At 42.2% G+C, this 240,415-nt stretch overlaps 6 protein-coding genes across 6 annotated transcripts; 4 read left to right on the forward strand and 2 right to left on the reverse strand.

The window, feature by feature from the left end:
• The first annotated feature begins 4,080 nt into the window (after window positions 1–4,080).
• ttc9b (tetratricopeptide repeat domain 9B) lies at window positions 4,081–52,994 on the forward strand. Its single transcript, XM_030744623.1, has 3 exons — window positions 4,081–4,791; window positions 51,048–51,230; window positions 52,828–52,994. Exons 1-3 carry the CDS (start codon window positions 4,323–4,325, stop codon window positions 52,920–52,922), a joined length of 747 nt encoding a protein of 248 aa, XP_030600483.1. The 5' UTR covers window positions 4,081–4,322; the 3' UTR covers window positions 52,923–52,994.
• A 9,765-nt stretch (window positions 52,995–62,759) lies between these two features.
• On the reverse strand, window positions 62,760–116,742 carry map3k10 (mitogen-activated protein kinase kinase kinase 10). Its single transcript, XM_030744422.1, has 12 exons — window positions 115,453–116,742; window positions 113,953–115,101; window positions 83,987–84,167; window positions 82,379–82,527; window positions 77,827–78,002; window positions 77,132–77,378; window positions 75,352–75,474; window positions 74,963–75,101; window positions 73,071–73,183; window positions 72,686–72,984; window positions 71,931–72,453; window positions 62,760–64,837 (listed from the first exon to the last, which is right to left on the reverse strand). The coding sequence occupies exons 2-12, from the start codon at window positions 114,884–114,886 to the stop codon at window positions 64,443–64,445; spliced, it is 3,279 nt and encodes a 1,092-aa protein (XP_030600282.1). The 5' UTR covers window positions 114,887–115,101; window positions 115,453–116,742; the 3' UTR covers window positions 62,760–64,442.
• Window positions 116,743–120,703: 3,961 nt separating this feature from the next.
• Window positions 120,704–202,994, forward strand: sipa1l3 (signal-induced proliferation-associated 1 like 3). The gene is given in 42 exon segments (XM_030743848.1): window positions 120,704–120,833; window positions 163,163–163,243; window positions 173,424–174,146; window positions 175,385–175,568; window positions 175,571–176,365; window positions 179,464–179,494; window positions 179,496–179,604; window positions 181,990–182,091; window positions 182,093–182,179; window positions 182,720–182,794; window positions 182,797–182,896; window positions 183,451–183,554; window positions 185,178–185,205; window positions 185,208–185,331; window positions 185,423–185,691; window positions 185,694–185,806; window positions 185,808–185,873; window positions 185,906–185,936; window positions 185,939–186,016; window positions 186,019–186,050; window positions 187,049–187,064; window positions 187,067–187,149; window positions 187,233–187,259; window positions 187,261–187,333; window positions 187,336–187,368; window positions 187,371–187,413; window positions 190,637–190,661; window positions 190,663–190,729; window positions 190,732–190,869; window positions 193,056–193,068; window positions 193,565–193,744; window positions 194,396–194,439; window positions 194,442–194,519; window positions 194,883–194,992; window positions 195,091–195,539; window positions 198,016–198,243; window positions 199,082–199,244; window positions 199,324–199,498; window positions 199,604–199,753; window positions 201,128–201,254; window positions 201,601–201,682; window positions 202,391–202,994. Coding segments are annotated over 40 exon segments (5,295 nt in total). The 5' UTR covers window positions 120,704–120,833; window positions 163,163–163,243; window positions 173,424–173,666; the 3' UTR covers window positions 202,574–202,994.
• Window positions 202,995–205,431: 2,437 nt separating this feature from the next.
• On the reverse strand, window positions 205,432–209,690 carry LOC115790875 (ribonucleoside-diphosphate reductase large subunit-like). Its single transcript, XM_030744872.1, has 4 exons — window positions 209,451–209,690; window positions 206,502–208,483; window positions 205,860–206,048; window positions 205,432–205,776 (listed from the first exon to the last, which is right to left on the reverse strand). The coding sequence occupies exons 1-4, from the start codon at window positions 209,467–209,469 to the stop codon at window positions 205,585–205,587; spliced, it is 2,382 nt and encodes a 793-aa protein (XP_030600732.1). The 5' UTR covers window positions 209,470–209,690; the 3' UTR covers window positions 205,432–205,584.
• A 7,457-nt stretch (window positions 209,691–217,147) lies between these two features.
• On the forward strand, window positions 217,148–220,587 carry LOC115791140 (homeodomain-interacting protein kinase 3-like). Its single transcript, XM_030745267.1, has 9 exons — window positions 217,148–217,613; window positions 217,747–217,938; window positions 218,033–218,214; window positions 218,373–218,496; window positions 218,602–218,721; window positions 218,834–218,920; window positions 219,032–219,219; window positions 219,627–220,373; window positions 220,564–220,587. The coding sequence occupies exons 1-8, from the start codon at window positions 217,401–217,403 to the stop codon at window positions 220,330–220,332; spliced, it is 1,812 nt and encodes a 603-aa protein (XP_030601127.1). The 5' UTR covers window positions 217,148–217,400; the 3' UTR covers window positions 220,333–220,373; window positions 220,564–220,587.
• A 10,578-nt stretch (window positions 220,588–231,165) lies between these two features.
• Window positions 231,166–234,298, forward strand: LOC115790476 (homeodomain-interacting protein kinase 3-like). Its single transcript, XM_030744282.1, has 8 exons — window positions 231,166–231,580; window positions 231,714–231,905; window positions 232,000–232,181; window positions 232,340–232,463; window positions 232,569–232,688; window positions 232,801–232,887; window positions 232,999–233,186; window positions 233,593–234,298. Exons 1-8 carry the CDS (start codon window positions 231,368–231,370, stop codon window positions 234,296–234,298), a joined length of 1,812 nt encoding a protein of 603 aa, XP_030600142.1. The 5' UTR covers window positions 231,166–231,367.
• The last annotated feature ends 6,117 nt before the right edge of the window (window positions 234,299–240,415 follow it).

The following is a 240,415-nucleotide window of genomic DNA, read 5'->3' on the forward strand; positions in this document are numbered from 1 at the left end:
AGAGAAACTCAGAGATGCCATCAGCCTCACCCTCATTCACCCTGACGGACAGTTTTGGTCTGTTTGACTTTTTGCCAGAGCTTTGTTACACTGTAAATATTTCGAAATGTTTAAAATCATGTTAAGGATTTTTTTTTTCTGTGTTTAAAGAAACATGAGGGCAAAACACACCATTAAATGTCATGGTTTTTGTTTTTTAAAAGTATAAAGGAAAATTTGAACAAAGTATGCTTGGGAAAATAATTAAATGACAAAAATGGGCCAAACATCTGAGTTTTTCTTTGAAACAGCCGAGCTAAAAAGTTTTCTGCTCTACTTTAGAAGCACTAAACACTAAATTTTAATGAATTTTTAAAAATGGGTTGGACTCCATTTTTCCTTCAGAACTGCCTTAGTTCTTCATTGAATTGATTCAACAAGGTGCTGGAAACATTCCTCAGAGATTTTGGTTCATATTGACCTGATAGCATCACACAGTTGCTGCAAATTTGTCGGCTGCACACATCCGCGATGTGCGCCTTTCGTTCCACCGTATCCTAAAGGTGCTCTACTGGATTGAGATCTGGTGACACTGGAGGCCATTTGAGTACAGTGAACTCACTGTGATGTTCAAGAAACCAGTCTGAGATTATCTGAGTTTTGTGACATGACGTGTTATCCTGCTGGAAACAACCGCCAAAAGATGGGTACACTGGTCATAAAGGGATGGACATGGTCAGGCAACAATACTCAGGTAGGTTGCAATGAGTGGTTATTTGTGTTGCCGTTGCCTTCTTACCACCTTGAAGCAGTCTGGTCATTCTCTGACATCTGGTGTCAACAAGGTATTTTCATCCAGAGAGCTGCCAGTCACTGGATATTTTCTCTTTTTTGGACCATTAGAGAGATGGTTGTAAGGGAAAGTCCTAGTAGATCAGCAGTTTCTGAAATACTCACAAATACCAGCCCATCTGGGACCAACAACCATGCTATATTCAAAGTCACTAAAATCACCTTTCTTTCCCACGCTGATGCTGTTTGAACTTCAGCAGGTCATCTTGGCCATGTCTACATGCCTGAATGCATTGAGTTGCTGCCATGTGATTGGCTGATTAGATATTTGAGTTAACCAGCAGTTGAACAGGTGTACCTAATGTAGTACCAGTGAGTGTGGAAACCCTCAATATGGGGAGAACCTACATGAAAGTGAGACCTGCCCTAGTGTTGTGCAGGATTGTGCAGTCTTGCTTAAATGGAAGTGTCCTGGTAGAAGTGACTTTTGAAATGTGACTGTGCCCATGAGGTTTCCTATCAGCACATACATTTATGGCCTCTGAAAATAAAATCTACAGAACAAGTGTTGTAGTGTATTTACTTTATGTATACACATCATTTAATGCAAGTAAAGATTAATATTCAATTGTACTATAAATTATAAACATTGGTTTGGGGTAGTTTCCAAAGTGGATTTGTTCATTTCAGTTTGCTTTTTTATTTGAAATGTTTATTATTAGTTTAGTTTTCATTAGTTTCTGTGTTATTTTTGGTCTTTTTATTATAATATAGCAAGTATTTGTCAGTTATTACAACACAAAGAGAACACTTATTTTATTTTTAATTAACTGTAATAATCTTGATTGGGGTCAGTGTCAGTGAAGCTAAAATCTCAAAAGTCTGATAATATAAAGGACTGCCATATATCCACTTTCACATGTACTGTAAATTCTTTGGTATTTTGGTTGGAAGATTTTAGAATATAAATAGGGTCAGTGCCATCCAAGAGTACAGATGGTAGTAAGCATGTTCTTTATTGGTGTATGAAGGAAAATACTGTCCTCTCTAAAGGGTCTCTGGCTCCCGTAAGTGTGAGAACTCCTGCTTTAAGGCGGAAACTTCTCCAAAGGGAGGCCTGTTGGATATATAAACACTGAATCCTGTAAGATTAAATTCAGAAATGTTGTTCTCATTTTATTATTATTTGGTGTGCGTGGACGTGTCTGTAGTTCTCACCAAGGGTCCTAAGACGTGTATATAATTTATGGACTGAAGGAGTTCAGTGTAATGGGGTGTTTTTTTTGGATATACTGAGGTTTTTATTGGATCAAAGAGAATATGTGATGTAAGTTTTTTTTTCCTTTAAGGGAATGATGTTATGCTTGTATATGAATACACCTGTCAACTCTGTACGTGGATAAAACATCATTACTTCTGTTAATGCTGTTGTATTAACCACTGTTGCTACCTGTGTCCATTACTGATTGGGTCCAGGTGGTGTTTTATTTTCTGGTGTGTAATTATTTAAACCCTGTGTGTTACTGAATTCTTAAAAGGAGCTTCCATATATGTAAATTTATTATGTTCAATTTCTTGGTTTTTAGTTTTAGTTTTCTATCAAAATTCCCTTGATAAACTCCACCAGATTAATTGTTTGTAAAATAACTTAAACTTGTTTAATGTAGCGTTGCTAAATTTTACTGACATATTTTTTTAGTGTTACAGGCCTTCTAATTATAGGATTTATAATTCGACCCCCTCCCCCGCAACCACAGCATTTTTAAACCTTTTATCTCTTTAAGTACAGGAAATATTATAATTTCAACAGCAAAAGTGCACCAATTTAATATCTATTACATTAAACAGAAAGAAGCACTGATATCTTGGACGGTTTACCTGTTTTCTGACAATTTTTTTAAAAAGTGCATTATTAAGGTCATGCACCCGTGTGGGATAGGTGGCTGATAAAAAGTTACAGCACATGAAACATTTCCATTTCTGTTGTGATTATTTTTATTTTCAGCAACATAACCAAAACATAGATTAGTCACAGTAAGAACAATAAGAATAATAGCAACAATAACAGCGATGCTCCATTCTTATGTCAGTTGTCATAGCTTGACAATAGCTCAAAATCGTTAAAATAGCAGACACAAAATGCCACATTTTCTGAAGAAATTGACAGATTTAGTGTGGACCAAGTCATGAAGTCCAGTGAGATGTATTTCAATCCTGTGAGATTGTGGGAGTTTTATGGGAGAGCTACTGAAGTCTGTTTTTCCTGGCACAGAAAGTCAGAGCGTGAAACAGTTTTCTGAGATATTTGTCTTGAATGTTTTGGGAGTCCAAGGAGAAGTGACACTGGGTCAAGATCACTTCTAGAACATCTCCTTTTTACCTACAATTTGATACCAGGCTTATTTTGTACACCTGATTTAAAAATAAAATGCTGGAAAGCTTGTATTGTATTGTGGGTGGGTTGACAGCTGAATCTGACGGTCAGGTGGGAACTTTTTTTGAGATCTGACTGACTTTATGTGGAGTGACTCATGGAGTTCTGCTTCAGCTTGATGCTTGAATTTTGTTTGAGTCTCATGTGAAGCGCGCCACCATCAAACTTTCAGAGATGAAAGGTAGTCGCTCAATATAAAGGAAATGAGGTGACACGCCTCTATGGCTGACTGCTGACTTCCAGGTTAACCACACGTCACACCAAAATAAGTGTAATTGACATCATGTCCCCTTGAGGTCGCTCTCTCCCTCCTCCTCCTCCTCCCGTATAGCCTCCTGCTGTTCGTCTCCATCTCCTTGAAAACCTTATCAGCTGAAGTCATCAGGCGCTCCGCTCGGCCATATGATGATTTCAGAAAGGATGAGTTCAAGTAAAAGTTGAATTAGCTTGCATCAGCCTGTTTTATTGTGAGGACCGTTCACTTCCAATCTTTCATTATTGATTATTTAAGCTCGCGGTCAGTACACTTTATAAAGCGACTGGTGTCTGTGCGTAACCTTTTGCCTAGTAGGTCAATGAATGTGCAAATAAGTTATTATTTATTATTGTTTAAGTACCCATTTTGCAATTCATACACTTGTAAGGATGAATTTAATGTGTTGAGAAATAATCGATCGTGTCAGATTATTTCCACATTTTCTCGTTATTTTTCCTCTTTTTTCCATGGAAAATCTGGACTGCAGCAACGCCTCACGACTTCTTTTTTTTTTTCCCACAATGCTGCGCGGTGGGGGCTGTCGTGTATGCGCTGTCTGTGGTGCTGAAGCTGCTCGTGCCTCCGAGGTTGCTACCATACAAATCTACCCAAGCATCCTTCCGCGCGAAGTCCACAGTGAGGGACCGTTTCTGTTCGACGCTCGAGGAAATTCAGGATGTTTCTTCCAGCTTTTGTGATCTAATGCGTCTTTTTTAGCTGCAGATATTCTTTAGCTTTATTTCACATTTATTCTTTAAGTGCTGCAAACAGGAGACGCGCCTGAAACCCTTTTCTTGGCTCATCGCGTCTCCGGTGCCGCCGCCTGCCCAGCCTCGTTCGCCGCTCCATCCTGCATCCTTTATGCACAGCACGCTGCTCCGGTCCTCCCCAACAAAGCACACCTTCGTGTCCGCGCACCATGGCCCGCTCCAGCCGCTTTTACTAAGAGACATGGAAGCCAAACAGCACCAGATAAAGAGCCTAAAAAGCTACCCGGAGACCGGCGGCCGAAGCCTAGCAGCGGCCGCCGGAGGAGACGGAGGAGGCGGCGGCGGATATCGAGCCGGTTCCACTGAAATGGAGATGGAGGCGAAGATCCAGAAAGCCATTGACTTCAAGTTGGAGGGCCATCGCTGCTACAAGGAGAAGAAGTTTCGGGAAGCTATAGGCAAGTACCACCGGGCGCTGCTGCAGCTCAAAGGGGTGCATGTTGTGGACGGCACGACGGGCTCCGAGGTCAACCTGCTCAATCAAGCCGCGGCCAAGCTGACCGAGGAGCAGCGAAGAGCCGTGGAGAGTACCGAGATCGAGTGCTACGACAGCCTGACAGGTGACACCACCACCACCCCCCACACAAAAACACACAGACCTTGGTATCCTCGAAGTAGTGCTGACACCATTGTTCGTTCCGGTTCACCGGGTTCACACAAGCGGGGTGTAGCTATATCTGCAGGTGCTGGGCTTCAGCAGAGGCAGGTGAAACAGCACTTGTGCTGAAATGGATCATAGATGGTGTTTGCGCGTTGTTTAATGGAATATATATATATATATATATATATATATATATATATATATATATATATATATATATATATATATATATATATATATAGAGAGAGAGAGAGAGAGAGAGAGAGAGAGAGAGAGAGAGAGAGAGAGAGAGAGAGACCACCAGTGCATCATTACAGAGAAATGTCACAATGTAGGCTACTTTACTTTGCCCTGTCATGTCAATTTCATGCTCCTAAACAGCCTTTCAGGTGGATTTGGAAATGTGAGAAAAAGACAATAAATAAATAAAATCTGGGTTTCATGTTTTGGGACATGTTATCATTATTTATGTATGAGGCATGTTCACCACACTGTTGTGTTGTAACAATATTCACATGGGGTCTGACTGGAGGGGTGATGTAAGGCTGCATGTTTAATGGCTCCAAGTATGGAGTGGCTTACAAGAGAGTTAACAGAGCTCCATGTGCTTAAAGTCCAAGTTCAAACTGTTCATAAGATTATCACTTAATAAACTCCAAGCAACAGTTACTTTAAACACTTATTCTCAATCATTCATTTATAATAAGCCAGAAAAACACAAAACAAATAAACAAAACTGGTGTTGTGGAGATTTTCCAGATTAAAATGTTTTTAAGCAGAGGGGTTTTGTTTCCCAAAAACAAAGAAAATGATATGTTGGAATAATCCGCAATCAGAATGGCTGCTGGTTCATTTTCAGACAGGTGACTAAACAACTTATAAAATAGCACAGAAAATTTCCCATTGTTATGGTGCGGTCATTTCTCAACAAATAATTGCTTCATTGTGTTTTTTTTTTTGTAAAACTGTGTAGCGCCAGCACTAAAAGTATACATCAGAGCTGTCACAAAATGAGTTTCATTTCATCGTGATCAGAAAAATTCACGATATTTTTTTTTCTGTAGAAAAAAATGTAAATAATAATTAAATTCAACTCAAATTAAACTTTATTGTTTTTGATTTGTCATATTTTTGGGGAATTGAATAAAAGGAAAAAAAAACAGAAATGACAATAGACAAAAGTTACACACAGCTACACAATTATTTATTGTATCTTTATTTAATCAGATATCCCCACTGAGATCAAATCTGTTTTACTGCTTCCAACGGAATCAGGAGGTCAGGTAGCAGCCAGGTGCTGCTAATCAAATGCACTTGATTAATTGATTAATCTTCAGGAAGTGTGAGCACCTCTATAAAAGCAGATGTTTTGGCAGTTTGCTGGTCTGGAGCGTTCTGGTGTGTTGACAAAGGAGTGGATATTACATATATAAAATATATAAATAAATATTCCAACAAATTCACTCCAGTTCATGCAATGCTCAGAGAAACTACCAAAAATAAATAAATAAAATGTTTGGCCATAATGCACGCTGTCACATTTGGTGAAAACCAAAGACAGCATATCAGCACAAACACCTCGTACCAACTGTCAGCACAATAGTAGAGGGGTGATGTTTGGGCTTGTTTTGCAGCAACTAATGTTGGCAAACCTCAATGAACTGAAGCAATGTTAAGAAGAGTGGGCCAAAATTCCTCCACAGTGGTGTGAGAATCTCATTTTTTAAAAATAATTTTAGTCATTGCTGCTAAAGGTGGTTCTACAAGCTGCTGAATCACAGGGGGTGCTTAGATTTCCACCGGATTGCATAAAGTTTTTTCACGTGACTCTATGAGCATGTTTGATTTTAGATCTCTCTGCAAAAAATTCCATGGCCAAAGTTCATAGTATGAAAATGCTGTTTTCACCAAAAGCAAACACCTAGAGGAGAGATGCATGATACACTGGTTCAAGATTCCATAAACCTAAGGAGGTGATGATCATATGCATTCTATCACCATCGTCAATTCCAAGCAGAAAAGTAGCTTCCATAAGTTTTATCATAGAATAAAAAGTAGAGCAAGATTTAGTAAAAAACAATCTTTCACTTTCAGCTCCCTAACAAGATCACCAATGTGTGCATTAAAGAGAAACTTGGCATCTATCCACATACCCAGATATTTGTATGTGTGTACCTTCAAATGTTCTAAAAAAAAAAAAATCTTCAAACACCTGTGGGTGAGCTTTTCAGAAGACCATAAACTTTGTAAAGTTTGTGAAGTGCAGTCTAAGTTCTTGAACTGCCTGCCTTACAGAGGGAGCATGTGTGTAAATGACAGTATCATCAGCAAAAAGATGTTTTTTTGCTGCAATTTCCCTACCCAAGTCTTTTATAAAAATTAGAGAACAAAATAGATCCCAAAACCCTGCAGAACACTGTAGTTAGCTCAAGAAAATCAGATTTATGACCCTCTGCATAGACACAGAGATTGACTTACGAGGTGATTTATGAATCAGTTAAGAATGTTAGGACATTATATTACAGGATCCAAGATCATTAGTGAAACTCTGTTGAAGATACAGTGATATCATGTTATTGAATTAAGATGGTTATCTTGGGTACTTAGGTGTGAATCCAACCAAATAGTGCATTACCACAATGAATACTGAATGGACACTTTAATTATCAGTCCATAACCAAGCTTTTGTTGGAAAAACTGACTCCAGTACTCAGTGTGAACAGCAGACTGTGATAAATGCTGATATTCAGAGGGAACTGATGATGACAGTGATTAATGTTGCACACAGGCACTACAGCAGTTATATCACATTACCTATCAGACAACGTTCACCAATGATTCTGGACCATGGGAAGCAGTGGCGGCGTCGTGTCTCGCTGGTGTCCCGGGCGCTGCCCAGTACGCCTGCCATGATGCACTGAAGGTTGCTTGTTCTGTGCAGCATTCAGGGCCTGTCTGGAGCTTGCAGGAAGGCCACTGTGGCGTGAAGGAAAGATGGGGGAGGGAATAAGAAAAGGGGGGAGGGAGAGTAAATGAAGGAACGGTGAAATGAGAATTAAGAGGAAGAAGAAAGCAGGAGATGTGGTGAGAATGACAGAGTGGGATAAGAAAGGAAAACAGGTAAGGAGAGGAAGAGGAAGAGTGGAAGCATGTGACAGGAGGCCATATTTACCATGGCAACATCACTAGGGTTTTTTTTCCCTGTTGTTGCTCTCCATCCGCTCCCTGTGTGTGTGTGTGTGTGTGTGTGTGTGTGTGTGAGTGTGTGCGCACAGGCATGTGCGCACTCACAGGCTTGTACACACACAAAGAAACTCTACCACAACCTTGCTGTGCCATCACTGCCTGTAATCACCCCTTGTTCACTCCTATAGAATAAATCGATAAACTGAGATCTCGGACACTTACTCCTTACTGAGCATAGCTATAGTCTAAAAAAATGGTGCCTATGAAGAAAAGGGGGATACATGTCATGCTTTAATCAGTTAAAAGTGCTGACAACAGTGTACAGGAGTGCACTCTATAGTAAACAAGGATTTTGGACGCAGCCACTTACTCCAATAAGGTGCATTATGATGTGTGTATGGATCGATTAGGCTATAAAATACATTTACTTTAATTTTCCATGCTGATTTGTGCAGTCATGATGATATAACTGAAGATATATGCTCTACATAATGCCACATCTCGCCTCCCAACACAGAAACCTCAGTAATCTCTGTAAGGAGAATTCCCAAGAAAACTTCTCTTCTTCATTTGTTACACATTCCTGCAGCTGTGTCATGAAGATGAACACTGCCTTCCTCCAACTAGAATAAATGGTGATTTAAACTCACAACCCCATGCGTTGAGGTCCTTCATTTATCCTAATGAACTAATTGGCTCAACATTTTGTCTCAGCGTTCCTGAGTTTATGATGCCGACATCATGACCGCAGTCGGGCTAATTATAAGAGTCCAACGTGTTAAGGTCAATTGCAACAAATGGAATAGAAAAAGAATTTAAAGGCACAATACTGTAAATATTATAAGCATGATTAAAAAAACAAACAAAAAACTATAAAACAAGCCCCAGTAATACTAGTCTGTGTATACAGGGAAGACGTTCTATGGATGTCTGTTCCCAATAATGTGCTAACCATATTAGTTGTCACTGTTTTAAAACAAATGTAACACGTACAGGAAAATATATAAATGGATAGGCTCTGAATAATTAACCTACTTGCTGGACCAGGTTCTAGGCTCCTAGGAGGGTTAGGGCAGTGAGTGACATGCACAGAATGAATGGAGTCACGGATAGTGAACACAACAACTGTATTAATAACAATGAAAAAACACAATAGAAAAATATGTACAACACTGTAATAACCCAATAATAGATTGTTCTTGACTCTTTGAGTTCAATTTAGTTCAGTTCAGTTCGGCCGGCAATAATTAGTTAAGTCAGTAGGGTAAGTCAGTCAAGTCACTTGCTCCGTGCCAGGAGGCAATGTCTTAGGGCAGTAGCACGGCAATTGTCCTACCGCACAGTTGAGAGCTGATAGTGTGAAAGAACAACCCGTTCTTTGTAGGCCAAGGGTTGGGCCGCTCAGTTCCAGAATCTCAATGGGTGGCTCGCCATCCCCCTCGTCAGGGAGAAATCCATCGGATCCAGTCCAAGTTTCACGATGTCTAAAAAAACTAGCCAAGACGCTCACACTGCTCGAAACCACCGAGAGGTCGGTTCCGTCTCTCTCACTCGCATACAGGTTTTTAGTCAACCAGGTTGTCGTGTTGTCCACTTCCTCCAGTTTATTTCCAAGCTAGAAACTCAGCTCGGCAGACACGCTGGCCTCTAGCCTCCTGCTCTCTGCGCTTCTGCAGCACGTACATGCCTCTGCTGCGTAGGTGGGCGGGGTTAGCAATTTCAGCCAATGGGGCTCAGATTACCAAAGATCAGTCCATAGAAGGTTTGAACAGAGGGGGGTATCTGTGATTGACACACAACTAAAACATGACATATGAATGATAGGGAGAAATGCGATTTTGAACCTACTGGGTTACACCCTCCCCTCTTAAATGTCATGTACGTCCCTGTACATGGCTACTCTGCCATGATCAGTGTCAGGGGCAAGGGAATCAGTCATCGCTTGGGTTAACCCTTGGAAAAGTGATTTGACAACTGTTAACATGGGATTTCCCAGCTCAGCATAATGTAGTCTTCGGGACGGCTGGCGATCTCTCTCAGATCTCCGGAGTTGAAGAGATTCTTGAGAGTCAATCTGCAGTGTCTCTGATTCACTGTGATCTGTCCCAGTATTCAATAGGTGCGTTCCGGTTCCTTTTCGCTTTTCAGTTAAGTTGGTTTCAGGTTCGCTGTTCATTACAGGTGAGTTGGTTGCTTGCCTCTGTTCATCAGTCAGAGAAGACTTGGATGTCTGATTGTCTCCTGTAGATGTCTCAGATAAGTTATTTTCTGAAGGTACTTTCTCGGTTTGCTCCAAAGTTTCTGATCCAGTAGATTGTAGGCAGTGTTCTCCTGCAGGTTCTTTGTTTGTCTGATTTCCGGGCATTATTGGATAGTCGTAGATTTGGAAAAAATGTCTCTCTGTGATTTGTGGAGAATTGATCTCAAGACAAAAATCATTATCCTCTTCTTCAACCAATGTGTCATTATCGGGTTGGAAAGAACTTTGCCTTGTTTGTGGTTTACGGGGTTTGATCATTTGCTGAGGTTCATCCTCTGTGGGTGCTAGAAATCCACAAGGGAGCAAAAGATCCCTGTGAAGTGTTCGGGGAGGTCCATCTCCTTTCTCTGGTGTCACTGTGTAGACAGGTAAATTCTCTTTCTGTTTAGTGACAACATACACAGTCTGTTCCCATTTGTCCGCCAATTTGTGTTTGTCTCTAAGGCGAAGGTTACGAACCAAGACTCGGTCCCCCACATCCAGTGTGGACTCGCGGATGACTTTGTCGAACCTTTTCTTGTTTCTGTCAGCCACTTTCTGAGAGTTTTTTATGGCTATTTTGTAACTGTCTTCAAGGTGATTTTTCAGCTGTTTGACATACTGTGAATGAGATATGGACTGCTTGTTAATCTGTGGCAGTCCGAAAGCAATGTCTATGGGCAGACGGGGTTGTCTTCCGAACATTAACTGGTACGGGGAAAAACCAGTTACATCATTTCTTGTACAGTTGTAAGCATGAGTGAGTGGTTTCACATAGTCACACCAATGACGTTTTTCTGTGTCTTTTAGAGTACCAAGCATACCTAGTAGGGTACGGTTGTAACGTTCCACTGGGTTACCACGGGGATGATATGGACTCGTTCTGACTTTGTGTATACCAAGCAGCGAACAAAGTTCCTTTATGGTTTGTGATTCAAAGTCTCTCCCCTGGTCGCTGTGGAGTCGCTCTGGGAAACCGTAATGGACTAGGAATTGTTCCCACAAACACTTTGCGACTGTAGTGGCCTTTTGATTTCTCGTGGGAATGGCCACGGCATATTTGGTGAAGTGATCGGTTATTACCAATATGTCCTTCATGTTCTTACTGTCGGGTTCTACTGAAAGGAAATCCATACAGACCAACTCCATGGGTCTGGTGGTCTGAATGTTAACAAGTGGAGCAGCTTTATCAGGCAGGGCTTTTCTGCGGACACACCTCTCACAAGCTTTCACCTTGTTTTCAACATCTGCGGCCATCTTAGGCCAATAGAATCGGGATCGAATGAGCTCAAGCGTGCGCTCAGTTCCCAAATGTCCCATGTTGTCATGGAGATTTTGCATCACACTGGGTCTTAGAGCTTCAGGGAGGACAAATTGCAACAGGGTCTCTGATCCAGACTGACGCTTCCTGTAGAGCAGATCATTTTGAAGCTCTAACCGCTTCCACTCTTTCAAAAGCATAAGTAGATCAAGGGACTCAGCCTTCACGTTGGCTGAAGGACTAGCATCTGCTGCTATCAACTCAATGACTTTGCCAATGGCTGGGTCATTCCTTTGCATTTGGACAAGATCAGTGTGACTGTATTTGGGTAAGGTTAACAGATTACAGTCATCACCTTCCTCCTGAAACATTTCAGGAATAGCTGTCGCAGACATAGATAGTGATTGCACAAGTGCACAAGAAGTGGATTCAGATTGGGCTAAGACAATGTGTCTTTGGCATGTGGCAGCCACTGTGTCAGTATGAAGTTGGAGCTCAACCTCCTTAACTGAGGACAACAAGTGAGATCTGAATTTGTCAATGCGCTGACATTCTTCTTTGAAGATTTTATCATCTTCAGATTGACTTTGGGGCTTTCGAGATAGCCCGTCTGCATCCATATTTTGTTTACCAGCTCTGTATCTGATGTCAAAGTTATAGGTGGATAATGCAGCTAACCAGCGGTAACTAGTTGCATCAAGCTTAGCTGTCGTGAGAAGGTACGTCAATGGGTTATTATCTGTGATAACCGTGAATGTGGTTCCGTACAGATAATCATGAAATTTGTCTGTTATAGCCCACTTTAAAGCCAAGAACTCTAATTTGTGGGCTGGGTATCTGGCTTCACAACGGGATAAGCCTCGGCTTGCATAGGCGATAACCCGTGTGCTTCCATTCTGTTGCTGATAGAGGGCTGCACCAAGTCCAATAGTACTAGCATCTGTGTGTAACAGATATGAGAGCTTTGGATCGGCATAGCCCAGTACAGGTGAAGTGGTGAGTTTCTCAATTATGCCCTCAAACGCTCTCTGACACTCTGGACTCCAACGCCCACCAAAGGGCTCTTTGGGGTTCAAGTACTTCGGGTCATGGGGGGTGCTTTTACAGCCTTTACGTTTGGGTGGGTAGCCGCCTGTAAGGGATGTGAGGGGCTTAACTATTTTTGAGTAGTCCTTCACAAACCTCCGGTAGTAGCCGGTGAAACCCAAGAACGACTGTAGTTCTTTGAGAGTCTGGGGCCTTGGCCAGGTTTTTAATGCCTCGATCTTCTCAGGGTCAGTTTTCACCCCCTCTCTAGACACAATGTGTCCTAGGTAGCGGACTGAGGTTTGGAAGAACCTACATTTGTCAGGTGAGAGTTTGAGTCCATACCCCCTCAAGCGTTCGAGGACATGACCGAGCCTGGTTTCGTGCTCTTCAAGGGAACTTGAGAAGACAATTAAATCATCCAGAAAGACTAGGACTTCTCTGAGATTTATGTCTTTCATGCACTTTTCCATAAGCCTTTGGAATGTGCTAGGGGCATTCGTTATTCCCTGGGGCATACGGTTAAATTCAAAAAACCCAAAGGGGCACACAAATGCTGTTTTTGGTTTGTCTGTCTCATTCATCTCAATTTGATAATACCCCGACTTGAGGTCCATCACAGAGAACCACTGCGACCCAGCAAGAGCTGAAAGGGACTCCTCTAGATTGGGCAGTGCATAGGCATCACGGATAGTCTGAAGGTTAAGCTTCCTGTAGTCAATGCATAACCTTATATCACCGTTCTTTTTCCGAACCACCACAATGGGTGATGAAAACGGGGATTCAGATTCACGAATGATACCTGCATCTAAAAGGGCTTGTAGATGCTTTTTGACTGCCTCATAATCATGAGGATGAATGGGTCGGGATCTCTGTTTGAATGGGGTTTCATCTTTCAGGTTAATGTGATGTTGGATTTTTGAGGCATGCCCAAAATCGAGTTCATGCTGAGAGAAAACATCAGAGAAACTGTTCAGCTTTGCAGTTATCCTTTGCTTCCATTCCTCGGATAATGGTGAAACACCAAAATCGAAGCTCAGCTTAGAGTTTAAGGTCTGCTGCTGGGATGAACGTGTTGCAGAGACCTTTTGGCCACTTTTCTCTGGTTCAGGGCATGGAATGATGCAATCAGGGGTCGCTAACTCAGCAATCACACAATTGGTGGGTAGTGTAATATCATGGTTAGTTTCATTTCTGAGTAGTACAGGGACTTTATATGGTCCTCGCTTTGGTAAGGTGATAAGACAGCAATCAACAAAAATACCCCCGGGTAGGGGAGAGGTAGTTGGTTGCTCAATGAGTGCGCACTGGTCCGGGTTAACTTGATTAGCATACACAAAGCCTTCAACCAGTAGTTTCTGGTTGGCTGGCAGGACTTCCTGAGTTCTGCCTTTCAGCTTAACGAAACCAATCCTGCCACTGTCACTCTGTCTTTTTCTGATTTCCAGTGTTTTTAACAACTGCCAGTAACCATAAGAAAGTGACAGTGAGTGGGGTAAAGTGACCTTGTCAATTTGCTCATACAGGGGATCAAGTGTGTTTGTGCCAATTAGCAGGGGTGTATCTGAGTTTGAACGGAGGTCAGGTACAACTAAAGCTAGGGTAGGCAGTTCAGGCTCAGTCTCAACAAAATCTTTTGGAAACTTGATGCTTGCTTCCACATATCCCAAATAGGGGACTGACTGACCATTTGCTCCTTCGACCTCAAGGAGATCAGTGATTGGCTTGATAGGGTGGTCAGATAAATGTTCTTGATAGAATGATTTGGCAATGGTCGTTACTTGTGAGCCTGTATCAAGCAAACAATTGCAATCAACCCCATTGATAGCAACCTTGGCTGTACATTTTCTGCCCACAAGTCTTTTTGGGAGTTTTGGTTTCTGGTTTACCTTAGTTGTTAAGCATGCAGCTTCTTTTGTCTTGGTTTTAGTGGGACGATATTTAGGCTTAGCTCCTGTTTGTCCCACAACAGAAGCTTTTCCTAGTTTAAATCAGGGTGTTCACTGACTTTGTGGTGGTGTTCCCACTCTCGCTGCTTTTGTTTGAAGGCATTTCTTTTTATAGCTACTAGTGCTGGGTTGTGGCCATTGCTGCAGCTGGAAGCAATATGGCCGTCCTCCCCACATCTGAAGCAATACCCGGGTTTAGGCTTGGGCATCGATACATTTATCTGTTGTGTCTCTCTCGGTTCAACTTGGCTTTTGTTTTTATGCTTTGTCCCCTTAGGGTGCCTCTTGGACTTTTGCCCTGTTTTTTCAGCTTTGAGTTGTGCTATTTGAGTCTGGAGGTCTGTAATTTGCTTTTGAAGATCAGCAGAGGTGTCATTAATTGCAGGCTCTAGGCCGTTCCTACCTGATGAGCACGTGGACTGCATATTGGAGAAAACTCGTGGTTTTTGCATCCCCAGATGCTGTTTCATGCGGGTGATTTTACTTGCCTGTTTATCTTCTTCTGTCCGCAGTAGGAGAAGTAGCTCAGCAAATTGAGGTGGGTCATTCTTCCTTTGTTCAAGCTGGAGGCTGGCGATCAGCGGACTGTCCCAACAGCCTCGGCAAAATTGCCTCAGAAGTTGTTTGTTTGCATCACCCGGGGCAATTCCATTTCTGCTTACGACTAAGTTTAAGGCGGTGTGTAATCTCTGCAGGAAGTCTGAGGGTTTTTCACCAACATTCTGGTTGGTGTTCAAGAAACGAGCAAAGAGTTCATCACCATCTTCCACAGCAGCATAAGCAGAGTCAAGAAGTTCAAGGTAAGTGTTTGGGCTTGCTTTAGGCCCGAGAGATTTCACAATGTTGGCTGCAGGAGGAGCCAAGCTTTCAGCAATTTTCCTCACGATCTGGGTTTCTGAAAGTAAGGGATCAGTCAAGCAGAATTCTACACTCCTACGCCAGGTGTCATAATCGGTTTCAAAAGTAGGATGTGGAACTCTTCCCGAAAAGGGTTTCAACTTGCAAGGTAAGTTCGGGGTTGAAGCTATGTCACTGCTTTTAACAATGTGTTCAACAATGACACGTTGTACCTCAGGAGTGCTTAATAAACTGGCAGGTACCTGTGATTCAACAGTTTCTGTGATTGGGTGAGGGTCATTATGAACAACACTGGCATGTTCACTAGTTGGTGACACAGGAGATGAGGCTGGGGGTGTTTCAGTAGAAGGCAATGGCTCTTCGACTGAGTGGCCAACAGTGTCAGCATGGATCGTTCCTCCCAACGACTCCCCAATCTTGGCCAGTTCCTCCCTCAAAATGCTTTCAAATGAACGGTTGCTTCGCAACGCCATATCTTTTAACTCTGACAGGTAAGTTGCTGTTGCAGAAGCACCAGACTCAATGCTATAAGCGCTGGCTAGGCTTTGAATGTGGTGAATAACCTCTGGTTTTGCAGTGCATGGTCTGTCAAGAGGTAAATAGCTTTTTTCCAGTTCTTTAGCAGTAGCTTCATGCTGAAACTCTACAATGACCTTTACTGTACCTGTAGTGTGAACTTCAACTAGCCTATTGACAGGACCAAACTGTTTCAGGAAGTCAAAAACTTCATTGTCAATTTCACTGTTAGATAGACCACTGACTAAAACAGAATTTTGAACTTTAACATTCTGAGTTTTCACAACTTCCATTGTTAAGATACCTTTCTGTTCAGCAATGTGGATAGCCAAGTAGCTGTGAAGCTCCAGTCACTCTGGCTTAAGTCACTCAACGGTTGGATGTAAAACTTTAGAAAAGCCACAATTAACCCTCCTGGCTGGCTCGCCAAGTCTGTAACACGTACAGGAAAATATATAAATGGATAGGCTCTGAATAATTAACCTACTTGCTGGACCAGGTTCTAGGCTCCTAGGAGGGTTAGGGCAGTGAGTGACATGCACAGAATGAATGGAGTCACGGATAGTGAACACAACAACTGTATTAATAACAATGAAAAAACACAATAGAAAAATATGTACAACACTGTAATAACCCAATAATAGATTGTTCTTGACTCTTTGAGTTCAATTTAGTTCAGTTCAGTTCGGCCGGCAATAATTAGTTAAGTCAGTAGGGTAAGTCAGTCAAGTCACTTGCTCCGTGCCAGGAGGCAATGTCTTAGGGCAGTAGCACGGCAATTGTCCTACCGCACAGTTGAGAGCTGATAGTGTGAAAGAACAACCCGTTCTTTGTAGGCCAAGGGTTGGGCCGCTCAGTTCCAGAATCTCAATGGGTGGCTCGCCATCCCCCTCGTCAGGGAGAAATCCATCGGATCCAGTCCAAGTTTCACGATGTCTAAAAAAACTAGCCAAGACGCTCACACTGCTCGAAACCACCGAGAGGTCGGTTCCGTCTCTCTCACTCGCATACAGGTTTTTAGTCAACCAGGTTGTCGTGTTGTCCACTTCCTCCAGTTTATTTCCAAGCTAGAAACTCAGCTCGGCAGACACGCTGGCCTCTAGCCTCCTGCTCTCTGCGCTTCTGCAGCACGTACATGCCTCTGCTGCGTAGGTGGGCGGGGTTAGCAATTTCAGCCAATGGGGCTCAGATTACCAAAGATCAGTCCATAGAAGGTTTGAACAGAGGGGGGTATCTGTGATTGACACACAACTAAAACATGACATATGAATGATAGGGAGAAATGCGATTTTGAACCTACTGGGTTACACAAACAAAAACTAATGAATTTAATGCCTTCTTTGCAATAACCTGATTTATATTTAACACTTTGTAAGAGACAGTCTGATTCAACCTCTATTCTACATGAAAACAACATCAACATCCGTCTACGGTTCAGATTTTGGTGTCGTATCATCACCAGTTTTGACCAGGAAGATGATGTCAGGATTTCAGCCATGTTTGCTGGGAAGTAAGAGGGAAGCAGCATGACTCATTAAAGTGCTGTAGTAGTGTTTGTGCAGCAGCTCTATGGCACATCTGTCTTTGGCTAAGCTGGTTGTTGGTGGCACCAATTTGTTGTTCGTTTCGGTCTTTTGAGAAATTGAACATCAGATATAGGCAAAGACTGACAGCTTTATTTAAAAAAAAAAAAATAAAGCTAACCTCCAAGTAGGAAATTTTTCTTTACAGACATAATTTTCAGACAAAATGCTCTTGCTGGGACATCATATTTCACAGGTCGTTTGAGAGTTATCCTTCTGAAATATAAAGGTATTTATATTTCAGGTATTTATATTTTTCTTAGAATTCCACATGCAGTCAAACCTGCTTCAGTGTTTTCTGGGATTCGTTGCACACACTGCATCTCCTCATTCGTGCAAAAGTTAGTGTTTTGATAATGTGGTTCAGCATGTCAGTCCAAAATCTCCCCTGGGTGTTCAACTAGCGTATGACTTCTGTCATTTTCATCCTTTTCATACGATACTCTCAGGGCCTATGGCTGGAGACACTGTCAGCCTGGAAGAGACCATTCCCAAAAGAATAGAAATGTTTCAGGATAAAAGGTGATTGCTGTATTAATTTGCAGCGACTCCACAGCATAACAGAGCCACCAGATCCCCTGGCTCAGGGGTTTCCTTTAATTTATCACAGTTTTTTTTTTTACATTTAATGTTAAAGCATAAAGCCACAAAATAGCAATACAGGCATAACAGTGGAGGTCAAAGGCAATCTAAATGTAACTATTCTTATGCCAACCTCCTTGTTGTTCAGGTTAAGACTTTCAGATATCATTTCCCAGTTGTGCAAAATGAAAAGCACTTAACAAAATATTTTTCTTAGACATCTCACAGTGACTGAAGTTAAGAGTCACTTGCTGGGTGAAAAAAGTCAGATGCAAGTCTTGTGCAGCTCCACCTGGTTACCCAGAGTTCTGCTGGTCACTGTGGTTATGAGTGAGGAGCCGTTGTTTGATTGGCTGGCTGTCTTTGGCTCTGACGTATGACAGGAGAGCAACAAGCAAGCGGAGCCAGTCACATGTGTGCGAGTAACTGCATGTCATCATTTGTGTGTGAGTGTATGTACTGGGTGTTCATGCATGTATACGAGTGTGTGTGTGTGTGTGTTTGCTTGTCTCTGCTGAATAGCCCTGAAGAACAGCAGCTGGCCAAGGGAGCGTGAAGAGAGAGAGAGAGAGAGAGTGTGTGTGTGTGTGTGTGTGTGTGTGTGTGTTGTAACAGGGAAGGAGAGTTGCTTTAAGTGCTGCTTGTCCTGCTGTTTTTGCTCTAGCCATTGCTGACATTGGGTTATTCTTTCTGAGCAGAAAGTGTGTGTGTGTGTGTGTGTGTGTGTGTGTGTGTGTGTGTGTGTGTGTGTGTGTGCGTATGTTTATAATACCTTGTGGGGACAATTTACCTGACATATACTACGTTGTGGGGACCAATTGCTCCTTGTGGGGACTGGAACCTTGTCCCCACAAGGGGAAACCCTGTTTTTGGGTCAGGGGTCAGAGTTAGGGCTAAGGTATGAATTGAGTTTAGGTTAGGGTTAGGGTTAGGTATGTGATGGTTAGGGTTAGGAAAAGGGTAAAGGTAAGGTTTAGGCTGTAGAAATGAATGGAAGTCAATGGAAATTCCCCACAAAGATAGCAAAACACACACTATAACAGTCAATCAAACTTTATTTATATAGCATTTTTCATACAACTTTGCAGCTCCAAGCAGCATATGGCAAAAAAAAAAATTCCAGCATAGTCTCTCTCTCACTCTCTTTCTTTGACTCTCTCTCTCTCTCTCTGTCTCTCTCTCTCACACACACACACACATACACACACATACACACACACACACCACTACTGAGCCCACCATATCAAACATTAAGGACATAAAACATAAGAACATTAAAAACAAACAATAAATGAACAAAGTAGTATATCATACAAAGAAATGAATAAAACAAGGTAAGCAAAATAAATAAATGAATATATATGATAACAAAGAACAATATATAAATGAAACAGGTTAAAAAAAAGAATAAATAATTAAAAGAGGGCAGAAAAATACAACAAATAACTAAACTGAGCTAAAAAATTAAAATAAAAGCCATGTCAGAAAGGTAGGTCTTCAGTTTGGCTTTAAAAGTATTAGCATTCTCTGCCGTCTTCAGGTCTTCAGGAAGGCTGAGCTGCTTTAGCATTCCCAAAGTTGCTGTGTATATGAAAGCCACTTTGCAACCCTCCTCTACCCCACTTTCTCCTTTCATGCCTTCATGTCTGACTTAATGTCATATCTGCTTTTCTTTGTGGGGGTCTTGCTGCAGCTCTTCCCGCCTGTGGCTTCTGATATATGTACATGGGAGGGTGGAAGTCCCAGAACTGAGTCTTATCATTAAATATAAATTTACTGCAGATGGGGGTGTGTGTGTGTGGTGGGGGGGGGGGGGGGGGGGCAGTAAACACGGCTTACATATTAAATGACTAAACACTAATTCCCCCATTGGCCATATCCAGTATTCAGCTTGCTAATTTTGACTGCTGAAATTTTTAGTCTACTGTCATTTGAAAAACTAGAGCTCATTTACAGGAGGTAAAAAAAAGTCATTTATTTCAAAATTTTAGTTTTTGCCTGTTGGGTTCCACTGAGAAGCAACATCACAGAGCAGAGCCTGAGATAAGAGGGATGAGATGCCCTGGAGGTGGGGAGTGGATGAAGGAAAGATGGCTTTTAAAGGCAGAATGAATTTAGAAGAACAAAGACCAAAGGGCTGATTGGCTTGGAGAACGTGGGCTGAGAGATCATTGGACAAGAATAGTGACGCTGAGATTTCGAGTGAGGTGATTTTCTGTGGAAAAACAGAAGTGATGAAAAATAGAAAAACCATAATCACCAAGAGGAATGGAGACTGAACATAAGAGATCAGAGCTGCCTTACTGAACTTAAATGTTCTCTGATTTTAAGCACCTCATTTGTGAGGAGTCCCTGGTTTCTTTTGCATAATGTGACAGCAGACTGAATATGTGGAGTTTTAGAAAACAGATGTACTTTAAAGGCATCGAGTATGAGCATTTTCGGACCAGTTAAATAACAATAAAACCTTACAAAATGTTACTTTAACTGAAGGAATTTTGCTTTAAATGCAGTGATTTTACATGCATCTTTTTTTTTATTCATTGTAAACTTTTTGAAATGTTGATTTTTGTGCAGCAGTGACTTCAAGCTGAGATCCAAAAAACAAGGTGGGAAGATGTAAGTAGAGAAAATAGGGAACAAAAAGGCAGAAAGAGACTAAATCCATTTTTAAATGACTTTTGGAATGGAGCTAATTATTATAGGCATTGAATTTAACAGTTAATGGAAACATGAATGTGGTTAGAGAAATATCAGCTCCATCAGTAACATCACCTGATTCTATCATACGGAACGACAATGGATGACAAATGTCCTATTTGCTGGCCTTGTTAAGGAGACCCCAAGTCTGCGTATCCCTGTAGGGCCATATCTAATTGGGTTACACCATCTCCTCCACCACCGTCTGTGTCTGTCGCAGTTTACAGTGGTGCAGCATGCTGGCCAGAAGCAGACTGCCTGCCAGCCCGCCTCAGCCATCCATCCATCCACCCACCACAAACATGCTGTGAGCAACATACAGAAATAACAGATGTGACTGCAGTTTGTTTGCTCTTTTTTTTTTTTTTTTTTCCTGATATTGATTACGTAGGACTGCTTTTGAAAACAGGAATAGCAGTTTTCTAAAAGTGGCTGCAGTTTAGAAGCTGTAGTCATTTTTAAAATTGGTCCAAATGTCCACATGGAAGTGCACAGAGGATCAAACAGGGAGCCTTATGGTGTGATCCTGTTGTGGGGGAGATCATTCTGACTTTTTCATCAACTCCTGCTCACTCTGATGTCTGCCTGAAATCTCCCTTTGTTCCTCCTGGCTGGCTCGATCTGAGAGTGAGTCATAAGTCACAGCCTTGGGAGAAACGCAGCAGGAGGGGACGAGTGAAATTGTTTGTTTCATAACACCAGCCACCTTTTTATTCAACTGCTGCAGCTCACAGCCGTTCCGCTTGCCATGTTGATGATCCAGCAGTTTCCACCCACTCGTCACATTAAAAAAAATGTTAAAGGAAGGAAAACAAACTGTTTTTCAACAGAACAGGTGAAAAATTTGTCTCTTTTTTTATTATTTTGGCATTATTACGGTGCTGGAAACTTTACTCTTAATAAGATATTTGCTGTTAGGACCTCAAGTGAACTAAGCTTTTTTCCTCCCACTGGATCTTTGTGGAGACCCGCTGTGCTGCTCAAGCTTAAAAAAAACAAAGAAGGAAATAAGATGTGTTTAATATAAAATTAAGAGGATACAAGCCCAAAGTTAGTGTGATTGATGACAATTATTTTAAGGCAGATTTTTAGAGTTGATAAATTTTAATAAAACAATGATTATTTTGTCAAAACATGGAGTAGAGAGGACCCAAATGGAGGACACACACAAACAGGACTAACAAAAAAATTTGGCCTAAGCAAAAATTAAAAAAATGCAGAGAAAAGCTCAGACCAAACAGAGGCGGGATCGAGAAAGCAGCCACAGAGAACATAAATAACCACAGGAAGAAAAAAAAAACACACACACACAGAGCCACAAACAGGACAGCACAACATGAAGCTAACACACAAATCGACACAGAGGGAGGCGCGTGTGCACCCTGGTGAAGCACCGTAATGAGCAACAGGTGCAAACAATGAGGGTAGGGCAGACAGGAAAAAAATAACCTTAAAAAAATACCCAGGAAAATGCGGGAACACAGAGGCACCATAAACAGGAACACTGAGGAGAATACTGCTACAGCTACTGATAATAATAATAATAGACCTGAAACAAAACACAAGATAAAACAAGAATAAACACAGAAACTAAAGACTCAATGATATCAGACCTAGGACCAACATCATACTAGAATCTAAACTTCAACAAACACAAATCAAACCTTCAAATACTAGAACAGCTGTGAGAACCAAACATAAACCATGATTCAAATAGATTAACTAAGAATCCAAAAGAGGAATCCAACCCAGGAAAACAGAAATCCCAAAAAATCAAAATGCAGGAGCCTTGCAAAATTGAAATCACTGATGTGAATGCTTTTATGTGATAGTAACCTGAATCCAGCATGATTCTGATCACATTATTTATTTATTATTTATTATTTTGCAGAGAATGTGATTTATTAGTATGAAAACAGACCGGAACTCCCTCCTGGATACAAACTCTCAATTTCTGCAGGCATCCTTGTATCAGTGAGCACAGGATTTACAGAGTAGTCCTGGAGTCATCGGCCAAAACTGAAATAGAGAATTTCAGGAGAAAACTCAACAGAATGTGTGCATATTCCCTCATCTGTAGTGGTGTGGTTTTTTTTGTTTTTTTCCCCAGCACCAACATCTATCATTTAGGAGAGGAGCAGGTCAGTCATGCCTCCAGTGTATGAAATGACACGGCGCTGTGTTGATGTCACAGATATTACGTATACCTGCAGATTGACAGGGAACAGTCACACCAGTCCATACCTTGCTAGGTTGCTCCCTTGGTCCTTGTTGCTGTTGGTGACTTTATCCCTGTCACTGTGGTTGCTCTGCTCTTCAGCTGTGACAAACACAAACCAGGTGTTTAGTGTCAAATGCATGGTTACCTGTGGCGCACCACTGGATTGTAAAACTCTAGCATAAAGCAGATGACCACAGTGACCAGTGTAATCAGCACTGTGTAACTCTTACGGCATCATTATGACGGGCATGCATTTACACTTATGGGCCACTTTGTTAGGTACACCTGTTCAATTACTCATTAATACAAATATCCAATCAGCCAATCAAATGGCAGCAACCCAATGAATTTAGGCATATAGACATGGTCAAGATGATCTGCTGAAGTTCAAACCGAGCATCAGAATGACAAAGAAAGGTGATTTAAGTGACTTTGAACGTGGCATGGTTGTTGATATGAGGTGGGCTGGTCTGAGTACTTCGGTTGCAGGAATTTATCACACAGCCATCTCTAGGGTTTATAGAGGATGGTCCAAAAAAGAGAAAATGTCAAGTGAGTGTCAGTTCTCTGGGAAAAAATGTCTTGTTGATGCCAGATGTCAGAGGAGAATGGTCAGACTGCTTCAAGAAGATAGGAAGGCAACAGTAATTGAAATAACCCCTTGCTACACCCAAGGTATGCAGAAGAGCATCTCTGAGTGCACAACATGTCAAACCTTGAAGCTGATGAGCTACAACAGCCCATCAGCTAAGAACAGGAAACAGTGAATTACTACTGCAGTATTCAAATGTTAGGGTCCAAATTTGATGTAAACAACATAAAAGCATGGATCCATCCTGCTTTGTTTCAATGTTTCAGGCTTCTGGTGATGGTAAAATGGTGTGGGGGATATTTTCTTGGCACACTTTGAGCCTGATAGTACCAACTGAGCATTGTTTCAATGCCACAGCCTATCTGAATATTGTTGCTGACCATGTCCATCTTTTTCTGACCACAGCATACTCATCTACTGATAGCTGCGTCCAGCAGAATAATGCCCCATGTCATAAAGCTCAAATCATCTCAAACTGTTTTCCCGAACATGACAGTGAGTTCATTTTACTCTAATGGCCCCCACAAACAGTCACCAGATCTCAATGCAATAGAGCACCTTCGGGATGTGAAGAGTCACATCACAGATGTGCGGCAATTGTGTGATGCTATCATGTCAATATGGACCAAAACCTCTGAGGAATGTTTCTAGCAGCTTGTTGAATCTACAGTACGCCACTAAGAATTCAGGCAGTTCTGAAGGAAAAAGGGAGTCCAACCCCGTAGCAGCAAGGTGTACCTGATGTGTATATCTGAAAGCTCTGAACTCCAGTTTTAATAGAGTGAAGGCATTAGAAAACAAATTCCTTAGACATTATTCAGAAAACAGGCAGAAACATGAGCATTAATTTAGATACTCATTGATTCACACACTATTTTTTTTATTACAGTGTTTAACAAAAAACAAATGTATTAGGATTTGTCCTGCACTCAGAGACTCAGGGACATCTGACTGTGGCCATAAATGAACTTTTGAACCATGACATGCAATTACAGACCTCATATTAAATTTAATGAGCCTTTAATGAGCCTGCTGGTGACATTAACATCTGTTACTACTGGACCAAAAATAAAAATCGCTGCCTGCGTTATGGTACAGTCGTAAGACAGATTGTTATTTCTCCACTTCCTCAACACATCACAGTCTCTGAGCCCGGTCTTGCTTCAGATGGGGGCTGCTGGGGCTGCGCTCGCCTAACGTCAGCAATGTGTAACACCACAGACGGAGTGATTTTACCAGTCCACTCTAACACACTGCTAGAGAAGAGTCAGTGCCTGCTTGCAAAAGCAGAATAGAAGAGAAACTCCTCCCTTTCATCTCCTGCCAGCTCAGTCACCACAGGGACGTGGTGGAGTGCATGAGATGAAGCAATGAGGAAATGAGATGGGGAGAAGAAACGTAAGCTAGAGGGGTTAAGACAAGAAGAAAGCAGGCTGGGAATGGAAGAAGACTTGCTCGGTGCGTTGGACAGAAGAAATGTGATATTCAGTGCTCTCGCGCTGTAAGGGGGGGATGGAGGAGGAAGAGGAGAGATGCCATGCAAGGGTAGAAGGGGGGGATGGGGTGAGGTTGTTTTTTTTTTCCTCCCTCTGTGTGGGTACGTCTGCCATTAAAGGGATGGCCACAGCAGAGATGTGAGAATGTGCCAGAGCTGCAGATGGCGTGGCATTGCTATTGGGTGTACGACTGGCACTCCCTCTACTGTAACTCTTACACTGTACTGTCTTCTCTGAATTACCTCCTACCTTATAGATAGAGAGTTTTAGAGGAAAGGGGAAGGGATGAATCAGCACAAGGTGATGGACAGGCTCAAATGGATAAAGGTGTAAAACAAAGGGAGTGTGAGATACTGTATGACTGTAAAGGGGGAGGGAAGGAAGAAAAGGCTTGACTTCCAAGTAGTGGAGGGAGAGTTTACAGAACTGCATTTTGTTGTGATGTTTTTCTGTCTCATTGTACTGAGAAATCCAATGCAGACCAAACTGATTTATGCCACAGCTCTGACAGGCCCAGATGACTCCTATCAAACGAGCAAATAAGATTCAGTCATTTGTCAGGAATAAACGGAGGAGGCAGCAGGCAGGAGGCAGGAGGGCAGAGAGCGGAGGAAAGAAGAGATAAAGTTTTTATTTTAATGCTTTTTGTCATAATTGCATTTATATTGAAATTGTTTGGTGTTAGAAGTATAGTTGGCACAGCTGCGTTCTTAAATCCATATAGATTAAAATCTGAATAGAGAACAAAGCGACTGTAGCGGCTGTAAACTCTCTGTGTGATGAATCAATCACAGCCGTGCTGTTCTGGCTCCAACCTGCCATTTATGATGATAATAACCGAATTATACCAAGTATGTCACAGCCAGCCTTCTGGTAATACACTCCCAAAATTGCTGTTATCAGAGAAAGGCATAATTCAGTTAACTGTAACTTTAGCAGTTAATTTAGCAGACATTTCTTATGAAGCTACAATTATCAGAGTATGATGGAGCGAGGATGCAAGTGCAACACACAGACGCAGGTTTATGATACACAATAGGCAAGCCTATAGTGGCTGAGGCAAAAACCAAAGAGGGCGCTGGTGGAGACAAACAAACGTAGGTGAAACTAAAAGCAGTACATCGAACCAAGAGAAGGCACATGAAGAAAACTAAGCTTTGGAGTAAAACAGAAAGTAATTAAAGAACAAAGACTAACACCAACACTGAGACCAACACTGATAACAGAGGCAGGAGAAATTAGGCCCACAACAGGAGTACTTCCATCTGCTCCCTTATTTCTCAACTGGTCACCATGTTTGATTTGGCTCAAATTTTATACCGGATGCCCTTCCTAATAAAACCCTTTCATTCATCCGGGCACGGGACCGGCATGTGACCCCCTGAGGATGGGTTTGTGTCTCCTCCTGAGGGGTATATTAGTTCAACACAGCCAGACTTTCTTTCTGTTAGCTGGCTTGACAAAACCTGAAACTCCAGTGGGAGGTAGCGGGTGTCGTGACAGTGGTTAAACTGGGATTTCTGCTTCAGGCTGAATCATCATATGATTCTTCTTCTGCACAAAATGATGACATCATCAGATGATGGTGAACATGGTGATAAAACTCTATACCATCCACCCATCCATGCATCTGTCCATCCATTCATCCGTCCATCCGTCCATCCATTTTCTTCCACTTATCCAGTTCAAGATCCCGGGGGGGCTGGAGTCTATCCCAGTTGGTTAACACAGAGATAAATGGCTCATGGCAGCCAAGCATTCATATCGACGTCGCTTTCTGATCCTTCTATGTCAGCTCTTCCTATCATTGTGAAGCAAAATTCACCAAGCACTGGATTGTTCACTCACTAATAGAGAACGTGAGCTGGGCTTACACCATCATGAGACAGGTTAGTTTTAACCTACTGATATTGCTGTGTTGTTGCGCTAAAAATCTATGAAGAATATGAAGAAATTTAATGGTAAAATGTGACACTGTAGCAAATAAGACAAGACATTAATTGTGCAGAAAGGTGCTTCCAGCTGATTTTAAACCAAAACTCTGAACATAACCTGCTCTGGACCAGGTTATGTGCTCAGCATGAATTACCACGGTGATTCAACCCAGTAAAAGGAGAGCCACGTTCATGTCACAGAAAGCTCTGACTTCAAGTTCGATATAGATTGCTAGCTTCACAGTACACTCCTCTGGTCTCAGTGATGATCTTTGGCATGTAAGACAAATGCATTAACCACACTCACAAAGAAACCAAAAACCAACAAATATAACAGCAACCAAAACACAATAAATGTAATAAAAAGCCAGGACAATGGCAACAATCAAGCCGAGTCACCCATAGCATGGTGTGCTCAAAAAATTACCCTATAACAAACCATAATATTGCAGAAGCGTAATTATATTTAATTTCAAAAGTGTTTTGCTGTCTTCTTAATTTGTTTTAACCATCACAGGGACAGGATTCAGACAGCACATAAAAGTATTTGGAGCGTCTCCCTTACGTCTGCAAGGGTCCAAGTAGATGGTAATCATCCAACATAACAGTCCCGGTGAACAATTACAGTATTACAATAATAATACATTAGAAATCATGCTCACAAAATTAAAATAGTAGAACATTGTGGCTAATAATAACAAGTAGAATAACTAAAAAGTCCACAAGAAACATATAATTAAAACAGGAACGCACACATCTCATTTCAGATAATTCTGTTATGACGCTGCAGTGCAAAACTGTGAAAACTACTTACTAGCATAGTGCATGAATTTTATAAGGGTAACGTGGCCAGCTCATCTTTAGACACACACACCTCTGACATTTCATTGGCATTTAAGTTTGTTTTGATGCTCCAAGTTTTGTTTGTTACTTAAGGCAGATGACAGGAAATGGGTAAGGGATGAGACAAGAAATCAAAACTAAAACAAGACAACAGGGAAAACTTTCAAAAAAACAGCATGAAGACAGAGAAGCAGTCTCACAACAAACATGACACAGAGACAGGCAGGGAAACACTAGGGAGGCTAGAACAAGACAACTGAGCAAAACAGAAACCAAAAAAGTCAAACATAACTCAAGCCTGGCACGATGACACTATATCGACACTATTCTGGCATAAATCCAACTATAATAAGGTGATTCCACCACATTTGGAAAAAAAAAAAAAAAATCCAGTGAAGCTCTATTAACACAGTAGGGGCAGGAATGTGTTTTACCAACTCCTCTTGTCCATGTGTTTGTGATGTGTGTTGTGTGTGTAATGCTGAGTATGCGTATTCTTGACATGAAACCTTCTCCTTCTGACATGAACTGACAGTTGTGTGAAATAATGAATAAACTGAACTTGTCTGTCAAAGCTTTTTTTCAGTCCTAGTTGAAAGTCACAAACACAAACCCTTTCCTGAGAGAGAGGGCAAGAGGAAAATAGACTGAGAAATACAGAATATTCATCCTCTGTAAGCCATCAGTAATGAGAATTTGCTGAAGCTATTTGCGCATAACACCCCCCCCCGTGCTCCAGTGGACAGTGCAGAATAAACTAATTCGCTGTTTATATTTATCCGCAGAGCTCCACGCTGATAAAAAGCCATGCTGGTAGCTATCTGAGCCTCCCCTCTCCTTCGCCTGCTCTGGCCGGGCACAGAATGCTTTATTACGTGCACTGCCGGGGGTTGACATTGAAAACGTGTCCTTGTTAAACCCTGTTTGTGGCGGCAGTGAAATGCAAAGACTGGGTGAGCCTGTTTTACTGATGCAGCTCTGAGGGTGATCGTTTGATTGCTTTAATTAAAAAAAAGAAGAAGAAAGATATTAAAATGTTGAATTTAAACTGGATAAAGTCTATACATTTATTCTGACACTGTCATGGCCGGGGAGGAAACGGACGAGGAAGGACTCACATGAAGGACTCCAGAAGCAAACATAACTAAAAAGGGGATTTATTTCAACGGGGAAACACAAATACAAAAACCTTTGAAGGGAGGCACAGGGAGACGAAGGGCAGGCACAGGGAACACAGGAACATGCGGGCACAAAACATCAACGACGCGACAGAGAACAAATGAAAACTGAGGGCTTAAATACACAATGGGTAATCAGGGCAAGAGGAAACAGCAGGGAACAACAGGTGAGGCAAATGAAACTAATTACACAGGGGAAGCAAAGCTAAACACAAAGCACAAGGAAATCACATTGGCAAAATAAAACAGGAAGTGATAAACCAAGGAACACGCAGACAAGTCACAACACTGGGAACATGACAAACATACAGGGAGGACAAACTCAGGAAATAAATTAACACAAAACGCTGGGCCAACGGCCCAGGACATGACAGTACCCCCCCCTCAAAGGCCGGCTCCCGACGGCCAAAACCAGAAACAAAACCAGACAAGGGCGGGAGGCGGGGGACCAGGAGGGAGGGCCCGAAACAAAAACAGGGAGCAAAACAGAAATCACAGGGCGTGAACAAAACAAATCAAACCCGGACAGGAAGAAAACAAAAACACAGGACCAGAACAAAAGGCGACGGCACAAGGCCGGAGACAGTCCAACAGGGGGCATCAAAATGAGGCAGAGCAGAGGCAACACAGTCCAAACAAGAACAAAACACGGGGACGAGAAGCAAAAAAAAAAAACAACCGGATGAAACAAAAAGCGACGGCACAAGGCCGGAGAGCTCCAATGTCCAAAACAGGGGGCCGAAACAAGGAACAGTCCAGGAGCTATGACAAAACAAAAAACAGCAGGGGAAAAAACAGTCCACAGTTCAGGGGAGTCAGTGGGAAATCCAAAAACAAAAACACACAGTTCAGGAGGCCGCAGAGGCCAAGGGGCCACAAAGCAAAATCCCAACGAGGGAGGCCGACCGCGCTCCCAGCGGCGGCGGCGACGAGGACGAGGGGGAGTCACTGGAGGCCGCCCGCGCTCCCAGCGGCGGCGGCGACGAGGACGAGGGGGAGTCACTGGAGGCCGACCGCGCTCCCAGCGGCGGCGGCGACGAGGACGAGGGGGAGTCACTGGAGGCCGACCGCGCTCCCAGCGGCGGCGGCGACGAGGACGAGGGGGAGTCACTGGAGGCCGACCGCGCTCCCAGCGGCGGCGGCGACGAGGACGAGGGGGAGTCACTGGAGGCCGACCGCGCTCCCAGCGGCGGCGGCGACGACGAGGGGGAGTCACTGGAGGCCGACCGCGCTCCCAGCGGCGGCGGCGACGACGACGAGGGGGAGTCACTGGAGGCCGACCGCGCTCCCAGCGGCGGCGGCGACGACGAGGTGGAGTCACTGGAGGCCGACCGCGCTCCCAGCGGCGGCGGCGACGAGGAGGAGTCACTGGAGGCCGACCGCGCTCCCAGCGGCGGCGGCGATGAGGAGGGGTCACTGGAGGCCGACCGCGCTCCCAGCGGCGGCGGCGACGAGGAGGGGTCACTGGAGGCCGACCGCGGGGCGTGCGGCGGCGGCGACGGGGAGCAGACACTGGAGGCCGACCGCGGGGCATGCGGCGGCGGAGAGGGGCGACCCCGGGCTCTGGTGGGGAACCCTCGGGTGACGTGGAGCGCTCGGACTGAGCAGAGACCCCCATCGGCTCGGACTGAGCGGGACCCTCTGGCGCGGAGCGCTCGGACTGAGCGGGACCCTCTGGCGCGGAGCGCTCGGACTGAGCGGAGACCCCCATCGGCTCGGACTGAGCGGGACCACCTGGCTCGGACTGAGCGGAGACCCCCATCGGCTCGGACTGAGCGGAGACCCCCATCGGCTCGGACTGAGCGGGGCCCTCTGGCGCGGAGTGCTCGGACTGAGCGGAGACCCCCATCGGCTCAGAATGAGCGGAGACCCCCATCGGCTTGGAGTGAGCTGAGCCCATGGGCTGAACGGGGCCTACATAGTGAGGCACCGGATGCGTAGGCTGGGACCGCGGAACAGGGCACACTGCTGCTTTATTGAGCAGCAGGGGCTGCTCGAGGAATAGCCGAGGTGCAGGGGACTGCGTGGAAGCAGGCCGGGAGACGACTGGCTGCGTGGAAGCAGGCCGGGAGACGACTGGCTGCGTGGAAGCAGGCCGGGAGACGACTGGCTGCGTGGAAGCAGGCCGGGAGACGACTGGCTGCGTGGAAGCAGGCCGGGAGACGACTGGCTGCGTGGAAGCAGGCCGGGAGACGACTGGCTGCGTGGAAGCAGGCCGGGAGACGACTGGCTGCGTGGAAGCAGGCCGGGAGACGACTGGCTGCGTGGAAGCAGGCCGGGAGACGACTGGCTGCGTGGAAGCAGGCCGGGAGACGACTGGCTGCGTGGAAGGCAGGCCGGGAGACGACTGGCTGCGTGGAAGCAGGCCGGGAGCCAGAGAGAGCGGGCTGTGAGCTAGGGAGATCTGGCTGCGTGGAAACAGACTGCGAGCGAGAGAGATCTGGCTGCGTGGAAACAGACCGAGAGCTAGGGAGATCTGGCTGCGTGGAGACAGACCGAGAGCTCGCTGACACTGGGGCCTGAGAGGGAGCTGACACTACTGGAGCTACAGAAGGAGCAGGAGCTGAGGGAACTGGGACCAAAACCGAAGGAACTAAGACAGGGGCTGAGGGAACTGACTGAGAGGGCACTGAAACAGCTGACACTGGGGACCGAGGAAGAGTTACTGGAGCTGACTGAAGGCGAGGGAGAGCGACTGGAGCTAGAGCTGACTGAGACCCTGCTGCTGCAGCTAACACAGAAAACCGATGCGAAGGCTTGGACCTGGTTGCCCCCACCCGCGGAACAGGAACGGGTGCAGAGGTCAGCCCGTCCGTGGCTGCCCCCACCCGCGGAACAGGAACGGGTGCAGAGGTCAGCCCGTCCGTGGCTGCCCCCACCCGCGGAACAGGAACGGGTGCAGAGGTCAGCCCGTCCGTGGCTGCCCCCACCCGCGGAACAGGTACGGGTGCAGGGGGAGCTGGAGCCAAGGGAGCGGGAGCAGGGTGAGCAGAGGGAGCTGGAGCTAACTGAGGGGTCTGAGACTGCGACTGAGGAGGAGCTGGAGCTACAGCTGACTGGGAACACTGCGACTGAGGAGGAGCTGGAGCTACAGCTGACTGGGAACACTGCGACTGAGGAGGAGCTGGAGCTACAGCTGACTGGGAACACTGCGACTGAGGAGGAGCTGGAGCTACAGCTGACTGGGAACACTGCGACTGAGGAGGAGCTGGAGCTACAGCTGACTGGGAACACTGCGACTGAGGAGGAGCTGGAGCTACAGCTGACTGGGAACACTGCGACTGAGGAGGAGCTGACACTGGAGGAACTGACACTGGAGGAACTGACAGAGTGCTAGGGTGAACAGACATTAGGGAAACCGACTGAAGGCTAGAGGGGCCTGAGTACGTCAAAACTGGCCGCGTGGAAGCAGGCCGGGAGACAGAAAGAGCAGACTGCGAGCTAGAGAGAGCAGGAGCTAAGGGCGTTAGAGCTGACTGCGAGGAGACTGACTGCGAGGAGACTGACTGCGAGGAGACTGACTGCGAGGAGACTGACTGCGAGGAGACTGACTGCGAGGAGACTGACTGCGAGGAGACTGACTGCGAGCTAGGGAGAGGAGCTGACTGCGTGGAAGCAGCCTGAGGCACAGCTGACTGGGGAGACTGAGACACAGCTGACACCGGGCACTGAGAATGCGCTGACACTGGGGACTGAGAATGAGCTGACACTGGGGACTGCTGTAGGTGAAGGGTGGAGGTTAAGAAATCCTGCACTAACCCATGCAGAGAGCCAAATAACCAAGGGTAATCATCGACTAGCCCTTGCAGCTGGGCCGTGAGCTGTTGCTGTTCCTGCTCACATGGGTCAGCCAGAAGGTCCATAACCAGTGAATCCACCCAACAGATAATGGTCTGCTTTGCCACCTCAGGGAGGGGAAAGGCAGGGGGGTGACGGGAATAATTGTCCGCAGGCATAGTAGCGTTGAAGCCAGTGTTACTCACGGAAACGGAGGATTGGGTGTGAAGTGGTGAAGCGGTCCGCGGCGTTATACCGCTCGGGTCTCGGGGTGCCTTCCGCCGTTGCTGCCGGGAACTCCCTCTCCTCCGCGGCTGCCGAGGAAGGGAGGGATCAGCGAAAGGGGAGGCAGGTGAGTGACGATGACGGGGACTGTTCAAAGACGCCGGGCCCCCCAGCGCTAGACGAGTGCCGTCGAAAAAATTGGAGCCGGAGGGGGTTTTGTAATGGTCGCGTCGTTCTGTCATGGCCGGGGAGGAAACGGACGAGGAAGGACTCACATGAAGGACTCCAGAAGCAAACATAACTAAAAAGGGGATTTATTTCAACGGGGAAACACAAATACAAAAACCTTTGAAGGGAGGCACAGGGAGACGAAGGGCAGGCACAGGGAACACAGGAACATGCGGGCACAAAACATCAACGACGCGACAGAGAACAAATGAAAACTGAGGGCTTAAATACACAATGGGTAATCAGGGCAAGAGGAAACAGCAGGGAACAACAGGTGAGGCAAATGAAACTAATTACACAGGGGAAGCAAAGCTAAACACAAAGCACAGGAAAACCAGACTGTCAAAATAAACAGGAAGTGACAAACCAAGGAACACGCAGACAAGTCACAACACTGGGAACATGACAAACATACAGGGAGGACAAACTCAGGAAATAAATTAACACAAAACGCTGGGCCAACGGCCCAGGACATGACAGACACAATGAAGCAACAACTACTCAGTTTCCCCTGTGCTTTAAGCTTTAAGCTTTAACTGCATACCTCTGGTTGCTGGTGACACACGGGGCATTAAGTACTCAGCTTTACAGCATTCTTCAAACTGTTTGTCTTTATGCTATTGTTCTGGTGAGAAAATGCCAAAAATAATAAGAAGGTTTCCAGTGTTACTCCATGATGCTATTGCTCCTAAAATACCTGAACACAGTGTCTTCTTGTCCCAGAAACATGACGACGCTGCAGCAGTTTGCAGGTTTAGTTCAGAGCAGCGTCTTCTTTGATATTTTGATGATTTTGATGATGACACTGCTGCAGCTGAGGTTACTGATGATAAGGAATTTGATTTATTGCTATTTATGAGTCAGGGCATTTATAGCTAAGCCAAAGCACAGCAAAAAAAAAAAAAAAAAAAAAAAAAAAGGAAGTCATTCACAACACAATTGGCCTGAACTTTCAGAGAGAAGTAATAAGGGGATCTTTAAGCTACTTAACCCTGCTCCTATAATGTATATAGAAATCTATAATAAAAATACCGTATTTAATAAACTTATTTAATAAAATATATTTATCAAAATTTCCAAAATTAAAGTGTTGGAATCCAGGGTCTCTTCCAGGGTTTTAAATTTTATTGTTTATCTTTAGGTACTTTTCTTTGATCTTAGTGTTGTTTATTGTTTTTCATGTATTCACTTGTATTCTGTGCCTTCACTTCCTGTTTTGTTTTAGTTACAGTTTGTATTTATTGAGTTTATTAATCCCCTCAGCATTTCATCTTCTTGTGTGTTCCCTTCTGTTCAGTTCTTGCATTTAGTTTCACTTCCCCTCAGTGATTGTCTTCACCTGTGATTACCCATACCTGTGTCTCATTACACTGCCTCTGTCGACTTCCTTGATTACCGTGTGTATAAATAGTTCTGTCCTTCACTAAGTGTTTGTTACAGTATCCTTATTTGAGCTCCTCTGTAGGCCACCTTACTAACACAAAACTTAATTTATTTTCTCAGAAGCTTGAGTTAATAAATTGAAATTTTGAGATACCTTGCAGTAAATTTTGATATAATATCCCCCAAAAATTTGACTTGGATGGATGGCAAATTTTTTTTTTAGTGGCAGAAACAAGGTTCCAGGTTTCTCTCTTGTGTTCTCTTGCATTTATTTGGATTGCATATTTAATGCATTCAAAAGAAAAATATTTTTGAGATTATAGTGAAAATAAATGGCAGCAAAAGTAAACTGCCAGCTGCACTTGTTTGCTTTACTCATGTATGAAAACAGAAATATGTATGTGACTTTATCGTGTTGTTATTATTACATTTATTATATCACTGTATATAATATGATGCCAAAAACAGCTGTTAATAACCACCAAACAAATGAATAAAAATATTTAATGTTGTTGGGGAACAGTCATACATACATACGTTACAATCATTATAGCAAGATATGCTCTCAACAGCATAATTATATTTAATAAATGGTCTACGTTATGTAAGTGCCCAGTTGCTGATGAACTGAGGCGTAAAAAAACACCTCATGCATTTTAGGGAGCATTTCCCAGCCCATTAAATCTTCATCCAAATAATGAATCAGAGATGCAACACTGAAGATATTCTGGTTAAGAAATTAACGTTTTTTTTTCCATCCTGTGCGATTATTAGGACCTGGAAAATTAGTGGTGCAATTCTTCTGTGCCACTGCTGAATCAAGAAAAACACCATTCATATTTCTAACAATACATATCTAGTTGAAAAAGCTCGTGGAAATATGTTTTTTTAATGTTTATTTCATGAATTAATTCAGTCCACTGAAATCTGGGTTTTCTTCTGCTCTAATTTTCAATGATGAGTGAGAGTTTAGGTCACACGCTGCATGTTTGTGACTACATGTGTGTACGTCTGTTTCCACTGCAGTTTGCCACATTTTGTTTATATTCATAAATAAATTTTCCCACCTCATGCAGGGGTAAAAATCTGACAGAGTTTAAGACCAAAACACAGTACACAGAAAAAAAATCTAAAATCCAGGAATTCACTTCCAGGCTAGATGTCAGAAGTCCAAAAACTGACATAAAACCATAGAACTTAACAGGAAAAAAAAAAAAAAAAAAAAAAAAAAAAAAAAAAAAAATATATATATATATATATATATATATATATATATATATATATATATATATATATATATATATAGTTATTTTAATATATATTATTTATAATATATTTTTATATATATATAGTTTTTTTTTACCAACAAGTAACAAGAAAATCCTGCAAGGTTTGACTACTGGGAACAGAAAGATAATGAGGGAAATGGGAGAAGCTGCACAGGTGGTATAAATACAGGAGGGTGAATGACTAATTCAGGAGTCTTGAACCTGCAACTCCAGGACCACATGCTGCTCTTTTGTCCATCTCAAGCGGCTCCCTGTGGCTTTGACCTAGATTAATATTGATGTACGTGATTCTTTACAGTCTCCAACTGTAAACATGTCCAGCTGCATTTTTCTCCTGATGCTTTTTATCACTTTAATTTTGCTGAACTCAGAAGCTGTGACTTGCATGGATGTACGTGCACAAATGGCTTGTCTTGAATCCCCAATGGATTCGGCTCAGCATCACATTGTTCTGTTTTGTTGGTAATAAAAAATAAATAAATATAAGTACATCATTTTCAGTATTTTAGCGCTATTTTAAAAATGCATGGTAAACATGCTATTATTGTAATGAAAATGCAAAGTACCGAAAAAAAAATCATAAATAATCCACTGCAGAATGGTTAGAGACTTTAATTATTTACACCTATTAGCAATGTTGATAGACTCATTTGTACTTAATTGCCTGCATCACCTTCATTATTAAAACGCTTAAATGTCTTTTACAGCTCCATACAGATTTTGTCTGGTCAGAAATTGCTCAACAAAAAAAAGGTTCATTTAATAGTAAAGGCTGCCGAGCATGGACTAATTGGAAACAGCTATGGATGCTAAAGAAACTTGGATTGAAAATAAGGCAGGAAGCAGAAATGCACTTTTAAAGTAGTTTTTGGCCTGAGCAGGAGACAAAGTTAGAGAGGCAAGGCTGAGATGGTTTGGACATGTGCAGAGGTGGGATAGTGGGTATACTAGACAAATGATTGTGAAGATGGAGCTGCCAGATGGGAGGAAAAGACCACAGAGGAGGTTTATGGATGTAATGAAGGAGGACAAGCAGAGGGCTGGTGTGACAGAGGAGGATGCTAGGGATGGCTGAGTGGCTGTTTAGTGTGAATGTCGCCTTTTTTTTTCTGTTTGGGTTTATGTCCTTGATCCATACTCTCTACAGTTGATTTATCTGAGTCCTGTGTTTTCTGCAGCCTTTATCTTATTAGAAGGTTCCTAAACTGGCTGACACGTGGCTGTATATTCTTTCTTAGGAATCATAGAAGCACATGCTTTACTTCAGGTACTCAGCGAAAAAGCTTTCATACATCGCAGATTAAGCCTGCCTCCATGAGATCCTGAGCCAAACCATTTGGCAGTTTTCTCTGTTGACCTTTCCATCTCTCTCATCTGTCTTGTAACAAGTATAATGCATGGAGCGCATTTCTCTCATCTTCTGTACACAGATTAGCAAAACAAAGGGAGAAAGATACAGGAAGTGGGTCAATATTAGCCCGCACATCCTTGATTTCATTTGACATCTTTAAACTTGATAGTATTTGATCAGAGATTATAGAAGTAATGTGTCTGACAGCAGCAGCAAAAGACAGTAGCCAAAGATCTGCTGAGCTTAAGACAAGCCTCTGCCCTGTGTCCGTAAATGACATCACCAATCTGATAATGTCCTGGATACGGGCCACAACAAAATTATATCCCTGTCAGGAAGTTTAACTTCAGATAAAACCTCAATAAAAGTCTCTTTTATACTTTATTAAAATGCACTTGTCCATTATTTGAAAGCCTGTTTTTACTTACGACAGTCAAAAGAATATAAACTTCCTGGATGATCTTTGAAGAATAAAATAAGTGTTGTATTTGCTAAAATGAGCCAAATAAAAATCAAATAAGCTCTCCTTCCACAGAGCCACAGCTTACATTACAGATGAGAAGAAATTCATGAAATGTGCGGTGTAGGGCATTAAATGATTCCGTCTCTGTCCAGAAAATAGCTTCCTCAATTGTATAAATATTTAAGTAGATGAGTATTAATCCTGAGTCAGCGACTATTTTAGGAGAGCAGAACAACAGAGCAGGCTGCAAATTGACAAAGTAAGGTAGAAGACAAGAATAGTCAGGAGATTTGTGGTGCATGAGTCAGGGTTTGGGAAGAAGGACCAGTGGTATTAAGTGTGACAAGTAGACAACTAAGGTCATCTGCCAAAGTTAGAAATTGACGCTCTCTCTGAAGCAATGTCAGACCTTGAACAATAAAAAATAAGGGGACTGTTTTGTTTTTTTTAACAAGAGAAGCCACTAAAGCCTCCCTGTGTCATCTGCACTGTGAGAGATCTAACAGAATAATCTGGTTATTTGATCTCCCTTCACTCCAAGGATCAGTGTTGCACTGTGGGTAATCCATGCAAATATGTCTGATGTACCTGCAGTTCCAGGATTGGCATTACAGGCTGTGTTGATGTTATAAGGCAGCCCACATGACAGGACTTAGCAGAGGTGAGTTACACAAATACTGTGAGGTTAGCGATAGGCTAACCTCTATAAACATATATATATATATATATATATATATATATATATATATATATATATATATATATATATATATATATATATATATATATATATATATATATATATATATATATATATATATATATATATATATATGTATATATATATATATATATATATATATATATATATATATATATATATATATATTATGTATGTAGCTTTTAGGCAGCAGAAAAGATTACTAGCAGCTTCATTGTTTAGTTAACCTGAGTTTATGAGCCACATTTGAGCAAAATAGGAAACAAACTTGCCAAAATGTTAAATGAGTCCTTTAATCTGTGGTGGGTGTCTGAGGGAAATTTACTGTCCAATTTGAATCTTCTCACATATCTACCAAAATCCATGAAGATCCATTGCCCTTTTTTAATCCTTGCCCTATGCACTGGCTGAGTCACTGGCTCATTTCGGAGGACAGTCCAGACACATCCAGTAAAACAGCAGCCATAAGAGTGAGCAATTATGAGGATCTTTTTTTTTTTTTTTTACACCATATGGAGCAGCATTAGTCTTCTGCTACAGTGACACACAATGAAAGAACTCATTTGCTCTGCTTATTTTTAAATCAAATGTTCTTTGAGGGCAAGATGAGCTTTTATTGTCTCTTTGTGGTAATAAATCACAGCAGATATTCCTGACATTACACTTGGAGTGGGCCATAAGAGAGGAGAGCGGCAGCATCTTTCAGGCAGTATTTAAGCAAAATGTAGAAAATATAAAAAGCAAACTTTATTCAGAGACTTATTACACAAATTTCCTGCTTTGTCAATTTAATATATTTAATCTTGGATTCTTGTAGCTCAAAATAATCCTTATCTTACGCTGGGTACAACAAGCGGCTTAAGCTCCTCTCCCTTTTGCCCAACTTTCTTCTGATTGGCTGCCACTCACAAACAGAAGGTTTGAACAGCAGGTGAGTGGGGCTGCTATGTTCACAGTCAGAGCTGTGTGCCTGAGATGACTGTACTAAGGATAGCCCATCACACTGATATCATGCAAACCCTAAACTAAATACACTTTTTTATAGGAATTTCAGGTTGCATAAATTGAATTAAAACACCATGCTATACCTTCAAAACAATCTTTGACTGCTGTACATGAGTATGAGTATTTCAAAAATTCCTATTGGGAAAATAAGTGAGAATATCATCATTAAATTTCAGCAGAAACTTCCCCTTTTAAAAAAGTTCAGATTTGGTACATGAAGTAATACCTGGGGAATGTCAAAGTTGGATGTTTTTTTTCTTCTTTCATTTCTTTCATTTATTCATTTATTTAAATTAGGACAATGCATATTAATCAATATGTCTGCAATGAGCATCAATGTAAATATGCCGGAGTTAGCACGAAAGCTAATTTTCATCCATTGTCCTAAGGCAGGTAAGACCCAAAAACATCCAACAAAATAAAGAGCAGAGAATAATGCAAACATCACCTATATAACACATAACACAAACAACATAATATTACAGTAAAGATAGGACACCTTAACAAAATAAAGTAATCTACATATGACTGCACCTCCAGTTAGTTTTCAGCCAATGTTTCAAAGAGTTTTTAAAACTAGAGTAGGTGCCACAGTTCCTGATATAAGCTGGCAGTGTGTTCCACAACTGTGGGCCTCTAATGGACACCACCATTTGGCCAAATTTTGTCCTGCGCCGCTGTACATTACAATCGCCTCTGGTCAGTGCTCTTGTGTTTATTGTATTGCTTGTTTTTTTGCTTATAAAATACATTAAAGGAGGGGGAGCAAGTCCATTTAAAACTTTATAAATAAAGCAAGCATCCATAAAAATCGGATAACTATCAAAATCCAAAATATTGTACTTGGTTATGATGTTACAACAATGATACTGTAAAGGCTTTTTGGCTTTTCCATATTTAAGATTTAATATTTGAATCTACTCACCTGACTTGGAATGTTTTAATGAATATTATGGACTGGTACTTAAATAATGCTTTTCCTAGTCTATTTGAGCACTCAAAGCACTTTCTTACTATAAGCCTCATTTATATAAGTGCATTTTCTATGCCTGACCACCCACTTTTAACATAACATTCACACCCTCGCACTCCGATGGATCCATCGAGGGCAACTCAGGGTCCCAACTTCAAGAAGAGCCAGGGATTGAATCACTGACCTTCTGATTAATAGACAACCCACTCTATTTCCTGAGCCACAGCCACCTCAGTATTATGTGCTTTATATACAAGAGGCTCTAAACAAAATATCATCCTGCAAAACTGTAGTTTAGACAGGTTTCCAAATCTGCTGTCGGAAATCAGACATCCAAATATTTAAGGGACTTTAGGCAGCGAGCATTCTATTTTATCATCAGCTATGCTCCTCATAGTCCATAGAGCCACAGTTTCAGATATTTATCATAAATATTGAAGGGCCGATCTCAAGTATTTTCTTAGATAATGGAATTTTAAAGTCTTCTTTTTTTCTGGGAAAACTAATGACAGCAGTGACCTGAAATTCTGGCAGTTTTTTTCTTTTCTTTCTTTCTTTTTTTTTTTTTGTAGAAGTAGTTTGTATTTCCACCTGGAATTTAGTCAAAGCTGAGATGGTCAATTAGGAGGCATTTGATCAACTGATCCTTACACATACACTGTTTAATATGAACATCCACCATAATATCATTATTTATGCCAGAAGAGGTCCCATTACATCAAGTGTACCAGAAAACACAGACAAGTGGAATAACAATCTAAATTACAAAGGAAGAGTTAAATGGGCTTAGGTCCAGCTTCCTGATAATTCATCAAATTACAGCCATTGCAACAGCAATGAAATCTGGTTTAAGATAAGAAACTAAAACATGAGAAAGAGAGCAAGAGAGAGAGAGAGAGAGAGAGAGAGAGCTCCAGGATGTTAAAAGAGGTTAAAATGGGGCTAAAAACAGATGATAATGCAGGTGGTGGCTGGTGGAGTAAATGCTGTGTCATGTCAGTGCAAACGTGCCCTTGTGGTAAACAGAGCAAGGAACTCTTGTCCTGTCCCTCTCAATAACAGCAAAAAGGCATTCACAGAAACGCTTTGGGTGGAGCTATTCTTAGTGGGAGCCCGGAGAGGCTGGCCGGCTACTCTGTCCGAGAGCTGTGACGTCAGGCGTGTAGGATCAGATTTTGCTCCAAAATGTAACCGTGAGGTAATTTCAGGCTAATGATGGTGTACGGTTCATTTGTCTCTTTAAATACATCTGTTGCAGCAGTGTGGCATTTGTGGGGGAGTGAGAGAGAGTAGGTGCAGTGAAAGGTGAGAGGAGGGATTTGCTCTGAGCTGAGGAATAAATGGAGGAGCGCAGCAGGAGGGTCAAAGATGGAGGCTGCTGTAGAGCTGTCTGAGGAAATGAGGGGTATGTGTGTGTGTGTGTGTCTCAGTGTGAGAGTGATGGGTCATTATCTTCCCGCAGAACTAATTACAAGGTGATGGACAGCAGACTAATCACCAGGGCCACTAGTGGTTTTAAATTAGCTGAATGGTGGAGTCACGCCTGGCGTGATGGAGAGGGACAGGAGAGGAGACTCGAGAGAGAGGAGAGGGAGACGAGTCCAGAGGGAACATGACGTAATAGTGAGAAGGAAAGGAAAGGAAAGGATCTTCATAGGAGATTCAATTCAGTTCAATTTTATTTATATAGCGCCAAATCATAACAGTCACCTCAAGCACTTGGCAAGAGTGGGAAGGAAAAACTCCTTTTTAACAGGAAGAAACCTCCAGCAGAACCAGGCTCAGGGAGGGGCAGTCATCTGCCGTGACTGGTTGGGGCTGAGGGGAGAGAGACAGGACAAAAGACGTGCTGTGGAAGCGAGCCAGAGATAATAACAGTAATAGATTAAATGCAGAGTGGTGTATAAACAGAGAAAAAGAAATACTCACTGCATCATGGGAACCCCCCAGCAGCCTAGGTGTATAGCAGCATAACTAAGGGATGGTTCAGGGTCACCTGATCCAGTCCTAACTATGTACTTGATCATAAAGGAAAGTTTTAAGCCTAATCTTAAAAATAGAGAGGGTGTCTGTCTCCTGAATCCAAAATGGGAGCTGGTTCCACAGAAGAGGGGCCTGAAAGCTGAAGGCTCTGCCTCCCATTCTACTTTTAAATACCCTAGGAACCACAAGTAAGTCAGCAGCCCGAGAGCGAAGTGTGCTATTGGGGTGATACAGTATTATGAGGTCTTAAAGATAATATAGTGCCTGATTATTCAAGGCCTTGTATGTGAAGAGACAAATTTTAAGTTCAATCCTGATTTTAACAGGGAGCCAATGGGAGAAATGGGAGAAATATGCTCTCTCTTTCTAGTCCCTGTCAGTACTCTAGCTGCAGCATTTTGGATAAGCTGAAGGCTTTTCAAGGGTGCTTTTAGGACAGCCTGATAGTAATGAATTACAATAGTCCAGGATGTTTCTAATTTTAGAAATATTGTGCAAGCAATCCTACATATTTGCTTAATATGTGCATTGAAGGACATATCCTGGTAAAAAAAATGACTCCAAGATTCCTCACAGTGTTACCAAGGTAATGCCATCCAGAGTATCTGGTTAGACACCATGTTTCTAAGGTTTGTGGGGCTGAGTACAATAACCTCAGTTTTATCTGAATTATGAAGCAGGAAATTAGAGGTCATCCGGGGCTTTATGTCTTTAAGACATTCCTGCAGTTTAACTAATTGATGCGTGTCATCTGGCTTCATGGATAGATAAAGCTGGGTATCATCTGCATAACAATGAAAATGTATGCAATGCTTTCTAATAAAATGACCTAAGGAAGTGTATAGTGTAAAAAGGAGGAAAAAGAGCAGGAAAAATAACAAAAAGTTATTGACAATTATGGAAAAAAGGGACTTTCACGCTCTTAATCTCGCTCCTCTTGTCCTCTGTACCTCTCATACAGAATTTTTATCATTGTTTTCCTTCTGCTTTTTCTGGATTTTGTTTTGTCAGTGCTGTCTCCATCTCTGTCCTCCCTCACTCCCCGTCTCCCTCTCATCTTATTTCATCTGCATGTCTTTTGTCTCCCTCTCTCTCTCTCTTTTATTCCTCCCAGGCCTTGGCACTCTGTCTGCTAAATGAAAGCGGGTCTGTATGCAGGCTCTGTTTTTTCCTGACGTGATGCTTCAGGCAAACCAGCGGGGTTCCTGAGCATGTGTTAACCACTCCCACTCACCACACCTCTGAGTCGACATTCAAGCAACGGAAACACATACGCACAGTCACATCAAGAGACACACACTTTCACACTCTCACACTTGACAGCTGCTTTGCACCTGTTGGCTTTTACAAATTCAAATCAAATGCTATTTTTTCTTTTTGTTCCATTTTCCCCTCCAATTTCCTTTTTTCCTTGGTCTATTTCTGCCCCTTTAATATCTAAAAGATTCCCCACAAAGAAAAAGATATTAATTCACAACACTGAAGCAGCCTCGGCTGGCTCTTTTGTCCTTGTCCTCGCATGAAGTCACTCATCAAGACAAATTTGTCTGCCTTGTCTGTACCACTTATTTCTACTGGTATTCATTTTATCTTGTCTCACATGCACTGAGAGGTTATAGAGGTCAAAGTTCAGGGTAAGCTGTGCAGCTGGCATTGTTTCAGTATCCTGCTCAATGGCGTTTGTGTAGCATGTGTGTGTGTGTGAGATGGACAGTGTCTAATTACTGCATATTCTTTTCTTTTTGGCTTTAAACTCTATCTCAGACTTTTACAAGGTGGCATGAGTTCAAAACCCAAAGATATTAAACTTGTCTTAAATGACAAACAGCTATGTTTATGTTTGAGAAGCAGAGGAACTTTTTAAAAATCAATTTGAAAAAGAAAAACAAGGACTGTTATTATTAAAATAATTGTCAGCAATTGCATATTATATGTGTACTGGCTACCTGCCTGCACTAACAGACAACATGTTTATGTTCAGTTAATCTGACAGTAAATCAAATGTTTGTTGGTGTCAGAAGTAAAGTAAGGATTAGATAACAAAAAAAGCTGCTCAAAGTTTAGGAAAGTGCCACATGCAGTCTGCCTCCTGTAATGATCACTGGAGGAAAACGTGGATCCAGAAGCTCATCGACAAGGAAAAAAAACATGAGGAAAGAGAACACAAGGAATACTGGAAAAGCCAGTGAACAAAAGCAAACTGGGAGTACCCACTCACTGCTCATTTTATTAGACATCACTTGTTCTACTGCTCATTAATACAAATATCAAGTCAGTCAATCACATGGGAATTTCCCACACAACCATCTCTCGGGTTTACAGAGAATGGTCTGAAAAAGAGAAAATATCCAGTGAGCAAAAATGCCTTGTTGATGCCAGAGGTTTAGAGGAGAATGGCCAGACTGCTGCGAGCTGATTGGAAGGCATACCCACTCATTACAGCCAAGGTATGCTGAAGAGTACACAACCATAGGAGATGGACTAAAGAAGCATTAGACCACATCAGATACCACTCTTGCCAGCTAAGAACAGGAAACTGGACAAAAACTGGACAATAGAAGATTAGAAAAACCATTTCCTGGTTTGATGAGTCTCAATTTCTGCTGCAACATTCAGATGGTAGGGTCAGTATTTGGTGTAAACAACATGAAAGCATGGATCTATCCTGCCTTGTATCAAATGTTCAGGCTAATAGTGTAGGAGATGTTTTCTTGGCACACTCTGGGCCCATTAGTACCAACTGGGCATTGCTGAAACACCACAACCTACCTGAGTATTGTTACTGACCATGTCCATCCCTTTATGACCACAGTGTACCCATCTTCTGATGGATGTTTCCAGCTGGATAACACACCATGTCACAAAACTCAGATCATCTCTGGTTCATATGGTTTCTTGAACATGACAATGAGTTCACTGTACTCAAATGGCCTCCACAGCCACCAGATCTCAATCCAGTAAAGCACCTTTGGGATGTGGTGGAACAGTAGATTCACATCAGGGATATGCAGCCGACAAATTTGCAGCAACTGTGTGACACTATTGTGTCAATATGAACCATAATCTCTAAGGAATGTTTCCAGCAACTTGCTGAATTTGTGCCATGAAAAATTAAGGCAGCTCTGAAGGAAAAAAAAAAAAGGAGTCCAAGGTGTAACTAATAAAGTACATACCCAAATGAGTAATGAGAATCAGGTGAGACAGACTAAACACAGGTAGCATTAATAATCACAAAACTAACAAAGACAGGAAGTAAAACCAACAGTGTAAAGAGACCAAAAACTGCAAAATAAAACAGAACAGAAGCCCAACATCATGGCTGGACATGTACTGGAAAAACCATCCACTGTGGACATACAGGTAGGTGGGGTTTTGTTTCATTTCTTCAAGTCACTGGAGCTCTTCAGGAGGGACGTAACACCATTCTTCTAAAAAGTGTTTGATGATGGAGGTGGAGATCACCGTCTTACATGCTGCTCCAAAAATCTCCCACAGATCTTCAGCTGGATTAAGATCTGGTGACTGCAAAGGTCACAGCATATGATTCACTTCATTTTTATAGTCATCAAGCCCTTGTGCCTTATGTATGAAGGCATCATCTCAGAAGAGGCCATTCCCATCGGGACAGAGAGGTCTCATCATAGGATAAACGCAATCACTCAGAACTGCTTTGTATTGATTTGTGGCGACTCCCACAGTATGACCAAGCCATTAGATCCTCTCTCTGTAGGGCGTGTGCTTTAGGTTTTCCCTCTAACGTGTCACCCATCTTTCTGTTCTCAGCCCTGTTTTATTTTATCGTTTCCAGCCCTGCATCCTGTCACACCCAGTCACCTACCCAATATTCTCAGACTTTCCTGCTGATCCCAGATTTTTGAGTGGATCAAATATCTTAGTTATCCTACTACTGCTGATTCCTAAAAAAGAGTCATGATCTAGTTTGAAGACATATATTCTGGGCTGGTCTTATGAAGACATAAAACTGTTATTTACTTCAGTATGTGTTTGTGGGAAGTGCTGTGTAATCACTGCACAGACCATCATGCCCTTTTAGTGACGGGGACACCTTGGCTCCAGTGATATCACCCGGCTGTGTTTATCAGGCTTCATGTCTGCCTCTGCCCAACCTTCTCCAACGATCCCATCATTATCACACCCTTAATGCATCTCACCACACTCTACTTTTCCTTTGGCATGCTATCCATCTGCCTAATGGGCCAGTAGGGTGCGGCCAGCCAGTCATCACTTGTGCAAACTGCATTTATGTGTGTTTGTACAGTCATGTGTCTTTCTCTTGACCCGTGTCATTTTAAATTATCTGTCTGAGTCTGTTTGCATTGGCTGTGTCTTCAAGTTTAAATACAACTCTTGTTCACACCCACTTGTCCACTCACTTGATTTTGTGTTTGTGTCATTTGTAAATGCTGCATGCACTCTAGGTCTGTAGATTGTGTACATTCGGGTGTCAGTGCCTGTGAACTCTAACTGCGTCACCCATTAAGCCATTATGGACCGTAACTGAATCCCCTGAAAGCTCAGCTCATGCCCAGTGCTGCAGGGCAGTGATGGATGGGTGTGTGGAGGGATGAGAGTCGTCATGCTGCAGCTGGGCAGTTGTAAAAACAAAGAGGAGTGGAGCCTATGGAAAGGTGTGCAAGAGGGGTGGAGGGCACCTGAGACAGTTCTCACTGTAACAAACTGAGCTGACTATCACTGTGGACAGGAAAGAGTTTCGACCTTGCTGCTCAGCTCTAAGCTGAGTCAGGAGTTTTACTGAAAAAAAAAAAATCTGTTATTAAAGTGAATGCGCTTACAAATTTAAGGATTTATTTCTACCCTTAATTATGGATGTGATTAGGCTGTGTAGGCTTTTAAACTATTATTCATCTTGTAAAATTCAAGGTTGAGTTGAGTATAGTTGAGGCTGAGAAGCCTTTCAATACTCTGGAATGAGCATACTTGTTTAGGGTCATAGTTAAATTTGATTCGGTCAGTTGTTTGTTAATTGGGTAAAAACCTTATATTTAAAGCCTCAGGCAAAAATGACCACTAATCCCCAGATCTCAGCAGCTTTTCCTCTGAACAGATCAAGTCGACAGGGCTGTCCCCTCTCCTCGACAATGTCTGGTTTGGTACAGACAGTAAAAGCAGATCAGGAAATTCAGGAAACTAATTTCTGGCAGATGATATTCTTATACCCAACAGACCCCCTTACACACACACACACACACACACACACACATTTATTTATCTCTGTATCCCCCCCACCAAGGCTGTGTTGCCTCACAGAAAGAGACTCCTAGGCCCTTCCAAGTGGAGTTCATGTAAGTGTTCCCACCACTGAAAACCCACTAAGTTAATGCTGCCTGTCTGGGCTCAGGACACTTCAGGGAATCTCTTCTTAGAGTGATGGTGGAGGTCTGTGTTGAAACTACAATGTATCATGGTACATGAATGAGGAGCCAAATGCAGCACTTAAAAAGCAGACAGGAAGGGACTGAACTTTCAGGTGGTGGAAGGGAACAAAATGTAAAAAAAATTTAAATTTAATTTAAAAAAAAAAAAAAAAAAAAAAAAAAAAAAAAAAGTTCAAATGGGGGTGGGAAGGGAGCAAAATGAATCTCAAAAGGCAGGCTGCAACTGAGAAGGGCAAACAGACAGCAACAAAACTAAAGACAAGGCCTTATACTGCAAAGCAAGTTCAACATATCAAGGGTATCGTTCCATTATCTGGATTCACACAAAGCTGATCAACTCCTTGGGGAAAACCCAGGGTTTCCCCCCCCCCCAATCTACTTACAAGTGCATTCACATGCAACATCTGACCAATCAGTGTTTATAGTACTGGCAGCTGATTTCAAATTAATTTAATTGAATAGAGTATTTTATTAAATTAATGTTCATAAGACTATTCTTTCAGCTGCACCATTGGTATTTAAAGGTTTGAGAGCAAGTTAAGAATTATATATAAATAAAAGGAATAAAGTTAGATCTAAGGAATCTATTTCTGATGCTCATTCAGGAGTCAAAGACTTCAGATGCCTTTTTTGTTTAAAATAGACTTTCCTGCTATCCACACACAAAAGGTCAGGTCTTCCCGGAATGACGATATTTTCCAAATACTGGTCAGTAGGTGATTTCATACCTAGAAACAGCTGGGAAAAACTAGATACAGGTGAGGGTTATCATGCAGGTGGTGACAGTGATGCAACAGGGAAGTAAAACTAAACAAAACACAAGGGACAAAAAAACTGCTAAAGTAAAACAGGAAATGAACAACCACACTGAAAAAGACACAGAACATGTACGAACTTAGAGGAGACTAACTACACAAACTCAAACAGTAACTAAAATATAAGAACTAAAGGCTCATCATACTTGGGTATAAATGAAAACCTAAACTATAAGTAAAACTAAGAAACAGAACAAAGAATAAATCTGGGGACCATGATACAATATCCACAAGTTGGACTTCAAAATGTGCATCTTACCCCAGCATGTTCATACAGTGCTGTACCATGTCATAAAACATGAGAACCACCAGTGGCAACCCCCCCAAAACTGACTAAGGATAAAGACAAGGTCAGGGCTAGATATACACTGACAGGCAGCTTGAGGTCAATCAAAGGAAGCAGAAACAGATGGGGAACAAGGAACAGCTGAAACTAATTAAGACAAATAACACAAAGGACATAAAAACTAAAGACACAACAGACACGTGACTATTACAATAAAACAAGAAGCAACAGGGAAAGACACAGGGAATCACTAACAGAGGTGACGTCTTGACAAGAAGATACAAGAAAGTGTGACGGAGGCAAGAATTAACTAAATGCAAGGAATTAAATATTAATAACACCAAACCCAAATCCTCAAAACATAAAGTCCCAACAAAATTACTAATTAATTGTTAAACAAAACAAAAAACCTTAAATAGAATAGATCTTGTAATCTTTATAGCCAAAAGCAGCCTTAGAAAACTCTCTCACTGAGAACTGAAGAAGCAGGGGTGCATAGAAATTTGTACAGATGGGGATACAGATGCTTCTGATTATCCCACTATTAGGCTATTTTTCTCCTCATATCTTAGGGTTAGGGTTAAGGTGGATTTCCTTTAAGGTTGGCTGAACCCTGCACAATGTACTGCCTGCATTGCACATACTAGACATGTGCAACTTCAACCACTAAATACCAAAAAGAAATTGACTGTTATTGAATTTGTTTGTCCACTGATCTCCACAGTGAATTATTTAGTGTTTTGCAGTTTGTGTTGTTGATGGGTAACACGGTGTGTGTGTGTGTGTGTGTGTGTGTGTGTGTGTGTGTGTGTGTGTGTGTGTGTGTGTGTGTGTGTGTATGACTGAGCTCCATTAGTACTGCTCATTGGATAAAACCCTCAGCCTCGGACCATTTCTCAAGCGGTTTCAGCTTTTTGTCTCACACAGAAATGGTGGTTTAAGGGCCACTGGGTGCTTTTAACACCCCCCCCCCCCCACACACACACACACACACACACACACACACACAAACACCCTTCTCCTCACCATATGGCTCCCATAGGTCTTACCTTTTCTACTCTTTAACCCAAGCTTCCCACACATACTTCCGTGCCTCTCCCCTCTCTCTCCTTCTCTCACTCTTGGATCACCCTGCCTCCCGGCTAACAGTCCCTGACTCATGTTATTCACAGAGCTGTCTGCGTGTCAAGGGCAGACTCGCAGAAAAGAGGCAGGATGGGGAGGTTAAAAAGAAGTTGGATCGGGGACGGAGTGCTGAAGCAGCTATGATTGTGGAAGCACATGGGGAGACAGAAGAAAATAATTTTTGATCTATCATCAGAGAGATTAAGACACTGGCAGAGAGGGAAGGAGTGATGGGGTAAAAAGGGAGGAAGTAAAACCGCTAGTGGTTGTGACCACCAGAGGAATAGTTTGAGTGATCAGATATCTGAGCCATCAGCAGGCATTTAAAAGCTTTGGTGGACTAAAAGCTGTGTGTGTGTCTGTGTGTCTTTGCTAATGATGTTATTCTGATCTTGGAGCTGCAGAGAACTCCGTAGCAATCCACGGGATAGATTACTACAGTCCTTTTCTCAAGTGTTCCACTTTATGGCTGTTTTCAGCTGGTTGAATTTAATACTCTCACTTTACTTCGGCATCATCCTTGTGCCCTTTGTTTCTTCTCCTGCAGCCCTCATGATTTACCGTCTACATAGTTAAAGGAACAAGTCAAAAGCTTCCTCGCAGCATTCAGTGCCTTTTTTTCACCCTCTTCTTCTGTTTTGCATGTCGAGCTCAGCAGCAGCATACAGCGACACTGCTCTCCTGCCCCAGGGCTCAAACTGCTTGGACGACTATTTATGTCTTCTATACACTATGAGACAGTAGAACCAGCTATTTATAGTCCACTCTCAGCCACCCTGAGGTATCACTGTGGAGGATAAATTTCACTGTGGCTCTATTAAAAGACACAGAGTGAGATGTCAGCAAAAAATTCCCCGTCTTTGTTTTTCACTCATGGGACGCACTTGTCGTTTAATCTTCTCTTAATGAGACAAAATGTGTCTGCATGGACAAAATGTGGTAAATATTATATATTAATCATTTTTTAATAACTTACAAACCACTAACTGGTGCCTGACTTCCTCCCGCAGCGTGTCTGTTGCAGTCTGAGCTGGTAAACTATGAAAGAGTGAAGGAGTACTGCCTGAAGGTGCTGAGCCACCAGAGAGACCACTTCAAGGCCATGTACCGAGCCGGCATCGCCTTCTATCACCTGGGTGATTATGAATGTGCCCTACGCTACCTGCGTGACGCCAAAAACCGCGAACCAACAGGTGAGAATGACCTAATTCATTTATGGTCAGCCGAGTTGCAGTGTTTATAGACCACAAGTGTAAAGTTGAGATTCTAAAAACACTATTTATTGAGCTACAAGCTGCTCTTTGGTGCAGTTAAAGAAGTTAAATTGGACCAATGTCCTCATCTCCAGCTCCATATTTTAATTCTTGGACTCTTCTTGAGTAGCTCTGCAGGATTCAGAATTTTAAAAAAATGTTATTTGTCTTACAAATGGTGCAGCCTATTAGGTCATCCAGTTTTCTGTTAGACACTGCTCCTATTGCTCCTCTCCACTGCCCAGAAGGTTTGAACAGCAGGTGGGTGGGCCTGCTGTGCCTGACGTGACCGTGTTAGGGCTATATTAGCTCCCAATAACGTCATAAAGAAAATAAAAAATAAAAATACACTAAAGGAAACAGACTGTTTAGAGCAGGCTGAACCCTGAGCTTTTGACTTAAAGATTATTTGTAATGATCTCATGATTTGAAACTTGAGCCATGTTTATCAAGAGCATCCACAGTTATAACAGAAAACATAATTGGTCCATTTCTCCTATGCAATTTTCTCTATGTTAATGTGAAGAACTGAATAATAAAACAGGTGGCAGTATTACTCTTACCATACACAAATGTTGGCCATTCACACGTGTCCAAATAATAACACAGTGCGCAGATTTGACACTGCAAGAAACAAAAAATCTTTGTTTTCCTTGTTCACATGTGAACACAGAAACAGTTTCTAAAAGTTTTCAGTGCCTCACTCTATTTTCCGTGACCTAAAACACCATTAACGTGTAAGAGTGAAAGGCCAAAGCACACAAAAAAAGTGAAGTTTTCCAAAAATACCCATGTACACATGGACAGGGCCACAGATGTTCAGACAAAGGCCAAGGACAGCACGATATATACACACTGAGGCTAACAGGAGGGAAATGACACACTGAATATAATCAAGACAATAATCAAGGAAGCAAAGACAGAACCCAAAGAGACACAAAAACTCACACTGCACATGACACAAAGCAACCCTAATGAGAGGCCAGGATACAGTCAAGAAAAACTAAAATGAAATGTCTTGTGAGAATAATGAAACCAAGGCAGGAACCCAAAATAAAAAAAAGACTCAAAGCTTCAAATACCAGAATAGAGAAAACAAAAACCCAAACTCAGAAGAGGGGATGCTTCTTTGAAATATGCTGCTGCTATCAAATTCAAAATGACTTTCTATGGTACATTTTCTAAATATAAACTTGATATGTTTCTGTGTTCTATAGTAAATAAAATATGGGTTTATGAGATTTTTAAAATCATTACCTTTTGTTCTTTTTACACAGCATCCCAACTTTATTGGGAATGGGGTTGTAGAAAAATCAGTTTAAAAAGTCAGAATGATTATTTGGTTATTTTCTTTGGATCACAGAGGGTCTCCCACTTGTGCCCACTTGTGACAGTTTTGACAGTATTTTGACATGAGATATTGTAGCATGTTTCTTTACTCAATTTGCTAAATATAAGAGGGGCGCATCCCATTGCTCATTGCATCCACTGCCAGTGCTCAGATTATATTACAGACCGTTACATTTTCTCCCTGCAGACACCAACGTGCTGCGATACATCCAGCTGACAGAGATGAAGATGAGCAAAAGTGGACAGCGGGAACGAGAGAGCGGCAAAGAGACCCAGGGCTAACCTTCAATCTTTTCGCCCTCCTGACCCCTCCAACCTTTGTTTCCACAGCCTGCACCTCCCTCTTTCCACTTCCTCCTCCTCCTCGCCCCCCCCCCCCCTCCTCTGTTGATTCCTGACTGCAGCACAGACATAAGAGACCCAATCACCTGCCTGTGATGGACAAACACAGGACACATATCAAACGCTGTCTGCGACCCAACTTCCTCCTCTTCCTTCTTCTTCTCTTTGCTCTTCCTCTCCCAGTTTCTCCCTCAGGTGCTGTGGCTCCTCTCCCTTGACGCAGTCAGCAAGCAAACTTTAAAAAAAAAATGAATAAGTCAACAAAAAGACAAGGAAGAAACTGTAATATATACTCATACAAACCCATCATTGTGGTGGAGTCGAACACATGACATGACTAACGAACATCTGCGTGATTCTGTAGATGTTTTAAAAACATGAAAAGCATTTTGTTTCTGCTCTTTCGTTCTCTCTTTTTCTCTCAGCCTTATCTTTCTCCATCTTGTTTCGAACTCTTGAGGAGAATTTGGGGAGCTTGGGAAGCTCGACCGCACCGGGAGGAGGGCTGGGGTACATGTGGGAGTGTGTGCAGCAGGTTTGAAACAAAAACAGGGGTATGGTGAGGGGTGTATGTGTGTGCGACACATCAAGACCACAGCCCAATTTGATTGTACATCCTAACCCACCAGGTCTCACTCAGGCCCCTTAACCAGACTATGAGACGGATTAGGATAACGAGTAGAGAAAAAAGCCTGCCTCTGTGCTTACTCTATCAGTTTTCTGTCTGGATTTTCTTTCCTGGATGCCATCGAGCTCAGTTTCTCGACTGTTTTTTGAATTTAAGGGCTAATTCAAGTGTTTGTAATCCCTTATTAGGGTTTTTAATTTGCTGTCATACTCAGTAGTAAATAATCGGTGGTTAATAGCATCTGTGTGTGCAGCAAAGAGCCTAAATTCTCCAGCAGTTCTTTCCGTTACCCGATGTGCTTTCGTGCAAAGCGGTGCGTCTTGAATCTGTTGTCCGAAGCCCCTCCTGGGTCGTGTGTTGTATTAATGTTGTTGAGACTGTCGAAGCCCCCTCTCTTACTCCCTCTCATCAACCCCCCCACAATCCTCTCTTCTCCCGTTAATGATGTCACAATGGAAAATAGCCAATGAGATCAGACTTCCATCAGCTGCCATTGGTTAGATGGAGATCCACACTAAAGTTTTGCAGAAAGAGAGAGAGAGAGACACTTTCTAAACAGAGGTCCAACCTTTTATCCATTTATCTCTAATGCTGAAGCTTCCCAGACATCCGTAAATCACCATGGAGACTCTGGGCAGTGTTAGTGCAGGGAAAACACATACACACACGCAAACACACTCACGCAAACACATCTGTCCTGATGGTGCAGACCGCCGTCTTGGAGCACTTCACCAAGAGTGAGCCATTTGAGATTTCTCCTGCCTACAGTTTGTTGTATCCTGATAGATTGAAACATCTGTGCTGGACAGATAACACACGACATTAGCATTACAGACGATCTGGTTTGTGGATGTCCATTACAAGCTGTCAAACGCTGCTTCTCTTGTGATGTGTGAAGCTGAATCATTGATATGTGGCTTTTATAATAGCTTTACCACAGGCTTAAATCTGCCTGTTCTGTTCTGCAGAAGGTTGGATTGATCATTTATGAGAGCATGACCTGAATTTCCCTCGTCCCTGATGCCATGAAACCCGGTTTCCTCATGTGCAAGCCCACCTCCTGCATGTAACGTGTGGCTCCTGAGAGTTGCTTCAGATGTTTGGGATTGGGATTATATCTGCTCTATTGCTTTCTGTCATGGCATGCTGCCACTAAACTGTTTGCTTATACCTCTGTTTTATCCATTCTGCCCTTTATAAACACAGAAGGTGGTGACAGACTGTGATCACAGCAGTAGAATAGGTATCAAATCTTTCTGACCCACCCGGTACTTAGGGTCGCATTCTGCCTTGGCTAAAATGAGTGATTAATCCACTGCTTAAGCGGTGGAGGAGGAAATCAAATCAAATAAACAGAGCAAAAACAATAGGGCCTTCGCACAGTTCGTGCTCGGTCCCTAATAAAGGCACTGGGAAAGATTTCCCCCTCCCCGTTTATTTCATTGACCTGCTACGAGGTAAATAGGGACCTAAGTGTGTCAATGGGACTCTGGAGAGACGGCACCACGCGTTCAAGAGACCAGCATGATACCGAGAGGCTCCAGAGGAGGGAGAAGTAGGCCATCATCAGCCCCACTAAAGCAGCTGCATACATGGACACCTGAGCATTAATCTGCAGCCTGTGTTTGTTCCCATTCAGCCACAACATCATTGTTGATGTTGGGTGACGACAAGGCCTGGCTCACAGCCGGCAAGATGTTTGATGAGTGTCAGTCTCAGTCTATGTCGTTGTGCAAGCTGTAGTATAAGAAATACAGCAGCAGTGTACACAAGGAGTCGATGCCAAACCATTAAAAGGCAAATCAGAAGTGCACAATACTAACTTCTCCAAGGAACACCAGTAAAAATGTTCAAATAAACATATCTTTGGGCTTTTTAAGCAAGCAGCCAGTCAGATAATTAGCTTATGTGGGTTCACTGGCAAGCACACTAAAGGGTTTATTTCATAATGATAAAAATATAAATATTCACATGCAAGGCTGTCCACATATTTTTGTCCACATTGTGCAGCAAATTCTATGATTAGGGTTAAGATTCTGTTAAAGACTACATCCTCTCTGAATTAGTGCAATGATGAACAACACTGCTGTAAAACCTGAGCAAAACGTGATTTCTGTCAGTGTCGTGCAGCTCTGGGGTTAATTAGGGTGAAAACACTGAATGCAGAAGCTTTCCTCGCTCCTCTTTTCACTGTCTCCTGGAGATAAATCACCACAACAGTGAGGAGCTGCACCTGCAGGCGCCATCTCCATAGCTACTTGGGCCGAGTCTCCTCACCCACGGGCCCCTCGGGGATAGGTCTCCTCCCGTGGTCCGCTCTCCACGGGACCAGTCCCCCATCTTGTTTTTGTCTCGCTGTGCTAAGTCATTCTTGCTCAACGTGTACTACAACTGTCTAGGGATTCCTAGCTGCACATAGAACAGGATTGTTTCTAGCTGATTGGTTTCCTTGATTAATGACCAAGCTGACTCTGAGGCTGTTATCCTAAGCATAATCTGACAACCTGCTGTCTGTGCAGGCAGAGACGGAGACACTGGATCTCTGCATCTGTGTAGCTTTGAAAACAAACAAAAAGCACAACAAAAAAGAGATGGAAAAGTAAAAAAAAAAAACAAAAAGAAAAAAACTACTGGCTGTGTTACTATTTTTTGGGCTCTTTTACTTTGATGTCATTTAAGGTAAATGTCTGTCAAATGTCAAAGTAGTTTTTGTGACTATATGATACAAATGTACAAAAAAAATAACAAAAATGGAAAGTTTTATGGTTGTGAAAAGCTTTACTTTACGGAATTACTTTATGAGCGGGAAAAGAAAAGCAAGAGATAGAAAAGAGGACTTAACTGCAACTCCTCCACGGAGCTGCTTTGTGACTGTGTCTGTTATTTGTTGGTATTTCTGTTGATGTCCTTCACGTCGAGGGATACAGAATCTCAGAAGCTCAGAGTACGTGCAATGCCCTTCGACACCCCTCCATCCGACTTACTGTTCACCCTACTCGTCTGTTTCTGAACAGCGAGACGAGCAGTTAAACACAGGAGTGGGTGACACTCTGAGGAACTTGGACCAGAGCTGCTCCTCACAGATGCAGGCTTCCATCCTGCCTGAAAGACACCAAGCTGGGGATGTCAAGGCTAAAACTGCATTTGTGTGGCCTCGCTCCCAAGAGCCCCTCCCCCCCAATTCAACATTCAGACATCCAACAGGCCTCCATCATTGGTTTTACTGAACTGCTAGCCTGGGAATGCACTATTGATTGATAAATGAAGATTATGAATAAAGTTTCAAACAAAGTGGAATGTTGCTGTTGTGTGGTGATAACTTCACCTCATTTCCAATAAAACTGCACAGGCAGGGATGCAGAAAAGGTTAAAAATTTGTCATTACATGCGGAGTACAGGAGTGAAGACCTGAATGCAGGATGCAGAAGATACAATTCATAAACCTCAGCTTTGACAGCCAAAGATACGTTCATAGTAAAGAGAGTCTATTAAGGGTGAAAAATATGCAAAACAAGGAATATTACAAGGGCAACATACACATTTGACTTGACAAAAGACAAGGATACACACTCACTGAACACTTTATCAGGTACACATTTCTAGTACTGGGTTCCTCAGAGATTTTGGTCCATATTGCCATGATAGCATCACACAGTTGCTGCTGATTTGCACGGTTGCTGCTGTTCCTTCACATCCCATTTTCTTTTGTTTGTTTTTTTTTAATTTCTAAGAGATTAGTGCTATATGATGATTGAATAAATCTGTTGGGTGACTAAACTTTGATTCCAAAAAAAAAAAAAAAAACTCTCGGATTCCACCTTCCCGCCCTGCAACTGATGCAAACTGTGAGTCATATTTTTTTCCCCCCCAAGAAATCACGATTTCAAAAATGAAAGAACGGGAGAGGGAGAGAGGGGAAACCAAGGGAATCAATGCCCGATGTCACACTGTATCAATCAGTTTTACCCAGCACAACTTAAGCATGAATAATTTCAGAAACAGCCAGAAAATGTGACGCACCAGCAGGTCCCTCTCCAAATGATCTGACACAAGGTGCGCTCACACGGCGGCAACTAAAAGTGATTCCAAGCAGTTTCAGCTGAAAACTCAGCAACACTAACATCAAGTTAGTAGAAGAAGCTCCTTTCAGCTGCTTCCCTTTTCACAAGGGCTCACCACAATGTTTGATTTTGGCAGATGCAACCCCAAAGGTATTTGTGTGTCCTCCAGGAATCAAAGCAGGGATCTTTTTCCTGTTAGATGAATGTTTAAACCCATACACTAGGGAGCCACCACTATGAAGTTAGTATTGAGCTTTATATTATGTTGGACCAGTGGTCCGAAGCTGATGTGCTGTGAGCTAAGCAGGACATTTTTCTGCCTTGTAACATTTGTGTTTGATAACATAAAAGGAAAACTAGCAGAAATTTGTTTTTATAAATGTCATATCATTGCACATATCATAGTGTACTTTTAACATACTGTTATTAGGCCTATTCGACCAAGGTGCTGTAATTATATGTAATTACTGTTTCAGTTTTATAAGGAAATCAGAATAGACATTTATTTATACTTGAAGGTTACCCTGAGGGTGATGGGAAGGACAAGCTTTTTTATGTCATGGGAATCACAAATGGCTAAAGAAAGGAAGGGGGCCCACAGAGATTGCTTCTGCTTAGAAAATATCCCCCACACCATTACACCAGCAGCAGCACCAGCTTGAACCACCAATATAAAACAGGATGGATCCATGCTTTCATGTTGTTTACACCAAATCCTGACCCTACAATCTGGATGTCATAGCAGAAATCAAGACTCATCAGGCCAGGCAACATTTTTCCAATCTACTGTTGTCCCGTTTTGGTAAGCCAGTGTGAAGAAGTCAAAACTTGCCCTTCAAAACACTGGAATAACAGTAAAACCTCAACAGAAACCCAAAGTCAAGTATAATCACTAAAAATTCAGGCACACAGACATGCTTTGCACACTACAAAAGCTTCAAACTGAATTAGAGCGACTCCTTTTTTTTTTTTTTTTTTGCATTTTTGGCCACAGCGGCTTTTGTCTACAGTGGAGAGTGACAGGAAATGGGGGAAAGATACGGGGGAAGACACGCGGGCAAATTGGCGACGGGCGGGGACGCGAACCCGCGCCACCCACACCCAGAGCGACTCCTTTGAGTGTAAGTCTACCTATAAAATGTTACCAACCACTAAAAAACATCAAGGTTTACAGGAAAATTAAGCTCACCTGTCCAGTAGATGAATGACAAGCTTGGGACACGGTGGTTATTAGACTTAACTGGGTTCACTGATATTGATAAGTTCTTTTTTCTGTTTTTGATCAATCTGTCTTTCTTTTTGGTTGCAACTTTTCCCACAGGATTTTCCACCTTTGAATAAGACTCTCCACCATCTGATTTCATCCTATGTATGTGATTGTGTGTTTATGTACGTGAGCATATGTGATCAGCGCTTTGAACGCAATGGTGGAGTGATGGCACTGAGCTCACATTTGTTGATTAATTGTTCATTAATATGTTCAGGATTTCAGGGTAAATCTTCATTAGTGGTTTAATGGTCTGATAAAGATTCAGTTTTAAAAAAAAAACAAAGTGAATCCTTCTGCAGATCTGAGGATGCACCAACTGGCGGGCAATCTGGTTAGCTGTTCACTTTGAAAGTGAACAGAAAACACACACATAGACACACTCCATCTCTCTCTTCACTCGCTGTCTTCTCCTCAACACTGTCACCAACTGAACCTACCTACTGACTATAAAATATGCCTGCAGGGACATTAGAAAAGGTGGATTGTGGCATAAAAATAAGAAATATGGTGATAAAATCTGTTGGAAAAACAAAGAAGGTGGCAAACACGAGAGACTCATCACAGCAGTAACAAACAGGACAAAAGGCAGATGACGTGTGTGTGTGTGTGTGTGCATGTGTGAGTTGTGAACTAGACACGCGACGTTCAGCGTGTTGAGCCCTCTCTGCTGTCTCTTTATCGCCTCTCTCTCTGTTCTTCACTTCATTTTCAGGCTCATCATCCATTTTTTTCCCCTTCAGTGTGTGTGTGAATGTGTGTTGTTGCTTTTAATAGCATCACCATGGAAGTGAAGAGGGGTTGCTAGGTAACTGGCTGGCGTCTGAAAGGGTGTTTGATTGGCGGTCACACTGACAGACACAGCAGGAGAGGATTTCTGTGCGTGTGTGTGACTGTTTGTGTGTATAACATCTGTATGCACCGCGTGTGTCTGAACCTGTCTTTACATTCCGAGATTGCGCTGCAGGTGTGAAATCTCACATTTTTGTTTGCCTTTTAAAAGATTTCTTCCTTTTCTCACGTGTCACATTTCACCTGCCAGTTTTTGTTAACTGTGCCTGACGTGCCGGAGTGCACCTTCACGTGCCTTTCAGTGCGGCTACAGTGTCAGGAGGCAACTACAGGATCGCTTGACATGGAGAAAAACAGCAGACCTGGGAAAGATATGACATCATAGGGCACAGTGGTGACACCTAGAGGAGTTTGCCTGCTGCTGCAGGTGCCTTTGTCTCTGCCAGTATCAGGAGTGGAAGCAGTGAAACAGCAGCAGTGTGAGAACCACCATTTGCTCTAATACTGCAATCAAATCCAACATTTAAGGTCCTTTTATGACATTGTCCTTCACCTCTGCAACATTTCACATAGGAAAACGGCATGTTTTACTTTGTAGTTTCAGAATAAAATAGTTTATGTTTAAAAAGACACACGAAAATTAAAGATTACAAGGAGCTCTTTTAAAGTATATATAGCCATTTAAGAGTTGTACATTTCATCATCTAGGTCTCATTATCTCCTTCTTATTATCTCTTTGTCATGATCTTTCTCCTCCTTCTCTTCTCCTCCCTCATCTCCACCTAACCCTCTTTCTGCTCACCTCAAGCCTCATCTCCTGAACTGAAGTCAGGGCTCTAACACGCAATAACATACATACATACATAAAGATGATTATTTATTCCCCATATTGTCACAATTACTTATTTTCAGCAGATTAGACATGCCACCCTCCCATCTCTGGGCTAATAGTCACTAACAGCGGTAAAAACAGCAGCGCTTACCGACAGAAAAGTCCTGGAAATCCTCAACACCTCACCTCAGCATCGCTGCCATCGGGCAGAACTGAGCTTCGCTGACTCATCGACTCATTTTAGACTCCTTTCACAAAGTTTTACAGCCTCCTTTAGAGTAAATAGACGTGCACGCTCCACACCCGGCATTATGAGGTAAAGAGTGGTCTGGCATCCTTCACTCACTAGCTGAACGCCAGACAGAGCGTTTGAGGTATCTGGCGTTCAATATTGCAAAATATTTAACTGTCACATATGTGTTTTTATTCCTGGTTTATTGCTGAGTGTTGATATTATTAAAATGTGTTAAAATATAGTGTGCTCAAAAATGTTTTTATACACAAACAGTAGTAGAAACACGCTGGCTGAGGGTACAGAGGGTTAAGAGTGAAACATTTCTGGTCTGTGAATTTGCACAAAACAAATGACTACTTGTCTTGCTGTTAGAAGACTGATCAAGTAGTCACATGGTTTCATTGGAGTAATTAAAGCAAAGTTTAGGAAAAAAGTTAAATACATCTCTTCAGATTTACATGGTGATCCTTCAAAGTGGTGCATTGAAAAGCAGCTTCCAGAATTGTATATAAAGTAGTTAAAGCTAACTCTACTTTAACCAGCTACAACTGCTAAATACCACTAAATATGTAGTATTACATTGTATTTTGTATTTTACTGCAAAACCAGTTTTGATATTTTGATATTAATACTTGGAAATTATTATGATCACCTCACAATCATTTCAATGCTTGTAGTGCTGTTTATCCGTCTACACTGTTTTGGTAAGAGTTGCCCAGTTTTGGAGATATAAAACTCTACACAGAAGGGCCCCATCTAGTTAGTGGATTCAAACCCAGAACCTTCCTGTTGGGAAGTGACAGTGCTAGTTTCATGTACAAACTTTTTTCTTTCTACCAAATCCCCCTTATAAACTCATCACTGTGCAGAAGGAAGCATCCATCTACCTGCTTTAAGCATACAGTTGTGACAGCATGACAGGTGTCCCCCTCAGCTTAGCTGTAAAGTTTGCTTCTTTTGGCCAGTTGCAGACTGCTGGACCAAAAATAATTCCATCATTAGAGCTGACTTGCCCTCCATTCAGGACTTAAATGGGCAGGTGACATCACTGAATACCGATCACCCCCTGGACACCTCTTCCAACTCCTCCCTTCTGTTAGGTACACCAAAACAATCAGACATTTGTACAGTTTCTTTCCAAAGACCATCACCCTGAACACTTAAGTCACTCACATAGTGTCTGTATTAAACATCCACCATACCTGCTACAGAACCAAAAGCATGCTGTATATACTGACTAGTGTACATACCCATTTCCACACTCTCTTTCCATTCCTTATTTATTACATAGGTATCTTGTACTTGCACTCTGCACCACTGCACATATAAATCTATAAATTTGCTATACTCATGTTGTTATTGTCTATCAATTCTGTTAAGTACATTGACAGCAATGAAAATACTCCTTGTATGTATGCACATACTTGGCTAATAAAGCTGATTGAGTCTGATTCTGACATGAAACTGTTTACAGGATGTTTTATGGATTTGTCGTGATTTTTGGAAAGAGACACCCCAAATTGTGAAAACACAAACATTTGATCTCAGGATGATCTGTCCCTTTAAGTCCAAGTAAAAAGCTTTGTGAGCTTGTAGATGCATGCTGCCTTCTGCTTTCTGAGGAACCGGGTCATGATTTCCGCAGAGACACTACTCCTGGGTGTTCGGGTTTTTGAGCATGCCATGGTGGGTGCACATTTAAGCTCATTTATATTAAAAAAGAAAGTAGATATCTCTACAGCTTATATCTCACACCCGAACCATCCAGAAGAATGAACAGCACTGCAGAGGAAAAACGTGCCCATGTTTAATTTGGGGGTGAACTGCCCCTTTAAGTACATTTCGTTGATAATTTTGCACTTGTACTTTGGGCCGAGCCTGATGCTCTTACTTCTGCTTCTTCTCCAAACACTCTATGACTTCATGACAATAATAAAATCAGATGCAGTCCTGACACTGAAGCATCTTTCTTTGTTTTTATTTTATGGTCTCTCATTCATTTCACATTTATTCTTCATTGAACCCAGAAATGTCACAGGTTGAGACTGAAGACTGAAGATGTTCCAGTTTCCCACGTTTCCCAGGTTTTCCTTGGTTTTTCATTTTATATTAACAAATATATACAGATATCCCAGGAAGAGCATTGCAATCATAATTAACCCTTTTCCATAATAATAATATTTTAATAAATACTCAGTGTTCTTAACCACACAACGAGAATGAGTTTGGGCTCACCCTTCAACCAATGGGATTGTCATCTTCCCGTACAAATAATAACACATACACACACACACACACACACACACATACACCTGCGCGCACACACTCATGTAAAGAAATCTGCACAGTCAAGTAAATAACATCTGCAGCCAGGATGAACCGTCCCTCTGTTCAAAAATTACTCCGGAGATAAAAAGTTGATTTGTCAGCAGTGACTGGAGCACTTTGTGCCGAGTTGGTCCACAAGTTGCACAACATAAAGTGCAGATGATGTTGAACACAGCAGGTCAAAGGAGAGAACATAAATCAAGAAATCAAGTGTCGGGTTTCTCTCAGTGTTTTCTACTTTGTGTCCATTTCGGTGGCGGGAACAGGACGCAACCAGACAGCCAGTGAGGAATGTTACCATCAAAAAGAAGTACCTAAGAGATGAACAGATGTGTGGCAACTAGTGGTCTTATTTTAAACCATTCACGCATAAAATGACATGCACTGAAAAAGCCATCTTGTTAATCCACACATTTACAGTAATATATACACATTCACACAAAGACACACACACACACACACACACTGGGGCTGCTGAGCCTACAGAAAGAAAAAATTGCTAACAGGCTGCAGCAGGGATGGTGCAAGCACTGAGAAAATAAACTCTGATTTTACTTTTACAAGGCTGAGGATATACCAAGTCCACCAGTGCTGTGAGAAAAAGGCTTTTCTTGTCTCAGTCTCGGAGGGAAGAGGACGGTGGATGACACGTGTGAGGATGAAAAAGGCAAAGCTGATGGAGAGCTTATAGGGCATGTTTGTGCACTGGCATAACAAACAGTGTGCAAAATAAGAACAAGGACACAAGATTTTCACAAGATTAGCTCCTCATTTTTTTTTTTAAATTATGGAAATGCTCCACCTTCAGGGGAAAAGATGCAAGCAGAAACTGGGAAGCTACACAGACAGACAAAAGTACAAGCAGATGGATTGAAATGACCAGTTAGTGAAGTCAAAGAGTGGCTTTTTAAGTACTCAAATGGCTTTTGAGAAAATGTAACCAGGCCACGGGGCACTAAGAAGCAGGTAGAGATGGCTTCCGAGCAGGAAAAGCTGGGTAAAGTGGGAATGGGCACACTACAAGGCTGTTAAAAGGCCTCTTGGACCCTCAGTGTCGTGCAGGTTAGTGAGCACTATTGGGGAATAGCTTTCTGTGAGGGTTTAACACCTTATTAGGGCACACAAGAGAGATGGTTTGCAATAAGTGTTTTAAAACACGTGACAAGAACTGGGATGTTTTTGCAAACTTGAGTGAGTGCACTTTGCTCGGCTCAGACATCAGTAGGCATTCCATTCGGCCCAAGCTGTAATGTCCTGGAACAGGTTTAAATGCAAAAAAAAACAAAAAAAAACTTCAAATGTTCATTTCTTTGATTTTTATGAGTACTGTTGTCCACACAGAGTGGCAGGCTGCAGCTGCCCACACAGGGGAACAGTGTGGTCCAGATTCTGGCCCTCCATGTCCATGTCCATCAGGTTGGGTCGTGCCGCACTGGCGCTGCTGTCCCCTGAACCGAGGGGACTGTCGCAGCTGCTGCCCGGCGATGAGCTCAGGGTCCGGGAAAGAGAGCCCAGCTTCCAGGGGTCAGCTCGCATCCGGGACGGCGTTGGCCTCGGCCGGGGTGCAAACTCCAGCGTCTTGGGCCTCTCCAGGGGGTTGATGAGGCTGTGAGGATCTGGGTCAGGGATCGGTGGAGCGGGAGCTTTACGACGATGAGGATAGAGAGCGGAGGGGTCAGGTAGTCGGGGGATATCCAATGTGTCCTGCATACCTGAGAAGAATAAGAGAGGTGTGTCGTCTTTCAAGCAAACATTTTGTGGTTCAAGTTTCTCAGATATGAGTTTGTTGTAAATGACAGTAAAATTCATGCCTGTGGGTTGAAACTAACGATGACAAATAAGATGTTTTGCATCACATTTCATGCACAAAACAATTAAGTAAGAAATTCATCTGCAGACTAATTTACTAGAAAATATTCAGCAGCTGCAGCTGCAGATCAGATAATGAGGCAATATTTTGCATATATTAGCCCACTAACTGCAAATTTGTGTATAATTTAAGTTGCCTCAGATTTTTTCAGTGTATGAAAGTTAGTAAGAAATAAGTACTACACGGTATAAGCAAGTATTATTTTGTTCAACGCTGGGCCGTCTGAATATGCATACTGCAGCGGTTGAGAACAGCTCACAATATTAATGTTTTTCCAACATTTCAGACTGAGAAGCAAATGCAGACTTTACATCTGTTGTGGTCCTTCATGTTGCTTTTATATTTAGTCACAGGAAAATAATCACACATATGTTTAAATGGAGAATTGACAATGTGACAGCAGAAGTCTGCCCCACTGAAACTAGAATGTCCAGAAGCTGGAATACAAAATGCGCATCTTACTTCATCCCAACATGTTGGGCCGAGCAGTTTGTAGACAAAATTAGAGAGGTAAGGCTGAGATGATTTGGACATGTGCAAAGGAGGGATAGTGGATTTATTGGACAAAGGATGCACTGATAAAAATATCCTGCCCTATCTACATAATAAAATTAAGGCAACTATTTGCATAATTTATTTATGTTGATCAAGCAAGACTTTTCTGTGTTCAAGTACTTACTTATTTCTTTACATGAAATATAAAATCCAAGTAAAGTGAACTTAATTTTGTTAAGTAGATTAAGCAAAACTAAACTTTGTGTAAATCACTCAACTTTTTCAATGTAGTAAATGAAATTTGCAAGTAAAAGCAACTTCATTTCATTAAGTAGATCAAACAAAAAAAACCTTTGTATAAATTACTTCATTTTGTTAAATGTATTTAATGATTTTCTTAAGTAGAATTAACTTGATTTTTGCAGGTACATGTAAAGCATAACTATTTGGTAAATGGACTAGTTCTTATATAGTGCTTTTCTACTCTGTGTGAGCACTCATACAGCATGTTCACATTTACCCATTCACACAAGCACTTCCATGAGTAACTAAGCTAAGTGCTTTTATTGTTTAACATTCAAACACATTCATATTCCAATGCTTGTGTCAGACAGTGACTTGGGGTTCAGTATCTTGCCAATGGATTCTTTGACATGCAGCGCGAAGGAGCCGGGAATCGAACCGCTGACCTTCTGATCAGTAGGTAGATATCTACAATTATTTCTGAAAGTGAAATTTTTGAATTTATTACAGATTGAGCACAAGTACCGATTCTATTCACTATTTTACTATTCCTAACATAAAATGAGAGTTATTTTAAAGTAGCATTTCATATTGAACATTTATTCAATCTTATCTGAATTATTAGCCTGATATTGACAAAAACTTCATAAGCAAGGGAGTGATATTGGGGGTAAAAAGCATTTCTCATGTCAGAAATCATCACTTTTTTGTGCCATTTGTTTTATTTTGAAGCCATCAGGATCTTTTTTCCGTATCAGATTAGAAACACATACTACAGCAAATCAAAACAGCACGTTTAAAAAAAGATGCTTTTTCCCAAACTTATGAAAGGAGAACGAATTATTTGAATCTTCTACAAACATCTGACAAGTAAAACAGGCAACAGAGTAAAGAACTGTTGACTCATGTGTTCAGTTCTGCTCCCTGGCTTCAACATGAGCTCCATGAATCAAATAGCTAGCTCAAGATATTATACAAAATACAAGCTAAATAAAAGAACTGAGATTAAAGGGGTTTCCACGGGTAGAACAGGGGAAACATAAAATACAACAAAATTTGTGGCAGTTTCTTGCAAACATTTAATAATTCTATTAAACACTGTACATGGAGCAATGATTGTTGACAAAAAAATATATGTGTGTGTGTGTGAAGTACATACGCAATTTAAGTCCATTTTGCATTGGCAGAGAAAATGTATTTACGAAAGGCATATCAATTGCACTACAACAGGGCTATTCAATTAGCGGCCCAGGGGCCACATCCGGCCCGCGAACCCCCTTTGACTGGCCCACCCCCTGACTGACCCAACATAAGCTGCAAAAACGCATTTAAATCATATTTGCTGTGACAGTTTTAAAAAATCCCGCCCTTCCTCTTGTACTTGAACGCACCACTAGCAACGCCAGCCCAGAATACTCTCTCCAAGTGCGACAACCGCCAAAATATATCACTGACAGGTCAAAAACGTAAAACTGACAATGAAAATCGCCGTTTTAACCCTGCTTGGACTGATAAATCTGTTTATTTTACCCCAAAGACTGAAATCTAAGACTGAACTCATTAAGTCAGCATTACTTTGAATATGCAGAAGAAGCTTAAATTTTACAGTTATTAAGTGTTCACTTGGTGCAATTTCTTTTGTTGAAATATTTAATGCACTGCATCAGTTGGTCTTTCTAGTTCAACAAATGCACTTTTGCAAATACATCTAAAATGTTATAGAAGACTTTACTGTTGCAAAAAGTTGTTATTATTACATTTTTTTTTATTAAACATATGTGTGGTGAATAGATGCCTTGTTAAAAATATTCTGGTCAAGGTTTAGACCAAATGTTAAAATTTGCAATGCACTTGAATTATTTTGCTCATCAATAAATGATGCAGTATAAAGCCTTTATTGTGAATTCCTGTATTTATTGTTATGACTTAGTTCAGGTGTTAGCATATTTAGAGTTAAATCTCAAGAAATAATATAAGTAGGGGTCTTCGGCCCAGTGGCATCTCAAAATTTTCAAATCTGGCCCAGAAGAAAAAGTAATTGAATAGGCCTGCACTACAACATTAAACTAAATTCCTCAGGGTTTACAACTTAAGAAGACATCCATGCAGATGTCATGATAGAAATGATCAAGTCTCTGTCTCATTGACAGGATAAGCTCCTCATCCCCCTCAAGTCCATGCAGCAGCTTGTATATCCCTGCTTTCAGCTTCTCCCTGCTGGCCATGATGTGAGGATCTGGCAGAGGACCTGCAAAGTGAGATATGTCAATTATAACATAGATTTCTTTATGTCATGAGACCTTGCAAACTAGGACAGTCACACTAATCACCTCTCTGTACATGTTTGTAACTCTTTTAATAGTTAGTTTAAGCTGCTGCAAATTTTAACAGTAAAATTTTATTATAAATTGGCAAAGATAATATACAGGGCATATATGAAAAGCAATGCATACTATTCACTCTTATGTTTGTCTTAGAAATGTATTACTATCTTTAAATAGCTGGGGGCTATATTATATATATATATATATATATATATATATATATATATATATATATATATATATATATATATATATATATATATATATATATATATATATATATATATATATATATTAGGGGTGGGACTTTAATGCGTTAATTTCGATTAATTAATTATGGGGAAATTAACGCGTTAAAAATTTTAACGCATTTTAATCGCACTTTGCACCGTGGAACGTTTCTCAGTGCGCGAGTTCCCGGCATACAGATTATATCGACGCACAATGTCCAAATTAGGGGCCGCATCCTGCGAAGGACACGGCCCACGTCTTTCGCAGCCCACGAACACCACAAAGGCCGGAAGTGAGCGGCTAGCCTTCATATCAGCTGCCGTCACCTCTGCGTAGCTCATGTCGCCTAGCAACCGTGAGTGCGAAGCACAGCTGTGTAAAAGCAGCTGTTAAACGGAGAACGAACTTTTTCTCCTTTTTGTGGTTTAATTTTAAGTCTTTAATTCAAAATAAGCTGTTAAAACAAGCATAACACATTTCAACATCAAGGAATACAGCTGAGCTAATGATTAATTTCCAACTATAACAAGTGAGACATTAATGTTGAATAAAACTATCCAGTTATGATGCTTAACTTTAATTTCAGGAGTTTGCTTATCACAGGAGCACTTCCACCCTTCATTGGTCTGTGTAGTAGACTGGTGGGAAAATAAACAACATTTTGAAGTTTAAGCTTATGTATATTGATTCATTCATCAACTAAACTTAAATTTCTCATGTCAAATATTGAAATGTGATTAAAATGCGATTAATTTCGATAAATTAATTACAAAGCTTGTAATTAATTTGATTAATTTTTTTAATCGAGTCCCACCCCTAATATATATATATATATATATATATATATATATATATATATATACATACACACACACACACACACACACACACACATATATATATGTATGTATGTATATCTATCTCTCTCTCTCTCATATATATATATATATATATATATATATATATATATATATATATATATATATATATATATATATATATATATATATATATATATATATATATATATAGTTTTTGAGAATATTTATTTATTTACTGTTAATCTATTAGCATAACTGGTGTCTGTAGGCAACTGAAACTGCAGGATGCTCAGGCAGCACCGGGAAACCACATTTAACTGCCAAAAAACAAACAATTGCTTATTTATGGTGACAGGTTGCAACCCTGGATATACTATAAGGACCTGATCAAGATTAGAGCCTAAAGACGTTCTATTTGCAAAGCAGAAAGGTCATGTAATGTTAGCTAGCTAACAAACTGACTAATGCTATCCTATTAATTAACAGCTAGAAAAGACAAAAACACGTACCTCCATAATGTTCAATGGAGAATTTGTAGCCTTTGTCCCGTTTTAACGTGTTGTCAGTGAAAACTTGTCTGCATGTCATAGTATATCCTAACACCGTATTTGTGGCAAATGTATTAGACTGCGTAAACTCCACCCACCGGAAGTAAAGATCCCCAGCATCGAGGCCGAACGGAAGTTGTGTGACGTTATGTGAAAAGGGTCTATACCAAATGAACAACGCAGATGAAACGCAGTAAAGATAACAAGATTATTTTTTGTTGTGTGGATGAACTTAAAAAGATTGGCTCTCAGTACTTAAACAATTTATTTTCTGAAAAAACTTACAATATCTTGTATCTAGGGCAGCACGGTGGCGTAGTGGTTAGCACTGCTGCCTCACAGTTAGAATACCATCTAGAAGGCCTGGGTTCGATTCCACCTTGGCCCAGGCCTCTCCCTCTCTCTGTGTGGAGTTTGCATGTTCTCCCCGTGCTTGCGTGGGTTTCCTCCGGGTACTCCGGTTTCCTCCCACATTCCAAAGACATGCACTTACTGGGGTTAGGTTAATTGGCTAATCTAAATTGCCCATTGGTGTGAGAGCATGAATGTGAGTGTGAAAGGTCGCCTGTCCCTCTGTGTTGGCCCTGCAACAGGCTGGCGACCTGTTCAGGGTGTACCCTGCCTCTCGCCCTATGACAGCTGGGATAGGCTCCAGCCCCCCCGCGACCCTTAACAGGATGTGCGGAAGCGAATGGATGGATGGATGGATCTTGTATCTTGTATGTATATTTGTGTAAAGATACTAACTAAAGGCAGCAGCAAGAAGAAGCAGAAGTAGCAGAAGTTGTTCCGTACAGTATCCAGTTTGCCACTGTTATTGCTTCCACATTTGTGAGTGTGTGACGGTCTGGGTGATGTAAATTTCATAATCAACGTTCCCCTTCCCTCATTTGTGGCGTCTATACAGGCATTACACTATAATCCATCAGGTACAATTCCATCTTCCAGGCAGAGATTCATCCATGTGTCCCTGCGCAATCCAGTACAATCCCAGCCTTGTGATTCCCCAGTGCAGCTTTCACAAACTCAACATTCTTCATCTCCCAAAGACTCTGTTGGGGGACAGGAGGAGGCTCAGAACACTGGTGACCCCTGCTTCCATTCATTGGGGTGTTGTGTAGACCGTGTGGAGACAGTGGAGGATTACAAATACCTTTGTGTTCACACAGAAAATGCAGAAGCCCTTTATAAGATGGGCCAAACCTGTCTACTTTCTGAGACTACTGAGGTCCTTTAATATCTGTTGGTAATATCTGTTGCTTAGATGTTTCATGGTGGCAAATGTCATCAGTGCCATCTATGCTGTAGGGCAGCAGACTAATGGTAACAAATACCAACAACAAAAACTGAGACCAGTAACATTGTGGATGTGAAGCTCAACTCTCTGACAGCAGTGTCAAAAAGGAGGATGCTGTCCAAGTTATGAACAATATTAGGCAATCCTTCAGAGGCTCTCCATGACGTGCTGAACAATCACAGGAGAACGTTAAGAAAAAAACCTCACTCCACTACGACGCGGCACAGAACGCCACAGGAAATCATTCCTTTCTGTGGCCATCAAACTTTACAACTCCTCCCCACGACACCGGGACTATTTTCACTTGTAATATCCTGTTTGTATTAGCAACTCTGTATTATTATTGTATTGTTTAAATTTGGAGTCTTTATTTCAACTTACTGCACCAGGAGTGGAGAGCCTAATTTTTTCTTTTTTTTAACTTTTTCTGTTTTCATATTTTCTATCTTTTAATCGAGCATCAAAGCACTTTAATCCATGAGATTAATAAAATATTCTGATTCTGATTAAAAGTTAGACTGATTTGTTCCAGATTGCCACACCCATAAACTAAAATGTATATTATCATCACGTTGAAGTAACCAGTTAAGATCTAGAAGCATGATTGGGCACTTCCTCTTCCTATAGGCACTTGAACATAAAAAGGGGAGAAAAACAGTCAAAAAATCATGTTAAAACCACTTTGTGAGAGGTGTAATTGTTATAACAAGACCTTCTTTCTGGTTGCTCAGGTCTATTTGTTTTATAGTATGTGTTTGTTGTCTCTTATTTTGCTGCCATCCTGTTTAGTTTCCTTCTGTAAATAAAAAAAAATTATCTCATGAGGTTTTTCTCAATAAATACTGGATGAACTGTAAGAATTGCAGCTTTCTCTGTGCTCATAAAGCCACTGTGGCTGTAGGGTATTACTTTGGTAAAAATAATGTGTTATGGTTGAGAAAAAACAAAAACAGTTTTTAAATCATGTGTCCTGTACCTTTGTTTGTTGTAATGTGTGGTGGAGGAGGCATGGGCATGCTCCCATCTGACGGTGTCCTGTGGTGTCCCAGAGTTTGGGCTCTGGGTCGTATCGCCCCGTCGGAAGGGGTGCGTCTGTGTCCTCGGTTCATGGCCATGGTTGCAGACACGTGGGTGGGCGTGAGCGACTGGTTGGGCTCCTTCTTGAAGCTCTCGGCCCGCAGGTCCAAGAGTGGGTTGAGGGCAGGAGCCGGAGTCGCCGCTGGTGTTCTGACCCCGGCCGTCAGGGTCAGGGGGTAATCGTCTGGGTCAGAGGGGAGAAGGGATTTAGTGGAGTTGCAGTCCGACAGAGAGGACAAAGAGAGGAGTGTTACAGAGGGAGAAGGGTCCAAGCAGGGAAGCGTGGAGTCGTGGTGTCTGGAGAGAGACAGGGAAAGGTTTCGGCTGGGTGGAGAGGTGCTGCGACGGAAGCGTCCCGTCCGCTGGAAGAGACCTTCCTTCTTCTTACGCTCCTCTCGGTGGTCCTGCTCATCCTGAAGCACCTGAAAACATCAGATCAGATTAACATGCTGAGCATTACTCTTATTCTGAGAAAAAAAAACATTCACAGATGCTGCCAAAATTTGACCTGCAAAAACAATATTAAATAATTTCTTTGATCATTGCTGTAATGCACTATTTAAAAAAAAAAACTATGGCAAAAAATTACATGCACAATCATGTGGAAAAGAAGGTTTTCACCAGAAGTCTTGTGATTTGTTCAGATGTTCCTACCTGCTGCTTTCCCAGCTGGAGCAGGTCCTGTCCCAGACCCACAGAGGCAAGTAGAGAGGCGCAACCCAGCAGCAACATATCACTCTTCTTCCTCTGACTGCAGCGTCGAATCGAGTCCTGGTAGCTCACACCCGTCCCCAGGCCTCCAGCCGCCTGACAGGAGCTCATATTCCCAACAGCAGACGCCATGTTGGGCCCCAGGCTGCTCCACAGGGACCCTGAGTCCTCTATGGCCCCATTACTGCTGGACTCCGAGGGCAGTAAGGAACCTGGTGATTCCTCAAATTCACTGCACTCCTCTGTTAAACACAGGAAAAAAAAGATGAAATTGATCCTTGTGACCGTGTAGGTGATGCAGAACTCACAAGGAAATGAAAAGACTCACCCATTTCATTCAGGCTGGAGAAACCAGCGGTCATGGGGGCATGTTTGGGGGACTTGCCCAGATTTGGCGCACTGGATGACCAAACTTTGGATCCCTCACCCAGTGACTTCAGCCTACAGACAGGGAATTAAAATTAGACTGCCAGGATATCAAAACTCAACGCTAATTTCTAATATATTAATAGAGGCAACAGGCGCAGTAAAAAGATTACTTTTAACATAAAAGGGGATATAAATATAAGTCGATGCCATTTGAGGATGTGATTCACACAAAACAAAGATGATCACTCTGCTTCTGGCTGCTCCGCTCACTGTAATGAGATATTGATCGAAAGGTTTTGTTTCTGTGTGTTATGAAAGATAATCTGTGCAGACGAATATCTGAAGAAGAATTTTTTTCCTGCTTGTAGGTGAACAGACAGCGAGCCTCATAATCCTGCAAGTGTTGACACTGTACTTTCAGCAGGTTTATTGTATTCTTACAGTAAGCAAAGCCCGTGGTTCAAAATTAAAGAGCTGTGACTTTCTGTATGTGTGATATGTCTGCTGTTGGAATTTATTCAGCACAAAATCCATAATTTATCTCTAGATGAACATTTTAAGTGTGGCCTGTCAGGTTTTGTTACTAGGTTTTATGTTTGCGCCAATCCATATATCAATCTGATTTAAGCCTGCATTTTGACTAGGCCACTCAAAAACCTTCATTTTGCTCCTGTTTTCTTTGAGGCACTCAGAGTTGGACTTCCTGCTGTGTTTCACATAATTTTCCTGCTGCATAACTCAAGTGTATTTGAGCTTCAGGGCATGAACTGATTACTGGGCACTCTCCTTCCGGATTTTCTTGGTAGAGAGCAGAATTCCTGGTTCCATCAATTACGGCAAGTTATCCAGGTCCTGAAGCAGCAAAGCAGCCCCAGACCATCACACTATCACCACCATCTTTAACTGTTGGCCTGAGGTTTTTTTTTTTGTGTTCGTTTTATGTCAGATGTAACAAAACTCAAACTTTCCAAAGAGTTCTGCTTTTGTCTCGTCAGTCCAAAGAATATTGATGATCCCCAAAGCCTTTCAGTCTGTATTGTGTTTAACCTCTTCATATTTTTCTATTACAATTTCATCTTCCTTTGCAAAAATCAGCCACTCTGCTGCTAGTACATTTATCCATAACTGTGATTGGTCAGCACTGGCAACACTGCCCGTTTCATGTGACGGCACAGGAAAAGTGTTGTGTTAGTTTATTAAGTTAGTAAACAGCTTCATTTGTTCTCAATGATTCTTCCCATAGTTTCCCATGGTTATTGTAATAAGCCAAGAAAAGCCTCCTTTTTGTTTGTTTTCTCCCAATCTGTGCATCCTGCATTTGGATCCTTGCTCCACTGCCACTGAGACAACAACAATGTATCCTAAACTGTGCCTTCACTTACACACACTAGCAATAACAGTCAGCTATTATTTAAAACTATTAATAACACAGTTATGCCATTTAAATATATCTGTAAGTAAATTATATTTCTGTCTTATGTGTGTTGGGTAGTGAACTGTACAGGCCACTGGATTGTAACAGGTCATTAATATAAGACTAACTTACTTAACTAAGTACTCACACTATGATTAATGTATTTTATTGTTATTTGTTTTGCTTTATTTGACTAAAGGATAATATACACATATATTTTGGTAAGTCAGTTCTGCCTCGCTAAAAAGTTCAAGGGGGCCAGTTAACTGATGTTATATGAAGCATACAGCCAGATAACGCCCTGAACAACAACAATGTTGGCTAAAAAGCCATTTGTTTAAAGTCCCAGTCTTTAGAGAAACATTCAATCCTTCACACTGTTAATTATTTTAAAATTATTTACATCTTCATAACTTGAATTTAAGCTGTCAACATACTTTTCCTCCCCGCCGACTCTCTCTCTCTGATGGGTGGAGCTCGGGCCCCAGGTGCGTCCTTTCTTCTTAGTGGTCGTCAGGTCTTCCTTCTTACACACAGCACTGCGGCCCCACGTCTTACTGCCATCGCTCGGTGTCACTGGGAGGCACAGCGAACATTCAGAAAACTGTAATCCATATCTTCACTGGACAATAATATACTCAGTCCGGGGGGGAAGGGGGGGTTAATGAGTGCATATGTGAGTGAGGTGATCGAAACTATGTGTGCTTGTGTATGTGTGTGAAGGGTGGTGGGTGTTGGGGGGCAGCTGTGGGGAAAAAGCTGTTCCTGAACCTAGTGGTTTTTGTCTGGAGGCTCCTGTAGAGCCTTTATGGGCGTTAACACTCACATCTGATGGCTCTCAGTCGGGGTATGACCCCGGGGCTGGCAGGGGGTGTGGTGCTCTCGCTCCCCTGGGTTTTCCTCTTGTCCACGCTGGGCGATGCCTGCACCGTGATCTTATGCTCGAAGCCTGCAAAGATAGAAATATGAGAAACATTTAAATGACAAAAGAATAGACTCATAGATATAGAATTGACAAATAAATTGTGCCTTTGGAAACACGGAAACACACACACACACACACACACACACAAAACAAAGTGCAGATTGTTTTGAGGTTAAACAAAAATTACATTATAAAAAGGAGCCACACAGGAGCCATCTCCACTTTTTTCTCTGATTTCTCCATTATGCACTTTTCTTTGATGGAAACAGAGGTTTTGGACACCACAAGAACATATACCTTGGCTTTCCTATATCCCCTTACAAATGCAGAGAGGCAACCAACTGTGCATGCTCACAGTCAATTTAAAAATCACCAATTAACATGCACATCTTTGGATTGTGGGATGAAGCCAGAGAAGAACCCATGCAGAGATGGGGAAAACTTTTAAATTCTACATCTCCACACTGAAGTACATTAATATAAAAACTGACCAAACATGTGGTTTTTCTGTACAGCTACACCTCTTTGAGGTAAAATGGTCTGAAGTGTCCCTGGATTTGCACTGATCAGCGGTGCTTGGAGCAGTCTGTGGCTGTGCTCAAATAATCGATTTTGCTTGGCAAGGTTCCTAACTGGGTGAAGAGAGCAGTTCGAATTCTCTAAATACAAAGGAAAGGTGCTTTGATGTGCCCTTTATTACCTCGTTTAACAGACGATACAGCGGACCATTATTTCTGAAAGGAAAGGAGATAACACTGCCCCATCATATCAGTGAACAGCTACCTGCCACCTAGAATGCAGTCTCAAGATCCCTTCTCGGGCGTTTCAACCCCCACTTAACCCTTGCTACAAGCGACCTCAACAGCTTACATAATGGTGAGGGTGGGGCAATGTCTTAGAGAGATTTTACACTTTGGCCCCCGTGATGTTGTTTTTCACACCTTGGCCTATGTAATGACTCACATGATTAATAGTGAGTGTCCAAGGGCACAGCCCCTCATCAGGGGTTAATGGTGTGTTCCAGCTGAAGTCAGAAGTTGAGTTGAGTCAAGTGTATTTGCAACTCACTAAATGAGCCATATGGAGAGCACTGACCAGGCTCCATCCATGAATGTGCAGCAGTGATGTGTTTAAGTGCAAAAAAAAAAAAAAAAAGGCACTGCGCAGCATTTCTAGTAATGCATAATGGCTCAACTTTGTTAAGCAACAAAACAAATCCTGTTTTTTTCGTACTTTTCCAACTTTACTAAAGGAACGTGCTCAACTCGGGAGTGATGTCACTCCCAGCTCCAATATCCAACTTCCGAGGTAAATGGAATGCATCATTTATACCTGGGACTTTCTTCCAGTTATTTTAGAACTGAAAAAGCCAAAATTTGGGGTTATTATCTCAAAATGTCATCCTTCTAACTTAAATTTCTGAGATAATAACTCAAAATTAAGAAAATAACTGAAGTAATTAAGTTGAAATTTTGTTTTTTTCTTAGTGGTGTAAAAAGGTTGCATAGATTAGGGAAAAAATATATGAGGTCACTTTTTTGTGATGATATAAAACACAGCCAGTGTCCTAAATTTTCAACCTGAAAATACCCAGTGTAACAGGAAGTGACATCAAACTAGCAGCTTTGTGCGCCTGAATCACCAGATTAAAACTGTGAGTGTGATTCCTTTGTCCACCCACCAGAGGGCAGACTGATACAGTTGCTGTCTCTGCCCAGCTTCAGTAATCGGCTCTTCTTGAAGTGGCCCTTCCTTTTCTTGACGCTGGGCTTCTCCTGGTACATCTGGTGGATGATGATGTTCAGCTCTCGTTCAACGATGTCGATCTCCCTCTCGGCCAGCTCCTGCTCCCTCTTCCTCAGCTGCTCCTCCTGCTCCCTCTGCTCCTCGGCTGCCCGGGCCAGCGCCTCCTCCCATGATCTCAGCTCCTACAGAGAGGAAGAGGAAGATGAAGCGGTTACTGCGACACCTCTTTTAACACCTTTTTTTTTTTTTTTTGGCATTTTGCTTGTTGCTAATTTGATTCTTATTTGCAGAAACAGCACAGATGTGACATGGTGAGATTCCTCTCACCTCCATGCAAAATGTGACTTCTATTAAAGCATGTCTGTTTGAATAAATCAGCTCAAACAAAAAAGGAAAAGGAGAAAAGAAGTGCACATGAATGTAAAGTTAAATTTTACTAACAGTTGTCCACTTTTAGCTGGAATCTAAAGTTCTGTGATATCACAATATTAAACTGCTGTCTTTGCACGATGTGCCTTCTAACCTCAAGACTGAATATATAATGTATAGAGAGCATCTGTGTACATGTAGCAGTCCCCAAAATAATTTTTACATGTGGACCGGTTTTTATAAAAGTCCACCACTTCTCACCTTCTCTTTGGCCCTGAGCTCGTCAAACATCTGCTGGATCTCCAGCCTCCAGTCTTCTTGTAAGGAGTGAAAGGACTCCAGAGGCATCTGAAACATGGCCGACTGCTCAATGGCCAGCAGTCGCCTCAAGATACTGGTGAACGACGGCCTGCTGTGAGGGTTTGGGCTCCAGCACTCTGAGGAACAACAGACAAGAGAGTTTGTTAATTACTGTAAGAAGCTGTCGTGCATTTTAGATTTTGCAGCCGTAATCAGGTGTTAAACATAAAATTACAAGCAAACCAGAAATAAAATGTCATTTAAGCTGTGTTTGCAATCACTGAACAGATGCTGTTTTTATATTAAGATGGTTGGAGCAAAAGATTTTTCTTTAATTGGTGTAAAAATATCACAGAATCCACATTTCAAAGATTTCAAATATGAAACGTGTAAAAAATCCATAAACAATTTTTTTTAAAAGACATAACAAATGTGCTCTTACATGCCATGTATTTTAGGAATCTAAGTTACTGAAAAACACAAATGGCATGGAAGAGGAAAAAAGACTTCAGTTTTCAAGTCCTCCTTGCACTGAACACTGCTGGTTGGTCGGTTAAAAAAAATAAAATATCGCACAAAAAAAAAATGGTTGAGTCAGGAATCTCCTACATTAATAAACTGGTTTAATGCACTCTGTTATATTTTTGCAATGGAATAATTGACTTTTGATTTGATTGGAAAACAGAGTGAAAGTTGTTGTCTAATTACCCCTACCCTGTAACTGCACTGCACACAACTTTAAGACCCCCCCCCCCCCCCCACACACACACACACACACACACACACACACACAAAGAGGTTTATTTGATTTTCCTGCTCTCTCTCTCCCTAAAGCCACACTACCAACAATCTAGATAGATAGCTTTTATTAGTCCAATAATTGTTAAATTCCCATTATTACAGATATCAAAGTGGGTACTGCAGAATACATATGGCATAATAATAATAATAACACTATACAACAATAGAAAAAAACATACAGTATACCAGATAGAAGAAAGTAGAATAGTGCAGAGATTAGATGTTAATAGCAGCAAAGAGTGTTGAGCATTGCATAATCTGGTTCAAAACCATTGCACATCTATATACACTATAATCTATATCCACTGCTAAAGGAAAATTAAGGGAACACTTGATCACCATGTAAAACAAAGGGAGTTAAACTTCAGGGGTATCAGTCTCTCCAGTTAAGAGAGAACGGCTTTGCAGGTGGTGGTCACAGCCTACTGCTCTCGCCTCCCTCCTGATTGATTTTCCCTAGTTTTGCTGTTTGTTGGTCTCCTTCTCCTGTGTTCCTCTTTGTCTAAGGCAATTCCCGACCTCATGCAGCCAGAGTGTGTAAGGATTTTTGACTCCATTACATTCAAGAGAAGGCAGACATTCCTATAGCTGATCTCTCTGAAAGTGGGCAGCACACACCAAAACAAACTAGATGGATAAATACCCCTACATATCAGATTTATATATTAATCTTGTGTGAATTTTCCCTTCAAGCTTTAGGCAAACAGACAGTGGCCCTGTGATGGGCTGTCCAGGGTGGGCACCACCTTCTATCCTACGACAGCTGGGATATTCTCCTTGTTAACTGCCTACTTGTCAATTAATAAATGCATTTTTTTTAGGTTTGACAAAATGATAAATGGATAATATCACTAGACTCCACCTTGCATTGATGTTTCTTAGCATATCAACAACAGCAGTTAGCTTATCAGCACAACACAAACAGGACTGAACCAATAATTGTTGGCTTGGACATTTTTCCCTTTCTGGCAGTCAGAGCAGCAACAGGAGACGTGGAAGGAAGCAAGATGAGACAGCATATGGCAACCATCACAAGCCAAACCCCGACTGACAGTGTTGCAGAAACATGCTGCACACCTACAATAATCTGCTGAGCCACAATCTGATCACTACTGCCTCTCCAACACTAAACTACAACCACTACACAACCCATCTCCTACAAGTCTGACAGCTGAATCCATGCAAAAAGAAAGAGTAGGTTTCATTCAGCGGCTAAAAATACAGTTTGCAGCATGTGACAATTTTTAAATTTTTTTAGGGAATCTAAATTAGCACAAAATGCACGTGGAGGGAGAGGAGATGAAAGTGAGCCGATGACAGGAGTAAACAGAGTGCAGAAACTACTGAGGGATGACAAAGGGGAGATTAACGGATGAACATGGATAAGATGAAGTGGGGGAAAGAAGCTTTAAGCAGCAGAGTGGGAGGGAAGTTTGCTGGTGGGCTGGCAGTTTGAGGCACATCTCTCTCTCTTGCTCTCTCTCTTTTTTTTTTTAATATTATACCTGCCCTGCAGCTTAATCATCTACAATTTTTTTAAGTAACCTGGGAATAAGTAAATTAGGGCAAGTTAGATATAAAGCAAGTCTGTGTTTGAGCAGAGACGATCTGAACTGTGAAACAAGAGCCGGTTAATGCACCGCCACTGTTAACAGAGGTTATTTACAAGGTGAAAAGGAGAAATGTGGCCCGGGGAAGCTCAGGCACATATAAATGTCAAGGCTGGGTGCGGCAGGCAAGGCAGAGGACCCCAACACAAGACCCACGAGACTCAAATAATGTTTAACTAAACCTTTATTCATGAACTCGAAAATATCAAAACCGGAAGGGAGCAGCTACACAAGAAAAACTCAAAAACTTGAGAGACAAAACATACAGCGAAGCCGACATACAGGGCTAGGCAGGCGAGGACGCGACAAGGAACTAAACAACAGAGACCTTAAATACATTAGGGGATGATGAGGGAAAAGGAAACAGGTGAAAACACAGGTGAATGAAATAACACTAATGAACAGGGGAAAGCAAAACAGAACACAACACACAGAGACCAGATGACTATCAAAATAAAACAGGAAGTCAAACAAAGGAACAGAGACGCAGACCTTAACACTGAACATCAGGAAACACAAGGAACTAGAAAATCAAAACATCACCAAAGCCCACAACAAAAGAAAACCCCAGAACACACAAAATAAATCCAAAACAAAACACACAGGGTCAAAAGGACCCCGGACCGTGACAATAAATGGTAACTTAAAGAAACTGTCCAGACAGGTGACGTGTATTTTAACCCCGCGTGTACGTCTCAGTTCCAAAATGTGGGATAGAAATGGTTTAAAATGAACAAAAGTAACCTCACAAGTTGTGGCATCTTAAAGTCGGTGGATACGAACAGCCTGTGGGCTTATTTAAAATGTTTCTGCATTTTCAGTGACAGCTTAAGGTTATTTTCACAACAGCATTTTAGGGCTATATTAGATTATCAGGAAAGACAGAGGAGAAAGTCATTCAGTGAGTAAAAATAACTTGAATGTTTTCTGAGATTATAAAATCTGTAAAATCTCCCATAAATTTGAGTTTCCTTTTTTTTTTTTTTTTTTTTTGGTGCAGCAAGTGCAGCTGTTTATCTGGACTCCAATTAACTAAGCAGCAAGTGAAAGTAAAGCTTAAACATTTTTCCAAGAGGAGACCCAAACTGCAGTCGCAAAGGTGTTTGTGCTATTGAAATTCTAAAGCAAAGTAAAAGTGGCTAAACTTAATGTTAATGTGGATGACAGAAATTGAAAGATTTTCGAGGGAGCTGTGTGTGTACTTTGGCAAATTAAAGTAACAGAAATAAGCATCAGCGTTTGAATGTGTGGGGGGGGGGGCTCAAGTTGAAGCGTTGTTTTGCACACAGAGCAGGTTAGTAAATGTATACTCTAGATTTTTCATCTTCTACAAAGATTCTGGTGTCAGTGTGTATTATGTCTGCAGTAGGTGACCTGAACAAATGATTTTTAAAACTTAAGATGTTTTTCCTCAACAAAAGGAAAAGATCTGACTGCTACCTAGTTAAGTTCTTTGAGTAAAGCTTAGATGTCTCAGTAAATACAGCGATCCATTACATAACTGCTTTGCATTCAGCTACTCACCATGTGAGTTTTCTATTTGTTTCTCTGTAAAAATTAGGGTGCTTGTTTCTAAAGTTATCTCAGCTCCACATACGACTTCTCTCTGTAGTGAGCATTAGTTCAATGTCCCTCCCAAATCAAAATATTAACTTTACATTAAATATAAAAGAAGGAGCCAAATTACATCGGCATGAGATTCCTTGATACTCATATGTAGTAGTCCATTTGTAATATTACACAAAATTAATATTAATACTACTACTAATAATAATATTAATAATAATAATAACCTTAGACTTTTTAGTCTCAAACTTTTTCCTGTAAACTTACTATTTTTGTTTTTTACCTACAGTGGACATAAAAGTCTGTCATTATTAATCTATATCCTTTATATCCTTTACATATGTCCTGAAACACAAATAGAAGGCACAAATAGAGCTGTGACACATTACAGACACAGCACAATATCCAGATCATATGCAAAAACATGTCAGAGACAAACCAGTTACAGTTTCAAATGAACATCAGTGCAGCTTTAAGAGCAGCCACTCTGACCATGAATCCTATTTCACTGATCTCCACCACAAACTCCTTCTTACCTCCCAGTAGTTGAGCAAAAGGTTCAGGGCAGGTTGAAGGGACAGGAAGTGTCAGCTTATTCATGGCGACTCCATAAGCTACCGCCAGTGCATCTATCTCCCGGTAAGGAACCTCGCCGGTCAGCAGCTCCCAGAGCAACACACCAAAACTGTGAGGAGACACAAAAAAGAGAAAAACAACATTAAACTCATTCTGACTTAAAGAGAAAAAAAAATGGGCACTATCATCACTGTTGACATGGTGTGGACCTGCCTGTGAAAATTAGGACAGCAGTTTATATGAGACTTGTGAATCACAAGGCATGCTCGCCCTGATTTGTTGCCTTTTTCAGTCTAAACTGGACCAAAATTTAGCAGAAAATGCAAAATAAGGTATCTCTATTGGGTCCAACAAGCTGGAAAATATGTGTTATCGCAGCCAATATGGTATACATTAGCTATAATAAAATAACCTAAATAATTCAAAACAACAGAATATAACAAAACAAGTCAAGGTAAAAAAAAATAACTCAAAAAAAAAAAAAGCTTAATTAAGAAGAAAAGAAAGTAAAATAACAGGTTTCATTAAGTGCTTCTTTGGGGGGGGGGGGGGGGGGGGGGGGGTTGCACATTCAATAATGCAACACTATAAGAACATTTTTTAAATAAATGCAGTAAAAACAAGCACACTGAAGTGGCCCAGTATACACCAAGTGAACAGAGTATTAAATAAACTTTGAAACTAGTGATTGAGAGATTGTGAATGTATCAGAAGACTGCTTGCTGTTGTCATAAATCAATAGAGAAGTTTGGTTATTTTCTCATAGACTTCCCTACAGTCTGACCCTTGCTGGATATTAGAAAGTATTCAGGTGTAAGATGCTTCCATATTTCCCTCACTCTTTAGACCATGTCCATCTTTTATATGTGGTCTATGTTATTAACCAAACAGCTGCCGTCTGGAAATGTTTTAAGATTTTATTTTTAAAACCGAAACACTTGGAATCACAGTTTCTTCAACTGTCTCCTTCTCATTCTTCTCCTTGATCCCTTTGGGGTTCCCCACACAGATCATCTGCATCCATATTGCCCTATTCCCATCTGTCACACCAGCACTCTGATAGCTAAAAGCAGTTAAAAAAAATTTGGCCTGATTTCTCATTGTTATATAAAACTAAACAAGTTTTATAAAACAATAGTACTTAGATATCATTTAATACTTTTATCATCTGAAACAAGAACAACTTTTTAAGGTGCCTGGCAGGTTGGCTTTTATAGCATCTCCCTGTATTTTTTCTGTGTATTTAGTCCGTCTCAGTATCTTCTCTTTCTTCATGTAACCCCAGACAGACTCCATTATGTTGAGATCAGGGCTCCGAAGAGGCTAGACTATCTGTTGCAGGTTGTCAGAAGTTTTTATGACTCTACAGTAGCTGTATGTTTGGGATCATTGTGCTGCTGAAGGCGCTGTCCTGACGGCACTGTGCTGGAAAGCCCACCGAAAGCTTTTACAGCGCACCGACTATTCACTCTGTTCTACATTCGTCTACCCTGACAGCCAGCATGGAGACATCTGTCAATGTGTAAACCAGGAAAGTGCTGTGACACACAAAGAAGCAAGGACAGCACCTCCACACGTCGCTGCTCTTGGAAAAGAGGGAGTGCTTGATGACCTCCGGGGCCATCCAAGCATAGGTCCCTGCTGCACTCATCTTGGTGGTCTGGTGCCACTCTCTAGCCAGACCGAAATCAGTGATCTTCAGGGTTTTGCCGCTCAGGTCGTCCCGCTCCACCGGCTGCAGAATGAGGACTGAGGAAGAGGAGGAAAGAGAGAGAGAGAGGAGAGTTTTTGTTAAAAAAGGTGACATTCTTGTACACAGAGTATGCACCATGCAACCATGCAGATACACACAAATACACTTTAAAACTGCTTTTGTGACTTAAATATGCAAATGCTCCCTGACAAGACATCAAACTACAGAGAGAGGAAAAAGCAGAGAGACAGCAAAGAGAGCTCCAGAGTCATAAAGAATTATAGTATAAATCCTGCTGGCAGTAAAAATTCATTCACATCATAAAAACTAACTGGGTTTATGTTTCTTAAATGTAAATATTTCTTGCTTTATTGGGGGGGGGGGGGGGGGGGGGTATCAGTGTAATTCAGTTAAATTCAGTTTTATTTACATAGTGCTAGTTTACACCAGTTGTCTCAAAATGTTTTATATCAAGAAGTAAAAACCTCCATCCATCTTTTTCCGCTTATCCAATTCAGGGTCGCGGGGGAGCTGGAGCCTATCCCAGCTGCCATAGGCAGGGGACACCCTGGACAGGTGGCCAGTCTGTCCTAGGGCTAAGACAGAGAGACAGAAAACCATCTGCACTTATATTTGCACCTATGGGCAATTTAGAATCACCAAATACGGCGGGAGGAAGCCAGAGTACCCGATGAGAACCAACGCAGACACGGGGAGAACATGCAAACTCCACACAGAAAAGACCTTCTTGCTGTGAAGCAACAGCACTAACCAACATCATGCTGAATTAAAGACCTACTATATTAAAAAAGAAAAAGACAACTTGGAGACTCCAGGGAGGAAGAACTCCCTTTAAGCAGGAAGATATCTCCAACAGAGCCAGGACCAGAGGGATGGTGAAGATAAAAATGGAAGAGAGAAACAGAGTACAGACAGAACATGAGAGACAAGGCAAAACACAGTGAAGGTAGAATGAGATAGAAGGGCAAATCATGGTCTTCTTTCACTTCTTATTATATTCTATTCTTATATGCAATAAAAATCAGTGAAAATGCTACAAAAAAAAAAAAATTAAACCACAGATCTAGTTTTCATTAACAATAAGACTTCGGTCATGTCTACAGAGCAGGTGCAGTTGGACCTTTGTGCTGCTTTCTTCCACTGAGTGAAACTATCTGGTCAGTCTACAGTGTCCCACAGTGACGGTATTTTAGTGTACGTAGTCTCCTTGTTAATATTAGATCTCTCCATCTTTACCTCTCTCTTTGACTTCCTCCTTCATTTCTGTGTGAGGACAGGCTATGGAAATATTTGGAGTGTACACAGTTCACCAGGAGCCAGGTGGGGGTTGCTCTCTCTGTCGCTCTCTCATTTATCTACAGCCGTATGCAAAAGGTGGTGAAACAAGGCTACACACACAACAGTGTCTTTGTTTACACACACATGCACTCCTGTGAGCACGCACACACACCAACACACTCACAATAACCTTTCACACGATAAAGGTGTGTCTCTCTGCTCTGTCCACAACCTCGCTAGGAGACCAGTTTCAGCGATACAGAGTGGCTCTCAGGGTGATCAGCTGATACTTCAATAGTCAGGTCATGTTTTACTCGAGGAAAACCGTGAAAGGCCATAGATGGGATTTAAATCGTGTATGTATTTGTCTGCTTTTCAGGTCTTCATTGCTGATGAGGAGGCCTACCTGAGACTTGCTTTACCTCCACCTACATCGTGTTCTTCGCACTGTAAATTTATTTTTGTTTTACTGTACACACAAAGTCTACCACACATCAGCGAGCGCTGCTCTTCCTGAAGTCGCTTCGCCTTTCTTTGAAGTGTGTTTTGGTGCAATTTTTTTTCTCATCATATTAAGGTTCTAATGACATGGGCTGGTGAGCTTAATACAGTGAGCTTAATAAACATCTCAGAGTGGACTGAAATATTCATGTCATTTATTAATGTTTGGCTCTCAAAATTGCACACCTCCACCTCCAAATCCACCCAACAAAATTTCACATCCCAGTGCAAGATTTTTACAAATCATCAAATCAGTGATGGCAGAAGACTCTTTCTTACTTTCCCCTTTTCTAAATCTTTTACATCTTTTACAGCTGACATTTGTAGTGCTTCATTTTTTTACTCTATTTATAACTATTTAAATTTGAGTTTATTTATTAGCGTTCCTCAGATTTGAAATATCACCTTTAATGTTCCTCGTCACTTGCTCTCGCCTCAAACAGCTTCAGGATGTTTAGTGGTAGTGCTTTCTTTTTTGCTCTGTTTTAGACTGATGACTTAATAGACTTAATAAATAATATGTGGCTGTGCACCTTTAAATCAGCATTGTGTATCATTCTCATTGCCCTCTTCTGTCAAATCTGTAATGCTCTCAAGTTGCTCACGTACAGTATGTGTTACCCCATAACTCATAAAATAATTAAAGTATGGCATTACAAGTGTACAGTATAATCCATACATTCTATTAATACAGAAACTTTTTTATTTTATTAGAGTTTATGTGTGATTTCCATGTTATTTTTTCATCTTGTACAACAACCAAGAATTTTACTTCATTCTACTTTTGGCTGGTGCCTTATTCACCACAGCTGGTAGCTCCACCTTCACAATTTAAAAATTTCCTTTTCAACCAACTCTATTAATATTTTAAGATTTTCCCCAGGAATAATAGCAGTTTGTGCCATCTGCAAATAAAATCAGTTTAAGTATATTCGACAGTGCATTCGTTGCCCAAAACTGAACCCTGAGGAACACCACAAACATGATGTTTTATGATGTACAAGTTGTACATACTATCTATTCTGTAATGCTCTAATAACTGCCATCATGATTCCCTCCATAACTGTTAATGAAGTTGACTTATTTGTACAGAACCCATATTTATTTTCACTTAATAATTTACAAAAAGTTCTAAATGACATAAGTGCATCAATCAAGCATTTCAAGGGGAAAAAGCACAGTATATAACTGTTGGAGTGGACTGTACTGGATATTTACTTGTGCAGTTTTTGTTAAGCTTAAGTATTTTTATATTGTGGCACTGGTACTTCTACTCTAATAATCAAATTCAGTTTGGTTTGTTGCCTTGGGTGGGCTCTATTTTAGCAAAAGGGGAAAATATTTAGTGTCTTAGTTGATAATTAGCATAATATCAAGCAAATACAGCTGAATATTTGCTGAGTTTCCTAGCTTTCTGGTAAAGTCAATTAAGGTTTAAAATGTTGGAGTTTTACGGTTTTATAACATGTCACAGACCAAACAATGAATCCATTACTAGAAAAAAACTTTAAAATGGATAACACTGAAGATAGGAAAAGAAATATCGGAGAGTCCTTGAGCGAATGTTACTTTCCACCTCTCTTTGTGTCTAGAAGTAAAGTGAGGGTTGCTGACACTGATAATAAGCTGCCCTCATCCTATCGCCTTCATCTGTTCTATTCTGATACCGCGGTCTCTGTGAGAGACAGCTGTCTCCTCGGGGCTAGCGGTTCCTGAGAAGCAAAAAAATTGATCCAAACAGACTCCGAAAGAACGAGAGATGGGGATTTGTTTGCATGCTTGGATGGGTGTGTCCTCACGGTCCACCTTTCCCAGTTAGTTTCATGTGTACATATATGGAGGCCTGCCGCTCCGTGAAAGAACATTAGGTATCTGGGTGGAAGGTGGGGTGGGAACAGAAAGAAAAAGAGGGAGGCTGACAGAAACGCAGGCAAACAAACAGAAACTGAATGTGTGAATGAAGCAGCACTTCCACCTGCTCCCTCTCCGGCTCTCATCTTGATGCAAATACGTCATCATCTTAGTTTCACACACTGATAGAGACATTGTCTCTGTTCTGCACACATTCACGCTCACCGTGCCACAGGTTTTTCCCGCTGCCAGCATTTCATCCACACATCAAACACACAAATCAACATGTTTGTGTTCAGCTGGCAGCACAGAAACCTGAAGTGCAGCGACACACAAATAAGACCCACAAGGGCATGGGAAGCATATTTTTATCACAGTGAAGGGGGAAAAAAAAAAAAAGTCCTCAAGGATAGTGTGGCTTTTACACAATGCGATGCCAGCACTGCTGGAAATGTTATCTCAAAATAGGAACGAGAAGAAAGCAAGAAACGCTGCTTAGATTCTCCCAAAGGGCTTCTATAGCAACGTGGATAATGGTAAATATCACAGCCGCTGATTAATCATACATCTCCATTACCATAATCATACTCTGTGAGAGCACTACAGCAAGAAAAACTGCTGCTTTCTCTGTTCCTTGTCTGCGAGGTCCAAAAAGCCGATATCACTTACACTTTATCTTATCAGTGACCTCAGTGCTGTGCCTGCAACCTACAGAGAGCACCCAAATTAATGTAAACAAGCAGATAAGTACACGTCTGAAGCCAGACTAACAGCTCTGTGAGGGTTGTAAAGAAAAAAACAGTACAAAGAATAAAAACTGTGCATCATAAACAGGGACTCTGCAGTTATTGAGTATTGTGCATCAGGCACCTCGGGACTCTGTAACTGAGTTTCTGTGGTTCCTAAGCACTTCCACTTTGCAATAACAGCACTTACAGCTGATCATGGAAAATCTAGAAGAAAAGTAACTTCACAAACTGACATGTTGCCTCTTATTACAGTACTCCAATTGAATTCAGTGAGTTCTTCAGAACGACCCTTTCTTTCACAACTGTGTGTAAAGACGGACTGCATGGCTAGGTGCTTAATTTTATACATCTGTAGCAATGGCACTGAAAACACCCGAATTTAAAGATTAAGAGGTGTGGCCCAACACTTTTGTTCATAGACTAAAATTAAGCTGATGTGCCTAAAACCTGCTCTCTTTTTTTTCACGGCCAGCAGGGGGCGACTCCTAGGGCTGTAAAAAGAAGTGCGATTGTGCAGAAGTCTATTGGAAAGTCTGCTGCTCATTAAAAATGCTACCTCAGCAAGCACTTTCCTGAAGAGTTTTTGGCATCAATCAATACTTTCAAGTGTTACTGAATAAAACTCTATGTTCATTTGTGTCTTTTATACAGGCGTGCACCAGTTTGTGATCTTTGGAAGCAGAGTGCTGGTTTTAGCTCAGGTTGCACTTCAAAAGCAGCCATCACTGCTGAGCATTGATCAGCTGTCAGACACCTGCTGGGAGTCGTGTTTTTCTCTACAGAGAGCAGTGCAACAGCAGTTTTCTACCCCCTCTGATCATTTATTTACTAACACCAGGCATCCTTCGCCGGACTCTGACCCCAGTCGCTGTTTAAACACTGACAGAGAAGCAGCCGGAGGCTTTGAGCTCACTAATGATCCTTCAGGCTGGTTAGTCAGGGCTTTAAAGAACAGGTGACACATTAGCCTACAGCCCACGCAGATGTTTCACCACAAAGGAATGCAAAGGTCTTCTTAGTGATGGCATTTCTGGAAAGCTTTTATTTATATTAAAAAAAAAAAAAAAAAAAAAAAAGCTACAGTCAAAGTGCATGTGTTGGTTGTGATCTGGAAAATCCTGCTGTCCCAGTATAATGAACATGAAGTATAATGAAGTTTTACTCCATGCAGGTCTGTGTAACTATTAGTGAGCAATAGAACAGAATTGTTTTACAATAGTAAAAGCAACACAGCAAAAATAATTGCTGAGTTGGTGCAGGATGAGAGGATTTGCAGTGTAAGCACAATTAAATGCAGCAGGAAGCTTATTTTATCCACTAAAAATAAGACACTCGTGATACTAAAGGTCATAAATCTATTATCTTTTTTTATCATGACTTGGATTGTTTTCCTTCAAACTGTGAAAAGTGCAACCAAAAATGACAAACAGAGGTTTGCCTTCAAAGTAAAGCCACACCTTTTGTTTATTGCAGAGCTAAGGTGCAACTTTTACTTTGAAGGCACCTAACATGCTTCTCTTTGGACTGTGGACCCAGAACAGTGCTAACCACTGCACCACTGTGTAGCTCACAATCTATATTCAAACAGAAGATCAAGACCAAGTGAGCTTCTTTCCCATGAAAGGATTCTGTCCTCCCTGAGCTCACCTTAGGACACCTGCGTTACAGTTGGACAGGTGTATCAGCTCAATCAGACTCCCGACCTGCTACTCTCTGGAGCAGCTCATGCTCGGCATTCGCCAGGTGTTTGACCCCAGATGCAAGAGCCTGCTCAGGGCTCGCCTCACCACCTCAGCAGTTAAGTTAAACAAAAAACAAACAAAAAGAATGTGAATAGTACAAGTAGCAGTCAGAAGCCTTTATTGACTGAATCCCTATTTTTTTTTTTTTTAAATCCCACTAAATGCAAAATATTTACATAAATAATACTTTTATGCTTTTCCTGCCATGTCAGTTGAAACACGTGTAAAATATTTTGTCCACACCTTTACTATACTTTAAGAAGGCAAAATATTAAGATCAATTTTCAAGAGAAAGCAGTATTGAACACCTGCAACCAAATGCTATGACCCTAATAACGAATGTAAATCTGAATGATCAGCTTTCTCACTGTGTTAAAGGATCACGCATAAAGTTTTCATTCATATTGTGTCAGACTGCTCAGATTAGGTGTCACTTTTTTATTGTCACATTTCAGACAGAAATTCCACTTTTTCGCAGAAGCTTAAGAAAAAAATACTGGCAAAATTTATTTTAAAACCACTATACTACCAGGAGATAACAACGTGTGAAGAAAAACTATTTATGACTCCTGATGACTATTCAGTGGGATTTTACAAGCCCCAGGCAAAGAGCTATTGTCTCTGTGCTGCCTCGCCTTAAATAAACTGATGGGAGAGCGAGCAATCAGCTGGAGCAGAGTTTTGGGCGTGGTCCTCTGAGCAGTCAGCTGAGAGATTTATCCTCTGATCAGCTGACCTGGTTACTGCAGGTGGAGCAGTCTGACAGAGCTCAACACCACTTTCGTTTCCCTTCCTCTGTTCTTTTAAGTAATACTGCAGCCATGTTAGAGGAAATTGCTGTGGATAAGTACAAGCACATGTCAACTGAAAGGGTTCAGATATTTCAATATTTGACTCTTTCTGAAGTGCAAATATAATTCAATTCAATTCAGTTTAACAGTGTTTTACTTCCAGAGGAAATCAAGATTCCTTGGTCACTCTCATGTTACACCAAAATAAGAAAGCGAAATTTTATACTAATATATATATATATATATATATATGTATATATATATATATATATATATATATATATATATATATATTAGTTTAATCCGTTTTAATCAAGTCAAAATCAACTGCATTCTGAGCTGTAATTCTTGACCTCCAGAGAGCAGCCTGGACACATCCAGCTGATATCAGAGAGATAAGGAAATTCACAAATGCAAATCTGCCCTGTATGAACTAATGTCCCTGAACAGTTCAGCTTCAACATGAACAGTGAGGGACGTGAAGATCCATCGGTTCGTGTGCGTCACTTGTGTAATTTTCAATTTGGTCCAGACTGCTGTGTCATTAACTTGATGTTATGGTAGCAACTGCAAAGGTCTCAAACCAGAGCTATGATGCTGGGAAAGAGGAGGCAGCTCAGATATGAACATCTTTATGCCCCTATGAGGATCCATTTTGAGCATTCTCCTTGCTTTAACACCCCACTCAGTTTGTGAATGAAAATCAGTGAAGAGGAAAAAATGTTAGTACACTACAGCCACCTCGCAGGAAGCCAACTACTTATAAGTGTGACTGCCCCTTTAAATTCAGTACATTTTCTACTGGACTGCTCACTGGCTCATCAACACCTGGGTAGCAACATATTCATGAAGGTGCACACTATGGCCATTATAGTGTGACATTTCTCACTGCTAAGTAAATCGTTTCAGACTGTAAAAAGGTGATAAACAGTTCAAATTTAACTTTAATGTTCGTGTTTAGTATGGATTATCCCAAATCATAATGCCTATTGACTTTGGAGGTCCTTTGAGCACCAATGTTGAGTCAAGCTTCAGTTTTCCATGGAAAACCAGTCAAAGTTTGGGCACACGTTCTCATTCAGTGGTTTTTCATTATTCACAAACCGTCTGCATTGTACATTAATACTAAAGTCATCTAAACTATGAAGAAACACATATGGAATTATTAGTAAACAACAAAGTGTTAAACAAACCAGAATGTGTTTTATATTTTAGATTCTTCAAAGTATCTCTTGTTTAGATGACAGCTTTGCACATCTTGGCATTTTTTTCAGTCAGCTTTATGGGGGAGTCATCTGAAATGGCTTTCAGTTAACAGCTGTGCCTCGTCAAGAGTTAATTACTTGCATTTCTTGCCCTCTTAATGTATTTGAGACCATCAGTTGTGTTAATGAAGAGGTAGAATTGGTATACAGTGAGTAGCCCTATTTGAGTAATGTTCTAATCCACATTATGACAAGAACTACTCAACTAAGTAAAGAAAAATAACAGTCCATCATTACTTTAAGAAATGAAGGTCAGTCAATCGGAAAAATTTCAAGAACTCTGAAAGTATCCTCAAGTGCAGTCGCAAAGACCATCAAACATTATGGTGAAACTGGCTCTCATCAAGAGCGCCCCAGGAAAGGAAGACCAAGAGTTCCCTCTGTTGCACAGGATAAGTTCATCAGAATTACCAGCCTCAGAAACTGCAAGTTAACAGCACCCCAGATAAGAGCCCACCTAAATGCTTCACAGAGTTCAAGTAACACACACATCTCAAAATCAATTGTTCAGAGAAGCCTGTGTGAATCTGGGCTTTATGGTTGAATTGCTGCAAAGAAGCCACTTCTAAGGAGGAACATCAAGAGGGAGAGAATGGCTTCATCCAAGGAACACAGGGAACGGACATTAGACCAGCGGAAATCTGTCCTTTGGTCTGATGAGTCCAAATTTGAGATTTTTTGGTTCCAAACATGATGTCTTTGTAAGACGCAGAAAAGGTGAGCGGATGGTTCCTACATGTGTAGTTCCCACCATGAAATATGAAGGAGGAAGTGTGATGGTATTGGCAATTTAACAAAATCCAAGGTACACCCAGCACTCTGCAGAGACATGCCTTCCCATCTGGTTTGCCCTTAGTGGAATCATCATTTGTTTCTAAACAAGACAATGACCCCAAACACACCTCCAGGATATGTAAGGGCTACTTAACCAAGAAAGAGGTTGATGGAGCGTTGCATCAGATGACCTGGCCTCCACAATCACCTGATCTAAACCCAACTGCAGAGTGAAGGCAAAGCAGCAAACAAGTGCTCAGCACCTCTGGGAACAAGACTGTTGGAAAACCATTTCAGGTGATTACCTCATGAAGCCGATTGAGAGAATGCTGAGAGTGCGCAAAGCTGGTGCCTACTTTGAAATCTAAAACATATTTTGGTTTGTTTAACACTTTTAAATTTACTACATGATTACTTATGTGTTCTTTCATAGTCTGGATGACTTCAGTATCAATTTACAATGGAGGAAAAAAAATAATAAAATAAAAACACTGAATGAGAAGGTTGTGTCCAAACTTTTCACTGGTACTGTATATATATATATAACTTATTTGCTTTTGCCTACATTTTAGATGGACCTAAAAAGAAAAATGAGGATAGTCAGGGGTTAAAATGGGATTTGGCAGGTGGGGGGTTGTAAAGGTGCAGTGTGAGGAAAAGAATAACTAAGAAATAAGTCACACTACTTTCTAATTGAGCTCCAGTAGATTTTGTGAACAGACTGTGATCACTGACATGCGCCGCTGCTCTAAGCAGATGTTACATGAGCTATTGTGGCTGATTTCCCACCACTAGACAGTACAAAGCTGGCATAAAGGTGGAATTCAGTGAGTGACTCTAACCAGCATCATCGGCTTAAATTTAAATTGATGTCTGTCACCGTGTTACACTGACCATGAACACCACAGCTCCACACTAGTCCAACACCACTGTAAACATCCCCACTTCAGTGTAGTGTAGCCTGCACTGAACTTTCTTGTATTTTCAGGCAAGCTTTGAATAACAAAAAGTTAGTATCCTTCAATTTGTTTGGCAGGTTGTTTCACTGCATGGGAAAAAAAACACAACTTCAGCAACACACCATGTTTACATCCAGTATCTGTTCCAGAGCTCTAAAATTAATGAAGAAATTAAAAGGAAAGCTATATATTTCTAGTTTATCAACCTTAACCCCAGAGTATAGAGCTGTAGAGTATATAGTATATAGTATAGAGCATCCCCCCGATGTCTTAAATTCCAAAATAACGTGGCAATTTTGAAATGTAAGGAGTGGAAAGTTGACATATTATGTTAAAATGTAGACAGTTAAAGTAAAAAAGTTGTTGCAATAATAATAAATATGTAAAGTACAGAGTTTTGTACTTATGTACAGTAATAAAGTATTTGCTACTTCCCACCTACTCACAACTTTACAGCAGAAATGAATTTTTTTTTTAAAAAATATATATTTTGGGGCTTTTAAGCCTTTATTTCAGACAGGACAGTGGAGAGAAGACAGGAAAGCTGGGACAGAGACCAGCAGGAAAGACATGCAGTGAACAGCCTCATGGCAGAACACGGGCCTCTGCATTAGCCTTACGGCACATGGGTCACCTGCTCAACCCAGTGAACTAAAACCACCACTCACACATTTTTTACAGTCTGGTACAAACATCGATTGGCATAAAAGATGCACACAGTTCCCAGTCCTAAGGAATGAAGCCTCGGACCTGTATATTTTTAATGGCCACCAGGGGGCAATGCCAGTAGCGGATTTCTGGTCACATAGAAGTCCACAAAAAAAAAACCCCCAAAAAAACACAGATTTCTGACTTGACCTCTCAGTCACTCCTTTTGGCCAGACTGAATCAGCATTAAACCCAGCTTGGGTATATCTTAAATAGGATGCTTCAGAACAGGAGGATTATCCAGGATATGGTCACTGGCTAAGGACTTGTCAGCACAAGTAATTGCCCAGTGAGCACATGGTTTCACAGTCAGACCTGCCCCTCCCCAGCATTATGGGTTGTTACTCAAAAAAAAGTAATGTATTACACATTACTTGTACTCAATTACCCACTACTCGTTACATTACTTTTGCATTACTCTGTAACTTGCCCTGAAATGCAATGTCACATAATCTGCAGTTAACAAGATAAACCTGAGGCTACAGTCCCACGTGCCAACAAACCTATATCCTAACAAGGGCTGGCTTCACCTGATAACCTTTGCCCTGCTCTTCAAATATGATCATGTCTATTTAAAGGAATTGTAAAAAAAATAAAATGGCAGGATAGTTTTGGTGGCTAGCTCCATCTTTTATATACAGTCTCATAATGCTGCTGGCTCTCAGTGTTATTATCTGAAAACATGTTTGCAAATGTAAATTATGTTTGTTTCTTTACCTCGTTCATACGGACTTTTGGGTTTTAAATATTTAGTAAACATCAAAAACATAGTTGTGACATCTTTGGATTTCATTATTTAAGGTAAATATTCAGATCCATTTAAAAAAAAAAAAAAAAAGAGCGAAATATCTTCATGAAGGATAGTCTATTTCCTTTTCCCTCCGTCTCCTTTACATGCCCTCTCCCTTTCTCCTACAGACACAGGTTGCAGCCTCCATTCAGAACAGCTGTTTCTGTGTTGCCTGGTCAGCCACCCCAGGGCACATCTCCAAACACCTTCATCCATCTCCTCATCCTCCTGCAAGTCAGGAGCTGCTTGTTGTTGGTGTTCAGGTAACACCTGAGCGCCCTCCCAGTTGTCTGCCTCGGCCCATCAGTGTGACTAAAAAACACACCCAGTAGCTTAACACACGGCAGCAAGCTGATGTGCATCAACACAGATGAGATGCATGCCCGTGGGATACTGAGCAGCCAACTCCAACCCCCAACACCCACCAGCAGACCCACCCCTTTTCATCTTCATTTCTACAAGATCAATATCAAACCTCACCAACGAAGAGTAACCACCCCCTTCTCTTCATCCTAACATCCCCTCTTATCCCCACAGCTCCTGCCTTCTTCCCACCCCTTTGCTGGTGCCCACTGCTTTACTGTCTGCTCTTGCAGCTGTCGCCAGCCTGGCTATACAATCACAACTCACTGGGAGAAGAAATGAAAGAAGAGGGAGTCAAAAACAGAGAGAGGTAGAATGCACAGTAATGGGTGGGGTGGGGATGGGGGGGATAAGAAGATGAGGAAGCCATAAAGGGGGGGGGGTTAAGATGAAGAATTGGGGGATAAGAGTGGAAAAAGAGGGCCAAAAATGACAAGAAGGAAGAGAGCTGCAGAAATTAGGGCAAAGGAGGAGCGTGAAGGAGAGATGGAGGGGAGAAAAATACAAGCACTATGAGAGAGAGGGAAATAATGACTGGATGAAACGATGAGGGCTACTAGAGATAAAGAGAGATGACTGGAGGCAAAGCTTTTGTCATTATCCTGGCAACACATACCACATGTCTTTGTATCTCAATAGGTCTCTCCATTTTTCTTTGGCTTTCTCACATCTCTCACCTCTCAAGAGATTTCAAGCAAAGGAAGACGCACATCTTTCCGAGCAGTGAGCACCCCACTAAATCAGGTGTTTTTAGTTTAAAAAAAAAAAAAAAAAAAAGGTAAAATGGGTAAAAATACAGCATTTACAGTCTTGAAACCTTCACCAGAAAGCTTGGTTTAATTATCTAAAATAACGACAATGCTTCATGAGATGGTGTGGAAAGGATTTTTGTTACTCTGGCTAAAAACTGATGCAGGCAGCACAGCCAGACGTGCATCGAATCCCCGGTCTCTTTCCATTCCCCAGTGCTTTGATAGCGGAGGTTGTAGTGAGTATGCTCCCATGTCATCGATACCCCAGCTTGGCTCCACTTGTACCACCACAGGCCATCAAGGCTCTAATCCTGAGCCCGCACAGTGGCACAGTTTCACCCTGCAGCTATTCACTTTGTCTCCACACAAACGCAGGCTGCCAGATTCGTGTGACCGGGCAGACCCTCTCTCAGAAGAGATGGAGGTATTAAATGAGGCGGCTTTCTTGTGCATACAGTGTATGCGCATCTCTGAGTATGTGTGGTATGAAAATGGGCGCACTTACAGTATGGGACTATTCACAGGGAGGTTTGAGCTTTTTATCAGCCATGACATGTTTTAGCTTTCACTGTCATTCTTTAGTTTAAGAAAAACTGAAACGACTGTAAAATTTAGCTCTAAATCCTAAAATGTGGCTAAATAATATATTTACTCTTCAGGTGTCAACATTTTATTGACTTTAGATGCAAACAATCCCTACAACAGTTATTCCAAACTTTAAGAAGTCATACGCAGTGTGTGTTAAAAAAAAAATGAATAGGACCTGAAAAAGTCTAAGCAAAATAAAAAAATAAAAATAAAAAAGTTTAACAATTAAAGTAATGATAAGCAAAACAATAACAAAAAAAAGTATTTAAACATTACTTACTACCGTATTTTCCGGAGTATAAGTCGCACTTTTTTTCATAGGTTTGGCTGGGGGTGCGACCTATACTCCGGAGCGACGTATATGTGACATTTATAACACATGAACCAAAATACTCCAGCCACTTGACATCTCCGTGAACTGCAGCTTTAAGGCAGTCTTGCGTAACCTGTGGGCGCAGTGGATGGTGGATGGAGAGCACAGCTTAACGGCAACTGGGAGAATGCGCCACCCAACTTTCCTGGAAGTCATTGGATGGATCAAGAAACATGGGCTTCAGTGACAACCAAACCATCCTGTTGGGATTCAGAAAGGCTGGAATAATTGGAACTAACTGCAGCTGACGACAAGTCTGACTAACGCGACACAGAAGAGGAAGCGGCGCTTCGTCTACGGAGTGTACGGAATTGTTTAGAAGTGACACCGAGGATGAAGAATTCAATGGATTGATGGTTTGGTTAACTTGTTAGTATGTTCTTTATGCTATGGTTATCTGAATAACTTAATGTTACGTTAACATACCGAACACGTGTTCGTTGTGCATCATGTAGCTGAATGTGTTACGTTAGCATAACGGAGGCGTAACCGTGTTCGTCCTGTTCTTTAATCCATTATTATTTTAAATGGCCGTTCAAGATGGAATTTCTGCTCTGGGTCTCGGATTCTATCAACCCACCCCCCCCCCCCCCCCCCCCCCCAAAAAAAAGTGCGACTTATAGTCCAGTGCGACCTATATATGTTTTTTTCTTCTTTATTATGCATTTTTTGGCTGGTGCGACCTATACTCTGGAGCGACGTATAGTCCGAAAAACACGGTAATAAACTAACTTAGGATAAATTGCTAAAAGTAAAGGTGTACAACTGAAATTGTTAGCCACTGTGGCCAAACAATACAATTGCAATATAACAAACTTTATTGCAGCTCGTTTGTATATCATCGGTAAAGTATTTTAACGGCTATCAAAAATTGCTATATAAATAAAGTTTGTTTATTTGACTGATAGCTTGCAAATTAAGATTTTATCCCCTATTGATAAATAAACACCTGGAAATTATTAGGCTTAATATGGCTACCAACTGAAAACTGTTCGCTAAAAGTAACAGTGACAAGAATTAGCTCTCACTCATAGAGACAGTTGAAATTATTATTAAAGGAAATAGCTAAACCTCAAAACTATGACAGTCAAGATAGAAAGCTAAAATTATGAATGAAAATGATTAAACTATTAGCTAAAAGTATTAACAACTGATAGCTAAAGATAGCAGTGGAAATCTCATGTATAACATTTGAAATTGTTAGCTAAAGACATGGCTAACACTTAAAATTGTTATCCAAAAAAGAAAATAGTTGAAAGTATTAGCTAACATATAAGTAAACAAATAAAACTGTTACTTAAACTTAATTATAAACAGACAAAATTGATGGATAAATATTATATGCAGGCCTTAAAAAAATATTCGCTAAAGTAATGAATTAAGGGTTGAAATAATAAGCACTTAGAGATTAAAAGGTTTAGACACTTTACTACCCATTGAAAGGGATCAGTGTTAAACTAAATGAAATCAATGAAGTATATGATAAATTATGATATATATGATAAACTAAAATTAACCCAGTTTGGTCCAGTTTAAATTTGTTCAAATAGACAGTTGGAAAAAAAAAACAAAACATGCTGATAAGTATCACTCTTACACTTTTGATCCGTCAAAAACTAAAAAAAAAACCTCTGATCTGACTAAGCACATCATCTGTTGCATTTATGTTTAGCTTCAATGTGTTATGGATGGAGTCGAGCGCTCAGCGGTTTGTTAAGAATGAAGTTACATGTACCACACAGGAAAAAACATGTTGAATCTCTCCGGTAGTGGATGTAAATGTTGAATAAAACATAACATGATGCTAGTGAGTCTTGGCTCTTGGCTCTTGGCTCCGAACACGCAGCATGTTGTCTGCCGTCTGACTGAAGTGTCCTTCACGTGACTCCACTGTGAAAGTGGGGAAGGACCTTCAGCCCGGGGGATGGGGGAGGACACCAGCGCCTTCTCTGAGTTAGCCCGACTCCCCACGCTCCGTGCCAGGCTGCTGGCAAACAACAATGACCCTCTAACAGCAAGTCAACAGCCATTAAACAGCCCAGGAGGTGCCAGTGTAAGTGTTTATGGCTTTGTCCACTGATATGTATGTCTTTTTTTTTTTTTTTTTTTTTTGTTGCCTCCCCCGTGTGCCTGTAAGATGCGGTGGCAAGAAACGTACAGTACACTGTGTATGTATGTTTACAGAAGCTGCTTTCTTCATCATTTTTTAAACTCACAATCATCGGAATCATGTCAGTGTGGTGCGTTTATAACTGAACCTGTTACTCAGCTACATTATGCAGCGCATTATGTACACAGTCATACATCTCGGGGACGGGTAAATGTGTGTCAGTAGAGGAGGGCGTCATCACGTTAACCAGCTTCAAATCAGAATTTTATTGACCAGTGGAGAAGCGATCGTGATGTGTGAGTGCATCATTTGTAATCGTGCAGATCTGATTTAGTAGCATCACTGCTGCTCTCCCTTTGTCTCTCACTCACAGAAACAGACTGAAGCTCAGCACCATGTCCTTCTGACAGAGAGGTGATACAAACATGTGTTAGCAGCATGCCGAGTTCACAGTGACAGCGCGACGTGAACATAGTCCAAAGTCCTTCCAATAATTCACAGTGTGACACACTGTACTACCACAACTACAGATCGCCTACCATTCCCCGAATACAAGGATAACCTTCTATATGAATGACTTTATTAGCAGTTAATAACTCAAATGTTCTGAAGCAAACCAGTACACTAAATACTTATTAACAGTTTGTAACTGTAGATGAGAAATATCCACTAATTGAAGTATACATACACAGCATAGAGTTCCTGATGGCATGATCAAATATGAAACTGAATAAAATCTAAGCTGTTCCCATTCTGTTTAAAAAGACTCATCTGTGTGATGTGTTTAAATAAAATGTTCTGGTAATAAAACAGCTTTGTGTTTATGGCTTACTAATCCATTTAAACTGCTAATGAAGGAACTATTTTAATTATTTAATTGTAGTTTATGGGTGAAAATCCCATATCAATGTGATACTAAAAATAAAGTAGTGCCTTGCTAGTATAGGGTACACAAATATAGAATAGAATAGAATGCTTTATTGTCATTATACGGATGTACAATGAGATTGTAGGGCCACTCCTGTTATTGTATGCAAGTAATTAAAAATACTTTGGGTTTCACCTTTTCTGAGAAAGTTCTCAGGTCTAGCTGTTATAAATATTAGCATGGTAATTATTATTTTATTTGGGTTTCAATCAATTTTAAGCAAAAAGGAGTTATAAATGAAAAAATTATATAAACCAAATTACAATTTTTAAACAATTTTGATACTTCTTACAAAATAAAATTACTTTGTTTTAATTATATCACTAAAAAATACATTTTAAAAACCCAAGGTATCTTTAAATGAATTTTGCATTTCAGTACATTTTAACACTAAAATATAGATGAATTGGTAACTTCATAATACTCTGATCAACAACAAACTACAGTAAAGTCGTCATAGGCCCTGTCCATGCATACATGGGTACTTGGTAAACATTACTTTTTTCTATACGTTTTTGCCTTTTGTCCATACATAAACAATAGAGCTTCTTAAAAACTCCATCCAGGCTGAAGACTTCTAGAAACTCTGTTTTCTGTGATGGAATGAAAGATTGGAACATCTAAAGCAGGGGTGCCCAAACTTGTGGCCCGTGGGCCCCTTCCGGCCCCGCGCCCTTCTGGTCCGTGAATTGATGTCAAAAATAATATACAATTTGGCCCTTAAGTTACTTTTTTTACACTTTGCTTAACCCTATTAATTGGAGGGGAAGACAAAATGTCAAAAAAGTAACTTAAAGGGCCAAATTGTATGTTATTTTTGACATCAATTCGCGGACCAGAAGTAGGGGGCGGGGCCAGAAGCGGCCCGCGGGCTGAGTTTGGTAATCTAAGGTATCCGACTCTCATTTTCAATGTCAAACTGTGCACTGTTTGTTGTTTCTAGGCTTCCAATTGGCCAACATGTCTATACATTTAGGGTTATGTTGCCACCTGTTGCTTTGGCATGCTCCTGAAAGCACTTAACATTGTTTTGTTTTTTTCATGTGGATGGAGATGTTTTTCAAAATAAAAGTAAAAAAATCTGTTTTGAAAAATAGCCATGTACGTGTGGATCTAGGCATAGTCAGTGTTTTAGATTTTGATTAATAAAATATCTAAAACTAACCAAACTTTTACTAAGAGATATCTGAAGCCACTTACAGACACATGTCAGAGAAAGAAAATGAGGTAGAGAGAACAACTAAATCAGCTTCTGCACTCTTACTATACTCATGTCTGGAGAGTCCACTGAGAGTCCACTCACATGCTTCTGTGAGTGGAGAAATCAATATGCTGCAGCAGCACTTCAGAAAGTGTAAAATAAGTTTTAACACTCAGATGAGTCTGAGACAGAGCTGACAGAAAAACCTGATTTTGCCCACACTTGATGTGGGCTCCAGATGTGCTTAAAGAGGGGTAGATACGCTGCATTTTTTTTTCTTTTCATTTGAAATTTGCTGTGTTTGGTCTTTATATAACCACAGAAAAATAACACCAATTGGATTAGATGGGTTTTCCTATTAAGGTTTCTCACGTGATGTCATGCACAAGTGCTCAAGTTGTCCATCACCTTGATATGTACAACCACATAGTTATGGGAAAAACGTATATTCCCCACACTGGTTGGCAGTGGTTCCTGGATGTTTCTGGCTCTTGTTTGGTTGCTAGTAGAATGCCACAATTGCCTGTAGTTTTTCAATTGTCTGTAAATTCTCGCTAACTACTAGCTGAGCAGTTAGCAAGATAAAGTGCAACACAAACTAGATATGAAGACGGTTCGCTTGCCAGAGTAAAAGTTGTGCTTCAGCATAATGCAGGCTTTGAAGGTGAAGGGTCTCCATCTCCGGTTTGGGTCGCACTTTTCAGTTTCACTAGTTTCACTGGCAGTGTTTGTAGACAAGTCCATCATTTCCACTCAAACGATGACCAAAGCAATCACAGGGACATTTTTGGCCAAAGGTTGGAGAATATACATTTTTCCTTAATGACAGGTGGTTGCCGGGGAGTCTCTGACAGGTCTGTCAGCCTGTGTGACTGGATCTTTAGCAATCATTTTCCTAGCAACTGACATCAACCTCAAACAACCACTTGCAACCAGTCAGTGAACACTCATTTTAGGTTTAATCTAGCAAGACATAGTGGGACCAAGCAGCCCCCAAAACATTAGTTTTATTTTTTTGTTGTTTTTTTTACCAACCACCTGCACAGGTGGGTCAAAGCTTCTTTTTAGGGTGTCACTGTGTCCACAGATCTTAAGCCTAATCATAGCGATTCCACAAATTCAAAAGTACAGTTTCTTTGTCTTTAATCTGGACCTGCTATAGGTTCCACCAACAAGTATTGATTAGCTGATCACAGACACCTAGTAATTGCATATGGATGTAGTAGTTCACTAATATAGGGAGGCATCTGACCATGAATGGAATGAATCTTGAATTGAACCCTAAACTTTATTAGGAGCCAGTGTAACGTGACAGGAACGGTCACATGGGACCTTTTAGAGAACCTGGCGAAAGAAGCCTCATAGCCACATCAGGCAAAGGAATAATGAATTATGATAATCAAGATGCGATGAAATAAAAACATGTATAATCATTTCCATGTCAAGACTGAGACACAATATATTTAAGATGAGAAAGTTTGTACAAGAGAGCCAACATGCTTTTCAAAGTTGAACACCTGTTCAAAAGTAACACTCAGATTTTTCACAGCTGGGAGAACTAAAGATGAAATGGCTCCAAGATTTTCAATTACCCTGGGAACGATGCTGTCAGGGGTACATAGTAATTCAGTGCTGAACCACCCATCATTAGCTGCTAGGTGACTAATTATTGGATATGTGGAAGAGGATGGATGGATGGATGGATGGATGGATGGATGGATGGATGGATGGATGGAAAGAATTAAATTAAAGAAAATAAAAGCAGCATTATTAGAATTTGACTTGTTAACAAAACTACACAGGATAATTTTCATAAATCTGCACTTGTTATATAATTTGCTCATTTGACTTGAAGAATATCAGTTATAATCAGGCCTATAGCACAGATATACAGACACATAGCAAAGAACTGTAGCCTTCAGTGCAGCAGGAATGTTAGCCTTAGTCTGGATCTGTCTCACTGAGAGAAAGAAAAATAGTTTGACCTCCTCTCAAACTGGCCTTTTACTTCTCCCTATCCCTTCCTCCCCCATCCATCTTTCCATTTCCATTCCCTGCCGAGCCTGCAGGGGTTTCTCTACAATCACTGCATTCCTGCTCTGCTCTCCTACCCATCCTGCCTTGCTTCATCCATCTCTACTCTGTCATTCACAGACTACAGTCGGCCCTCGCTGCCAGCATCGCCCATCCTTCGCCCCCCCTCCATTCCCGCTGCAGTGACTCCTTCCTTTGTGAGCTCTGCTCTCTCTCTATCTTGGGCTGCTGTGTGAGAATGGGGTCATTGTTGCTCTGCTGTAGCATGTACATAAGTGCGTGTGTACATGTGTGATAGCACAAGTGTGAGTTTTCTATCCTTGAGCTAGCATGTCCTGCAGCCTGACCTCCATACACACATAGGCCTACGTACTCACTGTACATGCACCAAGCTTGGAGACATGCTGAATAAAATACAGAAAGCACACCTTAATCTAGTGGTATCATGTATTTTAACAGCTTCACTTTGATATAACTATTCAGATAAAATACTCCCACAAAACCACGTTATTGGCTCCTTTTACCTTGAGTTTCGCCTTTCAGGTAAGCTGTCAAAACCAAAGGCGGGTAGCCTGAGCTTAAGATCAGTAGACAATGATTAGGGCTGACAGAGCTGCTGCACTCAGGGTTGCATAGAGAAACAAAGAAAAAGAAAACAAGCATCTTAATATTCTGATTTGCTGTTAGACCCTAAAAAGGGGGGGCAGGGTCCTTAATCTAAAGACCAGTGCAGTTGTTCATGTGATGTTAGGTAGTTTTCAAACAGTGATCGTTTTGTACGAAGGGTGGGGAAAAGACCAACATACCACCTGAATAAACATAAAGGAGTGTTTATGAACACTTAAAAGAGTCAGGACAATGTGATATCAGCCAAGACAACACAGACTGTCATAAACTTGACATAGCAGGCCTAATTATCAAACTTAACAAGGACGTATTCTGCTTATAAACAAGGAAGAGCATAGTAGATTCTCTTTAAAGAACTTTTTTGACACTGGCTAACATGAGGCCATTATAACTGTATCATGAATATTTTTGTTGACCTAAGCTACATCGTTAAAATTTGAACTAGTCTTTAAATACTGATCATATGACCCTAACCCTTGTTAATGCCATGTCATCAGTTAGAAGAAGGTAGACTTCTGATTTTTCTCTGTTTACACCTCTTTTATTTTTCTGTCACATTATATTTAATTCTGTTGTGAAATGGCTCAGGAACGAGTTCTTGCCCCAAGTGGAGGAGTTCAAGTATCTCGGGGTCTTGTTCACGAGTGACGGGAGAAGGGAGATGACAGATGGATCGGGGCTGCTTCTGCAGTGATGAGGACGCTGCACCAGTCTGTCATGGTGAAGAGAGGGAGCTTAGTGTAAAAGCGAAGCTCTCGATTTACTGGTCGATCTACATTCCTACCCTCACCTATGGTCACGAGCTTTGGGTAGTGACCGAAAGAATAAGATCACGAATACAAGCGGCAGAAATGAGTTTCCTTCGAAGGGTGGCTGGTCTCTCCCTTAGAGATAGGGTGAGGAGTGCAGCTATCCGGGCGGGGCGCAGAGTAGTGCCGCTGCTCCTCCACATCGACAGGAGCCAGTTGTGGCGGCTCGGGCATCTGATTAGGATGCCTCCTGGCCGCCGCGTGGGTGAGGTGTTCAGAGCATGTCCCACCGGGAGGAGGCCCCGCGGCAGACCCAGGACACGCTGGAGAGATTATATCTCTCAGCTGGCCTGGGAACGCCTTGGGGTCCCCCCAGATGAGCTAGAGGAGGTGGCTGGGGAGAGGAAAGCCTGGGCTTCTCTGCTTAGGCTCCTGCCCCGCGACCCGGCCCGGATAAGCGAAGAAAATGGATGGATGGATGGATGGTGAAATGGTTAAAACATCTATATTGGCTTGTCATCTTTATAAAGTCATCCACTGACAGCTCAGCGAAAGATATCTGATTATACTAAACTAAGTGACAGTACTGGGTAATCTAGGTTGATGTAATTGGCTTAATATTTTCATATGTGACATATAACATTACTGTGTGGCCTAATTTGAAAAGTAAGCATATCTCATGTTATCTCTTTCTACACTATTTAACATCACATTTATATACGGAAGTTAAACCATGAAAACTAACTCCCTGTTGCTTTGCATGCACCTCATACAGTATACCTACCTCACTCTGAACCTCCCTGATAGTTTGAAAACTTCTGAAATAGACCTTGCTGTTTGTAAGTGGGTACCGCCCTGATGATGAAATAAGAAGACCAAATACAATACTCTGACAGCCAAACAAACACCATTTTTTTTAGTGTCCACACTGTTTCTTAGCTACACCTGGCCGTTACTGTGTGCAAATAACAACTAATCTCTTAATAACTGAAAGTTAATCAGCTCAGTGTTTGGCTAACACTATCTCAGGATGCTGGAGCATGACACTGTATTCCCAGAGTATTTTAATTTATTTAATAAAATTGCGATACATGGTGTCCCTGTATTGATACAATATCACCACGCAAAATATTGCTATACAATGCTGTACTGCTGCAGATTTGTTGGCTGCTCATCCATGATGTGAATCTCCCATTCCACCACATCCCAAAGGTGCTCTATTCAATTGACATCTGGTGACTGTGGAAACCATTTAAGTACAGTGAACTCATTGTCATGTTCAAGAAACCTGTTTGAGATGATCTGAGCTTTGTGACATGGTGTGTTATCCTGCTAGAAGCAGCCATCAAAGGATGGGCACACTGTGATCATAAAGGGAAGGACACGGTCAGGAACAATACTCAGATAGGCTGTGGCATTTAAATGGTTCTCAGTTGGTACAAAGGGGCCCAAACTGTGCAAAGAAATTATCCCTGACACCATTACACCAACACCATTGTGACTTGTTGATACAAGGACGGATGGATTTATGTTTTCATGCTGTCAAATTCTGACCCTACTCTCTGAATGATGCAGCAGAAATCAAGACTCATCAGACCAGGCAACATTGTTCCAATCTTCTGTTGTCCAATTTTGGTGAGCCCTTGTGAACTGTAGCCTCAGTTTCCTGTTCTTAGCTAACAGCAATGGCATCCAGTGTGGTCTTGTGCTACTGTAGCCCATCTGCTTCAAGGTCACTTCAGGATGCTCTTCTATGCACCTGGTTTTAACAAATTTTTTGAAGGTCATTCACCTCTGACCTCTGACTGCTGCCCACTGGATATTTTCTCTTTTTTTGGACAACTGCAGGAAATTGCAGTAGATCAGCAGTTTCTGAAATACTTAGATCAACAACGCCACATTCAAAGTCACTTAAATCACCTTTCTTCCCTCATTCTGATGCTCGTTTGAACTTCAGCAGGTCATCTTGATGATGTCTACATGTCTAAAACGCACTGAGTTGCTGCCATGTGATTGGCTAATTAGATATTTGCATTAACATTCAGTTGAAGTCGTGGGTGAGTCAGTCTCAAAGGCTGTGGCATGATAACAATTTTGTGCCCCATTCCTAGTATCGGTAGCTCACGCTAGCCCAGTAGTCACAGCCTTGGCCTCTGCTCTGTCTCTCTGAGGGATTAGCAGCCACACTGTCCACCACGCTAATCCTTTCCTCAACAGACTCACTCTTTCATTCTCACACATACACACCCAGACAGGCTTTTCAATGACGGTAACTATACGCCATATCTCAGCTCGCTAATCTTTTAAGTAGCTATTACAGCACTTGCGCGCAATACCGTTTTGATGTCACGTTGCTATAGTGTAATACATCGAGCAAAACAGAAGAAAAAAGAAAGAAAAATTTATTAAATTAATTATTGTTATCTTACGTTGTAATTTAAATACTCTTAGGGCAGGCAGTATACTCAACAAGGCAGCTTTGAGACAAGGGGCTCCAACTATTCACATGATTGTTGACTGTGTAAACATGGCTTCCATTTGAAGCTACAGCAGTCAAAACAGCAGGTACTGTCAACTGTGCTCTCTTTATTGTGTGTGTCTATAGTATTAGTCTTTTTGCGCTCATGGTTAAATATTATAGGAGCTTCATCTGGGACCAGAAAACCTCCACCTATATGTTACAGATTTTAATAATGTTATCAAAACAGACGTTTAAAGCAAAGGACAAATATTGTGAATGTCTACAGTGGAACACAGTCAAACTAGGTAACATTTACTGTATGTCAGAGCACGATACAGATATGCTCCAGCCTGTGTTTTGCAGAGACAGGTGAGCAGCTCACCTGTATTGTCTTACCTGCAGCTGACTCACTGCTTCTACAGAGCCTCATATTGTATGTATAGAGTGTCAGTGACTGTCAGTGATGTACATGAACCATGACTCAGACTTATGTAGTGGTAATGGGAGTGAAACAGAAAGTAATAGCATTAACCCAAGGCTCACATACTCAATTTTACTGGAACATTCAATAAGTCCTCATAAGCAGTAAACTGTCATGGACTATATTAAAAATGCATCTTTTGGACGTTGATTTAAAAAAAAAAAGAGACTCAAATGAAATGGTTGAAAGGCAGAAAAGTAACTGACCTTCAATATAGTTTGATGAACTGCTGATTATAACAGTCCAGCTCCAAAAGATATCTGTTCAGTTGTATTTTTACTTTGCCTCAGTGAGACCGGCTCCACACATGTTCAGGGAATCGATTCATAAAGGTTTCAGGGGGCAACACGGTGACATCATTAGGTGATAACCATGAATTATGTCACCTAGTTGGGTGAGGTACATCACCAGTGTGGGGACACTGTGGTTCAGATCCAGCCTCCAGACATTACTGACAACTGGAAAGGTACTTATACACTACTTATACTATACTTCACCCAATCACACACACACACTCATACAGTGCTTTTATGAATTCTAACATTCACACACTCACACTCCAGTGGATGCAGCTAGGGCAACTTGGGGTTAAGGGACTTGCTCAAGGATATTTCGGCATGCAGACTGGACAAATGTGGTATTGATCTACCAACCTTCCAATTGATAGACAACTCACGCCACTGCACTACAGTACAAAAACCACTTCAAGAACTTCTATATTGAGCTATAATCCAGGAACGTCCCCACTCCTTTTTAAAAGTGACCTCAGCCACGCTTTCCAGATGGCTACCTTAACCTCCTCAGACCCAGGCTCTTGTTTGGGATGCATTTTTAATTTCTCAAAGCTATTTGGGATTAGTTGGACTTGATAAGTATAAAAACTATGCTTTGTCTTTGAGCAGAAGCCAAAAATAATGTCCTCATATGGGGACTATGGGTTTATTTAACAGCCTAACACCATAAAGTCACAATTGCTTAACAGAGTATAAAACAATTTATTGAGCAGAATAAAGACAAGCTTCTCCAACACTGACAAAACTGTAACACTGTGCTGTCAATAAACTGGCTAAATCACAAATGCACTACATGGACACACCAATTTACATACGAATATCGCAACCGGTGCAACAAACTCTTAACAGCATTTATTCAACTACTTCATCACTTATCCCTGAACCCTGTAAATAAATTAAAATCAGCAATATGTTGCATATCATAATTTTTAATGGTCGAATGAAGCCTTAAAAATGTTTCAGGGAGATTTGAGCACATTCAAGAGGTTTCTTCTATCTTTCGCCCACATTTCCTGCCATCCTTTCTCTGTCTAATAAAGACATAAAATGGTCAGACAACTAAAATTAAAGATGAGAAATACAGATGTGCATCCATCTGTTTATGCTCGCTATTTTAAGTACACAGATTGGGTACTCAAAACAGTTGGCTGCAGATATTGTTGCACATACTTACATTAACATTCTGAATCTTTTCTACTTGCTTTGATTCTACATTTGAGCCAAGTGAGGACGACTGGTGCCCTATGCTTTGAGAACTTAGAGGCTGATCCAGGATCAGAGTGACAGGTAATGCATGACCACGGGGGCATTGACCTGCCAACCCACAAACATGCTGTGACATCACTCTAAGGAGGTCACGGTAATCAGATTATCCCGGTTACACAGACTCACCCGCTCGCTGTGGGCCCTAACGACAGCAACACTCAGCAGGTTAAAAGACCCGCTGCAAACGCTTCAACTGAGATGGGATAAATTTAGAAGAAAGCATCTGAGCCAAAAATAAAACTCCTGTGTTGTAAAAAAAAAAAAATTGCACAACGCTTCAAACACTGATTTGATCTATCAGATGTGTCACGTTTTGCCTTGATGATTTTTTTTTTCCTCTCTTTGGGAGTATGAAGATTATTTACTGGCTGGCTGATGGGAGACAGAGGAGAAGCTCGGGGGCCTGAGCTGCTCTGTAACCGTGGTGCTGCCAAGTGGTCGGCGGTTTGAAGAGGACACCTGAGACCAGCGCACCTGGACAATGAGCTGAGGTGTAACCCTAAACTGAGATGAACCACTGTTTATCCCCCCTGCGCTCTCCTTCTTGTTTTTTCCCATCAGTCTCCACTCGATCTCTCTCTCTCTCTCTCTCTGGTCCCCAAGCTTATTCTCTCTTCACTACCTGATCTATTCCACCCTGTTATCCTCCCACTCTTTTGACCTGCTACCTCTTTCCTCTGTCTCACTTTCTTCCCAAGCTTTTCCCTTCTGGGCATTACAAGGCTAAATGCAAACATCCCACCAGTGAGGGTATGAGTCATATAATCACATACTTAATGATTAGCACCCCGCATTTTCAGCAAGATTCATCATTCCAGGGGGAAAAAGAGAGTCCAAGCCCTCCCTGAGCCTTTCCTGCATTTCTTCAGCTGCTATTTTCACACACACAATACTCCAAATTAGGGGACTGACATTTTACGCCGCAGCTGACAGCGGCTAGCAGCTGTATGACTCAGTAGCACAGAAGCAGTGCCCATGTCACCATGGAAAGGCAGTGTTATGGTGTTGTTGCCAGGGCTCTGCTGTCCAATACGCATCGGCTCCCGCATCATTACTGCCGGAGCCACACGGGGAGGAGGGAGACAGTAGAGAAAGAACCGAGGATGTATGAAAGAAAAGTAAGAGACCCATGAAGACAGAAGATTAGAAGATATTTTAGCAGATCAGCAGCGAGTGTGTCTAGCTACTCATACCTCTCTTACTTAAAAGGCCTGTAGTCAGCATCCTGCACACTCCACCCTTATTTGTACTCTCCCTCCCCCATCAGTCATGTCACTTGGGATAAATACTCTCTCCCTGACCTGCACACAGATGCGCGCACGCGCACACAACACACACACACACACACACACACACACACACACACACACACACACACACACACACACACCACACACACACACCATATCATATATGTATATACACACACAGACAAATGCACTTAAATGCTTGCTGTGTATTATTTCTTTGATGCACCAACAACTGCAACTGCGTCTTTAACAGCAAGTAGCACAAAGGACCAAAAATAGCTCTGTGAGTTGCAGAGCAGAACTGCTCTCCTTGAGGAAGGGAGGAAGGGAGGAAGGAGGAGGAGAAAGAGGATGAGGAGCAGGAGGAGGTGCAGAGAGAGATGACAGGGAAAAGATGGCAAAGTGAGACCAGGACTAAAGCCTCCCTGCTGGGTTCAATATAAGTTTGTCCTCTGGTGTCATCATTCCCAAAAGCTCACATCAAATACTGGAATCCAGTGAAAACACTATCATGATCACATTTCTGCAATGACTGGGGGAAGGCTCATGTGCTCCAGTGGATCACACATAGGTCAGCCCTGACTGCAATAGTTGTGACCACAAATCAGACACAGAGACTGTAAACATGTCAATATTAAATGTGGGACAATTATTTAAACACAGCAGCACAACACTGTGTGCACTTTTGCAAGTGTTTCTTTGTTACCAGTCTAAAAGTATTAATCCTTTTTCTTTCTTCCTCTTCTTTTCTTAAATACCATAAATTACAGGTTTCTGCGGATGACGATATGGAAGCTTGTTTCCGCCACTGAAAAAAAAATTTTTTTTCAGTGTAAGTCAAAATTTCAGGTTATATCTCAAAATTTCAAGTTACTCAAACATCTGAGAAAATAACTCGAAACTGAGAAAATAACTTGAAACTTCAAGTTATTAATTAAATTGAAATTTAGAGATTACAATCCGAAATTTTAATTTATAGATGACAAAACAATGTTTTTTTTCAGTGGCAGAAACAAGCTTCCATTGAGTCACAACTCCATCAAGGAATAACATCGATAATCTCATCACAACACAGTGCTCTGCATTCAGGTGAATAATGCTTTTAAACACATACCTTAACAACAACACAGACCAAAGGGTTGTGGCACTTGTGACCAGTTTCAGAGTGCCAGACACCAGAGGACACCCCGTGAGGTCCGGTGTCCCTGACTGGTCAGAGGTGCTTTTGCTGCAAGAGGGGGATGTACACAATCCTAGGTAGGGTGGTTTTAATGTTGGGGCTATTGGGTGTGCATTTGGAGGTGTTGGTAGGCTGATTTAGCCTTAGGCCTGTTTTTAGTCATCAAGCTAAGCTAATCTAACAGTCTCCAGCCTATAGCTCTGCAATCTGGGAACCCAGCTAATTTGTCTCGTTTTGTCTCTGGAACCACTGGCCAACCTTTGGGGCTTATAGTGTAGTCAGCAGATATCTATATTGTACTGTGGTTTTAAGTAATTGATTACTGTAGAATTTTATTTATGTATTGTGGATGCAAAAGTCCAAGCAGGGGCAAGGATTTGAAATTAGAACTAGCTCCAAACTCTTCGTGTAGCACATCAGTTTTATATTGTGTATTGGAAGTATTTTAACCACATCATACCTATCAAATAAAAATGTTATCAAATTTAATAATCAGAGCCATAACTTGTGATTTCTGGACACTACTTACACATACAGATACATACAGAAACAAAATCATCTTCACACTGTAGGCGATTATTAACCAGTGCATTGTGGCAAATCCCATCTTTTTTTAAGCGCTCCAGATGGACCTGCATGCAACACAAAGCCTGCTCAGACTCTACTGGTCAACATAACCCGGACTACAAATGGAACTCAGAAAGCTTCCTGCAACAAAAATCTTGTCCTCGTGCATATTCACATGCAAAGATGGACAGCTTGCTCAGACTCGAGAGTCGTTTACCCATCTTTGCTCTTAGAAGCAACTGGCATGCATTTTCCCTCTAGTTAAACACTGTGATGTATAGTCAATGAGTCCTCAATATACTGTTTGCAATATAAAATCCCCCTGATACTGCAGTCAATAATTTGTGACACTGTTAATTGTATTATTCCTGCCTTGAGTCGATCACTATAACATTAAAGTTGTAATGAGCTCATTAAATTGAATCTGCCTCCTAAACTACCATGCATACAAATCCCTATTTTATTCAGGAAATTTGAGTGAGGAAAAACACTTATTAGGCACACTGATTACAATATATTCAGCTTTTTGTTATAAAGTCTACTACACTGAGCCTCACAAATTATCATGAAATGGAACATCTGTTTCAAACATCATAAGTTACCACTGAAGTCTTCAAGAAGGCAGATTTTTTTTTTGTATGTGTGACTTTGTGTGTGACTGAAGTAGATTTGACTAATAATTCAAGTGTGTGTATTTTTAAAAAGGAGCAACTAAACAGTAAAATTATGCAAGGATGTGTGTATCCTCACTGAGCCTCTTAGTTATAAGTTCAATGACATCCAGCATACAGAAAGGCCTTGCAGTACGGCAAACAATATCTCAGCACAGTGTCAACACATCCAGTCACCTTCAGCTAGATGATAGTACAACAACTGAGCAAACTCCACTTGCTGATGAATGCCATGTGATAAACCTGAAGGTTTCTGAAGATTTCAGGTACATGGAGGTGAGCTTGAATTGTTTTTTTTTTTTCAAAAGCTCCCCCTCACATCATGACGCTGCAATTGAAAGTGTTTCGAGTTCTGCTCATTTTTTCTGCCCCCCCCCCCCCCCCCCAATTCATACACATTACCTCAAAATCTTCTAGCCATTTTTTTTTTTGCTTAACCTCCAACAACTGTACCCTTAAAATGTGTTACAGTAGCTTTGTTTCATTAGAGAGAAGATAAAAGACTTTGAAGTACTCACTATTGCTCGACTTTAGGTCTCTGTGGATGATGGGTACGAATGCCTGGTTGTGCAGATAGTCCATCCCCGTTGCAATCTGGACCGCCCAGTTCACCAAAACTCTCGGGGGGACCTTCTTTCCAGCCAAGGCCCGGTTCAGAGCCCCCCCACGGGCATACTCCATCACCAAGCATAGGTTGGGCTCCTTCAGGCACACTCCACGGAGAGCAATAATGTTGGGGTGCCTGAGCATCCAGAACAGCCTGGCTTCCTGCCGCACGCTCTCTGCTGTGACGCTGATATCTTCATCTGGGTCCTGCCTGGCAGCCTTAACGGCTACTTCTTCTCCCCGCCACACTCCTTTGTACACTTTCCCAAACCCACCAGCTCCGATCACCTCCTCCAGGAGCAGTTCTGAAAAGTCAATCTCCAACGGACATTCACCCACCCCACCTGCCACCAGTCCTCCTGAAGTCAGCTGCTGGTAATTGGGGGTGTCTCCCCTTGTGACATAGTTGCTTGGAAAGATACCCACCTTGTCCTGGATTTTACCTGTCCACCAGCCCTCATCCCCAGACACCTTGGAGTCCTTGGAGAGACCCTCAAGAAGGTCCCCACGCCGCAGAGTTAACTCCTCATCAGCTGTGGCCTCATAGTCAAACACTGCCGTCCAGTAAGGATTGTTTGACCCACCTCGGTGAACGGGGTGGGAGTCTGGGGAGCCGGAGGAGGAGATGGTGGAGGAGTTCCAGCTGCTACCATTCTCCACCTGCACGACTGGGGCAGGAAACATTGGTGGCGGAGGGGTCATATTCGGGGGCATGGAAGAGGAAGAGGTAGTAGAGGAAGGGGGCCCAGGGGGAATGAGGCAAGGAGGAGGGGGTGAGCAACAGCCCCCACAGCTGGTGCAGGACAGGGGGGCCGCTGTGCTGCTTGCTCTGCCGTATGGGTTCATGGCAGCCTGACTGCTGTTTGACACTGTTGGCCTGCCCTCTGACAACTCAGGCACAAAATCAATACAGGGCCCATTGACTGAGATGAGGTGTCCTGGACCACCAGAGGAGGGGTGAGGGGAATCAGAGGGTCAGAGAGCAGCAACTGCTCGCCCCCATCACTTCTCGCTGTTGAAACTGTGCCAAATCCTAAATCCTGTCACCGGCTGCTGCTGTGCTGTTGGCACAAAGTGTGGAAGTAACATGAATTCCCAAAGGCAAGTTTATTCAGGGATAACATACATTAGGTCAAACAGAACGGATCCTCCCCCACTCCCAAAAAACCTGATTGTTTTCAAAACTGTCTTGTAAAAAATGCTGCCTCAGGAGAGCTTATTTATGAAGGAGCAGGGTTAGAAAGATGCCTCCTGTGTGAGGAGATCCTGATCAGTGAGTAAGCTGTGTATTAAATTCATCCAATAAAATTCAGCCTTTACATACTTAATTTGGTGTCACCATTAAATATTTAACAAAAACTAAATCTGACCTCATAATTTTGTTGTAATTTTGATTTATTTGCCTAAATGACCTCTTATGGTTGCCACACATGTTTCTTGTATGGACTGTTAGTCAAACTGCTGTCCGTGTAGAAGCTGAGTGAAATCCTCTGCAGGGGGTCCTCATTATTTCTCATCCAGCCCCGCATAGACGCACCTCCCCCGCCTGCCATCTCCACGAATATAGGCTGTTTTCTCTTCTGTGTTTGGGAATATCCGCGGATATTCGCCCTACATCCTGACAAGCCGGTCCAGGCTAAATCCTACATGCATGGCCACTCAAGAGCTGGTTCAGCGTCCCTGAATAGCTTTTATTAAAAAAGCCTCGTCCATTTTAAGACAGCTGAGGAAATAGTGAAACGAGCCGACGGCGGGGGGGCGGGTATTCAATACAGAGCTGAGAAAGTGGCACCATATTCAGCATCCAGCCAAGTCTGAGCATAACAAACACGCCTCCGTCTCTGTGCAGCGGCCTGGTTCAGTCGCCTCTGCTGGGCTACATTAGTGATGGTGACGAGGGGTGGTTTGGACAAGAAACTCTTCTTCACTGGAGACAGAAAAGATATGCCAGCGTTTATCATTATCCTGCTGCCCTCTGAGCGCGCATGATCACAAAATCAATAGTGGCGTAAGGGAGGTGTGAGCTTCAAATGTCCACCACTTCTTCAGCGGAGACGGAAACCGTCACATAAGGTGGAAAATGCTGTCAGCGGAGGTTTGCATGGAGGCACTGCAGTATTACAGCTCTACGGGCTATCTGAGGACGAGATGAAAAGATCCACTGTGTCCATGTTTCCTTTATCCAGAGACTGACGCCGCATCCCACTAATATTCTTATTATTATTAATAACAATAATAATAAATAGTGTGCGTAAAATGGTGCAGCCTATCCAGGCGCTGCTCGCGTGTTTCGCCTCAAGCAGCTTTATTTTAATACGTAAACAATTACTGTAACCTAACCTGGACACTGAAGGCAGCAACATCCACTGACATCGTCGCATGGGCGTACGGTTTACATCCAAGTAAGGGGCCCGTCGAGGTCCGCAACCCAATTTTGGCGTGAGATTAAAAAGCGCTCCCAGGAGTCTGCGTTCAGCCAGCTGTCTGGAGGTCCATCGTTTTCAAACAGGCTTCTCCCTCCCCTCCACCAAACAGACGAAATATTTCGAGCTCCGAGCTGTCAGTCTGCGGGCTGACTTTGCATCCAAATATGCCGGAGTGCCGTTCCAGTACGCCGGAGCGAGCGCTTCTCCTGTCACCGATCTTCTAATCATAGGGATGGCTGCAGCAGGTAGCCCGTCCACGCCCGCGATCCCATCGCCTGTGTGCAGATCAGGGTGCAGCTCACCGTGCAGGGCGGAGAGTATAGGACACCGCAGCCTGTTGGAACGGGACTGGCCTGTGCTGGTGTGCAGGTGCACTCTGGGAAATGAAGTCTGGAAGGGCTCTCCTGCTGACCTACATCATTCTGGCAGCTGATATAACGAAATAATTAGCATTATTACAATCATTAGGAAACGGTTGGCTGTACAATAGCAAACATTCTACTTTAATATACTGTGCCCATTGTTTAATTGGAAAAACCATATTACAATGCAATAATGTAAAATATTATGATAGCATGTAATAAGATTTTGCCTGAGATTAATACAGTTGAAGACAGGGAAGGATATTGCAACTATAAACGATCATTGGGATATTTTATAGGTTCTACTTGCAAATACTGCACCAAATAAACATTTTTTTAAACAAAATACTCATCCAACTGTTAGCCTCCTTTTCCCCATTTTCTTATTGTCATGGTGCTTTTGTGTGTGAATTTACGTACTGGTGGCAGCTGGTATTTGATACCCAGGCCATAAAATCATGGATTATATAGCAGTATTTATTTTATTTATTAAAATGCAAAAAGCAGTAGGTGAAGACCTTTAATTTTATCTAAAATAGCATCAGAATGTCAACGCAATGCAAAAAATACAATCAAATTATGTGTCATTTTAGACAATAATATTCGCGCATATCAATTATTGAGCTATACTGACCCCTAGTGTGCAATTAGTGAAATAGAAAGTCTTGAATGGAGTGTCTTTTCAGAGGTAAGGAGATCATTTAAGATAAACTTTGGTCAAACTTTCCCTTTGACCAAAGCATTCAAGGCAGTTTCTACCATCCTTTTATCAACACCTTCCTGTATGTCAGACTCAGCTTTTATCAATGCTTGTCAATGCAGTGATATGATATTTGAGTTTCTGGAAAATCCACATCCTCATATGAAGCCCGCTTTACACTGCGCTATGTGAAATTTATATCACAGTGTACAAAGTGCTATGGTGGTGTGGTGGTGAGCACTGTCATCTCACAGTAAGAAGGTCCTGGGTTTGAATCCACCAGCATGTTCTCCCTGGGTACTCCAAAATCCTTTCTGTAAATTTGGTGATTCTAAACTGGTGTGAGTGTGAGAGACTGAATGGTTGTCTCACTCTGTGGTATCCCCGTGACCGGCTGGTGACCTGTACTGCACCTCTCACCCTATGACTGGGATAAGCTCCAGACCTCCACAACCCTGATTTAGATAAAGTGGAAGAAAATGCAGGGCTGTTGTACAAGTTTGTGCAGTTTCATCTTAAGCAGAAAACTTTATGAAACGCTTATAAATTCTTACTGACAGTTTTCTGAAAACACTTCAACAATGACAGCATGTGGTTCTAATGACAGTTTCATATTTCTATATATATTTTTTTTTATTTCATTTAGTTTTTTGTTTCAGTTGTGCTTTATTTATAGTTTCCAGTGTTATTTTTGCTTGTTTCACTTTTTATGGGTGATGTCAGTTTAAATGTTTGATTTTTAAAATGTGGCTGGTGTTTGTTAGGAATCTCAGAATCAGTATAACAATACAAGCACAGCACCAAATCCTTGTCTCACTTATGTGTGTGTGTGTGTGTGTGTGTGTGTGTGTGTGTGTGTGTGTGTGTGTGTGTGTGTGTGTGTGTGTGTGTGTGTGTGTGTGAGAGAGAGTTCCAGATAGTTTTGTGACCATACAGAATTGTTTCCTTTAGTTCTGTTTTTACAGTTTGGTTTTTGTTTTTATTTCTGTTTAGTTTTTAATTTAATTTAATTAACTACAATAACCTTGGTTGTTAGTGCCTAGTGTATTTGTTCTCCTTATTTTTGTATATGATTTTGTATATGTTGGTGATTATTAGTTGAAAAGGGTTAGATTGTGTGTTCAATTAAAAATGTCTGTGTACTTTATAACAATAACACAAAAAATTGTCTTTGATTAATCTCTTTTTTAATTGTCATTGTTACTTATTTGCCTCACATTTTCTGGGGTTTTCAAAGAGTAGTTAAAAAAAGATGTGAAATAAAAGTGACAATATTAAACACACACACACACACACACACACACACACACACACACACACACACACACACACACACACAAGTGTGTTTTGCTATCTTTGTGGGGAATTTCCATTGACTTCCATTCATTTCTACAGCCTAAACCTTACCTTTACCCTTTTCCTAACCCTAACCATCACATACCTAACCCTAACCCTAACCTAAACTCAATTCATACCTTAGCCCTAACTCTGACCCCTGACCCAAAAACAGGGTTTCCCCTTGTGGGGACAAGGTTCCAGTCCCCACAAGGAGCAATTGGTCCCCACAACGTAGTATATGTCAGGAAAATTGTCCCCACAAGGTATTATAAACATACGCACACACACACACACACACACACACACACACACACACACATTAGTTTTGCATGTTGCTGTTAACCCTCTGAGGTCTAAGTCTTCTCCTAACTCTACCTTAACCCTATATTTTGGAGAGGGTAAAATTTGACTCTTTTTTTATTGTTAATTCCGTTTAATTTTCTCAGCATTTCAGGTTAGCAAGTGTCAGATTAGTCCTAACCCTGACCCTAACCATAATTAAAGGTTATAAGTTGACTTTGCCTTATGTATTGCACAAAACAAACAAACAAACACAAACTATCGTATTTGGGAGAACAGTTTAATGAAAACAAAAATGACATAGCCTGGTTTCAAAGGGTTCAGGTTAGGGTTAGTGTTAAGGTTGGGGTGGTCACCAACGACAGCTTACAGGGTTAATTAAACATACAGATACAGTAGTCTAGACAGCAGCTGTTATACTTTTAACTTTTAGATTAATTTTTGAGATGGAAAGTCTAATGATGCTTTGTAACCACAAGGGTGTGCTATTGGCCTATTTATGAACTTGGCATGGAACTCAGAAAACTTATTGTACTATTAACAGTAAAACCATCTGTCCAGTGCGTAAAAACAAAATGCATTTACTCAAGTACAGTACAATACTTAGATATTCTTACTTGAGTAATTTAATCTTCTGCTATTCGATATAACTTCACCAATTCAGGATCATGTATTTACTATATAACTTCAGCCACTTGTTACTTTGTAGATTCAGAGTAACTGTGTAACACATGAGAAACAAATCAGTTAGGATGAATTATTATGGCTTAAGATAAGATTTGTAAAGGAATGAAAAAGAGCACCACCATTATCAGTAGCGTTAGAGCTGATGTACAATGCATCGATGTATAAATTCAAAATAACTGCACGAATAGTTTTTACTCATAAATGAACTGGACAAAAACGCAACAAATGAAACAGCAACAGGTCGGAGCTGTGCCATCTGTTGCAGAACCTCACCTTTAAATTCTAGGAGCTACACCTGCGAGGTTAGGGTTGTTGTTGCTCAAAACATCAAAAACCTCTGCATTGAAAACCCAGAATCATTATAGTTCAGTCATTTTCATTAGTTCATTCACTTTATATAGTTTTTTTTTTTTTTTAGTTTAATTTATTATTGTTTTGTGGGGTGACGATTTAAGAAATTTAAATACTGAAAATTTTCAAGAAGCATCAAACTCTTCTTGTTTGGGGTATTGCCAAACTTTTAGCGTTATGTATGGTTTAATCTAGTTTTTAGTTTTTATTTATGTTCTTAAAATGTCTTATATTTAGTTTTAGGTGAGTGTAATAACCTTTCTTGACTGAGGTTATCATTGTATTTTTATACTGATGCGTTGTTGTACTGATACTTTAGTAAAATAACTTTGATTAGTACTTATACTCTGTAGTATTACTACTTCTATTTATTACTACGTGTTTCCACGGGTTCAGTAGCAGTGGTGTGCCGCCCCCTGTGTGTTACTATCAGTAGGTTGCGCCAGTCGGGTCACGCATGCGCAGTGAGAGTGCGGGCGCAGCTTCGCCGTGGTTTCGGTTGAGAATTCTTGGCACCGTCTCGCTCAGTGAACAGGCAGCCGACCGTCGGCCAACGGCTGTTTCCACAGTGTCTGGAGGATTATTTTAACGGAGCTGGAATTGAGCGGAAACGCCAGAGCAGCGAAAAGGTAAGCCGTGTGTGTTCTTTTGGTTTTCTCTGAGCAGTTTTGGGGGAACAGCGCTGAAAAAGCGCTTAAAAGTGGCGAGCGAACTAAACGTTAGTGAGCCGAGGCAAACACCGAGAGGAGAGGCAGCCGAGCCGACCAACTTCGGTCAATGCAGAGAGCAGCCTCTTTACTACGGCTCAGCTCTTAGTCTCAGTGCCGCCTGGAGCCGTTTACACCAGCTCTGTGGTCCACTTCGACCTCCAGCCATTCAGCAAAGTACATATATAACCTCAAATGTGCCGTTGCACGCAAAAAATTATTAAGGAGAAAATATTCCACAACGTTCCCGATCCTTAAGGCTTCAGTGCGCATGCTCACGGGGCTCTGCAGACTTCGGATTTGTAGTTTTTCGTACCTGAGTTAATCACAGTTGCGAGGGCCAAGAGAAAAACGGCAAAACTACAAGTTCCAGACAATGGGAGCTTTGTTTGGGAGCCAGCTAGTTAGCCTGGACGAGCTTTGAATTTCGAGTAGTTTTTGCTACAAACGGAAGTTGCCTTGGCTGGAGGTTGGATCCAGCATGAGCGGCATGGGAAATATTTTGGGTGTGCAGCATATTTGGGGGGGTCAGTAGTTATACATGGAAGTGGTTTGCGATGAAAGGGTATGCAACATGTTTTAATTGATCATGCGTGTGTGGATATTGCTCATCTGTCAAAAGGACGCGTATGAAGGATTTGCATTGTAAATATGCGTGAGTGGTTGCGTGTGGGCGCGCGCGCGCAGGCGATTGTGTGTACGCTGAATGGGAGGTGATGATGCCTCGGTGAGTGTCGTCTCCCTTTCATTGAGATCCCCCCCCGTGTTGCTGCGGTACCCCCCCCCCCCCCCAAAAAAAAAGCCCTCAGAGAACGACACGTCGAGTATGAGGATGATAGATTTGTCGGGCAGGAGCAGCAGAGCATGGCAGCGCTGCACATATTCTAGGCATCATTTGCTCTGGTCGCCTCCCATCTGGAACTAATGGAATAATGATTACCAGGAAAATGTGAGAATCATGTGCAAATGCCTTAACCTGGTTATCCTGTACTGCCCACTGTTTGCTGTGCTATGGGGGAAATCCTGCATTTCACGTCCAGTTTGAGGGGAAATCAGAAATGATTGTTCCCTGTGCAGTTTACTGTAATAACGATATGGTTTTCCCTCTCATTGTAAATCCAGTTTCCTTTGATCAGTGGATGTGCACCAGGCTGCAGGAGTCAGCCATTCAGTAATCTGTGTTTTCCATCATTTTCAACCTTTCCATGCAAAACTAAGCAGGATGGGGCAAGGAAAAATTTGGCAGTGTTTTTAGCTGGAAATCCAAAATATGTTATAGTTACTGAGTAAGCAAAATTTATGTGCCCTCCTCACAGTATCAGCCAAATGGAAACTGACCGGTGAATCTAAATCTGATTAAACTGTATTATTAAAATATACCTAACACACTGTATGGACTATATAAGTATTGGGCCACCTATATATCACCCCTAAAGGAGCTTTTTGACATCCCATTCCAAATTCAAAGGAATTAATATGGAGTTGGTCCCCCTTTGCAGCTTACCAGCTTCCACCCTTCTGCGAAGGCTTTCTACAAGATTTTGGAGTGTTTCTGTGGGAGTTTTTGACCATTCATCCTGAAGGTGTTCAGTGGAGTTGAGGTCAGGCCTCTGTGTGGGCCAGTCAGCTTCTTCCACATCAAACTCATCCAGCCATACCTTTATGGACCTTGCTTTGTCCACTGCTTGAACATGGAAACCCACGCCATGAAGCTCCTGGCTCACAGTTGATTTAGACCAGGGGTCTCAAACTCCAGGCCTCGATGGCCGGTGTCCTGCAGGTTTTAGATGTGTCTCTGCTTCAACACACCTGAGTCAAATATAGAAGTCATTAACAGGACTCTGGAGAACTTGACTGCATACTGAGGAGGTAATTCAGCCATCTGATTCAGGTGTGTTGCATCAGGGACACATCTAAAACCTGCAGGACACCGGCCCTCGAGGCCTGGAGTTTGAGACCCCTGAGTTAGACTAATGTTTTAAATCTACGCCGTAGGTTTATCGTAACCGCAAACCCCTCAGAGACTGTATGATGTAAACTACGCCGTAACCTTGACGAGAGCGCGACTCCCACAACAGCTGCTGGTGAGCTTCTACAGGTCAGCTATCGAGTCCATCCTTGCATACAGTATGTGAGTCCGTCCTCACATACTGTATCTCAGTATGGTACTCTGGCTGCACTGTAGACAACAGGAAAGCTCTCCAGCGCATTATCAAGACTGCTGAGAGGATCACCGGCACCCAGCTCCCCGGACAGTGCCTCTTTACCCCCCTGCCTTCTGGGAGATGCTACAGGACACTGTATGCCCGTAACTCAAGATTGAAAAACAGCTTTTACCATAGAGCTGTTACACTACTGAACACTGACAATAGCAACCCCAACAGACTATAGCTCGACCTTCACATCCACTTGCATGTCCACTATGCCACTTTAGCTTACTGCACTGAGTTTTTTGTAAATAGACAGTTAATTGCCATTTTCACTGTAAATACCAGATTCTTATTTATCCTATTTATTTTAATTTCAGTTTTGTATTATGTCAGCACCTGGAGGATTGCTCCAACAAAATTTCATTGTATTGTCGATATCTTATCTTATCTAACCTGATGCACACTTACCTGGAAATGTAACTACACGTTGTGTCGACTCAGCCCGCAACTATTCTGACTGGCCTTTTCAGGAGTTGATTCTTGCTATGTATTTCCGGCTACTTTCTGCCATATTTTGTTGCTCTCTCAATAATACATTTGATAACAATCATAGCCTTAATATAAGAACTTGTATGTTAGCAAATTCCTGAAGGGAGGTTGCTGAAACTATGGGAGTGGACGTTGAGAGAATGTACAAAGACGTGGAAAAACTTGAGGGATAAATAGGTTTGCCTACAGGAAGAAGAAAAAAAAACTACCCACAACAAAGAGAGGGGACCCAGGATGGAAAAAGTCCCAGGAGTTTATTTGTTTCTATTATGGCACATATAAAACACCAGGGACATGACCACACGGTAATTAACACCATGGACAAGTATGAATACTGGCAACAGCGTTGGCCACTTACGTAGGTTATGTCTTAGGCTCTACAAAGATTCAGTACAGTGTGTCTAATCAGCTGTCACAGTTTCTGTGCTGATGTTTATGCCAAAGGAGGTGTGAAACAATGGTGGCATCCTGTTACAGTACCATGTTCGAATTCAGTAAGCTCTTTAGATCGACCCATTCTTTCACAAATTTTTGTAAAGGAAGGCAGCGGGCCTAGGTGCTTGATTTTATCCCACTGCCACACTTCCTGTGGCAGTGGGACTGAAAACACCTGAATTCAAAGAGAAGAATGGCCCAATACCTTTGTCCATATTGTTAGTCTCATAGCATAATTGCCTAAATCATATTTTGACCAAATTGACATATCTGCCTCACTCTACTTTGCTAACACTGTTGATTCACCCTGCATTGTTGCCTATTATTGGCTAAATGAGTTAGGCAATAATATGCTTTGAGGCTAATGATATTGTGTAAGTACTAAATGCACAATAAAATAATACTTCTTCACTGAGTTTGAGGTCAGAGTGATCTGTGAGAAAATGATCTCTAAGGAAGTTCCACCAGACTCGAAGCTGTTTCTCCTTGGTTTGGTTTGTCTTCAGATACAGTTGTATTAAAAATGTGCAAACATTAATGACCTTAAGTCATTTAAATGTCAAATTACTAAAATTACTACTTTTAGCAAAGTTTTTTTAGAGAAACTCATTGATATTTCAGTCAGTTTGGGACATATGTAAACTTTCAGATGCAAAAATTGTGATACCAGAAGACGTTCTAGATCAGCTACTGAAGTGAAGTGACCATTTTCATGTGCCAGAGTAGTAACTTGATAATGACATCTGTGTTCTTTTAACATGCCACAGAAATGTCTTTACAATATGGCAGGATGAAGAAGCTAAATTTAATTAGTTCACTGCATATTTTTTTTACTTGAGTATGAAAAAAGTGTTTCAGAAAACAGATTGCTAAGGTTTAAAAGTGATCTGTTATTCTTGTTTCCAGTTCCACATTTTATTCGTGGACTCTACTAGAGTAACTTAGCATGACTCACAGTTCAAAAGAAGCTCTGTTTATCTTTTACTGGCTGAAATAAGCCATAATATCACCTCTTTATTCTGATTGGCTGCCCCTGGTGGGTGGGGCTTCAATGTCCCAGATGACCTTATTAAGGACATCTGCTCTCACTGACATCAAACAGTGCCAAGAGTAGCAAAAATGACCTCAAGCAGAGCATTTAGATAAGTCTGAATCTGGGGATTGCCTGTGCATATGCTGACCTTGGTATTTGATAAATGTTTAATATGGGTATTCACAACCGTAACAGTTTGTATGTGACAGAAAATGGCAAAAAGTATAACAGGTCCCCTTTAATCTGTTACATTGTCCGAGCTTCATTTAAAGGATTACTTTTAATTTATGTGTCACATTTGACTCTCTTTCCAAAGTGTCATATATGGATCACATATACTTGACGAAACTGACAGTGACATTTTACATTCAGCATTCATTTTTTTAACTTCTCCTTTCATATCAAAATATGTTGATGGAGCTGTAAGAATTTATGTGCTTCACCTGGTGTTTTGTGTAAAATGTGTTTTCCTGTGAGTGCGACATGGGTTTGGAAAGTCCTGTAAGGTCTTTTGTATCTGTGTGAGCATGTTTGTTTTTCTGTTTAAACAATCATATCACATATTAATCTGCTCCAATCTCACAACTCTGGACCCATGTCAGATTGTTGTAAAGCACCTACAGCAGTCAGCTTGTAGCAAATAACTCTCGCTTTCAGTCTGTTAACTTTAAAGAGATTCTATATTTTCTCCTACGTATTTTTGGTGTTTCATTGCAAGCAGCTGCAGGAACAAAGACTGCTGTCTTCAAAGGGAGGTGAATGTGGGCCACCTGACTTTTGCCTGTAAACATTTTGTTGAATCACTGCATCTTATCTTGGCAGAGGTGATTCATCAGTTGTTGATTTTCGCCTTTTCCTTTTTTCTTGACAAGAATTTCAAGAAACTTACTCATAGCCGTGCAATCTTGGTCATCTGTGGGAGGAACAATACAATCTTTCCAAGATCATGATGTATGTTTTTTGTTTGTTTGTTTGTTTGTTTTTTATTAAGGCTGCGTTTTGGCAGCCTTAGTGATGGTTGTAGTTCTGGTTTGCAACCACAACACCTTGGCTGCCCTCCTGCTGGTTGTAATTTTAGAACACAAAATCTCTTGCCAGGTTTCTGTTTAATACTTCAAGGTGTCTTAGTTAAATAGAGGTTAATAGAAATGAATAACTGTTTGTGCTCACTGTGTACACGACATCCATCACAATCACTGGGTGTATCCTGATAGGTCACAGAGAGTGAGCAGAAACCTCCAGGCTATGGATGCCATCTGGTCTATGTCAGGGTCCTCGGTGATGCTGCATGTGTGCATAAGTTTGTGTTTCAAGGGCTCAGCATGTTGTATTGTCTTTAACTAGAACTTGTGCTGGCTATTCTATTATTTGGAGTGTATTTCAAACTGCTTTCTGTGTTTGTTGCTGGCTCACAATCTTTTTATAGTCCTTATAAACCGACACGGTGACACAGGTTAAACCCGTACTGTCAGTTAATCTGAATGGGTCTGCACACGTCAGCACACCTGACATCACAGCCTCCTCCCAACTTGCTGTGAGGGAGTTAATTGACAATGATCAACAGGTGGTTTTATTGGTGATCAGATTTTGTTTTGTTGTGTTTCTTTTTGTTTTTTTGGTGTGAATTTATTATTGTTGATATATTAAACTTGCAGACAAACAAGCTTCTACTTCAAGTGTTTTTCAATAATTTAAAAACATGCATCTCTTACAACATATATACTTAGTCCCACTGCGGCTTATCACAATTCATATCAGTCAATATTGATATATGTCATGGTACGAATCACTATCATCAATCTTAAAGGTTCCTTTTTACTCCTAAATGAAGATATTAGGTTAATTTTGATGTAAATATTATTTACTTTCTGTCAGAAGTTGAATATGATAAATGTACTGTAGAGCATTATACAATAAACTCCAATTATATATACAAGAAGTCCAGTATGATCTCTGTGAAGTGGGCAGTGAGGCTCGTATATGGATCATATGTGCAGCTCAACCACAAATCTGATATGGTAGCAAGGTGTCATTGGGTGAGAGGCAGGGCTCACACTGGACAGGTCTCCAGTCTGTCACATGACTCCAAGTTAATTCAGACGCAGGTATCAACTTTTCCCCCATCTTGCTTCTCTTCCTGCTGCAGCTGCGGGCTGGATTTCTCATTTATATTGGCGTCAAAGTGCCTAAAGTCTGAGTAGCGCTTTTGCTCAGTGCAGCAGCAAACTGAGCAAGCTATTGAAAGTGTGTTTCAGAGCACAGTGGGTCCTGTGGGAAAAGCACCTTTACACTCTGTGTCTTTACAGTAATAGTTTCACCTCATCGTGAATTCAAGCAAAGAAATCTGTGGTTTTTTGCTATTATGCTAGTGTTTCAACAAGCACCCATGCAACTTCTTTTTGTTTACCCTGCATGCAAATGAGCTAGAATGTCTGGACAGAGATTGTGTCAGTGTTTGTGGCCAGCACATCGTTAATGCAGGCAGAGGGATCTGAGCCAGGTAAAAAAGATAAATAGGCAAAGCATGGCCAGGTATGTTTGTAAGATATAATTAAAAAATTTTAGGAAAATAAATCGATTAGAACATTTAAAACAATTGTGGCCCGAAACGTTACTCACATAATGGTTTTGTGTTATATTATTACTCAGGAGCTTATGCTGGTGTGTGGACTTCTTTTTTCTTTAACATTTAAAACAATCAAATGAAACTGCAGTCAATTAAAGTACAATCAGATTTAATTAAAGTTAGAATACAGTTACAATGCAGTACTTCCGCCTTATATGGACTAGTTCTTATATAGCGCTTTTCTACACAGAGTCAGAGCACTCAAAGCGCTTATACAACATGTTTTACATTCACCCATGCACTCCCATTCATACAAGCACTTCCATGTTTTACTAAGCTAAGTGCTTTTAATTAGCTAACATTCACACACATTCACACTCCGACAGGACGGTCGGAGAGCAACTTGGGGTTAAGTATCTTGCCCAAGGATACATTGGCATGTAGCCTGGAGTAGCCAGGAATCGAACCGCTGACCTTCCGATCAGTAGGGTGACCTGCTCTACCTACTGAGCTACAGCCACCCATATATAAAGTAAGACAGAAATTTGTATATAAGGTGGAAGAGCAGGCAGTAAGAGGGAGAGCAAAACAGAAACCTAGAGGTATTGTGTGGGTGTAGCAAGTGTGAATGCAACAGAAAGAACAGAAAATTGCATTTTATTTGATAATTATGTAATGTAGTGTAGTTTTATGTAATATTGTGGGTTACCGCAGTGTGTTAAGCCACAGTTTCCATGAGCTGTGAGCATTAACATGTCCCTGTGTAATGGAAAAAAATATTTATGACAGGTAATGTCGTTGATATAGATAATTGAGTAAGATTGGACTGAGCAGCATCTTTGTGTATTAAAAACTCTTGTTTACAACTAATCAAGGTTGTTTTGATATTGTAGATTAAAAAACTCACTGTGCATAAACAAGGCTGAATATGTGTTCTGTGTTAGAGTTCAGTTTTTACAGTTTAATATCAAATAGCATTAGATCAGTGACAAGTACCCCCCCCCCCCCCCCCCCCCCCCCCCCCCCCCCCCCCCCCCCCCCCCCCCCCCCCCCCCCCCCCCCCCCCCCCCCCCCCCCCCCCCCCCCCCCCCCCCCCCCCCCCCCGGAGACACACACACACACACACACACACACACTCTCTTTCTCTTTTGATGTGTATTTCCTTCCTCGAGGGTTGATCCATAAGTCGCATTCATGACAGGTCAGGAGGTCAGGGATTTACGAGGGAGGTCACACCAGTTTCCTGAAAGAGTCTCTGCTTTATGGCTCCTGTGCAGTGATAAAAACATTTTCTAGGTAGGCAGCTGATCTATCAAAACTGCCTCCTCTTTGCTTTTTTTTTTTTTTCTCACTCCCTCAGAGGTCAAATTCCCTCAAGGTGTTGTTTACCAATCTGTGTCTTCTTCTCAGGGAAGAGAATGAATCAGATATCGCAGGCCTGGGTGTAAATATATGAAATGTACCACTTTCTTTCTTTTAAAGAGGTCTTCTTAGCAGCACAGGCTCCGTCTTTCTCCTCCTGACTCCTGTGTGCTGAATGTGTTTGACCGGGGTAAATATAGCCTGTTGGTTTTAGCTCGAGGATAAACCCAGATGTCGAGGAGGCCTGTCTTGCCACAGGTTGGCCTGCGTCCTCTTCGTGGTCAGTGTTGGTAACAGAGGGGGAGAGTGAGAGAAAGAGAGAGACAGAGAGTGCTTCATCGTCCATCCACAAAACACTTACAGTGTTACTGGACTTAACACTCAGCTTGTGACAGGGTTACAGAAGATCCATTGGCTACAAAGGCATTTAGACAGCCTGATAAAGTGCTGTACATAAAGAGTGAGTTACACAGGACTGTATAATGCAGTCCATTTAGCAATTTAAAGTGAAGGCCATGCTACAGATTTTATAAATGGATATCTACTCAAGAAGAGCCTGTACTTAGCCCTGACAGGCAGTGAGATTAAATGTAAATACTTTGATCTGTCCTCATTGAAACTGAGATGGGCTTTAAGATTTTCAAGAGTGTTAGAAAACTCGATTCGATGGTTTGAGGGTTTTCTGAATTCTCACATTGAATCAAGCCATGAAAGGTAGGAATAGCTTCATTAACTGGCTATAGACCTGCTTCATCCCTCAACAGCACTGAATGTCCTCACTTTTATAACATTATGAGCGCTCAGCTGTTACTCTTCCTCCTCCCTTCCATTTGTGAAGTGTCTCTCTGCCCGCTCTTAAACAGGATTGATGATGGTGAGTAATGCTGATCATGATGCTAAAAGCACAGTTTCATTCAGTCGATCTCTAGGGAAAAGCCTTTGTTCTAGAGACTTCCAAGCATTCAAATACCCCAGCCGTTAATATGAAATGCCATGGTGATGAAAGGGACAGCAGCCACCTTTCTCTGTAATGTCTTCATTTCACCTCTTTCAGCTGTATTCATCTACAGCTTTAAGGGGAAGTTTATGTTGTTACACCTGCTTAGTATCTGTCCTTAACTGAGGCGTCACATGTGGAGATGACAGGTGGTGTGTGTGTGTGTGTGTGTGTGTTTCCACAATAAGCTCTTTTACACTAGCATGCCAGAAATGCTCTGGAAACAGGAAATCCTGCAGGATGGGATAAAGAAACAGCTGATGTGTCTCCATCTGTTTTAATGGAGTGAGACGCAGTGAATTAACCTCGTGCACTCGACATACACATGAGCTTGACCATCACACACTTGTCAGGTCATGAGCTTACTTGCTATCTTATTTAGGGAGGATTTATACTCTCTTTCAGACATATGCGTGGCTAGCTGCACACACACTTGGGACAAGTAGTTGTCTTATTGTTACTTTTTACGCAAGAGCACCTGCTGGTCCCTGCCAACCTGCCTTGGATCCCCTTGAAAACAAGATTTTACATTTTAAGGGGACAATGGATGTAATACGTTGCTTACTTGCAACAGGCCCACTCGATCAATGCAGCGTCTGCAGGCACACCAAAAAGATCCACTTCCGCTATTAAGGTCACGTACTTACTGCGGTACAAACCAACTTCTCCTGCGTATGGCGGCGCTCTCTTACCTGCAGCCAGGGACTCTTGGGGGTTCGGGCAATGCCAAAGCGTACAAACGGACGCATTATGAAGGCTGTATGTACACAAACACACGGGTGACAGCGGAGGATTTCAAGTTTCCAAACTCTCCGACCTCACCGGAAAAAGTCGCTAAATTTGTCGTTAGTCGCTTTTGGGAAAAGAAAAGTCACCAGCGAGGTCTGAAAATTTGCTAAATTAGCAACACAGTCACTAAGTTGGGAACACTGCCATGCTGTCGCTTCCTGCATGATTAACGGGTGAAAGCGGAGAGAGTAAAGTTGTGCAGAGGACTACTGGGAGAAGTGAAAGGCGAACTGGTGGAAGCTACAAATATGATTGTAACGCGAACTGGACTACGTCGATATAAACAATCCTATATTGCATATGAAAATATATGATATTTTTTTTTAAAACTCGATACATCGCCCAGCCCTAGCATGAAACTTGAAGCTAACGACAGCAATCAAAAATGATAATGTGAAACAGGAAGTATAAAAGCCCTTCATCTCAGTACATGGTCTGAATACAAAGTCAACAAAGGCTGCTGTGTTTCAGCCCATTATGTCTCAACAATGAGTCAGTTTTTCAATGTTAAGTGGATGTGTGAATGACCACAGTTTGGTTTCTTCCTCCAGGAACCTCTCATGGGGGAATTCAATCTTTATTTTCTTGAGGTGTTCCTCAGCCTTTTTACTCCTTCTCCTGCTGTGCTGCCTGCTGGAGGTTGAACTGCTGGACAGGAAGTGAGTGTATTCTGAGAAGGATGCAACTGTTTGGTGGAGATGAGTGTTGCTGTGAATCAGCCGTTAGGCATCGGGGAGTGAAATGGTGTTACCCTGATCCGTCACCATGATAATGACCAGTTCACAGAGTATGAGTCTAAACATTCATTTCAAGCTCATGAAGGCTCTGTGCAGTTTGTCTGTGGCATGCAGCTGAAATCCTGGAGTGTTTCCCTGCCCTTTCATTGTTAGGATAGTTAAGATTGGATTCATCCTTTTTTCTGGAGAGAACAAGGCTGCTTCTAAATTCTCCAAGCCGCGTCAGGAACATGTAGGCAGATTGCATGTTTCCTCATTCCTGTGTCGCACAGGATGTTTGCTTTAAGTGACCTACATGTCCTTTAAACGGAGACAGACTGCACACACCCCACAGGGCCTTATGCATGTGTGTTTCTGTGCGTAGGAATGAGGTGGTTAGGTGAGGATGTTTTAAGCAATTTTCTTTTCTTCTTTATGTGAAATGTTTCATGAAACATCAAATGTGAAATGTCTATTTTTCACCATTTTATGCGTGCCAGCAGGCATGCATACATATACAAACTTGCATATATGTATAACACACACTTTCATACACACATGCGGTCTCTCCCATCCTCTGTCTTTCGCAGCTCAGATCTCAAGCCATTGCTCCTCACTGTGGAGTTATTGTTTTAATGCTAATGAGTATAGCATGTGGTCATTCCCTGAATGCCTCTTGTCCCACTTTATTATGGTACTGTATCAAAATGTGCATTTTTCCCCCCCTCATTTCAAAATCAGATTTGATGCTGTGATGGAGGTTATTTAGTTCATTTGGTCTGCTCAGTTCAGAGAGTGTATGATATGGTAATGTGTTTTATGCTGTTGCTACAGCAGGGCAGATGATAGTTTAGTCTGCTCTATGAGGGGGATTTCTAGCAAACATACAGTATACTGCTGTAACTTTTGGGGGCCTTTTATTGTCTTGAGTATTTTGTGTGTGCGTGTGTGTGGTGCATGTGCACGCGCTTGTGTGGTTTCACTGCTTCTTTTCTCAGCAGTACATCAGCTGTTTTGTTTTCTTAATCCTTAACTGTTCCAGTATTAGCTGTTATAGTTTTCCAGTGAATGTTTTTCACTTTCTTGACCACCAACATAACCTTTTTTGCAGCAGAATACTGGTGGTTGTATGATTTTGGCCTTTATTTAACAAAGATACTGTCAAGTTCTGTATTTCTCAAGTACACATGCTGGACAGCAGTAGTGAGGCTAAAGCTCATGTTATACTCTGTTGAATGGGTGATATAGCTGCATTTATACTCTGCTGTCACAAGTGAAACTGAGCTGTTCATGTTGGATATTGAACAGCTGAAATGTAGGAAGTCTTTGAAACTGATTCTTGAGTGTACACAAATTATGAAGCCTACACTGACAGAATACTAGCACTTTCATTAGCATTAATCTGTCTGTCTGTCAGCAACCTACTGCACTGATATTCACAGGGGTTTTCATTGTGCTAATCAGTAGACTGTGTTTATGCATATAGCAACCAAAAGACTGATTTATAGTTGTTGAAGTGCAGTGTCTAGGTTGCAGCATAGGGTGTAGAGCTCTGCCATAGATTTAATGTAGAACTATAAATCAGGCATAACTGTGGTCACATGCTTCAAACAAGCCTCTTATAAATTCTTTTCAGGTGAACATAAATAGTAGCGTGGCTCCTGCTTCTGGCCTACCCTCACACATACATCATCTTTGTTTTGTTTTTTGCTGAGCCTGAGCAGAGTTTTCCTGAGCCACTACATGTGAAAACTTGTATGCCTTCAAGTGCTGTTTATTCAAGTGCCTGATTAAATTAACAGTATTGTAATTAGCTCTTCTGGTGCCAGCCCTTGAAACACTTGCATTGTAATGCGTAGCTCCCTGGCTGTTTTTTAATCTTTTTCTCACACTGCAGACTTGGCATTCAGTGCTTTTAGATCATGCACTGCTCTGGAAAATATTTATGTGGTAAAATCTATTTTACATTGGAGGGAAAATGTCAAAAGCGTCAGCTGTCAGTGTAATTGTTTGTTGTAGCTGAAGGCAGTGATCGATGCAGTTGTTTTCCACCCAATGTTAGTGCGTGAAGCAGTGACAGGCTTGTTAACTGTCCCGTAGGAGTCGGCCAGAGAGCAATGGAGGGGGGAAGGAAGTGACAAAAGTCAGTGTTCCTCCACACACCAGCAGAAGCTGTTATCATTGTGAGAGAGGAGGAGATGGATGAGCTGATAACTTGGAGGGAGTGAGGCCTGGGATGAGGGATAGGAGGACAGACTGAGGGAGAGGCTGAAAGGGAGGACTGTTGCAAGAAAAAAAAAAGACAGACAGCCTATGTGGTTCCTTCTCCTCTTTCACTCCCTTGGTTCATCCTCCCTTTTCTCTCTGCATTTTCCCCATGACCTCTGCAGCTGAGCTCTGATTAGATAACTGTTCATTTCAGTGTGGCAGGAGAGGCTTTACCTTAGAAACAGTAATAACCAAAAGAAAGGCACACAATCAAGAAAAGAAGAACAAAACCAAGTGACTATTTAAAAACAAGTGTGATTGTGATACAGTCCCCCCTTAGAGAGGTGAGAGTCTCAGAGAGGGAGAGGTGGTGTATTGTGTGTGAGTCATGGAGGAAATGCACAGTCTGTTGTGTGTTTGTCTCTGGAGAGAGCGTGTATGTGGAGCGGATCTCCTCTTTCTCTAATGAGTATGATTACGAAGAAAAGGGTTTAGAACGGCACAGAGACAGTGAATACTGTGTCTGTGCTGGAACTGTGTGTGTGTGTGTGTGTGTGTGTGTGTGTGTGTGTGTGTGTGTGTGTGTGTGTGTGTGTAAGGTCACCGTTATCACCTGTACCTTCCTGAAACTCGCTTGAGCCATTTTTGCACCCCAAAGGCACTCAGAAACTTATAACACCTCTCTGTCCTCGTCTGTCTCAGACATGCTTTTGGCCAAGTTTCCTTCTCTCAAACTGTCGCTGCTCTCAACCCAAACACCTCAACACAGACTTACCTGCACCCATTACTACCACAGACGCTCTCCCCTCTGTGTATGCACACACAGCATGCACAGTCGTCTACAGATGGCTGTTTCTCTTAAGCGGTTCCCAGGTTTGAGTTTGGAATATTGGCAGCCCCGTGGGAAGCCTCCAGGCACCTTTCCCGCCCCCCCTTCTAATTTATGAAGAAATAGTTTGAGTTTTGGGAAATGCGCTTAATTTTAGTGCTGAAAGTTAAATCAAGGAAGAGTGGTGGTTTTGAAATAATAATAAAAAGGCTGTTTATGAAAGGGCATGTTATCAGTATTTTTATATCTGTTTATATCCTTTTGCCATTACAAGCTAAATGCATGAAGGAATGAATTCATGGAATGAAGGAAACTGAAATCTCAGCTCACACTCACATGGTGAATACACACCTCAAATTAATATATAATAATGGTTAATAGCATCCTATTATGCCATTAAACTATCTGCTGCCATGTTAAATTGATCAGTAAAAATATACCAGACGTAAACTTAATGCACCAAGGCTAAAGGAATACTGTGCTGCTGTGTTTGGCAGAACAATTAAAATGTGTGTGTCTCCAGAGAGCCATAAATATTATAAAAATGAACAATGAACCTCACTTTTGTCAAAAAGATAAGAGCACTGTCAAACATAACGAACCAAGCACTGCATGTTAACCACGCAGTGCTTGGTTTGTTATGTATTGAATGGACAAAAAGCTATTTTTTCCAATATATTTGCAATTTAGAAAGAAAGTCTTTGGGGATAAAATTACCACATCAGTAAGAAGACCATTTCCCTGTTTCATTGCTTTTTTGCTTTATTATTATCTTGTATTAATAGAAGTATTGTTGGGGGTAAAACAGCAAAATAAGGAAGAGTGGTGGTGTTAAAACTGGGATTATGCATATTACTCAAAATGTCAAATTAGTCTTTTGAATGCTCCTTCTTACCTTCCCTCCCTTTTGTCCTATTTTTACTCTTTAAATTCATGTCATTAGTTAAATGTTTTCATTCCACACCGTAACTCTCTGAGGCTAGAAAACAAATAGAGCAGTGTATGCTTTTGAGAGCACATGTGCAGCTCAGTGTGGGTGCACGCATGGCTGTAGGACCACACCCTGGACTCACGCCACACTTTAAACCAAACACAGGGAGAAAGAGAGATGACTTCTGCATGAATCTAGCTTGTTGTGACACAGCTTCGCACCAGTTCGAGCCAGGACGGTGATGACTGTGGTTGCAGGGTGAGGAATGAACAAAGTGGAAGCGGCGTTGGCCTCCATGCCATCTCTGCTCTGACAGCTGAAGCCAAGTTTGAGAAAGAAAGTGATGATGGTGATCTGGTTGTACAGTGCCTATGTTGTGAGTATCTTTTTAGGCATTTGGGGTTGGTTGTAGCGGACACACCTTGCACTTGGCTGTGGTTTCGGGCTTAATTCCACTTCAGAGATGCTGCTGTCAGCCCAGATGCCTGAGATAGCTCTGAGGGGCTGAAACCTCTGTTGGCATGTAAAACTCTCCCTCACCTCCTCTGTGTGACTTTAAACAAACAACCATTCATAAATTATCATAGTTTTTTTTAAGCATTAGAGCCATAGTGATTTTAATGGGGGCAGACCTCTGGATTCTAAAGGCAAAGCATCCACTCAGATCCTGTGTCTACGCTGAACTTTGCCTAATGGGTTAGGTCAATTGCACACCCAAAAATGCACCATTATTGGGACCAGCCTTGACATAATGCATGGCCTTAACCTTAACCACCACAGCTGAAGTCTTAACCCTTAAAAGCTTATGAGGTCCAGCATTTAGCCTCCACAAAGCTGTAGGTCCACACCAGTATAGCAGGCTCCCCATTTTCAGAATCCCACGAATAGTAATAGAATAGTAAAACAAGCCCACGCACATACACACAATACCACTGTGAGTTAAAAAGAACCACACCTTCTCCTGTAATCCTTTAGTCAAGACAAACCCCTCTTTATAATATCTTTTGAATAGGCTGTGTTCACCTGTACTCACCACCTGCTTCTCTGCTTCTTCTTTGCAAGAAATGGATGACCTTGTAAATATTTTACACAGATCTTCAAATTTAAGTCCAGTCTAAGAAGAACAATAATGTACAACAATACAACAATAATGAGAAGTGTATTGAGAAAATAAGAATAAATAACAAAATGAATACAAACATAAAAGCATTTTAGGACTTTATCAATAATATTTGGTATTCCATTAGTTTCCTGCATGTTTCAGCAACATTTGCTTTCAAACAAAACCTAGAGAGCATTGAGTGTTTCCTGAATTAGACTGTATTTGTGGTGTTAGTGATGCAGGAGGCACGTGCAAGCATGTGTGTGCATGTGCAAAAGGAGGCACACCCATGTTTTCTTAAATAAATGAATAAATAATACTGCGTATGGTTTGTGACATATAATAATGGAGCTACCTCTCAGCTGAAATTCTCATCCGTGGACGGACTCCAGCGTCACTATCCTGGACAGGTGGTGATAGTTGCTGTTTCTGCCCTGCGGCTTTGGTAAACTTGGAGTATTTGCACCAGTTGTCCACCTGCTGCAGGTTCTGGTTGTATTGTGTCTACACAGACACCCTAGATAGCTGAGCGACCTGCATGACCAAGTAGTAACTGAACTTTCAAACTGATCACAAGGGGACAGCAAAATTAATTGCGAAATAATTGCAAGGCCATCAGTATTCCTGGGTGGACCACCCATGTTCTATCTATGAAAAACACTGTAGCATCAGTTGAGTAATTTCACCAGGTACCTTATCCTGAGTGCAGGTGGGTACTTTTTAGAAGTACTTTAGAAGGGCAAAGGAGAATATTCTTACAGTGAGGGTCATTTCCTCAGCAGCTGCCCCAGAGTTTTGAAAATGTGCACACATGACTCTGAAGTGAGTAAGCAGTTAAGAAAATGGATAGATGAGGGGAAGTATAAAAAGTGTTGATATGGAAGCTATTTTATAGCACTTAATACAAATACTTAACAATATAGAATGTGCAGTTACCTTTGAGATTTACTTCTGCTGCTGTTTAATTTCTCTGCTGCTGGCTGCAGTCTTTGTTTCTCTTTTCTCACAGCTTCAGTTTGTATAGTGCTTTCTGCAGCTCTGTGCTTCAACTCAGTCTCAATGGACCTTCTGTACTCTGTTTGCTCTCACCAGTCGAAGTCCTGCAGGCAAACAGTGCTTGGTCTCTGTGGGGCCTGGGGTTGTACTAAACCTGCTGAGATACAGTACTTCAGTTTCACCATAGACTCATGTTACCACAGTGTCTGGCTACTAATGGTGTGTGTGTGTGTGTGTGTGTGTGTGTGTGTGTGTGTGTGTGTGTGTGTGTGTGTGTGTGTGTGTGTGTGTGTGTGTGTGTGTGTGTGTACAAATGATGGAGAGGGACTTGGTGTGGGCAGTTCGCATTTTTTTTCTAGATAGAAAATGTCATCATAAAACGTAGGGATGATATGTTAATTATAAAGCTCGATTGGCACATCATGGCCAACATCCAGTCTAATAAGTTCAGGTCTGTGTTAACACCGCTGTGTGGTAGCAGCAGCTAGCAGGAGAGCTAATGTAGCATGGAGGAAGCTAACAACAAAGGGTTGGCAGGTCAGAGGAAGTTTTTAATTTTAATTGGAAACTGTGGTTGAGTGAGTCAACATGTCTGGAAAGCTCAGGTGAGGATACTTTGGCTTTTCTTTGGCACTCATTTGCTTTCACTGGTTATGTTTGGTTAGAGAGTTTATATAAGGTAGAAGTTAGGACACTAATTCGACTTAATGCCTGCTGGGAAGCTTTTATTACATTTACAGCAACATGTTGTTGTCAGTTTGGATTAATATGCCTTAAACATAAAAGAATTGTACCCAGTATCTTCTGCAGAGAGAAGAAAACAACTTTATTTAACATTTGTAATGCAGTGTTACCAATCAGTTGCACTGATACCTGAATTCATTTCTTTGAAAAGGAAGAAGCTGGATCAGTGCATCCCTGCTAAAATAGGGACAGCAATGGAGTGAGGGTGATGCACTAGACATACAGTAGTAATGTGAGGAACAGCAGCACAAACTTGTGAAAGAAAGATGCACCCCCTCTGGGTAAGGAATGCTCAGTGATGGCTCTCCATATGTCTCCAGCAGCGTCTGGATGAAGTTCCATGTTTACATTTTTGTCTTTTCTATTTCATCTAACTCTCTACCTCGGTGTCTCTAAATATTCTGTGGGGCTGGAAATTGCTCCCCTTGGCTGGTGTTGGCAGACAAGAAGGAGGAGGAGGAGGGGGAGGAGGAGGAGGAGGAGGAGGGGTGGGTTGGTGTGATTATGAGACTTGGGGTGTGCTTTAACCCACTTAGCACACCATCTCAGGGTCTCCTGCCAAAACGGTGAGCTTAGTGCTTTAAGTCCTCCTCCCAGAGTGAGCTGATAGTTTGTTGCTTACGGCTGTTCTTTGTCTTACTGCCTAGAAATGCTATCGGCACCCTTTTTATCTTCCCTTCAAAATGTATGTTTATTTGTACCAGCATGCTGTTTTTTATTTACCTTATAAGTGGATCCAGTGAGTGTGGATCTGTCCATGTAGTATTGAGAGTTTTGTTTGAAGTGAGCCTCCCTGTTTGTACTCCCAGTGTTCAATGCCCCCCCCGCCTTCAAAATTGTGCTAGCCTGGCTTCTGCCCCAGGGGTCTGACTACAGTCTTGTCTATCCTCTCCCAACTATGCTGGGCTTCCTCTCTTAATAAAACAGGCTCATAAAGCCAAGTTCCTTGCATTCTTTATGTGCAGCCTTCTTACTGTTTTTTCACATGCATGGATGGGTTGCACTGAGAAATGTAGACCACCACACCATAAACAAAACCAAATTATGCACAATGCTTTCACTGTGGCTGAGTGCTCGTGAGTGGGGCCGCTTGATTATGGGTATTTTGGTCTATAATTATTATCTGTAATTATTTAATGCAGTTACTCAATGACTTATCAAACTTTTGAACTTCAAAAAGCTCATATGTGGGATTTCCCTTAAATAAAATTCAATAAATTTAGGGAAAAAAAGAGGTGAAGTTTGGGGCACACAGGACCGTCTGGTTGGGATTTAAGCTGAGACTAGCAAATGTTTCTGAGCCTAAAGCTTGTTTGTAAGGGTAACTGCCAGCTCCTGCTGGCCTGCAGCCTCCACCCTGATGTCTACAAAGGCAGAGCCTCATGCAAACTATGAGACCTCCACAGGGAGCGGTGACAGGGAGAGCAATGGAGAACTGATGACACACTGCCAAAAGTAGACTAGGTGAGAAACCCAGAAATTCAGACATAAATGCAGCTGATCATCCTGTGATCACCAGTGATTAGTGTCATCGCCAAGGTTATGCTTTTCACCCTCTGCAATGTGTGGCCCAAACAAAAAAAAAATTCAACAGTGCTGCCCCCGCATCTGGTAAGAAACGCTCACTGGGAGTTTATTTCTCACTTTCAGCATTAACTGCTGCTGATAAAGCGATGAATGATCGTTCATAATTAGTGAACATACGTGGACAGCTGAGCAGCTGAAATGGTATTAGCTCATTACATTTGTTCGCTCTTTAAGTTATTACTATAGGCCTGTAGTTCTGTTAAGTCCTTCAGTCACCTTTCTCTCCCCCACCCTTCTTTCTGTTTTCCCCGCGCAGCAGAATTTTTCACCCCGCAGGAAAAAAGTTAAAAATGAGCTTCTCTGCAAACCACACTCATCTTAAACTAAAAATGATTGGGGAGCTGTCCCCAGACACTTTGATGATCACTGAGCCTCAAGCCTAGCTGTAACTGTTAATGATCTTTCCATAGGTTCAGCTACAGAAACATTTTATCACCTTTTTTCTTCGACAGATTTGTTGACCAAAGGCTCCCTTTCCATTATCTTGGCTTGAGCTGAACTAAATAGCGAATGAGATCGAGATTTCACGGCAAACAAGCACACCTCTGTAAAGGAAAGGGGTTCACTTGTAAGACAAGATGTAAAATGAATGCAAAAAAATTTATTTTATCCCAATCTTATTTTCAGAATTGTTAAATTAATAAAATTAAATTAAATGTCCAGCCTTGCTCTTGAGTTTTGGCTCTATTTGTTTGCCAGTATAAGTCATTCACAAAACTGCAGAATACTTCTCTTTTTTTTTTTTCTGCAAACGCAAACTGAAGAGCAGAGGGGAAACAAACAGTTGGGGGTTGGTTGATTCATCAGAGGGGGTGCAGCGTTGATGGAACAGCAGCCTTGTCATTGTAGGTTTACGTCTGGACTCCTCTCAGTCCACACACTCACACATACACACACACACACACACACACCCCTCCCATCCAGCACAGAGGAGTCATGGCCGAATCGAGGTCAGCCAAGCAGCCCAGTCCTTATATTGTCCTTATTTTGTCCTTTTTTCCCCCAAAACAAACAATCTTCTCTATCCTCATATCTGTCATCTCTCTCTCTCTCTCTCTCTCTCTCTCTCTCTCTCTCTCTCTGACCTTCTCATTCATATCAGTCAGTCTCATTTCTTTCTCCTTGCCTTTCATAATGTCTCTCCTCATCTCATGCTCTTGCTCGGGGTAATTCCCCTTGTGTCTGTTAAAAGAAGACGACAGGGTGAGATTTATAATTAACAAAGGCTGATTCTAGCACTGAAAGGGAGAGCTGTCTGGGAGAGTCTGTGCAGAGGGTGGGGATGGTGAACAAATTGGGTTTAAAAAAAATACAGATGATCAGATAGATGCTGAAAAGTGATGCGATCTAAAAAAAGATTGTGCTGCTTTTTTATGCAAGTTTTGGCCAAGTGTAAACTGCTTAGCCATGGCTGAAATGTACTTTGAAACAACTTACAGTCCACTGCATGCAACCCTGCTCATACTCTGATGAGTTTAGGCAGCCATGAAGACTCGTTACCATCACATAAGAGATCTTTGTCCCCTCAAGACTGCTGAAATGACTGTGTCGCTGTACACCCACAGTACAGTTACATTTTTTTTAAATGTGCTATAGATGGAGTTTATTTTTGTCACAGGGCTTGTATTGGCAATTATTTCTCATAAATGATAATATTTCATGCAGTCTTAATTTTTCAAATGAAGATGAACAGATGAACACCCACTGGCTGTACAGCTGTGAACCTGATGTTTACATTTTTGCTAGAAGTGCTGATTCTTTATTGTTTTGCCTGTTTAGTGTTATTAAAGTTGATTATAATCTTATAACATAAGAAAAACGACAGAAAACGAGCCATTGTAAAAGCTCACTTATGCAGAAGAAACAACAGCACTGTGAAATACTGTGAAACTGCCAGTATATTTAAAATTGGTCATACCATCCAGCACTGATTTCATAAAAGGGATCATCTCTGGTTTAGCACCAGGCTGCTTTGGTCGAGGAAGACAGTTGGAGAGAGGCCTGAAGACTGAATCAAAGCTTCCTCTATTTTTAAGGAAGCTGGCCTGTTCTGAGGCTATAAGGCACGGCCTGGCACAGTATGGTTGGTTAAACAGATGGCACAGTGCAGGTCAGTGTAGTGAAGGGAGGGATGGTGCAGACAAGCGTTTAGCCATCTGGGCTCCAAGTAATGCTGACGCCGTGTGTCTGTCTGTGCTTCACTCAACTGGTACCTGCTCCCTGACAAGTTTATGATCCCCATTGGTAAATTATATTGGCTTCCTGACAGTCCTCAGTGTGGAAACGAATAGCTGCTACCAGAATCCGATAATCACTGATTAAAGAATGAACTCAACCCCTTCTGTAATATAAATTTTGTTTTCCTCTGATATCCATTCAATAGATAGATATTCCATAGATATTTCAAACAGCTGCCTCTCCGGGAAGCTCCTCTCTCTGTGGGTGGATTTCCTGACAGCAGTAGAATCAGTGAGCATAGCGACACCTGTTCTCCACCTACTGCAGGTTCTGGTTGTAGATGTCCTCCAGCTTGCAGTTAAAAATGATGTAGTCAGTCTTTCTAACTATGGTACATGAGACTCTTACAGCTGAATGACAGTGAGGACCACCTGCCCATAGGAAGACTCTAAACTGTGAGAACTGGAGCAAACCTGTCCATAGTAACTTAAGTTTCAAAATAAGACTGAGAGGATCGTCCAGTATTGCTCTGTTGTCTTGGATAGATTTAAAAAAAAAAAAAAGAAAAAAAGTCTTTTATCTTGGTGTCTCCTCATAGTAGCTGTGTGGAAAAGAGACTACCGATGCTAACCTTTTCATCATTTTAATGGTATGTAGCTACACTGCACCAAATGGCTTGATTCCTTTTCACTTTATACAAACCAGATATGAGTTGAGCTTTAAATTCCAGTAGATGGATTTAGTCAGAATTTCCTGTATTTCTGCCCCTTGTTGTATCCTTAGTTTAGCTTTATATTTACTCATCTACTTCCCTACAAGAAGCAACTATGGTATGAGTGGTAGAGTAGTATAAGTGGAGAACTAATTCTCTAAGGGTATGTTTTTCTTCTCCAGTGTGTTGAGAGCTTGTATGTATCATCAGTTTGGACTGAGTTTTGTTGGAAAAGCACACATCTGAGAGTTGTGAAATATCCCACATTTGATTTCTGTATAAATTTGGAGACAAGCTGTTTGCAGCTTATCAGAAGCTATGATCAGTCACTGTGTGAATCACTCCTTTGACTGTCCTCCTACGTGACAAGTAGAAATGTGGAACTGACAGTTTCATTGGGAACAAATCATTGTTCCCTTTAATTTTTCTCATTTACTCAGTAGCACACTGAATTTGGTTGTATGGTTTTGGTATGTGTACTGCAGCAACTTGAGTTCAAGGTGAATGTGGTAGAGCACAGCGGCTAGCCCTCAGTCAATATTTGACTGTGTAAGTGTGTAGCCACTGGCAGGAGAACAAACTGAAACGATCTAATGAAGTCGTAGTGGAAGAAGAAGGGCTGGGTAGAGGTACAAACTTTTTCTCCAGTGTTAAGTTTCCTCCAGCTGCCACTGAGAGTTTGCAACACTAGTTCTCCAGGTCTGGGTATGAAGAGCATCAGAGTAAAACCACAGCACTAAGTGGCTGGTGTCTTGCTCCAGCAGGAGCTTTGTTAGGTGCATTTGCATTTTGAATGGCTGTTGTGACAAATCGTCGACAAGCAGCCTGGACTCAGGCCACTCAGCGAGGACTGGACACTCCACTGTGGTGTTTGTCGGTGCCCCCTTTCCCTCTGTTTTTTTTTTCTTACTCTCTCCCTATAGCCAGTTTCGATAGCCGGGGCCTCCGCCCTCAGCCACCGCCCGACACACACTGCACCCGACCCCTACGACACCTCCTGCGGGTGGTGGGCCTGCAGGAGGGCGGGCCCATGTAACCTCTTCGGGCTGCGCCCGGCCGAGCACCACGGGCTAATGCCTGGCCACCAGACGCTCTCCCTCGAGCTCCCTCCCCAGGCCTGGCTCCAGGGTGGGGCCCCGGTAACCCTATCCCGGGCAGGGTAAACTGTTCCTTTGTTTTTTCACTCATAAGGGTCTTCTGAACTGGGGTTCCACTGCGAGCTGGGGGGGCCTCCAGCTCGCAGTGGAACGGTTCGCAGCAGAGTGTGAAGCGGCTGGCATGAGAATCAGCACCTCTAAGTCTGAGGCCATGGTCCTCAGCCGGAAAAGGGTGGAGTGCCATCTCCGGCTCAGGAACGAGTTCTTGCCCCAAGTGGAGGAGTTCAAGTATCTCGGGGTCTTGTTCACGAGTGATGGGAGAAGGGAACGGGAGATCGACAGGCGGATCGGGGCTGCTTCTGCAGTGATTCGGACGCTGCACCGGTCCGTCGTGGTGAAGAGGGAGCTTAGCGTAAAAGCGAAGCTCTCGATTTACCGGTCGATCTACGTTCCTACCCTCACCTATGGTCACGAGCTTTGGGTAGTGACCGAAAGAATAAGATCGCGAATACAAGCGGCAGAAATGAGTTTCCTTCGAAGGGTGGCTGGCCTCTCCCTTAGAGATAGGGTGAGGAGTGCGGCCATCCAGGAGGGGCTCAGAGTAGAGCCGCTGCTCCTCCACATCGAAAGGAGCCAGTTGAGGTGGCTCGGGCATCTGATTAGGATGCCTCCTGGCCGCCTCCTGGGTGAGGTGTTCCGGGCATGTCCCACCGGGAGGAGGCCCCGTGGTAGACCCAGGACACGCTGGAGAGATTATGTATCTCGGCTGGCCTGGGAACGCCTTGGGGTCCCTCCGGATGAGCTGGAGGAGGTGGCTGGGGAGAGGGAAGCCTGGGCCTCTCTGCTTAGGCTTCTGCCCCCGCGACCCGGCCCCGGATAAGCGGAAGAAAATGGATGGATGGACTCTCTCCCTGCCAGATGTGTTCGGGCAAGTTCCAGTTGTTCAAAACATCCCGCAGGGCAGCAGCAATGTTTTCACCAGTGTGTGTCTCGGGGAAGTATGCTACTTATAGGCAGCGTGTAATGAGCTCAAATTTGCATGTCAAAAAGTGCACGGTAAAACTCATGTAAGGCTCAGTGGTTCGACTGGACCACAAGTCAGTAGTGCTAGCATAAAAATCCACTTCACTGAGCTCTGCCCTGACGGACTTCACACACTCGTCATACATCTCCGGAATAGCTACTTGTGAAAAATAAGTCCGAGATGGCACTTCGTATCTCCGGTCGAACTCTTTTGCCATCTCCAAAAATCCCTCTTTAGACACTGCATTAACAGAGAGCGTGCATTTTGCAATGTATCTTGTTATGGCTGCAGTTAAAGCTTTGTGTCGCTTTGACGTTTTCTCATAAGGAACGGCAGAAGCGAAACTATCATTTATGTTAGTTTGTGAACTTGCCTTTCGTTTGCTTGACTTTACCGGAGTAGGCTGTGGGTTTTTAGATGTTAAATATACGTTGTAAAGTTCCTTGTGGTTGTATTGAAGGTGGCTGTGGAGGTTTGTCGTGTTTCCTCTTGACGTAGCCACGATTTTTCGGCATGACTTGCAAAGAACTTGTGTCTGTGACTCGTCCTGTGCGGAAAAACCGAAGTAGTCCCAAATTCCGGAGGTGCAGTGTCTTTTAGGAACAAGTTGCTCTCTGTTTTCGTCTCGACTCGTCTCTTCAATTCCCGCCATGCTTGTTTTCCTTCTGTGCGTGTACGTGCTCCCTGCTCCGCTGAGAGCATATGCTCGCTCTGGCCAATAGCGACGCGGCACCTTCACATTTAAGGTCGTGCGGGATTGGTCAAAGTGCAGACATAAAGAAAGACGTGATTTATACATTAAATAATTAGAAATTATCTCGCATTTTTTAGATATGCCTATCGCACGTGCCAATATCGCAATGACGATATTTTTTCGATATATCGTGCAGCCCTACTGTCACCACCTTGAAAAATCACCCGAGAATTACATAACTCTCCAGTTTCTGTTTTGTATTCAGTCTGGAGGTCACTGTATGTATTCAGGCCAGCATGCTGCTGGTATGAATGCCAAAAAAACAAATTGTTACTCGGTGTTCGTGGAGTTGTGCACTGACTCATTCCATAGTGAAACTTGACTGCCCAGTTTGCTCGCGCTCACCCTGTTGTGTACGCTGCTTGGATAAAGTTGTATTTCCTGTTTCACCAGGAGTTCCAGCAACTGGCAGAGTTGTTTGGGGGTTGTGTGTTTGGACTGTTTGAGCATGTTTACAAGAAATCATGGAACATGCACAGAGGCAGGTACACGCGGCAAGAAAATAGACTGACTGCTCTTTGTGTGACGAACACAACGGTGAGACCACCTTCAGTCTTCTGAGGTCAGTAGTATAACCAGTAAGTCTCTAAAAGGGGGGAAAAGAAACCATAAAAACTTTATTAAAGGCTTTATTAAAAATCTCAACAGAAAGGGCACCAATAATGGAGCCATGTGACATTAATATGTAGCTGTATTTTGAGTAGTTGGAGGTCTGTTCCAGCTGTTACATCAGGACAGCTACAGAGCCTCTGCATGTCTGGCTTGCTGTCTGTCAGTACAGCGTGAGTGTGCCCAAACACCTGAAAGTGACACTTTTGTCTAAAAATAGCTAGCACTCTCTCACTAGATGGCCCCACACAAGAGCAGTGGTTCCCATGTGGTGTGCCTTAAGGCAAGTCCAGATTTGACTTGGGGATTTTGTGACAATCAAACATTATCACTGCACAAAAAGGAGTGAATGGAATTGAAATTGACAGAGCTTTTTAGTACACATCAAAGGATAACATTTACAAGAAGTTAAAACTAATCACTTTTTTGTGAGAAAAACAAGAATACAAACAGGAGAAACTAATGCAAAAGCTGCCTGACTCTCAACGGTCTTCAGCCCAAGGGCATAATTTGCTGGGAGGGGTTGACTAATACTAACACAATGCCAAGCAAGCTAATAAAGAGGCAGTCGAAAACCAAACATCCCTTCTGAGAGGGCATGAGATCTGAAAAACGGGCAAGAAGAAGATATGTTTGATATCGTGAAGTGTTGCACAATAGTAAGTGATGGGGATGGATGCACTATGCTCAAAAAGTGCCTTATCAGTACAATCAGAGGAGCTGATGATAATCCAGATGACAGAGGCATCTTTTTTGCTGATGTGAATACAGGTATGCCTTGAAATTTTTGCTGGTCTTTTTGATGCGCTTTAAACACAAACACTTTAGTCTCTGAAGCTGATTGAGATTAGCTACAATACAAGGACTGAAAACAAGAGAAGGCCATCAAGCATACAATCCTACCATCTACCTTGATTTGAAGTAATATCCCTTCAAATTCATGGATCTGTTGAAGTAAAATGATAAAAGAAGATGATGTAAATACCATAAGATGATGTACAGCTTAGCTTCTACAAGTCCCAGCCTGATCCCTGCTGCCACCCATATCTTAGATTTCTTGGTGATTGTACTCAGAACAACAGCAACAAGTGTGGAAAGAAGCTGTTAGAAGTCTACCAACAGAAATGAATCTTTGACCAAATTTAGACATAAGATAGCCAGTAAGCTGAGATGAACAGCTTGGTGGTTTGATGGGTTAAAAACCTTCAAGAAGTCAGATGACATGAAAACCAAAGTGCCAGTTCTTTCTCATCTCAAGGCTGATTTTGTCCATATCAGTCCTGTTGGTCTGTTCACAGCGGAGTCACTCGGGAACAATTTGTAAAAAGTAAAGAAAAGAAAAATAAGTTAATATTATAATGGCTAGAGGTTTCAGACTGTGAGAATTTGCAGTCAGCCATTGAAAACTTGCCCGAATGGCTGTGAAAACATAGAGGATCATATTTGTGGGATTCCCCTACACATTCCTCCTCCTTGTATTTTCCATGTTAAACATTTCCAAGTCTGCTGCTACCCCCGCCATCTCTGAACGCCTTTTTCTGCCCAATCCTAGCAATTTCTCACCAGCCTGACCACAGACAGTGAAAAGAGTCTACAGTAAGAGACATGACTCAGGCTATATTATGCAGCTATATATACGTTTTTCAGAATAATGTTCTTTTGAATTTTAATGGAGAATTGTTTGTGTTCTTGTACCTCACGAGTCACATATCTGTCTATCTCATAATCTGGGACTCCAGGGTTGCAACCATAAATTTTTAGAAAGGAGCTGGAGGAGAGGGAGGAACAAGGGAGTGGTAGATGTGTTTTTAATTTCCTTTAGCTTGCTGCTGCTGCTGCCGCCTCTGTCTACAGTCCCTGTGGTGGATTGAAGGAGTCTGGGTCACGACAGGGTGGAGGAGATGACACTTGCCGAAATATAGATGAAATGAGAGGTTGGGTGAGGACAGGAGAGGGACATTTAAAATATCTTTTTTCTTATTGGCAGCTGCCTCTGCTAACAAATGCCAACCCTCAGTCCATTCTGCTGTAATCACATTACAATAGCAACAACTGTGTGGACCAGTGTGTACCTTCCAGGGTCTGTAACCTTCATTATTTCCGCCACAAGATTCGTATCAGTCATTTTCTCCCTTTTACTGCAAACAACTGAACTTTATGAACTTTATGCTTTCTGGTTGTTTCTGGTTGTCTGATAGTACCTGTGCCACCGTGTAAAATCCGTCCAGCACGTAAATGTGCTGTAAAAGGCTCACACTCTCTGTACTTTGGTGTGCACAGTTTTAAAGAGCAGATTTATTTCTATTGGGCTAAGATTTTTTTTTTTTTAACTGTTACACCACAGTGACTGTAGAAAGCTACCCTTTTATGGCCCCTGTGCACACAAGGAATATACAGAGAAGTAAAGTTTTAATCCCAGCTGTTCAGAAGATCATTCACAACTCAAAACTTTGTGAATATAATCAAAATAATCGAGCAATTTGAAGCCCTGTTGGTAAAGAAGTAATGGTTCCGTCTTATAAATGTAGTCGAGATGTAGCTTCTCCTTTAAAGGTTCCTCATCGTGAAACTGTGTTTTGAGATGTTTTTATAAACTTGCACGTGCAAAGTATGAGCTATGAAGTTGAAACTTGAAGTAGCTCAGTCCACCCCCCACTCCAACACACACACATGAAACTAGACCACCTTCCAGCTTCACAAGGCAGTTAGAATTATTTCCTCCTTCTATGTAAAAATGGAGAACCTGTAGGAGCCAAAATTCACCAATACCCACTCATTCCAGGGTGAGTGAGAAGAGGAGAGGTGCAGCATGCCACACTGCTGTGCATGGTCATTAGTAAAACATATTTTAGCCCTCTTAAAGATATATATCAGTTTAGGTTGAGGCTGTATTTGAACTGTATATAACTATATAGCTTTTCCTGTTGCTCAGACAGCTCCTTTCTGATGAGGAACTCAATCCACTCTCATGGTCTCAATCATGATTTTAACAAGAGAAAGGAAATAGCTCTGTTAAAATATAGGGGCTATAAGCAGTGAAAATCATCTATAGCCTACAAATGGTCAAACTAATTATTTCATGGTTTCCTGTATTATGGCTGTATGTGCAAAGTTTGGCTCTTTTTCTGTTAGCTGTTTATAGCCATTTGCTTCTCTCTTACTCTCCGTGCTGACATTTACTGTATTTTAACAGCTAATTCCCAGTAAACTTGTTCTCATGTACATATTTGTCTGTTTCTTTTTTCAGACAACAGACAACCATGAAATGTTGACTTTAACACGGCCCATTAACTACAGGGAAAAACACACTTGAGCCATTTAGCAAGCTGCTGTGCCATTTTCTGCTGGAACTTTCAATTTACATTGTGGGGACATGTGAGACTGACATTAATTTGTTCTGAAATGCTAAATGATTTAAGGTTAAAGTAGATGCTTATGCAGCGTTAGTGGGTGGTTGTTTTCTTGTGAGTTTACGCTCTTAAGCTTTGGTACTCTGTGTGAGTTGTGTGATGGGTACGCTGCAGGCTGCATCTGTCATTGAAGCAGAGGTGACTACACCTTGATGCTGCAACCTGACCGGGCGTGAGATGAATTTAAAGCCTGTGATTGTATTATCCAGGCCGGTATGCTTGACTTAGTTCATTTGTGAGGCTGATACACTCCGAGGCAGGTATTGCTAATAAAAAGAGGAAAAGTTGCATCAAGTAAGCTCCAAATTCAGCAGCAGTTAAACTTTCTCTTGTTCTGAGATTAATTTGACCTTACAGTATTACACCCACAATAGGCCGATGCATTCCCACACTTCATCTTGAACTAACCGACAATTGTGGTACAAACTGTCTGCAGAGATAACCCCAAAGGAGTCCATCATTTCACAGGCATCAGAGGAACCGGCAGGCACTATTACCTCTATCTCTGACCGCTATCTTTTAACCCTGCCATGCTCTCCCTCCACCAGCTGAGCTTATCTAGGCCATACAGCTACACAAATGGTGGGTGGAGGCAGTCAGTTTTCAAAGCCTGAGATCAGACAAGAGACATGACTTCATTGTAAATCATATTGTTGTCACTGTCTTGATTTTTGAGTGTAGTGACATTTTCTTAGTCTTATACAACCAGTAAGAGGAGAGACAGTAACTTCAGGGGCAAAATGATCAGTCGGGCTTGTTTCAGAGAGCTCATGTGTTCCTTTGGGAGCTCACCAAGTCTTTGTAGAATTAGGTCCTAACTGCCTCTTGTTTCAGTGGTGCTATTCAGGGAGTGGGGTGGGGTGGGGTGGGGTGAACTCAAAACAGTGAGAATCTGAGTGAAAAAAGAGACAGAGAGAAAGACTAGCTGGATTTGTCTCAGAGGCCCTCTTTGTTTGACTACACTGTAACCCCATCTCTCTGTCTTTCTCGCTAGCTCGCTCACTCATTCATTCACTCACTCACTCACTAACTCACACACACAAACACACACACACACACACACACACACACACACACACACACACACACACACACACACACACACACACACACACCCCTTGACCCTGTGCTCTTTTGCTATTGTCGACACAGAGCAGGCTACAGAAAAGAGGACACCAGTGTCACTTCTCATTAATCAGCAAAACTGACAGGGATGTCACTCAGGGTGCTCTTTAATGTTGAAAAGAAGAAGTGTTTACCCTCAGAGCTCTAAGCTTTTGTTTACATTGAGTCAATTTCTTCCTTTAATGCCAACATTTAACTTGTTCTGCTTTCTGGCAGGTTCCTGGCTGTTTATGGTTGTCTGGCATTTATGAAAGGAACTGCAATACCAAGAAAAAATGGAAAATAATGGTACTTTTGTTGTATTGTTGGCTTGAAGTTGGTTCCCTCAAATCTAGCAATTACAATGCTAGAAAATCCCACACATGATTGCAGTGATCTAATGTTTAGTCTAGTAGTTTTTTAGTTGTTTTGTTTTTTCCTGACATGCACCTCCCGCTTACCACAACTTTTACCTCTTATTTTTATTGTTAAAAATTAAAAATTTAAGGGAGGATCCCTCCTCCCAATTTTGAAAAATGATTTTCACACCCTGAGTGTGTGTTCTTCATATATAGCATCTGGTTTATAGTTGCAGTCAGGCCTGGTGATAGACTGGAAGGTGCAGGTTCAAATCCTCATCTTGAGTTCATACTTTTTCTATCACCTGATTACCAGAGAAATAATTTCATCTGAAAGTAGTATTGGCAAAGGACTTGTAAGGTATATTTCTAGAAAGCAGAAGAGCATTTGAAGATTGAGATTGGAATTATGGAAAAAAAATCCAGTTCTTAGCCTTAAAATCCCTATTTGGCTCATTTCTGTGCCTGCACTGATTAAATAATCTTTTTCCCCCCTTTTTTAATAAGAAATGTCCATGAAGGAATGCGCTTTAGGAATTTTTTTGATTGAAGCTTAACCCAAGCTTGGCCCTCGTTGATCTGGTCACTGGAAGTACTGCGATGAACCCTTAATTCGAGTGTTTGGCCAGGAGTGTGGTCAGGAGGCTGCTGAATGTGGGCTTACATCTGTTCACATCAGCACCACAGTATTCACTTCAGAGATGGTGTTTATGAGAAGGCGTGCACTTCAAGGACCTGAGAGGAAGCTCTGACTGCCCTGAATTCCCTCTGAAGAAGGGAATTTACTTATGGGGTCAGTAACCATCAAGTAATAATCAATACATGACTCTAGGTAGCTTGTGATTGCACAGACCACTGCCGGTGGATATCGTATATATGATGAGACCAGCTCTTTTCTGCCAGATATAGAGTTTCTATAAAAGCAATGCTTCCGGAAGAAAGCCACGACTCTGTCCCAGCAGTTTGACACATCTTCTCTTTTCCCTGCTGGAGGCTCTCTTCCTGAAGCCTCATCATCATTTAGCCTCATTAGTCTGTCACTGCCCTGATTTGGTTACAGGAAGAGCCTTGAAATAACCACACACACACAGACACACAGCCACTTACATAGGCATCAACAGTCTCCTGCTCATGCCTCCTCTTTGAAAAAACAGTTGTAAAAAAATAACTAATAAAATATGTGAAGGCGGAAACAGTGCATTTTATACACTAGTGTGAGAAACACAGTTCTGTTTTTTTTCTGCCATAAAAGTTATATCCAGTAGTACACCAACCTGGGGTGGAGTTTAACACAGAGAGATAACAGGGAGTTTATTTACCTCTTCCAACATGAAAAGAAAGTAATGTAGCTATTCCACAGGGAAAGCACGTGTGACAGACATGAACGGGTCTGGAGAAGCTGTGGAGAACGTTATGCTGCCTGTAACATCGTTCAGCATGGTGAGTCAGGGATGGTCTGGTGAGATGGTCGGCTGTTTTGAAGAAAAATTAGAGCTACTGTTGTAGCCTTTGCGTCCACCACCACCACTTCCCCCGTTACAAATCCAAACAGCCGAGTGTTGCCACCCGCTCAGTGGTGCACTTGTTTGTGTATTTAAGGGATTAGGGAGAAATTATAGTAGTAGTCCAGTAATTGCCTCATAAATCCAACTGGTTTAAACAGTCAAGATATTTGACAGTGACACAGTGGCATGTGGAAACAGGAGCACAAATTACTGATGTGTATTTGTTTCCACGTCACAGTTCCTCTCCTCCTGCTAACCTAAGCTGTTGATGGGGAAACACTAATACTAATCAGTATTGTGCTAGACAGATTGAATATGACAGATGGATTTACAGTAATTGAACTACCATTACGATCTGCCCTCAGATCTGTCATCTTTTTGACAGGTGAGCAAACATGAACATTATTCCCAACTGTCTCTCTGTAATGCGTGATAATTATTTTACATATTTCTGTCTGTAATTAACTACAGCACTGAAGTCTCTGTTAGGGTTCAAGTCTTATATGTGGATGTTTAATGAAAACCCTGTATCTTCCTTTAAGTCATTTTGATACCTAAACTCAGATAAGACACGTATAAATTACATAAATTAAGCACATTTAGCTCAAGAAATTTGATTCTGTTTATTTCAGATGATCTATGAGTTGTAATGTAGCTCATTAGCATGCATTAGTTTTGGTATTTGCACACCCATTCATCGCAAAAGTGTAAATGCAGTAGGGCTGCAACGATTCATCGATTAAATCGATTCTAAAAAATTATCGACACAAATTTACTGTGTCGATGCTTCGTTTAAACTCCGCAGCGCTCAGCTGTCTCGGTGTAAGCGGCGCTCCTCACTAGCATTAGCAGCATTAGTGCTCCGTCGTCTTTTTTGTGGGTTTATTGGTGGCTGGCAAACCAACATAGAACTACATTACCGCCACCTACTGGACTGGAGTGTGAATCACGCGCGCACACACACAGATTCTAAAAAGCTCTCCGTCGCTGCGATGGGTTTCCTTTAACATAGAGTGGATCATCGCTAGAGTTGCCACCTGTCTCGTAAAATACAGAACTCGGTATGTTACGGGACTCCGTGGAATACGACTCCGTAACATGCCGTGTTCCGTACTTTACGGGACGGGTGCCAACTATTTCTGATATTCATTTCCACGCCTCCACTGCTCTCTGTGTGTCTGTGTGTGTTGTGCTCGCTGAGAATTTCAGCTGTTATTTTTGTCTTTACTTCAGCTGTAGCTACCAGAACTGGTTTGCTAGCGAGCGCGGGCCATTAGCACTAGCGATGGTTCGGTACCGGAAGGCCCGCCCCCCAGGACCGAGGGGCTCCGTCAAAATATTTTTTATACTTTAATCCCTTTATTAGTGACTAAATATAGACCTGCAGTAGAAACGTATTTTCGACAATGCTTGTGAATACAAAGCATTACATTTCTCACACATTCACCATGGCTCCTGCAGCCACTAGTTTTTCAGAACACTCATAGCAGGCAGTGGTTTTAACTGCGCAAGCGCAAAGAGACGGTGAGCTCAAGTAGTGCAAAAGGAAACGTTTTTCCAGCGTCCAAAACAGCAGCTTTTTCTTTTAGTAACCACCATTAAATCTGTGAAACAGCTGGAGGTCCTTCATCAAGCACCTGATCAGCAAGTGTTAAGGTGAAGAAAAGAGAACTTTGTAGCTGCTCCATCCACCGCTGCTTGTTCACGGGCGAAAAACTGCAGTACGGAAGTTAAAATATGCAGATAAACTGTTAATAAAAAAAAGTTTTTCTTATCCGATTACTCGATTAATCGATGGAATAATCGATAGAATACTCGATTACTAAAATAATCATTTTATGCAGCCCTAAAATGCAGTCATTTAATAGAACATGCTCTTAGAGTTTGAAGATTTGTGTTTGATTACTTTGTCTGTTTCTCACCTCTGCTCCAAAACTGCAATTGGCCTTCCTTTGGGTTGGACCCAGGAAGTACAGAATTTTTTTTTTTTTTAATTTAATTTTGGATTGTCATTTTCAACTTACAAATAATTTTTCAGCCTTTTCTCTAGTTTGGTTCTTTTCATAGCTTGAGATTTTCTTCAGTTTTGTCAGATTTAATCTGCACTTCAAATTTGACGCATTAATCCCATGCTGTGAAGGAAAAAAGAGAAATAAAAATATGATTGGGGCTGTTGAACTGTATAAAGCCCATTTCATTTCTGTCTCCACTGCTCAGCCATCCCTCACAGGAACCTCTGAGTGACGTATGAGTGTGTAGAGTGATTGGTTTATATGTAAGCTTACATTGTTGCAGCACTGATGTGCAACATGGCATGGAGAAGTGAACCGACAGTGAAATCAAGATTTTGTTAAACCCGCAGTGGAGGAAATACAATGTAGTGTGGACTCATCAAAGTCAATACTTTGTAAGTTTAAAATAAATAATTGATTTAGATAATGATTAAAATCAATGGTGAGAGTAAACAAAATATCTACACCATTTTATGTTGCTGCAGAAGACGAATACTCCCGATTTACTGAATAAAAATTAAACTTTAGGTGTACCATAATGTAAGATAAATGCCGTACTAAACATGCAAACTTGTGTGTGTGTGTGTGTGAGTCAGAGGGTTTTCCTTGATGATCCCTGTGCACGCCTTTGAATTAATCAGTGTGAGGCTGCAGTAGCCCTCTGTTTTTTCCCTCAGACCTCTCTGTGGGAGCTGCAACAGCTGTGAAGGTGTAAGGCTCTCCCAGGACCTGCTGCAGCTGCAGCGCCACACACACAAACACCACACACACACACGCACGCTCTCACAGTGCATGTCCATGAAGGCCAGGGGCTGCAGCCTGGCTCCTTTATTGTCTCTCTTCTGTATGTTTTTGCGTTGGGAGTGTCCCTTTAATAGGTCCTTTCTAAGATATTCCAATCTTTGTTAATGAACGTGCTAAATGTGCTCCTCAACATTTTATCTAAATTACCAGGTGGGAATTTCCCATGTTTGAATTGTGTGTAATGTAGTGCTGTGATCAAAGGGGCTCTGGAAAGATCTCCAAAATTAAAAACAGAAACTCTCGTAGATCCAGATATGTGGGTTAGCAGGATGCAGGATCCAGGATCCAGCATGCAGGAAAAACTAAATGAGTAAACATAGATAATAACCTCACACAAATTAGTTAGTTTCAGCTCTCACTATGAAAAGTTATTTTCAGTTTAATTGCTGAGTTGCAGCCCGAATCTCTCCTTTACAGCAGAGAAACATGTGTAAGTCTTGTCAGGAATTTGCCTTCTGGCCTGAGTTTGGATTAAAGAATCTGTGTAGCTGGGCTCGACTGATCTTGTGTCTGATCTCCACGTCACTGCACAGAAATGCATCTGGCAGCTTGTTTGACAGTCAGACAAAACAGGGTCCCGGTCTCCAGTAGATACAAAAGGTAGCTGGCTGACAACATCTAGATGGTAATCGATGCTCCCACCAACGCAGATGATATGCCTTGAAGAGCTGAGAGAATGACTGCGTGATGAGAAAATGTCTGTGTGGTGACAAAATTCCCTTTTCATGTGATAAGCACTGAACATACAGGCTGGGCTGTAAGAAGCCATATTCATTTTATTGTTAAAAGTGAAGGTAAAATTATAGCACATATCCAGGGTTTCTACTGTCTCGGGAATCTGACTGTTTGATAAACAGAAATGTCTGTTATGCTTGGGTAAATAAAATCCCAATGAACAAAACTAGTTAATCATATTATTACAATGTGTGGCTCTAACTAAAACCTCTCTCCTCTGTTCATGAAAAACCTCTGTGTATATATTTTTGTAGCCTGAACAGCAGATCATTGCTCAAACATTTGTACAGTTATACAGTTAGAAGGCAGAAAAGGCCACTTTTTGTAGTTGCTTTGACAGTAAAGTAGAGATGTAGAATGACACAATGTCAGATTAGTTTTTAGCGTGGCTGATAATAGCAGCACGCGGGGCCTTGCGTTAGTGGTTTTTGGTTTTGTCTTTTGCTTGTGTGGTTGAATAGTCCAAATTACCTCCTGCCTCCTTTTCCTAATCACTTTACATCAACCGTGATGGAAAACATCATGAGATCATGAAAAGGTGTGACAGAGAATTGATAAGGTAAAAGAGAAAGACGGTGTGGAGAGAATCCAGCGGCACTAACACTGGGCTCATTAATAGTGTGATGGCAAATGTCTGCTATTTTGAAACAACAATGTCCAGAAGATAGACTGCACAATGTGCATCTTCAAGACTCTCTGTCATTATGTAAGCGTAGCAAACTTATCTTACTTAACCCCATGTGTTCTTACCAGTGAAGAATCACTTCATTACAGAGGTTATGTTCCAGCCATGTATATGTTACTTTTAAAGAAAAATTTACATGTACCCAGATGTGAAAAATGCTTAGTGGCAATCCGAAAGACTGAAAATACATTGATAGACATAACTAATACAAAATGAGTTGTAGTAAATAGTCAACACATGTCAATTAAGCTTTTTATATGTATTACATATGTTCATATTGCATCTTCACATAAAGTAGCACCTTAATAAGAAGCAGATTTTATTCCAGAAAGGTAATGTTCATAGTTCAGCTGTGGGCTTTACATGGCCAGGCACTGAAAATTCAAAACATATTATCAGGTTATGCCATCAAATGGAAAATACATTATTAATCAACATTTACTGCTACTTATCAGTGAAGGCTGGATTTTACTCTGCTGTGGACACAGACATCTGCACACACCATGGCTGAGTAGTCATTCCTGTTGTTCTTTGAAGTCCGCCACCTGGGACACATGTGCAGTTGGTTCATTGTAATGTAAAGTCATCCACAGAGACTCACGAAAAATTGGCAGGCACATGGACTTTTGCACAGATTCTCGTGCTCGCCATGTGACGATGAAATTTACATCACTCAGATCTAAGCAGAGCCTAGCATACTCACAGACACAGAAAATATAATCAAGGTTTTACGTGTATTTGTCAGGTGATGCGTTGCTATGCATTATGGGATGGCTTTATTTCTTCTATAAAAAATGGTTCAGTGTATCCTCCACTGAATAAGCTACTAAAAAAAATCATCTGAAACATCTTTCCTTAGTGTTTAGAGTATTTTTAGAGAGGAGTGTTTAGATGACTTTTAAATTGCCCATAGATTGTGTCCTTCATGACATCCATATAAAATGCCAGCAATTTGCCAGACTGAATTATGTTATGGAAACAAAAACAAGTAACAGATGTTGAAAGTCTGCTGATGAGTGCACGTTTCCACCACTCAGCTTTTTCATGTCTTTGAACAGTTTAGAGGCCATGCAGACATGCTTTGATGCTCACATACAACATAGTTGTTAGAGATGGACAGACTGCATAAGCCACAGCAGGAGGGGGGGGGACATGTCTGAGGAGAGTAATATAATAAAATAACAGGATCCACTCCAGCGCCTTGAAAGCGCTTAAAGTTTGGAGAGAGCACAAGCTATTGGCGCTGCAGTGACAGCGCGCTGCATCGAGCTGCAGGGGGACCAGCTGACGACCGTGTTATCGACATTACCGCGTCGTGTCTTTATTATTTACTGCTCCGCTATCAGGTTGTGTGTCCTGATCGCCTGCGGCCGACCGCCTACACCATACATCTTCTTGCTGGTGCGCCTTCACGTTCCTATGGCAACCAGCACCAGCATAGCGATTAAACATCTACAGCAACATTTCCAAGTGGTTTTGGTAAAAGGAGTTCTGTGTATTACACATGACTTCATCACTTATTTTCCTCCCATGTTGCCCAGAGTTTAAGCCCACAGTCTGTGGACTTCATTCACATATTAGGAAACATTAGACGTTAGGAAATGTCTGATTTGGAGTTCGATTTAAAAAAAAAACAAAAAAAAAAAACAGAGAGAAAACCTATGTGACTACTTAGCCTGATTGCCAATGTTAGGGAAAGTGAAGCAAGACAAGGAAAGATACCCTGGGTATGTTGAACTTGCTGTGCTGTACAGACCCCAGTTTCTTAGCCAGTAATGATTTAACAGTATGGGAACTCATATATATATATATATATATATATATATATATATATATATATATATATATATATATATATATATATATATATATATATATATATATAATTTTTTTTTTTTTTTTTTTTACAAAAATGCTTTGAATAAATAGAGCCTAAATCTGTTGATGGATTGCATTACACATGATGTGTGCTGAGTCATACGCTGCTTAATATGTGTCAAATAATGCAAAATGAGCATGCTTACACTGCAAATTCATATTGGAACCTTTGAATGGGTGGCTCATTAGTCTCAAACATTTAAATAAAGAAATTTGTATTGATTAGCTGCTGATTGAGCAACCAAAGTCTTAGCTTCATGCATTTTTAGTATGCAGTGATACTTTTCAAACACTCTGTCCATCTTCTTTTTAAGTGGGGAGCTACACCTCAGGAAAGAGCCATGGATCATTACCCTGAGGAAGGAAGCAAACTGGGCTCTTTTTTCTTTTTTAACACATCCAATGCCTTATTTTAATGTGAATAAGATGACACAGTGTGACTCAGAGGGGAGGACACAGGGGACATGCAGTGGAATAGAGATGTAAAAGGGAAGCCTGGCATCTCCTCCCCCTCCAACATTAGACTGTGAATGGGACTGCCCACCCCCCTCTATAGGGGTCTCCTCCCTCTCTTGCAGCATGTGAGCTCATTACATGACTCCTGTGTGATCTATAAACATGCAAACATACACACAAATACGCTGGAAATTCTCAAATATCTGTTGGCGTATCAGTGCATTCAGGAAGATTTAGACCCTTTTAAGATCTACACATTTTGCTGTGTCAAGTGGCACTGAATGGATTTAAATTCATAGTACATGTGTTACTGTTTTCAAAGGTCTAAAAAACAAGAAGTTGTTTTCACTTTAGTCATAGCTAAGCCACATAATTGCTTGCTAAGCAATTAATCAAACCATCAGAAATGTTGATCACCAGATAATACCTGCACCATAACCAAAAATGCATATGAACTGTTAATCAATTAAATAAACCAGGAAGATGGGATCTGCTGTTGTTAATTTATTTAATATACAAATGTAAACACAGTACATACAAGATTACATCTGCCAATGCTGCTGTATATTGACCTCAATGTGTATGTTAGAAAAAAGATGTTTTGGTTCATTTATGGGGAAAACATCTTTAAAGTGCCTTTTTAAAATGTTCAATTTTAACAAAAGACGTAACTGACATTAATAAGTTGAAATTATTTCTAGACAGACACTGACATATAATTTGTAAATTTCTGCAGTGAGAGGTTAGTGTGGGGACCTTTTATTTAAATATATTACCTGATGCCTGGGTGCAGAACAAAAAGAGCAGAGATATGCACAGACACTGCTCTTTAACAGTATGCTGACAGTATGTTTGTTCCCATACTGTCAGTAAAACAGGATGCAGACAGTGTTTGTGTTTGAAATACTGTCAGTGTCAGTTAAAAACGTCAGTAAGCTTAACTCTGGAGGAGCACTGACGCAGCAAATTTGCATGCATCAGAGTTAATCCCATCTTAATCACAACATAATGCTAACGATGACACACTGACACACACAAACACACATCAGTGGTAGCTACATATCTTTTGAAATAAGGCTTCTTATTCTTTTCTGAAAAGAAGAATGTATTTATAGATTCACGCTGAAGTCTGTGTCCCACTGTTCTGAAAACACACCGTATGTACAGAGACATACACACATCAGGCCTGTCCTGGCAGGATTCACAGCAGCAGACAGTGACTCCACTGCTATTTATACAGATATGCCCAAGACAAAACTAAAGTCTCAGTCACACAAGCAGACCGTCCAGCAGGCACCTGTGGACACCTGCTCTGCTCTCTGCTGCATGTGAAGGGCCAGTGATGTGAACATGTGGTGCTTGTGGAGGCCACAGAGGTGATTTGTCTTCATCCATGGTGTTCATTGGATTTTCTGAACTTCTACTGCAGCGTGCTCTGCTGTGACAGAGCCATTCATCAGGCCCAGTGGACCACACAGTGCTGCAGATCTATCTCCTTTCACTAACATGCTTTGTGGTATGCAGGTGGTTTATCAGAGGGCTGTACTATGAATGAGTGTATGTGATTGCCATGTCTCCTTTATTAAGCTGTGGGACAGTTTAAGACATGAATGTACTGATTTTTAAATGTACTGAGTGTGTTAGAGTTAAAGAGTGTTAGAAATAAAGGGCAGCTCAGTCAGTGGAGAAACACACACATTTTTAAAAAATATATATTACAGTGTTGTTTTCTGCCATTTTATTGATTATAGCCTATGTTTTTTATTTTATTTTATTTTTTTTTTAATCTCTCGTTCGATCCATTCTCTGTGGATGAAGACTGAGATGTTGCGTTAAATGTCTCCATTCCTGTGAGCGTGCACAGAGCCCAAAGCAGAAAGCCTGGTTTACCTGGTTTAACATAGAGAGCTGAGAGAACCCAATATCTTGTACTGTTGTTTTAGGTTTTGTTGAGCCAGTTACAGCAAACAAAGCCTGGCTATGTTGAATTTTTTTTCATAGCACACCTTCGGCAAATTCGTTCAGTCCTGTTGATCTTTTCTCCACGGGTCCAGTGTTTGTAGCTGTGACTCATGCAAACACTAGAGGCCCGCACATTGGTTGTATCTTTGTACAGCAATGTAATCACATTTGCTCTTTGGTAGAAAAGGTAGACAATTAATATAATTTACTGCAGTAAAAAGCAGGATTACTTTTGAATAATGAATGAAGCTTTAAGTTTGTTACCTGAGATATTTTGAGAACAGTGTGACTTTGTCAGAGCTTAATAGGAAAAGTCTGACATCATTGTATTTATAGCTTCAAGGGTAATCACATATAGGAAATGCTCTATACAAAATATTTAGTTAAGTTTCTTTATCATTCAGTTCTAAATGCCACGTGCTACTTGTTGACATTCATGTGAATGTGGTGTAGGTATGGCTATGCAATTAATCAAATTTTAATTTTGGCTTCTACTGATTTAGCAAAGCAAAATAATTTAGATACAATAATGAATGTGCTGTATTGTCTCTAGGTGATGCTCTTGTTTTTCAGCTTTCCAAATATTCACTCAAGAAATCTATTTTTCAAGTTGTGCATAAAATTAGTGTGAATAGTTGTGATTGGGTGTAGGTGCTCTCACTAAACATAGAATTGGTTTTTATTTTATTTGCTTCTGTATAGATTTTAGGTTGTTTGCTTGACTTCACTGTGTGTGTGTGTGTGTGTGTGTGTGTGTGTGTGTGTGTGTGTGTGTGTGTGTGTGTGTGTGTGTGTGTGTGTGTGTGTGTGTGTGTGTGTGTGTGTGTGTGTGTGAGTGTGTGTGAGTGAGTGAGTGTGAGAGAGAGAGAGAGAGATGCTGGCTGTATACAGTGTCTTACATTGACGGGCAGGTGTAATTACTTTCAGGGGTCTGTGGTGCAAAGTCTTCCATGGTTGGGAAGTTTTCACTTTGAGTTTAATTTCATTTTCAGTGCAGTGAAGTGAAGCCTGAGCCTTAAATCTGTGCTGACGCTGCTGGCTTTGTGAAAGACCGACACTCTGCTGTAGTAAAATAGACACTCACACAATCACTGATCCTGGTCCACTCCTGCTCTCCCCCTTGAGCCAAAGACAGTGTTATTATGCTTTGCGTACCAGGATAAGTGGAACCTGATTGATCATTATTGATCCGAACTGTATTTGCCAGACAGTAATGGGCCTCCCCCTCAGGACATTATGTCTGCTGCTTCTCTGGCCCCCCTTCTCCCTTCTTTTTATGTTCTACTTGAAGGGCCCTCCTCCCCACTGTTCAACCTCTGATCACAGAGTGCAGCCTCCTTCACTCATCCTTTGTGTTTCCATCTAAAAGACCTAAATCGGCAAACATAGAGGCCAGCTTAAAGATCTAAATGATGAACAGGAGCCCACTTTTCAACCAAAGTGCAAATTTCTAATAAAAGAAACTGTTTCACAGGATGCGTATCTTCAATAAATCCATCTAGCTGCATAAAGTTATAATGATTATATGTGGGGGGGGGGTCCTCAACCTCCAAAACAATCATCCAACTTAATTTCCCCTCCAATATCCAAGAACTCAAACACTGGTTCATTAAACAATGGTTTCACTTTAACTAATATATTGTACCATAACAACTGGTTGTGGAGTCTGCAGGCTTGTTTACAATACAGATAGACCGCCCTAGGCCTTTTTGTTCTTACTCCTCACAAACAATAGACTTGTCTGTGTGAATGCTCTGATGAGCGTGGAACTGATTACAGCTGCTCCACAGAAACACAATTATCAGTACCACACACAGATTATATGAAATGCAAAAGGCTGAAAACATCCTGCCACAATTTATCCTACAAGTTATGCTCACCTGTTTGGCATTATAAAATAAAATCTATGTGTGTAACACTGAAAAGAAGTTGGTGTCAGTTTTACAAGATGTGCATGTGTTTTCTCTACACAGTGAAATACCGGGCCTCGTCTGCCTGCACGGTGACGTCAGACCTCACCACGAGCTTCACCTGCACAGCTGAGGGCAGAAAAGGTAAATGTATTTATGACAATGGGTAATTTAATATTGAGACTGTTGTATAATGTAGGTTCTTTATCTGAGCTTTGGTGAATTGACAGGTTGATTTCAAACCAAACAATTGCAATGCGGCTCTGTGTAAACAGTCCGATCCAGTTTACTGTCAGTGGATGTTTGTATGCTGGTTATCCAGCCATTGTTGAGTTTGCACCTCATTCTTGGGCAGAAGCAAAGTGAGATTTAAGGACCTCATCAAAGGCTAATTGTCTCAATGACCTGAATATTTTTCTGCAGTGTAGGTGTTGGCTCTCGACTCTGCTCTGCTCTCTTCTCTTGTAGATAAAGCACTTCCGCATTTTGTGCTGATAATGGAAAGCAGGTCACTTGACATGTACTCTGCTTCCATAAAAGAGGGCTACACATGCAGCCACAGTCAGAAAATACTCTGAAGTGTCCCATAAAAGTCTCTCTGGGTTCAGTAACAGAGCGCCAGTGCTTTGCTCTGTTTCACTTTGGTTGTTGTCATGAATGTGTGAATCTGATTTATTTCACTTTTATCAGATTCAGGAAGCATTTTGATTTGCCTCTGTGCTGTCTGCTTTCACTGAGAGTCTTTTCTAGCAGAAATACTTTTGTTTTAATATTGTTAGTGCTCAGATTTTAATTTATTCGGTTTTAAAATATAATTTTTTAAGAGTCTTTTCATGTACTCTGTGTTCATCCTGCTGGAATGTACACATGTATGAGATCTTTTTACACGGCACAAGAAAACTAAACAGTAAATAGAAAAGTGCAAAGCGTTCAAGGAGAAATGTTATCATTGACGTTTTTGGAGAAAGAAAGTTGGGATGTGGCTTTGAGTGTGCCCACGTGTGTTGCACATGAAACCGGCTCTCAGTCGTTCACTGGCCGGTCAATTCCAGTCCCTGGAAGGTTAATCAGTGGATCTCTAATTCATACTGTAGCTATCCTATTAATATCTCTGAAAGTGTTACTGCACTGTGGGCAAATTTGATTTAAGATTTTGTTCAGTGTGATTAAGAAACTTGATTTTTTTCACACATTTAATTTTTTGAACTGGTAAAAAAGAAAAAGAAGAGAGAAATCCTCACGTCTGTCCTGGTTTTTTCTCCTTGAAAAGTTTTCCAGTGTTTCCCTGAAAAAGTGATAACTATCAGGGCTACTGCTAACCTTTTTTTTCTTAATTGATCACTTAATCATTAAGCATGTAATCTAGAGAAAACAGAAAATGTTTTAGAGCCCTAACCGACTTAATCAAGTGACACATTTTTCCAAAAATCTCAATCGTGTGTCATATTTTTGCATGAAACTGCATGTAGAAACAGACAATTCGGTACAATGTGTTTATATCTTCAGTACAGCTGTTAACAGTCAGCTGCTTTTGCTAAGAACGGATGGTTTAGCTTGACATCTGAGGTTCGTGACCCCTTTCCTGCAGGCGCTTTCCTGAAATGCCCTTCAGCAGTTCACTGAATCATCATCATCATCATCATCATCATCATCATCATCATCATCATCACCATCATCATCACCAGCTTCTGGCATGTAGACCTCTGAGAGAAAGGGAAAATAAAAATAACATGTTTTCTGTGCAGAGGAGTGTGGCTATTTCATAAAAATTTTGCGTAGCAGTGAAAATTGAAACATCAAGTGATGCAATATGTGAATATTTTCATAGTCATCGTGACCTCCCTTCTGTGTTTTTGACAATCCTTTTAGCTTTCTGTTTAGCCGCGTTTTCTCACCACTACTGCAGATAAACCAGTGAGTGATTACTTGCGATGTGGGCTGCAATTTGTGATCTTCCAACTGGATGCAAACCATTAGACTCATTACGTCAATGCCTTGGTCTGTGTGTGCATGTTTGCTAAATTAAGACCCCCGGTCTTTCTGCTCCTCTTTCTCCTCGGCCTTATAAGCTATTTCAATGTCATGGGACAGCAGCCTGACGGACAGACGGGCAGATGGAAGTGACACTGGCGACATCAGCGGGATTCAGCAAAAGCAAAGTAGATGGAAATCAATGGGGACAATGACAGTGGGGTCAGGAGAGACTCAAGGAAAAGGCTGGGGAAGAAAATGAGCAAAGAGTAGAGAGCAGCAGCTTAGTAAAGTTCCAGTCTTAGACAGAGATGTCACCTACAGATAACAGACCTATGAGCCCAACATAGACCAGAGTCAGAGGCATTCACTGTGTGCTTCCTTCCTGTACTGCTGTGTTAGTGTTGTTGATGTTTTGGTGTTTCCAGGTTCACATTCAGGCAAGAATAGGTCTAATTTTATTATGCATCATGAGGGATCGTCACTTGGGGTAATCCTAAAGCAACACAGCTGAATGTGCTTTTTTTTTTTTTTTTTTTTTCTTAGAGAACGTTTTCTGTGGAAGGAAAACATGGTTCGTTAACATCTGGTTTCTGACAGTGTTGCCTTGTCAGAAGCAGAGCCTCCATTTGGCACGTATGACAACATCAAATTTGTTTAGCAAATCTGTTCTTGTAGAGGGAAAACAGGTTGCCTCTTCAATCTCATCAGAGAGGTGCAGGCGGACACCTGCAGCCATCCTGTAGCCTCCTGACTACACCACTGCAGAACACAGTGAAACATCCAGCCCACTGAACATGCACTCACTCCCTTTTAAAGGCACTGACCTTTTAGAAATTCACTGAGGATTTCTTTTTATTTAAGAGTTTACCATTGGCTTGTTATTTTTGATCAGAGCTACCTTTAAAGTGGACCTATTGTGTTTATATCCAGCTCCGTATTTTTATTCTTGGACTCTACTAGAGTAGCTTTGCATGACAGATCAAAATAATGCCTGTTTGTCTTATACTGTGTCAGAGTGCAGCCTTCTCATTTCATCCTTTGTCTGAGATATTATACAGAGAAGAAAAAATCTGCCTAAACTGTGTTTAAAGCAGTCTAAAACCTGAGCAGTCAAATGTGAGACAATGTGTAGAAATGTCTGCACCGCCTCAATCCGTGTCTTAATACAATACTTAAATGCCACATGCATGTTGACCAGTCATTCCTCCTGTCAATGATGTCTGTGAAAAGGGCTTTTGCTGTGATGTCTGCACCTTATTTTCTTAGCTCATAGCAAGTTATGTGAAAGTGATAAAATAAATGTGTTTGTCTCATGCTTTCTTATTGGATTTAAATTATTTTGAGATTTTCCTCGGTCAAAGATTTAAACCTTAAAGGACAATTCGGTCTGAGGAATGGCTCGACTCTAAATAAAAACATTTGTTCCACAGTTTTTTTTTTTGTTTCTGTTTTTTTTTTTTTTTTTTATTAGCTTCAGTGTTTTGTTAATGCTTAGTTCACTATGTCAAACTGTCTCAAATTAGCAGTGGATATTTTACTTATCAGTAAACCCGTTTTGGTTAACCTCTATATATCAGGTTGATAGTGGCAAACCTGGGCTCAGTCGAGACCTGATGGCATCTTTTTGTCTGGCCTCAAGGTAACATAAATGCCAGATGTTATGCTCTGCTCTGCTTCTGTCTGCCAGTCATATGTCACACCATCTGTTCGTCAAACCAGCCCATGATCTAACTCGCACTCTGGTATTGTTTGCTTAATTGTGACTGTTTTATGCCTGGAGAGTTTGTTTTTGTCTTTGAGCAGTTCATATTTGAATATTTTTTATCACTTATTGTCTTTCTACGTACATAATTTCATTTCTTGTTTCCAACTTATCTCTGGTCCATCCCACTTTATCTGTGATCCCCGCTCTCGGTCACATTTCACTCTGATCTCAGGTCTGCCTGCATTGCTGTGACATACCAGTGAGCAGCACCTCCTCCTCCACAGTGATTGCGCTCATTCCTCTGGAAGCTGCACTCCTCTGCTAGCTCTGTCATTACTACCATCTAAGCAGTGTAATTACCAGCCTCGGTGTGTGTTTGTGGTGCATGGGCCAAGCCTGCATCATGCTGGGCAAGTCAGTGCGGGTGAGCAGAAAGAGCGAGGAAGAGCATGAATGGGAGAGCCAGAACAGGGGAGGTACATCCCTGAGCTAACTAATTACTGTATGTGAGTAATTAAAAAGCATTAAATGTCTGCTTTTTATCTTCTGAAGTCAGTGCCAGATTCTGCGCTGGATGTCTCTGCCCTTGTCTCACTGAAGAGGAGGAAGATTAAGTCTTTATTTTCCTCTCCTTTTTTTGCCTGTTTGCAGTCAATGATCACATTTTATGTTGATTTGCTTTTAAATGACTTTAAATACAACCATATCTTGCTTTACCACAATCCAGTATGTATTAGCTCTTTACTGCTAGTTACATATGCATGCTGCGTGAACTTAAAGTGACTGTGATGTTTCTTCCTCACACTGCAACATTTGTTTCGTCTCAGGTACCATTTACTTAAAAAAAAAAACTGGGACCTTGAGTTGAGATTTTGTCATCCTGAGATTTTGAATTTAAGAAAACTAAAGACTTAATGTCAGCCTCAGTTCTAGTTTTGCTTAGAGCTCATCGGCAGCTGTTAGTACTCTCGCAGATTGAGTGTTTAAACATCAAACATGCAAACCAGCAGCATGTTAGTAGCACATCTGTGTCCAAGTACTGCCACAGAGAGCCTCTAGAACGGCTGTAGATCACACATGCACTGCATTACCCAGCAAGAGAGGCACACCAAAGGCCTAAAATGCCAATAAATAAATTAAAAAAGTGGTGCCAGGCACCACAAACTCTGCCCCCGGCCAACGTTTCAGCTAATTTGAACGTTGTCTGTCTCACAAACGTGTTACTCTCCAAATATTGAATCACTGAGATAACACATTGCTCCTTTTGTCCATGTCCATAGTTTCAGAGGTTTAAAAGTTGAAGTAAAATAACTTTAATTTTATGGTCATTTTCATTTTTTGAAAAAGCTTTATCTCTTATAATGAGAAAATATGTGATTTGTCGGGTAGGCGATAATAGGGGAATTCAGTGATCGGGTTGATAGTCAAAAGTTGTCATATATTCGCGTGTTGCAGATTATATCCCGATCAAGTGTTGCATGTCCATGAACAATAGTGATTTGCTTCTTACTGCAACAAATGAGGATCGTGTCTTTTTTTTTTTCAGCCGAGATATGGCCAAAAATATGCATTAAATTGAGTTTACCATGTTAAATTCAAGTAGTCTGGAAAACCGGGATCTGGATTGGATCCAGATAATGTTCTGTTTGGCTCCACTTCTGTATTTTTTATTTATTTATTTTACCTTGACCCCATTATGCCAAAAAATTAATCAGCTGATCTTGGGGTCACTGGCCATCCTTCCTGCAAATTTGGACTGGTATTTTTGCTGTAATATCGTTAACAGACAAGCAAACAGACAAACATACCAAAAACAGCACCCTGTTTCCCCCCTCTGGGGGTGGGATAATAAAGTAGACCTTACCTATATAATAGACAGTATACACACAAGGTACTTTACTAGGTACACTGTGCTAATACCAGGTAGGTCTCCCCTTTTGCCACCTGAACTGCCTTAATTCTTTGTGGCTCAGATCCAACAGGGTGCTGGAAACATTCCTCAGAGATTTTGGTCCATATTAACGTGATAGCATCACACAGTTGCTGCAGATTTTTCAGCGGCACATCCGTGATGCCAATAAACCATTGCAACTGGATTGACATCTGTTTACTGTGGAGGCCATTTGATTGAAACAAGTTGTTATCCAAGTTAATGTTGCCTTCCTATCATCTTGAAACAGTCTGGTCATTCACCTCTGGCCTCTGATGTCAACAAGGCATTTTTGCCCAGAGAATTGTGGCTCACTGGATATTTTCTCTTTTTTGGACCATTGCAGGAAAATCCCAGTAGATCAGCAGTTTCTGAAATGAACCATGTCTACATGCCTAAATGGACTGAGTTGTTGCCATGTGATTGGCGGATTAGAAATTTGTGCTTATGTGTGTTTGAACAGGTGTACCTAATAAAGCCAGTAAAAGATTGGTTAGTGAAGCCCTGTTATAAAGCCTTTTTTGTGATGCTTAGAATTGCCATAATTTGTATAATGAACTTTGTATCTTGACTTGAAACCCGTGACTGAGCCCATAAACTCATCAGGAAAGTTTTTACTGAAGTCATTGAGAGAGTGCCAAGAACTGTTTTTTCATAGAATTCTAGGATCAAAATAATTTTGTAATTGCAGGTATCGCCCCCTGTTGGCCATTAGAAAGAAGCCAGGTTTAAGGCGCTCCGACATTAGCTTCACTTTCCAGAGTCTGAAGTTACGTCCATCGCTCTCTAATTTCCCAGCTCCCTAGCACAAAGTCTGTGTGGTGTCCAACTGCATTGATTTGCACTGATGTGAGATTGACATTGCTAGCAATTGGTTGTCCCGTATCCTGACACTACTCAGGCTCTTCTAAACCACTTGGGAATGTTTCTAGTAGTGAGAGTACAGCTGATGTGAACCATCTCCTTGTAAATGTGAGAAAGGACAACTTCGGACAATGTTCCGACCTGATTCACCCGGCATTTTCCGGAGTTCATGTGTGAGAACAGCTTTAGTCAGATGTGTTTCTCACTGAGGGGCTGTGTGCTGGCAAAGGTCACTGATAAAGAAGACCACACTCTAAGCATTGCTTTTCTCATCAGGCACCTCAGATGTATAATGAAGCCATTCTGCAGCTCCGGCAGCTGGGGCGGATAATCTGCGATTGGGTCTGAGTGGACCACAGGGACAGCCCTCTGAATGAGGAAAGACTCTGTCAGAAAGCATGATCAGAGCAGGAGTCTTGGCCCGGAAGTCACTGTGGTTCCCCAAAAACAAAGACATGATACATCCGTGCGGCCGTATGACGATAGGGGATTCTATTAGCTGTGAATGAGTTTTGTTGATGTTGCCCATGTGCGTGCGTTATGTATGAGTAATGTGGTCTTATTGCCAAAAGGAATTCAGCTAGGACTCATAAAAGGCATTGTGTATCATAAAACACACTCAGACCACTGTGAGCTGCCTTTACACAATGGAAAGCTCAACGTTATGCAAATTGGACTTTGTAAAGAGATAGTCACCCCAGGAGTCGACATTTGTAGAGTTCACAAAGACTCGTGCAGCTGGAGAGAGGACATTTTCTGCCTGTTCCTCACTGGAAATAGTCAAATGTTTAACTCCTGTTTTTGTTTTGTTTTTTAGAGCTTCCCTTTATTTTTAAACTCCAAAAGCTCCATGTGCAACAGTGTAGTTTGTCACTGCTTAAATTTTAATGTTGAATGCAATTATGCAGTGGTTCATTGTGTGTTTCTGCTGGTGTTTGATTCATATAAAATTTTTAAAGCATTTGTATGAGGGGTAAAATTGTGCTGGTTCTCTAAGGTTAACCACGAAGATGAGTTTTTGCAGTTAAAATGTCAGTGACTGATGTGACAGCACTGTGTGATGACATGTATGTGGTTGAATGTGCAAGAAATAAGTGACAGATGGAAGTTGGTACATGAGATAATACAACTTGAGTGAATTCAGAAACCCCAGGATTTTATGAAAATTCAGTACAACAGCAGAGCAATGTGGGAGTCCAAGGAGGTAAAAAAAGAAATGAAATTGTGAGCACTGGAACCTAATGCGCATATTTTATAAAGGTATATATGCAGATGAGCTCATTCCGTGCATGCATTTTGCTTTGAGAAGACTTATGTAGATAAAAGAGCTTAATCTGACAGCGGAGACCTAAATGGAGACCGAGATTAGACGGAAACCTAAGAATGAAGAGAGTAGTACTGGAAACACGAGCAGGTCTGACTGCCAACACAGAAAATTAAGCACATTTACATTTTTATTAATAATAAGTAACCCCCCACAGAGACTGCTGTTATCACATTTTCACACTTTCCACATTTCATATTGGTCTCTGTAGCTCTTAAAAAGTATTAAAAACCAGTGATTTCGTTTCATCCCAAATAGCTGATAAATAGGTAAATTCTTTGTCCAAACATAAGCAGTGGTTTGGCTGTAAAATGTTCTTTTACCCAGCTGCAGGCTATCAGAAGAGACACCTAAAATACTAAAAGTGGAATTGTCTTGACAGTACAAGGATGATAACTCTGTGAAGCTAACGTGTAACAGGCTTGTAATTGTATCTAGCTTGCGCATTATGCCACGCCCAGCTAGTATTCTGCTGGTGTAGATGCAAGCCATTTTCTTGTTTTCATAGCTCTGACAGTATGCGTGCAGAGAAGATTAGAAGTTGTAAAAAGAAGAACTTGTTGTAGTGAAGTGAGACTGAGGGGTCGAAAACAATGAAAACTGTCCACTACAGCTGCCGTCTGATTTCTTCCCCCTTCACGCTGAGCTCTGCTGTCACTCCCCTTTCTTTGCAGCCCCAATCAGTATTCTACCAGGGTAGCATTTTGCCTTTTGTTTGTTGCATTCCTACAAACCTCCTCTCAGAATAGCAAGAGCTGATCAAATGGGCACAAACACCTGACGATAAATCGAGCATGAGTCTATTCATAACTGTTTTGCTGTGCTATAGTCACTTTTAGTATGTACACCATTCAGGATGGGCATTTAAAAGCCCAAATACTGCTAACTTTGTACGGTACCTCATGTTTGTTATAATTAAAGGAGTTCAACGTGAGACTTTTGGACCAAATGTGATTAAGTTTACCTTTGAAGTTCCTTCTGTTTGGACCGTCTCTCAATTAGCAGCACGCTGTTTTCTTGAACACAGTTTAGTGAATTAAAGTGACCCTTTTAACTGTTTGTCACCTGCAGTGAGTTTAGAAAGAAAGATGCAAAGCTTATGATACTGCACTCACAGGTGTCAGTGATTTAGTCTAATCTCCTGGCCTGAGGGTAATAGTCACATGGCTATGGGTTTGTTTTATCACAATATAATGTTTGAGTATCAGTTTCAGTTAAATATGGGGTTTAAATATTTGAAAATCATAGCATTCTGGTTTCATTAACTTTTTACACAGCATCCCGACATTTTTCACCACAGAGCAACACTGCCAAGATCCCTCGCTGATTCTCTCTTTACGTTTACATATGGACCACCATGCCAGCACATTATCCTCGCTTGCTGTCACGCAGTCGAGTCATAACCACATCATTTAAAAAAATTCCCAGCCGGTCACTCTGAAGCACCACGGAAATCAAAACACAAAACATGTTACCACAGCTTGACTCTATTGTGTGCGCTCATGATGACCAAAGATCAGAATAATCCAGAGTAAACTGGATGTGACTGTATTCTTGTACCTGTGTGATGATCGTGTAAGCGTGTGAAAATAATTACATAAAGAAATCAAGAAGTCTTTACAAGGCTTGTTAATTTTTGAGACTCAGTGCTCGTGACTGTCACATTAAAGCATGCTGTTGTGGTTCTCTGAGCAGTGCTCCACTCTGCTCCATGCGCTTTCTTGACCCTTTATTGCTGGCTTACCAAACCTCACCCCTCTGGCTGATAGGCCACTTGGTTCTTATGCCCCGAAGTTGTTTTTGAAAGAGCAGAAACAGAGCAGCTGCTTTGTCATTGTCACAGCTATGTGCCCACATAATAAACACAAATGTAATGTACATTTTTTGGTTTAGTTTACTCATTCTTAAAATACATTTTTTATTTTCAAATAGCCCAAAGTAAGAGGAAAATGTATAAACTTGTATTAACTAAGGTAAGAAAGATTCTTTGCCTTACCTAATAGTTGTGCTTATGCATGCAGTTGCCCTCCCATAGGCAAATTTTGAGCCCTGCTTTATAATGTGAAAATGGTTCAGTGTATTTAAACTGCCTGTGCACTCTCTCTGTTTGGATTTGTATCCCTTTCTTGTCTGATAATATTAAGTGAAATGTTTCTGAGGTTTTAATCTGCAGCAGAGCGGCCACAGCCTTCGTGTCCCGTGGGTGTGTGAATTTCAATGTGTGAACGCACATGCACTTGAGTGCACGCCACATGTGATAATAATATCCCTTGTCAGCCTCCTGAAGATTAGCCTCAATGGGAGAAATCCTCTGTCATATCCCCTCACCTTATTTTCTCTCTTGCTCTCTCTGGCTTATCAGTCCTACATTGTTTTACAGTTTAGTGACTCAGATTTTTGGCTCTGTGGAGAAAATGTGGGTCACGCAGGCTTTGCAATTGAAAAATCTTCCTGTATTTTAAAGCTAATTTATTTTGATTTGATTTTTTTTTTTTGGCTTATTGTCTTTCTGTTTTTCTTCTCTCAGATCTGCATCAGACATAGTCCAAGAAGAAGAAGAGGAGGAGGAGGAGGATCTGCCTGGATCCAGACTCGATGGACCAGTGAAGTCTTTCCCATCCTGCCCGTTAAAAGCAATGTTTTGGGAGCTGGAGGTCGTAACACCATCAGCAGAGTGGTGTGGGGCCCCTCCGCTCCCTCTTCCCCAGCACTCCTCCCAATATGGGATGCCAGCCCCCTGTCCCCCTGCCCTGAGCTCTCCTGGGGAGCCATGAATAGTTACAGAGACAGAGGGGTAACTTGCACCTCCTCGGACCTTCTCGATGGAGGAGGAGGAGGGTTGCCTCAGCACACTCCATTTCGTCACACCCCCAATGGGCACCCGGCGCCTGGCCCCTCTGACCCGGCCATGCAACCACGAATCTCTGTGCCCAAAATGGGTGTCCGGGCACGGATTGCAGAATGGCCTCCACGTCGTGCTCAGTCCCGGGAGTCACTGCTTGAGAATGGGCAGATTGGCAGCAATCACTACGGCGACGACAGTTCAATTTCATCATCAGTTCTGTCATCTGATGTGAGGTTGGTGCGGGGAGGAGTTGCCAGGTTGCCCCGACGGAGATCCAAGGATGTCGAGTTCAGAGGAGGAGAGCTTGGTGGTGAAAGAAGTTCTCCTTTCAGCCTCAGAGTGTTCCCACCTTTAAGACAGCGCTCCAACAGCGAAGTGACGCTGAGCGAACAAGATGAAAATGAGGTGAGTCTGAAATCTTCATCTAGTGTCTCTCTTACATTTGCAGATCCAGTGGAAATAGGATATACTTTTTTCCTTTTAGCAGTAGTTCAATTTGTGTAAAGTGTCTTGTTAGAAACAGACCAAGTTTAGAATACAGTGATTGCCATCCTGTTTCATCAGTGCTACATAAATCCACAGAAAGGAGTCAAACACTGAATGCAGGTCATACAGTGCTTTGCTCTGCCCTGTGCACTGTCCAAGAAAAAACTGAACCCGTAAATGCTGTTAGTGTGTTTTTAGCATCGTCACTTAACTCCTTTCACACTTGTTGTAACACATGTATGTGGTTATCAGATGGTCTTCCATTAACATTTAAACAGATTATTTATAAAACTTAATGACATTAACTTTTCAATTTATGCTTGAACCACATATCTATTGTCTTAAAATCCTGTCCTGTGTTACTTTAATATGACCAGTGATCTCATTGTTTCAGGGTTGCTGTGCATCATTTAAAAGTCTTAAAAAGTCAAAAATTAAAATAAGGTTGTAAAATTCCTTTACCATAAAATTGCAATTTAAAATTTGCAGATGGTGTTTTTTTTTAAAATTCATATTCACTAAGATTAATTTTGTAAAGTTTTACAGTTGCGTGTCACTTGCTAAGTGAAGTCATGCTGATGCTGTTGTTGTGCAAATGTATTTATTTTAAGCTGTAGTTACGTGGGTTGAATGTGAACCTAATAGGATTATTGCAGATGTCGTCTGCTGGACCTTTACCTCTAACCCTTACTGTAATCTTAAGGGCATCTGCAGAAAAATCTGATTATCAATACAGACGTGTTAAAAATTGGCAGGCTGCCAGAATTTCAGTAAATTGACAGAAATATAAAACCCACAGGTCACAGTGTGGTCTTTGAATTACTTGTTTTGTTTTTATCTAATAGTCCAAAATTCACAAGAGTCACTGAACTCTCTCTTTAATAGTTGTATACCCAACTGTTAATAATTAATAATAACTTTGTTATAAAATTTGTAGTAGAACATGCATTTTCAGCATTGTTCAGTCTTTATTTTTGCACTGATTTTTGACTGCTAAAAGATCAGTGGGTCTCTGTGTGACTAGTTTGATTCACAACTTTCAGATCAGCCTTAAAAACTGACTCCAGCTGGAAAATGCACATATGTTACAGGAAAAGACTGTTTTGCCCACTGAGCTGTTATGACACACTGAAATTGTCTTCTCTTCCTGCTCCAAGGTGGAGACCCGCGGAGATGGTGGATTGGGGAACCGGTTCAGAGAGTACGGCAGCACCTCATCCATCGACATCCAAGGCATTCCTGATCAGAGCTTCTTTGACATGATCAGCCAGTTCCGCCAGGAGAGGCCTGACCAGCGGAGCTCGGCACCCATACACCTTGGCGAGCTGCTGCGTGCTCCAGACTCACCCCAACTGGACCTCTCCCCTCTGCTCCCTCACCTGGTCCCACAGAAGACAGAGATACCGGAAGGAAAGATGGCACTGAGAGAGTGAGGAAGAAAAGTGGAGGGACAGAGTCATCGTTGGGCACCTCCTCTTTGTTTCGGAAACTTCGGAGCTCCAATAGAGGAGAGCTGGATGGAGGGAAAGGAGAGACTGTTGAGGATAGGGGAGGGCGGGGTGCCATGAATGCCTCCTACAAATCATGGGTGTGTACCAAGAGCTTTGTCCACTTTGACGTTCAGAGCATCCTGTTTGATCTCCACGAGGCAGCAGCTCAACGTGGCTTTGTTACTCAGAGGAGGAACACAGCCACAGGGGCATCAGCCGCTTCAGTGTCCCTGTCCATCTCCAGATCCTCAGCAAGTGTGAATGATCCCATTTACTCCAGCATCGAGGATCTGACTCTGAGCCTCGAGCAGGGCTCCACAACACCCTCCCTGGGTGTGGACCCTCTGGATGGTGCTGGAGCTCAGAGCTCGAGCCCACTACTCCTCTCCTGCCCACACTTCCTCAATGAAACCGGGGGCCACGGAGAGCGCAACATCAGCTTCCTCAGCTCATCATTAGAACGAGGAGGAGATGGAGCAGGTGGAGGAGATGGAGGGAGGGGGTGGCTGAGGAGGAGTAACGCCAGCGTATCAGTGGTGGAGATCCCCATTGAAGAGCAGGCTACAAGACTGGAAAGAATGAAACTGTACAGCATAGAGCATGTAGACCTGGGAGCCAGGTACTACAGAGACTACTTCCATGGAAAAGGTAGCACTGAGTCATACACAGGGAACACACTCATGTTGTTGCAGAACCATCATTTTACTGTTAACTGTAAATACTCTTTGATGTATCTGCCAGCTGTTTTCATGTAATAGTCACCAGAAGTCTTTGTTCCCACAGAGTCTCTGGAATTGATAGGAAATGGGCAGGGTTCTTTTTCTTAAGTATTTAGCATAGTAAGCCTACTTGAATACTACCTCTGAAATACAATGTGATGAAAACTACATAGATAGAACGTAAAACAAGAACAAGATATGACATGCTAAGCTGGATAGGCTTCTGAGTTAACAGAAATCAGTCCTCACTTATGAGAGCAGTTAATCTGAATGAATGAATGAATAGTTCATTATACTTAATAAACATTCATTCTTAAAAATAAAATTATTAAAAAAATGATCTTTACAGTTTCAGCTAAAAAAAGTTGTATGTTTTGTGAATCAGTTAAACTTTATTTCAACTGCAGGTTAGTGCGGTTTTAAGTGAAGGTGTGTGGTAAGAAATAACCGTTTTAAAACCAAGTAACCAAAAAGTGAGTAAATTAAGACTATGCTAGATGGTAACAATTTTTTTTTAAAAAGCAGACAAGATTTAAGGACACGAGTTTTCACATTCAACTGAAACCAAATGTTTTTCATTCCTTATAATCTTCGCCAGTGGTAGTTTCTAAAACATAAAACATTTGCTCTACTTTTCTTTTCTTTTCTTTTCTTTTCTTTTTTTCTTTTCTTAATAATTGATAAGTTCCTTTGAAAAAACAGTCTAATCTGTTCATCTTGTAGGAAAAATGTCCACCTACTGGTGTTCATCAGTAGTCACAGCCATCCTTAGTTGACATAATGATCCCCCTTTATAATCCGATTCATTCCTTCCATTGGAATTAGATGGTGTCCAGGTGTTTGTCCAGGGTCATTTCTTACATCCTGCAGTTCTTAGTGTCCAGCTAGGACTCAGCAAAGCACGGTGGGGGGCTGGCTACCCTTCCTCAGTTTTTATTACATGTGTTACTGCTGATCTGTTGGCAAAATCTGTGCTGATGATACACCACCTGCCTTTCTGCAGGATCAGGAGGAGCACTTAAAAACAAATCGGCCAGTGCCTCTTTGCTTTAGATCTGTTTTTAGTCAGATGTCGCACCTATTTTCAGACCAGGAGGTGGTATGTGTGATGTGAGCCTGTCAGTGGGCATTTCTTGTCAGCATCACCTCTTCTGACACTGTTGATGAAACTTCCCGCTGGCGTGCATCATCTGGCTGGAGCCTAATATTGTGACAGATGCTGTTAGGAGCACATGTGTGCCATCAAGTGTGTTTGTGAGAGAGAGAGACTGTAGCCACACTGATAAAGGTTATCATTCCAAAAATATGCTCATTTGCTGACTTGTTTCCAGCTTAGCCGTCCCCCAGAATGCTGCAGAGATTGTGCGTGCATGCGTGTCAGAAAGCCTCATCAAAAAGCTGACATTTGCACCACAGGATGTGGCATAGAAGTTGATCAGGCCCGAGTCTCCTAACGTACACGTCGTCCCCACTCAATCCCGTCGGGTGGTGGGGAATGAAGGAGGAGTATTGTCAAGTTGGATACTTCATCACGATTCTGGTGAATTTGTGTTTTGCCATAATGCCTGTGGCGTTGGCATTAGCACGGCTTAGGTTAGGAGCTTTAGAGGAGGACCAGCAAGATGCTAGTAAAGTGTGTCAGTAATGTTGTCTCGGCCTCTTTAAGAGATGAGCACATTCTGTCGACAATGGTAAAGCCATAAATTGACCGCTTGGACACTGCATTTTATTCACTTCCTGGAGTTACAAGGCTGAAGGCATATTTCTCCTTTAATGGTCTTATTCTGTTGGTCACACTGTTCCAGCGTGAGAAAAAACGAGGAGTCCCTCTCATTCACTACAGGTTATATCTTGTCTTAGCATCGAATCGATTGCTTACTAGATGATATGCCATGTTTTAGTCCTGTCCTTGACTTCCTCTGTTAGTTCTGCTAAGTACACATGAAGTACACAACATCCAAGCAGTGTCTGAGTTGAGCTCCGTTCTCATCTGTTTTCTCTCTAATATATCAGTGCTTCTCAAACTGTGGGCACTAGGCAGAGGCTCCAGGTGAAATATGAAGTGAGACTAGATTTAATTAATTTTTAAAGGGAAAATAAATGGAAAAAAGTTGCAGTGACCCTGATTTTCTTTGAAATTCAGTGTAAATTTTTTCAGCTTTTTTATCAATGGCTGATAAAAATTGTAGGGGGGCAGGGAACTTTTTTTATCCTCTGGAGAGGAACAGAATGGTTTGAGAACCTCTGCTTATAATGCATTTCTGTAGCTGCTTCTGCTACTCTCTGCTTCTAATGGCTCACTATGTGTGTAGTCGTGTTGATATTTAGTGATGTGTGATAAGTAAGGTATGTTGCCTTAAGTTCCTGCACAGCTACGGTCATTAAAATGTATTATTTATTTTTAAGCATGAGGTTCTGTAGTTTGCACTGTTGACTCACAGCAACGTTTGGAGTTTGTTCTCTGGGTGTTTGCGTGGGTTTTCTCTCTGAGTTTCAGTTTCTTCTGCCATCAGAAAACATGCAGAGTCAAAGATGACTATCTGGCCCCAGGACGCTCTCATGAAACAGATTGTTGATCTCTGGAGCTTTCCTTCCCAGTTTAATAAAAATAAATAAAAGCTTACAATTCGGAGAGTTGTTTTCCACAGAGGATTAACTGTGTGATTTACAAAATGTGCAACCTTTCACAGTTTTCCAGCTCAAAACAAAGGAGGTTGTTATCAGATTGTTTAGTCTGCCTAACACTCCAAAATATAAAGCTGGTCAGTTTACTGTCACTCAAACGTAACACAATTACAGAGAATCTGGAAACGGTGTGTTAGTAGATGCTGATAAAATTTCTGTTGCTCGACTCATCATAGATAGCATTTGTTGGCTGCTGCTTCTTCTTTTAGCATTAATAGGAGTAGAAACTCACCTGATCTCCTATCTGCTGACACACTCGGCTGTAGACAACAACACACTCGCATGTTCAGACACAAAACATTCAGATTTTAACCTTGTTGTTCCTCTGCTGTCCTCCACCAGAGCACTCAAACTACTTTGGGACAGACGATAGCTGGGCCTGTGGCCTTGAGCATCCGCAAGAGAAGCTGGAAGACACAAAAACCGAAAGTACCACACCAGTACCGCCTCATCCTCAGGACGAGACGAGGTATGCAGCTGTGTGTGTGTGTGTGTGTGTGTGTGTTGTGTGTGGTGTTGTGTGTGTGTGTGTTACTGGTTACAGGATTTCTGAGTGACGAGGCACCTATGAGTCAGTTAATTCCTCACCTAGTTTCAGTCTATCCAGCACTACCTGTGACACACACTGCCCTGACTTTAACCTTCCCTCTGTCCCCCTCACCCCTCTGCTCATCCCTCCTCTGCTCTCTGCCAGTGGAAAATTCCACCTGCCCAGTCCCAGCACATTAAAGCCAACCAAACACTGGCTGCTCCAGCCACTTCTCCTCTTTGATGGCTCAACACTCCATAATGTGGTAAATGATGGGCTGATGATTACAGACAATTCGTTTGCAGGTTCTCGCGTTATTCCTCGGTTGTTTTCAGCGATTTTGCCTCCAGATCTCCAAACTTTGTTTTCAAGATACAGTTTTGGAAAGATGTCTTTATTTGGAGCTGCAGATGATGATTACTTTCAGACTGATTTACGTAAAATGTGTAAAATTGTGAAAAATATCCATCTCGGTTTACCAAAGCCAAAGGGAATATTTGTTTTATTGGTATTGAGTTACTTTACTGTAATAACAAAGTAAAGTAATAGACGATTAACGGTGAGAAGCTTGAATCAGCAAATTTTGTGTTTCTCCATAAAAAGGAGAAAAAATAGCTACAGATTATCTTCAAAAGTCATCACTAGTGATGACCGTAATCCTGTGTTTTGGAGGAAAAGCGAAAATATACTTTTCTTTTTTTTTTCCTGGGTTTTTTTTTTTTTTTTTTGATTATTAAGACTTGAAAGAACAATTTTAAAAGTGCATTTTCTATAGCATGGATGGAAATTCTGATAGCACAGGGATGATGACTTAGACCTCACAGGGTTAACTTTCTGCTCAGTTGTGTTAGTCTTGTGTTTTTCTTTTTGTTGTATGCATGGTTGGCATTTAAAATAATAGGGAGCACAGTTTGTGTCAGAGGTCTGAGTTCTCTTGGAATAATTGGGTTAATCTCAATCAATATATTTTACATGTTTAGCATCGTAAAGGCCGCTCAGAGAAAAAGCCTTCCTCTGTTCATTGTGTTAATGCAGTCTTAGACTGAGTGTGCTCTTCTGTGTGGCTGTGCGGTGTTGTTTTTAGCTGGATTACATGGCTGCCTGGCCACATCACTGTAGCTCTAGTATAACAATGGAGCCTCTCCACCAACTAAGTACACAGAGCTAAGCTAACAGACGCAGCCCGGGCTGACTGTTCCCACACAGAAAAAAGGAGATTGATTGCGGACTTTATTCTCTCCCACTCAAGCCACAGCCGCTCTCAAATATCCATCCCCCTAAGTCTGTCATTTAATTCTGTGCAGCACTGCTGACACAGCAAGGTGGGGAGACTTCCTCTTTCTCTCTCTCTCCCTCTGTCGCGCAGTCATATACAGTCCCCCTCTGATATTTCTGCTCTCATCTCTCGCTCGCTCTGCTGTTGTTCAGAAGCTGACGAGTTGAAACAATATCTCCGTAACTTCAGCTCTGGGTCGGTCGGGCTTCATTTCTCTGCAGCAGACCCGAGTCTCTGAGGTTCAGCTGTCTCTCTGGCCTCTGCCAGCTCCAAGACTGCCATGCATTTTTAATCAACCTGCATGTGAGAAGGAGCAGCCCACTCCTCCCAGAGGTTATATAGTCTAACTGTTTTGAAGCAGGTCAGTTTTCCCTGATCAGGGAGCAGCACAGTACTGAGCAGAATCTTAATTCATGCTACCGGACACATACTACCACACAGACCTCTTTCACTGTTTGTGTGTTTGGCTAAGAGGAAGAAACTCAATGCCAGCAGGGCACTATTAAAGTGATGAAATGTGATTGATGACCTGCTTCAAACTTCCCTTCATCCACACCCCTTTCCTACGGGTGTTATATAGTAATGAAGTGACCTTTGACCTCTCTCAGTACACTTTGACATCAGCATTATAATTGTGTTTCTGGCAGTGTTGCTTTTTTTTTTTTTTTTTTCAGGAAATGCCTGATCTCAAAAGTGAGAATATCTGATTCATTCATTTTCACTGGCACTACAAAAGTTTTGTCAACAACGAAAAAAGGGGATGAGAAATGAATTCAAGAGAAATAAGAATTATTAAACTAAGATTGTTTTTCTTAATGTTTAAGCTACAGAAGATTAAAAAAAAAACAGCAGCAAATGTTTGACTAATCAGTGATGCAAAAATTCAAAGAGCTCACGCAAAAAAAATACTAAACAGTAGAAACAAGTATTGAACTCTAAGATCTCTTGGATGTTTAAAGTGAAATCAAGTCACTCCAAGTCCGTTTACAGTAATATTTATAGTGTAAAAAACTCAGATTGTCTCTTCTTGGTTTTACTGATCTTGTTCTTAACCCACATACAGCTGGTGACCCTTCGAGGCTCTGTTTTAGAAGATGCAGTGGCGTCTACGGGGAAGCACGGCACCGTTCGGGGTCTGCCGCTCAAAGAGGTCCTGGAACAGGTTTGTCCCCGAACTCAACATCTCCTGTCTGAGACTGGCGCTTAGCACAGCCAAAGTCACAGAGCAGCTCCTTAAACTGGATGAACAGGGGGTGAGTTTATCGCTTCTGTTGATTTATTTAGATTCATAAAGTTCACAGAGCAGTCGTCTCAGCTGTTTGGAAGGACTGCAGAGTGAAATTATGCACAGACTAGGTGAAATGGTGGCATGTGGTGTTCTCAGATAGTGTGCGAAACGAAACTGGATATCTGATCTAGTGTTGGTGCAAAGTACAGTGTTTGTACAGGGAAAGCTGTAAGGAGCAGGGTGTGGTGCATTTGAGCATGAGTGGGTACCATAAAAGCTGTAATGTTTGGCCATGTTATCTCACCTTTTATTTAATGGAGGCAGAAATGCAGGGTGGAGATATTTTGCCAACAGCTGGCCTGTTGGGTTGTTTGTGCAGGTGGTTTATACAGCAACAAAGCTGTGCATAAATAAGTCCAGATATACATTACTTTTGGGTTAAAAGCTTGTTTGTTGGCATTACCTTCAGAGTGCTGTGTTTCAGCTGTGTTTGTAGTGTGGTGTGTCAGCTGTTTGTGTTTGTGCTGCTTGTGTAATATTAAATCATCTCTCCACTGCCTTGTAGTTAAGTCAGAAGCACAAGGTGGGTGTTCTGCTGTGCCGTGCAGGCCAGAGCACAGAGGAGGAGATGTACAACACATGAGGAGGTGTCACCCCGCCTTCTCTGCCTTCCTGGAGTTGCTCGGGGAGCAGGTGCTTCTCAAAGGATTCACCAAATACGCTGCACAGCTCGACACAAAGAGTAAGAACACTGTAACACATGCATCCAGTTTTAGAAATCATATTTTTACACATTGGTGTCTTGGCTGATTAAATGATTTTTAACTTAATGTATCATTTAATTGTTGTTCCCTATACTCAAAGACAATAAAAATAAACTATGAAATGTAATGTATCATTTAATTTTGTTTCCCTATACTCAAAGACAATAAAAAAAACTATGAAATGTAATGTATCATTTAATTGTTGTTCCCTATACTCAAAGACAATTAAAAATAAACTATGAAATGAGTGTCTCAAATTGTCAGGGAGGTTCTCCATAAAGGCCCTCATGTCTGGATGAAGCTATAAAGAATATTTACATAAAGGACACCAGCAGCATTACTTTTAACAGACACATAAAGCCAGCAATGCATTATTTGTGTGAGAAGCCAATACAGGAGTCATAAAACCAGGAAATGCACAGCGACTGCATCCTGATAATCTCCGAATTCAGTCAAATGTGTTTGAACAGAATTGCATTCAACTAACATGTGGTCGAGTAATGCTGGCTTTCAATAAATATCTTTCCTACAGCTGACTCTACGGGTACCCACTCCCTTTACACCTCCTACCAGGGCTATGAGATCATGTTCCACGTGTCCACCATGCTGCCGTACATGCCCAGCAACCCACAGCAGGTAACAGCCCCACCTGAGTAAACACCATCACCTGAGGCCGTATGTTGTGTAGCATTTGGTGTGCGTGTCTGAAAAGGAAAAAAAAAAAAAAATCCAGGATGATGCTTTGTTGGCACACGGAGCCTTTGAAAGCATGTCTGTGGTTGTTAGCTGAAGCTTCTCTTGCTCTTTTCTCTGGCAGAATTCATGAAGTGGAAACTTGAGACTTTTGCCGACCTCTTCATTTGGAGTCACTTTCTGTTTTTATTTGGCCTCTTGTGTTTTTATAGTCGTCGTCTTCTGTGTGTCTTGGTATTTCTTTCCTTTTTGGCTTTCTCTTTTGCCCTCTCTGCCCTCAGTATTTGGATCAGAGTTGGGTGGGGTTCAGTTCATTTGTTATTAGCATATTTTCCTCCTGTTATTTCCACTTTGCCTCTTGAGCTTATTCCACTAAAGCTTCCTTCCTGCGTGTTCTTCTGGATGCTGTGTGTTTCCAGCATGTGCTGCGTCTCAGCGAAGAGCATATAACATCCTGCATGTGGGTATTTTTACAGTTTGCCAAAGTGTTTGCGTGAGAGGCTCTCACGGGTGTGCACATGTGCTCAGACAAGCCCTGAAGGTGCTCGGGATCAGTGTGCTTTTTAATGTGTCAGTACATCAGAGCAGAGCGGTTTAGGCCAAGGAGGTGTCATTAAAGATACATTAATCTTGTTAATTAAACCTTACTGTTACCATACTCATACCCACAGTCGATTATTTATTTTAGAGAAAAGCTTTTTGACAATTAAACCGCCTTTTAGCAAGATGGGAAATGTGAAACTGGCAAAATGTTTGAACAGCTGAATGTTGGTTTCAGATGTTTAATCAGAATATAAGAGCACAGTAACTCCATCCAGAGGTTTTAGGAGCCGCAAAAGTAAGGACGTTTACTTACTTGATTAAACCTCTAGGTGGCAGCATCTGACTATAAAAATAACCCTCAGTGACTGGAGAAGCAAAAGAAGACTGAAATGTAAGCTGCTGTTAAGACTCCTAAATTCAGTAAAAGCAGAGCACTAACTTAACCTGCATAGCTGTTCTTGGAAAAAGTGACGAATGATGAAATATGTTGTATATGAGTGGACTCGTGTATGAAGGGTCACATTCAAAATGCTGAAATAGAAAATGATGGTGGTGCTAAAAGGCCCCAAATGTCCCAAATTTTCATGCTACTGTAAAATAAATGAAACACAGTTCAAATGTTCACAGAGAGCCTTGGTTTGGGTGAAGGATGCTCTTTGACACCATTCAGGAGCCAAACAGTGGGCTGCATTACATAATTGGTACTTTCACACATCTCTCTGCAGATGAAAGTAGATTGGCAAGCACCGCACCACAGACACAGCCTGGACTGTGTGCCACATCTCCTACATAAACACCGATAGACAGACAAACCAACGCACGCACACAGACACAAATAGCCCACACAGAATCCACAAACAAATTACATAAAGAGCTGTTGCTTGGTGTCTAACAGCGAGCGTCTTAATCTCTCTTTTCCCCTGTCAGACTTTCTATCGTTTACTGAGTCAGTCGTGTGAATGCCAATTACTCTCACTCATTTTATTAATTTGTCATTTTTTCTCTTCTCTCTCTCTCGCTCAGCTCCTGAGAAAGAGGCACATAGGGAACGATTTGTCACCATAATCTTTCAGGAGCCAGGAGCGCTGCCTTTCACCCCCCAAAATATTCGTTCACACTTCCAGCACGTCTTGTTATTGTTCGTGTGTCACAACCCCTGCTCTGAAAACACCTGTTAGGTAAATATTTACATCAGCTCAAACTCATGTTCTATAAACTACACATTATTAATTAGGATCTCAAACTTCCAATCCTCTGTTTCCCTCCCCTCAGTGTTGCCGTGACCGAATGAAGGATGTGCCCCCCTTTGGACCACCCATCCCCAGCAGTGTCACCTTCCGGGACCCAGAGACCTTTCGTAACTTCCTTCTAGCCAAAGTCATCAATGCAGAAAACGCAGCACACAAGTCAGAGAAGTTCCACACCATGGCGACACGAAACCGGCAGGAGTACCTGCGTGATCTGGCTGAGAACTATGTCAGCAGCACGCCGCTCGACTCAGCCGGTAAATTAAACAACCTCATCTCCCTGGCATCTAAGAACGTGAGCGCACCAAGGCACGAGAGGGACGGAGCTGGGAGCAGCAGGGGCGGGTCGCCTGGAGAGTCCAAGCCCAGGACTTTAGTGGAGGCGGAGGAGCAGAGCTGCCCTGTGTGCCTTGGTGTGTCGGCTGAATACATTGTCCTCATTGACTCTTCCACCAAAGAGGTGGTGTTTAAAATAACTGTTTCTCTTCTTTCTAAAATTAAAACTGTTTCTTCTTTCTTCTCGCAGACGTGATTGGCTGACACCAGAGCGGCTGACGCTGAAGATCTTCTACGGCAGAGGAGCCACAATTGCTGTGCGAGTACCTGAGGGAGGTGCACAGACATCAGGGAGATGGTGCAGAGGTTAAAGGTGAGACTTAGAGTGAAGGATCTTTCACAGGGGCCATTGTAGATCTCTGTTGCTTGAGGTCATGCAAGCTGTGCTGTGAGCAGATTTTAGTGTCTAGTGTGCTAGTAGAAAGACTAACGCATAAGACCTTGTAAACAAAGGTGTGTCATGCATTGTTTACTCCTACTTCCCCTTGTTCACCAGCTGTCTAGTCTCTTTACATAACATCCTTTTTTTTATTTTAAATTGCTTTGTTGTTTCTTTGGCCGACTTGCTTTCCCCCACCAACCCCAAACCCTTAGATCAAAATAACTTGAACAACTGTGCTCATCTGTGTTGTTTGTGTCCTCATGTGTGTGTCTGTGTAGTACAATGACAAAATGGGCCCTTACTTGCACAAGATTACTCTTTAGGCTACTACGAGTAGTCAAAATATTTTCACATGGTTATTGGAGTTTATTAGACCAAACAATCAGTTGGACTATGCAACAGCTTTGTTCTTTTATATCCTCTTTAAAGCTCAGGGGATTTCCACATTGGGTGTTGGTTTTCATCCCTCTGAAAACTAAATTCAAAGACAAGTCACATTTCATGATCTTCTGTGCTGTGTACCTTTTTTTTTTTTGTTTTTGTTTTTTTTCAATGAAGCTATTCCACTGTATCCACTGGCTGGTCTGAGGCAGTTTCATATTATGATAATCTCTGAGAAATGCGATGAATTAAAAATAAATGCTTGGAAAAGGAGATTTCCTGGACTCGATCTAAGCTTGAGTTAATCCAGCAGAAAACGAAATATTTAATTTTGAGTTTAATCTTTCTAAAAGCACCAAATACGTGCAATTTGACACTGAAAAGTTCATCCAGTGCTGGTTGAGAAGTCAGTGTCATCAGTCTTTGCTTTTCTATGATGTTTGGCCTTTGTTTATTTCAATTTCTATGTTTAGCCCATATGACACATTAACAAAAACTTGTAAATCTGATGGGCTTTTTTTCCTCCACCCTGTCCTCTGTTTGGGCAGTCATTGACAGTGGGATGTGAACGGTGGATATGACACTAAGAGAAACGGACTGGGACAAGCTGGGCTTCCATGTTCGCTTGGATGGCACCGTAGCTAGTACCGTCAGATGACCATATCTGATTCTGAAGCACTGTGAGATTCTTGGCCATGCATGAATGCTCTGTTTTTGTTTTTCATCATGCAGGTGGAAGAGTACGGCTTCGCCTGGCAGGCAGGAGGCTGGACTGAGGCAGGGTAGCCGGTTTAGTGGAGATCTGTAAGTGGCCGCGGTGACACTGACTCATGAGCAATGATTGACCTGCTGAGGACGTCGTTCACGGTCAGGTGGTCATCATTCCTCCATATAAGAGGGCGGGCCTCGCAGTGCGTAGCAGTCTGTGTGTAGTTTCCTTTGAAGCTGAGCTAAAGAGTGATTCATTTGTAAACTAGCTGTCTGGATCAGATGTTGGCCAGTGGGTGACGGCACAGGAGCATGCTCAGTGTAAGTGGGCAGAATGGAAGGACAAGAGCGAGCTAGAAGAGAGTGCAGGGACGCTCATTACTCCAACAACAAAAGCCTGGCAGAGATAGTGGCCAGACTCCAATGTTCTGTTATTTTGTGTGGGAGTTGTGAAGAGGCAGCGAGCGAACATAGAGAAAGAACGATTGCATGGCTGAAGAGAAACATGCGAAATGAGGAGACAAATTGAAAGGACTTTGTTTAACAAACTTAATAAAAACGGGAATTAGCTAAAATCCGACTTTCTTTCCTTCTTCTCTCTTCTTTTCTTCTTATATCTGCTCATCTCTGCTATTGTGTCGCTTCCTCTCCTCCTTCACATTATTTATATCTTTTCCCCGCCGGCACCCTTTTCCATCCTTTCATCCACACGAGGCCTTGATTGAGACAGAATAACAAGACCTTATGGGACACTGATGTGGTGTTACTGAGAGTGAAAAAATAACCACTGTGTGTGTGTGTGTGTGTGTGAGTGAGTGTGTGTTTGTGTGTTTATGACAGAGAACCAGAGCTCCTAAATACAGTAATTGTGTCAGGCTGTGTGATCGCACAGTGGTTAGATTTCTTTAATGCTGGAGGCAGTTTTAATTACACCAACTTAAATCCCTTTGACACACACATGCACGCACGCACACACGCACAGACAACACACGGGTACTGTGGCATTGGAGCAGCTGATAATTAGAGTCTTGTATTTTCATTCTTCCTCTCTCTCCCCATCTGACTCATTTGGGCTTTGGTGTGTGCCAGGCAAAGCAGATTGCACGAGATTAAAGCCTGGATTCTGCAGTAGAAAAGAGACCACAAAAATATAGAAAATAAATAAATAAGGTGAAGTGATAGTGGAAGTGATTAATTAAAAATGCACGCCCTGTGCGAATGAAAAGGACAGGAAAAGAGGGAGGGAGGGAGAGAGGGAGCGAGAGGAAGGCAGGGTTGAGTGTTTTGAGCTGGAGAGGCAGAGAAGCGTTGGGTGAGGAGGACGGTCTCAACACCGCTGAGAGTTAGAGTGGGTGGAAGAGAAAAAGAAAGAAAAGGAGACAAAGTTGGAAGGGTTTTGTTGCCATTCTTTCTCTCGCTTGAGCGTGCAAGATGGACGGCTACAGCAAGAAAAGGTGTGACTGACTGATGTTAGTGTGTGTTTGACTGTGTGTGCGCGTGTGGCACGGGCCTCCAGCTGTGTCACCTCAGCAAGCGTGATGGGAGGACACGAATGCCGACAGATTTAGACTCTGCTCTCTCTAAGGTTGTGCTCTCTCCCTGTGTTTGTATGAGCCAGCACTGCTGTTATGTAACTGTATTTCAATACCACTTGATAGACTTATTCGGTTTTAATTCAAATATCCTGACACACATGTGCATTGATTTGTGTATCTTTTGGTTTCATGCAGTGTCATTTGAAATCAGATGTTTGTTATTTCTGAAGACTCTGTGTTGTTTGTGTTTTCCTGTTGGCTTGCAACTAAAACTTGGTTTTCAGGGTGGACAAGTTCAGCTGATTATTTACAAGGTTTAATGTAAAAGAAATGTATTGCCCTGCACATTTTCAAAGCACATTTTCAGTTGCTTTGTCCAAGTAGCACTTCAAACCTCAGATACTGTTTACAGTCAGTTCAACTTTAACATTTAATTCATGATTAAAGCCAATTTTAAGCAAAAACATCTTTGAAGACTTTGGAGAACTATAATGGACTTCTGTTCTGACATTACCGGGCCACATACTTTATAGCCAGCCCCAAAGGAAAATACTCTCTCTCTTCTGAAAACTGTGGTGGATTAATTATTATTAGGATCTAATTTATGTAAGCATAACAGACATTTGTTTATCTAATGATCATAAATAACTGAAAAATGCATAGATTTGTGTCAGATAAGGCAGCAGTGTTATTGTCTGTCTTGTAGCCAGCAATTATACTTACAGCTACAAGCTGTGTCAGCCCTGAAAGGACCATCCTTAGTCAGTGAAAACCCTGATGTTATTTACAAACAGACAAACAAGGCAGTATGCAGATTGTTTAATAATGAAATTATACTACACGTCCTATGTCCCATGGTCTTTACCCAACTCTGCCCTCACTTTAAATCCTCACCTGCTCATTTCCTTTTCTGCCTTCCTCTCTTCATTATCCAGAATGTATATTTGATGCCTCCTTCCCTCCTGCAGTAAGGCTTTGTGAATGAAGTAATTATGACATGTAAAAGCGTGTGCTGGGTGTCGGGTTTAAAGGTTACTGTGAGACCATGGAAAATATTTTGGTTGAGTGTTGTATTGAGTTGATGAGTAAAGAGTGCCTCCCCTCCTGCTGGGAGCTCCATCAGTGATTTCATTGTTGATGAAAAATAAATGCCAGCGTGTCTTCATTAGAGGGCTGTTTCTCCTTACACGCCGTTTTCATTTTTTATTCCAAGAGGGAGCTGAAAGGGTCGATATCTCTGTGATCTTTGGTTTAAAAACAGATTGATACAGTTTCTGCAGGGAAAAGAAATTTGATGCATGATTTTGCAACCTTGAGTTTCTGCAGCTTTGTGCGCTGTTACTACACATATCTGCTGTGTGTACTTAGACTCTGACTCAGGAGCTCTTTGGTGAGATTGGAGGATATTTCTCTCAGTCTCTCTTGCTCACACACACACACTTGACCTCAGTCTCGCAGTTGAAAGATGGAGTCCTGATGTGCCAATAATCGGTTTACTTTCCTCTCTTTCTCCCTCCATTGGTGTCAGGGGAGCTCATTAGTGAGCTCTGTTACATGTCTACTGTGTGTTTGAGCATCCACAAAGCAGTTATGAGAGGACAATAATGTGGAGCATTTGGGAGAGATATATTGAGCCGTATTCACGCACTGAACTCAATAACAGAAACCGCTGTTCTGGTTCAGCTACAGTTCAAGCCTGCAGAGAGGAGGCGCTGCATTTTACTGACCTATGCTGAGGATCAAAAACTATGGATGAAGGCTCTGTAGAGGAGATAAACTTGGAGTTTGGGAGGGGAAACGGTAGCATTTAAATGTCAAGCTTTAAATTCTCTTGCTGTGGTGGATGTTGTCCTCTGTACTGTTCTTATAGACTGTCCTCCTCTGTCTCTGTAGGGGCTGCACATAGGAGTACGAGATGAAAGACCATGGAGCAGAAAGCAGAACCTGAGCCTCTGGCAGCAGGATATCGACCCTCTCCTCGCCAGACTTGCGATGGGAAAGTTCACCTATTCCTCAAGGACTCCACCCCTCAAAACATGCAGCGTGGGCCCCCATTGGCCCCCCACCTCCTCCACTACGCTTACCCAAGGGCTTGGTGCCAGTTCCCTATAGAGAGCCCCAGCACCGTCAACTCCAAGAGGTGAGACTCTGAGCCCAAAGACCTGATTATCTCCACAAGTAGTAAATGTTCCTGCCTGAGATACTGTAGCTGACTGTGATCTTTTACTGGTGACAAGACAAATATTATGGACACAAAAACTAAATATAAACTCCGGACAAGCCAAGTTTTTTAAAATGCATTAAATATTGATGTGGCTAATAAATATTAGGCTAAACACGGGAGAAAACACACAATGCAAAGAATTCAGTGGTACATCTTAGACTGTTTGCTCTCCTTTACTGTCCTATCACTGCACTGTGCTGCCAGCACCAATGAAGCATTGCAGAAAGAATATCACAAACTGCTTATTTCAAAGAAAAAATATGAACCAAACTGCAGTCAGAGAAAATTACACTTCTCGGCTTCCCCTAACTCCAGGTGAAGTGAACAGGTGAGTGCAACTGTTCTAATCAGAGTCCACACCCATAGTACTGTTGCAGTGCGCACACACAAACACATGAATATGCAAAAGGCTCGCATGAATGGCTCCTACACATGTTGTATATAAAACACATCCCAGTTTGGCAGTCTGCTTAAAGTGCAGATGTCTCATCTCTCTCTCTGACATGTCAGTGCTGCTGCCCCACATTGCTGCCTTCTGTTCCAGTATCCACCTGCGCAGTGTGTTCATCACTCCTTTAAATAGTTATCTGACTGAAGTCAAATTTTAATGGAGGAAAATTAAAAATGAGTATGAAAAGTGTTTTAAACATGCTGTATGTAGAAATCTAGAAAAGGAAAACACCACTTCTCTTGTTGCCTTTTTTTTTTTTTAATGTTGTGCTCCTCACCTGATCTGGCCTGAAAAGCTCTGTGAGTGGCAAAATCTCTGTCACAGGCTAGATTTCATAAATACCAGAGCCTGAAGGAGGTGCTGAAGGTAGAGTCAAGTTTCCTTGAATTACAATAAGCTGAAAGGTTTTTATAGACATCTTTGTCTACTGATGACAAAAAGCATGTCACCTACCTCAGCTTTAAGTGCATAATGTATAACCAGTGAGTTCAGTCAGTACCCTTCAGTGTGCCGTGAGGATACATAGAGCATTCACAAATGATAGGTATAGAGATATAATGCACAATATGTGATACATCTTCACAAAGTCTTCCTGACTTAGTGTCCTTGTCCAAACTCTTCAGTCAACCTCGTATTTTCAGTTTTAAATGGTTGGTTGTCATCATCTTATATAGTTAACTACAAAGATGAAAGAGCCAGGAATGAAGCTGCTGCAGCTCTGCAGGTGGTTGTAGATCAATTTACATAAAGAAGAAATGGTTTTATTACATCTTAATAATTGTTCTGTCCTTGCTTATGTTATCTGGTTGAAAGATTTAATATTAAATCACTGAATGAATGTTGGAGTAAAAAGATGTCAGCTGGATGGCTAAATGAAACACAGACTGCCCTCTGCTCCCACAGAGAAGCAACAAAGTACCAGTTTAGTCCTGTCATCAGGATGTTTTGTCACGTCCTGGGCCGTTTGCCCAGCATTTTGTGTTTGGTTTTTATTTTCCTGAGTTTCAGTCCCCAGTTTGTTTTGATGTCTTGTTCCCTTTGTCCCTGTCTCCCCTGTATCTATGGTCTTGGGTCTGTTTTGTCATCTTATTGTTTCCTGGTGTCAAGTCTGCGTCTTTGTCTCCCTCTTCTGTCTTCTGTTTATTTTTGATAGTCGTCCAGCCCCTGTCTGTTGTATTCAGTTTGCTTTCCCCTGGTCCCGTCTTAGTTATCAGTGTCACCTGTGTTCCCACCTGTTTCCTCTTCCCTCAGCAGCCCTTCTGTGTATTTAAGTCCTGCGTTTTCTCTGCCTGTTGTCGCATCGTTGATGTTGTTGCCTCAAGTGGTCCCGTGTTGTGTGTGTCCCTGCGCCCTGGTTTTTGTTATTAGTCCTGGCACCTGTCCAGCCCCAGTATAATTGAGTTTGGCTTTTCCGTTGTCAATAAATCACCGTTTTTGTTACAACCTCTGTCCAAGTCTGCATCTTGGGGTCCTCTCCTGCCTGCCACACACACTCTAGCAATGACATGTTTGTTGAATTTTACTATTTTTGTCACACAAAAGCATAAATATGATAGCCTTCCTGTATGCAGCACCTAAAATCCTCCTGTATAATATTTCACAGCAGGTTTTCCAAGGCAGATGTGTGTGTGGAGTAGCGAATGCCCTCAGGCTAACTCACATGTTATTACTGCACCGTCTGAGCCTGCCAGACTGTCATAAACTTGTGTTGATAGTAAATGATATCCTGGCATCTTGTCTCTCCTAAACGGTGGAAACAATAAGGTTTTTGTGTGTTTTATTACCACTTAAGCAGGTTTTTTTGGGTTTTTTTTGTTTTGTTTGTTTTTTTTTTTGGGAGGGGGGGGGGGGGGGTTGTTTTGTGTGTGTGTGTGGGGGGGGGGGGGGGTGGGGGTTACCAGTCAAATTGTCACAGCCAATATTTTAAATTTGTCAAGCTGAAGTAGGTTACAAATGCCTAAAATAATATTTTAAACTGTTTACAGCCATGTTTTTTGTCTGTTTTGCTCCAGATGACTACCATGTGCACACACCACACTTACTCATTATTTATTTTAAATACCTTTTATTTGTGTTATTGTATCTATCACCTCTCTGTAGTCTGTTTTGTTTCTCTGGATTACCCATCAGCCTTTGTATATTTCAGGCCGGTCAGCTACCCAGAGAACTACTACAGCCTGTCTCCTGCAGGAGGCGACAGGCCCTACAGAAACCCCTCAGCCATCTTCTCTGCACCCTCCTCCGGTCTGGTCAGCCTCCCCACGATGGGGCCACCTGGAATCTCCCCAGGCCCCTTTGTGCGCTACAAACCTCACCCGACAGGTGTGTGCATGTGTGTGTCTGTGTCTGTGTGTGTGTGGTCTTTAACCTCCGAGCTCTCCTCTGTCACTCCCTTGATCTTGATCAAGCATGTCTGATTTTAACTGCTTTGTGTGCTAAAGGTGGATTATATTGGTTTATATCAGAGGCTGAATAGTGCGGCACAGCCAGGTCTGCAGTTAGACGTGTATGAACACACTGTCTCCCAGAGGAAGGATCTGTTGTGTGGGTGGCTCTTCCTCACACTGTGGAGGTTGATAACATCTCACCCAACCAGAGAAACGTGTTTTATTCAACCGCCATGGGGATGCAAAGCAGAAACTGAAAATCTCCTCTGTTAGTCAGAAGCATTATATTTTTACAGCTGGGGATTTCAGTGCGTCTCGTTTACTGTAATTATTTCTGTTTCATGGTGTTTAAATGTTGCAGTTTAGTAGCTATACGTCTTATTTTATACAAAGGGGTTTTGGTCCATTTCCAGAATTATAAAATGTATTTTTGTTTTTCAAATGGTCAGAAATAACAGGGGAATTCAGACTTGTGTTAAGTAAAGTAGAACAGACTCACCACCTTAAATATGTGCAGTTCCAGAGGCTAGGAAAAACCCTTTGAAAAGGTCTGTGTATATCAATAACTGTTTCTCCCATTGTCCATGTAGATTTGGAACAGGACAGCGCCCCCTGCTGCTGTATGATCCCCACCTAGTGTCGATGTCACCTCTAGTGGAGAGTCTTCCTCAGGCTTCACCAGCCAGGAGAGTACCATGGAGCGCAGCAAAACAGGTACACCACCTTCAGAAAGGAAATGCTAAATAAGGTGCTGACTTTATGCATTAGTTTTATTAAATAAGCGACTCTTTACTAACATATTCACCATATCAATGTAAAAGCTTAAAACAATGTTATTTGATTTTATGCTTTAAAAGCGTGTGGTCATTGCTCAGCAGACTTGAGGCAGCTGAGTGTGATTTTAGTGTGAGGGGGTAGGTCAGTGTTTAAATGTGCTATAAGTATTTAATCCTCTTTGACAGCCGTGGACGTTCAGTGTGATTTGTTATAATCCCGAGTGTGTGTGTGTGTGTGTGTGTGTGTGTGTGTGTGTGTGTGTGTGTGTGTGTGTGTGTGTGTGTGTGTTTTTGTATCCAGAGCCTCTCTGGCATGTCCCAGCGTCTCGAGGACCAGGTGGTGGAGGGGGGCAGAGGAGACTGCCCAGACAGGATGTCCCAGGCAAAGACTCTCCAAACAGACACTCGAAGGTCAGACTCAACATCTCTTTCTTGTTTTGTTTTTTTTTTTCCTCATCGTTCACCTTCACGCTGAGTGTATCTGACTGTTGTCTCTGTGTCCTGTGTAGGGTGAGACTCAGTACTCCAGCCACTCCAGCAGCAACACCCTGTCCAGTAACGCCTCCAGCTGCCACAGCGACGAGCGCTGGTTCGACGGAGGAGCTGGAGGAGAGCGAGGAGGCGTGGGTTGCCTGGGTGAGCCGCTGGCTGATCCTGACCCCGACCTTCTTAACAAGGGCGGGTCCAACGACAGCGGCATCGATGGCTCAACCCACTACGGCAACAGTCGCCACAGTAACATGTCCAACAACCAGTCTCACAAGGCCATGCACAGCTCTGCAACCTACAGCGGCATCCAGGAGCTGTCCGTGGGAAGGAGCAGCGGCGGGGGGGAGGCGAAGAGACGAGAGTCTTCGCCCATCATACCAGCTGCGTCCAATCAGAACAAAGGGTACAGGACGAGGACGTTCCCTCCTCCTGGCTCCAGCGCTGATAAAATGGACGCTTTCAAGCCCAGGTAAGAGACAAACTCCCTGATGAGATGCATTGTTTACAGCTTGTTTTGTGAAGTTTGTAGCAACATTAACCTCAATGAATGTCACAGCAGATTCAGCACAAATATGCAGCAACTTTTATTGTAAACAGAGAGTTAATCTTAGTTTTAGGCTTAGTTTTTTTAGAATTCATGTACTTATTAATAACATTTTTTAGGGGTTGTTAGTTTATGTCGCACTGATATGATAACATTAAAATGTTCAATACTAAATGAAATGTAGCGTAAATGTAGGATTATGGCCTTCTAATCCTTGTGAAACATACAGATCATCATGTGATTTCTAGCGCTGGTGGTTTTGTAACTGTCAGGGCTGTGATATAAATGCACGCAGGCATTCAACACACAAACCTCCACTGGCTTCAACCACTCTGTGCTGGATTAAAGCAATCTATGCTGAAACTCTGAGTCCCATCAGCTCTAATTTTGTAGTCTGTGCATGTGACGTGTCGTACCATGATCAAGATGTATAACCCCAATTCCAAAAAAACCAGAATGCAATAATTTGCAAATCTCATAAACCCATATTTTATTCACAGTAGAACATGGAAAACATCAAATATTTAAACTGACTCATTTTGCTGTTTCATGAAAAATATTAACTCTTTTTGAATTTGATGGCAGCAACACATTGCAAAAAAAATTGGGGGCAGAAGCAACAAAATGCTGGAAAAGTAAGGGGTACAGCTGGAGGAACTAATTAGGTTAATTGGCAACAGGTCAGTAACATGATTGTGTATAGAAAGAGCATCTTAGAGAGGCAGAGTTTCAAGGAGTAAAGATGAGCACAGGTTCGCCTGTCGCAAAAGACTGCATCTACAAATTGGGGAACACATTTCGGAATAATGTTCCTCAACATAAAATTGTGAAGACTTTGTACCTTTTGATGATATGATGCATAGCAGATGATGGGATATTCAGAGAATCTGGAGAAATCTCTGTGCACAAGGGACAAGGCAGAAAATTGCATTACCCATGAGCTTCGGGCCCTCAGGCCACCCTGCATTAAAACCAGGCCTATGTGGAAATCACTGTCTGTGAACACAGTTCCCTGTGCCATCCACAAATGCAGGTTAAAGCTCTATTGTGCAAAGAAGAAGCCATATGTGAACATGATCCAGAAACACCCGCCGTCCTCTCTGAGCCAAAGCTCATTTAAAATGGACTGAGGCAAAGTGAGAAAATGTTCTGTGGTCAGACAAATTGAAATTTGAAATTCTTTTTAGAAAACACGGACTCTGCATCCTCTGGACTAAAGAGGAGAGAGAGAGAGAGATGATCCACTGTATTATCAATGCTCAGTTCAAAAGCCTGCATCTCTGATAGTATAGTGGGCTCCATTAGTGCCTATGGAACTGGCTGCCTGAACGTCTGGAAAGGCAGCATCAGTGCTGAACTGTACATACAGGTTTAGAGCAACATACGCTCCCATCCAGACATCTTTTTCAGGGAAGGCCTTGCACATTTCAGCAAGACGATGCTAAACTGCATTCTGTAGGTATTCCAATAGCATGGCTTCATAGTAGAAGAGTCTGGGTGCTGAAGTGACCCACCTGTAGTCCAGACTTTTCACCAGTTGAAAACATTTGGTGCATCATCAAATAAAAAATACAACAAAGAAGACCCAGGACTGTTGAGCAGCTAGAATCCTACATCAGACAACAATCGGAAAGTCCACAGCTGGTCTCCTCAGTTCCCAGATGTTTACAGACTGAAGAATAAGAGGGGAAGCTACACAGTGGTAAAAGTGGCCCTGTGTTAACTGTTCTGAGACATGCTGCTGCCAACAAATTCAAAATTAGCTTATTTTTTCTTACATAGTTTATTTTTTTATTTTAAACATTTGATTTGTTTTAATGTTTGATTTTTCCTATGTCCTTGTGTATAAAATATATGTTTAGGAGATTTACAAATCATTACATTCTGTTTTTATTTACATTTTATGCAGCATCCCAACTTTTTTATTTTTATTTTTTGGAATTGGGGTTGTAAAATAAAAGCAGTTTAAAATGATTTGCAGCAGGTGAAGTTCTGGAGAAAATATGTTATGTTGTGGGTTGTTTTGGTTAGAGGAGTGAGGGCCTCTGTGATATTTAGGTCAGTTGCATAAATGTGATGTTTCATTCCAGATGTTAATTAGCTTGTTTTGCACTAGATGTTAATTGGTTTGTTGGATAAAAGACATTTCAGATGCTGCAGTATGAAGAGCAGCAGGGCAGCATACACGAGTTTAGAAATTGTGGTCGTACTAGTTCATAACTCTTTGCTGTTTATTTTTGTTGTTTGAGCGTGTTATCAGGAGAGTAATATTGTATTATGTTACTAACTGGACAGTCTTATCTTAATCAGAGAAGTAAAGTAAATAAAAGTAAAGTTCATAGAAGTAAAAGACAGATGTAGCTTTCTTCCAGGGTCTGACTGTATCTATGTGTCCTTCAAGGGCCTACACACCGCAGGGTTACAAAACTCCAGTGGAGAAAGCGCAGCCCGTTCGAGCCTCTACCACAACGCCCACTTCAGCTCAGTTAAGCTCCACCCCTCTCTCCAGCTCCGCCCCCAAGTCCTCTTACGTCAAGAGCACACCGAATGCCTGGCAGCCAGAAGACTGCAACCCATCACCTTCAAACTCAACCACGGCGTCGAGCTCTGACAGCAACAACAGCAAGAAGTAAGACGGAGAGCCTCACGAGATCAGCCCTGATGTTTGGTGGTTCTCCCTGGATAGAAATGATTTTTAAGCACCTCCTTTTCTACCAAAAATAATAATATAGACGTCCATTTATCAGACCTCATACTCAAAACAGTGGTGCACAAAATTAAATATTTGATTAATTGTAAGAAGTTTTTGATTAATTGTACAAATTTATTTGTTTAAAATTTAATTTTTAGTCTTGCTTCTAATTTGTAATATGGTATTAAGTTTTAACTGTTAGTTGCCTCCATGGAAAATATATACTGTAAACACCGTGGCATTTAAGTGCTGATCAATAAAATACAACAAGCTTTTTATGTCTTTTAGAAAGAGAAACTCACAGAAAGGCAGGGAAGGAGCGGAGATGTGATAAGGGGACCAGGATGGAATTGAACCTGGGCACTGCAGTTAGGACTTGCCTTATAGCACACTGATCGTGCACTCTGCCAGTTAAATTATGAGTGTCTCTCACATCATCTTTGTAACATCTGTCTTGTTTTTCTGACTTAAAAGCATATCAACACAACATTTGGAACATCTTCCTTAATCCATATTTCCGACCACCCTAAACAAAACAATGTCCATTTCAAATCCTTTGACTTGCCTTTATTTTTTCTGTGATGAATCCATCCAAAGTGCTTTGAGTTTTGATGATGTAAAACTCTCGTATAATTCACAAAACAAACACTGGAGGATAATGTAAACAGTGCAAAGCTGAGCATAGTTTGTTACTGTGGAGAGAAGCAGGAAGAAGTCTTAAATAAAAGAAGAGCATTTATTTGTGTTTTTTCGTTCTCATATCTTGTGTCTCCAGGCAGGTGGACACAAATTCAAAGAACGTGTTTGGACAACCTCGACTGCGAGCGTCACTAAGGGACCTGCGCTCCCCACGACGGACGTATAAAAGCACCATCGAAGACGACCTGAAGAAACTGATCATCATGGACAACCCAGGAGAGATGCCACAGAGAGACCCAGTGAGCATCATGCTGGTGGATTAAATCAGTTTTCCTCTCATGAGCGCACAGCCCTGACCTCTGACCTTTCTTCCTGCAGTCTCCCAGACGCACCCTGCAGCGCACCTTTTCAGACGAGTCGCTGTGCAGCGGGCGGAGGGACTCCAGCTTCGCCAGCTCTGAGAACCAGGCGGCTCCCACCGACGTGCTCTTCACCTGCACGTTGCCCACACGCAAACACGCCGGCTCCTCCAACCACATGCAGAGCAAGAAGGGTGAGCATTTAAGACTCTTTCACAAGCAGCTCACCATGATTAAAGCGATCCTGCTGTGATCGTGTTCAGATTATTAATCAGATTCTTGACGCCGTTGTCCCACAGTGCCGCTCTCTGCATCCGAGCTGTCTCTGACCGAAGTGAGAGACAAACTACCCCCTCTGAGGAGGCTCGATCCTGGCATGATGCCCCTCCCCGACACAGCCTGCGGGCTGGAGTGGTCCAGCCTGGTCAACGCTGCTAAGGCCTACGAAGGTGGGGATAGAAATATTTCAGCAATACATCTGTTGACCCAAAGGTCAACGCAGGATCTTAAATGTAACATAATCTGCTTTATGAGTGGTGAGCTAACCGGCCTGTTTCCAGGCGGGTTAGCTGGAAACAGGCAGTTTAGAAAAAGCATCACTCTTGGGCCAACTAAGATTTCGTTTTGGACGTTAAGCTTCGGATCAGGATCCAGACCACACATCAACACGATTAACTTCCTGTTGTTGATGGGTCATCTCAGACCTCTGAAGTTTTATCCATTTTTGGTGTCTTCTTGCTGCCGTATGACACCATTTGTCTCTGCCTATTAGGAACCCTTAATATGTATTTTTCAAAGCTCACTGTTTAGTTTCAGCTTTTGTTTACATGCAAAGTTGTAGCAGTGCTGTACTTTAAAAAAAAACAAAACAAATGGTTCAGCATGGTTTATCATCCTTACATGGCAACTCGCTAGCTAACCTACTGCTAGCCTCTAACTCCTCCAAACCCCATAAATCCTGTTTTTCACAGATGGTTAACTTTATTGTGACAGCTGGGAGAGCAGCCACACTGATCATTTTTTTGGACCTGAAAGAATTTGGACTTTTAACATTCAGTGGTGCCTCAGTGCTTTTTTGTATTTGGAAATTGATGGGAGGTTTCAGACCACTCAGATTTAACAAGCGGACATTTTTTCTAATGCGTGTAAAATGTTAAAACCCAGAGAGACGTATTATATAGGCATTTACCACTTCTCTGTTACTTGACACTCCCGGGAAGGACACTGGATTTGGGCGTTTATCTGCATCCGTGTTTCTTTTCTGGGCGTTTCCGCTGTCTCGTATCCTCTTCTGCCACAAAGCCCGACTCCAAACAAACGCTTGATCCTTGGTCTTACCTGCTGCCTTGTCGACCTCTGACTGTGCAGAATGACTGTGGCTTGTGTATTCTGAGGGATGATGAAGTAAAAAGACTTGTTCATGCAGCTTTTACAATAAAAATATGAATGCTTATTTGTATAATTATATGTATTATAGAATTTTAGTAGTTTGACAGACAAACAAAAGGAGCATAATAGAATCAGGCTGCACTGTCAACAGTTATAGGAACAGAAAAATCACACAAGCAGTTAAAAAAAACAGCAAGACAATAAAAGAGGACAAAAAGAAGAGGCGACATGACGTGATTTTATGAGCCTCGTCTCCTCGAGCCGTGTGTCGTTCCACAGCAGAGGGGCCCTGATGGGGGGGGGGGGGGGGGGGGGGCATGACCACCTTTAGAAGGCTGCACTCAAATGGGGTTTGAGAGCATTGCTTTGGTTTTGGCGACGTGTTTTATGTGGAGAAAGCTTTTGGAAAACCCAATCATGCGTCTCTTTTGCAGCACAAAGAGCGGTTTCTCTCTTCTCGCTGACTGAGTCGCAGCTTGGAGGTCCAGATATGAGACCGGCCATCAGTCCAGTCCAGTTTCAGACTCCTCAGACACCACGGACCACACCCACATTAAGCAGGTAGGTCAGCCTCTCTGTCAGAGAGATGGAGAAGAACATGTGAAGAAGTGCAGAGCGCGCCTGTAAATATTCACGTTTTCATTTGTCACTACTGCCACCTGGTGGTAGCTTATCAGAGGGTTTATTGAAGATGAAGCTGTTCATAATTAAACTAGTAAAACCAGTTTTCCCTGATCACCTGCAACATGCACAACAACAGTGTGTTTTGTCTGTAGCGTACTGGAATCATTGTATCTATATCTATGCAAAATAACACGTGTGTGTGTGTGTGTGTGTGTGTGTGTGTGTGTGTGTGTGTGTGTGTGTGTGTGTGTGTGTGTGTGTGTGTGTGTGTGTCGCTTTACAGCGATGAGGTGCCCAATGACCTGTCTGGTCGGCTCTACCACCTGGAAGTGATGCTAAAGCAGCTGAACAGTGACCTGGAGAAAGTGAGAGCTTTTGTTTTGTTTTTAAAGCATGAACCCTCTGAGGTCTAACTCACACCCTGTTTTGGAGGACAGCACAAAAGAGTTTAATGTTTAACTAATGTTTAATGTGTCTTTCTTTTTTCTTTCATTTTTTTTTCACTGGGTCATACGTTAATAGATTTGTATTTCAAAGTCTGACTTTTCCAAAGTGATAAACATGTAATACTCGTCTGCAGTGGTACCCTGCGGCTTTGACATAAAACCAGTCAAATGTGAACATGAAAATGAATTTTATGTCATTTTTAATTGGCTCATGCTTTATTGGTTTTTAGGAGCTCATGCCATGGCGAGGCGTCTGTCTGTCCTTAATTCACAAGAATCGTTATGAAACCTGCACACCATCATCCACTACTGGGCCTAAACATGCTTACAATGATTTTGTTTTGTTTGTAGTAAAAAGTAAACAATTTCCATAGTTTTTGTCCTATTACTTAATAAATGGTGGCGTTATTGTAATCAAAATACCAAGTTAAAGTACCAAATAATCAAAACTAACCAACAGCAGAGTCAAATGTTGTTAAAGACTTTAATTTGTCAATGATGTTGACAGGTTAATTCATATTTATCCCCTTCACTATAAGGCTCACGTGCTTTTTGTGGCTGTGTACAGATTTTCTTTGGTCTTCTGATAACTGAACAGCTGTTATTTCTCCTCTTTTCCATTACCAGGAGAAGCAGGATAAAGTCGTCTTACTCGCTGAGATGGCCAACTTGAGACAGAACAACCAGCGCCTGCAGGAGGAAAGCCAGACAGCCAGCGAGCAGCTGCGCAAATTCAGTATGCTTTTGACCAATCTCAAGCCAGGAAGCGACCCCGAGGCTCGCTCCTTAGCCGACTCACAGAGGGAGTGACCGACCGCTGAGGAAGAAGAAGAGGAAGAGTGTGAGATTCAGGCCAGAGGGAGGGCCCAGCTTGAGAAAAATATGCTTTCAGTTCCCATGATTCCTTGCACTCACGGGGGTGGCAGAGGGGGACACCATGATGTCACACTCAGCTTCCACTGGACTGCCTTAAACCAGAAAGAAAAAGATCTGGATTTTTGTAAAACCCTTCCAGTAGAGACCCTTCCTCTCTACACTCTCTACACCCTGAGCCTGTTTATTTTTCTAACTGAAGTGCAAACGTCTGAATATTTGTCATATGGTGTAAATATATCTGCTACTATGCCGGAGGAGCGAGCAGGAGATCCTGACTGTTATAGAGAACACTTCATCACCTGGAGAGGCCTAATACTGTTCCTGCAGCCAATCAGCCAAAAAAAAAAAAAAAAAACGAGACTGCATCTCCCAGAATGCACTAGAAGAGGGGAAGCTCTACAGATGTGGTACTGTAGATAGATGCCTGTGTGGTACAATTCTCATGTATCAATATTATCGACATTGTACTGATATTGTATAAGAGACGTACTAAAGAGGTGTGTGTGTGTGTGTGTGTGTGTGTGTGAGAGAGTGAGAGAGTGAGAGAGAGAGAGAGACTGATGGTACAAAGCTGAGATGCATTACAGCACATCAGTGTTGGTGCTGCAGATGTATTTTATTCCTCTGACGTATGTGTGTTTGTGCGTGTGGACAGCTGAGTGATGAACAAACCTGTTTACTGTAATCTGAACCCTGTGGGCCACGCGATTTTCCTGCCCTCCGTTTACATGGGTGACCTGCAGCCCACGGATGTGAATCAAGCCATCATCGTGTTGCGAGTAAATGGTCACAGAGCTCAGCGATGCAGCGGCGTCATGTCTCCAACACAGAGCGGTGTCCTCTGCAGTACCCTGTCATCTCAGACCTAAATGTACTGATAGTTGCTTTAACCTTCAGTGGGTCCTTCTTTGGTTTTTAGTTGCAGCATTTTGAGAGTTCCACTTGCCTGCTTTCTGGTGAAGCACATTGTAGTAACAAAAGAAAAAGACATGAAGTATTTATGATTTTTACTATGAAGTAATTAGGAGAAAAGATTAATGTGGTTAATAAGTGGTCGGTGTAGGCCAACATGAGCCCGATTTGTAACTTATTGTTAATAAATCGTGTATAAAAGCCTCACCAAGAAAGCAAATAAGTGTATTTCCTCAAAGTACACCAAGAAATACACTATGAATTGGAATTCTTAGTGTATTTCTTATCTTGTGAAGCTCCAGCTGTGTGAGCTCATAGTAAACATTTACTGTACCTGAAACTCACCTCTTCACACCAGGACAGGTGTGTTTGTATGTGAGGGTTATTCCTGTGTTCACAAAAGACTCCCTTTATTCTACTACAGAAATGTGTTTTTGGATGCTGGCAGTAAATGGACAATACCCCCCCCCCCCCCCCCCCCCCCCCCCCGGATTAAAACCGTACTGAACTCTCATCTCTCTGATAAAACAGGTTTCTCTTTAACTGGATCTGTTTAAAGTTTCCGCTCAGGTTCCTCAGGATGCTGTTAATGACACTTGACCATCATACGGGGGGGAGGCTGGTGATGCGATGACAGATGTTGCCCTGCTGTGTGCACCGTTGTCCCTTTAATATTTCTGGGTGTGTTTTAGTTAGCAGGATGTTTTTTTTTTTCTGGATAAGCCAAAAACAGACTTTTGTCTCACTGACCCCAAAGGGCACGAGCTGAACGGATAACTGCCACCTTCTCCTGCTGCTCCCCCTCTCTGCATCTGCTTTAAACCTACCACCTCCTTTGGGGCGGGGGGGGGGGGGTTGTTGTTGTCATCCCAGTTTTTTGGTTGAACAATTCAGGCTTTAAGCAGCTTCAGTCGGGTTCCTGTTATTAAGATGCCCTTCATCCACACAGCTCCGCAGGTGTAGCTGTGATTTTAGTGTCTTTGAGTCTTAATCTTTAGTTTGCTGATGTCAAAGGGGCACGGTTTCTTTCTTTCTTTCATATATATAAATATATAAAACTTATGTATAATTTTAAGCTATTTAAAGCATACACAAGGACCCCTGTTGAACAAATCCAATAATGCATCATTACTGGTAATATTGTATGACTTTTTCTTTTTTTAGATGTTAATATTTTTATAATTTATTTTTGACATGTTGGCCACTGTTGCAGACAGTAGTGAAAATGAGAGGGTACTGTGTGCTTTTTGTTTTCCTTCTGATTTCAGCGCATACTTATTTCTATTTTTTCTTTCCGTTTCCTCGAGCTTCATCGCTCCTCTTTCCATCGATGTTTCCTGCGTTCAGCGGGAGTACCTGAAACAAGGGTTTGGTTTTCTTTGGGTTGTAATAACTTGTACATTTAAAAGTGTAAATTATGTTTTCATGATTTTATAAAAAATATATTAAAAATAACTCAAAACATTTGCTGGTTTTTGTTCTTGATTTTGTTTTAATATATTTAAAAAAAAAAAACAGCTGTGGTTGTTTAAAATAACCTTTTGGTGAAACTTAACTGTGAGACTAACGAGTAAATCAGCTGTTAAACGTTTGATCCTGTGAGATCTGCATTTTTGCCTGTTGTGCTCGTACTTTAATTCTCAGCTTTGCATGATGAAAGTTTTTCCTGGTTTTAGAGGAAACAAACTCCTCTCCCTTTAAATGACAGATATGGGGAGAAGAAAAAAAAAACTAAAATCAGGAAGGAGGTAAATAGTTTTTTTGGAGCACTGTAAACAACAGAGGAAAAAACATTAGGTCCACTCCACTTTAATAAATATTGGAGATTTGCTTTGTTTTAGCAATATAAAGCAGATTTCACACAAACATGATTTAACAACTTTCATTTAAAACTTTATTTACTGTTAAAAAAGTGAGATTCTGTGCACCTGAGCGGGGGAAAACAGTCAAGTTTGAACTGTAGTGGAAGCATTTGTAGAAGGTAAGCCCATCAAAGCTTCAGCTGCCGTGCAGTTTCAGCAGGTCGGAGATGTTTAGGATCCGCACATCAGGCACTCGTCCCTGTTCTCCAGAGAGCACACCATGGCTGCCGTGTTGAGCTCTTTGATCTCCTGCTCCGAAGGCTTAGCCGGCTGTCCCTCCTTCAGCTTCTCCTTGTTCAGGGTGAACTGGATGGGGTTGGCAGCGGGCTTCGGCCTCAGGTAATACATGCCAGTCTTTAGACCCTGTGGTGAGAGAGGGGGAGCATGAGTTTAACACCTAACATGTCGATATGGTGAGTTTTCACTCCTCCTGCTCCGACCCTCACCTGTTTCCAGCCATAGAAGTGCATGCTGGTCAGCTTGCCGTAGTTCGGCTCGGCTATGTGGATGTTCAGAGACTGGCTCTGGTCGATGAAGGCGCCACGGTCAGCGGCCATCTTGAGTACTGTTTTCTGGGAGATCTCCCACACAGTTTTATACAGCTGCTTCAAATCATCTGGGATCTTGTTGATGTCCTGTCAAAATAAAACAGCCGCAGTGAGGAGTTGAAACAAGAAAACTTAACCAGCTCTGCATGTTTTTCTTACATGATGGTATTTGGGATGCACAGACTGATTTTTTTTTTTTTTTTTGTGCTATGGAAACAAAAATCATAAGAATAACTGAACTGTGAAAGCACTGGACTGAGATAAGGATTTTCTTTCTTTGTGTTTTCATTTCTTTCTTTACTGATGAAATGTAAGACAAGTTCAGGATTTTTGTAGCTTTTTACTTTTTCATGGAAATGAAATTTTTTTTTTTTTTTTGTATTAAAAAAAAAAAAAAAGTTTGGCAAAAAGAAGTAAATCTTCGTGTGAGCACCTGGAATCTGAAGATGTTTGGCATCTTTTCTTTTTCACTGATCTAATCAGAACCGAGTGAAGCTGTGTGCCATCAGCACCTTGGCTTTGGATCCTGCTGATGATTACCTGAATGGATCCGCTGTGAGCAATCAGCTGGTTCTTCATGTCCTCGCTCCACAGTCCCCTCTCCGTCAGGTCTTTGAGCAGGTGAGGGTTGACGATCTGAAACTCTCCTGACAGCACCCTGCGGGTGTAGATGTTGCTGGTGTAGGCCTCGATGGACTCGTTGTTGCCCAGGATCTGGGCGGTGGAGGCCGTTGGCATTGGAGCCAGCAGCAGGCTGTTCCTCACGCCGTGTTTGGCGACCTTCTCCTTCAGCGCCTTCCAGTCCCACAGGTCTGTTGGCGTCTTCTTCCACATGTCGTACTGGAAGATGCCCTTACTGACCGGGGAACCTTCGTACGTCTCGTAGGGGCCGTGTTCGGTGGCTAACTCACAACTCGCCTCCAGAGCAGCGTAGTAAATGGTCTCAAAGATTTGGATGTTGAGCAGCTGAGCCTCAGGGCTTTCAAATGGATAACGCATCAGGATAAAGGCGTCAGCCAATCCTTGGACTCCAATTCCTATTGGCCTGTGGCGCATATTAGACCTCTTGGCCTCTTCCACTGGGTAGTAGTTTATGTCGATAATCTTGTTTAAGTTTCTGACAATTACTTTGGTCACAGATGCCAGTTTTTTAAAGTCATAAGTCCGCTCAGGTGTGACGTACATGTTCAGAGCGATGGAGGCCAGATTGCAGACAGCCACCTCGTCCTTGCTGGTGTATTCGACGATTTCTGTGCAGAGGTTGCTGCACTTGATGGTCCCCAGATTCTGCTGGTTGCTCTTCCTGTTGCAGGCGTCTTTGTACAGCATGTACGGCGTCCCAGTTTCTGTCTGTGACTCAATGATGGCGTACCACAGCTGCTGAGCCTTCACCACACGCTTGACCCTCCCCTCCTTCTCGTATCTGGTGTAGAGCTCCTCAAACTCCTCCCCCCAGCACTCGTCCAGCCCGGGGCAGTCGGCCGGACACATCAGGGACCAGTCTTCATTATTCTCCACCCTCTTCATGAAGAGGTCAGGGATCCACAGGGCGTAGAAAAGGTCCCTCGCTCGCTGCTCTTCCTTTCCCGTGTTCTTCTTCAGCTCCAGGAAGTCAAACACATCAAAATGCCAGGGCTCCAGGTACATGGCGAAGGCTCCGGGTCTTTTGTTGCCCCCCTGGTCGACGTAACGTGCAGTGTTGTTGTAGACCCTCAGCATGGGGACGAGCCCATTGGAGCAGCCGTTGGTGCCAGCGATGTAGCTCCCTGTTGATCTGATGCAGCTGACCGCTACGCCGATTCCGCCAGCCGATTTGGAGATGAGGGCGCATTGCTTCAGTGTGTCGTAGATGCCCTCGATGCTGTCGTCCTTCATTGCAAGCAGGAAGCAGCTAGACAGCTGTGGCCTGTTGGTTCCAGCATTGAAGAGGGTTGGTGAAGCGTGGGTGAACCACTTCTCCGACAGCAGGTTGTAGGTCTCGATGGCTGCGTCGATATCTGTCCCGTGGATTCCCACGGCCACTCTCATGAGCATGTGTTGCGGCCGCTCAGCCACTTTGCTGTCAATCTTCAGCAGGTAGGAGCGCTCCAGAGTCTTGAAGCCGAAGAAGTTGTAGGAGAAATCTCTGTCGTAGATTATGGCCGAGTTGAGGCGGTCCTTGTTTGCGAGAACAACCTCGAGCGTCTCTTTCGAAATCATGGGGGAGTGGCGTTTGTTCAAAGGGTTGATGTAGTTATACAGGTCCTCCATGACATCGCTGAACACTTTCTTCGTCTCTTTGTGCAGGTTGGAGACGGCGATGCGTGCAGCGAGGATGGCGTAGTCGGGGTATTTGGTGGTGAGAGTGGCAGCAATCTCTGCCGCCAGTGTGTCGAGCTCCACGGTGGTGACCCCGCTGTACAAACCCTGGATCACCTTCATAGTGATCTGGGCTGGGTCAACAAACTCCAAGTTCAGCCCATAGCAAAGCTTCTGGATACGAGAGGTGATTTTATCAAACATGACACGCTCTTGGCGTCCATCTGGAAAACAGAGAAACCGATTTAAATGAGGTTGATTACTGACAACTTTATACCCATTTTAAGGGCATTAACCACTACTGTCATATTATGGGGGTTAATTATAGTTATGCACATTTTAAAAAGGGGAACAACTTATATACACGTTTACTGTGGTGAACAGTCATCATAATCATGACCATGATGTCAATGTATGGACCCACTTCCTCTCTTTTAAGATCAGGCTTAAAACTTTCCTGTTGCACAAAGCTTAATCTGAAAGTAAAGTTTCTTCCCATGAGGCATTTCTTCTCCACTCCTGATGCATTTACCTTCTTCTACTAGAGCACCCTTCCTGTTGAACAAGAAGTTCTTTCTCACCACCATTGCCAAGTGCTGCTCATTGGGATATCCTCCCTCATACTGTACAGTACAGGAAACAAAACTCTGGAAACTAAATTTGAGATAATTAAAAACAAAGTCATTAAAAAAAAAATTAAAGCCAGCCTTCCTACTTATGCTCAGTACATCCAGCACTGCTTCGTATCGGTCAGTGTTTCTCTGTTTTTGTCACTGAGAAATAAAACGATCTTAAAGTGGAAGTGATCATCTTTAAGAACTTCAGACGGTCTCATAAAACCGACCTCCATAAATTCACAACTTTACGTTTTTATAGGTCTTCATGATGTCACACTGACAATCAGGTGTGATGTGAGTTTATGAAACCTTTTGGCGCCATCTGAGACAAAGGCTGAGTCCATGAAGTCAAACTACACTGAAGACAACCCCACCTAAACACATCTAACCTCCACATGACCTGTATGGTGCAGTACTAAACGTCGGTTAACTAGTTTAGGTTAACCAGCTGCTCCCTAACAGGCCGATTCACTGATAAAACACCACAGCAGGCAGCATCACGTAACACCGGCTACTCCGTGATTACCAAAGGACCCAGAAGAAGCTAATTGAGGCCTAATAGCGAGCCACTCACCTCTTTTTACCACATACATGCTGGCGGTCTTAGGTGTTTCTGTCTCCGAAGGGGGGGATCACCAGCTCTCCAGCTACAGGCCGAAGCTCTCCGCGGTATCAACAGCGACCTGCTGGACTCAAACTGATGGTCTGCTCTCAGCAGAAAGGCGCGAATGACACCCAGGAAACCCGCTAACGTCGTATTTGTACGGAAGGCGTCACCGCAGAAGGAAAGAAACGGACAGGCGTATTGGCCAATCAGCAGCAAGAAAAGCGCGGGAGTTCGTGCGTGGGGACCAATTACAGGAGTGCACTGTATCAACTTCCCCTTCGAATCTTGAAATCTGGCGGGACAAAAAAGTAGGCCATTAAAGTGGGTGAAAACAGAAGAGGAGGAAGTTTCCTTTCAGGATCCAATTAAACCATTCAGTTCAGAGGAAAGTGCATCACGTGTTACTAGAACAAAAGGTGACAATATGCGCTGTATTTGACTCAAAATGGAGGAAATTCTCGAGCAAAAACATTAAAACAAGCAAAAATTGGGTTTTGTGTATTTTTTTTTTTTGGGGGGGGTGTCAAAGGCAAACTTTAAGTCGTTCAGTTCCGTGTGGACTTGCAGGAGGAGTAATTTGGGGGTTTCAGGGTCCATTTTAATATTCTGGTTTTGACTTTTAAAACCCTGCACGAGCGTTAGTGAGTTTATACATTCACGATGGCCCAGCGGGTAGGGTGGGTGGATCGAGACAAATATCGATAGTATCCATATCAACGCTGATACCGGTATCGGATCGGGTTTGTCTCCTGTAACGTTGCTCCCGTTCATCAGAAAGGAGACATGTCTGTGCAAACACCTCCTCTCGTGCAGGAACACTGCCTCTCCCCCTCCTCCCTGCTCTGCTGTGATTAGTTCTGCCACTGAGCAGAAACATGTTCATAAATCCACTGCCAGATTTGCTATGTGCCCAGCTGACTGTTTACCTGAAGCGACCCACACTGCTACATTTCAGCAGATTCCTCACGCGGAGTTGCGACTGGAGCTAAAAAATAAACCATCTTTTTTTATTCCCAATCATTCTACAAGCTTTCCGTCAATGTCAAATTCATGAATTAAATTTTTTTTTTTCTAAGTTCCAGTTATACGTCATATATATGATACCAAAATAAAGCTTTTGAAGTTTTCTTTAAAATTAAACAGGTCCCAAAACACTGCCGGTTCTCTCCACAGCGCGTCGCACGAAACTCACCCCAGCTAGGATCTATCCAGGCGAGTTCGTTTGGCCCCATTTTGTGAACGTTGCATGTTCGAGTTGCAGCTGGTCACGTGACGGTGATGCGGCTCTCTGGTTGGTTGCTGGTGTAAACAAAGCCATGTGCTGCATTCAGGGTTTTCATTGTGAAACTGAGATATTTTGGGGCTATTTTCGGACATTTTTTCCGTGGTCAAAATGTGGCTTGGAAGCATTTTTGGACGGTTATATCTTAAAATTTGAACTTCATGTGTCCCTGAAGACTAGTGAAGACTACATATTAGATTAGAAATATATTGTAACGTTGTAAACACACTTCCACAGTCGGCGATGTTCACAACAAAGGTCGTCTTTATTACCAGAAAAACGGCTGCTGTAGGCCACAGCCACGCCAACCACAACTACAACAACGGAACAGCAACACACACACACAGGCAAGCTCTCGGTCTTTTCTCTCTCTCCATGCTGCCTTCACGAACCTCCCGAACAGTCCGAAATCCCACAACATCAACACGCTCTCTAACTAAGAGAATCGCTACAATATGCTTTTTTGCCCCTTCAGAGTCATTTCTTGAAATAAGAGGGTCGCAAAAATGCCACCTGGACCTGTTGACAGCGCTGAAAATAAAATAAAAAAAAAAAAAAAGATTTTTCAACTTCTGTACATTTGAATTTTGAATTGCCATGAACCCGAGCTTGTAAATATGTGATCTATTGATGAGAAAATGGCAATAAATCTGTTTAAATATACTTTATTTTATATGACTTCAAAAACGCTACTAAATACAGTTTTGCGTAGGGCGAAATCAGGGGGTGTACCCCAGGTGTCATATCTCAAAAACCGTAAGAAATATTGACCAGAAATTTTGTATGCTTCTATTGCCAGCAAACTGAAACAAAATAACCACCTAATCTTGACTTTACAATGATATTGAAAATTTGGCTGCCGGTACATACAAACAATAATGCATGTTGGGAGGTATCAGGGACCAAGCTGCCAAGAACAAATAGGCACAGGTATATTTTCAAATTGTGGGTTTTATTATACCCCCAAAAAGAGAAAAGTAATATAAATACAAACTCATGAAAATAAACTATTCTAAGAAATCAATGGGCCATAAAAGAGGTCAACTAAACAAAACTTTGCACACAAAAAATAACCTACCAAGTAAACCTACCAAGACAAGGCAGTTCACCTAAACTTACAGGCCAAACAAGGAGAGCACTGATCAGAGATGCAGCCAAGAGGCCCATGGTGACTCTGGACGAAATGCAGAGATCCACAGCTCAAGTGGGGGAATCTGTCCACAGGACAACTATTAGTCGTGCACTGCACAAATGTGGTCTTTATGGAAGAGTGGCAAGAAGAAAGCCATTGTTAAAAGAAAACCATGAAAAGTCCCGTTTGCAGTTTGCCAGAAGCCATGTTGGGGACACAGCAAACATGTGGAACAAGGTGCTTTGGTCAGATGAGACCAAGATTGAACTTTTTGGGCCAAAATGCAAAACGCTATGTGTGGCAGAGAATTAACACTGCACATCACTCTGAACACACCATCCCCACTGTCAGATATAGTGGTGGCAGCATCATGCTCTGGGGCTGCTTCTCTTCAGCAGGGACAGGGAAGTTGGTCAGAGTTAATGGGAAGATGAATGGAGCCAAATGCAGGGCAGTCTTGGAGGAAAACCTGTTGGAGTCTGCAAAAGACTTGAGACTGGGGCGGAGGTTCACCTTCCAGCAGGACAACGACTCTAAACATAAAGCCAGGGCTACAATGGAATGGTTTCAAACCAAACATATTCATGTGTTAGAATGGCCCAGTCAAAGTCCAGACCTAAACCCAATCCAGAATTTGTGGCAAGATCTGAAAACTGCTGTTCACAAACGCTCTCCATCTGATCTGACTGAGCTTGAGCTGTTTTGCAAAGAAGAATGGGCAAAAATTTCAGTCACTAGATGTGCAAAGCTGGTGGAGACATACCCTAAAAGACCTGCAGCAGTAATTGCAGCAAAAGGTGGTTCCACGAAGTATTGACTAAGGGGGGCTGAATACTTTGCACACCACACTTTTTAGTTTTTTATTTGTAAAAAATGTTTTGAATCATGTATAATTTTCTTTCCACTTCACAATTGTATACCACTTTGTGTTGGTCTTTCACATTAAATTCCAGTGAAATATATTTATGTTTGTGGTTGTAATGTGACAAAATATGAAAAAGTTCAAGGGGTACGAATACTTTTGCAAGCCACTGTATATAGTAACAGAATAAACCATTTTAAATGCCACAGTGGGAGCCAGAGTGTAATATTTGAAAAACACACAAAAGTCATACAAGTTCAAACAAAGCTACTGATTATACCTGACTGTCAATAATTATGATCAACACATGGTCTGTAGGAACGAGGAGACTGTTAAAGACAGCAAGCTGTGACTATTTTCTCTCTCTCAACATCCGTGAGCCTGTTACAGTTTTTTTATTAATTCACGAAATGCACAAACCAATTTATAAAATAAAAAATACTGAGAAAAATGTTATGTTTATTGTGATAACTGCACACATTTGTCTTTGGGCTCAGTTTGCCATCATTTTTGCCAGTCTTGGGGAAAAAGAGAAAGGTTCGGATGTGTGTGGTTGGCTTTAAGCTTTCTGGGAGTTCCTGTCATCAGGTTTGTTCTACACACAGTCAAACAAAGATAGAAGCTTTGTTTGACTCTTAATTCAAAAATAAATGTTTAAATTAAGAAAGAGCAAAATATTTTCCTGCTGACATTTATTAAGTTTTAATGGGATAATTCACAACAGTCATTTTCACATCTTCACACTGACCAGTACCTTTATGAATCTGAGGAAACATGCCATCCTCCACTGAGCGACCTCTGAAACATGAAGAAACTTTCCTTATCCTCGACATGACCATGATGTTTGACTCTGTGTGAGGCTTTGAACCTGCAACCTTTGTCCTGCTGTTTATGGGACATTTACACCAGAAACCTCAGTGGGAATAAAAAAAGAAAAAAAAATCATTTGTCATGAGAATTAAGAAACAGATCACCTAGATGCAGTTTTTCTGGATTAAAATATATTTGTTTTCAGTAGGAATCCTCCTGCTGTGCAGTTTGCGGGTCACAGGTTGCAGCTTCAGCTTATGGACTGGTTTCGCCGTTCAGGCCCCCCCAGTCAAGTCGCTGTGCCCCCTGAGGCTGAATTCTACTGATACGCTTCAACTAAGTTACACAAATTCATACAATTTGTTAATGAAAAACCTAAACAGCCACGTCACTGGTAAATAATTTCAGTGCGAGCTCAGTTTAATGATTCAGTTTAGGTTCCTGCAGCGATCGTGGTGAGCAGCAGGACTGACTATTGAGCGGAGGGTGGATTCAGGTCAGATTTGGTTTGGTTGGTTCCTGGGAGTGCATCAGGAGCAACCACTTGACCCCAAATATGCTGGTGTCCTTTTACCATTGCTCTGTAGAGAGCATCTTGACCTACTATCTGTGCGTGTGGTTCAACATCTGCGCAGCAGCAGACAGAAAAACACTCCAGAGTCATTATTACGGCTCAAAAGATCGCAGGCTGTCCCTTGCCCTCCCTCCAGGAATTGTTCAATGCCCGCTGCCAGAGGAGGGCACAGAACATCCTCCGGGATCCCTCACACCCTCACATCCCTCACAGCTAGAATGACATCTAGAAGGTCTGGGTTTGATTCCACCTTGGCCTGGATCTCTCACTATGTGGAGTTTGCATGTTCCCCCCCCGTGCTAGGCTCTGTGATTTTACGTGGCCTACCACTTCATGGCTCAGTTGCTGTTGTCCCCAATCACTTCCACGTTGTTGTAATACCACTAACAGTTGACTGTGGAATATTTAGTAGTGAGGAAATTTCATGACTGGAATATACAGATGGCATCCTATCACGGTACCACGCTGGAATTCACTGAACTCCTGAGAGCGACCCATTCTTTCACAAATGTTTGTAGGAGCAGTCTGCATGCCTAGGTGCTTGGTTTATGTACCTGTGGCCATGGAAGTGATTGGAACACCTGAATTCAATGATTTGATTGGCTGAGTGAACATTTTTGGCAATATACCACAGTGTAACCGTAAGGATTGGAGCTAACCCTTGATAGTGGTGTTATTCCAGCTCTCTCAGTTTTATAGACTAGTTTTTTACTGTTATTCAAATTCAGATGTTCCCTTTGAAAAAATATAAAGCTGTAGTCTGTTAAGGAGCAACACATAAGAAAAAGTCTGTACAGTTACAGAATGAAAGCACTTTTATAGTTTTATCTTCTCAGGTTTACACGGTCTAATATAGGAGTTGTTTGTTGACGATCCAAGTAATAGTTTAGTACTCTAATGGAGTTTTTGTCAATACCTGTTAATATGAAGTTTATGAGATATGAGAAAGAAGAAAGCCTTTTTATTTTGAAAAGAAATTAAAGCAGATCTACCACAGGAATGGCATTCATACCCAAATGATTTCAAATTCTGCAACAAAAAAAAAAATCAATGGGGGTAATGATTTCTGGCTGTCACATGGCTCAAATCACTCTGCTGGGGTAGCCACCCTCAAAGGCAGATTCAAAGGAAAAAGTTTGGAATTAATAAGCAACCCCAAATGCCACTGGCTTTTTCCAGGTGGATCAACTGACCGAAAGTGTTTTTTCATATACTATCGAGCTATTCTACTCTATGAATCAATTTTGTTAGAGGCTGTATTAACTGGCAGCATGGTGGAGGATTAACACTGGTTAACACTGGTGCCTCAGAGCAAGAAGGTCCTGGTTTGAATCCACCAGCCAGCCTTTCTGTTTGCATGTTCTCCCCATGGCTGTGTGGGTTCTCTCCAGCTTCCCCCCACAGTCCACAATATGCAGTTAGTGGGGTTAGGTTAATCTGTGATTCTAAATTGTCCATAGGTGTGAATGTGAGCCTGAATGGTTGTCTGTGTCAGCTCTGCAACAGGCTGGCAACCTGTCCAGGGTGCACCCTGCCTCGCGCTCTATGATATCCTTTTCAGGGTTGCAGGGGGGCTGGAGGCTAAGAGGATTGACTCTATAGAAAAAAGGCCCACATTTGTGCTGAGTGAGAAAAAAAAATCTTACACAGCGGACATAAAAAAACGATTTAGATGAGCACAAAGAAGAACAGACTGGAATGAGCCAAAAACAAAAAAACAAAAAACAAGACAAAAAATCTAGGAAATCAGGAAGGACTAATGATATTAAATCCTCTCACAACTGAAAGGTCCAAAATTCATTGGGAAACAGATTTGGGGGTTGAGCTTAGCAGTGAAATATGGTCGAGGGCTTTTTCACAAATACAAAAAAAACATTTATCTGAAATAGACTCAGGGAGAACCAATTTAGAATTCTTCACGGGCTACAGCGTACTCCGCAGTTTACACATAAACTTCACTCTCAATATTCACCTCTCTGTTTAAAATGTAACACAGTTGTGGGCGACTACTATCATTGTATCTGGCAATGTGTATCGATAAACAGGTTTTGGAAGAACGTTGTCACAGAACTCCATTCTATTTTTCATCAAACTATTCCTATGGATCCTAGGTTGTTTCTTTTTGGTTTGTCTGTGCATGGCCTGATCCTGACGCCTGAGCAGATGATGTTACTATGCAAACTTCTACATCTGGCAAGACGTTTCATTCTGTTACAGTGGATCCAAGGACAGCCCCCTTTTGTTACACAATGGTACAGAGAGACATTTAGGGTCTTCACAATGGAGCGCCTCAGTGCCCTAATAAAGGGTAATTTGGGTGCCTTTTATAAAATATGGAAACCCCTTTTGGATTATTTACCTCAGGATTTAACCTCCTGAGACCCGAGCTTCTGTTTGCAATGCATTTTCAATTTCTCCCAGATATTTGTGATTAGATGGACCTGAAATGTATATACACTAAGCTTCCTCTTTGAACAAGAAGTTGTTACATGGTTGTTACATACTTTTTGTGAGAAAAAAAGATGTCCTCAGATGTGGACACAGGGATTATTTTATAGCATAACACAACAAAAACAACATGACTTAAAGTATTAAATACTCTTGAGTACAATGAAATATAAGGTGCAGCAAAGCCAAAATGTAATGTCTCCATAGGTGGACGCAGGGTCTCAGGAGGTTAAATGATATACTTTGCAAAGGAGGGTCACATTTTATTTTCAGACATAACCAGTGTTAAGTGTACTTTATTTTACGTATGTTCTGTGCTGGCCTGTTCTGGGGTTTTTTTTTGGTTTGGTTTGGTTTTTCCTTTTTCTCTCTTGTTATTTTGCATAATAAGTAAATGTTCAATAAAATATATTAAAGAAAAAAAAACAGAGTTAAAAGGGGTGAATGAAGAAGAAACATTCACAGTGCATCCTGGGAAATCCCCAGCAACCTAGGCCTACAGTATAGCAGTATAACCATATGTCTATGAGTATAACTATGGAAAGGTTCAGGGTTACCTGATCCAGTCAGAACCTTTAACTATGATGTTATAAAGTCACAGATCAAAGCCACGGAATGTAGAATGTTGTCAAGACTGTAACTAGAGTGAAGACAGAGGAATGTAGAATGTTTTCAAGACTGTAACTAGAGTGAAGACAGTTTCACCAAACTTTCGGATTACAACACGAAAGATCAACAAGCTCGTATTTCTCGAAACATAGGAGATTTTATCTACAAGATAAACCAAACCTTGAGTGTTTATCCCTGTAATGGCATCAGTCATGTGCTCCAACGTACATGCCAGAGACAAGTTAGTCCCTGGAAGCTGGCTCACCTCTGAATTCTCCACCTACCAAGTATCAACTATCCTTGGAGAGGGGACTTTCGGCAAGGTTGTAAAATGTGTCAGGATGGCTGACAAGAAAACTGTAGCCATCAAAGTAACAAAAAAAGAAGCCTTTGAATGGATGGCAAAGGAAGAGGTATAAACTGCTCCTTACAATTTCTGTTTCAAAGATGTGTGTAGTGGATGTGAAAACTGTATTTGCAGAAATACTTATTGTGCAGTACAAATGTCAAACTAATGTTAAACCCATCTGTGACCTATGTTTCCAGCTGGATATCCTATACAAACTCAGCCTGTATAACTCCCATGAACACAACTTGACTGAATGGCACCGGGCTTTTATAGATAGTGGCCGTACATGTCTGGAGTTTGAGTGTCTAGACAAAAGTCTTTTTGACTTCATGCAAGAAAGACATTTCCAACCGCTGAGTTTAATGGCAATTCGACCAATCGTCGTGCAGGTATGTTTAACTCTGTGATTCTTCATATTATTAAGTGCTTTCAAAATGGAAACTGATCAAATTTAATCATGACATTTTCTTTGGTACCTTTCAGATGGCAGTAGCTCTGAAACATCTCAAGTCTGTTGGAATTATACACGCAGACCTCAAATTACAGAATGTGATGTTAGTCAATCACCAACAAGAGCCGTACCGAATTAAAGTGATTGACTTTGGCCTGGCTTGTGAGACCTCAGCTGCGACAGTGGGTTCTTACATTCAGAGCCGTCCATATCGGTGAGTAGCTGGACTCAAATCTGATCTTACTCACACAATCACACAAACCTCCTGAGTCTGTGGTTTCTGTTAGCTGTAGTATAAATCATACTTAGCCAAATGATCGAGATTGACAACAAATGTAACAATTACAATCATTGCTCTTTGTCCTAAATCAGGTCCCCAGAGATTATTCTAGGCCTTCCATTTACAGAGGCCATAGACGTTTGGTCTCTGGGAAACATTGCTGCCTATCTGTACCTCGGTTCCCTGCTGTACCCTGGCTATACTGAATATGATATGGTGAGTAAACAGTAGCCCTAGAGTCTGCTTTTTGCTTGACTGAAATATATGACAAAAGTCTGCGCTGGACTCCCAGTTTGACTACATTTTTTGCTGTATTTACAGATGAACTACATAGTAGAAACCCAAGGGAACCCACCAGAAAAAATGTTAAACTCTGGGCTAAAGACCTCCTGCTTTTTCTACAAAGAGTTCAATTCCACCACCAGCAACTGGAAACTCAAGGTACCCACCACTTCACCAATGCGCTGCTTATTCCTATATGTCAGTCTCTGAACTCACTTGCAATCTACTTCTTTTCTAACCCTCGATTTTTAACATATCCCTATCTTTTCAGACGCCTGAACAATTTTTTGAAGAGTCAGGGATTAAGCCCACAGAGAGAAGAGGAAGAAACTTTACATCTCTGAATGACCTCTTACATGTATGTACACTTTGGCCGTACAGTGGGTACAAAAAAAAAAGGGAAAAACTTATGTCACTCAAACACTCAAGTTTTTTTTGGTTGACATTTGTTGCTTTCTTCATCTTTCAGTTCCAGCAACTCGGGGCTCAGACATTTACAGATAAAGCTGCAGAAATGTGTGATCTCTTGATGTTTGTTGAAATGGTGAAAGAAATGCTTCAGCTTGATCCTGAAAGACGGATTACACCCCAACAGGTGCTGGACCATTCTTTCGCCAGAATGAACCACATAGGGTACTTGTACGACCTGAGCTCCTAGTAAGTCAACGCTTTTTATTTACAACGATTGTTCTCCCTTAACCTCCCATGTACAACACATTTCCCCACAGATCATACGTTAAAAAGAAAGGAAGTACACCCTCTTTCGATTCGAAGCTTTAACTTTGTTCTTAACAGGTTTAAATTTAGGTAAACACAACCTTGGGTAGACAGTAACACAACATTACCCTCTTAACTGCTATGTAAACAATAAGGGTGTACTTAGTTTTTCACACGCTTGTCATGGAATAATGTCAGGCTTTGTAGTTTCTCTGGGGTTGTATTTACCCCCATTTTAATCCTGGATAAGGACCAGATTCAACTTTTTAATTGAAAGAAAATATGTGAAAATATTTCATGCATATGAGTGAATAATTTACAATATTGAATGGTTCACTGTCTTGCAGTGTAAAGTCCTGCTATCAGCACATGGACATCTGTAAGGAAAAGAGCACAGTGTCTTCGGATAGTGGGACAGGAGTGAGCGGGTCTCTGCAGCAGCCCGTCTCTGAGAGCAGACAACCTGCCCAACAGAGGCTTCCTCCCCCTGCAGCTGAGAGCAAATTCCTAGTGGGACCCCCTTCCTCCAAGACCACCAGCCCATCAGAACAAAACTGTCCTCCCCCTTCAGATCAGAAGAGCAGCCCCAAGTGCTTCAGGCCCAGTCACTCTGAAACTGCCCAGACAGTTTCAGTCTCAAACTTTAAAAGAAAGCGCCCTGATGAGGATATAAAGGACACCAGTCAGCCAGTGAAATGGAGGAGGATTGACTGGAAAGATGTGGGTGAAAAAATACCCACCTCTTCCGAATATGAGAGGTCAGACCACGACCAAAGGGAACTCCAGTGTTCTCCGGGGCCATCCTGCTCAAACAACAGGACACAGAGTTCCAGCTCAGGGATTAAGAGGAACCTTGATCATTGGAAAACTGCTTTCAACAGACCGCATAAGAGGGCCAGAAAACACGATGAAGGCAGTTGGAGCTGCTTTTCCCGTCAGACCCGTAAGAGAGATCCAAAATGCAGTCCAGCTGAGGACCACCGCTGCAGAGAAGCAAGAAGGAGGAGCAGCAGAGTGCCATCCAATTCCTCCCACAAATCAAGAGTGTCGTGACAAAGTGGATGATATGCTCCAAAAGTCATCTCGCTCTTAAAGTAAATGTTCAGTTAGCAATTCAAAGCAATATGTTAATAGGTGAAACTCGACGTAATGCAGGGTCAATCTACAGCGTTAGACAGTTGACCCTGAATTATCCCTTAGTCTTCCTGCTTACCATGATGCACTAATCCCATGATGCTTCTGCACTGCTGCATGTCATTAACTTTTGTCCTCTCTTTCCAACAGTTTGTGTTCTCTCCTTGTCTCTGTACTCTGTCTCTCTTCTCTCTTTTCTTTCCTCTCACCCCCAACCGGTCGCGGCAGATGGCCGCCCCTCCCTGAGCCTGGTTCTGCCGGAGGTTTCTTCCTCTTAAAGGGAGTTTTTCCTTCCCACTGTCGCAAAGTGCATGCTCATAGGGGGTCACTTGATTGTTGGGGTTTTCTCTGAAATACTGTAGTGTCTTTACCTTACAGTGTAAAGCGCCTTGAGGCGACTGTTGTGAACGGGCTTTACATTAAATTTGAAACTGAATAACGTTATACCAGTTTAAAAGTAAATTATGTCCTCATCATTGTCAAAGTGTTTCACAGTGTGAGATTTTTTTCCGCTTTGAAGTACTGCTCCATCAAGTACTCAGTACTCCATACTCAAGTGTATAACATAACAGTGCAACATTGAAGCATCATTTTTTAATTAATTTTTTTCCTTTGGTTTAAATGAAGAATAGGCGTCCACTGTTAAAATACAGTATATTTATCATGCTGATGTCATTAGCGATGTTTTCAAAAGGTGTATTTGAGTCTATTTTCTATGGAACATACTCAGTGTTGCTTTATCTGTCATTTTGCATGAAAATGTTAAATACATAAAGAAAAAAATGTTTTTTTCTAAAATAGTTTATTCAAGACTTAAATGTGTCATGTCCTGGGCCGTTGGCCCAGCGTTTTGTGTTAATTTATTTCCTGAGTTTGTCCTCCCTGTATGTTTGTCATGTTCCCAGTGTTGTGACTTGTCTGCGTGTTCCTTGGTTTATCACTTCCTGTTTTATTTTGCCAATGTGATTTCCTTGTGCTTTGTGTTTAGCTTTGCTTCCCCTGTGTAATTAGTTTCATTTGCCTCACCTGTTGTTCCCTGCTGTTTCCTCTTGCCCTGATTACCCAGTGTGTATTTAAGCCCTCAGTTTTCATTTGTTCTCTGTCGCGTCGTTGATGTTTTGTGCCCGCATGTTCCTGTGTTCCCTGTGCCTGCCCTTCGTCTCCCTGTGCCTCCCTTCCAAGGTTTTTGTATTTGTGTTTCCCCGTTGAAATAAATCCCCTTTTTAGTTATGTTTGCTTCTGGAGTCCTTCATGTGAGTCCTTCCTCGTCCGTTTCCTCCCCGGCCATGACAGAACGACGCGACCATTACAAAACCCCCTCCGGCTCCAATTTTTTCGACGGCACTCGTCTAGCGCTGGGGGGCCCGGCGTCTTTGAACAGTCCCCGTCATCGTCACTCACCTGCCTCCCCTTTCGCTGATCCCTCCCTTCCTCGGCAGCCGCGGAGGAGAGGGAGTTCCCGGCAGCAACGGCGGAAGGCACCCCGAGACCCGAGCGGTATAACGCCGCGGACCGCTTCACCACTTCACACCCAATCCTCCGTTTCCGTGAGTAACACTGGCTTCAACGCTACTATGCCTGCGGACAATTATTCCCGTCACCCCCCTGCCTTTCCCCTCCCTGAGGTGGCAAAGCAGACCATTATCTGTTGGGTGGATTCACTGGTTATGGACCTTCTGGCTGACCCATGTGAGCAGGAACAGCAACAGCTCACGGCCCAGCTGCAAGGGCTAGTCGATGATTACCCTTGGTTATTTGGCTCTCTGCATGGGTTAGTGCAGGATTTCTTAACCTCCACCCTTCACCTACAGCAGTCCCCAGTGTCAGCTCATTCTCAGTCCCCAGTGTCAGCGCATTCTCAGTGCCCGGTGTCAGCTGTGTCTCAGTCTCCCCAGTCAGCTGTGCCTCAGGCTGCTTCCACGCAGTCAGCTCCTCTCCCTAGCTCGCAGTCAGTCTCCTCGCAGTCAGTCTCCTCGCAGTCAGTCTCCTCGCAGTCAGTCTCCTCGCAGTCAGTCTCCTCGCAGTCAGTCTCCTCGCAGTCAGTCTCCTCGCAGTCAGCTCTAACGCCCTTAGCTCCTGCTCTCTCTAGCTCGCAGTCTGCTCTTTCTGTCTCCCGGCCTGCTTCCACGCGGCCAGTTTTGACGTACTCAGGCCCCTCTAGCCTTCAGTCGGTTTCCCTAATGTCTGTTCACCCTAGCACTCTGTCAGTTCCTCCAGTGTCAGTTCCTCCAGTGTCAGCTCCTCCAGTGTCAGCTCCTCCTCAGTCGCAGTGTTCCCAGTCAGCTGTAGCTCCAGCTCCTCCTCAGTCGCAGTGTTCCCAGTCAGCTGTAGCTCCAGCTCCTCCTCAGTCGCAGTGTTCCCAGTCAGCTGTAGCTCCAGCTCCTCCTCAGTCGCAGTGTTCCCAGTCAGCTGTAGCTCCAGCTCCTCCTCAGTCGCAGTGTTCCCAGTCAGCTGTAGCTCCAGCTCCTCCTCAGTCGCAGTCTCAGACCCCTCAGTTAGCTCCAGCTCCCTCTGCTCACCCTGCTCCCGCTCCCTTGGCTCCAGCTCCCCCTGCACCCGTACCTGTTCCGCGGGTGGGGGCAGCCACGGACGGGCTGACCTCTGCACCCGTACCTGTTCCGCGGGTGGGGGCAGCCACGGACGGGCTGACCTCTGCACCCGTACCTGTTCCGCGGGTGGGGGCAGCCACGGACGGGCTGACCTCTGCACCCGTTCCTGTTCCGCGGGTGGGGGCAACCAGGTCCAAGCCTTCGCATCGGTTTTCTGTGTTAGCTGCAGCAGCAGGGTCTCAGTCAGCTCTAGCTCCAGTCGCTCTCCCTCGCCTTCAGTCAGCTCCAGTAACTCTTCCTCGGTCCCCAGTGTCAGCTGTTTCAGTGCCCTCTCAGTCAGTTCCCTCAGCCCCTGTCTTAGTTCCTTCGGTTTTGGTCCCAGTTCCCTCAGCTCCTGCTCCTTCTGTAGCTCCAGTAGTGTCAGCTCCCTCTCAGGCCCCAGTGTCAGCGAGCTCTCGGTCTGTCTCCACGCAGCCAGATCTCCCTAGCTCTCGGTCTGTTTCCACGCAGCCAGATCTCCCTAGCTCTCGGTCTGTTTCCACGCAGCCAGATCTCCCTAGCTCTCGGTCTGTCTCCACGCAGCCAGATCTCCCTAGCTCTCGGTCTGTCTCCACGCAGCCAGATCTCCCTAGCTCTCGGTCTGTCTCCACGCAGCCAGATCTCCCTAGCTCTCGGTCTGTCTCCACGCAGCCAGATCTCCCTAGCTCTCGGTCTGTTTCCACGCAGCCAGATCTCCCTAGCTCTCGGTCTGTTTCCACGCAGCCAGATCTCCCTAGCTCTCGGTCTGTTTCCACGCAGCCAGATCTCCCTAGCTCTCGGTCTGTTTCCACGCAGCCAGATCTCCCTAGCTCTCGGTCTGTTTCCACGCAGCCAGATCTCCCTAGCTCTCGGTCTGTTTCCACGCAGCCAGATCTCCCTAGCTCTCGGTCTGTTTCCACGCAGCCAGATCTCCCTAGCTCACGGTCTGTTTCCACGCAGCCAGATCTCCCTAGCTCACTGCCCGCTCTCTCTGGCTCCCGGCCTGCTTCCACGCAGCCAGTCGTCTCCCGGCCTGCTTCCACGCAGCCAGTCGTCTCCCGGCCTGCTTCCACGCAGCCAGTCGTCTCCCGGCCTGCTTCCACGCAGCCAGTCGTCTCCCGGCCTGCTTCCACGCAGCCAGTCGTCTCCCGGCCTGCTTCCACGCAGCCAGTCGTCTCCCGGCCTGCTTCCACGCAGCCAGTCGTCTCCCGGCCTGCTTCCACGCAGCCAGTCGTCTCCCGGCCTGCTTCCACGCAGCCAGTCGTCTCCCGGCCTGCTTCCACGCAGCCAGTCGTCTCCCGGCCTGCTTCCACGCAGCCAGTCGTCTCCCGGCCTGCTTCCACGCAGCCAGTCGTCTCCCGGCCTGCTTCCACGCAGCCAGTCGTCTCCCGGCCTGCTTCCACGCAGCCAGTCGTCTCCCGGCCTGCTTCCACGCAGCCAGTCGTCTCCCGGCCTGCTTCCACGCAGCCAGTCGTCTCCCGGCCTGCTTCCACGCAGCCAGTCGTCTCCCGGCCTGCTTCCACGCAGCCAGTCGTCTCCCGGCCTGCTTCCACGCAGTCCCCTGCACCTCTGCTATTCCTCGAGCAGCCCCTGCTGCTCAATAAAGCAGCAGTGTGCCCTGTTCCGCGGTCCCAGCCTACGCATCCGGTGCCTCACTATGTAGGCCCCATTCAGCCCATGGGCTCAGCTCACTCCAAGCCGATGGGGGTCTCCGCTCATTCCGCGCCGATGGGGGTCTCCGCTCAGTCCGAGCGCTCCGCGCCAGAGGGTCCCGCTCAGTCCGAGCCGATGGGGGTCTCCGCTCAGTCCGAGCGCTCCACGTCACCCGAGGGTTCCCCACCACAGCCCGGGGTCGCCCTTCTCCGCCGCCGCATGCCCCGCGGTCGGCCTCCAGTGTCTGCTCCCCGTCGCCGCCGCCGCACGCCCCGCGGTCGGCCTCCGGTGACCCCTCCTCGTCGCCGCCACCGCGGGGAGCGCGGTCGGCCTCCAGTGACTCCCCCTCGTCGTCGTCGCCGCCGCCGCGGGGAGCGCGGTCGGCCTCCAGTGACTCCCCCTCGTCGTCGTCGCCGCCGCCGCTGGGAGCGCGGTCGGCCTCCAGTGACTCCCCCTCGTCGTCGTCGCCGCCGCCGCTGGGAGCGCGGTCGGCCTCCAGTGACTCCCCCTCGTCCTCGGCGCCGCCGCCGCTGGGAGCGCGGTCGGCCTCCAGTGATTCCTTCTCGTCCTCGTCGCCGCCGCCGCTGGGAGCGCGGTCGGCCTCCAGTGATTCCTTCTCGTCCTCGTCGCCGCCGCCGCTGGGAGCGCGGTCGGCCTCCAGTGATTCCTTCTCGTCCTCGTCGCCGCCGCCGCTGGGAGCGCGGTCGGCCTCCCTCGTTGGGATTTTGCTTTGTGGCCCCTTGGCCTCTGCGGCCTCCTGAACTGTGTGTTTTTTGTTTTTGGATTTCCCACTGACTCCCCTGAACTTTGGACTGTTATTCAGCTTGTGCCATTGCTTTTCTTTGTTCTGTTCCTTTTGCTTATTGTTTTTTGCCCTTGTGCTCTTCCCTTGCTCCAGTGCTTCCTTGTGTTTTTGGGTTTGTTCCTGACTTTGTTTGCTCCCTGGCTGTTTTTGTTTCGGGCCCTCCTTCCTGGTCCCCCGCTTCCCGCCCTTGTCTGGTTTTGTTTCTGGTTTTGGCCGTCGGGAGCCGGCCTTTGAGGGGGGGGGTACGGTCATGTCCTGGGCCGTTGGCCCAGCGTTTTGTGTTAATAGTTTATTTCCTGAGTTTGTCCTCCCTGTATGTTTGTCATGTTCCCAGTGTTGTGACTTGTCTGCGTGTTCCTTGGTTTATCACTTCCTGTTTTATTTTGCCAATGTGATTTCCTTGTGCTTTGTGTTTAGCTTTGCTTCCCCTGTGTAATTAGTTTCATTTGCCTCACCTGTTGTTCCCTGCTGTTTCCTCTTGCCCTGATTACCCAGAGTGTATTTAAGCCCTCAGTTTTCATTTGTTCTCTGTCGCGTCGTTGATGTTTTGTGCCCGCATGTTCCTGTGTTCCCGGTGCCTGCCCTTCGTCTCCCTGTGCCTCCCTTCCAAGGTTTTTGTATTTGTGTTTCCCCGTTGAAATAAATCCCCTTTTAGTTATGTTTGCTTCTGGAGTCCTTCATGTGAGTCCTTCCTCGTCCGTTTCCTCCCCGGCCATGACAAAATGACTATGAATAATATGAATAATCAGGGCTGTATTCAACTAAAGGAAATGCTGGTCAACTAAAATTGCCCTCTTCATCCAAATGATTGGTCGTGATGGCATGAACTGCACATACAATAACACAACACAATTGTTGTGTCTCTTTTCCTCGCCTGCGATGTGCGGACTGCGGGATTACGCACATGTATGACGCAGTGAAAGCTTTTCAAGTAAAGTTGCACCTGTGAGAGGTGCAGATGCAAAATGGGAATTTATGCCGCTTTCCATCTTGCCAAAAAAAGAAAAATCAGACCAGGTCTCCACTGCTGTGTTTGCAGCTCTCAGCACTTTTTGCTGGGAAACTGGACACAGTGGGCACTTTATGCAGCGTTTTTCCGACTTTGACACGAAGAAATTCACATCACCGTTTTTACCCGAAAAAAAATGCAAAGTTTAATCAGCTTGAAATATATTATTTTCCCTGATGTTATTTTCAAGAGAAATATAATTTTATATTTTATTTACTGTGTTGAGGAAAACCTTGCTGTTTTCTGGCCATTCAAATTCATATTGCTAATTAGCTTTAGTTTTAGCCCTGTGGAGCCCGCGACTGAGACCGTTTGTTTTTTTTTCAATTTTGGCCCGTCCGGTGATGGACTTTGACAGCTCTGCATTATCGTTTGATGTGTTTTATCGTACCGGGGGTGAGGCCTCGGAGCATCACGGGAGAGTCTGGCTCTCCAACTGGAATGTGCGCAAGTAGATGTGGATGAAAGGTGTGGAGGACCTGATGTAGCCCATCACTTCCATGCCATGCAGAGTGTTCAGCTGTCCTGGTCAGGTTAACCTATATTATAGATTTATCATAAACAGGTTTCACACAAGAGGAAAGAAATAAGATCAAAGTGAACTAAACATACATTACATGCAGCTCTGTAGCCCACAACATTTATACTGTGTATCACAATTATCTCATGATAAACTGAAAATTATTAATATTTTAGATCCATTAAAAAAAATTACAGAGGTGCAGTGCAATACTGGAGTGATTACCGCTTGTCCTACCCACACTGTCACCAGCAACTCACGTGCCAAGTTTGAAGCAGATCAGATTGTTGATACACGCAAAAAACAAACAGAGGTTCGTTGACTTATTAAAACAATCAGCCATAAGGTCTCTCAATGACTTTCGGCCAGTGGCCCTGACACCGGTCGTGATGAAATGCTTCGAGCAACTCATTTCCTTATCCTCGACATGACCGTGATGTTTGACTCTGTGTGAGGCTTTGAACCTGCAGCCTTTGTCCTGCTGTTTATGGGACATTTACACCAGAAACCTCAGTGGGAATAAAAAAAGAAAAAAAAAATCATTTGTCATGAGAATTAAGAAACAGATCACCTAGATGCAGTTTTTCTGGATTAAAATATATTTGTTTTCAGTAGGAATCCTCCTGCTGTGCAGTTTGCGGGTCACAGGTTGCAGCGTCAGCTTATGGACTGGTTTCGCCTTTCAGGCCCCTCCAGTCAAGTCGCTGTGCCCCCTGAGGCTGAATTCTACTGATACGCTTCAAGTTACACAAATTCATACAATTTGTTAATGAAAACGTAAACAGCCACGTCACTGGTAAATAATTTCAGTGCGAGCTCAGTTTAATGATTCAGTTTAGGCTCCTGCAGCGATCGTGGTGAGCAGCAGGACTGACTATTGAGCGGAGGGTGGATTCAGGTCAGATTTGGTTTGGTTGGTTCCTGGGAGTGCATCAGGAGCAACCACTTGACCCCAAATATGCTGGTGTCCTTTTACCATTGCTCTGTAGAGAGCATCTTGACCTACTATCTGTGCGTGTGGTTCAACATCTGCGCAGCAGCAGACAGAAAAACACTCCAGAGTCATTATTACGGCTCAAAAGATCGCAGGCTGTCCCTTGCCCTCCCTCCAGGAATTGTTCAATGCCCGCTGCCAGAGGAGGGCACAGAACATCCTCCGGGATCCCTCACACCCTCACATCCCTCACAGCTAGAATGACATCTAGAAGGTCTGGGTTTGATTCCACCTTGGCCTGGATCTCTCACTATGTGGAGTTTGCATGTTCCCCCCCTGTGCAAGGCTCTGTGATTTTACGTGGCCTACCACTTCATGGCTCAGTTGCTGTTGTCCCCAATCGCTTCCACGTTGTTGTAATACCACTAACAGTTGACTGTGGAATATTTAGTAGTGAGGAAATTTCATGACTGGAATATACAGATGGCATCCTATCACGGTACCATGCTGGAATTCACTGAACTCCTGAGAGCGACCCATTCTTTCACAAATGTTTGTAGGAGCAGTCTGCATGCCTAGGTGCTTGGTTTATGTACCTGTGGCCATGGAAGTGATTGGAACACCTGAATTCAATGATTTGGTTGGCTGAGTGAACATTTTTGGCAATATACCACAGTGTAACTGTAAGGATCGGAGCTAACCCTTGATAGTGGTGTTATTCCAGCTCTCTCAGTTTTATAGACTAGTTTTTTACTGTTATTCAAATTCAGATGTTCCCTTTGAAAAAATATAAAGCTGTAGTCTGTTAAGGAGCAACACATAAGAAAAAGTCTGTACAGTTACAGAATGAAAGCACTTTTATAGTTTTATCTTCTCAGGTTTACACGGTCTAATATAGGAGTTGTTTGTTGACGATCCAAGTAATAGTTTAGTACTCTAATGGAGTTATTGTCAATACCTGTTAATATGAAGTTTATGAGATATGAGAAAGAAGAAAGCCTTTTTATTTTGAAAAGAAATGAAAGCAGATCTACCACAGGAACGGCATTCATACCCAAATGATTTCAAATTCTGCAACAAAAAAAAAAAATCAATGGGGGTAATGATTTCTGGCTGTCACATGGCTCAAATCACTCTGCTGGGGTAGCCACCCTCAAAGGCAGATTCAAAGGAAAAAGTTTGGAATTAATAAGCAACCCCAAATGCCACTGGCTTTTTCCAGGTGGATCAACTGACCGAAAGTGTTTTTTCATATACTATCGAGCTATTCTACTCTATGAATCTATTTTGTTAGAGGCTGTATTAACTGGCAGCATGGTGGAGGATTAACACTGGTTAACACTGGTGCCTCAGAGCAAGAAGGTCCTGGTTTGAATCCACCAGCCAGCCTTTCTGTTTGCATGTTCTCCCCATGGCTGTGTGGGTTCTCTCCAGCTTCCCCCCACAGTCCACAATATGCAGTTAGTGGGGTTAGGTTAATCTGTGATTCTAAATTGTCCATAGGTGTGAATTTGAGCCTGAATAGTTGTCTGTGTCAGCTCTGCAACAGGCTGGCAACCTGTCCAGGGTGCACCCTGCCTCTCGCTCTATGATATTCTTTTCAGGGTTGCAGGGGGGCTGGAGGCTAAGAGGATGGATGGACTTTATAGAAAAAAGGCCCACATTTGTGCTGAGTGAGAAAAAAAAATCTTACACAGCAGACATAAAAAAACTATTTAGATGAGCACAAAGAAGAACAGACTGGAATGAGCCAAAAACAAAAAAACAATAAACAAGACAAAAAATCTAGGAAATCAGGAAGGACTAATGATATTAAATCCTCTCACAACTGAAAGGTCCAAAATTCATTGGGAAACAGATTTGGGGGTTGAGCTTAGCAGTGAAATATGGTCGAGGGCTTTTTCACAAATACAAAAAAAACATTTATCTGCAATAGACTCAGGGAGAACCAATTTAGAATTCTTCACGGGCTACAGCGTACTCCGCAGTTTACACATAAACTTCACTCTCAATATTCACCTCTCTGTTTAAAATGTAACACAGTTGTGGGCGACTACTATCATTGTATCTGGCAATGTGTATCGATAAACAGGTTTTGGAAGAACGTTGTCACAGAACTCCATTCTATTTTTCATCAAACTATTCCTATGGATCCTAGGTTGTTTCTTTTTGGTTTGTCTGTGCATGGCCTGATCCTGACGCCTGAGCAGATGATGTTACTATGCAAACTTCTACATCTGGCAAGACGTTTCATTCTGTTACAGTGGATCCAAGGACAGCCCCCTTTTGTTACACAATGGTACAGAGAGACATTTAGGGTCTTCACAATGGAGCGCCTCAGTGCCCTAATAAAGGGTAATTTGGGTGCCTTTTATAAAATATGGAAACCCCTTTTGGATTATTTACCTCAGGATTTAACCTCCTGAGACCCGAGCTTCTGTTTGCAATGCATTTTCAATTTCTCCCAGATATTTGTGATTAGATGGACCTGAAATGTATATATACTAAGCTTCCTCTTTGAACAAGAAGTTGTTACATGGTTGTTACATACTTTTTGTGAGAAAAAAAGATGTCCTCAGATGTGGACACAGGGATTATTTTATAGCATAACACAACAAAAACAACACGACTTAAAGTATTAAATACTCTTGAGTACAATGAAATATAAGGTGCAGCAAAGCCAAAATGTAATGTCTCCATAGGTGGACGCAGGGTCTCAGGAGGTTAAATGATATACTTTGCAAAGGAGGGTCACATTTTATTTTCAGACATAACCAGTGTTAAGTGTACTTTATTTTACGTATGTTCTGTGCTGGCCTGTTCTGGGGTTTTTTGGTTTGGTTTGGTTTTTCCTTTTTCTCTCTTGTTATTTTTGCATAATAAGTAAATCCATCCATCCATCCATTCACTTCCGCTTTTCCTGGTCAGGGTCGCGGGGGGGCTGGAGCCTATCCCAGCTGTCATAGGGCGAGAGGCAGGGTACACCCTGAACAGGTCGCCAGCCTGTCACAGGGCCAACACAGAGAGACGAACAACCTTTCACACTCACATTCACACCTATGGGTGTGTGTGTGTGTGAATGTGAATAATAAGTAAATGTTCAATAAAATATATTAAAGAAAAAAAACAGAGTTAAAAGGGGTGAATGAAGAAGAAACATTCACAGTGCATCCTGGGAAATCCCCAGCAACCTAGGCCTACAGTATAGCAGTATAACCATATGTCTATGAGTATAACTATGGAAAGGTTCAGGGTTACCTGATCCAGTCAGAACCTTTAACTATGATGTTATAAAGTCACAGATCAAAGCCACGGAATGTAGAATGTTGTCAAGACTGTAACTAGAGTGAAGACAGTTTCACCAAACTTTCGGATTACAACACGAAAGATCAACAAGCTCGTATTTCTCGAAACATAGGAGATTTTATCTACAAGATAAACCAAACCTTGAGTGTTTATCCCTGTAATGGCATCAGTCATGTGCTCCAACGTACATGCCAGAGACAAGTTAGTCCCTGGAAGCTGGCTCACCTCTGAATTCTCCACCTACCAAGTATCAACTATCCTTGGAGAGGGGACTTTCGGCAAGGTTGTAAAATGTGTCAGGATGGCTGACAAGAAAACTGTAGCCATCAAAGTAACAAAAAAAGAAGCCTTTGAATGGATGGCAAAGGAAGAGGTATAAACTGCTCCTTACAATTTCTGTTTCAAAGATGTGCGTAGTGGATGCGAAAACTGTCTTTGCAGAAATACTTATTGTGCAGTACAAATGTCAAACTAATGTTAAACCCATCTGTGACCTATGTTTCCAGCTGGATATCCTATACAAACTCAGCCTGTATAACTCCCATGAACACAACTTGACTGAATGGCACCGGGCTTTTATAGATAGTGGCCGTACATGTCTGGAGTTTGAGTGTCTAGACAAAAGTCTTTTTGACTTCATGCAAGAAAGACATTTCCAACCGCTGAGTTTAATGGCAATTCGACCAATCGTCGTGCAGGTATGTTTAACTCTGTGATTCTTCATATTAATAAGTGCTTTCAAAATGGAAACTGATCAAATTTAATCATGACATTTTCTTTGGTACCTTTCAGATGGCAGTAGCTCTGAAACATCTCAAGTCTGTTGGAATTATACACGCAGACCTCAAATTACAGAATGTGATGTTAGTCAATCACCAACAAGAGCCGTACCGAATTAAAGTGATTGACTTTGGCCTGGCTTGTGAGACCTCAGCTGCGACAGTGGGTTCTTACATTCAGAGCCGTCCATATCGGTGAGTAGCTGGACTCAAATCTGATCTTACTCACACAATCACACAAACCTCCTGAGTCTGTGGTTTCTGTTAGCTGTAGTATAAATCATACTTAGCCAAATGATCGAGATTGACAACAAATGTAACAATTACAATCATTGCTCTTTGTCCTAAATCAGGTCCCCAGAGATTATTCTAGGCCTTCCATTTACAGAGGCCATAGACGTTTGGTCTCTGGGAAACATTGCTGCCTATCTGTACCTCGGTTCCCTGCTGTACCCTGGCTATACTGAATATGATATGGTGAGTAAACAGTAGCCCTAGAGTCTGCTTTTTGCTTGACTGAAATATATGACAAAAGTCTGCGCTGGACTCCCAGTTTGACTACATTTTTTGCTGTATTTACAGATGAACTACATAGTAGAAACCCAAGGGAACCCACCAGAAAAAATGTTAAGCTCTGGGCTAAAGACCTCCTGCTTTTTCTACAAAGAGTTCAATTCCACCACCAGCAACTGGAAACTCAAGGTACCCACCACTTCACCAATGCGCTGCTTATTCCTATATGTCAGTCTCTGAACTCACTTGCAGTCTACTTCTTTTCTAACCCTTGATTTTTAACATATCCCTATCTTTTCAGACGCCTGAACAATTTTTTGAAGAGTCAGGGATTAAGCCCACAGAGAGAAGAGGAAGAAACTTTACATCTCTGAATGACCTCTTACATGTATGTACACTTTGGCCGTACAGTGGGTACAAAAAAAAAAGGGAAAAACTTATGTCACTCAAACACTCAAGTTTTTTTTGGTTGACATTTGTTGCTTTCTTCATCTTTCAGTTCCAGCAACTCGGGGCTCAGACATTTACAGATAAAGCTGCAGAAATGTGTGATCTCTTGATGTTTGTTGAAATGGTGAAAGAAATGCTTCAGCTTGATCCTGAAAGACGGATTACACCCCAACAGGTGCTGGACCATTCTTTCGCCAAAATGAACCACATAGGGTACTTGTACGACCTGAGCTCCTAGTAAGTCAACGCTTTTTATTTACAACGATTGTTCTCCCTTAACCTCCCATGTACAACACATTTCCCCACAGATCATACGTTAAAAAGAAAGGAAGTACACCCTCTTTCGATTCTAAGCTTTAACTTTGTTCTTAACAGGTTTAAATTTAGGTAAACACAACCTTGGGTAGACAGTAACACAACATTACCCTCTTAACTGCTATGTAAACAATAAGGGTGTACTTAGTTTTTCACACGCTTGTCATGGAATAATGTCAGGCTTTGTAGTTCATCTGGGGTTGTATTTACCCCATTTTAATCCTGGATAAGGACCAGATTCAACTTTTTAATTGAAAGAAAATATGTGAAAATATTTCATGCATATGAGTGAATAATTTACAATATTGAATGGTTCACTGTCTTGCAGTGTAAAGTCCTGCTATCAGCACATGGACATCTGTAAGGAAAAGAGCACAGTGTCTTCGGATAGTGGGACAGGAGTGAGCGGGTCTCTGCAGCAGCCCGTCTCTGAGAGCAGACAACCTGCCCAACAGAGGCTTCCTCCCCCTGCAGCTGAGAGCAAATTCCTAGTGGGACCCCCTTCCTCCAAGACCACCAGCCCATCAGAACAAAACTGTCCTCCCCCTTCAGATCAGAAGAGCAGCCCCAAGTGCTTCAGGCCCAGTCACTCTGAAACTGCCCAGACAGTTTCAGTCTCAAACTTAAAAAGAAAGCGCCCTGATGAGGATATAAAGGACACCAGTCAGCCAGTGAAATGGAGGAGGATTGACTGGAAAGATGTGGGTGAAAAAATACCCACCTCTTCCGAATATGAGAGGTCAGACCACGACCAAAGGGAACTCCAGGGTTCTCCGGGGCCATCCTGCTCAAACAACAGGACACAGAGTTCCAGCTCAGGGATTAAGAGGAACCTTGATCATTGGAAAACTGCTTTCAACAGACCGCATAAGAGGGCCAGAAAACACGATGAAGGCAGTTGGAGCTGCTTTTCCCGTCAGACCCGTAAGAGAGATCCAAAATGCAGTCCAGCTGAGGACCACCGCTGCAGAGAAGCAAGAAGGAGGAGCAGCAGAGTGCCATCCAATTCCTCCCACAAATCAAGAGTGTCGTGACAAAGTGGATGATATGCTCCAAAAGTCATCTCGCTCTTAAAGTAAATGTTCAGTTAGCAATTCAAAGCAATATGTTAATAGGTGAAACTCGACGTAATGCAGGGTCAATCTACAGCGTTAGACAGTTGACCCTGAATCATCCCTTAGTCTTCCTGCTTACCATGATGCACTAATCCCATGATGCTTCTGCACTGCTGCATGTCATTAACTTTTGTCCTCTCTTTCCAACAGTTTGTGTTCTCTCCTTGTCTCTGTACTCTGTCTCTCTTCTCTCTTTTCTTTCCTCTCACCCCCAACCGGTCGCGGCAGATGGCCGCCCCTCCCTGAGCCTGGTTCTGCCGGAGGTTTCTTCCTCTTAAAGGGAGTTTTTCCTTCCCACTGTCGCAAAGTGCATGCTCATAGGGGGTCACTTGATTGTTGGGGTTTTCTCTGAAATACTGTAGTGTCTTTACCTTACAGTGTAAAGCGCCTTGAGGCGACTGTTGTGAACGGGCTTTACATTAAATTTGAAACTGAATAACGTTATACCAGTTTAAAAGTAAATTATGTCCTCATCATTGTCAAAGTGTTTCACAGTGTGAGATTTTTTTCCGCTTTGAAGTACTGCTCCATCAAGTACTCAGTACTCCATACTCAAGTGTATAACATAACAGTGCAACATTGAAGCATCATTTTTTTAATTAATTTTTTTCCTTTGGTTTAAATGAAGAATAGGCGTCCACTGTTAAAATACAGTATATTTATCATGCTGATGTCATTAGCGATGTTTTCAAAAGGTGTATTTGAGTCTATTTTCTATGGAACATACTCAGTGATGCTTTATCTGTCATTTTGCATGAAAATGTTAAATACATAAAGAAAAAAATGTTTTTTTCTAAAATAGTTTATTCAAGACTTAAATGACTATGAATAATATGAATAATCAGGGCTGTATTCAACTAAAGGAAATTCTGGTCAACTAAAATTGCCCTCTTCATCCAAATGATTGGTCGTGATGGCATGAACTGCACATACAATAACACAACACAATTGTTGTGTCTCTTTTCCTCGCCTGCGATGTGCGGACTGCGGGATTACGCACATGTATGACGCAGTGAAAGCTTTTCAAGTAAAGTTGCACCTGTGAGAGGTGCAGATGCAAAATGGGAATTTATGCCGCTTTCCATCTTGCCAAAAAAAGAAAAATCAGACCAGGTCTCCACTGCTGTGTTTGCAGCTCTCAGCACTTTTTGCTGGGAAACTGGACACAGTGGGCACTTTATGCAGCGTTTTTCCGACTTTGACACGAAGAAATTCACATCACCGTTTTTACCCGAAAAAAAATGCAAAGTTTCATCAGCTTGAAATATATTATTTTCCCTGATGTTATTTTTCAAGAGAAATATAATTTTATATTTTATTTACTGTGTTGAGGAAAACCTTGCTGTTTTCTGGCCATTCAAATTCATATTGCTAATTAGCTTTAGTTTTAGCCCTGTGGAGCCCGCGACTGAGACCGTTAGTTTTTTTTTCAATTTTGGCCCGTCCGGTGATGGACTTTGACAGCTCTGCATTATCGTTTGATGTGTTTTATCGTACCGGGGGTGAGGCCTCGGAGCATCACGGGAGAGTCTGGCTCTCCAACTGGAATGTGCGCAAGTAGATGTGGATGAAAGGTGTGGAGGACCTGATGTAGCCCATCACTTCCATGCCATGCAGAGTGTTCAGCTGTCCTGGTCAGGTTAACCTATATTATAGATTTATCATAAACAGGTTTCACACAAGAGGAAAGAAATAAGATCAAAGTGAACTAAACATACATTACATGCAGCTCTGTAGCCCACAACGTTTATACTGTGTATCACAATTATCTCATGATAAACTGAAAATTATTAATATTTTAGATACATAAAAAAAATTACAGAGGTGCAGTGCAATACTGGAGTGATTACCGCTTGTCCTACCCACACTGTCACCAGCAACTCACGTGCCAAGTTTGAAGCAGATCAGATTGTTGATACACGCAAAAAACAAACAGAGGTTCGTTGACTTATTAAAACAATCAGACATAAGGTCTCTCAATGACTTTCGGCCAGTGGCCCTGACACCGGTCGTGATGAAATGCTTCGAGCAACTCATTTCCTTATCCTCGACATGACCGTGATGTTTGACTCTGTGTGAGGCTTTGAACCTGCAGCCTTTGTCCTGCTGTTTATGGGACATTTACACCAGAAACCTCAGTGGGAATAAAAAAAGAAAAAAAAAATCATTTGTCATGAGAATTAAGAAACAGATCACCTAGATGCAGTTTTTCTGGATTAAAATATATTTGTTTTCAGTAGGAATCCTCCTGCTGTGCAGTTTGCGGGTCACAGGTTGCAGCGTCAGCTTATGGACTGGTTTCGCCGTTCAGGCCCCCTCCAGTCAAGTCGCTGTGCCCCCTGAGGCTGAATTCTACTGATACGCTTCAACTAAGTTACACAAATTCATACAATTTGTTAATGAAAACGTAAACAGCCACGTCACTGGTAAATAATTTCAGTGCGAGCTCAGTTTAATGATTCAGTTTAGACTCCTGCAGCGATCGTGGTGAGCAGCAGGACTGACTATTGAGCGGAGGGTGGATTCAGGTCAGATTTGGTTTGGTTGGTTCCTGGGAGTGCATCAGGAGCAACCACTTGACCCCAAATATGCTGGTGTCCTTTTACCATTGCTCTGTAGAGAGCATCTTGACCTACTATCTGTGCGTGTGGTTCAACATCTGCGCAGCAGCAGACAGAAAAACACTCCAGAGTCATTATTACGGCTCAAAAGATCGCAGGCTGTCCCTTGCCCTCCCTCCAGGAATTGTTCAATGCCCGCTGCCAGAGGAGGGCACAGAACATCCTCCGGGATCCCTCACACCCTCACATCCCTCACAGCTAGAATGACATCTAGAAGGTCTGGGTTTGATTCCACCTTGGCCTGGATCTCTCACTATGTGGAGTTTGCATGTTCCCCCCCCGTGCTAGGCTCTGTGATTTTACGTGGCCTACCACTTCATGGCTCAGTTGCTGTTGTCCCAATCGCTTCCACGTTGTTGTAATACCACTAACAGTTGACTGTGGAATATTTAGTAGTGAGGAAATTTCATGACTGGAATATACAGATGGCATCCTATCACGGTACCACGCTGGAATTCACTGAACTCCTGAGAGCGACCCATTCTTTCACAAATGTTTGTAGGAGCAGTCTGCATGCCTAGGTGCTTGGTTTATGTACCTGTGGCCATGGAAGTGATTGGAACACCTGAATTCAATGATTTGGTTGGCTGAGTGAACATTTTTGGCAATATACCACAGTGTAACCGTAAGGATCGGAGCTAACCCTTGATAGTGGTGTTATTCCAGCTCTCTCAGTTTTATAGACTAGTTTTTTACTGTTATTCAAATTCAGATGTTCCCTTTGAAAAAATATAAAGCTGTAGTCTGTTAAGGAGCAACACATGAGAAAAAGTCTGTACAGTTACAGAATGAAAGCACTTTTATAGTTTTATCTTCTCAGGTTTACACGGTCTAATATAGGAGTTGTTTGTTGACGATCCAAGTAATAGTTTAGTACTCTAATGGAGTTTTTGTCAATACCTGTTAATATGAAGTTTATGAGATATGAGAAAGAAGAAAGCCTTTTTATTTTGAAAAGAAATGAAAGCAGATCTACCACAGGAATGGCATTCATACCCAAATGATTTCAAATTCTGCAACAAAAAAAAAAAATCAATGGGGGTAATGATTTCTGGCTGTCACATGGCTCAAATCACTCTGCTGGGGTAGCCACCCTCAAAGGCAGATTCAAAGGAAAAAGTTTGGAATTAATAAGCAACCCCAAATGCCACTGGCTTTTTCCAGGGGGATCAACTGACCGAAAGTGTTTTTTCATATACTATTGAGCTATTCTACTCTATGAATCTATTTTGTTAGAGGCTGTATTAACTGGCAGCATGGTGGAGGACTGGTTAACACTGGTGCCTCAGAGCAAGAAGGTCCTGGTTTGAATCCACCAGCCAGCCTTTCTGTTTGCATGTTCTCCCCATGGCTGTGTGGGTTCTCTCCAGCTTCCCCCCACAGTCCACAATATGCAGTTAGTGGGGTTAGGTTAATCTGTGATTCTAAATTGTCCATAGGTGTGAATGTGAGCCTGAATGGTTGTCTGTGTCAGCTCTGCAACAGGCTGGCAACCTGTCCAGGGTGCACCCTGCCTCTCGCTCTATGATATCCTTTTCAGGGTTGCAGGGGGGCTGGAGGCTAAGAGGATTGACTCTATAGAAAAAAGGCCCACATTTGTGCTGAGTGAGAAAAATAAATCTTACACAGTGGACATAAAAAAACTATTTAGATGAGCACAAAGAAGAACAGACTGGAATGAGCCAAAAACAAAAAACAAAAAACAAGACAAAAAATCTAGGAAATCAGGAAGGACTAATGATATTAAATCCTCTCACAACTGAAAGGTCCAAAATTCATTGGGAAACAGATTTGGGGGTTGAGCTTAGCAGTGAAATATGGTCGAGGGCTTTTTCACAAATACAAAAAAAACATTTATCTGCAATAGACTCAGGGAGAACCAATTTAGAATTCTTCACGGGCTACAGCGTACTCCGCAGTTTACACATAAACTTCACTCTCAATATTCACCTCTCTGTTTAAAATGTAACACAGTTGTGGGCGACTACTATCATTGTATCTGGCAATGTGTATCGATAAACAGGTTTTGGAAGAACGTTGTCACAGAACTCCATTCTATTTTTCATCAAACTATTCCTATGGATCCTAGGTTGTTTCTTTTTGGTTTGTCTGTGCATGGCCTGATCCTGACAGCCTGAGCAGATGATGTTACTATGCAAACTTCTACATCTGGCAAGACGTTTCATTCTGTTACAGTGGATCCAAGGACAGCCCCCTTTTGTTACACAATGGTACAGAGAGACATTTAGGGTCTTCACAATGGAGCGCCTCAGTGCCCTAATAAAGGGTAATTTGGGTGCCTTTTATAAAATATGGAAACCCCTTTTGGATTATTTACCTCAGGATTTAACCTCCTGAGACCCGAGCTTCTGTTTGCAATGCATTTTCAATTTCTCCCAGATATTTGTGATTAGATGGACCTGAAATGTATATATACTAAGCTTCCTCTTTGAACAAGAAGTTGTTACATGGTTGTTACATACTTTTTGTGAGAAAAAAAGATGTCCTCAGATGTGGACACAGGGATTATTTTATAGCATAACACAACAAAAACAACACGACTTAAAGTATTAAATACTCTTGAGTACAATGAAATATAAGGTGCAGCAAAGCCAAAATGTAATGTCTCCATAGGTGGACGCAGGGTCTCAGGAGGTTAAATGATATACTTTGCAAAGGAGGGTCACATTTTATTTTCAGACATAACCAGTGTTAAGTGTACTTTATTTTACGTATGTTCTGTGCTGGCCTGTTCTGGGGTTTTTTTTGGTTTGGTTTGGTTTTTCCTTTTTCTCTCTTGTTATTTTTGCATAATAAGTAAATGTTCAATAAAATATATTAAATAAAAAAAAACAGAGTTAAAAGGGGTGAATGAAGAAGAAACATTCACAGTGCATCCTGGGAAATCCCCAGCAACCTAGGCCTACAGTATAGCAGTATAACCATATGTCTATGAGTATAACTATGGAAAGGTTCAGGGTTACCTGATCCAGTCAGAACCTTTAACTATGATGTTATAAAGTCACAGATCAAAGCCACGGAATGTAGAATGTTGTCAAGACTGTAACTAGAGTGAAGACAGAGGAATGTAGAATGTTGTCAAGACTGTAACTAGAGTGAAGACAGTTTCACCAAACTTTCGGATTACAACACGAAAGATCAACAAGCTCGTATTTCTCGAAACATAGGAGATTTTATCTACAAGATAAACCAAACCTTGAGTGTTTATCCCTGTAATGGCATCAGTCATGTGCTCCAACGTACATGCCAGAGACAAGTTAGTCCCTGGAAGCTGGCTCACCTCTGAATTCTCCACCTACCAAGTATCAACTATCCTTGGAGAGGGGACTTTCGGCAAGGTTGTAAAATGTGTCAGGATGGCTGACAAGAAAACTGTAGCCATCAAATTAACAAA

Source organism: Archocentrus centrarchus, chromosome 13 (assembly GCF_007364275.1).
Source record: "Archocentrus centrarchus isolate MPI-CPG fArcCen1 chromosome 13, fArcCen1, whole genome shotgun sequence".
Lineage (NCBI taxonomy): Eukaryota > Metazoa > Chordata > Actinopteri > Cichliformes > Cichlidae > Archocentrus > Archocentrus centrarchus.

What these genes read in the sequence shown, in the direction of transcription:
- map3k10 (XM_030744422.1), bottom strand. Translation starts at nt 114,886, where the DNA reads ATGAACCCATACGGCAGAGCAAGCAGCACAGCGGCCCCCCTGTCCTGC. An exon ending in AAGAGCAGCGACGTGTGGAG is followed by an intron (nt 82,528 to 83,986) that starts GTGCTGTCCTTG and finishes GTCTCCTCACAG; the next exon opens with TTTTGGTGTGTTGCTCTGGG. An exon ending in AGAGTCGGCGGGGAGGAAAA is followed by an intron (nt 73,184 to 74,962) that starts GTATGTTGACAG and finishes CCCTGTCTGTAG; the next exon opens with GCTGAAGTCACTGGGTGAGG.
- ttc9b (XM_030744623.1), top strand. Translation starts at nt 4,323, where the DNA reads ATGCACAGCACGCTGCTCCGGTCCTCCCCAACAAAGCACACCTTCGTG. An exon ending in GTGCTACGACAGCCTGACAG is followed by an intron (nt 4,792 to 51,047) that starts GTGACACCACCA and finishes TTCCTCCCGCAG; the next exon opens with CGTGTCTGTTGCAGTCTGAG. An exon ending in CAAAAACCGCGAACCAACAG is followed by an intron (nt 51,231 to 52,827) that starts GTGAGAATGACC and finishes TTCTCCCTGCAG; the next exon opens with ACACCAACGTGCTGCGATAC.
- LOC115790476 (XM_030744282.1), top strand. Translation starts at nt 231,368, where the DNA reads ATGGCATCAGTCATGTGCTCCAACGTACATGCCAGAGACAAGTTAGTC. An exon ending in ATTCAGAGCCGTCCATATCG is followed by an intron (nt 232,182 to 232,339) that starts GTGAGTAGCTGG and finishes GTCCTAAATCAG; the next exon opens with GTCCCCAGAGATTATTCTAG. An exon ending in GCTATACTGAATATGATATG is followed by an intron (nt 232,464 to 232,568) that starts GTGAGTAAACAG and finishes CTGTATTTACAG; the next exon opens with ATGAACTACATAGTAGAAAC.
- LOC115791140 (XM_030745267.1), top strand. Translation starts at nt 217,401, where the DNA reads ATGGCATCAGTCATGTGCTCCAACGTACATGCCAGAGACAAGTTAGTC. An exon ending in TTCGACCAATCGTCGTGCAG is followed by an intron (nt 217,939 to 218,032) that starts GTATGTTTAACT and finishes GGTACCTTTCAG; the next exon opens with ATGGCAGTAGCTCTGAAACA. An exon ending in CCAGCAACTGGAAACTCAAG is followed by an intron (nt 218,722 to 218,833) that starts GTACCCACCACT and finishes CTATCTTTTCAG; the next exon opens with ACGCCTGAACAATTTTTTGA.
- LOC115790875 (XM_030744872.1), bottom strand. An exon ending in CTCACAGCGGATCCATTCAG is followed by an intron (nt 206,049 to 206,501) that starts GTAATCATCAGC and finishes TTATTTTGACAG; the next exon opens with GACATCAACAAGATCCCAGA. An exon ending in ACTTCTATGGCTGGAAACAG is followed by an intron (nt 205,777 to 205,859) that starts GTGAGGGTCGGA and finishes CTCTCACCACAG; the next exon opens with GGTCTAAAGACTGGCATGTA.